The following is a 288358-nucleotide window of genomic DNA, read 5'->3' on the forward strand; positions in this document are numbered from 1 at the left end:
AAAGGTAATGTTTGTGGTGTTGAGCGCATCCCATGTTTGTTGTCGGATCTCCCTCGCTTCCCAAGGCCATTGCTCACCCATATCGGTGCCTCCACAGACGAAACAGTTGGTAATCCCCAGGGAGAAGGCAATGTTTTCGGCCAGGTTAAGGAACATATTCCGCGCTTCTGGGGAGATGGGGAACTTAGTCGCTGCTTCTTCAGCACGAGCGATTTCATCGAATACCTCCTGGTACCCCATGACAGTAGTCTGGTAGTGCGTGGGAGGCTTTGTTTCGAGGCTTTGATATATGGTAATATACGTCAGCGGATCCATTCCTCCTCCGTCAATGCCGAGGCCCCACGTTTCTCTCCATGGCATGTCGTGGCCTCGGATGGGCCAGTCTAGGGACACATAGTTACCAGAACCTTGACGAAATTCGCCCAGGCCGGTGCATCCGGTATATCCTCCTCCCGTGTAAGCGCATACTCGTTCCCAGCCCGAGGCTCGAGTGTCGCCGGCACACGGGAGCCAAACCCAAGGGGAGCAGCATCTCATGTCTGGACTGAAAGGGCAGACATACTTGTGGTCGTTCACATATGCCTCACGCCAACTTTGGCTCCCACACTTACGGGACCAAGGGTGTTTGTCCATGGCGGCGCAAACGTCGAAGGTGAGTGTAGCCACAGTTTGGGTACCGCCAGCAAGGATGCGAGTGGAGTTAACGTAATACAGAATGCCATCCTCTTCAACCCCCGGGGACCCAGCCACATACGCAGGGAGTCCTACACTGAGGGTGACATTGTAGTATCTTGGCTTGGTGGGGCTATGGCAGACGGTGAGGTTGCCTTGGAGGCACCTGTGGGAGGCCAGCCGGGGTGATGATGGCACAAGTCGGAAGGAGCCGACAACCGCTGTCTGGGGGCTGTGACTGGTGGATGAGGGTGGTGACTAGGTGGTACCCTCCTTCTATACGATGGCGCACCAGGCGCAAACATTCAGTACAGTTCTGGCTCAAGGGGTGATAGCTCGGGACTGAGCAAAGGAGGAGGAGTAGACTCAGCATCATCATATATATGGTGGGAGGTATCCGAGCCTTTGCAGCATAAAGATGATAAGGCCCACGATGATGGCTACAATAAACGCAGAGCCAAAGACACAGTGGGTCCAAAAGCTGGGGTCCTGTTGCTGGGCAGGCATGAATCTACCGGTTCACGTCTTTCTGAGGGTCAGCCGTAGTGGAGCGTTAGGATGTTGATGCGCCGTCCAATGTTTCGGGGTGCTGCTAGTAGGAGCGGCAGGCTTCAGTCGGGTCCAATGTATCCACACTGGGCTTCCTGCAATTTTAACAGCGGTTGGGGTCGTTAGGAGAACAAGGGAGGGCCCTTTCCATTTGGGTTTCAGACAGTCCGATTCATCCCACTCCTTTACCCAAACTTCATCCCCCACCCTAAACTGGTGTGTAGGACTGGTGAGGACTAAGGGACCTACACTCTCAGTGTATTGTTGGATGTCCTGCACTACCTCGCGTAAGGCTTTCATCTGTCTCACTAAGGAATTCTCACCCTGTATCTGCAAGGAGTCGGGAAAAGAGGGTAGTGGTGGTGGCCTAGCGTACATCATCTCGTAAGGAGTAAGGCCGGTAGCCTTGGGGGTACACCTAAGATGTAGCAAAGCCAGTGGGAGCAGGTCGGGCCATTTGGCTTTAGCTTCTTGGCATAGCTTAGCCAGCTGGTTCTTCAGGGATCGGTTAGCCCTCTCCACTATACCGCTGCTCTGGGGCCTCCAGGCACAATGCAACTTCCAGTCGAGGCCCAGTCTCGTACTGAGCTGTTGTGTAACTTCGCTGGCGAATGCAGGGCCGTTGTCGGAGTTTATTTGCTTGGGGAGGCCGTATCTCGGCAGAATGTGCTGGATCAATAAGGAGGTGACTTCCTTTGCCATTTCCGTTCTGGTGGGCTGAGCTTCAATCCATCCAGTGTAGGTACACACAGCGACGAGGATGGCTTTATATCCCCGTGCTGGGGGCATATGCGTGAAATCAATCTGGCAAACGTGGAATGGGCTAGTGCCCCGGAGAACATGGCTTGGCGTCGGACCGGGTCCCGTCCTTGGATTGTTCTGAGCACAGGTTAAGCATTGACTGGAAGCATTTTTGGTCCACAGAGATAATTTATTAATGTAATAGGTCTTCTCGAGCAGGCGTCTCAGAGCGTTCTTGCCTAGGTGGGTTCGTTCGTGGGCCTCCTTGGCCACGGTCCACGCCAGGGCTTCGGGTATCCATATGCGTCCGTCTTGTAGCATCCACCAGCCATTACGTGCCTCCAGGCCCTCTTGCCGGGCCCATTCCGTTTCTTGCGGGGCATAGATGGGGATCTCGGTGGGGAGGTGAACAACGAGTACAGGGTCAGAGGAACAAGAAAGGTAAGGGAGTTGACTTGCTCTTTTTGCAGCGTCGTCTGCCCGCTGATTTCCCCGGGCGATAGGGTCCGTTCTCCCGGTGTGGGCCCTGCAGTGCATCACAGCCACCTTCTTTGGTTTCCATACTGACTCGAGTAACTGGCAGATCTCAGCGGCATTTGCAAGTCCTTTCCCCTCAGCTGTCAGAAATCCCCTCTCTTTGTACAAGGCTCCATGCACCTGGAGGGTGAGGAAAGCGTATTTGGAGTCGGTGTAAATGTTAACAACTTTTCCTTCAGCCCACAGGAGGGCTTTGGTGAGGGCGATCAGCTCCGCTTTCTGGGCTGACGTTCCGGGCGGCAGGGCCATAGCCTCGATCACATGGTCCTCCGACACGACAGCATAGCCAGCTCTTCGAATTCCCTCTATCACTTGGCTGCTTCCATCGGTAAAAAGGGTGATGCCCCCTTGCCAGGGTTGGTCCTTCAGATCAGGTCTGCTCGAGTGCACAGTGGCCATTACCTCTTCACAGTTGTGGAGTGGTGGTTCAGGGGCCGGAAGGAGAGTAGCGGGATTAAGGTTAGTTGTGTCCAGGATCCGTACCTCCGGATTTTCGCACAGGAGGGCTTGGTATTTGACCAATCGGGAGTTGGTCATCCATCTGGGTCCATGGCTCTCGAGTAGGCCGCGGATGGCGTGGGGCGTAGTTACAAAGAGCGTTTGGCCGAAGGTGAGCTTATTGGCCTCGTGTATCAGCAGACAGGCCGCCGCAATGCTTCGGAGGCAGCCCGGCCATCCTCGTGCCACGTTGTCCATTCCCTTGGAGAGATATGCTACAGGGCGTTGCCAGGTGCCGACCAGTTGGGTGAGGACTCCAAGTGCCAATCCCTTCTTTTCGTCGACGAACAAGTGAAACGGCTTAGTCACATCTGGCAGTCCGAGCGCGGGTGGGGCCGCAAGGGCATCCTTAAGGTCCTGAAGGGCTTTCAGTTCGCTTTTCTCCCACTGGAGATTTTGGCCCTCGAGTTCAGGTCCTTTCAGTTTGGCGTACAAACTGTGGGTCAGGATGGCAAAGTTGATGATCCAAATGCGGCAATATCCAGCAGCTCCGAGGAGTGCCCGTAGTTCCTTCTTATTTGCAGGAGTGGGTTGGTTGCGGATAGCTTGGGTTCGGGGGGTACCGAGCCTTCGGGTTCCTTCTCGGAGGCGGAAACCCAGGTATTCGACTTCGATCTCGCATATCTGGGCCTTTTTGCGACTGGCCCGGTACCCCTGGGCTTCCAGGGTTTTCAAGAGGTAAAGGGTAGCTTCTGCACAGTCCGTGTACGTTTTACGGGCCACCAACAGGTCATCCACGTATTGGACAACCGGCCCATACTCGTCCTGATACGTCTTCAGGTCCTGAGCGAGTTGGTCGCCGAAGAGGGTGGGGGAGTTCTTGAATCCCTGGGGGAGTCGTGTCCAGGTAAACTGCTGCTTATTACCAGTCTGTAAGTCTTCCCACGTGAAGGCAAACAATTTCTGGCTGTCGGCGGCAAGGGGGATGGAGAAGAAGGCGTCCTTCAGATCAATGACACTATACCACTTGGTCTGGGCTGGCACTTGGGCAAGGATGGAGTAGGGGTTCGGTACGAGGGCAACTATGTCGGCTACCTGGTTGTTGACTTTCCTCAGGTCTTGGACGGGTCTGTACTCTGATGTTCCTGGCTTCTTTACGGGCAATAATGGGGTGTTCCAAGCAGATCTGACAGGTCTCAGGACCCCGTGCTGAAGGAGTTTCTGTAGGTGTTTTTGCATGCTATGCCGGGCTGCATAAGGGATGTGATATTGTCCTTGGTTGACAACTTGGGCATTTGGTTTGAGTTCGATCCAGAGGGGGATGGCGTTGACGGCTAGTCCACCAGGGTTCACCTCCGCCCATACGTTGGGCACCTCTTCCATTAGGTCCCTTCTCTGTTGTGCGAAAGGGGTGTCCTGGTAATAGCGGCCGTCGTCAGGGCCTGCAATAAGGGGGGCATATAGTCTCCATTCTTCCCGCACCGGGCAGAGGAGCGTCACTGGTTGGTCTTCGAAATGGGCTTCTACTTCGCCCGTTGGTTTGAACTTCAGGGTGGCTTGGAGTTTGCACAGTAAGTCGCGGCCAATCAGGGGGACGGGGCACTCAGGAATATGGATGAACTGGTGAGACACCATCGTCCCACCGATCTGGACTTGGCGTTCCCTGAGGAGGGGGGCTGTGAGCGATTTTCCAGAAGCACCGATAATTGGTATAGTTTCTTTTGTGGCCGGGGCGATGGCTGTGGTGATGACGGAACGTTGGGCCCCCGTGTCTAGGAGGGCCTTCATCAATTGCATCCCCACGCGGATCTCCACCAGAGGGTCAGTGGGGACTCTGCCCTCCCGGTCCCTTCATGCCGTATGGTCCCGGGTGGCGTCTAGAGCCATCTGCCATTCCTGCTGTTCGGCCCGTTCCCGGCCGCGGCCCCGTCCTCGTTGTCCTTGTCTGGGGGCCTTTGGGCGGTCGGTGTCTTCCCCCCCTCTCTTCTGGTCACGCGGTTTCTCCGGACAGTCCGCCCACCAGTGCCCTTCCTCCCGACAGTTTGCGCATTGGTTGCATCCTAAGGGGGACCGTGTTCCTCTCCCCCCTCGGCCTCTACCTCTGCCCCGTGGCCTGGACCCTAAGCGTTCTTCCAGCACTGTGGCTAACACATCCGCATTCTCGCGCATCCGCCTGGTGGACTCCTTCCGGGCTTCGGCCTTCTCTTCTTGGTCGCGGTATCCGAACACGCGATCAGCTATGGCCTTCAGTTGGCTGATGCCCATCCCCTCAAATCCTTCGGTTCTCTGGAGTTTCCTCCGTATGTCGGGTGCTGACTGGCTAACAAAACTCATGACCACTGTGGAGACGTTTTTGGGGTCCTCGGGGTTTATTGGACTATGTCTCCTGAATGCATCCATAAGGCGCTCGAGGAAGTCCCCCGGACTTTCATTCTTCTGTTGAACTATATTGTGAATTTTTCCCATATTTGTAATTTTCTGTTTTCCCTTCTTAAGGGCCGCCAGGTATGCCTGTTGGTACCGGCGAATGACGGCCTGTCCTTCCTCGGTCCGGTAGTCCCATGCAGGGACCGCGGTAGGGGCTTCTGTATCTAGGATGGCCTGTACGTTAGCATTTCCCGGGTTGGCGTCTCGGATCGCTTGTTCCATATTTTGCTGTAGGAGGCGGCGTTCTTCAGTGGTCAGGATGTGGGCGCTCAACTGCCTGAGGTCGGCCCACGTGGGATTATAACTGTAAATGATGCCTTCTACCAGTTCTATCAGTTGTTCGGGTTTCTGATCATAAGATGGTCCGTGCAACTTCCAGTTATATAGGTCGGCGCTGGAGAAGGGGACGTGGCTGTAGACGGTCGACTGAATGGGCTGGGCATCGGCCACTGGGTTAGGGGTGTAGGTCGTAGACAGCCGGACCGGGTATAGGTTAGTCGCTTCTGTCCTCCGGGAAGCCGGAAGTGTACTTCTCGGACTCGACTGGGGGTATCGGGTAACGGTTTTCACTACTCTGTGACTCTTCCTGTTAGTTGTGGGGTCCGGGATTATAGCGTCTCCAGTGTCCGACTCGGACTCGGAGGCCTCAGCGTCATCCGGGCCATCCGACAAGTCCGCGAGGTCGGGGTATAGGGGAACGTATGGAGGAGGCGCCACCTCGTCTTCGTAGGCTTCCGTGGTAACAAGAACTGGGGCCTTAGGGGGCACCTTTTCGGGCGGGCCCTGAGCTTTCCCTCGGCCTTTCATGGGGGGTCTAGGTTTGGGAAGCGCACTGGTAGCACGGGGCGTGGCCTTATTGTTCTTGGCGGTAGTACGGGGCGTGGCCTCTGGGGCTCTGACGGAAGGGGCGGTGGGCGTTATAGGGGTGGTTCCCCTGGCCTTCGGAACGACAGCGACTGCCGGAGTTTGGAGAGCGAAGGCCGGGGTTCGTTTAGCTCCCCGCCCCTTCCTCTGTTTTATCACCATAAGGGCGGCCTTCTCTACCTTATGTTGGGCCCAGTCGGGCGGGTCTCGGACGACGCTTAACCACGCCTCAATGTAGGGGATGTCCTCTGGGCACCCGGGGTTTCCCCCAACTATAACAGTATTCATGACCGCCGCCACCTTTTCGTACTCAAATGACCCTTCCGGGGGCCATTCGGCAATTCCTAACCCGGGCCACATAAATTGACATCGCTGTATCATCCCGGCCCTACTGCATTTATCTTGGTCGAACACTTCGCTAAAGTGTTCCGTCATTAAGTCTAGCGGTGTGGAACCACCCCTGCCCATCCTAACCTGAGTGCCAAAGGATAGGAGACAGACGAAGGGGAGAGGGATGGTGGAGGAGTAAGGGGTCTCGTTCCACCGGACACAGAAGGGTCAACACTCGGCCTGACCAGGACGTGGTCGCCCAGCCTGGAACTGCAGGCCCAATCACACAACTTTCGCACACAACAAGAAACCCTCCCGTACGGTTTCTTCGCCCAAGCCTAGTGAGGTTCCGGGACCTAGTCCGTATTAGTCACTGGCTAAGAGGGTGATCAATCCTCTTCTTCGGCCCTTTACCGAGCCGGTCACTACGTTGAGTATACTCGCCTGTCCGTCGTTCCAGCAGGCCGCGCCGTCGTACGCGTCTCTCCGGAGAGAAAAAAGAAAAAATAAGAAAGCTGTTTTGTCGGAGCCACACAGTCCCACTGTCAGCCGGCCGGAATTGATCGGCCCTCCCGCCGTGAAGTGGACGCTGAAGTCAGCGGTGGCCACTAACCACTTTCCCGGCCGGGGGAGTCGGTGAACCGATCCGCCTGCAGTGGGAAGGGGAAAGAATATAATCCGATTTCCCTTCCTACTCCTGTCCCATCTGGGTCGCCAATGTAACGGGTCAGAAAATCAGGAGGCGAAAGACAAATTGGCTCCAAAACAAAACAACTTTTATTTGCTAGCAATTCACACAGCACCGAGTACAATCTCAGAATACTGTGTGTCGAGCGTCACCTGACACTCGTTCTTATACAGATTACTAGTCATGCGCATAAAACGCATCATACGTCACACACACACATGCGCAGTACAGGCACATGCGCAATACATTAGTAGTTCTGTAGTTCTCACAGAGAAAAGATACGTCAGTTTCATAGCTTTCATAGAAATTGTTACTTTGCAAGAAATGTAACTTATTGCAGTGTTCCAGCACATCTACACAATACAGCCTCTATGCATGGATCACGAGACTGGGCTGGCAGAGCCAGCTGCCTTCCATACAATCATAAATTGCTGACTACTACAATTTGTTATCTAGCTGCTGGTTAACAAATACATACTACTAGTAAAAGTCTAAACTGCACAGGTTGTGGTCTTAGTCTAGGCTCATTATATGTAAGGCACAAAAGGTCCAGTGCATTAATAAAGTATGGCTAAAAGGCCAAAGGCAGAGTTAGAGTCCATAAGTATAAGTCCATCAGTAGGCACAAAACATGAGGTTGTTCTGGTGATCAGTAGTATTCATAGTATTAGAGTAGTATCCGGCGTTCCACCCCTTCAGACTCACACCAAAAATCACGTGGCCTAGTAAAAGGGGCCCTCAAGAAATAAATCAGGACAGAAGCTGGATTTTATGAAATCATAAGGAAGAGCAGCAGAGCTTCCCAGATTTATTTGTATATAAGAGTTTGGTAACATAAGTACAAATTCTCAAGCAGAGAGAGAGAGTCTGGGAATGTTAATCCTGAGTCCTGCTGTTTAATTCCAGGCTGGTACCTGGCGGATTCTCAGAGGAAAACCAGAATAAGATCCAAAGAAAGGTCGGAGTTTCCCTGTGAAGGTGTCGGTGAAGGTGAAGAGATGAGATTTATTCTCTGCATCATAAAACGAGACCTTTCCTGCCTCATAGTCCAGCAGAATCCCCACTGCCCGGGGGATCTCACTCAGGGGGAGCTCGGTCTGAGGGTCGGTGAGGGCCCAGAATTCCTGTTTATTCCACAGCTCCACAGTCCAGAATCCTTCCTCAGGTGCCACTGTGATCTCCCCCTTCCTCCTCACAGAGTCTTTACACACTCCCAATGTCCAGTCCCTCAAATCCCCCACCTCCACCTCCCAGTAACGTCTCCCTGAGGTGAAGCCCTCACTCCCCAGCACAAAGGGATAAGTATCAAATCTCTGAGGAGTGTCCGGCACAATCTGTCCTGTGTTTCCACTTCTGACACTTTTCCCATCTTCAGACAGGACGAGATCAGGATGAGCAGTTTCAGGATCCAGAGTCACATTTACTGCAGAGAGGAGAGATATTAATATACATGAGCAAACACTTCTCATTAGCTTATCACACACCCACCACTAACCCTCATTGGCTCCTCACATACCCAGCTCTAACCCTCATTGGCTTCTCACACACCCAGCTCTAACCCTCATTGGCTCCTCACACACCCACCGCTAACCCTCATTGGCTCCTCACACACCCACCGGTAACCCTCATTGGTTCCTTACACACCCACCTCTAACCCTCATTGGATCCTCACACACCCAGCTCTAACCCTCATTGGCTCCTCACACACCCACCGCTAACCCTCATTGGCTCCTCACACTCCCAGGTCTAACCTTCATTGGCTGCTCCTGCACCTACCTCTAACCCTCATTTCCTGGTTCTTCAGTCAATCACTTTTTCTATGACAGGAGCTCTGCTATTGGATATTATCACCTTCCTGCCTCATAGATTTGACTCATCTTATTGGATATCAGCTTTTCAGTGTACCCTATCGGAATCAGTCTATTCATACCAAGGAGCTGGATAAAAACAGGAGATGGGATGACGTCAAAACGTTGAAGCCAATTAGGTTAATCTATGTTTCCCTTCCCCCACTCAGCCGTCATCCCCGTACTCTCAAAACAAAGCAAGCAAATATGAGCTGCTGCATCCTCCCTGCCATTCTTTATTCTTGGTGGCGTTTTTATTTAATCTCACTTATATTTTCAAACATGCCGTCTTGTGCAACATATGGATGTACACAGAGGAAGTATATGAATAACCTTTCATAGGTAAACTAGTAATTTCTTATAAATTGTAATCAGTGTGTCATTTGGAGGGGCTGATTGTAGGGACACCTTAGCAGAGCTGAAAATTACTGCTTAGCACAAAGAAATTATTTAACTAGTCAGGAGACATTTTTGGCCAGTTAAATTGCTTTGAATATCGACCCCTGAGTGGCTTGAAACAAACAAACAAAAAATCTGAGTAATAAAAATAACTTCTTCCATCTACTGTTCTTCCACCCAAAATATTGAATTAAAAAAAAAGAGCTCTGACTATATAACACCAGTAAAGGTGCATCTCCCCCCCCCCCCCCCCCCCATCAAGTGGAGGAGTGGCCTAGTGGTTAGGGTGGTGGACTCTGGTCCTGAGGAACTGAGTTCGATTCCCACTTCAGGCACAGGCAGCTCCTTGTGACTCTGGGCAAGTCACTTAACCCTCCATTGCCCCATGTAAGCCGCATTGAGCCTGCCATGAGTGGAAAAGTGCGGGGTGCAAATGTAACTAAAATAAAAAATAAAATAAATATCTCCATTTCCCCCACCCCAGGTCCAGCACATCTTCTTCTCCCCACCCCAGGGTTACCATATGGCTCCAGAGAAAGGAGGACACATTGAGCTAGTCTGGGTTTTGCTTCCATTGAAAGCAATGGAAGTAAAACCCAGACTGGCTCAATCTGTCCCATCCCACAGATTCAGTGTTATCCTATTCCAGAAGAGGACACATCCCACTGCACCAGATGGAGGCTGAGACCAGTCTGTTGATTACAAAAATTATTTGGATGTACAGTCCATTCTCGGCATTCACGATGGTTTATTGAACACCTAACTTCTTTTTGTTGTCCCCATAATCTTAGTTGTACAGCCATACAATGGTCTTAAGTATCCCGATGAAGAAGGTCAACAGCCAGTATACGTTTCTTTTCTTTTTGAACTTTTTGATTCCAAGTATATTTATAGTTAGTTTTAGGATATAAACCCAGATTGCCTATAAGATTTGTTCATCTATGATGAAGCCCAACCTGGTACCTTTGTTTGATATCGTCTAACCATTCTCTGATGTTCTTCTCAATGACCCACTTTATTTTTTCTCTTTTTTCCTACCCTTGTTGGCTGGTCCTTTCTCTCTCCTCACACCCTGTCCTTCACTTCTCCCCTCCACCACACCCTATCACAGAAGAATGGTAGTGTTATGGGTGTTTTGCTAAAGAGAGGAGGAGTTGTGGGGAACTTGGGGAGGGGGGGGGGGGGGGGGTCAGGACCCCTAATGTTCGTATTTTCAGGGCACTCCTCTGGATAATAAAACAAGGGTTACCTGTAAGATTTATTTCATCCCCCTAATTATTCTGTGTGCTGATTTCAAGCCTTGCTAGCTAGATCAGACCTTTTGAAATTGTGCAAGGACACCCATGTGACCCACACTCCTAACTAAATGGACCCCAAAACATGTTTATACATTTACTGTGATTTGTTGTGCAAGAAATGGGAGAAGGGGAAGTGGACCTTTTTACTGAGACAGATGTGAGTGGCTGAGAGACAGTTATACAAGATCTGGGTGAGAGAGTGTGTCACGAGAATGGAAAAAAAAAACCCTATTTTTTTCTATATTTTTGCTGACCAGTGTTAAGGTTGTGTCATGGGCAAGATACTGTACCAGGCAGTTTAAGAAATTATTGATTGTGAACTTTATTACAAGGTTTTAAAAGATAAGTACATGCATATAGAATGGTCCAATGTAATTAAGATAACATTAATGGATATTTTGATTTGTATTAATTATTGGGTCAAGACTTCCTGTATTTCATACAGTTTGAAACCACATTGTATCTGGATAGTGAAAAGGGGAAGTTGGGAACAGTCTGCTAGCTTAACCACAAGGTCAGGTGGTATATAGGTTGGATATATGATATAAAAAAAACTGCTGAAGTAGCATGAGGAGGTGGGCTTGGAATTTGTGACAGAAAGTATAGTGGGAGAGAAGTTACTAGTAGGTGGGTGAAGATGGCTTTGTGACTCAGATCAGGTGGAGTGGAGTAACTGCTATCTAGGAATTAGGGTATGAACTGATAATTGATAGAACAGAAGTCAGATGTGTTGGATTAGGAAAGTAGATGATTGGTTAGTGGGATGTGCTAAGATGGCAATTAGTTTCCGGATTATTGTATAACATGTACTAAATCAATTGTATAAAAATGAGGGAAATCTATGTAGGTTGGGCTTCCTTGTTTCCAGGGCAGTGAACTGGAGTGGACCCAAGGAAGTCTAATAATTTCTTTTCTGTATTTCAGACTTGCTATAAGGCTCTGCTTGAGCTACAATTTACTTGTTTCCAGAATAAACTTTTCTTTTTATTTCACTTCTGAGTGAGTAAGTACTATTTGTTTTATTAGTGTATTAGCGTAAGAAACAAATCGAAGAACCTGGGTGTTCTAGCAGTAACCAGTTGGGGTTTGGCTAAGGTGGGTGCAGACCCCAACACAAGACAGCCAGAACTAGCAGAAAAGTGTTTCACGCTTTCCTGACCCTGGGTGATGTGTTTATAAATCTGTTTGGTTTCATCCTCACAGCAATGCTGTCCACAGTGCTTTTTTTTAATCAACCATTTGCATAATCCACAAATTTAATCACCTTTCCATCTTTTCTACTGACTCATCACGAAGCACAGATGTAGTTTTTGAACTTTCTGGTTCTGCTTCACGAACAGACCACTGAATCTCTTCCTTTTTTTGCTGGATGGATCAGATTGTTGATTCATTAAAATTTAAGGCAGAAACAGACATGCTGGAATGAAGCTTATCCAACACACCTATTTTGTCACTAAGACACATCACATGTTTCTTTCTCTTACAATTGGTACCTGTAGCTTGTAACTCACCCACTGGATGCTTGGTGGCCATTTCCAGAAGCAAACTATACTGTATCATTCAGATGGAAACAGTTCTTGTCTTAATCTGGTCATCAGATTAAATATGTTTATTCCATTTTGCAAGCAGTTTTTGGAGGCCATTTACTGTATCCCTCTTGGCCACTCTAGGACACTTGGTGACTATTTCCAGAAGCAAACTGTACTGTATTATTTGGTGAAAAGTCCTGGGACTGCCACAGACTGCTGGGTGGGAGGCATTCACTCGGGGAAGTTTCGGAGATAACCTGTGAAAACTGGAGTCTCCCAATGAATGTGGGAAACTTGCCAGGTCTGAACCAGAGGGATCACTCCCTGACCCTGATCAGGGGAAACACACATTGTCTTCTCTATCACAGGGTTGAAAATGATCCCTAACACTGACTGTAGGTGTTTGTAAAGCGAAATCACAGTCAAAGGACACATTAGTGGATTTGATGGTTTTGTATAATTATTATATATCAGATTGTTACCTGTATATCTGCCAAATTCCATCCACCAATCTGCATTAAAATAAAGATGAACAATGATCAGATCGCAGAGAAGAGAAATAAGTACAATGATATAAAAATATATATTAGCGGTGGACAATGATTAAAACTTTTAAACATGCAATTAAGTGCGCTTAATCACAGAATTTTGGGCATTAAATAAGAAAGATTCAAACAGCCTTCACCAAGTTTCTCTTCCACAATCCCTACATTGACTTGTACAGCAGGGCTCAGACTCAGCATTGCCTCAAACTCCTTGTCTCGCCCTGCACAGTGATTGGGCTCAGCAGATACTTGAGTCACGCAGTGCAGGAATTTGGGGAAGTCTCGCGGTTTCAAGTCTCAAGAGACCTTCCCTAACTTCATGCACCATGCAGCTCAAGTATCTGCAGAGCCTGTCCGTGCAGGGGGAGAGAAGGAGTTTGAGGCAGCTCTGAGGAAGGAGAAAGAATCCCAAGCCCTGCTGTAGAGGTAAGCGTGGGGGAGGGGTGGGTCAGCATTAAAAAAACACAGGCAGCATCAAACAACATGGTATGCGTTAAAATATTAATGCATTTATGGTGTTATTAACACATTAATTGCCCACTCTAAAATATATAAGTTGCTAACTGAATAAAACTTACCTATTCCTGCAGGATGTGATTTTATTTTGTAAAAAAAACAATAGAGAGAGAAATGTTAGAGATTTTGAATTACAAAAATGTCCTTCAATGATCTTATAATTACATTCATACATAAGAACTGCCATCCAGGGAAAGACTGAAGGTCCATCAAGCCCAGTATGCTGTTTCCAACAGTGGTGAATCCAGGTCACAAGTATCTGAAGACAGATTTTCTTCTGCTTATCCCAGGAATAAGCTTATGACATAGCAAACACATGACTTCCAGGGTGCAATGCAATAAAATAAAACAATCTTTGCCTTATCACCCATTCCTTCTTCAGGTTATACTCAAATAGAAGTGACAATAGACAACGCAAGGTCATTGTTGCTTTGGGTACAGCTGGTATAAAGTAAGAACGTAGTCACAAAAGAGAGGGTATTACAGCATACAAGCATAGAACACAGACAATAAAAGCAGCACTGGGCCTTCAAGAAAGAGATAACAGCCGTCCTTTATTGTGAAAAAGACCCGACATGGGCCGTGTTTCGGCACACAAGCGCCTGCCTCAGGGTCTAACATAAAAACACAGAGATATGATTATAGATCCAGACCACACATAAATTTACATACATACCAGGGGGGATAAGAGGGTTATAAGCATAATGTTAAAATAAAAATTAAATTGTTGCAATGTCATGTGCTGGAGCCAATGGCTTGTTGTTATGTTTGAGATATTATTTCAATAAAAATTCAAAGTTAAAAAAAATTTACATATATACCATAGTGTAATAAATGGTTGAATTATAAAAACATACAAACAATATAAAATATAATAAAATGAATGAGGAACAGAATCTTGTCAGTGATAATCCAGAAATAATTAAACTCAATATGTACAGGCATGTGTACGTTGAGAACTTGATGTACAAGAATGTCAAATAAATTCTGGGATATGATATGATGACTCACTCTCTCTATAGCTTAATGTGCAAGAACATCAAATGAATGAGCCATTGTAATTCTAATTCACAATGGCGCAACTTCGAGACTCAAACAAGATCTCTTGTTTTCATAATACGGTCAAGGACGCCCAAATCTCAACATTTAGGTCGACCTTAGAGATGGTCGTCCCCTGTTTTCAGCGATAATGGAAACCGAGGACGCCCATCTCAGAAACGACCAAATCCAAGCCATTTGGTCATGGGAGGAGCCAGCATTCATAGTGCACTGGTCACCCTGACATGCCAGGACACCAACCGGGCACCCTAGGGGGGACTGCAGTGGACTTCAGAAAAAGCTTCCAGGTGCACAGCACCTTGTGTGCTGAGCCTCCCAAACCCCCCCCCCCCAAACCCACTCCCCACAACTGCACACCACTACCATAGCCCTTAAGGATGAAGGGGGGCACCTAGATGTGGGTACAGTGGGTTTGTGGTGCGTTTTGGAGGGCACACATTTATACCACAAGTATAACAGGTGGGGGGGGGGATGGGCATGGGTCCGCCAGTGCACTGCACCCACAAAAACTGCTCCAGGAACCTGCATACTGCTGTCAGGCAGCTGGGTATGACATTTGAGGCTGGTATAATATATTTTTTAAATTGTTTTTTGAGGGTGGGAGGGGTTCGTGACCACTGGGGGAGTAAGGGGAGGTCAACCTCAATTCCCTCCGATGGTCATCTGGTCAGTTCGGGCACCTTTTTGAGGCTTGGTCGCAAAAAAAAAAAAAAAAAAAAGTCGGCCAAGTGCTCGTCCCGGGACGCCTTTCTTTTTTCCATTATCGGCTGAGGACGCCCTGTGTTAAGCACGCCCCAGTCCCGTCTTCGCTATGCTTCCGACACGCCCCCGTGAACTTTGGTCGTCCCCGCGACAGAAAGCAGTTGAGGGCGCCCAAAATCGGCTTTCGATTATGCCGATTTGGGCGACTCAGAGAAGGATGCCCATCTACCGATTTGTGTCGAAAGATGGGCGCCCTTCTCTTTCGAAAATAAGCCTGTTCGTATTCATTTTAATGCAAAATCCACAAAAACAAATGAATCTAGTCATATACTACTACTACTACTTAACATTTCTAAAGCGCTAAACAACCATATTCCCACCCCAAAACATTCCTTTTTTCACTCCCTCCCCCCACCCTTTAAGTAACCATAATAATGAGAAAACGCTGCATAATTAGTGTGATATTGACTGGATAATATGCTAGTTTTTTTGTGTTTTTTATATGAGATATGTGCTATTCTTTTCATTAGTTGTCCAATTTGCGCCATTATGTGACATCAGCCTTATGCATTATTTATTACGTGACAGGTGCTGCTCTTTTCCCATTTGTCCACTTTTTCTATTTCTCCCCTCTTGCTTATCCCAGCCAAACCCTTGTGTTCCCTCCCCACCCCCCTCCTTCTAACATTTTGTAAACCTCCCCTCCCTCCCCTCCTAATTTATGGCGCCACATGGCTAACCCTTGGGCACCAAATAGAGGTGAAGTGACCCACAAATCACTTACCAGGTACCCCAATATCTACTGTTAACATCTCTGAACCAAACTGTTACCATATATAGAACCAAAGGCTTGTCCCATTATAACATCTGCAGTAATCTTTTTCAACCGACTGTTCCATCTACCGAGATGTTCAGTCTTTCTGTCTGTGGTCAGAATTCTCTCACATTTTCACCAATAGATAATAGTTTCTTGGTACGTTGCCCCGTCACTATACTGCAACAACTCTGACCAGTCTATCCTTCCACTGCCCACACTAAACTTGCTAATCTCAGGGTCAATAATAGCGCTGAAATTTGGACAGTCTGTCTTGGCATTATCGACACAGGGCCAGGATGGTTTGGAGGTTCAGAATCGGAAGAGTTAAAAGTTACCTCAGTAGTGGCAAGATTCAGTCTAGTAACTGGGTAACTATCTGGATAAAGTTAGGACAACGAAAAGGATGTGGTAACTTTATCTGGGTTATTATTCGGTACCCGTCAGAATATTGCCAGTCAATGTATATCCATATACTCAGTATCTTGGTACAGCCCAGCACTGAAAATGGGAAAATTAGGTTCTTACCTTGGTAATTTTCTTTCCTTTAGTCATAGCAGATGAATCCATTACGTATGGGTTGTGTCCATCAACCAGCAGGGGGAGATAAAGAGCACTCAAAAACCATAGTGCCTTATGGCCAGCTAGCTCCATCTGCCTCTTCAGTATTTGAAGCTTCCAAAGCAGTATAACAGACCGTAATGGGAACAACATGAACTTTCCTCACAGCGAACGATGGCCCCATAACAGGAGCATTAACTCAATGGAAGGAATGAACTCATCCTCCTGTAACTGAACAGTAATCCTGAAGACTGTTTTCCAACTTTCTCCCAAGGAAGGACTATATTTTCAGAAAAAAAACTGCACATCAAACAGAGTCACATCATTAAACAATCAATCAGACAGTCAATCAGACAGGGAGGGCTCATGGATTCATCTGCTATGACTAAAGGAAAGAAAATTACTAAGGTAAGAACCTAATTTTCCCTTCCTTGTCATCAAGCAGATGAATCCATTATGTATGGGATGTAACAAAGCAATCCCTAGATAGGGTGGGAACAGGCCACACCACACGCTAGCACTTGTGCTCCAAAATGCGCATCCCTCCTGGCAGCCACATCCAGCCTGTAATGTCGGGCAAATGAGAGCTTAGAAGCCCATGTTGCTGCACTGCATATCTCATGAAGAGAGAGTGCTCCAGTTTCAGCCCAAGAGGAAGAAATCGCTCTTGTAGAATGCGCCTTAAAGGCTACAGGCGGAGGCCGGCCGGCCAGCAGATAAGCTGAAAAGATAGCTTCTTTGAGCCAGCGAGCAATAGTGGCTTTAGATGCTGGAGACCCTCTGCGAGGACCTGATAGTAAAACAAAAAGATGATCAGAGGTCCTGAAAGAATTTGTAATTCGCAGATACTGCAACAGAGTCCTGCGCACAACCAAAAGGTGCAACTGCCCAAAAGATTCTGGAAACTCCTCCCTAGCAAATGAGGGTAGAAAAAACAGGCTGGTTTAGGTGAAACGCTGAAACCACCTTAGGCATAAAGGAAGGCATGATATGTACCGTTACCCTGGACTCTGAGAATTGCAGAAATGGGTCTTGACAGTTCAGTGCCTGGAGTTCTGACACCCATCTCGCCGAAGTGATGGCCTCCAAAAAGACGGCCTTTAGAGTCAGATCTTTCACTGAAGCTCGCCTTAGCGGCTCAAAAGGAGAACCCTGAAGAGCCTTTACAACTAGCCCCAGGTTTCAAGCTGGACAAGGTGCCCGCACGGGAGGACGGAGCCGAAGCACCCCTCTAAGAAACCGTGCAATATCTGGATGTGCAGCTAAAGACACGCCTTCAACCTTACCACGAAGGGAGGCCAGTGCTGCCACTTGCACCCGCAGGGAATTATAGGCCAAGCCTTTTTGTACACCATCCTGCAAAAAGTCCAGAATCGGCGAGACAGGAGCCCGCATGGGTGTGATCGCTTTTGACACACACCAAACCAAACTGGCACCAGATCCTGGCATAAGCCACGGAAGTGGATCGCTTGTGGGCCTGCAGGAGAGTGGAAATTACATTATTGGAAAAGCCTTTGTTTCTCAATTGCACCCTCTCAATAGCCATGCCGTAAGACCAAAGCGGCAGGCATCCTCCATGGTCACCATCCCTGCGACAACAGGTTCTGTACCAGAGGCAACGGTAGGGGAGCCTCCACCAGCATCCGCCGGAGATCCGCATACCAAGGCCTCCTGGGCCAATCCGGGGCGAAGAGAACCACTTCTCCTGGATGAAGCCGAATCCGCAGGAGCACTCGCCCTATCAAGGGCCACGGAGGGAACACATACAGGAGGCCCAGAGGCCAGGGTTGAGCCAAGGCATCCAACCCTGCCGAGCGAGGATCTCTCCGTCTGCTGTAAAAGCACGGGACTTTGGCATTTGTGCTTGAGGCCATAAGATCCGCTACAGGCGTCCCCCATTTGGCACAGATCTGCAGGAATACTTCATCTGCAAGTTCCCACTCCGCTGGATCGATTTGATGCCTGCTTAGATAATCGGCTTGCACGTTGCTCTGACCTGCAATATGAGCTGCTGACAGAAACTGCAGATGTAGCTCGGCCCAGTGGTAAATCTGTTCGGCCTGCGCGGCTAGTGCTGTGCACTGTGTACCGCCCTGTCGATTTATGTAGGCCACTGCTGTCATGTGGTCCGACAGAACTCTGACAGCCAATCCCTCCAGGGTCACTTGGAAGGCCAGAAGCGCCTGAAACACCGCTTTCAACTCTAGGCAGTTGATGGACCACTCTGACTCGTCGGGTGTCCAGAGACCCTGGGCACGCTTCCCCTTGCAATGTGCGCCCCAGCCCTGCAGGCTGGCATCTGTAACCACTAGGTACCAATCGGGGAGCGCCAGTGGCATTCCTCGCCGCAGCATGCTGTCTGAGAGCCACCACTCCATGCTGAGCTGGGCCACAGGGAGCCACATGAGTCTGCATTGATAATCCTGAGATACTGGAGATCATCGATGAAGTAGGGAATACTGCAGAGGTCTCAGGTGCGCTCTCGCCCAGGGCACCAATTCCAAGGTGGCCATCATCGATCCCAACAGCTGGACAATGTCCCAAGCTCATGGGCGAGGCATCCTCAGGAGCAGACGGACCTGATTCTGAAGCTTGCACCGCCTTTGCTCGGGTAGGAATACATATACCGAGTCTGTGTTGAACCGGGCCCCCAAATATTCTAGATATTGCGAGGGGGTCAGGTGACTTTTGGCAATATTGACGACCCAGCCCAGAGATTGAAGTACTGAGACCACTCTGGCTGTAGCTTGATGACTCTCTGTTGCAGAGTCCGCTCTGATGAGCCAGTCGTCTAGGTACGGGTGGACCCGGATACCTTCTCGCCTGAGAAATGCAGTTACTACCACCATAACCTTGGAAAAGGTTCGGGGAGCTGTGGCGAGGCCAAAAGGCAAGGCCTGAAACTGGAAATGTTTTCCCATCACCGCAAACCGCAGAAACCTCTGGTGTAGGGGCCAAATTGGAATATGCAAGTAAGTTTCTTTCAGGTCCAGAGACGTGAGAAACTCTCCTGGCTGTACCGCCGCAATGACGGAGCGCAGGGTTTCCATGTGAAAATGCTGCACTCTTAAGGCCGGTACCTTCTAGCTTCTCGGAAGCGAGGTTTATAAGAGGAATGAACCGCCTGACCCTTGGAGGGAGGCCGAGGCCTGGGGTTTGGCATCCCCCAGGCCTTTCACAATTTTCTCCAACTCCTCACCAAACAGGAGAAGGCCTTGAAAGGGCAACTTCACCAACCTTTGCCTAGAGGCCATGTCCGCCGCCCAATGCCGTAGCCACAGAAGACGGCGAGGCACCACTGCTACAGCCATCTGTTGAGCCGAAGCTCTGACAATATCATAAAGGGCGTCAGCCAAAAAGGACAAGGCCGACTCCATCCGCAGGGCCACCTCAGACAAGGTCTTGCATATCCTTCAGGGCCACATCTCCTTCAACAGGGAGGGTAGTCCTTTTTGTCACAGCCGTGACTAGGGCATCCACTTTAGGCACTGCAAAGCGAGCCAAATGTTCCTCACTTAGAGGGTATAATTGCCCCATTGCCCTGGAAACTTTCAAAGGTCCCTCGGGGTCAGCCCATTGAGCTGAAATAAGCTCATGGATGGAGTCATGCAAAGGAAAGGCTCAAGCAGGCTTTTTGGTACTAGCCATCCTAGGATTCACAGAGGAGGCCGTGCCCCTGTCAGGATTTTCAATAGAGAGGGCCTGTAAGGCATCAGAAATAAGCGCTGGCAGCTCTTCACGGTAGAAAATCCTCACCGCGGACGGATCATCCAGATCCTGTGGCAACTCTGCACCTTCTTCTGGCTCCTCTGGCCATGAGGGCCTGCCAGACCCCTCAGTCTCCACCACCCGACCATGGCGGGGGGGGGGGGGAAGGGGGGTGCGACACTCTCCAAAGGGGAATTAACCCTTCTGCGCTTCTCTTGTGGCCAGCTATCAGGGTAAAACGCCTCAGAGGGCAGTCCCAGGCCAGAATCCGCTGGAGGGGCAGTAAGGGGGGCATCAATAAAACAAAGTCAGGGGAGAAAACTCACTCTGGCCACCCGGTTCCATTTTTAACTCTGTAGAGGAAACAGCAAAAGAGGCAATCAAATCAACTCTGGAGGTGCAGAAGAGTAGGAAAGGCAGGGAAAGGCGAACCAATGTGCCTGCATCCACTAAGTAGAGTAGGAAAGGGCAGGGAAAAGCGAACTGTGTCCACATCCACTGGGGGGATGGGTAAGGCAGGGAAAGGGCTAACCTATGTGCCTTTAAAGTGAAGCTACAATAGCCTTAACACCCCTGCTTCCACTGGCAAAGCTCAGGAGCCACCCCAGGCAGAATTTAGAAGGAGCTGAAAAAGCTGCAATCACCCTGCTGGGGAGATAGAGAATACTGAAGAGGCAGATGGAGCTAGCTGGCCATGAGGCACTATGGTTTTTTATTGCTCTCTATCTCCCCCTGCTGGTAGGTGGACACAACCCATTCGTAATGGATTCATCTGTTTGATGACAAAGAACTCAGATTTATACTTTTATTTCTGCACATTTTTAGTGGAATCATCCAGAGCATTTGAAAAGAAGACAAACCAAATTAAAACGCGATCAATTCCCCTCCGAAGGGACACCACCTTGTAAGTGGTGGAGGGGCTTCCGTGTTTCAATGACTCAGAGGGCTATGCTGAAGGGTTACCCATATCAGACAGGCTCCTGAGGAGAAACCAGACAAACAGTGTCCCAAATTAGGGAGAGGGGAAAGATGGTGACCTGAAGCTCCTACACTCAACGGCCCAGCTGTCCTCTGAAGTTCAGTTTTTGTTCACTTGAAATTTCCTCTCTGCATTGCAGTTGCCTTAACAGAGGAAGGGGACAATGAGGGGTCAGCCGCCGATGACCAGCGTTTTGTCCCCTGTGCAGCAAGTGTGGGACCGCTGTGTGACGAGCTGCCCATAGATGACTGGGTTGATGAGTCCTTTGATTAGCGCCAACGAAGGAGCGTCGATGCTCTTGGACCTGGAAACAACTTCATCGCTCAAAAATCATTTAACCACCATGCCCAAAGGAGTGGAGGAGTGAGTCAGGAGTGTATGCTGAAACGGAAGTCGTTTACAGCTGAACCCGTGTTGGCGGTGCTACTCCTAAACCCTTAAGAGTTATCAGCTTGGAGTTTTTGGCTCCCGTGGAGGTTGCATTGAATGTCATCTGGAGGGTGCTCCAGGACCTGACGGTGGTAGAGAATGACTTTGCTTCAGATATAGTCTTGTTAATGAGCCACATGGATAATCTAATCAAATCCTTTGAGAATATAGAGCAAATGAAGTTCTACTGAAGTAGGAAACGGTTAAGATTTGAAAATGATAAAAGACCAGAAAAATTTGAACAAAATGAATATTGTTACAGATGATTAATATCGAGATTGCTGTTTTCCCAGAGTTCCGGGTATGACTCCTAATGTTTTTTTTTCCTCTGAAATGATTCCTCTTAATATATTAATTCAAAAGGAGTGAAGCCTGTGAAACTGGGATTACTTTAATCAGCGGGAATTGGATTGGAGATTCAAGGGTTTGTATTGTTAAACAATTTCTGGTTTTAAAAGGGGAAAAAAATGAAATCAGGTGTATTACTTTCACTAATATTGGACAATAAGTATGTTTCCAATGAAATTGATGGACTATGCACCGTTATGGTCTTGAAGAAACCAACCAGATGATCAATGTGGAATAATGATTTAGATAAATAATAACTGGGGATAATCGGGTTAATACCATGTTTTCTTTGTTTGCTGTTGCTTAAATTGATCTCCTTGTCTTGTTTCACTCTCCCTATTTATTTTGTGGTCTAAGAAAGAGAAAGATTGTATAAAATCCATTTAACTTGTTGAGATTGTTTTTTTCTTCTAATATTGTTTTAATGTACAATCATCTCTGTTTTACTGTTTTGCAAGTGATCCTTGTAAAATGAAAAAATTATAAATAAATGATTTAAAAAAAAAAAAGCGATCAATTCCTCACCTCCAAATTTTGTAATCCATTTCTTCAGTTGCTGAGGGAAGCTCAATTGGAAACCCATTTTCAGATCAGTAGAAACAGCCTCTGGTTCTGGAAACTTCATTTTCTTACACCTATGGGTTAGAGAGTAACTGGGATTATTCTGGGAAATGTTCACACCCAGGGGATAGAGATGTAAACAGTGGAAGGAATGAAATATACCATGAACACTCAGTTTTCTGTGATTATGGGACTGATTTTTGAAATAAGAAAACAGTCAAAAAGTGGCATTTGGAAATCGCTATTTTTGAAACCCATTTTTTTAACATTTTGCTATGCAAGGGAGTGTGTTAGGGGTGGGATTTGGGCATTCCTAATACTCAGATGTTTTTCTGCCACAATGGAACAAAACAAAAATATCCAGGGCTACAATTTATATGTTTTGTTTTTATCACAACTAAGTCACAACAAGGTGCCTTAAATGACCAAATGACTACTGAAGAGTTTAAGGCATGTCCCCCCCCTTACTCCCCTAGTGGTCACTGACCCCCTCCCACCCCCCACCCCCAAAGATGTGAAAGAAAAAGTATATAACAGCCTCTATGAAAAGCCTCAGATAGTCAGTCCTCTTAGAGCAGCAATCAGGTCCCTGGAGTAGCCTAGTGGTCAGAGATATGGACCAGGCCCATATCTCCCTCTATCTGTTCCACTTGTGGTGGAAAGTATCAGCCCTCCAAAACTTACCAAAAGCCTACTGTACCTACATATAGGTGACACCTGCAGCCATAAGGGCTATTGTAGATGTGTACAGTAGTTTTTCTACGGATTTTGGAAGGCTCACCCTACAAGATAATGGGGCAGTGGTAAGATGTCTAACTGGGACCTCCTAGGGCGCCCCACTGCTCTGCTGGGATGTCCGTGTGGCCAGTCTACTAAGAATACTGGCAAACATCCATCCTAAGGCTTGATTGTTTTGTGTTTTTCACATAGAGGTTTCAAATTAGGTATGTGCCTTTTATTATCTCATTTATACATTTTTTATACATATTTGTATTGAAGTTCGTAACCTATACCAGTGCCCTTGCTTTGCTGTTATGTGATGTCAGATTTTATTATGCTTTTATATATATGTTTATATGCACTGTCATACAATTGTTGCATTACATACACTTCTTTTATATATATATATTTTCTTATATATGCTCTTTTATGTACATGTATATATATATATATATATATATAATTTATATTGGACAGTGCGTAGCGATATGCTTATTCTAGTATACTCTCTATGTATACTTAGTAATATTCCATATTTTATTATTTGTTTTTTGTCAATTTATATATTTGATATATTATGCTCGTATGTGTGTTATATTTTATTTATTATGATCTATGATAATTATTATATATTTGTTCATTGTAGCCCCTGACGCAGCCCTAGGTGGGCGAAACACGGCCTGTGTCGAGCGATTTGTTCATACACGGTATCGTCAATAAAATCTTTTTGTTGAGATATTGATCTGCTGGCTTTCTTTCCCAGGCTCAATGTGGCTTACAGAGTTTTGTTATGACATGGTCATACCAGGATATCAGATGAAATTAGTAGTATACAAAGATTGGGTAAAGGAAGAGAGAAGGGAGGTGTTAGGCAGGATAATGTAGAAGGTGGACTTTATTAGCTGGGTGTTTTCTATCTTTTAACCAGTGTAGATTAGGAATTGGTTATTGGACAGAAAACAGAGGGTAGGGATGAATGGTCATTTCTCTCAACGGAGGAGGGTGAACAGTGACTGGTACTATTTAACATACAGTATATGGAAATCGGAATGACAAGTCAGGTGATCAAATTAGCAAATGATACAAAACTATTCAAGGTTGTTAAAACATGTGTGGACTGTGAAATATCTGAGGAAATTGGAAGACTGGGCGTCCAAATGGCAGATGAAATCTAATGTGGACGAATGCTAAGTGATGCTAATTGGAAAGAATAATCCGAATCATAGTTACTTGATGCTAGGGTCCATCTTGGGGGTCAGCGCTCAAGAAAAAGATCTGGGTGTCATTGTAGGTAAGTAACCTGTTCCGGGACAGAGGGAGCAGGGAAATCGCGGAGACGACAGGCGTGTGGCTGCTCTCTGCACCCCTCCAGCAGCGTGCACCTGGGGCAGACCGCCCCCACCGCCCTGCCCTCGGTACGCCACTGGCTCTCAGGTACACATCTCACCATTGGTCCCTTACCTTGTCTGTTGAGCCCCCCCAAAACCCACCACCCCCAACTGTACACCACTACCACAGCTTTTACGGGTGAAGGGGGCACCTATATGTGGGTTTCTGGTGAGATTTGGAGGGCTTACAGTTTCGTCCAGAAGTGTAACAGGTAGGGGGAGGTAGGAGCCTGGGTCCACCTGTCGGCAGTGCACTGCACCCACCACTAGACTACTCCAGGGACCTGCATGCTGTCAGGAAGGTCAAGTGGAGATGTGAGCCCTTGTGCCCGATGGAGAAAGATTCCCCACCGAGCTGTCGGCCAACCCCGAGCTCCCCGTGTCTCCTTCCATTCCCCAGAGGTTGAGCCACTAGACTATTCCATGGACCTGCATGCTGTTCTAATGGACCTGAGTATAACATCTGAGGCTGGCATAGAGACTGGCAAGTATGTTTTTCATCATAATTTGGGAGGGGGTGGGAGGGGGTTAGTGACCACTGGGGGAATTAGGGGAGAACATCTCTGATTCCCTCCAGTGGTCATCTGGGTATTTAGGGCACCTTTTTGTGCCTTATTCGTTATAAAAACAGGTCTAGCTCAAAACTTCTAAGTTTTGGACCTGGATTTTTTTGTTTTGTTCCATTATGACTGAAAAACGTTAAGTCTTAAGAACGCATAAGTCCCCGTCTGAACACGCCCCTAACACACCCCTTGAGATTTGGACGCACTTCTGATGGACTTCATAGAAAAACGTCTAAAAATAGGTTTATGCCACATGTTTATTCACCCTTCAAAGAAATATAAACACATTTTGATAGAATTACTTTGTTATAGACAGCGTCAGAGCAGAGACCATCACCAGCAACTCCTTCTGCACTAGGGTTGAGGGGCAACACAACTGGGAGAGTAGAGGTGGAAAGGAGATTCACAGGGTGAAGTTTGGTGGGGAATGAACAGAGGATTCACGGAGGGCCAAATGGGTGAGGACAGCGAGGTTGGTGGGAGAGGAAATAGGAGAATCAGAGGGAAGGGAAAATAGATCTGTAATTCTCCTCCTCATCCTCCATCTCTTCCCCTCCATTTCTCAGTACTTCCTCTAACCTTTAGTTCTCCTTCTCCTCACTTAATCCCACCTCTCTTTCTCCCATTCTCAATTCCACATCTACTACTAATCATTTCTATAGCACTTCTAGACATACGCAGCACTGTACACATTATATACAGGTACTTTGTCCCTAGGGGCTCACAATCAGAGTTTTTTTGTACCTGGGGCAATGGAGGGTTAAGTGATTTGCCCAAGGTCACAAGGAGCTGCAGTGGGACTCGAACCCAGGTTGCCAGGATCAAAGCCCACTACACTAACCATTAGGCTACTCCTCTCCCTTTCACCAATCAATTAATTCCCTTCTTTCTCACTCAAAATCCATCCAGCCACATAGAAAATGACAGAAAACTAACTTGTACCTGCTCAGGGCATCCTTCACATCCTAAAGGGAAATGAGACAGAGAATATTTCTAGTTAGATTTCACAGTTTATGAGAACACATTATACATTAGGATACTCTACTCACAGCTCTGCTCAATCACAAAACAGCTACAAAATTTTGATGCCATTTCTATGATCAGCATCCAAAAATTTATAAGAAACACCCAAACTCATTATGGAAACAAGTGTATCAGCCTGTTTCAAACCTACCATTTATCTCCTAAGTTGTAATTGATACTTGGGGAACTTTTCAAGTATTTAGATAAAACACAGGTCCTTCATGCCAATCAATCAGACTTTTGGATGGGGAACAGTACTGAAACCTCCTTAGTGGCTGTGATCCATGATCTGCAGGTAGACATTCTCAAGGGCCTGGTTTGGGAGAGTGGAGATGGAGGTTGTGATGTATGCGTATGTGACCCACTGGGAGAGGACAGAGGGAAATCAACTGTATAATCTTGCAAAATTTCTGCCTCAGGAATGGACTAACTACATCTTTAAAAAATGAGAAATGTTTACCCACAGTTTTTAGGTTGTAGAACATGAAAAACATCAACGTTGTGAAAAAGTTGCATAATCCCTCTCTACTGACCCTACAGTACACAAAACTTTCAAAACTGAAAGGTGCCCAATTTACCCTTCCAAACTTTTATAGCCTTTATCTCTGTTATTTGTAACCCATGTTTGGTACCTTTTCACTCAGTGAGTCAAATATTGATCATTAAAAACATATGACTTGTGTGTACATGTGTAGAACACATACAACAATTTACACCTTCTTCAGAGCAGGAGGATTTGGCCATTTAAGCCCCAAGAAATTATTTTAAAAGCTCTGATTTGGTAAGTGCAGCTGATGGCAGAAAAATCAGCCCTTATGTAAGATATTTTGATCTGCTACTTGAATTCCCTGATTCTTCCTGGAAGAACTGTAACCTCCTTAGAAATATATTTGCTAATCTCACCTTCAGTAACTCGGTGGCCGGCTGCTGAATCTTCTCCTCTATCTCAGAGATCAGCTGCATGAGGGAAGAACTTTGTTCTTCTAGCTGGGTCTCATGTTCCCTGATTCTCTGAAGAATCTTCTTCTCTTCCTCCTCCAGTCTCGAGAGAAGGATCTGCTTCTCCTTATTCAGAAACTGTTGTAACTCCTCAAACTCAGACTCCACTTTCTGTCGTTTGATCTGTGTCTCACTCTGGATTAAACGAGAGATAATTCTCAGTAACACTAGAGTGATTTTGTTGCAGTCACTCCATTACCCTCCTCTTAGTGGTGGCTCTGGTACAGCACTCCCTCCTTTAACAGTGGTGACTCCAGCACAGCTTTCCTCCACTCACCACCCACTCTTTTCCCAGCCTTCCTCTCTCACCATACTCAGAAGCGTATCTCCTCCACCCCCTACCCACAAACTCCCTCTGCCTCTCTCCTCATGTGAACTGTACTCATCCCGGTACCACTGTTGTCCCCATATTGTTTCTAAGTGAGCAGAAGAGGGGTCTCCGTCCTCTCCTGCTCTTACCCCTTACCACAAGCAGCCTCCATTTCACACTTCCCCATCATCTACTCCCTGCATCTCCCCATTCTCCCCTTCCTCAGTATTCATTAGCATCTCATTCTTCTTGTTCTCCTTCTAGTATCTAGCCCCAGCTTCCTTCTCGTTCCTCCCCCCACAATCTTGCCCTGCCCTTTTGAACATTTTGTTGAGTGGTGGTTCTTCACTGATCTACTTTCTCTTCAACGACAGCACTGCGAGCACTTTCAAAACAAGAGGTCACAGTTGGGGGGGAGGGGGTGGAGGGAGGGAGGGAGGGAGGGGATGAAGGGCTGTTAAATCTTTAAGACTTAGGGGCCCTTTTACTAAGGCGCATCGAAAAATGGCCTGCACTGGTGTAGGCTCGTGTTTTGGGCATGAGCAGATCCATTTTTCAGCAAGCCTGTAAAAAACGGCGGAAAATGGACGTGCGGTAAAATAAAAATTATGTAGAATGACGATTACCACCTGGTTTCTGCCGTGTGCCGGAAAATTTTAAATTATTTTCTGGCGTTTGTAACAGACACGCGCAAAAAATGAAATTACCGCCCGGGCCACCAATGCAGCTTAGTAAAAGGGTCTCTTCATTTTCTGCTTACTACTGTTAAATTTGACTCTATTTTCAATAAAGCTTTGAAAAACTAAAAAAAAACCAACAAAGTAAGTGGTCACAGACCAGCACATCCTGATGTTAACGAACATGGAGCGATACAAAGGCATTATAACATCCTCATTTTTGTTTTCCATTCCTTTCCTAATAATAGCTAACATTCTATTTGCTTTCTTAGCCGCAGCAGAACACTGAGCAGAAGGTTTCAACGTATTATCAATGACGACACCTAGATCTCTTTCTTGGTCTGTGACTTCTAACGTGAAACCTTGCATGACGTAGCTATGATTCGGGTTCCTGTTTCCCACATGCATCACTTTGCACTTGCTCACATTAAACGTCATCTGCCATTTAGACGCCAAGTCTTCCAGTCTCGTAAGGTCCTCTTGTAATTTTTCACAATCCTCCCACGATTTAACGACTTTGAATAACTTTGTGTCATCAGAAAATTTAATTACCTCACTAGTTACTCCCATCTCTAGGTCATTTATAAACATGTTAAAAAGCAGCAGTCCCAGCACAGACCCCTGGGGAACCCCACTAACTGACCTTCGTGGAGGAGTAGCTTAGTGGTTAGTGCAGTGGACTTTGATCCTGGGGAACTGAGTTCAAGTCCCACTGCAGCTCCTTATGATTCTGGGCAAGTCACTTAACCTTCCATTGCCCTTGGCCCTGGTACAAATAAATACCTGAATATTACTATGTAAACTGCTTTGAATGTAGTTGCAAAAACCACAGAAGGGTGGTAGATCAAGCCCCATTTCCCTTTCCCTTCTCCATTAAGAATACTAACCATTTAACCCTACTCTCTGTTTTCTATCTTTTAACCAGCTTTAAATCCACAATAGAACACTACCTCCCATCCCATGACTCTCCAATTTCCTCTGGAGTCTTTCATGAGGTACTTTGCAAACGCCTTCTGAAAATCCAGATACACAATATCAACCAGCTCACCTTTATCCACATGTTTGATCACCCCTTCAAAGAAATGTAGTAGATTGGTGAGGCAAGATTTTCCTTCACTAAATCCATGTTGACTTTGTCTCATTAATCCATGCTTTTGAATATGCTCTGTAATTTTGTTCTTAATAATAGTCTCTACTATTTTGCCCGACACCGACGTCAGACTCACCGGTTTATAATTTCCCTGATCTCCTCTGGAACCTTTTTTAAAATTCGGCGTTACATTGGCCACCCTCCAATCTTCCGGTACCACGCTCGATTTTAAGGATAAATTACATATTACTAACAATAGCTCTGCAAGCTCATTTTTCAGTTCTATCAGTACTCTGAGATGAATACCATCCGGTCCAAGAGATTTGCTACTCTGCAGTTTGTAAAACTACCCCATTACATCCTTCAGGTTTACAGAGAATTCATTAAGTTTCTCCGACTCGTCAGCTTCGAATACCATTTCCGGCACCGGTATCCCACCCAAATCTTCCTCAGTGAAGACCGAAGCAAAGAATCCATTTAATCTCTCCGCTACGGCTTTGTCTTCCCTGATCACCCCTTTTACTGCTCGGTCATCTAGCGGTCCAACCGATTCTTTTGCCGGCTTCCTGCTTTTAATATACCTAAAAAATTATTTACTATCTGTTTTTGCCTCCAACGCTATCAAAGTCCCTCTTAGCCTTCCTTATCAGCGCTTTGCATTTGACTTGACATTCCTTATGCTGTTTCTTATTATTTTCATTCGGTTCCTTCTTCCATTTTCTGAAGGATTTTCTTTTAGCTCTAATAGCTTCCTTCACCTCACTTTTTAACCATGCCGGCTGTCGTTTGGTCTTAAGTACATAAGCATCGCCATGCTGGGACAGACCAAGGGTCCATCGAGCCCAGCACCCTGTCACTGACAGTGGCCAAAAGAACAAGCAATTTGTCCTGCCCATCCTAGGAATAGTGTATTATTCCCTCGTCCATTCAATAACATTCTATGGCCTTTTCCTCCAGGAAGCCGTCTAACCTTTTTTTGAAGTCCGCTAAGTTAACCGCCTTAACCACTTTCTCCGGCAGCGAATTCCAGAGTTTAACTACGCGTTGAGTGAAGAAAATTTCCTCCGAATCGTTTTAAATTTACCACAGTGCAGGTTCATCGCATGCCCCCTTGTCCTAGTATTTTAGGAAAGCGTAAACAGACGCGCCACATCGACCCGTTCCATTCCACTCATTATCTTATAGACCTCTATCATATCTCCCCTCAGCCGCCTTTTCTCCAAGCTGAAGAGCCCCAGCCTCTTCAGCCTTTCCTCATAGGGAAGTCATCCCATCCCCTGTATCATCTTTGATGCCCTTCTCTGCACCTTTTCCAATTCCACTATATCTTTTTTGAGGTGCGGCGACCAGAATTGAACATAATACTCGAGGTGCGGTCGCACCATGGAGCGATACAGTGGCAGAATTATATCCTTATTTTTCTTTTCAATCCCTTTCCTAATGATACCCAACATTCTATTTGCTTTTCTAGCCGCAGCAGTACATTGAGCAGAAGGTTTCAACGTATCATCAATGATGACACCTAGATCCCTTTCTTGGTCCGTGACTCCCAACGCTGAACCATAACTGATCTTTGTAAGCCACATTGAGGCTGCAAATAGGTGGGAAAATGTGGGATACAAGTGCAATAAATAAATAAATAAATAAACCTTGCATGATGTAGTTATAGTTTGGGTTCCTCTTTCCCACATGCATCACTTTGCACTTGTTCACATTAAACGTCATCTGCTATTTAAACGCCCAGTCTCCCAGTCTTGTAAGGTCCTCTTGTAGTTTTTCACAATCTTCCCGTGAATTGACGACTTTGAATAACTTTGTGTCATCAGCAAATTTGATTACCTCACTAGTTACCCCCATCTCTAGGTCATTTATGAATATGTTAAAAAGCAGAGGTCCCAGCACAGATCCCTAAGAGACCCCACTAACTACCCTTCTCCATTGCGAATATTGACCTTTTAATCCTACTCTTCATCGGTCGCAAAGCCCAAATCATGAAAAAACTCCAAACCACCCAAAACACAGCAGCAAGACTCAATTTTGGCAAATCACGATTCGAAAGCACAACACCACTTCGAGAAAAGCTACATTGGCTCCCTATCAAGGAACGAATATACTTCAAAGCCTACACTATGATCCACAAGATTCTCAATGGCGAATCTCCAAGCTACATGTCCAACTTGATCGATCTTCCAACCAAGAATCGGTCCAAATCTTTTCGAACATATCTCAATCTTCATCTCCCCAACTGTAAAGGCCTCAAATAAAAACCTACTACGCATCCAATTTCTCTGTTATAGGCAGCCAACTCTGGAACACCATACCTCGACAAATCCGAAATACCAGCGAACACCTACCCTTCCGAAAGCTGCTGAAGACTTACCTCTTCAAACAAGCCTACCCAAACGACCCTACAAAGTCTCGAACCTAACCCACACCACAAACAATACCCACACTCCAATCCTTTCCCCACATCTCATAATTTTGTCCCACTCTATATAACTGTGTTATCTCTATGATACTTTGTACCATACTTTGTATTATCTCTGTGATACTATGTACCATATTTTGTAAGCTGCACTGAACCTGTTATCAAGCGGGAAAGAGCGGGGTATAAATGCCACAAATAAATAAATAAATACTCTCTGTTTCCTATCTTTCAACCAGTTTGCAATCCACAGTAGGACATTACCTCCGATCCCATGTCCCTCTAATTTCCTCTGCAGTCGTTCATGAGGGACTTTATCAAATGCCTTCTGAAAATCTAGATACACAATATCAACCGGCTCACCCTTGTCCTTCTTTTTTAATACGCGGAATATATTTGGCCTGGGCTTTCAGGGTGGTGTTTTTGAACATTATCCACACCTGATGTAAATTTTTGACCCTCGCAGCCGCTCCTCTAAGTTTTTTTTTTTCACCTTTCTTCTCATTTTATCATAGTCTCCTTTTTTAAAGTTAAACACTAACGTATTTGATTTCCTATGTATACTTACTTCAAGGCTAATATCAAATCCGATCATATTATGATCACTGTTATCAAGCGGCCCCAGCACCATTACCTCCCACACCAGATCATGCACTCTACTAAGGACTAGGTCTAGAATTTTTCCTTCTCTCGTTGGCTCCTGTAGCAGCTGCTCCATAAAGCTGTCCTTGATTTCATCAAGGAATTTTACCTCCCTAGCGTGTCCCGGTGTTACATTTACCCAGTCAATATCGGGGTAATTGAAATCACCCATTGTTATTGTGTTGCCAGTTTGTTAGCGTCCCTAATTTCCTTTAACATTTGTACTTCCGTCTGTTCATCCTGGCCAGGCGGACGGCAGTACACTCCTATCACTATCCTTTTCCCCTTTACACGTAGAATTTCAATAATAGGGATTCTATCATGTGTTTTGTTTCCTGCAGTATTTTCATTCTATTTGATTCAAGGATCTCCTTAATATACAATGCTACCCATCCACCAATTCGATCCACCCTATCACTACGATATAATTTGTACCCCGGTATGACAGTGTCCGAATGGTTATCCTCCTTCCACCAGGTCTCAATGATGCCTATTATATCTCATTTTTCATTTGGTGCAATATATTCTAACTCTCCCATCTTATTGCTTAGGCTTCTGGCATTCGCATATAGACATTTCAAAGTATGTTTGTTGTTCCTATTTACATCATGCTCAGTACTTGACAATATTAATTTGCAATCTTTTGTCTGATTTTTATTTAAGGACACCTGATCTACTACGGTCTCTTTTGCAACCTCACTATCAGGATACTCTATTTTCCCTGTTTTGGTGATGTCTTTGAAAGATACCTTATCCCGAACCATGCGCTTTTGAGCAACTGTCCCCAGCACTATCTAGAATCCTATCTAGGTGACATGTGAGGTCCGCCACCTTCGCTAAGCTTTGTGACACCAGAGGATCCAGAATCCGCAACTCTATCCTGGAGCTCTCAAAATCCCATCAAAGGTTGCAGGTTACACATGATTATATTAGATGAAAATGAGCTTCCACATCAAAGGAGTTATTTAAGATTGAAATCTATATCCTGGAACTCAGTTAAAAGGCATCAGGACAGACCCATCCCTGAATGAGCAGAAATGTACATGTAACAGTCAGTGAGTGTCACCAGATCAGTCCTTACTATAATGTCACAGTTCACCGAGCGGATTACCTCAGCTATGATGTGATGAAAGTACTTTGGGGCAATTCTATGAACTGGTACCAAGAGAGAGGTACAACTATTGTTATGGTATAAGTCAATTGTCAGAATTATTTTATCAATATAAAAACGCAGCTTTTAAAAGATGTACCTTCTTTCCCCTTTTCCTTGGGAATTTCTGGAAGTAGGACAAAGACATTTAAGAGACCAAAAGGATTCTGTGCTTCAAAGAGAAATAAAACTCTCTCTGCCCTCCCACCTAAAAAGACTGAACAAAAGCATGACTAAGGTGGATACTTGAAGAATCACATAGACATCTCCACCAGCAGACAGATAGTCTGGAAAAGGCATAACTCCAGCTATTAATAACAAAGACTTCAGAGGGGAAACCATAAACAAGACATTTGCTTGTCAAAGGTATACCTGCCCCTCCCATCAGCTATCAGACAAATGGACGCCAGGACATCTGCAGAAAGGAGAGACCTGTAATTCAGATCATGTGAACAGACTACAATAACCATAATGCCTTGCAAGTTATCCAGTGCAAACCAGGAAGCAGATGCTGGGACTCTGTGATCATATCCTCCTGCAGCTTGCAAGATATAAAAGCAAAAGCTGTTTCCCCAAGAAGCAGACTCTCTTCTCTCTTCAAGACTCTCCCTCCAGGAGATTCTCTCTTCAGCACCAATCCAGATGCCTTGCTCCTGATCTGCAGTCCACCTGCCTCATGGCTCTTCAATGGACCACAAAATGCTTTGCAACAGACTGCTTTGTAAGTTATAACTTTTGATCTAGACCTGCTACTCTACTTTACCTTACTTAAGCACAGATTATCTGTAAAGATCTCTTAAGACCTACCTCTCGTGTGCAATTGTATATTAAATCAACCCTTTTGAAGCTAAAAATACGGTCTCTTTGTGTTCTGAGTATATGGTATCTTTTATATATACTTAATTTATTTAATTTATTGCAATTATCACCTTTGGTGATTGGTGGAGAAATTAATATCCTAAAACTTATAATACAGCGCCTGCTCTTAAATTATAAACAGTAGCGAGTGCTCTAGAGCTCTTTCCCCCAAGATAAATCATTTCTTGTAACACTATGGGGTGCACTTAATGTCATTTATTTAATGATTTTAGGACAAACCTAAGCCTTATAGAGTAAGAGCAGAAAACTAAAAGATGTTATCAGCCAAATCCCTCTAATTTTATTATATTCCTATGGGTGTCTCGAGCATTAGCTGGCCATCTTCCGATTTATATAGATGACGGCAGAAAAAGACCTGCACGGTCCATCCAGTCTGCCCAACAAGATAAACTCATATGTGCTACTTTCTGTGTATACCTTACCTTGATTTGTATCTGTCATTTTCAGGGCATAGACCGTAGAAGTCTACCCAGCAATACCCCCTGCCTCCCAACCACCAGCCCCACCTCCCACCACCGGCTCTGCCACCCAATCTCAGCTAAGCTCCTGAGGATCCCTTCCTTCTGAACAGGATTCCTTTATGTTTATCCCACACGTTTGAATTCCGTTACCGTTTTCATCTCCACCACCTCCTGCGGGAGGGCATTCCAAGTATTCACCACTCTCTCCGTGAAAAAATACTTCCTGTCATTTTTCTTGAGTCTGCCCCCCTTCAATCTCATTTCATGCCCTCTAGTTCTACCGCCTTCCCATCTCCGGAAAAGGTTCGTTTGTGGATTTATACCATTCAAATATTTGAACGTCTGTATCATATCACCCTTAGTTTTTCAGTATTCTTTGCTTGAACTTTCATTTAAATTGTTTTGAAATGAGTCTGGTATAAACAAGATACTTTACAAGTTTTTTCTTTTCTTTTGCATTTTCTTCCTCCAACAGGTCTCATTACACTACGGGTGTTTCTCAATTAAGTATTAATGTATCTTAGATTCTCAGATTTAAGTAAATTCTCTTTATGTCACACTCTAGTGTCTGTGTATTTTTCTCAATCATTTATCTCTTTTATCTTTCAGTGTCTTCCAGGAAAATCCTTCTTGCATGGGCCAGTATTGAAAGATACCCATCCTCCTCCTCCTCAGGTAAGTATGAAAGGGTCGTCTTCTGTTATTCTCCCCCTACTAGCCTATCTACAATAAATAAAAAAATCCTATCTTTCCATTATTTATATGTTCTATTGTGCATCTTTTTCTTCAATAATTTGTATTCTAACTCCTTTTATTTAAAAATATAATATTCCCTAACTTTCCCACTGAAGAAATGATTCTTAATATTTTCAAGTTATTACTCAACCTTTTTAATCTCTCTCTTCAGTCTCACTATTTTTTTTTTTTAATTCTAGTCTCAAATGGTGAGATGATTAAATTGTTCAGGAATTAAGAGCCTCAGTATTGACTATATAATTCCTTCTTGTCCTAACTTATTTCTTCTCTGCTATCTCAGCTGGTAAATTACTAACAGGCATTTTCCTGCTTTTCCTGCCTTCACGGAGATCTGAATGTTTTTCCAGAGAATAGCTGACAGGTCTCAGCTGCCCCCAGTCATTGAAATGTTTGAATTCTGGTCACCATTTTTGTCTCCAATCAATTATACCCTCTCAAAATGTAATAGCTCCAAGATAAAAAGGAAGTAATAAGCCTCAGAATACTTGCCATATACTAAAAAGGGAATTTTTATCTATATCATGTGTGTCTGTGTTTCAACACTTATCTTAGCGGTGCAGATGCATCAAACGAACTTCCGAGAGTGGCCAGTGTTTAATAGACTCCATCAGGGAAGAGTGTTGAAACAGACACTGAAAAATACTTCATTATGACTCAGTGTTGAAAGACTATTTACATTTTCAGTTGGTATAATTGATTTGATATCGTTGAGACCCTAACTCACCTCTTTTTAGTTTGCTTATTACTATTTTTTTTTTCTGTCTCCGCCACCCTCACTGTGAAAAAGTACTTCCTGATGTTACTCCTAAGTCGAACATCCTGTAACCTCAGTTCATGTACTCTAGTTCTGATGAACAGAATAAGTTTACCTTAGAGGAAAGGAGAGATAGATGAGATAATATACAGACTTTTAAAGGGAGGAGGAAGGGAGGAAGGGAGGGGGGCTGGGGCTGCCTAAAGTTATGATTTCAATGCAGGGGGGAGCGGCGACCTCGGGCGGGGCGGGGGACAAGGCCGTCAATAAAGGACCTCGGGCAAGGTCATCAATAAACGACGTCCATAAAGGACGCTCCTGACTAGCATTTTTGCCCCCTTCCGATTTTTTTTTTTTTTTACATTTAAGTTTCCGAAGCCCGCACAGCCCCAAAGAGAGGTACAGACCTCTCGTTAGCTTTCCAGGCATTTTCCAGCGTTAGGGCAAGCGGAAAACCTTAGTGCATCTCATTTCAATAGGGTTTCTACACAATTCACTCATCTGCATTCCGTTTGCGTTAGCTGCTACCGCCGTCGGAAAAAAGTATTTAGTGCATGCCAAGGTTTACTACGTCCTCGTTATTGCCTCGTTATTGACTCGTAAAGTTTAGAGCATCTGGCCCTCAGTGTTGAAAGACTATTTACATTTTCAGTGGGTATAATTGATTTGATATCGTTGAGACCCTAACTCACCTCTTTTTAGTTTGTTTATTACAATTTTTTTTCTGTCTCCGCCACCCTCACTGTGAAAAAGTACTTCCTGATGTTACTCCTAAGTCGAACATCCTGTAACCTCAGTTCATTTACTCTAGTTCTGATGAACAGAATAAGTTTACCTTAGAGGAAAGGAGAGATAGAGGAGATATTATATAGACATTTAAATAATTGACAGGTATTAATATGCAAACAAATCTTTTCCAGAGACGGAGAAGTGGTAGACCTAGACGACATGAATTGAGGTTACAAGAAAGTTGACTTAGGAGTAACGTTAAGAAGTACTTTTCAACAAAGAGGGTGGTGGAGACAAACACTGCTGGACTGCCTCAAGCCTGAGCCCAGTTCTCCTTTCCCATTTTGCAACCCACATCACACTACCTCTCTGCAAGAAATACAATGTCACAATTTTCCTTTGTTCCACATACGGATTCAGAATCTGCCTGTTCTCAGCCAATAAGGAACCAATAGTTTCCATACTATAAGTAACGAAGCAGACTGAAGTCTATTATTCTCTTATTCAGGTGATTCATGGGATTGAAGTAGTGAAAGGAACAAAAACCCTACAGAAACTGGCTCAGAAGGAGACACAGACACCCACCTTCAGCTCTTCAGCTTTCTTCTCTTCAGTAGATGTAAACTTCAGAAGATCTTCCAGATTCTTTCTCAGAGGCTTCAGGTGCATTTTAAGTTTTTCCTGTGAACATTAAACATCATTGATTAGCATGTGATTATTTTTATAGCCACAATTTCAGACTTGACTGTAAATGTCAGATGTCCCTTCCAATTTAGATCGTTTCTTTGAAATAACAGAATTCTGATGGGTCAATATTCAAAGTGATATAACCAGGATAGGCTCCTGCCTGGTTAAATCGTGCTGAACTGGCCATGAGCCAATATTAAACAGCACTTAACCCAACAGTGCCACTGAATATTGGCAAAAGTTCTGTCCAGACAGTGGAGGGAGGGGTGATTCGGGGGCAGTCAGGGTGGAACTGAGAGATATGTGGGTACCAGTGATATTCAGTTCCAGTGCCCCATATCTAACCAGGTAAACTAAACCATGAACAAGGTGTCCTAATCAGAGATTTACACTATCTCAAGGGTTAAGAAATAATTAAGGCTGGATAAGTGAGAGAATAATTAGGCAGGACTAGATGAGAAACGAGATTAAGAAAAGGGTGTGGGTAAAATTCTTTGTATTCAGAAAGGTCAAACTGAAGAAATGTGTTTTTAGAAGACTTGTAAAAGTTAGGTAATCAGCTGTAAACTTGATTGATTTAGGAAGAGAATTTTGGTGCCTTGATAGGAGAAATTAGCAGAGTGAATTGTTTTATATATCACATTCTTACAGATAGGGAAATGTAAGACAAGATGAAACAGCATTACGAGGGGGTAATTCAATTAGATTGTTCATTATTATTATTATCATGTGTTTAGGTTCTTGGGTACAGCATGGAGTATTGGCAATACCTGTATTCCTTCTGGGAGCCACAACTCACAGGCTGAATATTGACCCCTGAATGTATATGGAAGATGCCTCAATAGACAACAGCCAGGGTTCAAGTTTTGATGATTGATCTTACTACTCATATGCTTCAAAATGCTGCTAATTCAACTCCATTTAGTTTTATGGGAATGAAAAGGTAAATTTTCAGTAATATCATTAAATACACACACCTTCATCTCTCTGCTTCTTCTCTAGAGTTCATGGTATGAGATTTGTGACCCCAGGACACACTGTGATACTAAAGATACTGATACAGACCTTGTATTCCTGCACAGCCTCCTTTATTGGGATCACGGTGTGAGATCTGTGATCTCTGGACTCTCTACAAATAATGCAGATCATTTTCTGATCCTCTTCACAAAACAGCTTCAGTTTCTCTTCATGTTCCTCACACAAATTCTCCTCTTTTGGTCTCACTGAAGTCTGACTGAGATTTTTCACCATTTCTGTCATATTTGCCAGCTGCCTGTTAGGTCTGAGGTTTCTCTGCGGAGACATTGCCCTGCACTGAGGACAGGGGAAGTTTGTGTCCCTCCCCTCCCAGCTCTGAGTGATACAGGAGCGGCAGAAGTTGTGTCCACAGTCCGTAGTCACTGGATCTGTGAAATAATCCAGACAGATAGAACAAGAAGCTTCATCTCGCAGACTCTCAGCAGGGTTTGCAGCAGCCATGATTCTTACAGGAAATGAGAGTAAGAATTCAGTTTCTGTTTCACATCTTCAAAATAAAGGAGCGTCTGTGTGGAACAGGATCTTTGCCAGGGACTTTGTGTAATTTGCAGACACCAGGGCTGTCTGCCCTCCTTCCTGTCTCCTAGTTCCTCCCTTTTTTTCCCAGCTACAGAGACCCAGGGGTCTGGAAGCTGCAGGGAGAACAGCAGTGACCTCTTCCCATGAACTTTCCTGTGTGTAAGATGGATCCTGGGGCAGTGACATAGCCCAGCTCTGCAGCAAGCAAAGATCTCAGGAAGGGGGCAGCTTTTGCAAAAGTGAGGCAGGAATTCAGTTTCCATTTCACATTATAACTTTAAAACCATACAAGAACGTAAGACCTTTGAAGTCAGAATGATTGAATATTTTAACACCCAACAGAAAGGACTTAACAAGGATCTGGGGTTCCTAGCCCATTATCTAGACCAACGTTCTATGAAGCCTCCAGTCGGAAGTGTGAAGCGCCAGAGATATCCGGTTTCCCCATGAGTGAAGGAAAACAGCACAGCACGAAATCCCTCTCTCTGTAACAGTGAAGGACTCAGAGGGGGAGGGGAGAGAGATGCCCTCACTCTCTCTGTAACACAGAACAGCAGGAAACTTAACACTGAAGGACTGGACTCCAAGGGGGGAGGGAGAGAGGGCAGAGGGCAGGGACACACACTCCCACATGCACACTCTGAAGAAAACCTTGCATCAGAAACGGGGCTTTTTTACTAGTAAACCATAAAGCTGTATGTGTCTGTTGATCACCCACCCCTCACCTATCCACACCCATCCTGTTAGAATATCAATGATATGCTTTGATGTCCCCATGCAAACCTCCGACCCACCCCCATCCTCCCACCCTGTCAGACTGTCATAGTAATGCTTGAATGTTTTCACTTATATACACTGTCAGCTAGCACATTTGCTTATTTCCGATCTGAGGAAGAAGGGCAACCTTCGAAAGCTAATCAAGAAATGTATTAAGTTATGTCCAATAAAAAAGGATTGGAGAGGGTGGGGGTACTCAGAGGTGAGAAGGGGATTGGGGAGGGTGGGGTGCTCAGAGGGGAGAATGGGGATTGGGGAGGGTGGGGGTGCTCAGAGGGGATTGGGGAGGGTGGGGGAGCTCAGAAGGGTACTCAGAGGTGAGAAGGGGATTGGGGAGGGATGGGGGAGTTCAGAGGAGGGGTGCTCAGAGGGGAGAAGGGGATTGGGGAGGGGTGGGGGAGTTCAGAGGAAGGGTGCTCAGAGGTGAGAAGGGGATTGGGGAGGGGTGGGGTGCTCAGAGGGAATAAGGGGACTGGGGAGGGAAGTGCTAATGGGAGAAGGGGTCTGAAACTGGAACTGGGAGCTGAAAAGGGGCAGGGGCTGAAACTGTTGGGACTGGGGGCTTTAAAGGGGACAGGGAGAACTGGCTGGGGCTGAAGCTCGGGACTGGTGAGAGAAAATGGCTGGGGTTGAAACTAGGGGCTGAAAAGGGGACAGGGAGAAGTGGCCGGGGGGCTGAAGCCCAGGACTGATGGGAGAAAAGGGCTGGGGACTGGTGGGATAGTGGGGCTGAAAAGGGGGGCAGGTGGGAGATGTGGGCTGGAACTGGAACTAGCTGCAGGTGGAAAGAGGGGGCAGAGAGAGGGGACAGACCCTGGATGGAAGGGGGGAGCGTGAGGGAGGGCAGACCCTGGATGGATGGGAGAGGGAGGGCAGACGGATCGAAGGGGCAGAGAGAAAGGGCAGATGGTGGGTGGAAGGGGGAGAGAGAAAGAGGGCAGATGGTGGATGGAAGGGGCAGAGAGAGAGGGCAGACTGGATGGAAGGGACATTAGAGAGGGCAGACACTGGATTTCAGAGAAAGAGCAAAGACAGATGCTGGATGGAAGGAAGACAGTGAAAAGAAGATGAGGAAAGCAGAAACCAGAGACAACAAACTGTAAATAAAATATATATTTTTTATTTTTTTGCTTTAGGGTATAGTATTGTATCTGTGTTTATGTGTTAATAAATGTTTATAAATAGAACATATAAATAAGGTAATCATTTTATTGGACTAATTTTTAATACATTTTGACTTAACTTTCAGAGAACAAAACCCCCTTCCTCAGGTCAGGATAGGATACTATAACAGCACTATACTGTATTGACCTGAGGAAGGAGGTTTTGGCCTCTGAAAGCTAAATGTATTAGTCCAATAAAATGGTATTATTTAATTTTCTATATTTGTTTTACTTCTATTTGTTAATTTGTAAAGTGGTGATTGGTATTTGTTAGTTTTTTCAAATTTACATCTGCTGTCTTGATATTTTGTACAGTACTAGGGGACATTTTCTGTTTCTGTGGTGTTGCATTGTCTGCAGAGTCTGGCATCGGGGGTTCAGTTTAATTTTTGTCTAAATAGAAAGTTTATGATTACTTATTCTATAGTGGATTAGGGTGTATCTGTGTGAAAAAGACATGGCTTTCGGTTGGCATTGACTGTGTAAGATGGACGATCTGTGTTATTCTGCCTGGTTTCGTTTTACAGTAGGTGAATTGATGTTCTAGTGCTCAGTGTAGTGTTTAAGATGCTTTCCTTTTCCTTGTGTGACTCATAGAAATGACTGCTTATGGTATGCAAGAATTGCTGTATAGGTCCTGAGTGTTTTGTATTCTCGGTATGCCTAGTACTGGATTTGGGGGGGGGGGGGTGTTAAAAAATGACCGGCCCCGGGTGTCAACTACCCTAGCTACGCCACTGGTCTGCCCTCCTTCCTGTTTCCTTGTTCCTCCCTTTTTTCCCAGCTACCGAGACCCAGGGGTCTGGGAGCTGCAGGGAGAACAGCAGTGACCTCTTCCCATGACGTTTCCTGTGTGTAACCTGGAGCCTGGGGGCAGCTTTTGCAAAAGTGGGGCAGAGGAAGGGCAATTACCCTGAGACCCATTTAATCCCTACCTCTTTCTGTGTGAACAGAGGCACCAGTTGACTTAGGTAAAGCATTAAAGTCCCTTCGGAGGGATTATAATACCAAACTGTCAAAAAAGCAAGTGATGTGTTAAAAATGTAGCGAGACTGTTAACCCTCTATCAGAGAAAACATAATATCCGTAGGGTTGCCAACCAGTCAATGCCAGTGGCGTAGCCACAGGTGGGCCTGGATGGGCCAGGGCCCACCTAATTAGGGCTCAGACAGTAGCAAACATTTAGCGGTAGCTGGTGGGGATCCCAAGCTCCACCAGCTGAAGACTTCCACCTGATGGAAATGAAAATGCTACTCTCTATGATACCAGCACTTGCACACGCTTAGTTTTCAGCACATGCGTGCTGCAGACTGCCAAGGTGGAAAGAAGCATTTTCCTGACAGCTGAGATTTATTTTTGCTGGGGGGGGGGGGGGGGGGGTGGAGGGGAGAGAATACTTGGTGCCCACCCACTTCTTGCCTAGGCCTACCCAAAATCTGTCCGGCCTTCAGTATTGCGGCTTTCTGGAACTGGCTGTTTGGGGTAATGTCCTAACTCTTCTCTGCAAATATTGTAGGGGGGATACATAATATATTTCTGGATTTAACAGCTTGGGGGAGTATATTTGTTGGGAAATTAAGATAGGGACTGTAAATGAGGGCTGAAGCCTGCACTGCCACTGTCACTCCAGTTATCTTTAGGGGCAGGGCAGAGGCGGGGCATAAGGTAAGATGTTACATAGAAAAATGAAGGCAGATAAAGACCATATTGGCCTGTCCAGTCCCCGCATCCCAATGTTGGAGATTTACCACCGCAGTGCTGGAGATTGAAGGCCAATGAGGCAGATTTTTCTTGTGGGCCACAGCCATGTCTAAAACTAGTTTTGCCAGATAAACATATGTCAGTTTTTGGAATGTGCATGTTTCTTCAAACTTATTATACCGCCCTTGCTGGACAAGCAGGTCAGGGTGGTTTACATTGAAAACTACATAACATAAAAACTAAAGCATTGAAAAGAATTCCATTGATGATAGGAAAGAATCAACAACCCAAGATTAAATATAAACAATAAATAGAAAATAAAATTCTTTTTTCTACCTTTGTTGTCTGGTCATTTCATTATCCTCATCATGTTGATCCCAGTCTCTGGTTTCTGCTTTCCTCTGAACTTTCTTGTCAAGGTCTCTTGGTCCATTTGCCATTTCTTCTCTCTCCTTGTCTCCATCCATCTTCCCTCTGTGTTGCTATCGCCCTGTCTACTATTTCCCCTGTGTCCCTGCTCCTATCCCCCCACCATGTTAAATATTCCTCTTCTCTGTGTCTGTATTCTTGCCCTTCCCAGTATCACCCTTCTGTGTCCCCATCCCAATCATGTCATCATCCCTTTGTATCCCTATCCCCCTCCTCCACCTGCCCACATCATCCCTCTGTGTCTCTATCCCTCTATCCCATGTTCAGCATCTCTCCTTCTTTTGCCTTTTCCTCATGCCTTCCTCCACAGAAATTCAGCAAAGGTCCCTCTCTCTCCTGCCCCTGAGCTCACATCTCGTAGGTTCACTATATCTTTCTCTTCCTCCTTTCCTCGCAGAACTCATCATTATTTCATGTCCTCCTCTCTCTTTCTCCCCACCTCCCGTCCTGCACTGTAAAACTACCATTATTTGGAACCCCCCCCCCCCCAAGGGTACCAGCTTACTGTTAATGATATCATAGTGCTGTACAATTTTGTAAACAAATTTAAATTTTAATAACTCATACTTTTGGGTGTGAAGGTAAAAGAAGGTGGGAGGTTGGGTGCGGGGCGGGGGGAGTTGGGGGTACATCACTTGTTAGTATATTGATAAGATTGTATAACATTTGCCTGTTTGGCTGGTGGGGTTTCTTCTCCTATAGCCCCAAGTAGTATGGTAGTACACTGTTTGGTGGGTGGTTCAGAGAGGGAAGGGGGAAAGGTCTTGGGAGGGGAATGATGGGGTGGTAGGCAGTGGGGAGGGGGGCACAAGGGGGGTTGAAGTTTTAGGGACTCGACCACGCAGCTTAGCTATACTGTATCGTGCAAAGAATAGTCAGGATGACAGATCTTAAATTCCTAACCTATAACATAAAAGGATTGAACTCGCCCTACAAAAGACATGCCCTGGGGCGAGAATTAAGCCTGATGCACCCACAGGTGGTGTTCCTGCAAGAAACGCACCTACGTAGACAGCATGAAAGAGTCCTGACCTCTAGGCAATACCCGAGGGTATGCTGTGCATCAGATACGAAGGGGGCAAAAAGAAGAGGTGTAGCAATCATGTTTCATAAAGATGTTAAGGTACAGGTATTGTATGAGAAGCGGGAAGCAGAAGGGCGTTATCTTTTTCTCCATGTAATGTTGGAACAGGAGGAATGCACATTGGCATGTGTTTATGCCCCAAATGAGAGGCAAGAACGCTTCTACCGGCGCCTCCAGAAGGAGTTGCAGGCATTTGCAAGAGGCAAGGTGCTGCTGGCGGGAGATTTCAACGCGACTATGCAGCCCCATCGCGATAGGTCCTCTCCTCCTACCACAAGCAATAATAGAGTCTCCCAGGCAATGAACCACTTGGTGGAAGGATTGGGGTTATGCGATGTGTGGAGACAGGGGCACCCGAGAGGTAGGGACTACACATATTACTCTCATGTGCATTCCTCCTACTCAAGATTGGACTATGTGTTTGTTGACAAATCTTTGTTAGGAGGGGAGGGGTAACTATAGGGCATAACACAATATCAGATCATGCACCGGCTTGGGCAATCATCCCATCCCTAAGGGAAGAGGCGAGAGAAAGAAGATGGGCCCTTAACAACTGTTTGTTACAAGACCCAGATATAGTGACTAAATTTGTACCAATTTTGAAGGAATATTTTGACATTAACATAGATTCAGGTCCCACCTTAGCCACAGTATGGGATGCCTTCAAGGCAGTAGCGAGGGGCTATTTCATCAAGTGGGCAAGTCAAAGGGCTAGGGTACGAAAGGAACGTCTGGCTAATTGTTTGGAGAGACTGGGGGTGTTGGAGTCTAGGTATAGGGCCACCGGCGCTGTGGCCGATTACTGTAGGCTCCAGGACGTGAGGCTGCAGATGTCTGAGATGCATGAGGAGAGTCTGAAGTTTGTGCATGCACGTCTGAAGCAGGTATACTATGAAAGCATTAACAAGCCGGGAAGGTTGTTGGCTAACAAATTGCGAAAGATGAGGGCGTATAGGCAAATCCTGAGAATAAAAGATGACACAGAGAACATGTTGAACACCTCAAAGCAGATACAGGAGCAATTTGCTAAATACTACGAATCGCTATACAGGGAGGATGCGGCTGTACAGACCGGGGAGATAGACAAATATCTGAAAGACAGAGGCCTGTCGGTGCTAACCGAGCAGCAGAAGAGGGACTTGGAGGCACCGGTGGGAGTGGATGAAGTGCTTCAGGTTATTAAAACTCTGCCAAATGGTAAGTCCCCGGGTTTGGACGGATACACAAACAAGTTTTTCAAGATTTTTGGGGGGGAGTTGGCGCCGTACCTGGCGAGGGTAATAAATGCTGTGAGGGGCGGGGCCAAGCTCCCCCAACCCATGATGGAAGCGTGGGTGGCCGTCATTCCAAAACCGGGTAAGGGCACGGTTGACTGTGCATCCTATCGCCCTATCTCGATACTCAATGCCGATGTCAAGATACTGGCGAAGGTGCTTGCCAATCATCTGGGATGGGTGCTTCCAGACCTGATCCACTCGGACCAGGTAGGATTCGTAGCCAAAAGGCAAGCAGCAGATAGTGTACGTAGAACGTTGAATGTGCTGTACAGTGCAAAGGTGAAGGCCAATCCTGTAGTGCTGTTAGGATTAGACGCAGAAAAGGCTTTCGACAGGGTCCACTGGGGTTACTTGGACATGGTTCTACATCGAGTTGGGATTGGTCCGTATTATAGGTCCTGGATCCAAGCCTTATATTCATCTCCCCAAGCATGTGTGAGAATTAACGGTGGGAACTCGGGGAACTTTACATTGGGAAGAGGAACTAGACAGGGATGCCCTCTGTCTCCATTGTTATTTGCACTGGCGATGGAGCCCTTAGCAGAGGCTATTCGTGAAAATGTGGACATTACTGGAGTCAGGATAGGGGACCGGGAGCACAAAATTGCACTATTTGCAGACGATGTTCTCTTGTATATGACGAAGACAATGGTCTCCCTCCCCAACTTGATGAGGGAGATAGAGGGATATGCTAGGATATCTGGTTACAAGTTGAACGCTAGCAAATCATACAGGCCACATTCCATTATTGGGACCTTATGTTTGGAGAGCGTCAGCCACCTGTTTCTGCCTTAGCACCGATAGCGGACAACCCGAGGTTCCCGCCGGGGGTGAGAGACACTATATGTAGTAGATGAGCGAAAAATGGCTTGGACATGTGGGGGCAGTTGCATGTGGGTACAAAAGTGATACTTTTCGAGACCCTGCGGGAACACTATAGTCTCAGGCAGGATGATCATTATGCCTATGTGCAGGCCCTGCATTACATGAGGGGGCCGGACTACGGTGAATGTATGAAGAGGGATGTACATCCCTTGGAGCACATATGTGTAGACTCTACGACAGCGCGTGGTATGATATCCCTTCTGTATGCCCATTTAACTGTCCGCCGTAGACCCTCTCCGATGCATAGGACGCAGTGGGAGCGAGAGTTGAATTTTACACTCATAGAAGCCAGTTGGCAGCAGCTTGAGAAAAGCATACTGAAGTCTGCAAGATCAGTGGCCTTGCAGGAGAATGCGATAAAAGTCTTCTACAGATGGTACCTTACACCAGTTAGGTTACATCATATGTGTCACGTTTTCAAAGCTGGAAACTGGGTTTGGGAGTCCTTGGGCCAATGCTGAGGGGCAGCAGCGGCAGGCAAAACCACCCCACACCAGAAGCAAGGTAGAACAAACGTACCGGCAAATCCAAGCAAGGTCTCTTAGGCGGGCAGCAAGAATAGTCCAGTAACAATCCAGGTCTAGGCAGGCAGCAGGCAGAAGAAAAGTCAAATAACAATCCGGGTCCAGGTAGGCAGCAGGCAGAAGAAAAATCCAATAACAATCCGGGTCTAGGCAGGCGGCAGGCAGAAGAATAGTTCAGTAGACAAGCAGAGTCAAAGCCAGAATCAGGGAATCAGACTAGGCAGAAGTGCAGCACAGCACCAACAAAACCAGGGACCTTAGACACAATGCAAAGGCCAAGCAGAAATGTTCCAAGATGGCTGATAAGCCCAGAAGCAGTTGGAACTCAGCTGCTGCAATCACCAGGCAGCTACGGGTGCTGTGCAGGCTCAAACAGCACAAGCAAACCTGGCAGCTTGGAAGATCCGGACAAGACTGCGCTCAAATCTGGAACGGGTGACGGTCCACAGCAGCCACCGGTTCTGGCCACCAGAGGGCGAGGTGAGCACAGACGTGACAGTATCTCCCCCTCAAGGCCCCCCCAACTTCCACGGGGAATTCAGGTCTCCACGGGTAGCAATGGTGAAATCTACGGAGGAGTCGCAAAACATGACCAGGGGTAGCTTGGCTGGAGCTTGAACAAGGCTCAAGGCTGGAACCCGGATAGGCATCAGGACTGGACTTCGCCTCTTGGCTGGAGCTGGAAATCGGCTCGGACTCCGCATCTTGGCTGGAGCTGGAACTCGGCTCGGACTCTGCATCTCGGCTGGAGCGGCAACTCAGCTTGGATTCAACATCTGGGCTGGAACTCCTGGCTGGCTCAGAAGCTTGACCGGAACTCAGAGAAAACTCCGGCACTTGGCAGGATCTCAGAGCAGACTCAGGCTCATCTGGGCTGAAACTCAAACTCGGAACAGACTCAGCATCATCTTGGCTGGAACTGGAACTTGGCAGCGGCTTGGCTAGCAGGGCCACTCGAACTGGCATCAGAGGCTCGGTCAGAAGCGTCCCTTGGACTGGACTCAGGGGCTTAACTGGACGTGCCATTTTAACTGGGACCGGAGGCTCGGCCAGAAACGCCACTTGACCAGGACTCCGGGACTTCACTGGAAGCGCCACCTGGACTGGAAGTGGCGGCCTGGATTGAAGTACCTCTCGGGCAGGAATCGGAGGTTCAGTTAGAAGCACCCCTCGAACTGGACTCAGAGGCTTGATTGGATGGGTCCCTTGGACTAGGACCGGAGGCTCGACCTGGAGCGCCACTTGAATAGGTCTCGGAGGCTCCATCAGAAGCACCCCCCCGAGCTGGCCTCAGGGGTTTCACTGGCCGTGCCACTTGAATGAGGACTGGAGGCTCGGCCAGATGTGCCACTCGAGCAGGAATCAGAGGCTCAATCGAAAGCTTCCCTCGGACAGGACTCGGAGGTTTAACTGGAAGCGTTACTTGAACTGGAATTGGAGCCTCAGTTAGAAGCGTCACTCGGACAGGACTCAGAGCTTGGCTGGAACTGGAACTTAACATGGACTCAGCAACTTGACTGGAGCTGGAGCTCAGCTTGGACTCTGGAACAATTCGGCTGAGAGCATCCCTCTGGATGGACTGATGGTACGCTTGGACCTCGGGCTTTGCAACACGCTCTCTCTCAATGGCAGCTTCCAGAGTATCCCGCAGGGCTGGGTCGGAGACAAGTAGGCGACGGTATTCCCAGAGCGGGGTTCTAGGATCAATGGCAGAAACTGGGTTCACCACGCGCCCAAGCCGCCGGACACGCTTCCTCTCCGCTGAAGCTTCATGCAGCATCCTCACCCGAGGATCAGACAAAAGTTCTCTACGATATTCCTCCAGTGTCACAAAGAGGTCAAAAACAACCATAATGCCAGAACCGAACTCCACAAGGGAAACAGGAACAGAAGTTGTAGGCTGGAAGCCCAGCAGGTCGTGTGATCTTGCCAAGCTCATGGCCTTTGCATTCTGTCACATTTTTTCAAAGCTGGAAACTGGGTTTGTGAGCCCTTGGGCCACTGCTGAGGGGTAGCAGCGGCAAGCAAAACCACCCCACACCAGAAGCAAGGCAGAACAAACGTACCGGCAAATCCAGGCAAGGTCTCTTAGGTGGGCAGCAAGAATAGTCCAGTAACAATCTGGATCTAGGCAGGCAGCAGGCAGAAGAAAAGTCCAGTAGACAAGCAGAGTCAAAGCCAGAATCAGGGAATCAGACTAGGCAGAAGTGCAGCACAGCACCAACAAAACCAGGGACCTTAGACGCAATGCAAAGGCCAAGCAGAAATGTTCCAAGATGGCTGATAAGCCCAGAAGCAGTTGGAACTCAGCTGCTGCAATCACCAGGCAGCTACGGGTGCTGTGCAGGCTCAAACAGCACAAGCAAACCTGGCAGCTTGGAAGATCCGGACCGGACTGCGCTGAAAGCTGGAACGGGTGACGGTCCATAGCAACCACCGGTTCTGGCCGACTTTACTTGGTCCCTTTTTTCTTACGACCAAGCCTCAAAAGGTGCCCCAACTGACCAGATGACCACCAGAGGGAATCAGGGATGACCTCCCCTTACTCCCCCAGTGATCACGAACCCCCTCCCACCCTCAAAAAATAACTTTAAAAATATTTTGTGCCAGCCTCAAATGTCATACTCAGGTCCATCGCAGCAGTATGCAGGTCCCTGGAGCAGTTTTAGTGGGTGCAGTGCACTTCAGGCAGGTGGACCCAGGCCCATCCCCCTACCTGTTACACTTGTGGTGGTAATTGTGAGCCCTCCAAAACCCACCAGAAACCCACTGTACCCACATCTAGGTGCCCCCCTTCACCCATAAGGGCTATGGTAATGGTGTACAGTTGTGGGGAGTGGGTTTTGGGGGGGCTCAGCACACAAGATAAGGGAGCTATACACTTTGGAGCAATTTATGAAGTCCACTGCAGTGCCCCCTAGGGTGCCCAGTTGGTGTCCTGGCATGTCAGGAGGACCAGTGCACTACAAATTCTGGCTCCTCTCACGACCAAATGGCTTGGATTTGGTCGTTTCTGAGATGGGCGTCCTCGGTTTCCATTATCGCTGAAAATCAGAAACGACCAAGTCTAAGGACGACCATCTCTAAGGTCGACCTAAATTTCAAGATTTGGGCGTCCATGACCGTATTATCAAAATGAAAGATGGATGCCGATCTTGTTTCAATAATATGGGTTTCCCCGCCCCTTCATGGGACCGTCCTTTGAGGACGTCCCCAGGAAAACTTGGGTGTCCCTTTCGATTATGCCCCTCTCTGTGAAATAAGCTTCAGAGCAAAGGCGATAATGGCTGAGAATCATCTCAAGAACCAGAAGCTCAGCATTGTGAAGAACATTTCTCAATGTGACTGCTATCAATAGAAATCAAACAAAATAAAACATGGAGAAGAAAATAAGATGATACCTTTTTTATTGGACATAACTTAATAAATTTCTTGATTAGCTTTCGAAGGTTGCCCTTCTTCGTCAGATCGGAAATAAGCAAATGTGGTAGCAGATAGTATATATAAGAGAAACATCAAAGCTTTACTTTGACAGTCTGACAGAGTGGGAGGGTGGGGGTATGCATGGGGACATCAAAGCACTTCATTGATATTCTAACAGGATGGTGTGGAAAGGTGATAAACAGAGAAATAAACAGAGGAATACAGCTTTATGGTTTATAATGGGTTAGAAAACCGAGATCCTTATTAAGTCCTGTTTGTTGGGTGTCAAAATATTCAATCATTCTTATTTCAAAGGTCTTACGTTCCTGTATTGTTTTAAAATTACCTTTCAGTATTCTTACTGTGAAATCACTGGTGCAGTGACTGCAAAATTCTGACAGATCGTTAATTGTATTGTTTGAATGTATTTGTATTGTTTACTGTGTTTTATCTCAAACATTTTTAACGTGCAAAAATTGCTAGGTAGTAACGCCAACATCAACGGTGTAAGGAATATGAGGGGGGAAGGAGGGAAGACAGGGCTAGAGAAAGGAGCAGATACTATTCCCCAGAGAAGTGGAGAAAGGAGAAAGATTACAACTCCCACCAGTCCCAAGACGAGCGCAATCTAGAATGCGGAACTACGTTTCCCAGCAGCTCCGGAGGGAGGCATACCATCGCAGCAGGGACTTCCAGTCCCATCAGCCCCCAGAGGAGGTTGAGAGAAGGACAAGAGCGGGGAATTGGACAACCCTCACACAGAGAACTAGGCTAGGGGAGGAGGTCCTGAATCTGTCCAATCAAGGAAAGGAGGGGCAGCTGGGAGAGGGGTGTGGGAAGGAACCCATGGACTGGCAAGGGGCAGAAAAGGGAGAGGAAAGAGGAGGAGCCGATGGATACCTCAGCTCTAGCTAAGCTAAAAGGTGAAATAAAGCAGCAGTTGGGAGCTGGGTGAAAAAAGGAAGAAGATGGTTTTCTCCAAAGGGGAGCTGAGAAACTGTTTTTCCTGGAGGGTCCAATGGGGAAGAGGTGCCTGGAAGATAGTGCTGGCCCAGTGGGTGGTGATTTTGAACCCTTTGGAAACTGCTTTACAGGAACTGTTGGGTTTTGACCTTTTAGCCTATAAATTTGCAACAACAACAACTTCATCTAAGTGACCATACTTGGACTCAAACTCCCTGGTTCGATCACAGTAAACTCGAGTTCTCCCTTTATTGGAGGGAAAATACAAAATCAATGAAAAATAAAAGTACTACAACTCCTCAAAAAATAGAGGAAATATAAGTCCCACAACCTTCTGGTCTAACGTCTTGAATAATCCTGCTCTTCCTCCAGCAGACAACAACAACTTCATGATTAAATGGGATGACCTATGCGAAAATGTCTTAAATAACATAGCTCCCCTCAAACTTACATCCAAACCAACCCAGAAAATGTCACCTTGGTTTAATCAATCTATCCTTCTTTTGAAAAGAAAATGTAGAAAACTGGAAAGAAAATGGGCTAGAGACAAACCAAACGAAAGCAAATTAACTTGGAAAATTGCCATCAAAACAAATAAAAATGAGATCAAAATTGCAAAAACTCAATACTATAACAAAATAATCGGTACTAATTTCCTTAATACCAGTAAACTTTTCAATCTGATAAAAAGCCTAATTTCCACAAAAGAAATAACCACAACCACAGAGTCTCCACCAACAGGAGAGCAACTGGCTACTTTTTCTGAACAAAAAGTAGTTAAAATCAGAGTCCTCCTCAAATTAAAAATCAACCATCAAGATATTTACAAAAAACAGTCAGACACACATACAGGAATAGCCACCAACAGAATCTGGTCTTCCTTCTAACTACCAATCCATGACACAGTAAAACATTACCTCTTAAAATGTTCAAACTCACAATGCATACTAAACCCTTGTCCCAGTTACCTTATGAAGGAAGCTCCTAATATATTCATCAATCTGCTTCAGCATCATATCTCCTTCCTACTATTCCATAGCACTTTCACTGATAATAAAGGTTCTATTATCCTAATACCAGAAAACAATTCAATCTCCATAACTGATGTAACAAACTACAGACCAGTAGCCTCCATTCCTTTGATGATAAAGGTGATGGAAGGAACAGTAGCAGCACAAACTATGGACTACCTTTCACATTTCTCCCTACTACACAAATCGCAATCAAGTTTCAGACCATGCTATAGCACCGAGACTGTTCTCACTACCCTAGTATCAAATCTCAGAATATTAATTAGCATAGGGTCTAAGATCTTAATAATGCAGTTTGATGTCTAGCGCATTCGATGTAGTAGATCATAATATTACCGATGATAGCCTGGATCTACTAATTATCAACAAAACTTGGATTCATAGTCACAATGACCGTATTTTGGCAGAAGCTTAGCCAAAATTGGGTGGTGGAGCAGGTGGGGGAAGAGAGGTTGGTAGTTGGGAGGCGAGGATAGTGGAGGGCAGACTTATACGGTCTGTGCCAGAGCCGGAGATGGGAGGCGGGACTGGTGGTTGGGAGGCGGGAAATACTGCTGGGCAGACTTGTATGGTCTGTGCCCTGAAAAAGGCAGGTACAAATCAAGGTAAGGTATACACATATGAGTTTATCTTGTTGGGCAGACTGGATGGACCATGCAGGTCTTTTTCTGCCGTCATCTACTAGGTTACTATGTTACTATGTTACTAGATCTCTGCCCTCCAGACTACAAAATTACTCACTGGCCAAGAAATGGAAAGAGAGGAGGAACAAGCAACTGACCTGGGGTTTGCTGGTCCCTTATCCCCGATGCCTCGACAGTCGATCTCCGTAGGCTGCCTACTATTCCTCGGGTCTGGCGCTGCGCACTCGTCAACTGCAAGGCTGTTCGATCGCAGCGGCTCTCCTCGGGTTCTTGGAAGGCGCGTGGTTCCCTTCTCGGTCAGTCACAGCTCTCCAGCCGGTCAGCGGGCTCGGCTGCGGGTCGGTGCCTGGTTAGAAGGAGAGCTCAATCTGTTCTCAGTGATCCTTCGATCCCGTTCGCTTTGGTTAGATCAATAAAATATGGTGCTCAACCTGAACTTGGTGAGCATTTAGCATTTAAGTAAAAGGTTCGGCAGTCGTTTGTAGTACATGTACTTGGAGCGTTTAGAGGTTATGCAGCTAGAAGCAAGGTATAGAAGCAGGCAATATGTAAGGCATTTAGCATGCTTTTAAAGGTGGTAGTACAATTAGAACATTTATGCTAGCAAAGGTAAGCAGGTAAAGTCACAGGCAGCCTAGTAGCAGCAGCAGCTCTTATCTGGTCTCCAGTGCATCCAGACGAAGCAGTGCAGAGGGGCGATCGATGTGAGCCGATCCTCTCACAATCTCATCATTTGGTCGCTCTCAACGCTGCTCTGGCTGGCGCTGGGGTACTTCTCCGCGGCCTGGTCGCTGATCTCACTCAGCAACTCGGGTCCTCTCGGTCTGCTCCTTGCTCGGGTGGTGCGCCTCGCGACAGTCGAGCTCCGTGGTTTTAGCACTCTGCCGGTCATCCAGGTTAGGTATGTGCTCCGCTAGATCACCTGTTCAGCTGGGTCGGGCAACGAGGTCGCGGTCCTCTGCTCGGCCAGGCCACAAGGCAGTTCGCCCTCACTCTACCGGCCGCCTCAGGACTTCCGCCGCGCTACGGGCCAGAGGAGTCGCCGAACGCGATCAGCCGCAGCTCGTCCTCACATGCATGGGATCTGTGGGGCTGTCGCGGACGTGATCCAGCCTTCCCTGGCTTGTTCAGCGTTTGTCCAGGTCCGCGGTAGTCGGCTTCGGGTCGCTCACCCGTGCACGGGACCCGTGGAGCCGATGTGGTCGTGGCTGCGGTCGCGTCCTCTCCTAGTCGGTTAGGAGACGTCTCCAATCCGTTCCGGACCGGTGTGAGGGTCGCCCGGATGGATTGTGTGGGCCCAGTCCCTCGAGGTCTCAGGAGCTTGTTCCTGGGCTCCCTACCTGTCGGCCATCTTCTACTCTATCAGAAATTGCAGATAAAATCAATCACAGCTTCCAATTAATGAACTCATGGGCGGATGCATTCCAGCTTAAACTTAATACAGAAAAGACACAATGCCTCATCCTAATCCCATCTCTGTCACTCTTACTGTGCCATTGAGGTCTCTCCTCATATTCATGAGCTCTAATCCCATCTCTGTCACTCTCACTGTTAAACTGAAACCTCACCTCACATTCACAGATTCTGATCCAATCTCTGTCCCTCATATTATACTACTAGTGCAACAACGCCCACTAGCAAGGTTATCATGTAATGGCGATTATGTTTTTAAGGGAACCGTTAGGACAAATGTGCTATGATGATAAGGAATAATTGGGAAGGGTGTAGAATGAGGAATATGATGTGTGGGTAGGGGATGTGGATTGTTTTCTCTATGGTGTTGGAAGTGGGGTTTTTTTTGTGATGTACAGTACGTTGGAGTGTCCCTCTGCTTCTCATCTGTCCCCTGTCCTCCCCTGCATGTCCAGTGATTTTTCCCTCCCCTCCCATCTATGTCCAGGGATTCTCCTCTGCCCTGCCCTCCCCTCCGTGTCCCGCAATTCTCCCCTCGCCTCCCATCTCATCAATATCCAGCAATTCGCCTCTGCCCTGTCCTCCCATCACTTGTGAAGTACAGTGCGTTGGAGTGTCCTTCTGCTTCTCCTCTCTCCCCTGCCCTCCCCTCCATATCCAGCAATTGTTCTCTCCCATCTATGTGCAGCGATTCTCCTCTGCCCTGCCCTCCGTGTCCTGCGATTTTGGCCTCCCCTCCATGTCCAGCGATTCTCCTGTCCCCTGCCCTCCCCTCCCATCCGTGTCCTGCGATTCTCCCTTTGCTTCCCATCCCATTTATATCCAGTGATTCACTTCTGCCCTGTCCTCCCATCCCATCTATGTGCAGCAATTCTCCTGTGCCCTGCCCAGGGCCGTGCCTAGGGTTTCTGGTGCCCCCCCGGAGACTATCAGTTGGTGCCCCCCCCCCCCCCCCCCCCATAATCAGGCACTCTTTTATAATTTCAGTCAACTTAGATCAAACAACAATTCTCTCTTTCAATTCTTACACACACAGAGCTCACAGCTGCATGTCTCTCTTGGCCAAACTAGTTGCTCTCACTCTGTTCCCAGGCAGATTTCTAACAGGAGCTGATCATCCAATCAGAGAGCTCTATTTGAATGCAGATTAACATACAGACACTCTAATGGGAATTTTTAGTCAAAAACACTAGATAAACCCTTCGTTTTTGGATCAAACTTCACATTTTTTATCAGACCCATGCCCTAACATTAAGGCTGTAAATATTTCCATCAATTTTTACCCATAAATATGCAAATGAGAACCTTCCAAAAACGGACTAAGTTGCATATGATTTAAACAAATCTGAGCATATGACAACCAAGTACAGACTCCCAGCACCTGAATTCTGCAATTAGATTTAATGCAAATACTTTTAAAACTTATTTTTAGCACTTTTAAAATTTCAGGTGTCAGTGCAGGTCTCCTTGGTATGAATTGCTCATGTGCAGGAATTCATCCTAGTTAAATATCTCCCTGGCAACCCAGGACACCTCCAGCCAACCCCCCTGCTCTCCCAGCAGTAAGGTAATCAAATCAAACCAATTTCTACAACTGGTTACATACTGTATATAAAAACAAACACACACAAAAAAAAGCAATCAGATTTTCACTTACCAGCTCTTTAACATGTCAGCTAAACTTCCTCTTTTGAAACTACTGTTGAAACCATCAGCCAATGAAATGGCTTTTAGCTGTAGCTATCCCAGGTTACCTGATAATTATGCACACAACATTGCAGTCATGACCTCTTCTCAGTGTATATGATGCTCAGAAAAAAACTTTGAACCACTTACAGATTTTAACAATTACACTATTTATTTTTTTATTTCTCCCCAGTCTCACTTGCACACCTCCCTTCAAACCTGTTCTCTTTAATTTGAATGTTGTTCGCACCTAGAGCCCGCAGTTTTATTCTTAATCGACTGGGAGACCCCCACATTCCTGCATGACATAATTAGTAACACTGGCTGGAGATATAGATCCCCTGAGAGCATGGGAAACTTCCTGTTGGGGAGGGAAAGGGAGGGGGGTGGGAAATAGGGGATTTTCAAGAAGAAGCAATTGGAAGAACTTATGGAGGAGGGAGGAGGAGACCTCAACTCCATCATTGATAATAATAGACAGCACACAAATGACAAAGGCTGGGAGTGGTACTACTGATGGATGTTAATTTTAGGATGATGATTCAAAACACGTTGATAAAACATTTTATAATAGAGATGGGAGAAAGGAGGGAAAGGGTATAGAGACATAGAAGAATTTGTTTGACTGTTTGAACTAGCTCTGAATGGAGACAACTGTGTTAATAATACTAAAATGTTGAATTTTTATGCTTGTATGGTTCTTTTCAATTATCAATAAAAAGATTTGAATAATAATTTGAATGTTGTTCAAGCTCACCCTGACTGAAGAGTTCTTCCCATACCAAAGACATATATAGCACTGGTTGTATCTTTTCACGCAACTTGCAGAGCCTGCCTGCCTCAGTGAATACTGCTGCGCTGCTTTCATTTCTGGTTTGTCATGACTTGAAAAGGGGAGGGCAGGGGAGATGGGAGAATCCCAACTTCAGGTGAAAGATTTTGCAAGTGAGCTTGCGGTGCCCTTGAAGGCAGGTGCCCCCCTGCTGTGCTTACCCAATGTAACCTGGGGTTAGAAAAATAAATAAATACTTACCTGGGAGGTTTTTGGAGGGTCTCCGATGCTGCAGGAGTAGGCAGCAAGGTTTTTGGAGGCTTCTGGGGTCATCTGTGGCTGGGGTCCATTTCGGGGCCGATTTTGAGGCCATTTTTCTGGTTGGGAGCGCTACGGGGGAAGAGTGGCGCTCCCGAGGGATTTTGGGGCCTGTGTAATGCAGGTTCAGGTTTGGGGACGAGGCTCAGCACGTTTCGGGGTCCGGGGATGGTTGGGAACGTCCCCGGACCTGCAAAATTGAGTCGGAGCGCTGGATGAGCGCTCCGGTACGGAGGAGGGGAGCAGGACAGCGAAGCGGCGTTTTTTTAACTCCCGGGGGCCGATGGAGCGCATCCCCGGGAGTGAAGATCTTTTTCGGGCCCGTGAAGCGCCGAGAAGAGGGCTGCAGGGGAAGAGGACGTCGGGGGAATGACGCGCGAGTATGCATGAGGCGGCGCGCCTCATGCACGAATCGGCGACGCGAATCGGCGAGAAAACTCCGAGTAGGCCGAAGCCGGGGGCTAAATTTTGGGCCCGGCCACGGAGGTTTTTTTGTTTTTCCTCCGTTTTTGAGGAGGGATCACCGGGACCGGAATCAGCGGGGGTCTTAGCGAAAGAGGAAATTCTCCTTTCAGGTAAGGGGGTATTTGGCCCCAAATTTTATTTTTATATTGTTTAAAATGTGATAATAGGTGTAGAGGGGCGTAGATTCTGAACGGTTTAACGGATTTGAATTCTGTTTCCAGATTTGTGTTCAGGGGGGTTAGTTTAGGTAAATTAGGGGGGACTGTAATTTTAAAATTGGGGTTTAAGGGGGTAATTTAATAGGGGGACATTTTGGGGTGCTTCGGGGGGTTTAAATGGTCCGATTTTAATAATTTCGACGTATTAGGTCCGGGAAGGGGTCTTCTAATTTTTGGATAGGTTTTTGGGGAGTTTTGGGTTTTCGGAGGGGTGTTATGGGGTAATGTTTGATTGTGCGGTTAGGAAAGGGTTAATTTGAATTCTAAAAATATAGGGATAATGGGGAAATTTATATTAGGCGGCATGGAAATTTTGAAGTTAATTGGGAAAAGTTTGGGGGTAGAAATTGGGGAAAATATATGTTTTTAATGATTTTTAATGGGTAAACAGTTGATTAAAATGGAGAATGGAATTTTTGTTAGGGGTTCCATGATGGACAGGTGGAGGAATTCCAAATCAAGTAGAGCACCTGATTGGTTGCCTGGACGGCGGAATGTCCAGGGAAGCTCCGTTGTCTAGGCAACGGCCGAGTGGGCAGTTGGGCAGAGAGCTTCTGAACACCGAGGGAGAAGGGTGTGTGTGAAATAGCTGTGCGAAGTGAAGGCCTACAAAGTATGGAAATGGATTAAATGACAAAGTTTAGTGAAAAAGTGAGTTTTATGGTGGAATGAAAGTGATTGAGAGGGAAATAATAAATATTTTATGTATGAAAAATTTAATGAATGTTGAGATAGGGGTTAAGTCTTGCGTGACTGTAGAGTGTATATGGGAAAGTGAGAAGAGCAGTAAAGAAGAGTGAAGTTCTCTGTGAGAATAGGGAAAAAGTCAATTAGCATAGGAAATTCAGTCTAGGGATTTTGATTAATTTATTTTTATTATCTATATTGGCCAGTGTATAAGTTAAACCCTTCTATTAGGTATCCAGAGAAAAAGTTAAGGAGTAAGGGTCTTCTTTTCAGTTATTTTGGTTAAGAACAGGTGTAGGTGAAAGAAGAAATTCCTAAAAGAAAATACTTGATCATAAGAATACTGAACATATCAAGGGCCCCAACGTTTCAAGAAAAGTCAAAGAGCCTGCAAAGAACGAAGAAGACAACAGAGTATGGTAAAGAAAATAAAGGAAAAGAGATAGAAAGAAAATAAACTTAAGCATACTTACCGTTATGTTGTATTGAGTGGAGTACAGGACCTGAAAAACAAAAGTGAAGAAAAGTATCAATTCTTTGAGAAAAGAGAAAGTGAAATAGAATTGCAAATAGATAAGAGACAAAGGAGAAACAAACGTTTGAATACTTATCTGATGTTTATAAAATGATGTTTTGTTAAGGATTCGAAGAGACGATAACCTAGAGAATAGAAATTAAAGTAGTTATTTTAGAAATATATATATATATTTGTTTATCTGACAAATAAATTGTTAAATTTTAAAGTTTATTGAGGACTGGTTATTTGGTTTAGTAATTGTTGTACCTTATATTTTCCCTTGTTCTATCCTTATTTCCCTAAATTACCTCCTTTCCTATAACCTTTCCTATATTTTGGTGTGGACGCCGTCCTTTGGGAGTCAGACAGCCCGGATACAGGCCACCGACTACAGTTCGAGAGAAATTTTATTTGGAAATTGGGCGTGGTCTGCTCCTGAGGGGCGGAGTCCATGACAAATTGGCGTAGTCGGCAGGATTACTAGCTTTGGGCGGGTTAACAATTGTTAAATTTAACAAAATTTGGTTTGTAAGAGTAAGAATTTACTAAATAATATAATCTCTTGTGAACAGTCTGATTTTGGTGGTGTCAGTACTGGGGTTGTGGTCTGGGTTTGGTGTTGTTTGCGGCCTTGCCTCTGTAGCAACACTCTCACCTGAAGCAGCATGGAGAACGAAAGCGGTGACGTGAGAAGTCGGGTTCCACAGATTGTCACACATACGGTGATAATACCTCAGGACAGAACAGTTCCAGATTTCTCGGGTTTTAGAAGAAGCCCTGAAGATCTCGGTGTAGAAGAATGGATAGACCGGATGAAGTCGAGGTTAAGGATTCTAAGAGTGCCAGAAGAGGACCAGGTGGAAGTGGTGCGGGACCATCTCAAGGGCATAGCGCTGGACACCGTGAAATATACGTTACCACGAGATTGTGCAGTAGAGGAGATCTACAAGCTTCTCAGACAAGTGTATGGAGACAGAGCAGCAATTGGGCTGAGAATACAGGAGTTTTACAATCTTCGTCAAGGAGATAGGGAAAGCATACGGGTATTTGCATACAAACTTCAAGAGAAGTTAGAGGCAATTATGAAGAGAGACAGAGGGAGGATCGGAAATGCCGAAGAAACTCTGAAAGAGCAATTCGTGTTGGGGTTAAAAGATGAAATGCTACGCCGTGAAGTGTCAAAAAGAAGTGAAGATGATGCTCATATGTCCTTTGCAGATCTTATGCAGAGCGCCATACGCTGGGCCGGAGAGGAGAAAGGATTAATCACGTGTGAGTCTGCACCTAGGAGAATTCTCCAAAGACCTAGGGAGAACGAAGAGGAAGTGGGGAGAGGAGAAAATAGAGAAACCACTATGATGATGAATATGATGCAACAGATGACAAACATGTTTTCGCGACTATGTGAGCGACAGGAAGAACAGGGGGACAGGAGAAGAAGAGATACTACTAGATACTCGTATAACCAAGGAGAGTATTCCGGCTCAAGTCAGAGGGTGAGACCTACTAGAACGAATTTTGATAATGTCATCTGTTATCGCTGTCAAGAACCCGGTCACATCGCTCGCTACTGTCGCAGTGAGAGAATTGACAGGACCAAACAGGAAGAGAGACCTAGGAATGCTGAAATTCCTGGGACCAGTGGAACGTCCATGAGAGCTGGAAATAATCAGGCAGAGTCAAACATTAATAAAGGTGAAAACCTTAAACCTAATGTAAGGATGCAGAAACAACTAAATGGGGAGCAAAGTCAAGAAGAAAAACTTTTTGGAGAGCGGGCTATTGGGTCTAGTCCACTTCTGAAGATAAAAATTGAAGGTGTGGAAACGCTGTGTACAGTTGACACAGGTTCCAACGTGTCCACCGTGTTAGCAAGTTTTTTCTACAAAAACTTCCCGGACACAAGATGCCTCAAAGATGCAAGCCAACTTACATTAGTGGCTGTCAACGGAACAGAGTTACCTGTACTAGGATACATCGACGCTGACGTACAGTGTTTAGGGCAGCTGATACCAAAAAGATGTGTGTTTATAGTAAAAGATAATTTCTTGGAAGGACATGTTGAAGAAAACTCAGTACAAGGAATTTTAGGGATGAACGTACTTCAACATTTGGAGGGGCTGTTTAAGGACCTATCCTGTTTTGTGATGGAACCTGTGAAAATATCGAGAATTCTTTCAAAGATTTCCCAGAACAGAACTACACAGGTTAAAGAAATTGTGGGTTTAGTAAAACTCCAAGGGCGTGTGGGACAAATTTTACCGGCAATGTCGGAGAGAATATTACTGGGAAAATGCCAGCAAATCAGAGGAGTCTCAGGACCGTTGTTGGTCTCAGCTTCAGGAAAGAATAATTTACCAGAGAGAGTATTAGTGGCTAATACATTGGTAACTCAAAATAAAGGAAATGTATTAGTTCGTATGGTAAACATCGGAGTCCAAGATGTAATTATACCAAGTAAATCACAAATAGCTGAGGTACAGGTACCTGAAATGATTTCATCTGAAATGAATCTGGAAATTCAGGAAGAGATGGGACATAATTGGGAAGATCAGATTCCGAATGTGAAGGTGGACTGGAGTAATTTGAACATGGAACAAGCTGATAAATTAAAGAAACTGCTGTGGAAACATAGAACAGTGTTTTCGACGAACGATAGTGATATCGGGTTTACAAATTTGGTGACACACCCTATCAACACAGGAACATCTAATCCAATACGTCAACCATTTAGGCGGGTATCGCCTCACATTTTTGATTCGTTCAAGAGTCATGTGCAAGATCTGGTGCAACAAGGGATATTGAGAAGAAGCCAAAGTCCATGGGCATCTCCAGCTGTGGTAATTAAAAAGAAGGATGGAAGCATCAGGTTCTGTTGCGACTACAGAAAACTTAATGCCATCACTATAAGGGATGCCTATCCTCTACCGAGGATAGACGAATCGTTGGATGCACTGGGATCATCACAGTGGTTCACATCCCTAGACATGACATCTGGATACTTCCAGATGGGAATGAGGCCTCAAGACATTGAAAAGACAGCGGTGACTACCCCATTTGGACTATATGAGTGGACCAGGATGCCTTTCGGGTTGTGCAATGCCCCAGCGTCATTTCAGCGATTAATGGAGACAATCTTGAGCGATTATGTTTTTAATGTCCTCTTGCTGTACCTGGATGATATTTTAATCTATTCGCCAACTTTTGACCAACATCTGGAGCGGTTGGAAAAAGTTCTGATAAGAATGAAAGGGCATGGGCTTAAAATCAAGCCGTCTAAGTGTAGATTTGCTTGTAGGGAAGTTAAATACTTAGGATACATTGTTTCGCAACAAGGGGTATCCACAGACCCTGAAAAAGTGAAAGCGTTACAGGAATGGAAGATCCCGTCAAATAAAACAGAAGTTCGGAGTTTCCTTGGATTTGCGAGCTTTTACCGAAGATTTATAAAGAACTTTTCACAGATAGCAGCTCCTCTACATTTGATTACCGGGAAAAATGTGGCCGAGGGAAATAAATTCGTTTGGACAGAGGCTTGCCAAAGTGCGTTTGAAGAGCTGAAAGAGAGAATGTCATCGGCTCCAGTGCTGTCATATCCAGTATTCACAGAAAAATTCATACTGACCACTGATGCCAGTTACAAAGGCTTGGGGGCAGTACTTAGTCAAATCCAAGAGGGCGAAGAGAGGGTGATCGCGTATGCCAGCAGAGGGCTGAGGAGATCTGAAAGGAATTCGAATAACTATTCGGCCTTTAAGCTTGAATTATTGGCGTTGAAGTGGGCCTGCACGGAGAAATTTCGAGAATACCTCATCTATAAGAAGTTTGTAGTACGAACGGACCATAATCCGCTGAAATATCTTGATACAGCGAACCTTCAAGCAGTGGAGCAGCGATGGTTAGCTCAGTTGGCGGAACTAGAGTTCAGTGTGGAGTACAAGACCGGCAGAAGCAATACTGTGGCAGATGCATTATCCAGACTGTCAAATAATGAAGAGCCTGAGTTGAGCGATCCAGATGAGGAGAAAGATTTCCTGAAATTTCTGTGTAAAGGAGTGAGAGTGAATGCTAAAAAGAGAAAATCCGTCCAGAAGAAAAAGTACACCTGTGGTACATTACAGTGTGCTGAACATCAGTCCGAGATAGTGAAAAAGCAAAAGTCGGATGATACTATTCGAGAGGTGATGAGGTGGCTGAAAGAAAATCGGCTACCAAGTTTAGAAGAACTTGATACTCTGGATAAGAAACTTCTGTGGAAACACAGAGAACGTCTGCAGATAAGGGAAGGAGTATTATACAGGGTCTATGAGGACTGTAGGTTTGGCAGCGAAGAATTACAGGTGGTGGTACCAAAGGAATTGAGAGAGGAAATATTAAAACAATTCCATGATGATAGAGGTCATTTTGCCACTGAAACGACATTTAAGAATCTCCGAAAGGAACATTTTTGGACCAAAATGAAGAGAGATGTAGAAGAATGGATTAACAGTTGCAAAAGATGCTGTTTTTCAAAGAAATTATTCCCGGCTGAGAAAACGGAATTGAGTTGTTTTAATGTTGTAAAACCGCACGAAGTGTTGGCAGTGGATTACACGGTATTAGACAGGGACAGCAGAGGATATGAAAACGTTTTCGTGATGACGGATATGTTTTCAAGGTTTACTATCGCTGTCGCGGCGAGAAACCAAACAGCAAAGACAACCGCGAGGATCCTGGTCACTCATTGGTTTTCAATGTATGGAGTACCTGATAAGTTGCACTCCGATCAAGGAACTGTGTTTGAGTCCAAAGTCATAAAAGAACTCTGTCTCTTATATGGAGTAAAGAAGACCCGTACCACACCTTACCATCCGCAGGGAAACGGGAGGTGTGAGAGGTACAATCGGACATTTCACCAGATATTACGTGCTTTTCCACCTGGAAAGAAAAGGTATTGGTCCAAATACTTGCCTGAGATTAACCAGATCTACAATAGTTCCATACATAATGCTACTGGATTTACTCCAGCGTTTCTTTTCTTGGGAAAAGAAAATTTAATGCCACATCAGGTTTTAGTGAGACAAGAAGAAGAATGTTGGAAAACAGGACAAGTTAATTCCTTGGAAGATTGGATAGAGCAACACCAGTCCAAATTAGATCTGGCAAGAGATCTGGCCCGAAGAGCTTCTGAGGAACAAAATGAAAAACTAAGAAGCCAATATAATAAGAAATCGAGGGCTGAAGTTCTTCGGGAGGGGGATTGGGTGTTGCTGCAGAGGCGAGGTTTTCGTGGTCGGCACAAGATTCAGGACACATGGGAGGAGGAGCCATACCAAATAATACAAATTTGGGGTGATACTTCCAATGTATTAAGAATAAAAAATTCAATGGAAGAAAAAGTAATTAATAGGAATTTAGTAAAGAAATATTATATGTGCAGGGAAGGAATTGAAGAGACTCAAATTGAGAGTTCTCAAATGGTGAAGTCAGACTGCTCAAGAAGAGTAAAAAAGGTAATAGATGAAGGATATTTAGTTTACACAGAATTTAGGATTAATCCTGTGAGTAAATCTACAATAGAAGAAAATGTTGATAACATCCGAATGTCAAAACGTAGTACCAAAGGAAAATGTTCAACATATTTACAAGAAAATTTTGTATTTAAATGAAAAGTAGGACTAAAGAAAAAAAAATAAATTACCGTTGAAGTTGGTTTGGTTATTTTAAAGAACAGTTTAAGAATTTGAAAGTAATCGTCATCAATTTTGGAAAATTTATGAAATGTTTTGGAAATGTAGTGTTAAAGTTTAACAGTATACCTTGCAAAATGAAAATATTTGTATTGTTGTTTAAAGAGTTATATAAGAGGAAAAAGATGAATAAGATATAGAATAGGATTGAATAGAGTTGAATATTTAAGGATGACTGAGGGTGGTTAAGAAGAAAATGGGGATTTGGGTTGAGAGTGATTATAGGAAGTAATGTTATAGGATTCATGAAAGTTTGTGTGGTGGTCTGTGATTGTAAAGAATAATATAGTAATATTGGGGACAATATTTGGTTTTTTTAAGCCGGGCGACTGTAACCTGGGGTTAGAAAAATAAATAAATACTTACCTGGGAGGTTTTTGGAGGGTCTCCGATGCTGCAGGAGTAGGCAGCAAGGTTTTTGGAGGCTTCTGGGGTCATCTGTGGCTGGGGTCCATTTCGGGGCCGATTTTGAGGCCATTTTTCTGGTTGGGAGCGCTACGGGGGAAGAGTGGCGCTCCCGAGGGATTTTGGGGCCTGTGTAATGCAGGTTCAGGTTTGGGGACGAGGCTCAGCACGTTTCGGGGTCCGGGGATGGTTGGGAACGTCCCCGGACCTGCAAAACTGAGTCGGAGCGCTGGATGAGCGCTCCGGTACGGAGGAGGGGAGCAGGACAGCGAAGCGGCGTTTTTTTTAACTCCCGGGGGCCGATGGAGCGCATCCCCGGGAGTGAAGATCTTTTTCGGGCCCGTGAAGCGCCGAGAAGAGGGCTGCAGGGGAAGAGGACGTCGGGGGAATGACGCGCGAGTATGCATGAGGCGGCGCGCCTCATGCACGAATCGGCGACGCGAATCGGCGAGAAAACTCCGAGTAGGCCGAAGCCGGGGGCTAAATTTTGGGCCCGGCCACGGAGGTTTTTTTGTTTTTCCTCCGTTTTTGAGGAGGGATCACCGGGACCGGAATCAGCGGGGGTCTTAGCGAAAGAGGAAATTCTCCTTTCAGGTAAGGGGGTATTTGGCCCCAAATTTTATTTTTTATATTGTTTAAAATGTGATAATAGGTGTAGAGGGGCGTAGATTCTGAACGGTTTAACGGATTTGAATTCTGTTTCCAGATTTGTGTTCAGGGGGGTTAGTTTAGGTAAATTAGGGGGGGCTGTAATTTTAAAATTGGGGTTTAAGGGGGTAATTTAATAGGGGGACATTTTGGGGTGCTTCGGGGGGTTTAAATGGTCCGATTTTAATAATTTCGACGTATTAGGTCCGGGAAGGGGTCTTCTAATTTTTGGATAGGTTTTTGGGGAGTTTTGGGTTTTCGGAGGGGTGTTATGGGGTAATGTTTGATTGTGCGGTTAGGAAAGGGTTAATTTGAATTCTAAAAATATAGGGATAATGGGGAAATTTATATTAGGCGGCATGGAAATTTTGAAGTTAATTGGGAAAAGTTTGGGGGTAGAAATTGGGGAAAATATATGTTTTTAATGATTTTTAATGGGTAAACAGTTGATTAAAATGGAGAATGGAATTTTTGTTAGGGGTTCCATGATGGACAGGTGGAGGAATTCCAAATCAAGTAGAGCACCTGATTGGTTGCCTGGACGGCGGAATGTCCAGGGAAGCTCCGTTGTCTAGGCAACGGCCGAGTGGGCAGTTGGGCAGAGAGCTTCTGAACACCGAGGGAGAAGGGTGTGTGTGAAATAGCTGTGCGAAGTGAAGGCCTACAAAGTATGGAAATGGATTAAATGACAAAGTTTAGTGAAAAAGTGAGTTTTATGGTGGAATGAAAGTGATTGAGAGGGAAATAATAAATATTTTATGTATGAAAAATTTAATGAATGTTGAGATAGGGGTTAAGTCTTGCGTGACTGTAGAGTGTATATGGGAAAGTGAGAAGAGCAGTAAAGAAGAGTGAAGTTCTCTGTGAGAATAGGGAAAAAGTCAATTAGCATAGGAAATTCAGTCTAGGGATTTTGATTAATTTATTTTTATTATCTATATTGGCCAGTGTATAAGTTAAACCCTTCTATTAGGTATCCAGAGAAAAAGTTAAGGAGTAAGGGTCTTCTTTTCAGTTATTTTGGTTAAGAACAGGTGTAGGTGAAAGAAGAAATTCCTAAAAGAAAATACTTGATCATAAGAATACTGAACATATCAAGGGCCCCAACGTTTCAAGAAAAGTCAAAGAGCCTGCAAAGAACGAAGAAGACAACAGAGTATGGTAAAGAAAATAAAGGAAAAGAGATAGAAAGAAAATAAACTTAAGCATACTTACCGTTATGTTGTATTGAGTGGAGTACAGGACCTGAAAAACAAAAGTGAAGAAAAGTATCAATTCTTTGAGAAAAGAGAAAGTGAAATAGAATTGCAAATAGATAAGAGACAAAGGAGAAACAAACGTTTGAATACTTATCTGATGTTTATAAAATGATGTTTTGTTAAGGATTCGAAGAGACGATAACCTAGAGAATAGAAATTAAAGTAGTTATTTTAGAAATATATATATATATTTGTTTATCTGACAAATAAATTGTTAAATTTTAAAGTTTATTGAGGACTGGTTATTTGGTTTAGTAATTGTTGTACCTTATATTTTCCCTTGTTCTATCCTTATTTCCCTAAATTACCTCCTTTCCTATAACCTTTCCTATATTTTGGTGTGGACGCCGTCCTTTGGGAGTCAGACAGCCCGGATACAGGCCACCGACTACAGTTCGAGAGAAATTTTATTTGGAAATTGGGCGTGGTCTGCTCCTGAGGGGCGGAGTCCATGACACCCACCTCATCGTGTTGGCACAGCCCTGCCCTCCCATCCATGTGCAGTGATTCTCCCCTCCATGGCCAGTGACTCTGTCCTTCCTGCCACCCTGCCTGTAAGCCGTCCATCTTACCTCAGATCGCAGCAGCGGCAGGCAGGTTGGTCTCGTGTCGCCTCCAGCGATCCGTGCAGGCAGGTTGAGCTCACGTCGCCTCCAGCATTCCGTTACCCTCACTTGGGTTCGTAACATCCTGATGTCAGCTCACCTCCAGTGTTCCCTTCCCTCTCAGTGTCCCACCCTCTTCTGACATTTTTGGTCTTTACGCGAGGGTGGGACCGTGATAGGGAAGGGAACGCTGGAGGAGAGCTAATGTCAGGATGTTACGAACCCAGATAGCCAGAGAATCTTGAGGTACAAATTATTATATAGATAATTTCATATTTTAAACTGTGAAAGTTTTCTGGTTTCCATCTTTACAGGAAAGAAAGAAATCCTCAAACTTTAATATTTCTGTGGCAGTGATCGATTTGAACATGTTTAACACAAATCTGAACAATCTTCCACCTCTCACAATCCTGCCAGAGACTTCAGATTAAGGGGTCCTTTTACTAATCTGCAGTAAAAAGTGGCCTGCGGTAGTGTAGGCGTGGGTTTTGGGCATGTGCAGAATTATTTTTCAGCGTGCCTAGAAAAAAATGCCTTTTTGAAATTTTTGCCGAAAATGGACGTGCGGCAAAATCAAAATTTCTGTGCGTCCATTTTGGGTCTCAGACCTTACCACCAGCCATAGACCTAGCGGTAAAAATTTGGGCGGCAGATGCCACTTGGTGTGCATCTGCTACGCGCCTCCAAAAATATTTTCCAGACATGCGTAGTGGACTCACACCAAAAATCACGTGGCCTAGTAAAAGGGGCCCTCAAGAAATAAATCAGGACAGAAGCAGGATTTTATGAAATCATAAGGAAGAGCAGCAGAGCTTCCCAGATTTATTTGTACATAAGAGTTTGGTAACATAAGTACAAATTCTCAAGCAGAGAGAGAGTCTGGGAATGTTAATCCTGAGTCCTGCTGTTTAATTCCAGGCTGGTACCTGGCGGATTCTCAGAGGAAATTCAAAACCAGTCCTGAAGAAAGGTCGGAGTTTCCCTGTGAAGGAGTCAGTGAAGGTGAAGAGATGAGATTTATTCTCTGCATCATAAAACGAGACCTTTCCTGCCTCATAGTCCAGCAGAATCCCCACCGCCCAGAGTCTCTTTCTCAGGGGGAGCTGGGTCACAGGGGAGATGAGGGCCCAGCATCTCTCTCCAAACCACAGCCCCACTGTCCAGAATCCTTCCTCAGGTGACAGTGTGATCCCCCCCTTCCTCCTCACACAGTCTTTACACACTCCCAATAGACAGAGAGTCACATCCCCCACCTCCACCTCCCAGTAATGCCTCCCTGAGGTGAAGCCCTCACTCCCCAGCACAAAGGGATAAGTATCAAATCTCTGAGGAGTTTCCGGCACATTCTGTCTTGTGTTTCCACTTCTGACACTTTTCCCATCTTCAGACAGGACGAGATTAGGATGAGCAGTTTCAGGATCCAGAGTCACATTTACTGCAGAGAAAAGACACATTAATAAACATGAGCAAACACTTCTCATTAGCTTATCACACACCCACCACTAACCCATTGGCTCCTCACACTCCCAGCTCTAACCCTCATTTGCTGGTTCTTCAGTCAATCACTTTTTCTATGACAGGAACTCTGCTATTGGCTATTTTCACCTTCCTGCCTCATAGATTTGACTCATCTTATTGGATATCAGCTTTTCAGTGTACCCTATCGGAATCAGTCTATTCATACCAAGGAGCTGGATAAAAACAGGAGATGGGATGACGTCAAAACGTTGAAGCCAATTAGGTTAATCTATGTTTCCCTTCCCCCACCCAGCCGTCATCCCCGTACTCTCAAAACAAAGCAAGCAAATATGAGCTGCTGCATCCTCCTTGTCATTCTTTATTCTTGGTGGAATTTTTATTTAATCTCACTTATATTTTCAAACATGCCGTCTTGTGCAACATATGGATGTACACAGAGGAACTATATGAATAACCTTTCATAGGTAAACTAGTAATTTCTTATAAATTGTAATCAGTGTGTCATTTGGAGGGGCTGATTGTAGGGACACCTTAGCAGAGCTGAAAATTACTGCTTAGCACAAAGAAATTATTTAACTAGTCAGGAGACATTTTTGGCCAGTTAAATTGCTTTGAATATCGACCCCTGAGTGGCTTGAAACAAACAAACAAAAAATCTGAGTAATAAAAATAACTTCTTCCATCTACTGTTCTTCCACCCAAAATATTGAATTAAAAAAAAAGAGCTCTGACTATATAACACCAGTAAAGGTGCATCTCCCCCCCCCCCCCCCCCATCAAGTGGAGGAGAGGCCTAGTGGTTAGGGTGGTGGACTCTGGTCCTGAGGAACTGAGTTTGATTCCCACTTCAGGCACAGGCAGCTCCTTGTGACTCTGGGCAAGTCACTTAACCCTCTATTGCCCCAAGTACAAATAAGTATCTGTAAGCCGCATTGAGCCTGCCATGAGTGGGAAAGCTCGGGGTACAAATGTAACTAAAATAAAAAATAAAATAAATATCTCCATTTCCCCCACCCCAGGTCCAGCACATCTTCTTCTCCCCACCCCAGGGTTACCATATGGCTCCAGAGAAAGGAGGACACATTGAGCTAGTCCGGGTTTTGCTTCCATTGAAAGCAATAAAAGTAAAACCCAGACTGGCTCAATCTGTCCCATCCCACAGGTTCAGTGTTGTTATCCTATTCCAGAAGAGGACACATCCCACTGCACCAGATGGAGGCTGAGACCAGTCTGTTGATTACAAAAATTATTTTGATTTAAATTTGGATGTACAGTCCATTCTCGGCATTCACGATGGTTTATTGAACACCTAACTTCTTTTTGTTGTCCCCATAATCTTAGTTGTACAGCCATACAATGGTCTTAAGTATCCTGATGAAGAAGGTCAACAGCCAGTATACGTTTCTTTTCTTTTTGAACTTTTTGATTCCAAGTATATTTATAGTTAGTTTTAGGATATAAACCCAGATTGCCTGTAAGATTTGTTCATCTATGATGAAGCCAACCTGTTACCTTTGTTTGATATCTTCTAACCATTCTCTCATGTTATTCTCAGTAATTCACTTTTTTCCTACCCTTGTTGGCTGGTCCTTCTCTCTCCTCACACCCTGTCCTTCACTTCTCCCCTCCACGACACCCTATCACAGAAGAATGGTAGTGTTATGGGTGTTTTGCTAAAGAGAGGAGGAGTTGTGGGGAACTTGGGGAGGGGGGGGGGGGGGGGTCAGGACCCCTAATGTTCGTATTTTCAGGGCACTCCTCTGGATAATAAAACAAGGGTTACCTGTAAGATTTATTTCATTCCCTTAATTATTCTGTGTGCTGATTTCAAGCCTTGCTAGCTAGATCAGACCTTTTGAAATTGTGCAAGGACACCCATGTGACCCACACTCCTAACTAAATGGACCCCAAAACATGTTTATACATTTACTGTGATTTGTTGTGCAAGAAATGGGAGAAGGGGAAGTGGACCTTTTTACTGAGACAGATGTGAGTGGCTGAGAGACAGTTATACAAGATCTGGGTGAGAGAGTGTGTCACGAGAATGGAAAAAAAACCCCTATTTTTTCTATATTTTTGCTGACCAGTGTTAAGGTCAAGTCTAGGGCAAGATACTGTACCAGGCAGTTTAAGAAATTATTGATTGTGAACTTTATTACAAGGTTTTAGAAGATAAGTACACGCATATAGAATGGTCCAATGTAATTAAGATAACATTAATGGATATTTAGATCTGTATTAATTCTTGGGTCAAGATTTCCTGTGTTTCATACAGTTTGAAACCACATTGTATCTGGATAGTGAAAAGGGGAAGTTGGGAACAGTCTGCTAGCTTAACCACAAGGTCAGCTGCTATATAGTTTGGATATGTGATATAAAAAAACTGCTGGGCTTGGAATCTGTGACAGAAAGTATAGTGGGAGAGAAGTTACTAGTAGGTGGGTGAAGATGGCTTTGTGACTCAGATCAGGTGGATTGGTGTAACTGCTATGTAGGAATTAGGGTATGAACTGATAATTGATAGAACAGAAGTCAGATGTGTTGGATTAGGAAAGTAGATGATTGGTTAGTGGGATGTGCTAAGATGGCAATTAGTTTCCGGATTATTGTATAACATGTACTAAATCAATTGTATAAAAATGAGGGAAATCTATGTAGGTTGGGCTTCCTTGTTTCCAGGGCAGTGAACTGGAGTGGACCCAAGGAAGTCTAATAATTTCTTTTCTGTATTTCAGACTTGCTATAAGGCTCTGCTTGAGCTACAATTTACTTGTTTCCAGAATAAACTTTTCTTTTTATTTCACTTCTGAGTGAGTAAGTACTATTTGTTTTATTAGTGTATTAGCGTAAGAAACAAATCGAAGAACCTGGGTGTTCTAGCAGTAATCAGTTGGGGTTTGGCTAAGGTGGGTGCAGACCCCAACACAAGACAGCCAGAACTAGCAGAAAAGTGTTTCACGCTTTCCTGACCCTGGGTGATGTGTTTATAAATCTGTTTGGTTTCATCCTCACAGCAATGCTGTCCACAGTGCTTTTTTTTAATCAACCATTTGCATAATCCACAAATTTAACCACTTTTCCATCTTTTCTACTGACTCATCATGAAGCACAGATGTAGTTTTGGAACTTTCTGGTTCTGCATCACGAACAGACCACTGAATCTCTTCCTTTTTTTGCTGGATGGATCTGATTGTTGATTCATTAAAATTTAGCTTGTGGCCAAAGGCAGAAACAGACATGCTGGAATGAAGCTTATCTAAGACACCTATTTTGTCACTAAGACACATCACATGTTTCTTTCTCTTACAATTGGTACCTGTAGCTTGTAACTCACCCCCTGGATGCTTGGTGGCCATTTCCAGAAGCAAACTATATTGTATTATTCAGATGGAAACAGTTCTTGTCTTAATCTGGTCATCAGATTAAATATGTTTATTCCATTTTGAAAGCAGTTTTTGGAGGCAATGATAAAAAGCTATTTACTGTATCCCTCTTGGCCACTCTAGGACACTTGGTGACTATTTCCAGAAGCAAACTATACTGTATTATTTGGTGAAAAGTCCTGGGACTGCCACAGACTGCTGGGTAGGAGGCATTCACTCGGGGAAGTTTCGGAGATAACCTGTGAAAACTGGAGTCTCCCAATGAATGTGGGAAACTTGCCAGGTCTGAACCAGAGGGATCACTCCCTGACCCTGATCAGGGGAAACACACATTGTCTTCTCTATCACAGGGGTGAAAATGATCCCTAACACTGACTGTAGGTGTTTGTAAAGCGAAATCACAGTCAAAGGACACATTAGTGGATTTGATGGTTTTGTATAATTATTATATATCAGATTGTTACCTGTATATCTGCCAAATTCCATCCACCAATCTGCATTAAAATAAAGATGAACAATGATCAGATCGCAGAGAAGAGAAATAAGTACAATGATATAAAAAATATATTAGAGGTGAACAATGATTAAAAATTTTAATAGTGATTAATTATGAGATTAAAAATGTTAATCATGCAATTAAGTGCGCTTAATCACAGAATTTTGGGCATTAAATAAGAAAGATTCAAACAGCCTTCACCAAGTTTCTCTTCCCCAATCCCTACATTGACTTGTACAGCAGGGCTCAGGCTCAACGTTGCCTCAAACTCCTTGTCTCGCCCTGCACAATGATTGGGCTCTGCAGATACTTGAGTCACTCAGTGCAGGAATTTGGGGAAGTCTCGCGGTTTCAAGTCTCAAGAGACCTTCCCTAACTTCATGCACCATGCAGCTCAAGTATCTGCAGAGCCTGTCCGTGCAGGGGGAGAGAAGGAGTTTGAGGCAGCTCCGAGGAAGGAGAAAAGAGTCCTGCTGTAGAGGTAAGCGTGGGGGAGGGGTGGGTCAGCATTAAAAAAAACAGGCAGCATCAAACAACATGGTATGCGTTAAAATATTAATGCATTTATGGTGTTATTAACACATTAATTGCCAACCCTAAAATATATAAGTTGCTAACTGAATAAAACTTACCTATTCCTGCAGGATGTGATTTTATTTTGTAAAAAAAACAATAGAGAGAGAAATGTTAGAGATTTTGAATTATAAAACTGTCCTTCAATTGTCTTATAATTACATTCATACATAAGAACTGCCATTCAGGGAAAGACTGAAGGTCCATCAAGCCCAGTATCCTGTTTCCAACAGTGGTGAATCCAGGTCACAAGTACCTGGCAAGATCCCAAAAGAGTAAAACAGATTTTCTTCTGCTTATCCCAGGAATAAGCTTATGACAAAGCAAACACATGACTTCCAGGATGCAATGCAACAAAATAAAACAATCTTTGCCTTATCACCCATTCCTTCTTCAGGTTATACTCAAATAGAAGTGACAACAGACAACGCAAGGTCATTGTTGCTTTGGGTACAGCTGGTATAAAGTAAGAACGTAGTCACAAAAGAGAGAGTATTACAGCATACAAGCATAGAACACAGACAATAAAAGCAGCACTGGGTCTTCAAGAAAGAGATAACAGCCGTCCTTTATTGTGAAAAAGACCCGACATGGGCCGTGTTTCGGCACACAAGCGCCTGCCTCAGGGTCTAACATAAAAACACAGAGATATGATTATAGATCCAGACCACACATAAATTTACATACATACCAGGGGGGATAAGAGGGTTATAAGCATAATGTTAAAATAAAAATTAAATTGTTGCAATGTCATATGCTGGAGCCAATGGCTTGTTGTTATGTTTGAGATATTATTTCAATAAAAATTCAAAGTTAAAAAAAATTTACATATATACCATAGTGTAATAAATGGTTGAATTATAAAAACATACAAACAATATAAAATATAATAAAATGAATGAGGAAGAGAATCTTGTCAGTGATAATCCAGAAATAATTAAACTCAATATGTACAGGCATGTGTACGTTGAGAACTTGATGTACAAGAATGTCAAATAAATTCTGGGATATGATATGATGACTCACTCTCTCTATAGCTTAATGTGCAAGAACATCAAATGAATGAGCCATTGTAATTCTAATTCACAATGGCGCAACTTCGAGACTCAAACAAGATCTCTTGTTTTCATAATACGGTCGAGGACGCCCAAATCTCAACATTTAGGTCGACCTTAGAGATGGTCGTCCCCTGTTTTCAGCGATAATGGAAACCGAGGACGCCCATCTCAGAAACGACCAAATCCAAGCCATTTGGTTATGGGAGGAGCCAGCATTCATAGTACACTGGTCACCCTGACATGCCAGGACACCAACCGGGCACCCTAGGGGGGACTGCAGTGGACTTCAGAAAAAGCTTCCAGGTGCACAGCACCTTGTGTGCTGAGCCTCCCAAACCCCCCCCCCCCAAACCCACTCCCCACAACTGTACACCACTACCATAGCCCTTAAGGATGAAGGGGGGCACCTAGATGTGGGTACAGTGGGTTTGTGGTGCGTTTTGGAGGGCTCACATTTATACCACAAGTATAACAGGTGGGGGGGGGATGGGCATGGGTCCGCCAGTGCACTGCACCCACAAAAACTGCTCCAGGGACCTGCATACTGCTGTCAGGCAGCTGGGTATGACATTTGAGGCTGGTATAATATATTTTTTAAATTGTTTTTTGAGGGTGGGAGGGGTTCGTGACCACTGGGGGAGTAAGGGGAGGTCAACCCCAATTCCCTCCGATGGTCATCTGGTCAGTTCGGGCACCTTTTTGAGGCTTGGTCGCAAAAAAAAACCCAAAAAAGTCGGCCAAGTGCTCGTCCCGGGACGCCTTTCTTTTTTCCATTATCGGCTGAGGACGCCCTGTGTTAAGCACGCCCCAGTCCCGTCTTCGCTATGCTTCCGACACGCCCCCGTGAACTTTGGTCGTCCCCGCGACAGGAAGCAGTTGAGGGCGCCCAAAACCGGCTTTCGATTATGCCGATTTGGGCGACTCAGAGAAGGATGCCCATCTACCGATTTGTGTCGAAAGATGGGCGCCCTTCTCTTTCGAAAATAAGCCTGTTCGTATTCATTTTAATGCAAAATCCACAAAAACAAATGAATCTAGTCATATACTACTACTACTACTTAACATTTCTAAAGCGCTAAACAACCATATTCCCACCCCAAAACATTCCTTTTTTCACTCCCTCCCCCCACCCTTTAAGTAACCATAATAATGAGAAAACGCTGCATAATTAGTGTGATATTGACTGGATAATATGCTAGTTTTTTTGTGTTTTTTTTATATGAGATATGTGCTATTCTTTTCATTAGTTGTCCAATTTGCGCCATTATGTGACATGAGCCATATGCATTATTTATTACGTGACAGGTGCTGCTCTTTTCCCATTTGTCCACTTTTTCTATTTCTCCCCTCTTGCTTATCCCAGTCAAACCCTTGTGTTCCCTCCCCACCCCCCTCCTTCTAACATTTTGTAAACCTCCCCTCCTAATTTATGGCACCACATGGCTTACCCTTGGGCGCCAAATAGAGGTGAAGTGACCCACAAATCGCTTACCAGGTACCCCAATATCTACTGTTAACATCTCTGAACCAAACTGTTACCATATATAGAACCAAAGGCTTGTCCCATTATAACATCTGCAGTAATCTTTTTCAACCAACGGTTCCAAATTTCCCCCCTGATCTCGGTTTTCAGGAAACTTTTGTGGCGGATTGCTGGCGTTGTAGCCTTCTCGGGCATTTTGCCCACTCTTCTCCATTTGGGAGGAGCGTTAAATGTGGCTCCTCATTTGTTCACTCTAGCGTCCTCCGGCTCCAATCGGAAATCTGCTTCGGGACAGATTTCTCTGGCCTCCTCCAGCGTTTGTATCTGATGCATTTTCCCTTCTTTGTAAAATACAAGGGCGAAGGGATATCTCCATCTATATTGGATATTGAGATCTCTGAGCCGGCGCGTGAGTGGCTTTAGTTCACCTCTTCGCCGTAGCGTTGCTGCAGCAAGGTCCTGATAGATCCCAATCTTATAGGAATCCCTTTTGAAATCTTGGACTTGGCGTGCCGCCTTTAATATTTGTTCCTTCAATTTGAAGCTGGTAAAGCATGCTATAATGTCTTTTGGGGTGTTGTTTTTCCCCGGGCCCAGCGCTCTATGGGCTCTTTCAATCTGGATTGCTTCCGCCTCAATAGTTGTGTCATTTGCCGCCAGCAGTGCACTCACTAGCTCCTGTACCACTTGTTCGCTATTTTGATATGTAGGGGTTTCAGGCAGGCCACGGAATCTTAAATTGTTGCAGCAACCTCTATTTTCAAGGTCATCTACTTTCATGTTCATCTGCTGATGTTCTTTTTGTAAGTGTGAGATCTGCTGTTCCAGCGATGTGAGATTCTACTTGTAGCTCCGTTTCTTCCAAACGGGACCCCAGTTCACGTATCTCGCTTCTTAAGTCCGTTCCGAGTGTCACCACCTCCGATCTAAGCGCTTTAATGTCTGCGCTGATATTCTGCAGCCAGTTTTGGAGGGCTGGTGGGAGTTCTTCCTCTTCCCGGCCCGAGACCAAGCGCTCAGATATGTTGCCTGCTGAGACCGCATGGGCAGCTTCTGGCGCTGCCTGTAATTGCTGGGCCTCCGTTATTTTGTCTCGGGCCGCCTCAGCTCCGCCCAAAAAGGCGAAACAGGAGAGATTAAGCTCTGAAGTTGCTTGGTTCGTCGTTTTCCCTACTCCTACGGATCGGGAAGCCATTCACTAGTGTTATATTATTCAGCTGAGCGTCAGGTTGGTCAGATTTGCTATTTTTCTTTGTGGGGTATCGGGAGCTCTGCTCTCATGTGACCATGCTGTTTGGTGACGTCACTTCCCCCCCCCCCCCCCCCCCCATTTGTCAACTTTTTCTAAATAGCAGTGTTCCCAGATGTTCCTTTGAACTTTAAGTATTGGAGGGAGACTGTGTTTTCTTTTGTGAGTGTGCTAGTAGCTGGTAAAAGTGGGAGTTTCACTTCAGCTGAGGCTCTGTGAATTATATGTCCTGATCTTCCCCGGTACTGTTTAGGCAGTATACAGATGTTTAGTTAATGTTATAATTAATCAATATTTCAGTTACCTGTTATTGTTTGCTATTTCCACTATTTTGTTCCACTGTTCAAAATTTTTAAGAGAATAAACCTAATTGTTTGTTTGCCCTATTTGTCTGGACTGATAAAGAATCCTGGTGGTTTGTGTGTTGGGTCTGTGAGTGATTTCTGGGAACTGTGGGTCCACTGGGAGTGTGGCCCAAAGTAACCTAGAAATCACTAGGGATACCTTGAGAGCGGGAGACTCACCTAGAGAAGGTTGTGACCCAGTTGGTGGGAGGAGGGTGCTAGTGTAGAGCACAAGCAGCAGGTGAAGGCAGACCTGAGCTGTGTTGGGGATAGACCCTTTAAGTTGCTGCAGGATAACCCCAGGTGGGTGGCTAAGTGTTTTGTGACAACCTTGTGTCTTTGAATTTGGTTATATGTTACTTTAGTGCATCAGTATGATTCTGGGCATAGCGGCTTAGATTTATGCTTTATTTGTAATATCTCTGTCAATTCCATCTGATGTACTATTTGTCTTATTTGAAGCACCATTTTCGCTTAGATATGTAACCAGCCCCACGCATGATTTTGTATTTTTTGTGAGCCGAGTGGTAATTCCAAATTTAGAATGCACCGAATCCCGTGACCATCTGCAAGTAGTGTTTGATTTGGTTGTTCATAAAGGATCCCTTTTACCAAGCTGAGGCAAAAGGGGGCCTGCACTGGTGTAAAAGGCTAAATCTTTCTTTCCTGCAGGAAATGGCCGTGCGGCAAGTAAAGCCAGTGTGGTCTTATGTTTGATTATTAATTTGTTTTATAGCACCGAGATTTCTTCATACTCTTTTTAAAGGTTTGTTCTTTTCATTTTTCACACATGAATTACTCTGGCTTTAGAGTTATTTTTGATCACTTTCTTTACGCTTTATTCCCTCTGGTGCTCTAGTTACTCTTTATCACTGATTTTCAACCAAGGCGCGGGAAAAAGTGGCCTGTGGCAGTACGAGTGTGAAAGTTAAGCGGTATAAAAATGTTAATAAACCAAGCTGAGGGAATAGTATTTCATGGAAAGGAAGGTGGATCAAAAGAATCTCTGGTTGAGGGTCTGTTATAAGTGAGATGGGCAGACTGGATGGGGCTTATGGACTCCATCTACCGAGATGTTCAGTCTTTCTGTCTGTGGTCAGAATTCTCTCAGATTTTCACCAATAGATAATAGTTTCTTGGTATGTTACCCCGTCACTATACTGCAACAACTCTGAGCAGTCTATCCTTCCACTGCCCACACTAAACTTGCTAATCTCAGGGTCAATAATAGCGCTGAAATTTGGCCAGTCTGTCTCGGCATTATCAAAACAGTGCAAGGATGGTTTGGAGGTTCAGAATCAGAAGAGTCAGAAGTTACCTCAATAGTGGCAAGATTCAGTCTAGTACAGGGGCATAGCCAGACACCCAATGTTGGGTGGGCCTGGGCCCAAGATGGGTGGGCAGAACTCTGCCCTGTCCCACAAGTGATTTGGTCTCTACCTCTCTCGCCTGAATGCCATATGGTCTCTCAAACATTCCCCTCCCCCCATACCATTTAAATAGCAGATTTTCACTGGCAGCAAGCAGCAAATAATACACACTGCTCATGCTGGCTCCACAGCCTTCCCTCTGATGCAACTTCCTGTTTCCACATAGGCAGGAATACATCAGAGGGAAGGCTGGTATGCAGGAAGGACAGGAAGTTTCAGCTAGTGGGGCTTGGGAATCCCTGCCAGACACTTCATAGGTGTGCTGCTACTGGGTGGGCCTGAGACCAAAGTAGGTGGGCCTGGGCCCACCCAGGCCCACCCTTGGCTACGCCACTGGTCTAGTAACTGGGTAACTATCTGGATAAAGTTAGGACAACAAAAAGGATGTGGTAACTTTATCTGGGTTATTATTCGGTACCCGTCAGAATATTGCCAGTCAATGTATATCCATATACTCAGTATCTTGGTACAGCCCAGCACTGAAAATGGGAAAATTAGGTTCTTACCTTGGTAATTTTCTTTCCTTTAGTCATAGCAGATGAATCCATTACGTATGAGTTGTGTCCATCAACCAGCAGGGGGAGATAAAGAGCACTCAAAAACCATAGTGCCTTATGGTCAGCTAGCTCCATCTGCCTCTTCAGTATTTGAAGCTTCCAAAGCAGCATAACAGACCGCAATGGGAACAACATGAACTTTCCTCACAGCGAACAATGGCCCCATAACAGGAGCATTAACTCAATGGAGGGAATGAACTCATCCTCCTGTAACTGAACAGTAATCCTGAAGACTGTTTTCCAACTTTCTCCCAAGGAAGGACTATATCTTCAGAAAAAAAACTGCACATCAAACAGAGTCACATCATTAAACAATCAATCAGACAGTCAATCAGACAGGGAGGGCTCATGGATTCATCTGCTATGACTAAAGGAAAGAAAATTACTAAGGTAAGAACCTAATTTTCCCTTCCTTGTCATCAAGCAGATGAAGCCATTACATATGGGGTGTAACAAAGCAATCCCTAGATAGGGTGGGAACAGGCCACACCACGCGCTAGCACTTGTGCTCCAAAACGCGCATCCCTCCTGGCAGCCACATCCAGCCTGTAATGTCGGGCAAATGAGAGCTTAGAATCCCATGTTGCTACACTGCATATCTCATGAAGAGAGAGTGCTCCAGTTTCAGCCCAAGAGGAAGAAATCGCTCTTGTAGAATGCGCCTTAAAGGCTACAGGCGGAGGCCGGCCGGCCAGCAGATAAGCTGAAAAGATAGCTTCTTTGAGCCAGCGAGCAATAGTGGCTTTAGATGCTGGAGACCCTCTGCGAGGACCTGATAGTAAAACAAAAAGATGATCAGAGGTCCTGAAAGAATTTGTAATTCGCAGATACTGCAACAGAGTCCTGCGCACATCCAAAAGGTGCAACTGCCCAAAAGATTCTGGAAACTCCTCCCTAGCAAATGAGGGTAGAAAAAACAGGCTGGTTTAGGTGAAACGCTGAAACCACCTTAGGTATAAAGGAAGGCATGATACGTACCGTTACCCTGGACTCTGAGAATTGCAGAAATGGGTCTTGACAGTTCAGCGCCTGGAGTTCTGACACCCATCTCGCCGAAGTGATGGCCTCCAAAAAGACGGCCTTTAGAGTCAGATCTTTCACTGAAGCTCGCCGTAGCGGCTCAAAAGGAGAACCCTGAAGAGCCTTCAAAACCAGCCCCAGGTTCCAAGCTGGACAGAGTGCCCACACGGGAGGACAGAGCCGAAGCACCCCTCTAAGAAACTGTGCCACATCTGAATGTGCAGCTAAAGACACGCCTTCCACCTTACCACGAAGGGAGGCCAATGCTGCCACTTGCACCCGCAGGGAATTATAGGCCAAGCCTTTTTGTACACCATCCTGCAAAAAGTCCAGAATCGGCGAGACAGGAGCCCGCATGGGTTTGATCGCTTTTGACACACACCAAACTTCAAACTGGCACCAGATCCTGGCATAAGCTACGGAAGTGGATCGCTTGTGGGCCTGCAGGAGAGTGGAAATTACATTATTGGAAAAGCCTTTGTTTCTCAATTGCACCCTCTCAATAGCCATGCCGTAAGACCAAAGCGGCAGGCATCCTCCATGGTCACCATCCCTGCGACAACAGGTTCTGTACCAGAGGCAACGGTAGGGGAGCCTCCACCAGCATCCGCCGGAGATCCGCATACCAAGGCCTCCTGGGCCAATCCGGGGCGAAGAGAACCACTTCTCCTGGATGAAGCCGAATCCGCAGGAGCACTCGCCCTATCAAGGGCCACGGAGGGAACACATACAGGAGGCCCAGAGGCCAGGGTTGAGCCAAGGCATCCAACCCTGCCGAGCGAGGATCTCTCCGTCTGCTGTAAAAGCACGGGACTTTGGCATTTGTGCTTGAGGCCATAAGATCCGCTACAGGCGTCCCCCATTTGGCACAGATCTGCAGGAATACTTCATCTGCAAGTTCCCACTCCGCTGGATCGATTTGATGCCTGCTTAGATAATCGGCTTGCACGTTGCTCTGACCTGCAATATGAGCTGCTGACAGAAACTGCAGATGTAGCTCGGCCCAGTGGTAAATCTGTTCGGCCTGCGCGGCTAGTGCTGTGCACTGTGTACCGCCCTGTCGATTTATGTAGGCCACTGCTGTCATGTGGTCCGACAGAACTCTGACAGCCAATCCCTCCAGGGTCACTTGGAAGGCCAGAAGCGCCTGAAACACCGCTTTCAACTCTAGGCGGTTGATGGACCACTCTGACTCGTCGGGTGTCCAGAGACCCTGGGCATGCTTCGCCTTGCAATGTGCGCCCCAGCCCTGCAGGCTGGCATCTGTAACCACTAGGTACCAATCGGCATTCCTTGCCGCAGCATGCTGTCTGAGAGCCACCACTCCATGCTGAGCTAGGCCACAGGGAGCCACGTGAGTCTGCATTGATAAGCCTGAGATACTGGAGATCATCGATGAAGTAGGGAATACTGCAGAGGTCTCAGGTGTGCTCTCGCCCAGGGCACCAATTCCAAGGTGGCCATCATCGATCCCAACAGCTGGACAATGTCCCAAGCTCACGGGCGAGGCATCCTCAGGAGCAGACGGACCTGATTCTGAAGCTTGCACCGCCTTTGCTCGGGTAAGAATGCATATCCCGAGTCTGTGTTGAACCGGGCCCCCAAATATTCTAGATATTGTGAGGGGGTCAGGTGACTTTTGGCAATATTGACGACCCAGCCCAGAGATTGAAGTACTGAGACCACTCTGGCTGTAGCTTGATGACTCTCTGTTGCAGAGTCCGCTCTGATGAGCCAGTCGTCTAGGTACGGGTGAACCCGGATACCTTCTCGCCTGAGAAATGCAGCCACTACCACCATAACCTTGGAAAAGGTTCGGGGAGCTGTGGCGAGGCCAAAAGGCAAGGCCTGAAACTGGAAATATTTTCCCATCACCGCAAACCGCAGAAACTTCTGGTGTAGGGGCCAAATTGGAATATGCAAGTAAGTTTCTTTCAGGTCTAGAGACGTGAGCAACTCTCCTGGCTGTACCGCCGCAATGACGGAGCGCAGGGTTTCCATGTGAAAATGCTGCACTCTTAAGGACTTAATTCTTTTAAGTTGTGAGAAGGAAGAGGCTGTCCTACCCTGGTTAGGCCCCTAGAGGGTGCTGTTCCCCTAAAATGTCCAGGGAGAAGGGCTGGGTGAGTCGCTGAAGGGAGCCAGTAAGGGGAGGTATAGCTGGAGGTCGCTAGGACCGGGGAGAGTCCTGGAGGTAGAAACAGGTGCAGCAGGTTATGGGTTGGGTCCTGTTTGGCCATTAAACACTTAATACCCCACCTGAGTGGTGAGGGGTGAGGAGAGTTAGCAGCTGCAGAGGAGGGCTGGTAGCTGAATCAGAAGGATCCCCATGAGAAGTACTGGCTGAGCCCTATGGCCTGGTGGTGAAAAGACTGTGTGTGTCAGATGAAAAGACTGGGTGTCTAGAACTGTGTGTTCCCAAGAAGGAAGCTGGCTGGGGTAAGAAGGCCCTAGAGTACCAAGTATAAGAACTGTGTGTTCAAAGAGGGACTGTGTGTCCAAGATGAAAAGACTGGGTGTCTAGAGCTGTGTGCTACAAGGAGGGACTGTGTGTCCAGGACTGAGTTAGTACTGAGCCCAAATGCCTGTGTGAGAGGGCTCAGGGGGAAGAAATCTGTTGGGTTTGAACTGTGCAAGAAGAAGTGTTTTAAGCTGGTAAAAGTGTGCCCCAGGAAGCGGGAATAAAAGATTTGTATGAGAAATATCCTGTGGTGAGACCTGACTATGTTTGCCTTTTGAGAAGCAGGTCACCCTGAGCAGAAAGGGGTAGTAGACTAATTTGCATAAAATCTGCATACTGGGAACCAGCTCACCATGAGTGAAAGAGGAACCTGGGATCCTGAGGTGGAAGCTTCATCTTCACAGTAGCCTCACCTTCACAAAGTCCAGAATAGGGCAAAAAGACCCACGTTTTCGCGGCACCACAAAGTAAATGGAGTAGCGGCCGCAGCCGTGTTCGGCGGGAGGCACCGGGGACACCACCTCTAATTGAATCAGGCCTTGTAAGGTCTTCTCTACCGCCGCCTGTTTGGCGGCAGAGCCGCATCGTGACTCCACAAACACATCTCTTACCGCAGCATTGAATTCTATATGGTAACCATCTCTGATCTGGTCCAGAACCCACTGATCTGAGGAAAACTTGGCCCACTCCTCGAAAAAGAGGGAAAGTCATAAGTACATAAGTAATGCCATACTGGGAAAAGACCAAGGGTCCATCGAGCCCAGCATCCTGTCCACGACAGCGGCCAATCCAGGCCAAGGGCACCTGGCAAGCTTCCCAAACATACAAACATTCTATACATGTTATTCCTGGAATTTTGGATTTTTCCAAGTCCGTTTAGTAGCGGTTTATGGACTTGTCCTTTAGGAATCCGTCCAACCCCTTTTTAAACTCTGCTAAGCTAACCGCCTTCACCACTTTCTCCGGCAAAGAATTCCAGAGTTTAATTATGCATTGGGTGAAGAAAAATTTTCTCCGATTTGTTTTAAATTTACTACACTGTAGTTTCATCGCATCCCCTCTAGTCCTAGTATTTTTGGAAAGCGTGAACAGACGCTTCATATCCACCTGTTCCACTCCACTCATTATTTTATATACCTCTATCATGTCTCCCCTCAGCCGTCTCTTCTCCAAGCTGAAAAGCCCTAGCCTCCTTAGTCTTTCTTCATAGGGAAGTCGTCCCATCCCCGCTATCATTTTAGTCGCCCTTCGCTGCACCTTTCCCAATTCTACTATATCTTTCTTGAGATGCGGCGACCAGAATTGAACACAATACTCAAGGTGCGGTCGCACCATGGAGCGATACAATGGCATTATAACATCCTCACACCTGTTTTCCATACCTTTCCTAATAATACCCAACATTCTATTCGCTTTCTTAGCCGCAGCAGCACACTGAGCAGAAGGTTTCAGTGTGTTATCGACGACGACACCCAGATCCCTTTCTTGGTCCGTAACTCCTAACGTGGAACCTTGCATGACGTAGCTATAATTCGGGTTCTTTTTTCCCACATGCATCACCTTGCACTTGCTCACATTAAACATCATCTGCCATTTAGCTGCCCAGTCTCCCAGTCTCGTAAGGTCCTCTTGTAATTTTTCACAATCCTGTCGCGATTTAACGACTTTGAATAACTTTGTGTCATCAGCAAATTTAATTACCTCGCTAGTTACTCCCATCTCTAAATCATTTATAAATATATTAAAAAGCAGCGGTCCTAGCACGGACCCCTGAGGAACCCCACTAACTACCCTTCTCCATTGTGAATACTGCCCATTTAACCCCACTCTCTGTTTCCTATCCTTCAACCAGTTTTTAATCCACAATAGGACATTTCCTCCTATCCCATGACCCTCCAATTTCCTCTGTAGCCTTTCATGAGGTACCTTGTCAAACGCCTTTTGAAAATCCAGATACACAATATCAACCGACTCCCCTTTGTCCACATGTTTGTTCACTCCTTCAAAGAATTGAAGTAAATTGGTCAGGCAAGATTTCCCCACACAAAAGCCATGCTGACTCGGTCTCAGTAATCCATGTCCTCGGATGTGCTCTGTAATTTTGTTTTTAATAATAGCCTCTACCATTTTCCCCGGCACCGACGTCAGACTCACCGGTCTATAATTTCCCGGATCTCCCCTGGAGCCTTTTTTAAAAATGGGCGTTACATTGGCCACCTTCCAATCTTCCGGTACCACGCTCGATTTTAAGGATAAGTTGCATATCACTAGCAGTCGTCCTCCTACTGCAGGAAACGAGGAGGGGGCCGGCGCACCATCACTGAGAGGGTCGCCCCTGAACTCCAGGCCTTGAGCCTGCGGCTGCGGGACGTTTGTCCGAGCGAAAGAAGTTCCTCTGCTGAAAATGGGCACGCGAAGTGAACCCAGCAGAACGCCCCGGGCGGTACCTTCTAGCTTCTCGGAAGCGAGGTTTATAAGAGGAATGAACCGCCTGACCCTTGGAGGGAGGCCGAGGCCTGGGGTTTGGCATCCCCCAGGCCTTTCACAATTTTCTCCAACTCCTCACCAAACAGGAGAAGGCCTTGAAAGGGCAACTTCACCAACCTTTGCCTAGAGGCCATGTCTGCCGCCCAATGCCGTAGCCACAGAAGACGGCGAGGCACCACTGCTACAGCCATCTGTTTAGCCGAAGCTCTGACAATATCATAAAGGGCGTCAGCCAAAAAGGACAAGGTCGACTCCATCCACAGGGCCACCTCAGACAAGGGTTCCGCTCCATCACCGGGCTGTTCAACTGCATGTTGCAACCATGCCAGGCAGGCTCTAGCAGCATAGCAGCTGCATGCAGGTGCCCGAATAATAAGACCTGCAATTTCAAAGGACCGTTTCAGCGCTGATTCCAGCCGCCGGTCTTGCATATCCTTCAGGGCCACATCTCCTTCAACAGGGAGGGTAGTCCTTTTTGTCACAGCCGTGACTAGGGCATCCACTTTAGGCACTGCAAAGCGAGCCAAATGTTTCTCACTTAGAGGGTATAATTGCCCCATTGCCCTGGAAACTTTCAAAGGTCCCTCGGGGTCAGCCCATTGAGCTGAAATAAGCTCATGGATGGAGTCATGCAAAGGAAAGGCTCAAGCAGGCTTTTTGGTACTAGCCATCCTAGGATTCACAGAGGAGGCTGAGCCACTGTCAGGATTTTCAATAGAGAAGGCCTGTAAGGCATCAGAAATAAGCGCTGGCAGCTCTTCACGGTAGAAAATCCTCACCGCGGACGGATCATCCAGATCCTGTGGCAACTCTGCACCTTCTTCTGGCTCCTCTGGCCATGAGGGCCTGCCAGACCCCTCAGAGTCTCCACCACCCGACCACGGGGGGGGGGGGGAAGGGGGGTGCGCCACTCTCCGAAGGGGAATTAACCCTTCTGCGCATCTCTTGTGGCCAGCTATCAGGGAAAAACGCCTCAGAGGGCAGTCCCAGGCCAGAATCCGCTGGAGGGGCAGTAAGGGGGGCCGTAGAAGACCCCTTGGGCAGAGTTCTTTTAAGCATATATGCCTTATGCATCAACTCGCCCTGGTTACCCGGTTCCAGTCCGGGGCTAGAAGCTCTTTGATTAGCCTCAATCCGAGGACCCCTCCCGGATTCAAGACCCTCCGCCTCAGCGGGGGTCACGCCATGTGGCGCATTCAAAATGGCGCCCGCTGCCAGTTCCACACAGCGGGAAGAATCCTCACTCGCCATGCTCGGGCCAGCTCTAACGCCTGAACAGCACGATTTACAGAGCCCCGCTGCGGATCTGCACTTGCCACACTTAAAACAGCGCTTTACAACCTCCGCAGCCATCGCCAAAAACGGTGGAAAATTCAAAATGGCGGCTTCGCACCAAAAACGTCTCGATCGCGGGCCCTCCCCAGAGGAGCTAGAAAGCACTCTTACCTCACTGGACCGAGTATCAAAGCTCCGGTCACGCTGTAGAATCATAAGAAAACCTCTTTTCTGAGGTTGCAGCGCCAAAGTGCGACGCGACATTTTTATTTTTTATTTTTAACTCTGTAGAGGAAACAGCAAAAGAGGCAATCAAATCAACTCTGGAGGTGCAGAAGAGTGGGAAAGGCAGGGAAAGGCGAACCAATGTGCCTGCATCCACTAAGTAGAGTAGGAAAGGGCAGGGAAAAGCGAACTGTGTTCACATCCACTGGGGGGATGGGTAAGGCAGGGAAAGGGCTAACCTATGTGCCTTTAAAGTGAAGCTACAATAGCCTTAACACCCCTGCTTCCACTGGCAAAGCTCAGGAGCCACCCCAGGCAGAATTTAGAAGGAGCTGAAAAAGCTGCAATCACCCTGCTGGGGAGATAGAGAATACTGAAGAGGCAGATGGAGCTAGCTGGCCATGAGGCACTATGGTTTTTTAGTGCTCTCTATCTCCCCCTGCTGGTAGGTGGACACAACCCATTCGTAATGGATTCATCTGTTTGATGACAAAGAACTCAGATTTATACTTTTATTTCTGCACATTTTTAGTGGAATCATCCAGAGCATTTGAAAAGAAGACAAACCAAATTAAAAAGCGATCAATTCCCCTCCGAAGGGACACCACCTTGTAAGTGATGGAGGGGCTTCCGTGTTTCAATGACTCAGAGGGCTATGCTGAAGGGTTACCCATATCAGACAGGCCTCTGAGGAGAAACCAGACAAAGAGTGTCCCAAATTAGGGAGAGGGGAAAGATGGTGACCTGAAGCTCGTACACTCAACGGCCCAGCTGTCCTCTGAAGTTCAGTTTTTGTTCACTTGAAATTTCCTCTCTGCATTGCAGTTGCCTTAACAGAGGAAGGGGACAATGGGGGGTCAGCCGCCGATGACCAGCATTTTGTCCCTTGTGCAGCAAGTGTGGGACCGCTGTGTGACGAGCTGCCCATAGATGACTGGGTTGATGAGTCCTTTGATTAGCGCCAACGAAGGAGCGTCGATGCTCTTGGACCTGGAAACAACTTCATCGCTCAAAAATCATTTAACCACCATGCCCAAAGGAGTGGAGGAGTGAGTCAGGAGTGTATGCTGAAACGGAAGTCGTTTACAGCTGAACCCGTGTTGGCGGTGCTACTCCTAAACCCTTAAGAGTTATCAGCTTGGAGTTTTTGGCTCCCGTGGAGGTTGCATTGAATGTCATCTGGAGGGTGCTCCAGGACCTGACGGTGGTAGAGAATGACTTTGCTTCAGATATAGTCTTGTTAATGAGCCACATGGATAATCTAATCGAATCCTTTGAGAATATACAGCAAATGAAGTTCTACTGAAGTAGGAAACGGTTAAGATTTGAAAATGATAAAAGACCAGAAAAATTTGAACAAAATGAATATTGTTACAGATGATTAATATCGAGATTGTTGTTTTCCCAGAGTTCCGGGTATGACTCCTAATGGTTTTTTTTCCTCTGAAATGATTCCTCTTAATATATTAATTCAAAAGGAGTGAAGCATGTGAAACTGGGATTACTTTAATCAGCGGGAATTGGATTGGAGATTCAAGGGTTTGTATTGTTAAACAATTTCTGGTTTTAAAAGGGAAAAAAATGAAATCAGGTGTATTACTGTAGGAGTGGACAAGCAAACACTGTGCACGGCCTGCAGCCATCACTAGACTGGCAGGACAACCTCAAGCTCTGTGCATACTACCTATGGACTTTGCATTCACACTTGCACCTTTGCTTTGTCCCAAAACCTCAGCTTTCATATAAAGAGCCTAGACTAAGACCTAAACCTGTGCAGTTTGGACTTTTACTAGTAGTATGTATTTGTGAACCAGCAGCTAGATAACAACTTGTACAGTAGTAGTCAGCAATTTAGGGTTGTAGGGAAGGCAGCTGGCTCTGCCAGCGCAGTCTCGTGATCCCTGCATAGAGGCTGTATTGTGTAAATGTGCTGGAACACTGAAATAAGTTACTGTTTTGCTGCAGTCTATACTAGAAGTTAGATTTTGCTGTAAAGGACAATCTATTGTGCTTTGCTAAAAGAAGCTGTAACTTGTAGCATGGCAGCCATTAACTTTGTTTTTTCTGTGAAATACATTTTCTCTCCTTCTGTGCCTTTTCTGAAATGTAAGGCTTGCAAGCTGACAGTTAGCTCAGAGGAAGCAGCTGTAACCAGATAGCAGAAACCAGCTGGAACTTGTGCTGCTTATCAGTATATTGCCTTATATGGTATATGCAATGCCAAATAACTGTGAATAGACTAGAGACCAGTGTTGGAAATAGAGGGTTGTGTGCAAAGCCAAAGATAAGTTTCGTTTTCTGGGTTTTGTGTAAGATCCTCTGTCTGTAACTGCGCATGACTACTGATAAGAGTGTATAAGAACGAGTGTCAGGTGACGCTGAAGGAGCAGTATCCTGAGATTACTCAGTGCTGTTCAATTGCTAGCAATAAAAAAGCTGTTTTGTTTTGGAACCAATTTGTCTTTCGTCTCCTGATTTTCGGACCCGTTACATTGGCGACCCAGATGGGACAGGAGTAGAAAGGGAAATCGGATTATATTCTTTCCCCTCCCCACTGCAGCCGGATCGGGTCACCGACTCCCCCGGCCGGGAAAGTGATAAGTGGCCACCGCTGATTTCAGCGTTCACCTCCCGGCGGAGGGCCGATTGATTCCGGCTGACTGGAAGTGGGGCTGTGAGGTTCCGGCAAGACACCTTTTTCTTTCTCTCTGGAGAGGCGCGTACGACGGCGCGGCCTGCAACGACGACGGACAGGCGAGTATACTCTACGTAGTGACCGGCCCGGTAAAGGACCGAAGAAGAGGCTTGATCACCCTCTTAGCCAGTGACTAATACGGACTAGGTCCCGCAACATCACTAGGCTTTGGGCGAAGAAACCGTACGGGAGGGTTTCTTGTGGCGTATGAAAGAAAGTTGAGTGATTGGGTGCTCCTCCAGATTCTCAGGCGTCTCTGAACTGCAGATTCCATGACCTTGTGTACACGAGCTGCATGAGCTGTAGAATGGAATGTGTTTAGATAACGTGCTTGAGAACCAGATAAACTGTTCAGCAGCTGAGGAGTGCAGGTTTTTTTGTTGTCTTAGGCTGCTATAGAGTAAAAGCAGCCCGGGGTTTGGGACCCACTCATAAGACCACAGCCGGTGGTGGGAGTGGGCTCGAGGAAATAATTACTCCGGGTGCATGTTAACAGAGTGATATGAGCCTTTGAACTTAACTGTTGCATCATGTTAGAAGTTATTATAAGATACTAGGAAAAAAAAAAAAAAAAAAATGCCCGTTTCTGAGTGCAATGAAACGGACGCTAGCAAGGGGCCCCCTCCCTCCGTCCCTCGGAGCTACTCGCGTTACTTGTTCGGGGTTCGCGTTTGCCTCGCATTTCGGCCCTCGAGTGTTATAGCTCCGCCCTCGACGTCATGACGTTTTGACGTGTTGTTTTTTTTACATAGAGAGATAAGATTTTGTTTCTCTGAAACAGGAGAACTATGTATTCTACAGCAGACGGTGCAAGCTTTGTATATGCAGCACCAGGATTTCGTTGCTGGGGATAATGTTGTTTATCTTTCTTGAATCTGGTTGTTAAAAAGGGTATGACAATTCATGCTTTTCTTTAAGTCTTATGGGTATAGTATTACGGAGGTTAAATATAAAGCCTCCCTTCAGGAATGCAGCCTTGATTTTCCTCCAGCTGTTTTTGTCACGCTATGTTAACTTTCAACTTTGTGATTTACTGAAAGGTGCATGATGGCATTTTCTGAGGTTTAAAATAAATAAATAAATAAATAGGAATTATTTAGCTGAGTTTTGGATTGTGTAGTTATTACAAATTTTATATACCTTGTATAACAGGATTTTGTGCTATCCCAGTGCCCTTCTAGGCAACTGCCTGGGTTGCCTCACTTTGTTTCTCTTTTATTACATTAGATTTAATATTTGTATTCTTATAGCTCCATGCTGCACTTGGGTTCAAAGCACGGTGCATCTGTTGCAATTTACTGTGAGATTTATGGTATCGTGTTCATTTACTGACCATAGTCCCTAAAGAATGTAAAGAAAACCACAGGAGGTATCCCACACCCCAAAAGCTAAAACATTGGATTTTAAAACTCAGATTTGTAGCTTATGTCAAAGTTACCGAGAGAGCTTGTTGCAGCTTGTTTCCTCCCCACTTCTGCACAGATACATTCAGTTTAAACAAACCCTGCATTTTGGGAAAAAAAAAAAAAAAAAAAAAGGGTCCAGTTTGTGCTTTTCTTCAGGGACATATCAGCTGCCTGTAGCCATGAGCAGTTGCCTTTTATGCAAACCTTATGAGTCTCGTAGGCAGTGCAAATCACAGCTGCTTAATTGTATTGCACTAAATTTGTTTTCCTCCACTGCAGAGGAGGGATGCAAATTCCTAAGTTATTCATGAGACTTGCAGACTATTTCTTGCCTATTCTCTGTACCTACATCAGTAGGATTTGTACAATAAATGTTTGTCTAGTGAAATATCCCACGTGTATGTTCTGTACCCCAGGTAATTGAGATTTCAGAGAGATAAGTTTTAGGTTTCATGTGGATTTTCGTTGTTTCAGTGTTCAGTTGTTTGCTTATGATGTCACTCTGTTTGCTTATGACGTCACTCTTCTTTCTTTTATTGATGACTTGCTCCCTCTGCTGATCTTTGTGTGTATTACATGCACAAGTTGCCTTGGGAAAGAAAGAAAGAAAGAAAGAAAAAGAGACAGTTGCCCAAAGGAGCTTGCGGTCTAAACCAGGGCAGACAGACAAGACTCACAATTACAGACTTTCGTTTTAATAACGTGATTTATGCAAGGAACCGTTTGTCTACTAAACTATTTAATGTGTTTAATTCATCATGCTTGTGATAAATATATATCTGTGTTACTTTACCTTGGGCAATTGTGACTCCAGAGATATTGCCCCCTCCAGGGTAAAGGAATTTAGCTGAATGTTCAGATTAAGAAGTTGTTAATGTACCTTGAATGAGAATGCTTTGTGCTGCTATAGAACATTTCTAGGCACCTGCCTACGTGCTGACATCATCCTTGTTCTAACTTTTCTCCATAAATCATATGTCTCATGATTATAGCTGGACGCTTAAACTAGGTTGTCCAGAGAGGTGAGGTGTACCATGATAAAGATCTAAATGTAAGTTTTAAATCATAGGGAATCACATTGTGAAGAAGATGAAAGCAAGTTCCCAGTCATTGAAAGGTTACTGAGATGTTTGAAGCCTGTAAAAGATATACTGCCAATGTGCAAGTTGTGTGAATAGTGTGAATAACCACATGGCAGGAGTACATGATTATGTGCTATGAAAGTACACTTGTAAGTTAGATAGAAGGGTTGTGGAAGTGGATATATGTGGAAGTGTTTCAACAGGACTATACTGTTTGGGGATAGGCCACAGAATAGCAATTCATTTTATTCTGTATTACCTATCAAAAGAAGCATGAAATTTGAGTATAGAATTAAGCTAATGGCATTTTGTTAAGGGTTTGACCAGATATTGAGTGAATTATTATCATTTATGCCCTGAGGCCTACATAGAGGCCCTGTTCTGATTAATTGATTTATCGTTTGGAGTCCTCTTTCTTGTTTTTCAGGTTCATCAAATTGTCCTCTCACCTTAGTTGGCAGGCAGGACGTGACATCATTTGACTGTGATCACTGATGGCACCAGTCTGTGTTAAGGCCTGCTGTCTACCATTCCTGAAACAGACCTGGTCACCACATTCTCCTCTGTTCTCAGGGTTGTTGCCTATTACTGCAATGAACTTTCTAGAATTGTAACCTTTATATCCCAAAACAACTCTGTTAAGGTTGCACCAATGCTGGAAGGGGATTTTGGTTGAACTCATTTTGTTAGATAGACTGCTAAACTCTAGGCCAGCATTTGAACTGGTGGTCCATATAGGAATATTGCTATACATTCTCAATTGTAATGATTTCTTTTTGCTTACTTGGTATAGGCATCATCACTAACGCCTCTGAAGCCACTGATTGTTTCCTGTATGATATTGTTTCAAGATCGCATGTATTGTCTCATGTTGCAAACACAAGATCCTAAAGTTCATCCAGTCCCACACACACAGTATACCCTATGCAGCTCGACATAGCAACCCGCCAGAGATCTGATGATGTGCCAGATCAAATATGGACCGGTTGTCCAGTACGTTGGTGACCTGTTGATTGTGTAGTGTTCGCCTGAAGGTTCTTGACAGCGGGCTGCAAATGCCCCTGAAATCTGTCACCTGCTTGAAGCTGTGTGGAAGCCAAGAAAAGTCGCTGTGATGCACTGTAGGGCCCACACAGGGAAGACAGATTCCATAGCCCGGGGCAACCGACGTGCGGACGAGGCAGCCAAGAAAGCCTGTCAAGAACCCTATCCTCCTGAACCTACTCCTCATCCATCTCCCTGAAGAAACCCCCGCATTTGAAGAAACTCCCCCAACAGGGAGTCTTGAAATCTACCAGAAGCCAGGAACCCCCGAGTACCGACCAGTTCAGGACTTGAGGAAAGTCAATAATCAGGTTGTGGGTATCGTTGCTCTTGTACCTAATCCCTACTCCATTTTAGCCCAAGCGCCAGCCCAAACCACGTGGTACAGTACGAGTACGGGCCTGTCGTCCAGTATGTAGATGACCTGTTGGTGGCCCGGGAAACGTACACGGACTGTGCAGAAGCTACCCTTTACCTCTTGACAACCCTGGAAGCCCTAGGGTACCGAGCCCGCCGACAGAAGGCACAGATATGTGACATCGAAGTTGCGTACCCGGGATTTCGCCTCCGAGAAGGAACCCGGAGGCTCGGTACACCCCGAACCCAAGCCATCCGCGACCAACCCACTCCTGCAAATAAGAAGGAATTGCGGGCACTCCTCGGAGCCGCTGGATATTGCCGCATTTGGATCATCAATTTTGCTATCCTGACCCACAGTTTGTATGCCAAACTGAAGGGGCCTGAACTCGAGGGCCAAGATCTCCAGTGGGAGAAAAGCGAACTGAAAGCCCTTCAGGACCTTAAGGATGCCCTTGCGGCCCCACCAGCGCTCGGACTGCCAGATGTGACTAAGCCGTTCCACTTGTTCATCGACGAAAAGAAGGGATTGGCACTTGGAGTCCTCACCCAACTGGTCGGCACCTGGCAACGCCCTGTAGCATATCTCTCCAAGGGAATGGACAACGTGGCACGAGGATGGCCGGGCTGTCTCCGAAGCATTGCGGCGGCCTGTCTGCTGATACACGAGGCCAATAAACTCACGTTTGGCCAAACACTTTTTGTGACTACACCCCACACCATCCGCAGCCTACTCGAGAGCCACGGACCCAGATGGATGACCAACTCCCGATTGGTTAAATACCAAGCCCTCCTGTGCGAAAATCCGGAGGTGCGGATCCTGGACACGACCAACCTCAATCCTGCCACCCTCCTCCCGGCCCCTGAACCACCACTCCACGACTGTGAAGAGGTAATGGCCACTGTGCATTCTAGCAGACCTGACCTGACCTCAAGGACCAACCCTGGAAAGGGGGCATCACCCTTTTCACCGATAGAAGCAGCCAGGTGATAGAGGGAATTCGAAGAGCTGGCTATGCTGTCGTGTCTGAGGACCATGTGATCGAGGCTATGGCCCTGCCGCCCGGAACGTCAGCCCAGAAAGCGGAGCTGATCGCCCTCACCAAAGCCCTTCTGTGGGCTGAATGAAAAGTTGTTAACATTTACACCGACTCCAAATACGCTTTCCTCACCCTCCAGGTGCATGGAGCCTTGTACAAGGAGAGGGGATTTCTGACAGCTGAGGGGAAAGGACTTGCAAATGCCACTGAGATCTGCCAATTACTCGAGTCAGTATGGAAACCGAAGAAGGTGGCTGTGATGCACTGCAGGGCTCACACAGGCCGGACGGACCCTATCGCCCAGGGAAATCAGCGGGCAGACGACGCTGCAAAAAGGGCGAGTCGACTCCCTTACCTCTCTCATTCCTCTGACCCCGTACTCGTCGTTCACCTCCCCACAGAGACCCCTATCTATGCCACACAAGAGACTGAGTGGGCCCAGCAAGAGGGCCTGGAGTCACGCAATGGCTGGTGGGTACTACAGGATGGGCGCATATGGATACCCGAAGCCTTGGCCTGGACGGTGGCCAAGGAGGTTCACGACCTCACCCACCTGGGCAGGGACGCCCTGGGGCGCCTACTCGAGAAGACCTACTACATCAACAAACTGTCCCTGTGGACCAAAAATGCTTCCAGCCAATGCGCAACTTGTGCTCGGAACAACCCAAGAACGGGGCCCGGTCCTATGCCAGGACATGTTCTCCCAGGCACTAGCCCTTTCCATGTCTGCCAGATTGACTTCACGCATATACCCCCAGCCCGGGGCTACAAAGCCATCCTCGTCGCCGTGTGTACCTACACCGGATGGATTGAGGCCCAGCCTACCAGAACGGAAATGGCGAAAGAAGTCACTTCCTTATTGATCCATCACCTCCTGCCGAGATACGGCCTTCCCAGACAGATAAACTCCGACAACGGTCCTGCATTCGCCAGCGGAGTAACACAACAACTCAGTACAAGGCTGGGTCTCGATTGGAAGTTACATTGTGCATGGAGACCCCAGAGCAGTGGAATAGTGCAGAGAGCTAACCGATCCCTCTTTAACCAACTGGCTACCGATCTCTGGGAGCCTCAAGAGTATCCTCATCATGGGTGGCCTGTTCTTGTTGTCCTGCTTATTAATACCCTTGTCTCTCCCCTTTGTTTTCAGGTGTCTCCGCTCCACCATGGAAAGCATCGCTGACCGCCGAGCAGCCGCCCAACTTATGGCCCTCCAGATGTATTCCCCCATTCCCCAATCCGATGTGGATGAAGCAGAATTCTGTTCTCTCGAGGCAATTAGCGGGCCAACGCCCTTGTGACAGCACAAGTCCGGCTACAAAGGGGGGGGGGGGGATTCCATTAGGGACCCTCCGTCTCAACCCCGGCGAAGTACCCAACGGCTGCGCAAGGACCTAGGGCCCTCCTATTGCTTCTTTACACTAACTCTCCCTGTTTTTCTTTTCCTTTTTAGTGTTGGAATGTATTGTATTTTACATGCATTGTCTGTCACCTATTATTTCTCTGTGATTACTCTGTGACCTCTGATGTGAATTACTTAGAGAGGTCACAGCTATGCAACTTCCTGTGGGGGTTTAGACACAGCACATGGAGCTCATGATCTCTCCTAACCTGAGAGGATCTATGGTGGTGTGAGCATCCATTACCATCTAAGCACATGGAAGGAGCTGATAATACAAATGTATAGTATTATGTATATATAAGCCTGTCTGATTATAATCTAACTACAAACTGTGAGTAAACAGATGTTTTGTTTCTTCAACTTTAAAGTGACTCAGCAGTGAATTATTCTGGGGTGTATGAGAGAGAGATGAAGAAAGAAATTAACATTTCTAAAGCTGAAGCTGTGTGTACTAAAATCTGCTAATTATTTACTACAAATAATCCAACAAAAGGGTTATGGGCCCAGGGCCAGAAATTGAAAAAGAAGAGAAATATTACCAGGCAGTAAAAAAACCACATTTTTCTCTTAAGTTTTAAAAGAAAGATTCAGTCTGTCTCTCTCTCCCCCCAAACAGCACACAAGGCTAAGAAAATGGCTGAGGGAGGAAATTCACCATTTTTCTACTCTCTCAAGATGCCTAAGTTAACTGAATTTAATTATCAGCAATGGGAACTAAGATTCATATGTCTCCTTCGAGCAAAAGGATTAAATATATGCTTAGACCAAGACAGAACAGCTGAAAATATGGCTGAATGGGACAATGCAAACTATTATGTGAAGTGCATGTTTTTAGAAGCTCTCTCAGAGAAACAAGCCATATTAGTGGAGGGAAAAGATACACCAAAGGACATTTTATATAAACTGAGAACTATGTATGCAACTACATATGCAAAGCAGCAACCAATTTGGTTAGCAGAGTTGAATGAAACCAAATTAAGGGATAAAAGTAAGTGTAATGATCACATTATGCATCTTATGTCTTCATTTCAAAAGTTAGAACTTTCTGGAATTCCCATGTGTGATGCATTGAAAAGAGCATTTCTTTTTACCTCACTATCAAAGAAGTTTGATGTTTTTAGGTCTGTAAATGAAGCCATTGAAGGGCAATCTTTTGAACAGGCAACATCAAAACTAAGGCAGGAATGCATAATAAATGATTCTGAGGAGATGTGTTCTCAAAGCAAGTCAGAGAGAAATGAAACAAATTTCTTGGCAAAGAACAGAGGAAGGCGGAGCTATGGGAAAACTCCACCCAAGGGCAAGCTGCAGGGTTGCCAGGTAGAAATTGTTTTTCCAGCCCAATCCAGGCCAGAAACCAGCCCAAAACCCGCCCAAACACAAACCCCGCCCCTGACACCCCCACCCCCGCGTCACCGGCCCCGCCCCCGCCGTCACCGGCCCCGCCTCCCACGTCATCGGGCCCGCCTCCCCGTCATCAGCCCCGCCTCCCACGTCATCGGCCCCGCCTCCCACGTCATCGGCCCCGCCCAAAACGTCACTAACCCCGCCCAAAAACGTCACTAACCCCGCCCCCCGCGGCCGAAAAAAATCAAAAAGCCGCCCAAAAAGCCGCCCGGAAGCCCAAAAAACCGCCCAAAAAACCGCAACCCGCCGCGGGCAAAAATTTCCCGCGGCGGGTCGCGGAAAACCGCCCAATTGGGCGGTAAAACCGCCCACCTGGCAACACTGGCAAGCTGATTTGCTACTCATGTGGAAAGGAGGGACATGTATCTAAATGGTGTAAGGAAACACAAAACACTCCCTCTAGCTCACCTAAGCCAATGGAAGAAAAGAATTTTCCAACCAGGAAATGTATGAAAGACAATGATAAACACAAGGGCTTTCTAATGGCAGAAAAATCTTTGACTATGGTAAATAATAATTCAAATGAAAGTACTTGGATTTTGGATTCGGGGAGCACATGCCATTTAACCAATTGTAAGGATTTCTTTCAGGAAATGAGTCCAGAAGAAGGTATTCTTAATACTGCAAACGCAGGGACTGCTCAGATCCAAGCAAAAGGAATTGGATTCTTAAAATGCAAAGTGTCTAATGAAGTTAAAGAAATTCCTGTAAGTGATGTCTTGTATATTCCCCAAGCAGTTTGCAATATGCTTAGTGTATCTACATTAGATAAGAAGGGATTTGTGATTCATTTTGAAAACAGTAAGTGCACAATCTCTAAAAATGATGAAGTGTATGCTGAAGCTTTTATGCATAATGATGTTTATAAGCTGAACATTTCAGGTGAAGCCTCACATATGGCGCAAGTAAGGAAGAATGATGGTAAATGTAGTCTGGAAATCTGGCACCGCCGCCTGGGACATCGTGATTTTAAGGTGATCCAGGATCTTTACAGTAAGCAACTAGCCACTGGCATTCAGATAAGTGCAGATGCTGGTAAAATGGAGAAATGCATAGACTGTGTTACTCAAAAAGGTGTGAGACCCTCATTTCCTGCATACACAGGAAATAGGAGTAATAAAGTGCTGGACTTAATACACAGTGACTTATGTGGACCGTTTAATATCCCATCATTGGGAAATAACAGATTTGTGCTAATATTCTTGGATGATTTCTCTAGATACTGTGTGGCCTATTTGCTGAAAGAAAAAAGTCAAGTCACAGACATGCTGAAGAAATACGTAGCCATGGTGAGCAATAAATTTGAAAGAAAACCAAAGGTTCTTCAGACCGACAATGGTGGTGAGTTCACTTCACAAAGCATGCGCACATTTCTAGAACAAGAAGGTATTCAGCATATCACAACAGTAGCTTACACACCAGAGCAAAATTCTGTTGCAGAGAGAAAATTTAGGTCACTTGTGGAAATGACCAGATGTATGCTGTCAGATAGCAATCTCCCTAAAAGACTATGGGGGGAAGCCATTCTCACAGCAGTGTACCTACAAAACAGAATGCCAACTAAAGACGCTGAGCGCACACCACATGAGACATGGCATGGTAGGAAGCCAAACCTGTCACACATAAGAACATTTGGAAGTACAGCATATGCTCATGTACCAAAGCAAAGAAGGCATAAGCTGGATTCCACAACAGAAAGGGGCATTTTAGTTGGCTATGCTCCAGGACACAAAGGATATAGAATTTTGAATCTGAAAACTGGCATTGTTGGCATAAGACATGTTACATATTTTGATGAAAACAAAAGGGTTGATAAAGGCTGGATTATCCCAGATGAGCCTTATCATCCAGAATATGAAACTAGAACCATAATAGACATGCCAGTGTATATAAATGCCATACCAAGGCAGATGTCTGAAAGCAACTCATCTGTATCTAACGAGGAACAGGCAGAGGAAGCAGACACAGAAAGGATCATCGCAGGAGACAGTACAGTTGGAGAAGGGGAATCAATTGGAGAAGAACTCTCAGATTTAGAGGATGCGGAAAGGTCGGACCAACCTGTTGTCAGACGCTCATCCAGGGAAAACAAAGGTGTTCCACCCCCAAGACTGTCTTACCTAACAAAGTCAGCAGAAGCTCAAGAGCCCTTAACATGGGATGAGATTGAGAAAATGCCAGCAGAAGAAGCTGCTGAATGGCGTAAAGCTGCACAAGAAGAAATTGATGCATTGGATAAAAATAATACTTGGATTCTTACAAAATTACCTCCTGGCAAGAAAGCTATAGGATGCAAATGGGTATTCAAGTTAAAAAGGAATGCACAAGGAAAAGTGGAAAGGTATAAAGCCAGATTAGTCGCAAAGGGATATCTTCAAAAATATGGAGAAGATTTTGATGAAGTGTTTGCACCTGTAGTGAAACACACGACAATTAGAACACTTCTGAGCATTGCAGTCTCAAAAGGCATGCAAGTCAACCACATTGATGTGAAAACAGCATTTCTTCATGGAGATATAACTGAAGACTTGTACATGGAACAGCCAACAGGTTTCATAAATACAAAACAAAGACAGCTAGTGTGTAAATTAAACAAAGGTCTTTATGGATTAAAGCAAAGTGCAAAATGTTGGAATGATAAATTGCATGAAATATTGACAAATTTAGGATTTAAGCAAGGTGAAGCAGATAAATGCTTGTACTCTAGGTGCAGAAATGGACAATATGCATACATTTTAGCTTTTGTTGATGATCTGCTCATTGCAAGCAAAAGTGAGCAAGAGTACAAGGACATTGTAAAATATTTAAACCTGAATGTTGAGATAAAAGAACTTGGTAATGTGTCATACTATCTTGGTATAGAAATTGAGAAACAAAATGATGGTTCTTATCTTCTAAGCCAGAAGCAGAAAATAAATGAGCTTATTGAAAGTTTAGGTATGCAAGATGCCCAAGTTGTAAGCACTCCCATGATCACTGATTTTCTGAAGGATGAAACAGTAAGAGAACCTTTACCAGATAACATCCAATATAGATCAGCCATAGGTAAGCTTTTATATCTAACTACCACATACAGGGCTGATATAGCAAATGCAGTAGGAATTTTGAGCAGAAGGGTCAGCTCACCTACCAAATCAGATTGGACTGCAGTTAAAAGGATGGTAAGGTATTTAAAGGGTACCATTGACTGTAAATTAAAGATTTCAGCCAATAGTAATCCAAAACTAATATGTTACTGTGATTCGGATTGGGCAGGGGATCATTCTGATTATAAATCCACAAGTGGATATGTGTTTATGTATGGAAATGTACAAATTTCATGGGCCAGTCATAAACAAAGTATTGTGAGTCTGTCTTCTACAGAAGCTGAATATGTGGCCGTATCGGAAGCGTGCAGAGAACTGATGTGGATTGAAAAACTTTTGCTGGATTTTGGAATAGCTGAACAGAGACCAATCCAGATAATGGAAGATAATCAGAGCTGCATCCGACTGTCACAGAATGACAAGGTTCAGTCACGCACCAAGCACATCGCAACGAAATACCACAATGTTCGAGAGTTGGCGAAAGAAGGGGTCATCAGGCTAGACTATTGTCACACCAGTGAGATGACAGCTGACATCATGACCAAACCATTACCCAGAGAACATTTGTGAATCTGCGTATAAAGCTTGGACTTTGTATGAATAAATAATTGCATGACAGTTATGCATGAGAAGGGGTTTGTTGGAATGTATTGTATTTTACATGCATTGTCTGTCACCTATTATTTCTCTGTGATTACTCTGTGACCTCTGATGTGAATTACTTAGAGAGGTCACAGCTATGCAACTTCCTGTGGGGGTTTAGACACAGCACATGGAGCTCATGATCTCTCCTAACCTGAGAGGATCTATGGTGGTGTGAGCATCCATTACCATCTAAGCACATGGAAGGAGCTGATAATACAAATGTATAGTATTATGTATATATAAGCCTGTCTGATTATAATCTAACTACAAACTGTGAGTAAACAGATGTTTTGTTTCTTCAACTTTAAAGTGACTCAGCAGTGAATTATTCTGGGGTGTATGAGAGAGAGATGAAGAAAGAAATTAACATTTCTAAAGCTGAAGCTGTGTGTACTAAAATCTGCTAATTATTTACTACAAATAATCCAACATTTAGGACTCTTGGAGGTGATACTCTCCACCAGAATGGATGTTCAAGTATCAAAAGGGGGGATTGTAGGAGTGGACAAGCAAACACTGTGCACGGCCTGCAGCCATCACTAGACTGGCAGGACAACCTCAAGCTCTGTGCATACTACCTATGGACTTTGCATTCACACTTGCACCTTTGCTTTGTCCCAAAACCTCAGCTTTCATATAAAGAGCCTAGACTAAGACCTAAACCTGTGCAGTTTGGACTTTTACTAGTAGTATGTATTTGTGAACCAGCAGCTAGATAACAACTTGTACAGTAGTAGTCAGCAATTTAGGGTTGTAGGGAAGGCAGCTGGCTCTGCCAGCGCAGTCTCGTGATCCCTGCATAGAGGCTGTATTGTGTAAATGTGCTGGAACACTGAAATAAGTTACTGTTTTGCTGCAGTCTATACTAGAAGTTAGATTTTGCTGTAAAGGACAATCTATTGTGCTTTGCTAAAAGAAGCTGTAACTTGTAGCATGGCAGCCATTAACTTTGTTTTTTCTGTGAAATACATTTTCTCTCCTTCTGTGCCTTTTCTGAAATGTAAGGCTTGCAAGCTGACAGTTAGCTCAGAGGAAGCAGCTGTAACCAGATAGCAGAAACCAGCTGGAACTTGTGCTGCTTATCAGTATATTGCCTTATATGGTATATGCAATGCCAAATAACTGTGAATAGACTAGAGACCAGTGTTGGAAATAGAGGGTTGTGTGCAAAGCCAAAGATAAGTTTCGTTTTCTGGGTTTTGTGTAAGATCCTCTGTCTGTAACTGCGCATGACTACTGATAAGAGTGTATAAGAACGAGTGTCAGGTGACGCTGAAGGAGCAGTATCCTGAGATTACTCAGTGCTGTTCAATTGCTAGCAATAAAAAAGCTGTTTTGTTTTGGAACCAATTTGTCTTTCGTCTCCTGATTTTCGGACCCGTTACATTACTTTCACTAATACTGGACAATAAGTATGTTTCCAATGAAATTGATGGACTAAGCACCGTTATGGTCTTGAAGAAACCAACCAGATGATCAATGTGGAATAATGATTTAGATAAATAATAACTGGGGATAATCGGGTTAATACCACGTTTTCTTTGTTTGCTGTTGCTTAAATTGATCTCCTTGTCTTGTTTCACTCTCCCTATTTATTTTGTGGTCTAAGAAAGAGAAAGATTGTATAAAATCCATTTATCTTGTTGAGATTGTTTTCTTCTAATATTGTTTTAATGTACAATCATCTCTGTTTTACTGTTTTGCAAGTGATCCTTGTAAAATGAAAAAATAATAAATAAATGATTTAAAAAAAAAAAAAAAAAGCGATCAATTCCTCACCTCCAAATTTTGTAATCCATTTTTTCAGCTGCTGAGGGTAGCTCAGTTGGAAACCCATTTTCAGATCAGTAGAAACAGCCTCTGGTACTGGAAACTTCATTTTCTGACACCTATGGGTTAGAGAGTCACTAGGATTATTCTGGGAGATGTTCACACCCAGGGGATAGAGATGGAAGGAATGAAATATACCATGAACACTCAGTTTTCTGTGATTATGGGACTCATTTTTGAAATAAGAAAACAGTCAAAAAGTGGCATTTGGAAATCGCTATTTTTGAAACCCATTTTTTAAACATTTTGCTACGCAAGGGAGTGTGTTAGGGGTGGGATTTAGGCATTCCTAATACTCGGATGTTTTTCTGCCACAATGGAACAAAACAAAAATATCCAGGGCTACAATTTATATGTTTTGTTTTTATCACAACTAAGTCACAACAAGGTGCCCTAAATGACTAATTGACTACTAAAGGGATTAAGGCATGACCCCCCCCCCTTACTCCCCTAGTGGTCACTGACCCCCTCCCACCCCCCCCCCCACCCCCAAAGATGTGAAAGAAACAGTATATAACAGCCTCTATGAAAAGCCTCAAATAGTCAGTCCTCTTAGAGCAGCAAGCAGATCCCTGGAGTAGCCTAGTGGTCAGAGATATGGACCAGGCCCATATCTCACTCTATCTGTTACACTTGTGGTGGAAAGTATCAGCCCTCCAAAACTTACCAAAAGCCTACTGTACCTACATATAGGTGACACCTGCAGCCATAAGGGCTATTGTAGATGTGTACAGTAGTTTTTCTACGGATTTTGGAAGGCTCACCCTACAAGATAATGGGGCAGTGGTAAGATGTCTAACTGGGACCTCCTAGGGTGCCCCACTGCTCTGCTGGGATGTCTGTGTGGCCAGTCTACTAAGAATACTGGCAAACATCCATCCTAAGGCTTGATTTTTTGTGTTTTTCACATAGAGGTTTCAAATTAGGTATGTGCCTTTTATTATCTCATTTATACATTTTTTATACATATTTGTATTGAAGTTCGTAACCTATACCAGTGCCCTTGCTTTGCTGTTATGTGATGTCAGATTTTATTATGCTTTTATATATACAGTGGTGGAAATAAGTATTTGATCCCTTGCTGATTTTGTAAGTTTGCCCACTGACAAAGACATGAGCAGCCCATAATTGAAGGGTAGGTTATTGGTAACAGTGAGAGATAGCACATCACAAATTAAATCCGGAAAATCACATTGTGGAAAGTATATGAATTTATTTGCATTCTGCAGAGGGAAATAAGTATTTAATCCCTCTGGCAAACAAGACCTAATACTTGGTGGCAAAACCCTTGTTGGCAAGCACAGCGGTCAGACGTCTTCTGTAGTTGATGATGAGGTTTGCACACATGTCAGGAGGAATTTTGGTCCACTCCTCTTTGCAGATCATCTCTAAATCATTAAGAGTTCTGGGCTGTCGCTTGGCAACTCGCAGCTTCAGCTCCCTCCATAAGTTTTCAATGGGATTAAGGTCTGGTGACTGGCTAGGCCACTCCATGACCCTAATGTGCTTCTTCCTGAGCCACTCCTTTGTTGCCTTGGCTGTATGTTTTGGGTCATTGTCGTGCTGGAAGACCCAGCCACGACCCATTTTTAAGGCCCTGGCGGAGGGAAGGAGGTTGTCACTCAGAATTGTACAGTACATGGCCCCATCCATTCTCCCATTGATGCGGTGAAGTAGTCCTGTGCCCTTAGCAGAGAAACACCCCCAAAACATAACATTTCCACCTCCATGCTTGACAGTGGGGACGGTGTTCTTTGGGTCATAGGCAGCATTTCTCTTCCTCCAAACACGGCGAGTTGAGTTCATGCCAAAGAGCTCAATTTTTGTCTCATCTGACCACAGCACCTTCTCCCAATCACTCTCGGCATCATCCAGGTGTTCACTGGCAAACTTCAGACGGGCCGTCACATGTGCCTTCCGGAGCAGGGGGACCTTGCGGGCACTGCAGGATTGCAATCCGTTATGTCGTAATGTGTTACCAATGGTTTTCGTGGTGACAGTGGTCCCAGCTGCCTTGAGATCATTGACAAGTTCCCCCCTTGTAGTTGTAGGCTGATTTCTAACCTTCCTCATGATCAAGGATACCCCACGAGGTGAGATTTTGCGTGGAGCCCCAGATCTTTGTCGATTGACAGTCATTTTGTACTTCTTCCATTTTCTTACTATGGCACCAACAGTTGTCTCCTTCTCGCCCAGCATCTTACTGATGGTTTTGTAGCCCATTCCAGCCTTGTGCAGGTGTATGATCTTGTCCCTGACATCCTTAGACAGCTCCTTGCTCTTGGCCATTTTGTAGAGGTTAGAGTCTGACTGATTCACTGAGTCTGTGGACAGGTGTCTTTCATACAGGTGACCATTGCCGACAGCTGTCTGTCATGCAGGTAACGAGTTGATTTGGAGCATCTACCTGGTCTGTAGGGGCCAGATCTCTTACTGGTTGGTGGGGGATCAAATACTTATTTCCCTCTGCAGAATGCAAATAAATTCATATACTTTCCACAATGTGATTTTCCGGATTTAATTTGTGATGTGCTATCTCTCACTGTTACCAATAACCTAACCTTCAATTATGGGCTGCTCATGTCTTTGTCAGTGGGCAAACTTACAAAATCAGCAAGGGATCAAATACTTATTTCCACCACTGTATGTTTATATGCACTGTCATACAATTGTTGCATTACATACACTTCTTTTATATATATATATTTTCTTATATATGCTCTTTTATGTACATATATGTATATATATATAATTTATATTGGACAGTGCGTAGCGATATGCTTATTCTAGTATACTCTCTATGTATACTTAGTAATATTCCATATTTTATTATTTGTTTTTTGTCAATTTATATATTTGATATATTATGCTCATATGTGTGTTATATTTTATTTATTAGGATCTATGATAATTATTATATACTAGTAAAAAAGGCCCGTTTCTGACACAAATGAAACGGGCGCTAGCAAGGTTTTCCTCGGAGTGTGTATGTTTGGGAGAGTGTATGTGAGAGTGAGAGTCAGAGTGAAAGTGTGAGTGTGTGAGAGAGAGTGAGTCTGGGTGTGAGTGTGTGTGTGTGAGAATGAGAGTGTGTGCAAGTGTGTATGTGAGACACAGTGTGAGAGAGAGTGTGTGTGTGTGGGCGAGAGAGAGAGAGTGTGTGTGAGACACAGATTCTCTGTGAGAGTGAGTGTATGAGACCAAGCGAGTGTGTGAGTGACTGTGTGGCACATAGAGAGTGAATGTGATACAGTGTGAGACAGAGTGTGTGAGAGTGAGAGTCAGAAAGACATTGTATATGAGAGAGAGAGTGTGAGCTCTGCCCTCCCAATCCATGCCCATCTGTCCCCTGCCCCCTCCATTCATTCTTTTCCAGCAATTCCCCTCTCTCCCTGAGCCCTGCCCTCCCAATCCATGCCCATCCATGCTCCTCTGTCACCTGTCCCCTCCATTCATCCCTATCCAGCAATTCCCCTCTCTCCCTCAGCCCTGCCCTGCAATCCATATCCATCCATGCCCATCTGTCCCCTCCATTCATCCCTATCCAGCAATTCCCCTCTCTCCCTGAGCCCTGCCCTCCCAATCCATGCCCATCCATGCTCCTCTGTCCCCTGCCCCCTCCATTCATCCCTTTCCAGCAATTCCCCTCTCTCCCTGAGCCCTGCCCTCCCAATCCATGCCCATCCATGCTCCTCTGTCCCCTGCCGCCTCCATTCATCCTTTTCCAGCAAGTCCCCTCTCTCCCTTCCATGACCCCCCCTTGCATCCATGCTCCTCTCTCTCCCATGTCCCAGCCTGGCCCGCCCTCTTCTCCCCCCCCTTCGCATCCATGCCCCCCCCCTTCGCATCCATGCTGTCGTTTCTCCCCTGCCCTCCCGCTCCCATTGTTCTACTTTACTGGCCACCCTCTTCTGTCCCCCCAACATCCCTTTTTTTTTTTTCCTTCTTTTTAAATTTACCTCCGTGGTGGTTCCGGCAGCGAAGCGTCAGGGAAGGAGGCGGCGCTCCCAACGTCTAGCTTTCCCTTCGCTGTGTTCCGCCTTCTTTTGACGTCATCCTTGACGTCAGAAGGCGGAACACAGCGAAGGGAAGGCTAGACATCGGGAGTGCCGCCTCCTTCCCTGACGCTTCGCTGCCGGATTTGTTTGGGTTTTTTTTTCCGCCCTCGACGTCATGACGTTTGACGCGAGGGCGGGGCAGAGACGGCTGGCTGGCTTGAAGGCTTCACACCATGAATCCACGAACCCTTCAGCCTGGGAGTGACGTCAGATGGCTTCAGAACGTTGTCCTCAGAACGTTGAGGGTGCGTTTTATTATATTAGATTTGTTCATTGTAGCCCCTGACACAGCCCTAGGTGGGCGAAACACGGCCTGTGTCGAGCGATTTGTTCATACACGGTATCTTCAATAAAATCATTTTGTTGTGATATTGATCTGCTGGCTTTCTTTCCCAGGCTCAATGTGGCTTACAGAGTTTCGTTATGACATGGTCATACCAGGATATCAGATGAAATTAGTAGTATACAAAGATTGGGTAAAGGAAGAGAGAAGGGGAGGTGTTAGGCAGGATAATGTAGAAGGTGGACTTTATTAGCTGGGTGTTTTCTATCTTTTAACCAGTGTAGATTAGGAATTGGTTATTGGACAGAAAACAGAGGGTAGGGATGAATAGTCATTTCTCTCAACGGAGGAGGGTGAACAGTGACCGGTACTATTTAACATATATGGAAATCAGAATGACAAGTCAGGTGATCAAATTAGCAAATGATACAAAACTATTCAAGGTTGTTAAAACACGTGTGGACTGTGAAATATCTGAGGAAATTGGAAGACTGGGCGTCCAAATGGCAGATGAAATTTAATGTGGACGAATGCTAAGTGATGCTAATTGGAAAGAATAATCCGAATCATAGTTACTTGATGCTAGGGTCCATCTTGGGGGTCAGCGCTCAAGAAAAAGATCTGGGTGTCATTGTAGGTAAGTAACCTGTTCCGGGACAGAGGGAGCAGGGAAATTGCGGAGACGACAGGGCAGACCGCCCCCACCGCCTCGCCTTCGGTGCACCACTGGCTCTCAGGTACACATCTCACCATTGGTCCCTTACCTTGTCTGCTGAGCCCCCCCAAAACCCACCACCCCCAACTGTACACCACTACCACAGCTCTTACGGGTGAAGGGGGCACCTATATGTGGGATTCTGGTGAGATTTGGAGGGCTTACAGTTTCGTCCAGAAGTGTAACAGGTAGGGGGAGGTAGGAGCCTGCACCCACCACTAGACTACTCCAGGGACCTGCATGCTGTTCTAATGGACCTGAGTATAACATCTGAGGCTGGAATAGAGACTGGCAAGTATGTTTTTCATCATAATTTGGGAGGGGGTGGGAGGGGGTTAGTGACCACTGGGGGAATTAGGGGAGGACATCTCTGATTCCCTCCAGTGGTCATCTGGGTATTTAGGGCACCTTTTTGTGCCTTATTCGTTATAAAAACAGGTCTAGCTCAAAACTTCTAAGTTTTAGACCTGGATGTTTTTGTTTTGTTCCATTATGACTGAAAAACGTTAAGTCTTAAGAACGCATAAGTCCCCGTCTGAACACGCCCCTAACACACCCCTTGAGGTTTGGACGCACTTCTGATGGACTTAATAGAAAAACGTCTAAAAATAGGTTTATGCCACATGTTTATTCACCCTTCAAAGAAATATATACACATTTTGATAGAATTACTTTGTTATAGACAGCGTCAGAGCAGAGACCATCACCAGCAACTCCTTCTCACTAGGGTTGAGGGGCAACACAACTGGGAGAGTAGAGGTGGAAAGGAGATTCACAGGGTGAAGTTTGGTGGGGAATGAACAGAGGATTCACGGAGGGCCAAATGGGTGAGGACAGGGAGGTTGGTGGGAGAGAAGTTCTGTCAGTAAAGGGATGAAAAAGGGAGAGTCAGAGGGAAGGGAAGATAGATCTGTAATTCTCCTCCTCATCCTCCATCTCTTCCCCTCCATTTCTCAGTACTTCCTCTAAACTTTAGTTCTCCCTCTCCTCACTTAATCCCACCTCTCTTTCTCCCATTCTCAATTCCACATCTACTAATAATCATTTCTATAGCACTTCTAGACATACGCAGCACTGTACACATTATATACAGGTACTTTCTCTGTCCCTAGGGGGCTCACATTCAGAGTTTTTTTGTACCTGGGGCAATGGAGGGTTAAGTGATTTGCCCAAGGTCACAAGGAGCTGCAGTGGGACTCGAACCCAGGTTGCCAGGATCAAAGCCCACTACACTAACCATTAGGCTACTCCTCTCCCTTTCACCAATCAATTAATTCTCTTCTTTCTCACTCAAAATCCATCCAGCCACATAGAAAATGACAGAAAACTAACGTGTACCTGCTCAGGGCATCCTTCACATCCTAAAGGGAAATGAGACAGAGAATATTTCTAGTTAGATTTCACAGTTTATGAGAACACATTATACATTAGGATACTCTACTCACAGCTCTGCTCAATCACAAAACAGCTACAAAATTTTGATGCCATTTCTATGATCAGCATCCAAAAATCTATAAGAAACACCCAAACTCATTATGGAAACAAGTGTATCAGCCTGTTTCAAACCTACCATTTATCTCCTAAGTTGTAATTGATACTTGGGGAACTTTTCAAGTATTTAGATAAAACACAGGTCCTTCATGCCAATCAATCAGACTTTTGGATGGGGAACAGTACTGAAACCTCCTTAGTGGCTGTGATCCATGATCTGCATGTAGAAATTCTCAAGGGCCTGGTTTGGGAGAGTGGAGATGGAGGTTGTGATGTGTGCGTATGTGACCCACTGGGAGAGGACAGAGGGAAATCAACTGTATAATCTTGCAAAATTTCTGCCTCAGGAATGGACTAACTACATCTTTAAAAAATGAGAAATGTTTACCCACAGTTTTTAGGTTGTAGAACATGAAAAACATCAACGTTGTGAAAAAGTTGCATAATCCCTCTCTACTGACCCTACAGTACACAAAACCTTCAAAAATGAAAGTTGCCCAATTTACCCTTCCAAACTTTTATAGCCTTTATCTCTGTTATTTGTAACCCACGTTTGGTATCTTTTCACTCAGTGAGTCAAATATTGATAATTAAAAACATATGACTTGTGTGTACATGTGTAGAACACATACAACAATTTACACCTTCTTCAGAGCAGGAGGATTTGGCCATTTAAGCCCCATGAAATTATTTTAAAAGCTCTGATTTGGTAAGTGCAGCTGATGGCAGAAAAATCAGCCCTTATGTAAGATATTTCGATCTGCTACTTGAATTCCCTGATTCCTCCTGGAAGAACTGTAACCTCCTTAGAAATATATTTGCTTGGGGAGGGAGGAGAAGATATTTCAGATCTGGGCTAAGAGGGGTCTTTATCAACTGGGGCAAATTTGGGTCAATGGGGAAATGCGGTCATTTGAGGAACTGCAAGATGAGTATGGATTGGAGGAGAGGGACTTAGTTTATTATAATTGTCTCAGAAATTATATACTCAAAAGAGCTAGGGATGAATTGGAGTTGGCAGAACGGAGGTGGAAAAGGCAATGAGACAAGGAGGGGGTAGGGGTGGTATAACAAGGATATATAGAGCTCTGCTTCTGCTCTCGTCCCCACAGGGTTTTTATACTAGAAAATGGGAGGAGGAACTCCAGGGTAACTATACGGAAGAGTGGTGGACACATAGCTATAGACACCTATTGAAGCCCTCCATTGCCCAGCCTTTGGCAGAGAATGGGTATAAGATCTTATACTGGTGGTATTATACCACAGTTAGACTACAGAAGTTCTGCCCACAAATGTCGACAAATTGCTGGAGGGACTGTGGAGGGAAAGGCACATTTTGGCATATATGGTGGGAATGCCCAAAGGTTCAAAAGTACTGGACGGAGATTCTGGACAGGGTGAAGGAAATGACTGAGATTAGCTATCCGAAAACGGCAGAGAATTGTCTTCTGCATGTAAGACCTAGAAAGAGCCCCATACATAGTCATAAGCTGGTCATCCATGTCTTCGGAGCAGCGAAATTGGCGCTCGCTCGGGCTTGGAAGCAGCAGGAGACCCCAGCCATGCAGGTGGTGATGGGCAGGCTACATCACCTGTATCAAATGTCAAAATTGATGGCATTGCGAAAAGGTCAAATTCAAAAGTTTCAAAAAATATGGGATGCGTATGAACAATGGAAAGGAGTGGGATGAGGCAGGATGATGTACACCCGGGGGGGGGGGGGGGGGGGGGGGGGGGGGGAGGGGGGAAGAATTGAAGTGGAAAGGAAATGAGCATCTGAGCTGTATGATCTTCATTGTTTGTATGTAGTTGATGTAATAATTTCACCAGAAGCTTGTATCAGTAGAGGTTGTTTATTTTTGGAAAACCAATAAACAAATATATTAAAAAAAAGAAATACTGTATATTTGCTAATCTCACCTTCAGTAACTCGGTGGCTGGCTGCTGAATCTTCTCCTCTATCTCAGAGATCAGCTGCATGAGGGAAGAACTTTGTTCTTCTAGCTGGGTCTCATGTTCCCTGATTCTCTGAAGAATCTTCTTCTCTTCCTCCTCCAGTCTCGAGAGAAGGATCTGCTTCTCCTTATTCAGAAACTGTTGTAACTCCTCAAACTCAGACTCCACTTTCTGTCGTTTGATCTGTGTCTCACTCTGGATTAAACGAGAGATAATTCTCAGTAACACTAGAGTGATTTTGTTGCACTCACTCCATTGCCCTCCTCTTAGTGGTGGCTCTGGTACAGCACTCCCTCCTTTAACAGTGGTGACTCCAGCACAGCTTTCCTCCACTCACCACCCACTCTTTTCCCAGCCTTCCTCTCTCACCATACTCAGAAGCGTATCTCCTCCACCCCCTACCCACAAACTCCCTCTGCCTCTCTCCTCATGTGAACTGTACTCATCCCGGTACCACTGTTGTCCCCATATTGTTTCTAAGTGAGCAGAAGAGGGGTCTCCGTCCTCTCCTGCTCTTACCCCTTACCACAAGCAGCCTCCATTTCACACTTCCCCATCATCTACTCCCTGCATCTCCCCATTCTCTCCCTTCCTCTGTGTTCATTAGCATCTCATTCTTCTCATTCTCCTTCTAGTATCTAGCCCCAGCTTCCTTCTCGTTCCTCCCCCACAATCTTGCCCTGCCCTTTTGAACATTTTGTTGAGTGGTGGTTCTTCAACGACAGCACTGCGAGCACTTTTAAAACAAGAGGTCACAGTTGGGGGGGAGGGGGTGGTGGGAGGGAGGGAGGGGATGAAGGGCTGTTAAATCTTTAAGACTTAGGGGCCCTTTTACTAAGGCGCATCGAAAAATGGCCTGCACTGGTGTAGGCTCGTGTTTTGGGCATGAGCAGATCCATTTTTCAGCAAGCCTGTAAAAAACGGCTGAAAATGGACGTGGGGTAAAATAAAAATTATGTAGAATGATGATTACCACCTGGTTTCCGCCGTGCGCCGGAAAATTTTAAATTATTTTCTGACGTTTGTAACAGACACGCGCAAAAAATGAAATTACCGCCCGGGCCACCAATGCAGCTTAGTAAAAGGGTCTCTTCATTTTCTGCTTACTACTGTTAAATTTGACTCTATTTTCAATAAAGCTTTGAAAAACTTAAAAAAACCCCAACAAAGTAAGTGGTCACAGACCAGACCAGATTGTCAGCTCTTTGAGCAGGGACTGTCTTTCTTCTATGTTTGTGCAGCGCTGCGTATGCCTTGTAGCGCTATAGAAATACTAAGTAGTAGTAGTAGTAGTAATGTTAACGAACATGGAACGATACAAAGGCAATATAACATCCTCATTTTTGTTTTCCATTCCTTTCCTAATAATAGCTAACATTCTATTTGCTTTCTTAGCCGCAGCAGAACACTGAGCAGAAGGTTTCAACGTATCATCAACGACGACACCTAGATCCCTTTCTTGGTCTGTGACTCCTAACATGGAACCTTGCATGACGTAGCTGTAATTCAGGTTCCTCTTTCCCACATACATCACTTTGCACTTGCTCACATTAAACGTCATCTGCCATTTAGATGCCTAGTCTCCCAATCTCGTAAGGTCCTCTTGTAATTTTCACAATCTTCCCGCGATTTAACGACTTTGAATAACTTTGTGTCATCAGCAAATTTAATTACCTCACTAGCTACTCCCATCTCTAGGTCATTTATAAATATGTTAAAAAGCAGCGGCCCCAGCACAGACTCCTGGGGAACCCCCACTAACTACCCTTCTCCACTGAGAATACTGACCATTTAACCCTACTCTCTGTTTTCTATCTTTTAACCAGCTTTAAATCCACAATAGAACACTACCTCCTATCCCATGACTCTCCAATTTCCTCTGGAGTCTTTCATGAGGTACTTTGCAAACGCCTTCTGAAAATCCAGATACACAATATCAACCGGCTCACCTTTATCCACATGTTTGATCACCACTTCAAAGAAATGTAGTAGATTGGTGAGGCAAGATTTTCCTTCACTAAATCCATGTTGACTTTGTCTCATTAATCCATGCTTTTGAATATGCTCTGTAATTTTGTTCTTAATAATAGTCTCTACCATTTTGCCCGACACCGACGTCAGACTCACCGGTTTATAATTTCCCTGATCTCCTCTGGAACCTTTTTTAAAATTCGGCGTTACATTGGCCACCCTCCAATCTTCCGGTACCACGCTTGATTTTAAGGATAAATTACATATTACTAACAATAGCTCTGCAAGCTCATTTTTCAGTTCTATCAGTACTCTGAGATGAATACCATCCGGACCAAGAGATTTGCTACTCTGCAGTTTGTAAAACTACCCCATTACATCCTCCAGGTTTACAGAGAATTCATTAAGTTTCTCCGACTCGTCAGCTTCGAATACCATTTCCGGCACCGGTATCCCACCCAAATCTTCCTCAATGAAGACCGAAGCAAAGAATCCATTTAATCTCTCCGCTACGGCTTTGTCTTCCCTGATCGCCCCTTTTACTGCTCGGTCATCTAGCGGTCCAACAGATTCTTTTGCAGGCTTCCTGCTTTTAATATACCTAAAAAATTATTTACTATCTGTTTTTGCCTCCAACGCTATCAAAGTCCCTCTTAGCCTTCCTTATCAGCGCTTTGCATTTGACTTGACATTCCTTATGCTGTTTCTTATTATTTTCATTCGGTTCCTTCTTTCATTTTCTGAAGGATTTTCTTTTAGCTCTAATAGCTTCCTTCACCTCACTTTTTAACCATGCCGGCTGTCGTTTGGTCTTAAGTACATAAGTACATAAGCATCGCCATGCTGGGACAGACCAAGGGTCCATCGAGCCCAGCACCCTGTCACTGACAGTGGCCAAAAGAACAAGCAGTTTGTCCCGCCCATCCTAGAAATAGTGTATTATTCCCTCGTCCATTCAATAACATTCTATAGCCTTTTCCTCCAGGAAGCCGTCTAACCTTTTTTTGAAGTCCGCTAAGTTAACCGCCTTAACCACTTTCTCCGGCAGCGAATTCCAGAGTTTAACTACGCGTTGAGTGAAGAAAATTTCCTCCGAATCGTTTTAAATTTACCACAGTGCAGGTTCATCGCATGCCCCCTTGTCCTAGTATTTTAGGAAAGCGTAAACAGACGTGCCACATCGACCCGTTCCATTCCACTCATTATTTTATAGACCTCTATCGTAGCTCCCCTCAGCCACCTTTTCTCCAAGCTGAAGAGCCCCAGCCTCTTCAGCCTTTCCTCATAGGGAAGTCATCCCATCCCCTGTATCATCTTTGATGCCCTTCTCTGCACCTTTTCCAATTCCACTATATCTTTTTTGAGGTGCGGCGACCAGAATTAAACATAATACTCGAGGTGCGGTCGCACCATGGAGCGATACAGTGGCAGAATTATATCCTTATTTTTCTTTTCAATCCCTTTCCTAATGATACCCAACATTCTATTTGCTTTTCTAGCCGCAGCAGTACATTGAGCAAAAGGTTTCAACGTATCATCAATGATGACACCTAGATCCCTTTCTTGGTACGTGACTCCCAATGCTGAACAATAACAGATCTTTGTAAGCCACATTGAGGCTGCAAATAGGTGGGAAAATGTGGGATACAAGTGCAATAAATAAATAAATAAATAAACCTTGCATGATGTAGTTATAGTTTGGGTTCCTCTTTCCCACATGCATCACTTTGCACTTGTTCACATTAAACGTCATCTGCTATTTAAACGCCCAGTCTCCCAGTCTCGTAAGGTCCTCTTGTAGTTTTTCACAATCTTCCCGTGATTTGACGACTTTGAATAACTTTGTGTCATCGGCAAATTTGATTACCTCACTAGTTACCCCCATCTCTAGGTCATTTATGAATATGTTAAAAAGCAGAGGTCCCAGCACAGATCCCTAAGAGACCCCACTAACTACCCTTCTCCATTGTGAATATTGACCTTTTAATCCTACTCTTCATCGGTTGCAAAGCCCAAATCATGAAAAAACTCCAAACCGCCCAAAACACAGCAGCAAGACTCATTTTTGGCAAATCACGATTCGAAAGTGCAACACCACTTCGAGAAAAGCTACATTGGCTCCCTATCAAGGAATGAATATACTTCAAAGCCCACATTATGATCCACAAGATTCTCAATGGCGAATCTCCAAGCTTCATGTCCAACTTGATCGATCTTCAAACCAGGAATCGGTCCAAATCTTCTCGAACATATCTCAATCTTCATCTCCCCAACTGTAAAGGCCTCAAATACAAAACCTACTAAGCATCCTATTTCTCTGTTATAGGCAGCCAACTCTGAAACACCATACCTCGACATATCCAAAATACCAGCGAACACCTACCCTTCCGAGAGCTACTGATGACTTACCTCTTCAAACAAGCCTACCCAAATGACCCTACAAAGTCTCGAACCTAACCCACACCACAAACAATACCCACACTCCAATCCTTTCCCCACATCTCATAATTTTGTCCCACTCTATATAACTGTGTTATCTCTATGATACTTTGTACCATACTTTGTATTATCTCTGTGATACTATGTACCATACTTTGTAAGCCGCACTGAACCTGCTATCGAGCGGGAAAGAGCGGGGTATAAATGCTACAAATAAATAAATACTATCTTTCAACCAGTTTGTAATCCACAGTAAGACATTACCTCCGATCCCATGTCCCTCTAATTTCCTCTGCAGTCGTTCAAGAGGGACTTTATCAAACGCCTTCTGAAAATCTAGATACACAATGAGGCTTATTTTCAAAGCACTTAGCCTCCCAAAGTTCCATAGAAACATATGGAACTTAGCCTCCCAAAGTGCTTTGAAAATATGCCTCATTTAATATCAACCGGCTCACCCTTGTCCTCCTTTTTTAATACGCGGAATATATTTGGCCTGGGCTTTCAGGGTGGTGTTTTTGAACATTATCCACACCTGATGTAAATTTTTGACCCTCGCAGCCACTCCTCTAAGTTTTTTTTTCACCTTTCTTCTCATTTTATCATAGTCTCCTTTTTTAAAGTTAAACACTAACGTATTTGATTTCCTATGTATACTTACTTCAAGGCTAATATCAAATCCGATCATATTATGATCACTGTTATCAAGCGGCCCCAGCACCATTACCTCCCGCACCAGATCATGCACTCTACTAAGGACTAGGTCTAGAATTTTCCTTCTCTCGTTGGCAGCTGCTCCATAAAGCTGTCCTTGATTTTACCTCCCTAGCGTGTCCCGATGTTACATTTACCCAGTCAATATCGGGGTAATTGAAATCACCCATTATTATTGTGTTGCCCAGTTTGTTAGCGTCCCTAATTTCCTTTAACATTTCTGCATCCATCTGTTCATCCTGACCAGGTGGAAGGTAGTACACTCCTATCACTATCCTTTTCCCTTTTACACATAGAATTTCAATAATAGGGATTCTATCATGTGTTTTGTTTCCTGCAGAATTTTCATTCTATTTGATTCAAGGATCTCCTTAATATACAATGCTACCCATCCACCAATTCAATCCACCCTATCACTACGATATAATTTGTACCCCGGTACGACAGTGTCCCAATGGTTATCCTCCTTCCACCAGGTCTCAGAGATGCCTATTATATCTAATTTTTCATTTAGTGCAATATATTCTAACTCTCTCCTTATTTCTTAGGCTTCTGGCATTCACATATAGACATTTCAAAGTATGTTTGTTGTTCCTATTTACATCATGCTCAGTACTTGACAATATTAATTTGCAATCTTTTGTCTGATTTTTATTTAAGGACACCTGATCTACTACGGTCTCTTTTGCAACCTCACTATCAGGATACTCTATTTTCCCTGTTTTGGTGATATCTTTGAAAGATACCTTATCCCGAACCGTGCGCTTTTGAGCAACTGTCGGCCTTCCCCCATTTCTAGTTTAAAAGCTGCTCTATCTCCTTTTTAAATGCCAGCAGCCTGGTCCCACCCTGGTTAAAGTGGAGCCCATCCTTTCGGAATAGGCTTCCCCCTTCCCCAGAATGTTGCCCAGTTCCTAACAAATCTGGATCTGGGTTTGAAATTTCTACCTAAAAGCCTAAATTTGGCTTCCAGAACCTCTCTCCCACATCTTCCTATGTCATTGGTACTCACATGTACCAAGACAGCCGACTCCTCCCCAGCACTATCTAGAATCCTATCTAGGTGACATGTGAGGTTCGCTAAGCTTTGTGACACCAGAGGATCCAGAATCCGCAACTCTATCCTGGAGCTCTCAAAATCCCATCAAATGTTGCAGGTTACACATGATTATATTAGATGAAAATGAGCTTCCACATCAAAGGAGTTATTTAAGATTGAAATCTGTATCCTGGAACTCAGTTAAAAGGCATCAGGACAGACCCATCCCTGAATGAGCAGAAATGTACATGTAACAGTCAGTGAGTGTCACCAGATCAGTCCTTACTATAATGTCACAGTTCACCGAGCGGATTACCTCAGCTATGATGTGATGAAAGCACTTTGGGGCAATTCTATGAACTGGTACCAAGAGAGAGGTACAACTATTGTTATGGTATAAGCCAATTGTCAGAATTATTTTATCAATATAAAAACGCAGCTTTTAAAAGATGTACCTTCTTTCCCCTTTTCCTTGGGAATTTCTGGAAGTAGGACAAAGACATTTAAGAGACAAAAGGATACTGTGCTTCAAAGAGAAATAAAACTCTCTCTGCCCTCCCACCTAAAAAGACTGAACAAAAGCATGACTAAGGTGGATACTTGAAGAATCACATAGACATCTCCACCAGCAGACAGATAGTCTGGAAAAGGCATAACTCCAGCTATTGATAACAAAGACTTCAGAGGGGAAACCATAAACAAGACATTTGCTTGTCAAAGGTATACCTGCCCCTCCCATCAGCTATCAGACAAATGGACGCCAGGACATCTGCAGAAAGGAGAGACCTATAATGCAGATCATGTGAACAGACTACAATAACCATAATGCCTTGCAAGTTATCCAGTGCAAACCAGGAAGCAGGTGCTGGGACTCTGTGATCATATCCTCCTGCAGCTTGCAAGATATAAAAGCAAAAGCTGTTTCCCCAAGAAGCAGACTCTCTTCTCTCTTCAAGACTCTCCCTCCAGGAGATTCTCTCTTCAGCACCAATCCAGATGCCTTGCTCCTGATCTGCAGTCCACCTGCCTCATGGCTCTTCAATGGACCACAAAATGCTTTGCAACAGACTGCTTTGTAAGTTATAACTTTTGATCTAGACCTGCTACTCTACTTTACCTTACTTAAGCACAGATTATCTGTAAAGATCTCTTAAAACCTACCTCTCGTGTGCAATTGTATATTAAATCAACCTTTTTGAAGCTAAAAACACGGTCTCTTTGTGTTCTGAGTATATGGTATCTTTTATATATACTTAATTTATTTAATTTATTGCAATTATCACCTTTGGTGATTGGTGGAGAAATTAATATCCTAAAACTTATAAATACAGCGCCTGCTCTTAAATTATAAACAGTAGCGAGTGCTCTAGAGCTCTTTCCCCCAAGATAAATCATTTCTTGTAACACTATGGGGTGCACTTAATGTCATTTATTTAATGATTTTAGGACAAACCTAAGCCTTATAGAGTAAGAGCAGAAAACTAAAAGATGTTATCAGCCAAATCCCTCTAATTTTATTATATTCCTATGGGTGTCTCGAGCATTAGCTGTGCTAAAAGGTTTGCACAACTACATAGTAACGTTGAGGGGAATAATCAAACGGCGCCGGCGAAATAGATTGCCGGCAATCTATTTTGGCGGTGCCGCAACAGCTGGCAGGAACCGTATTATCGAAAAAGATGGCCGACCATCTTTTGTTTCGATAATACGGTTGGAACAGGCCAAATGCCTTGGATTTAGCCGGGTTTGAGATGGCCGCTTTTGTTTTTCAGCGATAATGGAAGAGAAAAGTGGCCATCTCAACCCCGGCTAAATCCATGGCATTTGGCCATGGGAGGAGCCAGCATTTGTAGTGCACTGGTCCCCCTGACATGCCTGGACACCAACCGGGCAACATAGGGGGCACTTCTACAAATTGTTAAAAAATATCCAAATTGCTCCCAGGTGCACATCTCCCTTCCCTTGGGTGCTGGGCCCCCCAAATCCCCCCAAAACCCACTCCCCACAACTCTATACCATTACCATAGCCCTTATGGGTGAAGGGGAGCACCTATATGTGGGTAAAGTGGGTTTTGGGGGGGTTTGGAGGGCTCAACACTTACCACCACAAGTGTAACAGGTGTGGGGGGAGGGGATGGACCTGGGTCTGCCTGCCAGAAGTGCACTGCACCGATTAAAAACTGCTCCAGGGACTTGTATACTGCTGTCAGGGAGCTGGGTATCACATTTGAGGTTGGCATAGAGGCTGGCAAAGAAGTTTTTTTTTGTTTGATTTTTGGATGGGAGGGGGTTGGTGACAACTGGGGCAGTAAGGGGAAGTTATTCCCAATTCCCTCTGGTGGTCATCTGGTCAGTTGGGGCACCTTTTTGAGGCTTGGTTGTGAAAATAAAAGGACCAAGTAAAACTGGCGAAATGCTTTTTAAAGCCGCTTTTGTTTTTTCCATTATACGCTAAAGCCGGCCATCTGATAGCCACGCCCATGCCCGCCCATGTCCCGCCTTTGCTGCAACACCGACACGCCCCCTGGACTTTTCGCCGGCTCTGCGACGGGATAGCAGCGATGGTGTCAAAATACCGCTTTTGTGAGATCGCTGGCCATCTCCCGATTTATATAGATGACGGCAGAAAAAGACCTGCACGGTCCTTCCAGTCTGCCCAACAAGATAAACTCATATGTGCTACTTTCTGTGTATACCTTACCTTAATTTGTATCTGTCATTTTCAGGGCATAGACCGTAGAAGTCTACCCAGCACTACCCCCTGACTCCCAACCACCAGCCCCACCTCCCACCACCGGCTCTGCCACGCAATCTTGGCTAAGCTCCTGAGGATCCCTTCCTTCTGAACAGGATTCCTTTATGTTTATCCCACACGTTTGAATTCCGTTACCGTTTTCATCTCCACCACCTCCTGCGGGAGGGCATTCCAAGTATCCACCACTCTCTCCGTGAAAAAATACTTCCTGTCATTTTTCTTGAGTCTGCCCCCCTTCAATCTCATTTCATGCCCTCTCGTTCTACCGCCTTCCCATCTCCGGAAAAGGTTCGTTTGCGGATTTATACCATTCAAATATTTGAACGTCTGTATCATATCACCCTTAGTTTTTCAGTATTCTTTGCTTGAACTTTCATTTAAATTGTTTTGAAATGAGTCTGGTATAAACAAGATACTTTACAAGTTTTTTTCTTTTCTTTTATACTAGTAAATAAGGCCCGTTTCTGACACAAATGAAACGGGCGCTAGCAAGGTTTTCCTCGGAGTGTGTATGTTTGAGAGAGTGTGTGTGTGAGAGTGACTTTGTGAGAGAGACAGATTGAATGTGTGTGGCTGCAAGTGTGTCTGTTAGAGAGTGTGTGTGTGAGATTGACAGTGTGTTTGAGTGGGTATGTGAGCAAGAGCGAGAGTGTATGAGAGTGATAGAGTGTTTGACAGTGACTGTGTGACACATAGAGAGTGAATGTGATCGAGTGTGAGACATAGCGTGTGTTGTAGACAGTGTTAGAGAGTGAGAGAGACAGTCAGTGTGTGAGAGAGAGAGAGAGAGTGTGTGAGAGATAGTGTGTGTGATGGAGATACATCCCCCCCCCCCTCCCTATGTTGGCTGGAAGGACCCCCCTCCGTCTGCATCTGCCACTGTGTTGTCGCAGGACCCCTCATCTCCCTGTCTGGTCAGTCTCCCCCCCTCCTTTCAGGTCTCCCTACAGCCCTTCTCTCAGGGCTGTGGATCGCCCCTCCCCCCTTCACCTGTGCTGTCAGGACCCCCTCCTCCGCCTCCATCTGTGGTCTGTGTACCTGTTCTGGCCCTCATCCTCCCCTCCTTGTGCCTGAACTGTTGCTTAGCCTGTGGCAACAGTGGAGAGAGCTGTGCAGGACCTCCTGTTCCAACCCCCTTGTCATGTTTGTAGAGAAAGAAAAGAGGGAAAAAGAGGAAAAGTGGCATAATGTTTGTAAAAAGGAAGAGGGGCACGGCAGGCAGCGACCATCTATCAGCTGTGCAAGTGTAAACAAAAGAAAACAAAAAGGAGTTTTGTGCTGCCTGTTCAGTCCCAGCTCGTATTCTCTCGTATTCGCTGCTTGAAAGGACAGGAGGGGAGGGTGCACAGCAGAAGCTGACTTACTTTGCCAGATGCGAAGCAAAAGCTCCTGCCCTTGTTAAACAAAACAAAAAGGAGTTTTGTGCTGCCTGTTCAGTCCCAGCTCGTATTCTTTCGTATTCACTGCTTGAAAGGACAGGAGGGGAGGGTGCACAGCAGAAGCTGACTTACTTTGCCAGATGCGAAGCAACAGCTCTTGCCCTCGTTAGTTCCACATTCAGCTGCTAAGGCCACCGGAGAAAACAGAGGGAGGAGAAACGGGTCCAGAACTCCTCCAGCACATGTGCACAGCAAAGCGAGTGACGCTCCTCCCGAGTGACCCCTTCGCCTCTGACGCTCCTCCCTTCTTCTATTTGACTTCCCTGATAGGTCCCTCATTGGTGTGATGCTCCTCCCTTTTCCTGTTTCAGTTCCCTTTGATAGGTCAGAGCAGTGCAGCTGTGACGCTCCTCCCTTCTCTGATAGGTCAGGGCAGGGCAGAGATGTACTCTGATAGGTCAGGGCGGGGCAGATTCAGATCATGGCGGCGCACAGATGGACTGTGGTTAAAAGTGGTTACAGAGCTTCGAACATACGAACTGTTGAAGCCTCAGAGTGTACTTTAGAACGTTGAGGGTGCTTTTTATGTGCAGATGGGGCGTGGCCTAGGGAGCAGATGGGCGTGGCTGAGTACTGAGGGTGAGTAGTCCCAATAGCCTAGCCTACCAGGAGGACAGGAGTTCAGGGCTTCACTGCCACAGATGGAGTGAGCTTCAGAACTCTGAGGGGGGATTTTATTTATATAGATTTTCTTCCACCAACAGGGTGTTTCTCAATTAAGTCAATTTTTCTTTATGTGCACATTCTAGTGTCTGTGTATTTTTCTCAATCATTTATCTCTTTTATCTTTCAGTGACTTCCAGGAAAATCCTTCTTGCATGGGTCAGTATTGAAAGATACCCCTCCTCCTCCTCCTCCTCCTCCTCAGGTAAGTATGAAAGGGTCGTCTTCTGTTATTCCCCCCCCTACTAGCCTATCTATAACAAATACAAGAATCCTATCTTTCTATTATTTATATGTTCTATTGTGCATCTTTTTCTTCAATAATCTGTTATCTAACTCCTTTTATTTAAAAATATAATATTCCCTAACTTTCCCACTGAAGAAATGATTCTTAATATTTTCAAGTTATTACTCAACCTTTTTAATCTCTCTCTTCAGTCTCACTATCTTTTTTTTAATTCTAGTCTCAAAAGGTGTGATGAGTAAATTGTTCAAGATTTAAGATCCTCAGTATTGACTATATAATTCCTTCTTGTCCTAACTTATGTTTTCTCTGCTATCTCAGCTGGTAAATTACTGACTAACAGGCATTTTCCTGCCTTCACGGAGATCTGAATGTTTTTCCAGAGAATAGCTGACAGGTCTCAGCTGCCCCCACTCATTGAAATGTTTGAATTCTGGTCACCATTTTTGTCTCCAATCAATTATACCCTCTCAAAATGTAATAGCTCCAAGATAAAAAGGAAGTAATAAGCCACAGAATACTTGCCATATACTAAAAAGGGAATTTTTATCTATATCATGTGTGTCTGTGTGTCAACACTTATCTTAGCGGTGCAGATGCATCAAACGAACTTCCGAGAGTGGCCAGTGTTTAATAGACTCCATCAGGGAAGTGTCTTGAAACAGACTCTGAAAAATACTTCATTATGACTCAGTGTTGAAAGACTATTTACATTTTCAGTGGGTATAATTGATTTGATATCGTTGAGACCCTAACTCACCTCTTTTTAGTTTGTTTATTACTATTTTTTTTCTGTCTCCGCCACCCTCACTGTGAAAAAGTACTTCCTGATGTTACTCCTAAGTCGAACATCCTGTAACCTCAGTTCATTTACTCTAGTTCTGATGAACAGAATAAGTTTACCTTAGAGGAAAGGAGAGATAGAGGAGATATTATATAGACATTTAAATAATTGACAGGTATTAATATGCAAACAAATCTTTTCCAGAGACGGAGAAGTGGTAGACCTAGACGACATGAATTGAGGTTACAAGAAAGTTGACTTAGGAGTAACGTTAAGAAGTACTTTTTCACAAAGAGGGTGGTGGAGACAAACACTGCTGGACTGCCTCAAGCCTGAGCCCAGTTCTCCTTTCCCATTTTGCAACCCACATCACACTACCTCTCTGCAAGAAATACAATGTCACAATTTTCCTTTGTTCCACATATGGATTCAGAATCTGCCTGTTCTCAGCCAATAAGGAACCAATAGTTTCCATACTATAAGTAACGAAGCAGACTCAAGTCTATTATTCTCTTATTCAGGTGATTTATGGGATTGAAGTACTGAAAGGAACAAAAACCCTACAGAAACTGGCTCAGAAGGAGACACAGACACCCACCTTCAACTCTTCAGCTTTCTTGTCTTCAGTAGATTTAAACTTCAGAAGATCTTCCAGGTCCTTTTTCAGAGGCTCCAGGTGCATTTTAAGTTTTTCCTGTGAACATTAAACATCATTGATTAGCATGTGATTATTTTTATAGCCACAATTTCAGACTTGACTGTAAATGTGAGATGTCCCTTCCAATTTAGATCGTTTCTTTGAAATAACAGAATTCTGATGGGTCAATATTCAAAGTGATATAACCAGGATAGGCTCCTGCCTGGTTAAATCGTGCTGAACTGGCCATGAGCCAATATTAAACAGCACTTAACCCAACAGTGCCACTGAATATTGGCAAAAGTTCTGTCCAGACAGTGGAGGGAGGGGTGATTCGGGGGCAGTCAGGGTGGAACTGAGAGATATGTGGGTACCAGTGATATTCAGTTCCAGTACCCCATATCTAACCAGGTAAACTAAACCATGAACAAGGTGTCCTAATCAGAGATTTACACTATCTCAAGGGTAAAGAAATAATTAAGGCTGGATAAGTGAGAGAATAATTAGGCAGGTCTAGATGAGAAACGAGATTAAGAAAAGGGTGTGGGTAAAATTATTTGTATTCAGAAAGGTCAAACTGAAGAAATGTGTTTTTAGAAGACTTGTAAAAGTTAGGTAATCAGCTGTAAACTTGATTGATTTAGGAAGAGAATTTTGGTGCCTTGATAGGAGAAATTAGCAGAGTGAATTGTTTTATATATCACATTCTTACAGATAGGGAAATGTAAGACAAGATGAAACAGCATTACGAGGGGGTAATTCAATAAGATTATTTATTATTATCATCTGTTTAGGTTTTTGGGTACAGCATGGAGTATTGGCAATACCTGTATTCCTTCTGGGAGCCACAACTCACAGGCTGAATATTGACCCCTGAATGTATATGGAAGATGCCTGAATAGACAGCAGCCAGGGTTCAAGTTTTGATGATTGATCTCACTACTCATATGCTTCAAAATGCTGCTAATTCAACACTGTTTAGTTTTATGGGAATGAAAAGGTAAATTTTCCTGTAATTTCATTAAATACTCACACCTTCCTCTCTCTGCTTCCTCTATAGAGTTCATGGTATGAGATTTGTGACCCCAGGACACACTGTGATACTAAAGCTACTGATACACACCTTGTATTCCTGCACAGCCTCCTTTATTGGGATCACGGTGTGAGATCTGTGATCTCTGGACTCTCTACAAATAATGCAGATCATTTTCTGATCCTCTTCACAAAACAGCTTCAGTTTCTCTTCATGTTCCTCACACAGATTCTCCTCTTTGGGTCTCACTGAAGTCTCACTAAGCTTTTTTGCTATTTCTGTCACATTTGCCAGCTGCCTGTTAGATCTGAGGTTCCTCTGCTGAGACGTTTCCCTGCACTGGGGACAGGGGAAGTCTGTGTCTCTCCCCTCCCAGCTCTGAGTGATACAGGAGCGGCAGAAGTTGTGTCCACAGTCTATGGTCACTGGATCTGTGAAATAATCCAGACAGATAGAACAAGAAGCTTCATCTCGCAGACTCTCAGCAGGGTTTGCAGCAGCCATGATTCTTACAGGAAATGAGAGTAAGAATTCAGTTTCTGTTTCACATCTTCAAAATAAAGGAGTGTCTGTGTGGAACAGGATCTTTGCCAGGGACTTTGTGTAATTTGCAGACACCAGGGCTGTCTGCCCTCCTTCCTGTCTCCTAGTTCCTCCCTTTTTTTCCCAGCTACAGAGACCCAGGGGTCTGGGAGCTGCAGGGAGAACAGCAACCTCTTCCCATGACGTTTCTTGTGTGTAACCTGGAGCCTGGGGGCAACTTTTGCAAAAGTGGGGCAGAGGAAGGGCAATTACCCTGAGACCCATTTAATCCCTACCTCTTTCTGTGTGAACAGAGGCAACAGTTGACTTAGGTAAAGCATTAAAGGCCCTTCGGAGGGATTATAATACCAAAAACACTGTTAAAAAAGCAAGTGATGTGTTAAAAATGTAGCGAGACTGTTAACCCTCTATCAGAGAAAACATAATATCCGTAGGGTTGCCAACCAGTCAATGCCAGTGGCGTAGCCACAGGTGGGCCTGGATGGGCCAGGGCCCACCTAATTAGGGCTCAGACAGTAGCACACATTTAGCGGTAGCTGGTGGGGATCCCAAGCTCCACCAGCTGAAGACTTCCACCTGCGTGCTGCAGACTGCCAAGGTGGAAAGAAGCGTTTTCCTGACAGCTGAGATTTATTTTTGCTGGGGGGGGGGGAGAATACTTGGTGCCCACCCACTTCTTGCCTAGGCCTACCCAAAATCTGTCCGGCCTTCAGTATTGCGGCTTTCTGGAACTGGCTCTTTGGGGTAATGTCCTAACTCTTCTCTGCAAATATTGTAGGGGGGATACATAATATATTTCTGGATTTAACAGCTTGGGGGAGTATATTTGTTGGGAAATTAAGATAGGGACTGTAAATGAGGGCTAAAGCCTGCACTGCCACTGTCACTCCAGTTATCTTTAGGGGCAGGGCAGAGGCGGGGCATAAGGTAAGATGTTACATAGAAAAATGAAGGCAGATAAAGACCATATTGGCCTGTCCAGTCCCCGCGTCCCAATGTTGGAGATTTACCACCGCAGTGCTGGAGATTGAAGGCCAATGAGGCAGATTTTTCTTGTGGGCCACAGCCATGTCTAGTTTTGCCAGATAAACATATGTCAGTTTTTGGAATGTGCATGTTTCTTCAAACTTATTATACCGCCCTTGCTGGACAAGCAGGTCAGGGTGGTTTACATTGAAAACTACATAACATAAAAACTAAAGCATTGAAAAGAATTCCATTGATGATAGGAAAGAATCAACAACCCAAGATTAAATATAAACAATAAATAGAAAATAAAATTCTTTTTTCTACCTTTGTTGTCTGGTCATTTCATTATCCTCATCATGTTGATCCCAGTCTCTGGTTTCTGCTTTCCTCTGAACTCTCTTGTCAAGGTCTCTTGGTCCATTTGCCATTTCTTCTCTCTCCTTGTCTCCATCCATCTTCCCTCTGTGTTGCTATCGCCCTGTCTACTATTTCCCCTGTGTCCCTGCTCCTATCCCCCCACCATGTTAAATATTCCTCTTCTCTGTGTCTGTATTCTTGCCCTTCCCAGTATCACCCTTCTGTGTCCCCATCCCAATCATGTCATCATCCCTTTGTATCCCTATCCCCCTCCTCCACCTGCCCACATCATCCCTCTGTGTCTCTATCCCTCTATCCCATGTTCAGCATCTCTCCTTCTTTTGCCTTTTCCTCATGCCTTCCTCCACAGAAATTCAGCAAAGGTCCCTCTCTCTCCTGCCCCTGAGCTCACATCTCGTAGGTTCACTATATCTTTCTCTTCCTCCTTTCCTCGCAGAACTCATCATTATTTCATGTCCTCCTCTCTCTTTCTCCCCACCTCCCGTCCTGCACTGTAAAACTACCATTATTTGGAACCCCCCTCCCCCAAGGGTACCAGCTTACTGTTAATGATATCATAGTGCTGTACAATTTTGTAAACAAATTTAAATTTTAATAACTCATATTTTTGGGTGTGAAGGCAAAAGAAGGTGGGAGGTTGGGTGCGGGGCGGGGGGAGTTGGGGGTACATCACTTGTTAGTATATTGATAAGATTGCATAACATTTGCCTGTTTGGCTGGTGGGGTTTCTTCTCCTATTGCCCCAAGTAGTGTGGTAGTACACTGGTTGGTGGGTGGTTCAGAGAGGGAGGGGGGAAGGGTCTTGGGAGGGGAATGATGGGGAGGTACGGGATAGCAGTAGGGGGTGGTAGGCAGTGGGGAGGGGGTAAAAGGGGGGGTGGAGTTTTAGGAACTCGACCACGCAGCTTAGCTATACTGTACCGTGCAAAGAATAGTCAGGATGACAGATCTTAAATTCCTAACCTATAACATAAAAGGATTGAACTCGCCCTACAAAAGACATGCCCTGGGGCGAGAATTAAGCCTGATGCACCCACAGGTGGTGTTCCTGCAAGAAATGCACCTACGTAGACAGCATGAAAGACTCCTGACCTCTAGGCAATACCCGAGGGTATGCTGTGCATCAGATACGAAGGGGGCAAAAAAAAGAGGTGTAGCAATCATGTTTCATAAAGATGTTAAGGTACAGGTATTGCATGAGAAGCGGGAAGCAGAAGGGCGTTATCTTTTTCTCCATGTAATGTTGGAACAGGAGGAATGCACATCGGCATGTGTTTATGCCCCAAATAAGAGGCAAGAACGCTTCTACCGGCGCCTCCAGAAGGAGTTGCAGGCATTTGCAAAGGGCAAGGTGCTGCTGGCGGGAGATTTCAACGCGACTATGCAGCCCCGTCGCGATAGGTCCTCCCCTCCTACCACAAGCGATAATAGAGTCTCCCAGGCACTGAACCACTTGGTGGAAGGATTGGGGTTATGCGATGTGTGGAGACAGGGGCACCCGAGAGGTAGGGACTACACATATTACTCTCATGTGCATTCCTCCTACTCAAGATTGGACTATGTGTTTGTTGACAAATCTTTGTTAGGAGGGGGGGGGGGGGTAACTATAGGGCATATCACAATATCAGATCATGCACCGGCTTGGGCAATCATCCCATCCCTAAGGGAAGAGGCGAGAGAAAGAAGATGGGTCCTTAACAACTGTTTGTTACAAGACCCAGATATAGTGACTAAATTTGTACCAATTTTGAAGGAATATTTTGACATTATCATAGATTCAGGTCCCACCTTAGCCACAGTATGGGATGCCTTCAAGGCAGTAGCGAGGGGCTATTTCATCAAGTGGGCAAGTCAAAGGGCTAGGGTACGAAAGGAATGTCTGGCTAATTGTTTGGAGAGACTGGGGGTGTTGGAGTCTAGGTATAGGGCCACCGGCGCTGTGGCCAATTACTGTAGGCTCCAGGACGTGAGGCTGGAGATGTCTGAGATGCATGAGGAGAGTCTGAAGTTTGTGCATGCACGTCTGAAGCAGGTATACTATGAAAGCATTAACAAGCCGGGAAGGTTGTTGGCTAACAAGTTGCGAAAGATGAGGGCGGATAGGCAAATCCTGAGAATAAAAGATGACACAGGGAACATGTTGAACACCTCAAAGCAGATACGGGAGCAATTTGCTAAATACTACGAATCGCTATACAGGGAGGATGCGGCTGTACAGACCAGGGAGATAGACAAATATCTGAAAGACAGAGGCCTGTCGGTGCTAACCGAGCAGCAGAAGAGGGACTTGGAGGCACCGGTGGGAGTGGATGAAGTGCTTCAGGTTATTAAAACTCTGCCAAATGGTAAGTCCCCGGGTTTGGATGGATACACAAACGAGTTTTTCAAGATTTTTGGGGGGGAGTTGGCGCCGTACCTGGCGAGGGTAATAAATGCTGTGAGGGGCGGGGCCAAGCTTCCCCAAACTATGATGGAAGCGTGGGTGGCTGTCATTCCAAAACCAGGTAAGGGCACGGTTGACTGTGCATCCTATCGCCCTAACTCGATACTCAATGCCGATGTCAAGATACTGACGAAGGTGCTTGCCAATCGTCTGGGATGGGTGCTTCCAGACCTGATCCACCCGGACCAGGTAGCATTCGTAGCCAAAAGGCAAGCAGCAGATAGTGTACGTAGAACGTTGAATGTGCTGTACAGTGCAAAGGTGAAGGCCAATCCTGTAGTGCTGTTAGGATTAGATGCAGAAAAGGCTTTCGACAGGGTCCACTGGGGTTACCTGGACATGGTTCTAAATTGAGTTGGGACTGGTCTGTATTATAGGTCCTGGATCCAAGCCTTATATTCATCTCCCCAAGCATGTGTGAGAATTAACGGTGGGAACTCGGGGAACTTTATGTTGGGAAGAGGAACTAGACAGGGATGCCCTCTGTCTCCATGGTTATTTGCACTGGCGATGGAGCCATTAGTGGAGGCTATTCGTGAAAATGTGGACATTACTGGAGTCAGGATAGGGGACTGGGAGCACAAAATTGCACTATTTGCAGACAATGTTCTCTTGTATATGACGAAGACAATGGTCTCCCTCCCCAACTTGATGAGGGAGATAGAGGGATATGCTAGGATATCTGGTTACAAGTTGAACGCTAGCAAATCGGTTGGCATGGCGGTGGGCGTTCCGGCGGGTTTGATGGACACGTTGAAGATATCTTTTGCTTTTAAATGGGCTGAGCGGGACATGAGATACCTGGGGGTGCAGATCCCCAAAAAATTGTCCGAACTGTTTGATGTTAATTACCCGGCCCTTAAGAGAGAGATAATAAGAGACTTAGATAGCTGGATGTCTTTGGGGCTATCCTGGATGGGATGGATTGCCACCATCAAGATGAACGTGTTGCCACGCCTTCTCTACCTGTTTCAGATAATCCCAGTGCGAATGTCTCGGTCTTTCTTGTCGGGGTTGCAGGACAAAATCATTAGATTCATTTGGAATCAGAAGAGACCAAGGCTCTCGAGAGCGTTCTTGTATAGGAGTAGAAGGGAGGGAGGGCTGGGAGTTCCCAACCTCTTTTGGTATTATTGTGCAGCACAGTCACGAGCTGCTGTGGATTGGTTTTGTAGAGAAGACCACAAGCTATGGGTCCAAATGGAGCAAAACATGTTGGGTTCCCGCAGACTGGGGCACTTAATGTGGGTGAGCGCACAGCATAGAGGCCAGATAGATAAGTTCCCACCCACCGTACAGGCCACATTCCATTATTGGGACCTTATGTTTGGAGAGCGTCAGCCACCTGTTTCTGCCTTAGCACCGATAGCGGACAACCCGAGGTTCCCGCCGGGGGTGAGAGACACTATATTTAGTAGATGAGCGAAAAATGGCTTGGACATGTAGGGGCAGTTGCATGTGGGTACAAAAGTGATACCTTTCGAGACCCTGCGGGAAGACTATAGTCTCAGGCAGGACAATCATTATGCCTATGTGCAGGCCCTGCATTACATGAGGGGGCCGGACTACGGTGAATGTATGAAGAGGGATGTACATCCCTTGCAGCACATATGTGTAGACTCTACGACAGCGCGTGGTATGATATCCCTTCTGTATGCCCATTTAACTGTCCGCCATAGACCCTCTCCGATGCATAGGACGCAGTGGGAGCGAGAGTTGAATTTTACACTCACAGAAGCCAGTTGGCAGCAGCTTGAGAAAAGCATACTGAAGTCTGCAAGATCAGTGGCCTTGCAGGAGAATGCGATAAAAGTCTTCTACAGATGGTACCTTACACCAGTTAGGTTACATCATATGTGTCACGTTTTCAAAGCTGGAAACTGGGTTTGGGAGCCCTTGGGCCACTGCTGAGGGGCAGCAGCGGCAGGCAAAACCACCCCACACCAGAAGCAAGGCAGAACAAACGTACCAGCAAATCCAGGCAAGGTCTCTTAGGCGGGCAGCAAGAATAGTCCAGTAACAATCCGGGTCCTGGCAGGCAGCAGGCAGAAGAAAAGTCAAATAACAATCTGGGTCTAGGCAGGCATCAGGCAGAAGAAAAGTCCAATAACAATCCGGGTCTAGGCAGGCGGCAGGCAGAAGAATAGTCCAGTAGACAAGCAGAGTCAAAGCCAGAATCAGGGAATCAGACTAGGCAGAAGTGCAGCACAGCACCAACAAAACCAGGGACCTTAGACGCAATGCAAAGGCCAAGCAGAAATGTTCCAAGATGGCTGATAAGCCCAGAAGCAGTTGGAACTCAGCTGCTGCAATCACCAGGCAGCTACGGGTGCTGTGCAGGCTCAAACAGCACAAGCAAACCTGGCAGCTTGGAAGATCCGGACCAGACTGCGCTGAAATCTGGAACGGGTGACGGTCCACAGCAGCCACCGGTTCTGGCCACCAGAGGGCGAGGTGAGCACAGACGTGACAGTATCTCCCCCTCAAGGCCCCCCCGACTTCCACGGGGAATTCAGGTCTCCACGGGTAGCAATGGTGAAATCTACGGAGGAGTCGCAAAACATGACCAGGGGTAGCTTGGCTGGAGCTTGAACAAGGCTCAAGGCTGGAACCCGGACAGGCATCAGGACTGGACTTCGCCTCTTGGCTGGAGCTGGAACTCGGCTCGGACTCCGCATCTCGGCTGGAGCTGGAACTCGGCTCGGACTCTGCATCTCGGCTGGAGCGGCAACTCAGCTTGGATTCAACATCTGGGCTGGAACTCCTGGCTGGCTCAGAAGCTTGACCGGAACTCAGAGAAAACTCCGGCACTTGGCAGGATCTCAGAGCAGACTCAGGCTCATCTGGGCTGAAACTCAAACTCGGAACAGACTCAGCATCATCTTGGCTGGAACTGGAACTTGGCAGCGGCTTGGCTAGCAGGGCCACTCGAACTGGCATCAGAGGCTCGGTCAGAAGCGTCCCTTGGACTGGACTCAGGGGCTTAACTGGACGTGCCACTTTAACTGGGACCGGAGGCTCGGCCAGAAACGCCACTTGAACAGGACTCCGGGACTTCACTGGAAGCGTCACCTGGACTGGAAGTGGCGGCCTGGATTGAAGTACCTCTCGGGCAGGAATCGGAGGTTCAGTTAGAAGCACCCCTCGAACTGGACTCAGAGGCTTGATTGGATGGGTCCCTTGGACTAGGACCGGAGGCTCGACCTGGAGCGCCACTTGAATAAGGGCTATGGTAATGGTGTACAGTTGTGGGGAGTGGGTTTTGGGGGGCTCAGCACACAAGATAAGGGAGCTATACACTTTGGAGCAATTTATGAAGTCCACTGCAGTGCCCCCTAGGGTGCCCGGTTGGTGTCCTGGCATGTCAGGAGGACCAGTGCACTACAAATTCTGGCTCCTCTCACGACCAAATGGCTTGGATTTGGTCGTTTCTGAGATGGGCGTCCTCGGTTTCCATTATCGCTGAAAATCAGAAACGACCAAGTCTAAGGACGACCATCTCTAAGGTCGACCTAAATTTCAAGATTTGGGCGTCCCTGACCGTATTATCAAAATGAAAGATGGATGCCCATCTTGTTTCAATAATATGGGTTTCCCCGCCCCTTCATGGGGCCGTCCTGTGAGGACGTCCCCAGGAAAACTTGGGTGTCCCTTTCGATTATGCCCCTCTCTGTGAACTAAGCTTCAGAGCAAAGGCGATAATGGCTGAGAATCATCTCAAGAACCAGAAGCTCAGCATTGTGAAGAACATTTCTCAATGAGACTGCTATCAATACAAATCAAACAAAATAAAACATGGAAAAGAAAATAAGATGATACCTTTTTTATTGGACATAACCTAATACATTTCTTGATTAGCTTTCGAAGGTTGCCCTTCTTCGTCACATCGGAAATAAGCAAATGTGGTAGCAGATAGTATATATAAGAGAAACATCAAAGCTTTACTTTGACAGTCTGACAGAGTGGGAGGGTGGGGGTATGCATGGGGACATCAAAGCACTTCATTGATATTCTAACAGGATGGTGTGGAAAGGTGATAAACAGAGAAATAAACAGAGGAATACAGCTTTATGGTTTATAATGGGTTAGAAAACCGAGATCCTTATTAAGTCCTGTTTGTTGGGTGTCAAAATATTCAATCATTCTTATTTCAAAGGTCTTACGTTCCTGTATTGTTTTAAAATTACCTTTCAGTATTCTTACTGTGAAATCACTGGTGCAGTGACTGCAAAATTCTGACAGATCGTTAATTGTATTGTTTCAATGTATTTGTATTGTTTACTGTGTTTTATCTCAAACATTTTTAACGTGCAAAAATTGCTAGGTAGTAACGCCAACATCAACAGTGTAAGGAATATGAGGGGGGAAGGAGGGAAGACAGGGCTAGAGAAAGGAGCAGATCCTATTCCCCAGAGAAGTGGAGAAAGGAGAAAGATTACAACTCCCACCAGTCCCCAAGACGAGCGCAATCTAGAATGCGGAACTATGTTTCCCAGCAGCTCCGGAGGCATACCATCGCAGCAGGGACTTCCATTCCCATCAGCCCCCAGAGGAGGTTGAGAGAAGGACAAGAGCGGGGAATAGGACAACCCTCACACAGAGAACTAGGCTAGGGGAGGAGGTCCTGAATCTGTCCAATCAAGGAAAGGAGGGGCAGCTGGGAGAGGGGTGTGGGAAGGAACCCATGGACTGGCAAGGGGCAGAAAAGGGAGAGGAAAGAGGAGGAGCCGATGGATACCTCAGCTCTAGCTAAACTAAAAGGTGAGATAAAGCAGCAGTTGGGAGCTTGGTGAAAAAAGGAAGAAGGTGGTTTTCTCCAAAGAGGAGCTGAGAAGCTGTTTTTTTCTGGAGGGTCCAATGGGGAAGAGGTGCCTGGAAGATAGTGCTGGCCCAGTGGGTGGTGATTTTGAACCCTTTTTTGGGGAACTGCTTTACAGGAACTGTTGGGGTTTGACCTTTTAGCCTATAAATTTGCAAACAACAACAACTTTCATCTAAGTGACAATACTTGGACTCAAACTCCCTGGTTCGATCACAGTAAACTCGAGTTCTCCCTTTATTGGAGGGAAAATACAAAATCAATGAAAAATAAAAGTACTACAACTCCTCAAAAAATAGAGGAAATATAAATCCCACAACCTTCTGGTCTAACGTCTTGAATAATCCTGCTCTTCCTCCAGCAGACAACAAGAACTTCATGATTAAATGGGATGACCTATGCGAAAATGTCTTAAATAACATAGCTCCCCTCAAACTTACATCCAAACCAACCCAGAAAATTTCACCTTGGTTTAATCAATAGATCCTTCTTTTGAAAAGAAAATGTAGAAAACTGGAAAGAAAATGGGCTAGAGACATGCCAAACGAAAGCAAATTAACTTGGAAAATTGCCATCAAAACAAATAAAAATGAGATCAAAATTGCAAAAACTCAACACTATAACAAAATAATCGGTACTAATTTCCTTAATACCAGTAAACTTTTCAATCTGATAAAAAGCCTAATTTCCACAAAAGAAATAGCCCCAACCACAGAGTCTCCACCAACAGGAGAGCAACTGGCTACTTTTTCTGAACAAAAAATAGTTAAAATCAGAGGAGTCCTCAAATTAAAAATCAACCATCAAGATATTTACAAAAAACAGTCAGACACACATACAGGAATAGCCACCAACAGAATCTGGTCTTCCTTCTAACTACCAATCCATGACACAGTAAAACATTACCTCTTAAAATGTTCAAACTCACAATGCATACTAAACCCTTGTCCCAGTTACCTTATGAAGGAAGCTCCTAATATATTCATCAATCTGCTTCAGCATCATATCTGCTTCCTACTATTCCATAGCACTTTCCCTGATAATAAAGGTTCTATTATCCTAATACCAGAAAACAATTCAATCTCCATAACTGATGTAACAAACTACAGACCAGTAGCCTCCATTCCTTTGATGATAAAGGTGATGGAAGGAACAGTAGCAGAACAAACTATGGACTACCTTTCACATTTCTCCCTACTACACAAATCGCAATCAAGTTTCAGACCATGCTATAGCACCGAGACTGTTCTCACTACCCTAGTATCAAATCTCAGAATATTAATTAGCATAGGGTCTAAGATCTTAATAATGCAATTTGATGTCTAGCGCATTCGATGTAGTAGATCATAATATTACCGATGATAGCCTGGATCTACTAATTATCAACAAAACTTGGATTCATAGTCACAATGACCGTATTTTGGCAGAAGCTTAGCCAAAATTGGGTGGCGGAGCAGGTGGGGGAAGAGAGGTTGGTAGTTGGGAGGCGAGGATAGTGGAGGGCAGACTTATACGGTTTGTGCCAGAGCCGGAGATGGGAGGCGGGACTGGTGGTTGGGAGGCGGGAAATACTGCTGGGCAGACTTGTACGGTCTGTGCCCTGAAAAAGGCAGGTACAAATCAAGGTAAGGTATACATATATGAGTTTATCTTGTTGGGCAGACTGGATGGACCATGCAGGTCTTTTTCTGCCGTCATCTACTATGTTACTAGATCTCTGCCCTCCAGACTACAAAATTACTCACTGGCCAAGAAATGGAAAGAGAGGAGGCATGGCACTAATTCACAAATCTCATTTTACAGTAACACCTATAGCTGAATCTATGACACCACAACTCGAAATTGCCTCTATTAGAATTAATCATCCTACCTTACTCGACCATCTAAACATCATTTTGTTTTATAGACCACCAGGAAACTGGCAAGAATGCCAACCACAGTTCATGGACTTCATCTCGAATGCTTGCATATCTAATTCTAATCTTCTTATATTAGGAGAAATAAATTTGCATCTAGAAGACCACAATACAAAGAATACACATGTACACAATACACAATACAATACACAATACACAATACAAGAATGTAAAGATTTTTTCCAACAATGGGAATTCAACTGGATCAATACTCAAGCAACACATGTCAAAGGACATACGCTTGACCTCATCACACACAAATTCTCTTCAGATCAAACCTTTATAATAACAGATTTAATCTGGACAGAGGTACCCTGGTCAGACCACTGCAAATTAAATATATCCATGCAATGGCGAACAAAAAATCTAGTCCAGAAACAAGAATGAAAAACTTTCACCACAAGAGGCCAAATTGACCCGGTACTATTCTGGCAACAGTTTTACACAAATGAATGGACAGTACAAACAGACTCTAATCAGTACCTTTTAAATTGGGACAATAGATGCAAGAAAATACTCGACACAATAGCACCATTACAACCAAGAACATCGTGAAGACATAACTCACTTACTTGGTTTAATGACGAACTGAAAAAACTAATAACTCAAACAAGGAGGCTTGAGCGCGCATGGAATAAAATGAAAGATGAACGAACATTCACTGCTTGGAAACAAATGCTAAGAAAATACAAATATATCATCAGACAAACTAAAAGGTCATATTACAAATCCAAAATAGGGCCAGATTATAAAGATTTACATAAATTATTCCAATCTGTACATAATCTCCAAGATACCACACTTGTCACCTCAACTAATATAAATACCCCATCAGAAAATGACCTAGCCACTTACTTTAATTAGAAAATCATCAAGGTAAAATCCACCTTACCAACTAAATTCTCCGACCATGAAAAATTCATTGAATGCTTGGAGCCAACCACTGAGGAATATCCAGCTGACCGAATTTGGACAAATTGCAACTTATTAATGGAGGACACTGTCATCCAAGCGATCAACAAATTCACCAAATCCCACTGCAAACTAGATACATGTCCTAGTCACTTAATAAAATCTGCCCGTCAACGTTTCACAATAGACCTCACTTCCTACCTAAATTACATGCTCCAACATGGATCCTTCTCTTTGGATAAAGGCAATATATTACTTACTCCAATTCCCAAAGACCAGAAGAAAAAATTAAATCATATAACTAATTATCGCCCAGTCACATCCATCCCTCTTGTAACTAAGTTAATGGAAAGTCTAGTAACTAAACAACTGGCCAATTACTTGAGCAATTTCTCAGTATTACATGCATCCCAATCTGGATTCCGTGCTAATCATAGCACCGAAACAGTTCTTATAACACTTCTGACTAAATTCAAACAAATTATTGCAACTGGTAACAATGTTCTCCTCTTACAATTTGATATGTCCAGCGCGTTTGACATGGTCAACCAAGGTATTCTATTAAACATTCTAGAATACTTTGGAATCAGAGGTAATGTACTGAATTGGTTCCATAGTTTCCTAAGTGCAAGAACATATTAACTCCTTCTATAACTCATCATAATATAATCCATAATCGTCTTCTGATGTTCTATTCCCAAATGATATCTTGAATTTACTCTGTCTTTTATAACTCATCATAATGTAATCCATAATCGTACTGTAACCAATTGTACTTCCATCATTCTCAAAGTATTGTAAGCCACACTGAGCCCGCAAATAGGTGGGAAAATGTGGGATACAAATGCAAATAAATAAATAAATATTAGGTGATATTTAAATCGATCATATCATCACCATGGAGACCTGTATGTGGAGTACCTCAGGGATCACCGCTTTCACCAATTTTCTTTAACTTAATGATGTTACCACTGGCTAGATCACTATCCAACCAAGGTCTAAACTCATATATTTATGCTGACGATGTTACGATATATATTTCATTTAAAAATGACATATCAGAAATTGCAGATAAAATCAATCACAGCTTCCAATTAATGAACTCATGGGCGGATGCATTCCAGCTTAATCTTAATACAGAAAAGACACAATCCCTCATCCTTTCATCGCAGTATAATAAAACCAACTATACCAATATAAATATACCAAGTCACACTCTTCCTGTTGTGAACACCCTGAAACTTCTGGGTGTTACAATTGATCGAAATCTTACCCTAGATAGCCATGTGAAAAATGTTACAAAGAAAATGTTCTATGCAATGTGGAAGCTTAAAAGAGTGAAACCTTTCTTCCCAAGGGAGGTATTCCGCAAGCTGGCGCAATCATTGGTATTGAGCCATTTGGACTATTGTAATTCCATCTATGCAGGGTGCAAAGTACAAATCATCAAGAAACTACAGACTGCCCAAAACACCGCAGCCAGACTCATATTTGGAAAGGCGAAATATGAAAGTGCCAAACCCCTGAGAGAAAAGGTAGATTGGCTCCCATTAAAAGAACGAATTGCATTCAAAATCTGCACCTTAGCTCATGAAATCATTCATGGAGAAGCCCCATCATACATGTCAGACCTAATAGACTTGCCAGCAAGAAAAACAAAAAGTTAATTGCGCACCTTCTTAAATCTCCACTATCCCAACTGCAGAGGACTGAAATACAAATCAATACATACATCTAGCTTCTCCTACCTCTGCACGCAATTATGGAATGAACTACCAAATATAATAAAAACAACACATGACTTGGCAACCTTCCGGAAGTTACTGAAGACGAACTTGTTCAAAAAGACATACAAAAAGAATCCTTCATAACGACTTGACTCCTAAACTAAACCAGAACCAACAATACTGATGTCTTTTTAATTTGATTACCTCAATCACATTATCTTTATTGAACATTATATCTTATCCTGATCTCACTTATATGTTATGTTTTATCTAATTACTTACTCTTATCTCACTTATATGTAATGTATTTACTTACCCTAATTTACCTGATACTCTTCACAACTTAATTGTAACAATATACTGAACTTCTTATTCTGTTAATGATATTTGATATTACAACATAATGTAAGCTACATTGAGCCTGCAAATAGGTGGGAAAATGTGGGATACAAATGCGGCAAATAAATAAAATAAATAAATATTCAATTAAACATAGTAGACAGCTTTGGTATATGTGGCACAGTCCACAAATGGTTTCAAGAATTCCTGAAATCAAGATCTTACAAAGTGAAAATGAAAGGAACCTTATCCTCTCCTTGGTCACCGGATTGTGGCGTCCCTCAGGGTTCTCCACTGCCCATACTGTTTAATGTAACGATGTCACCACTAGGTAACAGACTAGAAACAGCAGGATTCAAACCATTCATATATGCTGACGATGTTACCATATACATAACCTTCAAAAAGAATATTCAAGACATCTTACAAAAGGCAAAACTTGGATTAAATTTGATGGAAACCTGGGCCTCAGAATCCAAACTAAAGCTAAATAAAGAAAAAACTAAATTCATGGTCATTACTAACTTATTTAACCAAAATGACTGCAACAGTTCCACAATTGAACACTTCATTCCCCTTTGACAATAATCTGAAAATTCTAGGTATAATTATAGACAAACATTTAAGATTTTGATACTCAAGTTTCCTCAGTAATCACAAAATCTTTCAGGTCTCTTTGGAAACTGAAAAGGATCCGACCCTATTTTTCATCAGAAATATTCAGTCTATTGGTTCAATCATTAACACTATCCCAATTCAATTACTGTAATGCCATATAAGCTGGCTGTAAGGAGAACCTGTTGAAAAAACTCCAAACAGCTCAAAACACTGCAGCCTGGTTCATATATTAAATCTCTCATTTTCAAAGTGCCTCCCCTTTATTAATCAAATTACACTGGCTTCCCATCAAAGTGAGAATCACCTTCAAATTATGTACCTTTATCTTTCAAATACTATATGGTACCATTAATAAACTTACCTCAAAGAAACATTAAGAAATTATCTCGGACAACACCACCCAAATTGCAAAAAAGTGATCTACAAAACCATCCACTCTGCAGACTTCACTTACCTAGGACCCAAATGGTGGAACTCCTTCTCACCCAAAATAAGAAATATCCAGGATATACTAGATTCCGCAAAATCCTCAAATCGTTCCTATTCAAAACAAGACCCTCGCAAAGAACAACCATAGCTCAAACAATTATTACCTGAATTGGTTATTACTCTACCATTAGCCTTCTCTTTGCTTCATGTACAATTTCTCATTCATAATAGATTTTCTAAATGTTAAACTTCCATAGTTATCCCAGTATGTTTATGATACTGTATTGTAAAATTGGATTCTTACAACAAATTACTTTCTTATTTATTATTCTTTGTTATGTATCTTCTACTGTTTATTGTAAGCCACAATGAACTCAAACTTGTTTGGGATAATGTGGGATATAAATGTCACAAATAAATAAATCAATAAATCCACTAGCATGCCTTAGTAAAAGGGATCCTAAGTTAGGGTAGCCTTGTTGTTAACTTTATGCGGTTACTTAGCCGGTTAGCAGGCTGAAAATGACCGCTAACAGCTAAGTTTGCGTTTCAACCATGTCTCACCCTTACCCTATCCGGTTAGGGGATGGCTGATTAATGGGGAGATTCAGTAGCAGTAATCAGTTAACCCTCTCCTTGCCATTTAAATTGCCCAATATTAATATTACTCTGCCCATAAAGGATTGTATGTGGACATATGAGTATGGTGTTATCCCTCAGACAGCAGGGATCTCCCAGGAAACATCTCTGGAACTAAAGAGTGACAGAAAATCAAATGGAAAATAGTTTTTATTTATTTGTTTTACTTCAGTGCTTTATATACTGCAGGTGAGGCACGCTGCCAGGATCAAGAAATGCATCCATTAATACTAGCTGGAGATATGAATTTGGTCATGGACGCAGATTTAGACAGATCACACACATCGACACAGCAGGCGGTGCTCTCCCCCTCCATTTTGGAGCTCTTCTGTCAGGAGCTAGGATTGGTGGATCCTTGGAGGATCCTACACGGAGAGGAGAGAGACTATACGCACACTTCCCGAGCACACCAAACACAATCGAGAATAGATTACATCTTTGCATCCCAAGAACTTTTTGCAAAAATCGCATCAGCTACGATCGGACCGGAAGAGATCTCGGATCACTCCCCCATCTGGGTGGAGATGGAGTCTGGGGCATCTTCACAGGGGGCGCCGGGATGGAGGTTTCCAGCATACCTGTCCTCCTCTAGGGAGTTTCAATTACATTTACATAAGAAATGGGAAGAATTCAAGGACCATAACTCTGAACACTTAGAGGACTCCATGTTGTTTTGGTCCACTGCCAAAGCGGTGCTCAGAGGTGAGATAATTGCATAGGTAAGCAACAGGAACAGAAAGATAACACAGAGAATAGTGGCCTTGGAAAAGGAGCTGAGAGGGGCGAGAAGAAAATACACCAGGGATCCCACCCAGCCTCACTTTGAGTTACTTATGTCCATTAAAGCAGCCTTAAATAGTCTAATACATGAAAGGACAATGAAATCCTTGCTATTTAGGAAATACCAGCTTTATAAGTTTGGGGATAAAGCAGGCAGGATGATGGCCAGGCTAGTGAAAGGCGCCCGGAAACCACACTTTATACCAGCCATAAAAAGGAAAGGGGGCGGGATCACCAATAACCTAAAAGAAATTGCCCAGACATTCTTTACCCACTTCGCTACATTATATGGGGGAAAAACGGAACACAGGAGCAAAGAGGAAACTATTAAGGCTTATTTGCGAAGGAGAGAGTTGGGGGACGTCCTGACAGCCCACCGGGACTTGTTAAATCAGCCAGTGGCAGCGAAGGAATTGCAGAGGGCCATTGGAGCCTTGAAATGTCATTCTGCACCGGGTCCTGATGGGCTGTCCGGGGAATTCTACAAAATGCTAAAAATACAGATTCTGGGCCCACTGATGGATTACCTTAACTCGGTAGTGGAGGAGGGCAGCCTTCCAAGACATGAAAATATAGCCTCCATCTGCCTCATTCCCAAAAAAGATAAAGACCCCCTAGAACCTAGCTCCTACCGGCCAATCTCACTCATAAACGTGGAAGTTAAATTATTGTCACGCATTCTGGCAGATAGGCTGGCGCCTCTGATGCCACAATTGGTGCATGAGGAGCAAGCCGGGTTTGTGAGGGGCCGCCAGTCTGTCCTTAACGTCAGGAAATTAATATTAGCAGTGTTGTCAGGGGAACATCCGGAGGCAGAAAAGATGCTCGCAAGTCTAGACGCGGAACGTGCCTTTGACAGAGTGGAATGGCCATTTTTGTTTGAAGTCCTGAAGGACAGAGGACTGTCAGGGTGGTTCCTTCAAGCCGTGGGGTCACTATACACAAACCCACGGGCTAGGATCAGGGTGAATGGGGTCCTCACAGAAAGTTTTGCCATCGAAAGGGGCACCAGACAAGGCTGCCCCCTGTCCCCATTGCTTTTCTTGTTAACGCTCGAGCCGTTGCTGGCTGAGATTCGTGGGAATAAAGACATAAAGGGCATACGGGTGTCTGGGAAGGAAATAAAAGTGCTCGCATACGCGGATGATGTGCTGATGTTGTTGAGCGATCCACAGGGTTCATTACCGGCTCTCCTCTCCGTCCTAGATAGTTATGGGCGTCTCTCAGGCTATAAGCTCAATAGAACAAAGTCCCTGGCCCTACCAATTAACGAGACAGGGGAACACACATGGAGGGGCCCGTTTCCTCTATTATGGGCAAAGGGTCAGATCAGATATCTGGGAGTACTCATACCAGCAGATATGAAAAAACTATATGAGCTCAATGTGCTTCCCCTAATAGAGACAACTAGGAGATTACTACAGACATGGGGCGCATGTCCTCTCTCTCTCACGGGTCGGGTAGGTCTTTTTAACATGATGATCGCCCCGAAATGGCTCCATACGTTTCAGATGTTGCCCCTGTATTTGAAGTCAAGGGAGGAGCGGGTCCTCAATCACCTAATACAGCAGTTTCTGTGGAATAGGAGGAGACCCAGATTGCCAATACAGGTGATACAGAAACCGAAATCACATGGGGGAATGGGACTGCTCAGCATTAGACACCTAACGATAGCGTGTGCCATGAGGCACATCAGAGATTGGTTAACGGGAGCGCAGGATTTCTCGGCTACGCTCTTAGAGAGGGGCTTGGCTCCCACTGCACACCTGGGGTGGGGACTACATGCTTTAGGACAGGGATTGGAGGGGGGGTTGGGAACGCACCCATTAGTGACAGCAGCCAGAGCAGCGTGGCAGTGGCTATGTAAGAGACATCACTTCGAATGGAGGGCGACCCCGTTCCTACCACTGCATAACAATCCAGACTTTCCGGAAGGGACTTCCTCAGCAGCCTTTGCCAGATGGCGGAGGAATGGAATACGATTCATTTATCAACTGGTGTCGGAAGAGGGCAAGACACGAACATTTGCGGACCTTCAACAGGAATTTAGATTGACTGAACGTGACCGGTTTGCTTATCTGCAAGTCCAGCACTACATCACAGCATTGGGCTGGAGCAACCTGAGTGAGGACGTACAGGATACCTTAAACACTGCTCTGACACTGGGAGCGCAAAACCCAGTGCCTTTAAAATTCCACCACAGATTCCTGCAGGATTCAACAGAGGACATAGACTATAATACTAGAGCACGAAAATGGGCGGTTGACCTGCAGGTGGAAATTACAGGAGAAGTACTGAACAGATATCTGAGCTCCATACACAGAACATCTCTCTTTACTCGATTCTGGGAGATGCAATATAAATTTGCGTTAAGACTATATGTCTCCCCAACAAGGGCCTTCAAGGCAGGCTTTGGTCATTCCGACGCCTGCCCGTGGTGTGCGGTGGCCCCGGCTTCGCTGGCTCACATGTTTTGGCACTGTCGCCACGTGTCCAAACTGTGGACTCTCATTCTTGGCGAGACCAAGAAATACTGGGGGCGCACCATTAAGAGACAACCTTTACTTCTTTTTGGAGACTTTAAACAAACTAAACCCACATTGCCAGGCTTCTGCTCGTTTGTTCAGCGTGCTGTCCTGATGGGAAAACGGGTCATCCTCCTCCATTGGAGAGAGCACAGAGGACCATCAATTGGAGCATGGAGGTCACAAATGATAGAACTGCTGAAGCTGGAGAGACGTGGAGTCCAGGACCTGGACTCTATAGAGGGTCGGGGGCTTCAAAAAACATGGGCAAACTTTTGGGACACACTGCAACCCCTAGCTCGCAGTAGACTCTTGAATTGACAGTGCCATTGGAGAGGAAGAGAACTTTGAGTATTATCTTGTATTGTGGGGGGGAAAAGGGGGGGGTGGTTTTCCCTTTTGTTTGGGGGGGGAGGGGGGAGGAAGGGGGGGTGGGGAGAAAAATTGTACATTGTCGTGAGTCAGACACATTTGAGCCAATGGAGATGTTTGTATATGGATCATGTCTGCCAAGTTTTGTTATGATTTAATAATAAAAAAGATTTAAACATACTGCAGGTGATCCCTGAGGTGACTATTGCGCTCATTTTCGAAAGACGAGGCCCATCTTTCGACATAAATTGGGAGATGGACGTCCTTCTCACAGGGCCGTCCAAATCGGTATAATCAAAAGCCGATTTTGGACGGCCCTAACTGCTTTCTGTCACAGGGACGGCCAAAGTTCAAGGGGGCATGTTGGAGGCGTACCAAAGGCGGGACTTGGGGCGTGCCTAACACTAGGACGTCCTCGACCCATAATCGAAAGAAACAAGGACGTCCCTGACGAACACTTGGACGACTTTACCTGGTCGTGTTTTTCTTACGAGCAAGGCACAAAAAGGTGCCTGAACTGACCAGATAACCACTGAAGAGAATCGGGGATCACTTCCCCATACTCCCCCAGTGGTCACTAACTCCCTACAACCCTCAAACAACATCTTTAAAAATATTTTGTGCCCTACGAGAGCTACAATATAAGTTTATTATGCGTCTGTATATCTCACCTCACAGAGCCTTCAGAGCCACTCTGAGACCCCAGGATGACTGTCCGAAGTGTTCGGGCCTAGGGGCACATTTGGGCCACATGTTTTGGCTCTGTCCCCCGGTGCAAATCTTTTGGACCCGACTATGTGCTTTTGTGTCAGGGATCTGGGGAATTGACTGGCACCCTACCCCCACACTTTTATTTGATGTATATCAGGTGGAGGGCCGTTGTAAGAAGGGAATGGTGGCATTTTTCCGAAGAGCAGTCATCATGGGGAAAAAGACTACTCTGCAGCGGTGAATATCCCTCGCGATCTCTTTGAGTGCAATAGAGCGCAGAGATGTGGTTGACCTAGCCTCGAAGAGGGGAGACCACCTGTTCCAATGTTGGTCTCCATTCTGGGACACATTAACACTGGTAGCCCGCAGTAGGATTTTGAATGGCTAAGCCCACAAAGGGGGGGGGGGGGGAAGACGTTGGGGAGGGAGGGGGGATCTGGGGGTATGTAGGTGTACAGAGCGGACATTGGACAAAAGGAAAATGTTGTGATTCTGATAGTTTATTACTTTTACCGCGTTTTCTTGTTCTTATATAAATAAAGATTAAAAAATATATATATATATATATTTCGTATCAGCCTCTATGCCAGCCTCAGATGTCATAATCAGGTTCATCACAGCAGTATGCAGGTCCCTGGAGCAATTTTAGTGGGTGCAGTGCACTTCAGGCAGGCGGAGCCAGCCCCATCCCCCCCCCCCCCCCCCCACACCTGTTATGTCTGTGGAGGAAACAGCAAGCCCTACAAAACCCACCACAAACCCACTGTACCCACATCTAGGTGCCCCCTTCACCCATAAGGGCTATTGTAGTGGTGTACAGTTGGGGTTAATGGGTTCAGCACACAAGGTAAGGGAGCTATGTACCTGGGAGTAATTTATGAAGTCCACTGCAGTGCCCCCTAGGGTGCCCTGTTGGTGTCCTGGCATGTGAGGGGGACCAGTGCACTACAAATGCTGGCTTGTCCCATGACCAAATGGCTTGCATTTGGTCGTTTCTGAGATGGACGTCCTTGGTTTCCATTATCACCGAAAATCAGAAACGACCAAGTCTAGGGACGACCATCGCTAAGGATGACCAAATTTCAAGATTTGGGTGTCCCTGACCGTATTATCGAAACGAAAGATGGACGTCAATCTTGGTTTGAAAATACGGGTTTCCCCGCCCCTGGATGGGGACGTTTTGTGAGGACGTCATCAAAACTTCGACATCCCTTTCGATTATGTCCCTCCACAGGGTTTACAGTTTCTATTGCAGGTACTTTGCAATGTCTCTAGCGGGATCACAATCTAAGTTAAACACTGTTCCTGGGCCAACAGAGCTGTAGAGGGAATGGGCCAACAGAGCTGCAGAGGGAATTGAACCCAGTTCCCCAGGATCTGAACCCAGTGCTGAACTTCAGTATTTATGACAGATCATAAAATACAGAATACATAGAAGTACAATGAGTCCCTGCCCTACTGAGCTTACAGTCTCACTTAATATACCTCATGATTATTTATTCCCCCGAGATAGAGCTGTAGATTTTCATGTTATTCATTAATTATTCACAATATCTTATGCCATCTGTTGCTTTCACTATGTCATTGAAAACCCTCTTTACATTTATAGGCTCTAAACCCATGTCTGCCACTCTCACTGTTAAACTGAAACCTCACATTCAAAGGCTCTGATCTCATCTCTGTCCCTCATATTATACTACAATTTCATGTTTCAAACTTGCTTCCATCTGTTCAATAAAGAAAGAAATCTTCAAACTATAATATTTCTGTAGCAGTGATTGGTTTGAACGTGTTTAACAAAAATCTTCCACCTCTCACAATCCTACCAGAGACTTCAGATTAATGAAATATATCAGGAAAGAAGCTGGATTATATGAAATCATAAGGAAGAGCAGCAGAGCTTCCCAGATTTATTTGTATTTTCTGATGACTGTATATAAGGCTTTGGTAACATAAGCAGAAATTGTCAAGCAGAGAGAGAGAGAATCCTGAGTCCTGCTGTTTAATTCCAGGCTGGTACCTGGCGGATTCTCAAAGGAATTTCAGAAATAGTCCTGAAGAAAGGTCGGAGTTTCCCTGTGAAGGAGTCAGTGAAGGTGAAGAGATGAGATTTATTCTCTGCATCATAAAACGAGACCTTTCCTGCCTCATAGTCCAGCAGAATCCCCACTGCCCGGGGGAACTCACTCAGGGAGATCTGGGTCTTAGGGGAGGTGAGGGCCCAGCATCTCTGTTCATACCACAGCCCCACTGTCCAGAATCCTTCCTCAGGTGACAGTGTGATCCACCCCTTCCTCCTCACAGAGTCTTTACACACTCCCAATGTACAGTAACTCAAATCCCCCACCTCCACCTCCCAGTAATGTCTCCCTGAGGTGAAGCCCTCTCTCCCCAGCACAAAGGGATAAGGATCAAATCTCTGAGGAGTGTCCGGCACATTCTGTCTTGTGTTTTCCCTTCTGACACTTTTCCCATCTTCAGACAGGACGAGATTAGGATGAGCAGTTTCAGGATCCAGAGTCACATTTACTGCAGAGAGAGGAGACACATTAATAAACATGAGCAAAGACATCTCATTGGCTCCTCACATACCCAGCTCTAACCCTCATTGGCTCCTCACACTCCCAGCTCTAACCCTCATTGGCTTCTCCTGCACCTACCTCTAACCCTCATTTGCTGGTTCTTCAGTCAATCACTTTTTCTATGACAGGAGCTCTGCTATTGGCTATTCTCACCTTCCTGCCTCATAGATTTGACTCATCTTATTGGATATCAGCTTTTCAGTGTACCCTATCGGAATCAGTCTATTCATACCAAGGAGCTGGATAAAAACAGGAGATGGGATGACGTCAAAACGTTGAAGCCAATTAGGTTAATCTATGTTTCCCTTCCCCCACTCAGCCGTCATCCCTGTACTCTCAAAACAAAGCAAGCAAATATGAGCTGCTGCATCCTCCTTGTCATTCTTTATTCTTGGTGGAATTTTTACTTAATCTCACTTATATTTTCAAACATGCCGTCTTGTGCAACATATGGATGTACACAAAGGAAGTATATGAATAACCTTTCACAGGTAAAGTAGTAATTTCTTATAAATTGTAATCAGTGTGTCATTTGGAGGGGCTGATTGTAGGGACACCTTAGCAGAGCTGAAAATTACTGCTTAGCACAAAGAAATTATTTAACTAGTCAGGAGACATTTTTGGCCAGTTAAATTGCTTTGAATATCGACCCCTGAGTGGCTTGAAACAAACAAACAAAAAATCTGAGTAATAAAAATAACTTCTTCCATCTACTGTTCTTCCACCCAAAATATTGAATAAAAAAAAAAAGAGCTCTGACTATATAACACCAGTAAAGGAGCATCTCCCCCCCCCCCCCCCATCAAGTGGAGGAGTGGCCTAGTGGTTAGGGTGGTGGACTTTGGTCCTGGGGAACTGAGGAACTGAGTTTGATTCCCACTTCAGGCACAGGCAGCAGCTCCTTGTGATTCTGGGCAAGTCACTTAACTACTACTACTACTTAACATTTCTAGAGCGCTACTAGGGTTACGCAGCCTCCATTGCCCCATGTAAGCCGCATTGAGCCTGCCATGAGTGGAAAAGCGCAGGGTACAAATGTAACAAAAATAAAATAGATACTATTGGAGATTCTACATGGAATGTTGCTACTATTGGAGATTCTACATGGAATGTTGCTATTCCACTAGCAACATTCCATGTAGAAGGCTGCGCAGGCTTCTGTTTCTGTGAGTCTGACGTCCTGCACGTACGTGCGCCACATTGGTGATCTGCAAGGGCCGACTTCTACATGGAATGTTGCTAGTGGAATGTACGTGCAGGACGTCAGACTCACAGAATCAGAAGCCTGCGCGGCCACATTGGTGATCTGCAAGGGCCGACTTCTACATGGAATAGTGGAATAGCAACATTCCATGTAGAATCTCAAATAGTAGCAACAGTGGAGGAGTGGCCTAGTGGTTAGGGTGGTGGACTCTGGTCCTGAGGAACTGAGTTCGATTCCCACTTCAGGCACAGGCAGCTCCTTGTGACTCTGGGCAAGTCACTTAACCCTCCATTGCCCCATGTAAGCCGCATTGAGCCTGCCATGAGTGGAAAAGTGCGGGGTACAAATGTAACAAAAATAAAATAAATATCTCCATTTCCCCCACCCCAGGTCCAGCACATCTTCTTCTCCCCACCCCAGGGTTACCATATGGCTGCAGAGAAAGGAGGACACATTGAGCTAGTCCGGGTTTTGCTTCCATTGAAAGCAATGGAAGTAAAACCCAGACTGGCTCAATCTGTCCCATCCCACAGATTCAGTGTTGTTATCCTATTCCAGAAGAGGACACATCCCACTGCACCAGATGGAGGCTGAGACCAGTCTGTTGATTACAAAAATTATTTTGATTTAAATTTGGATGTACAGTCCATTCTCGGCATTCACGATGGTTTATTGAACACCTAACTTCTTTTTGTTGTCCCCATAATCTTAGTTGTACAGCCATACAATGGTCTTAAGTATCCTGATGAAGAAGGTCAACAGCCAGTATACGTTTCTTTTCTTTTTGAACTTTTTGATTCCAAGTATATTTATAGTTAGTTTTAGGATATAAACCCAGATTGCCTATAAGATTTGTTCATCTATGATGAAGCCCAACCTGGTACCTTTGTTTGATATCTTGTAACCATTTTCTGATGTTCTTATCGATGACCCACTTTATTTTTTCTCTTTTTTCCTACCCTTGTTGGCAGGTCCTTCTCTCTCCTCGCACCCTGTCCTTCACTTCTCCCCTCCACCACACCCTATCACAGAAGAACGGAACTGTTATGGCTTTTTTGCTAGAGAGAGGAGGAGATGTGGGGAACTTGGGGGTCTCAGGACCCCTAATGTTCGTATTTTCAGGGCACTCCTCTGGATAATAAAACAAGGGTTACCTGTAAGATTTATTTCATCCCCCTAATTATTCTGTGTGCTGATTTCAAGCCTTGCTAGCTAGATCAGACCTTTTGAAATTGTGCAAGGACACCCATGTGACCTAAACTCCTTCTAACTAAATGGACCCCAAAACATGTTTATTCATTTAGTGTGATTTGTTGGGCAAGCAATGGGAGAAGGGGAAGTGGACCTTTTTACTGAGACAGATGTGAGTGGCTGAGAGACGGTTATACATGATCTGGGTGAGAGAGTGTGTCACAAGAATGGAAAAACACCCCTGTTTTTTCTGTATTTTTGCTGACCAGTGTTAAGGTCAAGTCTAGGGCAAGATACTGTACCAGGCAGCTTAAGAAATTATTGATTGTGAATTTTGTTACAAGGTTTTAGAAGATAAGTACTTGCATATAGAATGGTCCAATGTAATTAAGATAACATTAATGGATATTTAGATCTGTATTAATTCTTGGGTCAAGACTTCCTGTGTTTCATACAGTTTGAAACCACATTGTATCTGGATAGTGAAAAGGGGAAGTTGGGAACAGTCTGCTAGCTTAACCACAAGGTCAGGTGGTATATAGGTTGGATATATGATATAAAAAAACTGCTGAAGTAGCCTGAGGAGGTGGGCTTGGAATTTGTGACAGAAAGTATAGTGGGAGAGAAGTTACTAGTAGGTGGGTGAAGATGGCTTTGTGACTCAGATCAGGTGGATTGGTGTAACTGCTATCTAGGAATTAGGGTATGAACTGATAATTGATAGAACAGAAGTCAGATGTGTTGGATTAGGAAAGTAGATGATTGGTTAGTGGGATGTGCTAAGATGGCAATTAGTTTCCGGATTATTGTATAACATGTACTAAATCAATTGTATAAAAATGAGGGAAATCTATGTAGGTTGGGCTTCCTTGTTTCCAGGGCAGTGAACTGGCATGGACCCAAGGAAGTCTATCTAATCATTTCTTTTCTGTATTTCAGACTTGCTATAAGGCTCTGCTTGAGCTACTATTTACTTGTTTCCAGAATAAACTTTTCTTTTTTATTTCACTTCTGAGTGAGTAAGTACTATTTGTTTTATTAGTGTATTAGCGTAAGAAACAAATCGAAGAACCTGGGTGTTCTAGCAGTAATCAGTTGGGGTTTGGCTAAGGTGGGTGCAGACCCCAACACAAGACAGCCAGAACTAGCAGAAAAGTGTTTCACGCTTTCCTGATCCTGGGTGATGTGTTTATAAATCTGTTTGGTTTCATCCTCACAGCAATGCTGTCCACAGTGCTTTTTTTTAATCAACCATTTGCATAATCCACAAATTTAACCACTTTTCCATCTTTTCTACTGACTCATCATGAAGCACAGATGTAGTTTTGGAACTTTCTGGTTCTGCTTCACGAACAGACCACTGAATCTCTTCCTTTTTTTGCTGGATGGATCAGATTGTTGATTCATTAAAATTTAGCTTGTGGCCAAAGGCAGAAACAGACATGCTGGAATGAAGCTTATCTAAGACACCTATTTTGTCACTAAGACACATCACATGTTTCTTTCTTTTACAATTGGTACCTGTAGCTTGTAACTCACCCCCTGGATGCTTGGTGGCCATTTCCAGAAGCAAACTATATTGTATTATTCAGATGGAAACAGTTCTTGTCTTAATCTGGTCATCAGATTAAATATGTTTATTCCATTTTGAAAGCAAATTTTGGAGGCAATGAGCAAAAGCTATTTACTGTATCCCTCTTGGCCACTCTAGGACACTTCAAGTGACTATTTCCAGAAGCAAACTGTACTGTATTATTTGGTGAAAAGTCCTGGGACTGCCACAGACTGCATTCACTCGGGGAAGTTTCGGAGATAACCTGTGAAAACTGGAGTCTCCCAATGAATGTGGGAAACTTGCCAGGTCTGAACCAGAGGGATCACTCCCTGACCCTGATCAGGGGAAACACACATTGAGGGGCATAATCGAACAGAAACGCCTATCTCCATGGGCGTTTATCTCCGAGAACGGGTCCGTGAAGGGGCGGGGCGGATTGTATTTTTTAAAAGAAAAAGACGCCCATGTGTTATTCGTCAAGGTGTGAGCTGGGCGTTTTTGCTTTTCAGCGATAATGGAAAATGAAATCGCCCAGCTCAAAAACGAATAAATCCAAGGCATTTGTTCGTGGGAGGGGCCAGGATTCATAGTGCACTGGTCCCCCTCACATGCCAGGACACCAACCGGGCACCCTAGGGGGCACTTTTACAAAAACAAAAAAAAAGGTAAAAGAGCTCCCAGGTGCATAGCACCCTTCCCTTGGGTGTTGAGCCCCCCAAATCCCCCTCAAACCCCACTGTCCACAAGTCTACACCATTACTATAGCCCTAAGAGGTGAAGGGGGGCACCTACATGTGGGTACAGTGGGTTTGGGGGGGTTGGACGACTAGTAGCATTAAGCAGCACAATTGTAACAGGTAGGGGGGGGGATGGGCCTGGGTCCACCTGCCTGACGTCCACTGCACCCCCTAACAACTGCTCCAGGGACCTGCATACTGCTGCTTGGGAGGAGGGTATGACATTTGAGGGTGAAAGTAAAAAGTTGTGAAACATCATTTGTTGTGGTGGGAGGGGGTTAGTGACCACTGGGGGAGTCAGGGGAGGTCATCCCCGACTCTCTCTGGGGGTAGTCTGGTCATTTAGGGCACTTTTGGGGGCCTTATTCGTCAAAAAACAGGGTCCAGGAAAAGTGTCCTAAATTCTAGCTCAAAACTGTTCCATTATCGGCGAAGGGCGCCCATCTCTGTTCGCCCGATAACCACGCCCCAGTTCCACCTTCGACACGCCTTCGATACGCCCCCATCAACTTTGTCCGCATCCGCGACGGAGTGCAGTTGAAAGCGTCCAAATTCGGCTTTCGATTATACCGCTTTATTCTTTTTTGTGAGAAGAACGCCCATCTCCCGATTTAGGTCGGAACTTGGGCGTTATTCTCGTTCGATTATAAGCTGGATTGTCTTCTCTATCACAGGGGTGAAAATGATCCCTAACACTGACTGTAGGTGTTTGTAAAGCGAAATCACAGTCAAAGGACACATTAGTGGATTTGATGGTTTTGTATAATTATTATATATCAGATTGTTCACCTGTATATCTGCCAAATTCCATCCACCAATCTGCATTAAAATAAAGATGAACAATGATCAGATCGCAGAGAAGAGAAATAAGTACAATGATATCAAAAATATATTAGAGGTGAACAATGATTAAAAATTTTAATAGTGATTAATTATGAGATTAAAAATGTTAATCATGCAATTAAGTGCGCTTAATCACAGAATTTTGGGCATTAAATAAGAAAGATTCAAACAGCCTTCACCAAGTTTCTCTTCCCCAATCCCTACATTGACTTGTACAGCAGGGCTCAGACTCAGCGTTGCCTCAAACTCCTTGTCTCGCCCTGCACAGTTATTGGGCTCTGCAGATACTTGAGTCACGCAGTGCAGGAATTTGGGGAAGTCTCGCGGTTTCAAGTCTCAAGAGACCTTCCCTAACTTCATGCACCATGCAGCTCAAGTATCTGCAGAGCCTGTCCGTGCAGGGGGAGAGAAGGAGTTTGAGGCAGCTCCGAGGAAGGAGAAAAAATCCCGAGCCCTGCTGTAGAGGTAAGCGTGGGGGAGGGGTGGGTCAGCATTAAAAAAACACAGGCAGCATCAAACAACATGGTATGCGTTAAAATATTAATGCATTTATAGTGTTATTAACGCATTAATTGCCCACCCTAAAATATATAAGTTGCTAACTGAATAAAACTTACCTATTCCTGCAGGATGTGATTTTATTTTGTAAAAAAAACAATAGAGAGAGAAATGTTAGAGATTTTGAATTACAAAAATGTCCTTCAATGATCTCATAAGTACATTCATACATAAGAACTGCCATTCAAGGAAAGACTGAAGGTCCATCAAGCCCAGTATCCTGTTTCCAACAGTGGTGAATCCAGGTCACAAGTACCTGGCAAGATCCCAAAAGAGTAAGACAGATTTTCTTCTGCTTATCCCAGGAATAAGCTTATGACATAGCAAACACATGACTTCCAGGGTGCAATGCAACAAAATAAAACAAGCTTTGCCTTATCACCCATTCCTTCTTCAGGTTATACTCAAATAGAAGTGACAATAGACAACGCAAGGTCATTGTTGCTTTGGGCAGAACTGATGGTACAGCTGGTATAAAGTAAGAACGTAGTCACAAAAGAGAGGGTATTACAGCATACAAGCATAGAACACAGACAATAAAAGCAGCACTGGGCCTTCAAGAAAGAGATAACAGCCGTCCTTTATTGTGAAAAAGACCCGACATGGGCCGTGTTTCGGCACACAAGCGCCTGCCTCAGGGTCTAGGTACGGGTGAACCCGGTTACCTTCTCGCCTGAGAAATGCAGCTACTACCACCATAACCTTGGAAAAGGTTCGGGCAGCTGTGGCGAGGCCAAAAGGCAAGGCCTGAATTGGAAATGTTTTCCCATCACCGCAAACCACAGAAACTTCTGGTGTAGGGGCCAAATTGGAATATGCAAGTAAGTTTCTTTCAGGTCCAGAGACGTGAGAAACTCTCCTGGCTGTACCGCCACAATGACAGAGCGCAGGGTTTCCATGTGAAAATGCTGCACTCTTAAGGACTTAATTCTTTTAAGTCCAGAATAGAGCAAAAAGACCCACCTTTTCGCGGCACCACAAAGTAAATGGAGTAGCGGCCGCAGCCGTGTTTGGCGGGAGGCACCGGGGACACTGCCCCTAATTGAATCAGGCCTTGTAAGGTCTCCTCTACCGCCGCCCGTTTGGCGGCAGAGCCGCATCGTGACTCCACAAACACATCTCTTACCGGGGCATTGAATTCTATACGGTAACCATCTCTGATCTGGTCCAGAACCCACTGATCTGAGGAAAACTTGGCCCACTCCTCGAAAAAGAGGGAAAGTCGTCCTCCTACTGCAGGAAACGAGGAGGGGGCCGGCGCACCATCACTGAGAGGGTCGCCCCTGAACTCCAGGCTTTGAGCCTGCAGCTGCGGGACGTTTGTCCGAGTGAAAGAAGTTCCTCTGCTGAAAATGGGCATGCGAAGTGAACCCAGCAGAACGCCCCGGGCGGTACCTTCTAGCTTCTCGGAAGCGAGGTTTATAAGAGGAATGAACCGCCTGACCCTTGGAGGGAGGCCGAGTCCTGGGGTTTGGCATCCCCCAGGCCTTTCACAATTTTCTCCAACTCCTCACCAAACAGGAGAAGGCCTTCAAAGGGCAACTTCACCAACCTTTGCTTAGAGGCCATGTCTGCCGCCCAATGCCGTAGCCACAGAAGACGGCGAGGCACCACTGCTACAGCCATCTGTTTAACCGAAGCTCTGACAATATCATAAAGGGCGTCAGCCAAAAAGGACAAGGCCGACTCCATCCACAGGGCCACCTCAGACAAGGGTTCCGCTCCTTCACCGGGCTGTTCAACTGCCTGTTGCAACCATGCCAGGCAGGCTCTAGCAGCATAGCAGCTGCATGCAGGTGCCCGAATAATAAGACCTGCAATTTCAAAGGACCGTTTCTGCGGTGATTCCAGCCGCCGGTCTTGCATATCCTTCAGGGCAACATCTCCTTCAACAGGGAGGGTAGTCCTTTTTGTCACAGCCGTGACTAGGGCATCCACTTTAGGCACTGCAAAGCGAGCCAAATGTTCCTCACTTAGAGGGTATAATTGCCCCATTGCCCTGGAAACTTTCAAAGGTCCCTCAGGGTCAGCCCATTGAGCTGAAATAAGCTCATGGATGGAGTCATGCAAAGGAAAGGCTCAAGCAGGCTTTTTGGTACTAGCCATCCTAGGATTCACAGAGGAGGCTGAGCCACTGTCAGGATTTTCAATAGAGAGGGCCTGTAAGGCATCAGAAATAAGCGCTGGCAGCTCTTCACGGTAGAAAATCCTCACCGCGGACGGATCATCCAGATCCTGTGGCAACTCTGCACCTTCTTCTGGCTCCTCTGGCCATGAGGGCCTGCCAGACCCCTCAGTCTCCACCACCCGACCACGGGGGGGGGGGGGGGGGGGGACCCTTCTGCGCATCTCTTGTGGCCAGCTATCAGGGAAAAACGCCTCAGAGGGCAGTCCCAGGCCAGAATCTGCTGGAGGGGCAGTAAGGGGGGCCGTAGAAGACCCCTTGGGCAGAGTTCTTTTAAGCATATATGCCTTATGCATCAATAAAACAAAGTCAGGGGAGAAAAACTCACCCTGGTCACCCGGTTCCAGTCCGGGGCTAGAAGCTCTTTGATTAGCCTCAATCCGAGGACCCCTCCCGGATTCAAGACCCTCCGCCTCAGCGGGGGTCACACCATGTGGCGCATTTAGGGTTTAAATCTTTTTTATTGACTGAAAATCAATGCAAACCAACAAAACTTCAACATGAGCATTGTACAAATACAAGTAAATCATTTACATTCCAGTCAATTAAGTTTTTCTTTTATCCCCAAACCTCCCTTCCCCCTCCCTAATCCTGCTACTTATATAGTTCAACATGTTATTGGTGACCATACATTATACTCCATTTATTCGACATTCCCCATTACATAGCCCACATCTTCCAATAGCATCCTCATTCCATTCTCTAATGATCCCAAAAGGAACATCAAAAAAAAAAAAAAAAAAAAACCCCTTTTCCCCTTTCTTCTTTCTCCTTTCTCTTCCCTCCTTTATCCGTTACCCTTTTCCCTTCTCTTCTTCTTCCCTTCTTCCTTTACAGTCTATTTAACAGAAAACTTCGTGCTCTGGAGGATAATGATTGTATGTACATTTCCCAGATTCCTAAGAACACCTTTCTTCTCTTTGGGGATGATCCCACCTCCCTCCTTTCCTGCATGAGCAGGTCATATAGTCGGTTTCTCCAATGCCAATAGTCTGGCGGTTCCTCTGTCATCCAACCATTCAGAATAAGCTTCTTCCCCAGTATGCTGGCTTTGCGGATGAACTGCCGAGCCCCTTTTTGCGGGACTGCTAATGTTTCATATTGATCTAGCAAGACCCCCTTGGGGGAAAACTGAATTTTATGCTGCAACACCTTTTCCAAGTATTGAGCTATTTGTCTCCAAAAATTTTGTATTTTGTAACAATCCCATAGATAATGAAACAGCGTGCCCTTTCCCTGCCTACACTTGGAACACAATGGATCCGGGATCCCCCCCATTTGGAACACCTGAGATTTGGCCATGTATGCTCTATGTAGAATTCTATATTGACATTCTCTCAAATTTGCATTCCCTGATATTGAAGGTATTTGTGCCACCAGCTTCCGGAAGTTAATTTGCAGATTAGGCTGTTCCAAATCTCGCGCCCACTTCTGCTGTATTTTGTCCATATCCTTACCTCCTCCCAGCTCCCACAAGGCTTTCTGCAGCCCTGAAACAGATAACCTCTCTCCAGGTACGGAACCATAGAATTCTCTGACTCTACGTCCATGTCTGCCTCCCAACTGTGCTGCGTCCAAGGAACGAACATAGTGAGCTAGCTGACCATATGCAAATGTGTGGCTGTAGTCTATTCCTACTCCCAAGGCTCCCAAACCCAGTAATTGTCCCCGAGAATCCAGGACATGCTCTAACCTTGTTATGCCTAGTCCTGCCCATCTAAGAAACACTTTATTTTCTGATCCCGGTTTAAATTGGGGATTACCCTGTAACGGTAAAAGATCTGATGTCTCTGCCCCCAACCCCCAGCTCTTATTTAGATCCTTCCATATCTCTCTAATGGGTCTTAGCAACACGCTATTGCCCACCTGACTAGGTATAGCTATCCCTGGGCACTGCAGCAGGTAATATAAATGATATGGTTTAAAGTATTCCTGCTCCAGTCTCCTAGGCGTGAAATCCTGCCTGTCTAACAACCAGTCTCCCAAGTGTCTCAACAAACAAGCTTGGTTATAGCGCCTGAGATCCGGAAGGCCCAACCCCCCTTCCCTCCACGAGCCCATTAATATTTTCAAAGGAAGCTTAGGTTTGGAGTCCCTCCATACGAATTTCCTTACGTACTTGTAGATCCGATTCAAATCCTTATTCTTTAGTTTCAAAGGTAGCACCTGAAAAGTATAGAGCCACCTGGGGAACTCCACCATTCTAAACAAGTGTATCCTCCCATGTAATGTGATTGGTAAAGCTTTCCACCTCCCTAGTTGCTCCTTCATAGCGTCTACTAATCTAGTTATGTTGGTATGATATAAGGCTGTAGTGTGCATGGTGATCCTCACTCCTAGGTATCGAAGTGACTCCACTGCCCATTTCAAAGGAAATGTTCCTTTCCATATCCCTCTCACTCTTTCATTAGTCGCCAGCGCCAATGATTTCGAGTAATTGATCTTAAATCCTGAGAAATCTCCATACTCCTGGAAGAGCTCTAACAAAGCCTCTAAAGATCGCTTAGGCTGGGTAAGGTGTACTAAGATATCGTCTGCGAAAGCTGAGACTTTAAACTCTTGCGGGCCCCACTTTACCCCCGTCACCTCTGGATGGTCTCTAATTTCTCTGATCAGAGGGTCTAGAACCAAAACAAAGAGCAGAGGCGACAGAGGACATCCCTGCCTGGTGCCTCTCCTAATTGGGAACAAGTCCGACCTCTCCCCATTTATCCACATGTAGGCCTGTGGGTTAGAGTACAGTGCCCCCACCGCTTCCCTAAATGCCCCTTCTATCCCCATTTTCTTCAAAACCTCAAACATAAAGTTCCATACCACTCGATCAAAGGCCTTCTCTGCGTCAAAACTAACCAGCACAGAAGGCCTTTTCTGTTTCTCCACTGTCTCCAGGGAAGCTAGTAGTGCTCTTATATTACTTACCACTGACCTGCCTGTTACAAAACCTACCTGGGGGGAGGCTACCAAGTCTGGAAGCACCTTAGCCAACCTATTAGCTAATATCTTCGCATAGATTTTTATATCACAGTTTATCAAAGATATTGGCCTATATGACCCCACTTCCCTCTCGTCCCTACCGGGTTTTAATAATACTATTACTTTCGCCTCATTTAGCCGATCAGACAAGGTTCCTGATGTTATCATTTCATTAAAGAGATTCATCAATGGGTTTGTCACCTGTTCCTGTACTAGTTTATAAAAGGCCATACTAAACCCGTCCGGCCCCGGCGCTTTATGTATTTTACTTTGCTGCAGTGCCAACATCAACTCTCCCTCCACTATGGGGTTGTTCAGTGTTTCCAACTGCGTCTCTGAGACCCTAGGCAGCTCTTGGTTAGCCAAGTATACCTCACTATCCGGGATTATGTCTGACGGTTTTTCATATAATGCCTTATAATAGTTCCTAAATCTGCTTATGATCCCTTCAGTCTCCCGGATTGTCTGCCCTCTCCCATCTTTAATTTGTAGGATCCTAGTAGGCCCCTTCTGCCCCTTTACTAACCTACTCAATAAAGTTCCCGCCTTATTCCCATACTGGAAGAGCTGGTGCTGATAATACATTTGTGATTTCCTAGCCCTCTGGTGTAATAATTCGTTTAACTCCCTTTGAGATGCTAATAGTGCTCTTTTCTGCTCTTCCTTTATCGTCTCCCCAAATCGCAGCCTCCTAGTTCTTATCTCTTTTTCCAAGCGGAGGATTTCTTTGTCCCTCATTCTCTTGGCTCGGGCCCTATATGCTATTATCTCCCCTCGCATTACTGCTTTTGCTGTCTCCCAATATAAACTTGTTTGCTGCTGGTGGCTCCTATTATGCTCTTCAAACTCCTTCCACTTTCCATTTATATATTCCTTAAAATGTGGATCCCGGTATAATTCAAAGGGGAACCTCCAATTACTCCCTCCTCCCCAATTTCTAGACACCTGCAGCTGTATGTATATGAGTGAGTGATCTGATATTTCGCATGGTCCTATTTCTGCTGCTGGTGTTTGTGCAAATAGGCCCCGAGAGATCAAGAAGTAATCAATACGAGATTGTGTCAAGTGCGCCCTGGACACATGCGTATAATCTCTGTGTGTCGGGTGTAGTACCCTCCATATATCAATTAAGTCTAAAGTCGAGCACAGAAAGGGCAGGCCTCTATCACTGTTACTTGTTGTATTAGTCCCAGAGCTACACCTATCCATCTGGGTGTTATATACCAAATTAAAATCTCCTCCAAGTATAATATTGCCCTCCTGGAAGGGGCTCAGCAGTTCTATTAGGGTTTTATAAAATTTGTGGTCAAAGACATTTGGTGCGTATACATTACAAAAAATATACCTGTTGTTTCCGCATTCCACCTCCGCCAGCACATATCTACCCTCCTCACTTCTTTTGACCGACTTTATTTGTATCTGCAACCCTTTTCGAAACAGCATTAACACTCCCCCTTTTTTCCCCTTCGCCGGGGACCCCACCGCCTCCCCCACCCAGCCTTTCTGAAATTTACTATGTTCCACCGCTGTTAAGTGTGTTTCTTGGAGAAAGACCACATCTGCTTTATGCCGTCGCATAGCCTGCAGGACTTTGGTTCTTTTAATGGGTGATGAAATCCCCCCCACGTTCCAAGAAACTAATTTAATCGATCCCATTTCACATTCTTATTGACATTTCTCTGTTCCATATCTCGTATTGGTGAGGATGCACCCCCCAGCCCTTGGGTACCTCCCCCTTCTCCACGTCTACCCACTTCCTGTCTCCGCCCTCTCGCTGTTACCTGTGTTGTGAGAAAAGAGATTAAAACAAAAGGAAACTTTATAACCAAAACATCTAAACCCCTTGCTACCCCCCTCCCCCCTCCCTCCCGTCCCTGTCCCCTTTCCTTCATGCTGCTCCCGAAGGACCAGACTACCGTTCTTGCTAGAGAACTGGTCACGCCCCTGTCCCCCCTCATCCCCCCCCCCCACCGTCCTCCTTGTTATGCTACTGTTCCCCATAACTTCTATCTTTTTATCTCTCATTTACTTGTAACAGATATAACCAACATTTATTTATAACTGATAGAATCATCTTGGAACCCGGCTTCAGACTTTTAACTCTGTTTTATACTTTACCCAGCTTATAACCCTGAGCACTCAGCATATTATTCCCTAATGTCCCTGCTTGGCTCAGAGTTTTTATCCACTGTCTTTATGTAAGTCCAAGTTCCCTTTGACTCTGGGTATTCCACTATGTCCTCCACTGTCTTCTTCTTCTAGAATTTTAGCCTTTCTTGGCTAAACTTTTCTTTTCATGGACTTGTAACAGATATAGCCCTCATTCACTTATAACAGTTATAATCAACCTATTAAACAGCTTCAAACTTTCAACTTCTCTTTATACTTTACCCAGCTTATGCTCCTGAGTGCTCAGCATATTATTCTCTAATGTCCCTGCTTGGCTCTTAGATTTTATCATCTGTCTTGATGTGAGTCCAAGTTCCCTGTGGCTTTGAATATTCCACTGCGTCTCCTACTGTCGTCTTCCTCTATTGTTTTAGCCTGCCTTGGCGAGCTGTTCTCTTCATGGACTCCTCTGGCCTCTTACTTGTGTCTGTTCACTCTCTGCTCCCCCGCTTCCCAGCATTTGGTTGACAAACTGTGAAGCTTCCACGTGTGAGCTGAAAACATGCCATCTGCCCTCTTGCTGTATTCTTAATTTTGCCGGGAACATCAGAGCAAATCTTGCTTTTTTTGCATAGAGGCGTTTGCATACTTCAGTAAATTGTCGACGCTGGGCTGCAACTGCGGTTGAAAAATCCTGAAAGCAGAGCACGCTGTTATTTTCATATAAAATCTTTCCTTTTAGTCTCCATTCCCTCAATATTTCTTGTTTATGTGCATAGTTAAGTATCTTACAGATTACCACTCTCGGTCTCTCCGCATTCTGTTCGGCTCTCCCCAGCCTGTGTGCTCTCTCTATTTTCAATGCCTTCTCCAGTTGTGGCTTATTTAGCACTTTTGGCAGCCATGATTCCAGAAATCCCGCCAACTCCACCTCTCGTATCGACTCTGGCAAACCGATCAGCCTCAAGTTATTGCGCCGCGATCTGTTTTCCAGATCCTCTACTTTTGCTTCCAACTTGTCCAATCTATCTTTCAGTTCTTTTTGCTGCTTTTCAGTTTGCAGACATTGATCTTCTACATCGGACACCCTCTGCTGGAATCCCGTCAAATCGGTTCGCAGACTTTCCAGTTTATCGTCCATCTGCCCAATCTGATCTGATATTTTCTGCAGCTTCCTGTCTACCGACACCTCCAGCAATGCCGAGACCTCAGCTGCTATCTCCGCCGCCCAGGCTGAGCTCACGGACTCGCCAGTCGCGCCGGTCTCCGCCATTTTGTTTTCTCCCACGCGGCTTCGGGCTCCCTCTTTCCGAGTTGTTTTCGTGGCCATTCCGACCGCCGTACCGCTTGGTTTTCCTGCAGCTTATTGCGTGAGTATTCCGATTTCTACTGTTGCTTTTTTGTGGGTTTTGACTCGATTTTGACGGTGCTAGGGGCTGTTGTTACCCGAGGGGACCCAGAGCTCTAACAAGCGGCGTCCTCCCCGTCGCCTAGCATCACGTGACCTCCCCCATGTGGCGCATTTAAAATGACGCCCGCTGCCAGTTCCACAGAGCGGGAAGAATCCTCACTTGCCATGCTCGGGCCGGCTCTAACGCCTGAACAGCACGATTTACAGAGCCCCGCTGCGGATCTGCACTTGCCACACTTAAAACAGCGCTTTACAACCTCCGCAGCCATCGCCGAAAACGGCGGAAAATTCAAAATGGCGGCTTCGCGCCAAAAACATCTCGATCGCGGGCCCTCCCCAGAGGAGCTACAAAGCACTCTTACCTCACTGGACCGAGTATCAAAGCTCCGGTCACGCTGTAGAATCATAAGAAAACCTCTTTTCTGAGGTTGCAGCGCCAAAGTGCGACGCGGCATTTTTATTTTTAACTCTGTAGAGAAAACAGCAAAAGAGGCAATCAAATCAACTCTGGAGGTGCAGAAGAGTGGGAAAGGCAGGGAAAGGCGAACCAATGTGCCTGCATCCACTAAGTAGAGTAGGAAAGGGCAGGGAAAAGCGAACTGTGTTCACATCCACTGGGGGGATGGGTAAGGCAGGGAAAGGGCTAACCTATGTGCCTTTAAAGTGAAGCTACAATAGCCTTAACACCCCTGCTTCCACTGGCAAAGCTCAGGAGCCACCCCAGGCAGAATTTAGAAGGAGCTGAAAAAGCTGCAATCACCCTGCTGGGGAGATAGAGAATACTGAAGAGGCAGATGGAGCTAGCTGGCCATGAGGCACTATGGTTTTTTAGTGCTCTCTATCTCCCCCTGCTGGTAGGTGGACACAACCCATTCGTAATGGATTTATCTGTTTGATGACAAAGAACTCAGATTTATACTTTTATTTCTGCACATTTTTAGTGGAATCATCCAGAGCATTTGAAAAGAAGACAAACCAAATTAAAAAGCGATCAATTCCCCTCCGAAGGGACACCACCTTGTAAGTGATGGAGGGGCTTCCGTGTTTCAATGACTCAGAGGGCTACGCTGAAGGGTTACCCATATCAGACAGGCTCCTGAGGAGAAACCAGACAAAGAGTGTCCCAAATTAGGGAGAGGGGAAAGATGGTGACCTGAAGCTCGTACACTCAACGGCCCAGCTGTCCTCTGAAGTTCAGTTTTTGTTCACTTGAAATTTCCTCTCTGCATTGCAGTTGCCTTAACAGAGGAAGGGGACAATGGGGGGTCAGCCGCCGATGACCAGCGTTTTGTCCCCTGTGCAGCAAGTGTGGGACCGCTGTGTGACGAGCTGCCCATAGATGACTGGGTTGATGAGTCCTTTGATTAGCGCCAACGAAGGAGCGTCGATGCTCTTGGACCTGGAAACAACTTCATCGCTCAAAAATCATTTAACCACCATGCCCAAAGGAGTGGAGGAGTGTGTCAGGAGTGTATGCTGAAACGGAAGTCGTTTACAGCTGAACCCGTGTCGGCGGTGCTACTCCTAAACCCTTAAGAGTTATCAGCTTGGAGTTTTTGGCTCCCGTGGAGGTTGCATTGAATGTCATCTGGAGGGTGCTCCAGGACCTGACGGTGGTAGAGAATGACTTTGCTTCAGATATAGTCTTGTTAATGAGCCACATGGATAATCTAATCGAATCCTTTGAGAATATACAGCAAATGAAGTTCTACTGAAGTAGGAAATGGTTAAGATTTGAAAATGATAAAAGACCAGAAAAAATTTGAACAAAATGAATATTGTTACAGATGATTAATATCGAGATTGTTGTTTTCCCAGAGTTCTGGGTATGACTCCTAATGTTTTTTTTCCTCTGAAATGATTCCTCTTAATATATTAATTCAAAAGGAGTGAAGCCTGTGAAACTGGGATTACTTTAATCAGCGGGAATTGGATTGGAGATTCAAGGGTTTGTATTGTTAAACAATTTCTGGTTTTAAAAGGGAAAAAAATGAAATCAGGTGTATTACTTTCACTAATATTGGACAATAAGTATGTTTCCAATGAAATTGATGGACTATGCACCGTTATGGTCGTGAAGAAACCAACCAGATGATCAATGTGGAATAATGATTTAGATAAATAATAACTGGGGATAATCGGGTTAATACCACGTTTTCTTTGTTTGCTGTTTAAATTGATCTCCTTGTCTTGTTTCACTCTCCCTATTTATTTTGTGGTCTAAGAAAGAGAAAGATTGTATAAAATCCATTTATCTTGTTGAGATTGTTTTCTTCTAATATTGTTTTAATGTACAATCATCTCTGTTTTACTGTTTTGCAAGTGATCCTTGTAAAATGAAAAAATAATAAATAAATGATTAAAAAAAAAAAAAAAAAAAAAGCGATCAATTCCTCACCTCCAAATTTTGTAATCCATTTCTTCAGCTGCTGAGGATAGCGCAATTGGAAACCCATTTTCAGATCAGTAGAAACAGCCTCTGGTACTGGAAACTTCATTTTCTGACACCTATGGGTTAGAGAGTCACTGGGATTATTCTGGGAAATGTTCACACCCAGGGGATAGAGACGTAAACAGTGGAAGGAATGAAATATACCATGAACACTCAGTTTTCTGTGATTATGGGACTGATTTTTGACAAAGGAAAACATTCAAAAAGTGGCATAAAATGGCATTTGGAAATTTTGAAACCCATTTTTTAAACATTTTCCTATGCAAGGGAGTGTGTTAGGGGTGGGATTTAGGCATTTCTAATACTCGGATGTTTTTCTGCCGCAATGGAACAAAACAAAAATATCCAGGGCTACAATTTAGATGTTTTATTTTTATCACAACTAAGTCACAACAAGGTGCCTTAAATGACCAATTGACTACTGAAGGGATTAAGGCTTTACCCCCCCTTACTCCCCTAGTGGTCACTGACCCCCTCCCACCACCCAAAGATGAGAAATAAACAGTACACAGCAGTCTCTATGGCAGCCTCAGATGTCATGGTCCATCCTATTAGAGCATCAATCAGGCCCCTGGAGTAACCTAGTGGTCAAAAATATGGACCAGGCCCATATCTCCCTCTATCTGTTACACTTGTGGTGGAAAGTGTCAGCTCTCCAAAACTTACCAAAAGCCTACGGTACCTACATATAGGTGACACCTGCAGCCATAAAGGCTATTGTAGTTGTGTACAGTACTTTTTCTACGGATTTTGGAAGGCTCACCCTACAAGATAATGGGGCAGTGGTAAGATGTCTAACTGGGACCTCCTAGGGAGCCCCACTGCTCTGCTGGGATGTCTGTGTGGCCAGTCTACTAAGAATACTGGCAAACATCCATCCTAAGGCTTGATTTTTTTGTGTTTTTCACAGAGAGGTTTCAAATTAGGTATGTGCCTTTTATTATCTCATTTATACATTTTTTATACATATTTGTATTGAAGTTCGTAACCTATACCAGTGCCCTTGCTTTGCTGTTACGTGATGTCAGATTTTATTATGCTTTTATATATATGTTTATATGCACTGTCATACAATTGTTGCATTACATACACTTCTTTTATAAATATATTTTCATATATATGCTCTTTTATGTACATGTATATATATATATATAATTTATATTGGACAGTGCGTAGCGATATGCTTATTCTAGTATACTCTCTATGTATACTTAGTAATATTCCATATTTTATTATTTGTTGTCAATTTATATATTTGATATATTATGCTTGTATGTGTGTTATATTTTATTTATTATGATCTATGATAATTATTATATATTTGTTCATTGTAGCCCCTGACGCAGCCCTAGGTGGGCGAAACACGGCCTGTGTCGAGCGATTTGTTCATACACGGTATCTTCAATAAAATCTTTTTGTTGTGATATTGATCTGCTGGCTTTCTTTCCCAGGCTCAATGTGGCTTACAGAGTTTTGTTATGACATGGTCATACCAGGATATCAGATGAAATTAGTAGTATACAAAGATTGGGTAAAGGAAGAGAGAAGGGAGGTGTTAGGCAGGATAATGTAGAAGGTGGACTTTATTAGCTGGGTGTTTTCTATCTTTTAACCAGTGTAGATTAGGAATTGGTTATTGGACAGAAAACAGAGGGTAGGGATGAATGGTCATTTCTCTCAACGGAGGAGGATGAACAGTGACCGGTACTATTTAACATATATGGAAATCGGAATGACAAGTCAGGTGATCAAATTAGCAAATGATACAAAACTATTCAAGGTTGTTAAAACACGTGTGGACTGTGAAATATCTGAGGAAATTGGAAGACTGGGCGTCCAAATGGCAGATGAAATCTAATGTGGACGAATGCTAAGAGATGCACATTGGAAAGAATAATCCGAATCATAGTTACTTGATGCTAGGGTCCATCTTGGGGGTCAGCGCTCAAGAAAAAGATCTGGGTGTCATTGTAGATAAGAAGAAGCAGGGTACCAGCGGAGACGACATGCGTGTGGCTGCTCTCTGCACCCCTCCAGCAGCGTGCACTTGGGGCAGACCGCCCCCACTGCCCTGCCCTCGGTATGCCACTGGCTGTCAGGTACACATCTTTCCATTGGTCCCTTACCTTGTCAACTGAGCCCCCCAAAACCCACCACCCCCAACTGTACACCACTACCACAGCTCTTACGGGTGAAGGGGGCACCTATATGTGGGTACAGTGGGTTTCTGGTGAGTTTTGGAGGGCTTACAGTTTCCTCCAGAAGTGTAACAGGTAGGGGGAGGTAGGAGCCTTGGTCCACCTGTCGGCAGTGCACTGCACCCACCACTAGACTACTCCAGGGACCTGCATGCTGTTCTAATGGACCTGAGTATAACACCTGAGGCTGGCACAGAGACTGCCAATGTTTTTCATCACATTTTGGGGGGTGGGAGGGGGTTAGTGACCACTGGGGGAAATTAGGGAAGGACATCTCTGATTCCCTCCAGTGGTCATCTGGGTATTTAGGGCACCTTTTATGCCTTATTCAGTGGTGTGCTGGTAAATTTTTAACAACAGGCTCTCTCCCCAGTCCACCTCGGCGCCCCCCCCCCCCCCGTCCACCTCTGCGCCCCCCCAAAATTGCAGAGCTGGCTATGGCCGGGGAGAGAGCCTGGGGTGGGGGGAGGCAATGCATTACTCTCTCCAGGAAAAAAATTTAAATGATCCCAGGTTCCAATCTAATTCACGTTTAATGTGGGATAAAATGCCATAAATAAGTAAATAAATATAAACTTTTAATGTTGAGCACCTGATTCTCAAAGTGAACATATTCCAAACACTATAATGAAAATAAAATGATTTTTTTTCTACCTTTGTTGTCTGGTGACTGTTTTTCTGATCATGCTGGCCCAGTATCCGATTCTGCTGCTATCTGTCCTCTTAACTCCATTTCCAGGGCTTCCTTTCCATTTATTTCTTTCCTCCTTTCTTCTTCATTTCTGGTCCTCAGCTTCTGCCTATTTTCTTCATCCATGTGCAGTTTTTCTCCTCTCTTCCTTTTCCCTCATCTCATCTCCTTCCTCACTCTTCTCTCCCCTCCATCCATGTCCAGCATTTCTTCTCTCTCCCCTCCTCTCCCCTGCCCTGCATGCACCCATACCCAGCGACCCTCCTCTGCCCTGCCCTGCATGCACCCAGATGTCCAGCAGTGACCCTCCTCTCCCCTGCATGCACCCATGTCCAGCAGTGACCCTCCTTTCCCCTGCCCTGCATGCACCCATGTCCAGCAGTGACCCTCCTCTCCCCTGCATGCACCCATGTCCAACAGTGACCCTCCTTTCCCCTGCCCTGCATGCACCCATATCCAGGAACCCCCTCCATCTACCCATGCCCAGCAGCGACTCCCTTTTCCCCCCTGCCACCCCCTCCCGAGTTGTTTCGTGAATTCTTCTCCTCCCTCCCACCCTCCCCTTGTTTTTTGAATTCTTCGGGGCAGGCAGTCTTGCCTGCCCGCTTCCAGCGCCGACTGTCCTCCCTTGCCGACTCACGCTTCAAAATGGCCGCCGAGACTTCAGCCAAAGTCTCGGCGGCCATTTTTAAAGGGCGAATCGGCAAGGGAGGACAGTCAGCGCTGGAAGCGGGCAGGCAAGACTGCCTGCCCCGAAGAATTCACGAAACAAGCGGGCGGTGAGGCGGATCCGGAGGGAGGGAGGAGGGAGGGAGGAGAGCCAGAGCCGGCTCGCTATTTTCAACAACTGGCTCGCAAGCCGGAAGAAAATTTAACAACCGGCTCTTGCGAGCCAGTGCGAGCCGGCTCCAGCACACCACTGGCCTTATTCGTTATAAAAACAGGTCTAGCTCAAAACTTCTAAGTTTTAGACCTGGATGTTTTTGTTTTGTTCCATTATGACTGAAAAATGTTAAGTCTTAAGAACGCATAAGTCCCCGTCTGAACACACCCCTGACACACCCCTTGAGATTTGGACGCACTTCTGATGGACTTCATAGAAAAACGTCTAAAAATAGGTTTATGCCACATGTTTATTCACCCTTCAAAGAAATATAAACACATTTTGATAGAATTACTTTGTTATAGACAGCGTCAGAGCAGAGACCATCACCAGCAACTCCTTCTGCACTAGGGTTGAGGGGCAACACAACTGGGAGAGTAGAGGTGGAAAGGAGATTCACAGGGTGAAGTTTGGTGGGGAATGAAGAGAGGATTCACGGAGGGCCAAAGAGGTGAGGACAGGGAGGTTGGTGGAAGAGGAAATAGGAGAATCAGAGGGAAGGGAAGATAGATCTGTAATTCTCCTCCTCATCCTCCATCTCTTCCCCTCCATTTCTCAGTACTTCCTCTAAACTTTAGTTCTCTCTCTCCTCACTTAATCCCACCTCTCTTTCTCCCATTCTCAATTCAACGCCTACTACTAATCATTTCTATAGCACTACTAGACATACACAGCACTGTACACATTATATACAGGTACTTTCTCTGTCCCTAGGGGGCTCACATTCAGAGTTTTTTTGTACCTGGGGCAATGGAGGGTTAAGTGATTTGCCCAAGGTCACAAGGAGCTGCAGTGGGACTCGAACCCAGGTTTCCAGGATCAAAGCCCACTGCACTAACCATTAGGCTGCTCCTCTCCCTTTCACCAATCAACTACTTCCCTTCTTTCTCACTCAAAATCCATCCAGCCGCATAGAAAATGACAGAAAACTAACTTGTACCTGCTCAGAGCATCCTTCACATCCTAAAGGGAAATGAAACAGAGAATATTTCTAGTTAGATTTCACAGTTTATGAGAACACATTATACATTAGGATACTCTACTCACAGTTCTGCTCAATCACAAAACAGCTACAAAATTTTGATGCCATTTCTATGATCAGCATCCAAAAATCTATAAGAAACACCCAAACTCATTATGGAAACAAGTGTATCAGCCTGTTTCAAACCTATCTCCTAAGTTGTAATTGATACTTGGGCAACTTTTCAAGTATTTAAATAAAACACAGGTCCTTTATGACAATCAATTAGACTATTGGGTGGGGAACAGTACTGAAACCTCCTTAGTGGCTCTGATCTGTGATCTCCATGTAGACATTCTCAAGAGCCTGGTTTGAGCAGAGGTGGAGTTGTGATATCTGGGTGAAAAGGTATCAAAAGTGGGGTAATTGACTTATTTCTACCAGAGGGATATCAACTGTATAATCCTCCAAAATTTCAGCCTCAGGAATGGACTAACTACATCTTTAAAAAATAAGAAATGTTTATCAATTAAGTGATTAACCCCGGAAATCACATACCCACAGTTTTTAGGCTGTAGAACATGAACAACATCAACGTTGTGAAAAAGTTGTATAGTCCCTCTCTACTGACCCTACAGTACACAAAACTTTGAAACTGAAAGTTGCCCAATTTACCCCTCCAAACATTTATAGCCTTTATCTCTGTTATTTGTAACCCCTCGTTTGGTATCTTTTCCCTCAGTGAGTCAAATATTGATCATTAAAAACATATGACTTGTGTGTACATGTGTAGAACACATACAACAATTTACACCTTCTTCAGAGCAGGAGGATTTGGCCATTTAAGCCCCATGAAATTATTTGAAAAGCTCTGATTTGGTAAGTGCAGCTGATGGCAGAAAAATCAGCCCTTATTCAGGACCTTATGTAAGATATTTTGATCTGCTACTTGAATTCCCTGATTCCTCCTGGAAGAACTGTAACCTCCTTAGAAATATATTTGCTAATCTCACCTTCAGTAACTCGGTGGCCGGCTGCTGAATCTTCTCCTCTATCTCAGAGATCAGCTGCATGAGGGAAGAACTTTGTTCTTCTAGCTGGGTCTCATGTTCCCTGATTCTCTGAAGAATCTTCTTCTCTTCCTCCTCCAGTCTCGAGAGAAGGATCTGCTTCTCCTTATTCAGAAACTGTTGTAACTCCTCAAACTCAGACTCCACTTTCTGTCGTTTGATCTGTGTCTCACTCTGGATTAAACGAGAGATAATTCTCAGTAACACTAGAGTGATTTTGTTGCAGTGACTCCATTACCCTCCTCTTAGTGGTGGCTCTGGTACAGCACTCCCTCCTTTAACAGTGGTGACTCCAGCACAGCTTTCCTCCACTCACCACCCACTCTTTTCCCAGCCTTCCTCTCTCACCATACTCAGAAGCGTATCTCCTCCACCCCCTACCCACAAACTCCCTCTGCCTCCCTCCTCCTGTGAACTGTACTCATCCCGGTACCACTGTTGTCCCCATATTGTTTCTAAGTGAGCAGAAGAGGGGTCTCCGTCCTCTCCTGCTCTTACCCCTTACCACAAGCAGCCTCCATTTCACTCTTCCCCATCATCTACTCTCTGCATCTCCCTATTCTCTCCCTTCCTCAGTATTCATTAGCATCTCATTCTTCTCGTTCTCCTTCTAGTATTTAGCCCCAGCTTCCTTCTCGTTCCTCCCCCACAATCTTGCCCTGCCCTTTTGAACATTTTGTTGAGTGGTGGTTCTTCAACGACAGCACTGCGAGCACTTTCAAAACAAGAGGTCACAGTTGGGGGGGAGGGGGTGGTGGGAGGGAGGGAGGGGATGAAGGGCTGTTAAATCTTTAAGACTTAGGGGCCCTTTTACTAAGGCGCATCGAAAAATGGCCTGCACTGGTGTAGGCTCGTGTTTTGGGCATGAGCAGATCCATTTTTCAGCAAGCCTGTAAAAAACGGCTGAAAATGGACGTGGGGTAAAATAAAAATTATGTAGAATGATGATTACCACCTGGTTTCCGCCGTGCGCTGGAAAATTTTAAATTATTTTCTGGCGTTTGTAACAGACACGCGCAAAAAATGAAATTACCGCCCGGGCCACCAATGCAGCAGGGGCGTAGCTACGATCCAATTTCAGTCCAGGCCCGCCCAGCGCCAGCCCCAGCACCCATTGCCGGCCACTGCTGCTTTTCCTGTTGAGCAGCAGGGCCAGCGCTACAAAAAGAAGAAGCGCTAACGGCGCTAAGGACGAGAAATATTAAAAAAAAAAAAAAAAAGCGCGGCACCAGCAGGCACTGTCTCGGCAGCCTTGAGGCATGAGCTGCTGAGGCATTGGCTGCTGGCTCGCAGGCTCCTCCCGTCTGCAGGAGGAGCCTGCGAGCCAGCAGCCAATGCCTCAGCAGCCAATGCCTCAAGGCTGCCGCTGCCAAGACAGTGCCTGCCGATGCCGCGCTTTTTTTTTTTTTTAAACATTTCTCGTCCTTAGCGCCATTAGCGCTTCTTCTTTTTTGTAGCGCCGGCCCTGCTGCTCAACAGGAAAAGCAGCAGTGGCCGGCAATGGGGGCTGGCGCTGGCATGCAGGGCGGGCCTCGTCGAAGAAAAGAGGGAAAACAGATGGATGGGGAGAGAGACTCTGGATGGAAGGATGGGGAGAGAAAGGGGAGAGACTGGAAGGATGCAGAGAAAGGTGAGAGACTGGAAGGATGTGGAGAGAGAAGGGACACTGAACAGAAAAGGGTAGAGTGATACAGAGACACTGGTTAGAAAGAGGGAGAGAGACATTAGATGGAAGGATCAGGAGAGAGGATAGATGGATGGAAGGATGGGGAGAGAAAGAGGGAAGACGCTGGATGGAAGGGTAGGGAGAAAGGTGACACTGGACGGAAGGATGCAGAAAGAAAGAGGGTAGACTACTGGAAGGATGGGGAGAGAGAGGGGAGACTGGAAGGATGGGGAGAGAAAGAAGAGAGCTGCTGGATGGAAAAGGAGAGTAGTGAAAGACTGGAGAATAAGAGGAAGGGGCATGGGGAGAACAAGTTTGAGAAAAAGATGAAAAGCCATAAGTAGATGAAGGAAATTAAAGAATGGATAATAAGAATTAATTAAATCAGGACAGAGAGAGAGAGAGAGGCAGAAAAATATTGAAGAAAGCAAAGAAAAAGGAGAGAAAAATGAGAAATGGCCAGGAAACCGTGGTAGAAGAGTTAAGCGAAAACGAAGGAAAGCAGAATCTAGAGACTGGGAGCGACACAATGAGAAAAAGTAAATGGCCATACAAGAAAGGTAAAGAAAATAATTTTATTTTTAATTTAGGATAAAGTAATATGGTACCTGTGTTAATGAAGTTTCAGAGACCAATACTTCCTTCCTTAGGTCAGGCGAGGATACCTTAACAGCATTATACTGACCTGAGGCAGGAGGTTTTGGCCTCTGAAAGCTCACTGAAAAGGGTGTTAGGCTATTAAATAAATTTTCTGAAATCTGATGCACTGAAAAACAGCACTTTACCCTGTGTGACAAATGCATCTGATTAGCGTGACTAAATTTTGCTGGGGGAGGGGGGTAGAGAGAAAATTTTGTGCCCACCCACTTTGGGTTCAGGCCCATCCAAAATTGGCAGTCTGGCTACGCCACTGCAATGCAGCTTAGTAAAAGGGTCTCTTCATTTTCTGCTTAGTACTGTTAAATTTGACTCTATCTCTCTATATAAAACGCACCTCCAACGTTCGAATGAAGCCTCTGTTAGCCAAAAGTGAAGGGGGTGAGATCGCATTGTGTCTGCCCCGCCCACGCGTCAAACGTGATGACGTCGACGGCGGAGCAATGACACTCAACCAATCGCAACGCTCGGCAGCGAAGCGTCAGGGAAGGAGGCGGCGCTCTCAACGTCTAGCCTTCCCTTCGCTGTGTTCCGCCTTCTTCTGACGTCAAGGATGACGTCAAAAGAAGGCGGAACACAGCGAAGGGAACCCTAGACGTCGGGAGCACCGCCTCCTTCCCTGACGCTTCGCTGCCGGAACCGCCACGGAGGTACATTTAAAAACAAGAAAAAAAAAAACATGTTGGGGGGAGCGAAGAGGGTGGCCACAAAAGAAAAACAATGGGAGCGGGAGGGCAGGGGAGAAACGACACCATGGATGCGAGGGGGGGGGGGAGAAGAGGGCGGCCCAGGCTGGGAGTGGGACATGGGAGAGAGAGGAGCATGGATGCAAGGGGGGGTCATGGAAGGGAGACAGGGGACTTGCTGGAAAAGGATGAATGGAGGCGGCAGGGGACAGAGGAGCATGGATGGGCATGGATTGGGAGGGCAGGACTCAGGGAGAGAGGGGAATTGCTGGAAAGGGATGAATGGAAGGGGCAGGGCTCAGGGAGAGAGGGGAATTACTGGAAATGGATGAATGGAGGGGGCAGGGGACAGAGGAGCATGGATGGGCATGGATTGGGAGGGCAGGGCTCAGGGAGAGAGGGGAATTGCTGGAAATGGATGACTGGAGGGGGCAGGGGACAGAGGAGCATGGATGGGCATGGATTGGGAGGGCAGGACTCAGGGAGAGAGGGAAATTGCTGGATAGGGATGAATAGAGGGGACAGATGGCCATGGATGGATATGGATTGCAGGGCAGGCCTCAGGGAGACAGGGCAATTGCTGGATAGGGAAAAATGGAGGGGCCAGGTGACAGATGAGCATGGATGGGCATGGATTGGAAGGGCAGGACTCAGGGAGACGGGAATTGCTGAATAGGGATGAATGGAGGGGACAGATGGGCATGGATGGATATGGATTGCAGGGCAGGCCTCAGGCAGAGAGGGGAAATGCTGGATAGGGAAAAATGGAGGGGCCAGGTGACAGATGAGCATGGATGGGCATGGATTGGAAGGGCAGGACTCAGGGAGAGGGGAATTGCTGGATAGGGATGAATGGAAGGCACAGATGGGCATGGATGCATATGGATTGCAGGGCAGGCCTCAGGCAGAGAGGGGAATTGCTGGATAGGGATGAATGGAGGGGCCAGGTGAAAGAGGAGCATGGATTGGACTCACACTTTCACTCTGACTCTCAAACACTCACTCTCACATACACTCTCCCAAACACACACACTCCGAGGAAAACCTTGCTAGCGCCCGTTTCATTTGTGTCAGAAACGGGCCTTTTTTACTAGTTTTCAATAAAGCTTTGAAAAACTAAAAAAAAACCCAACAAAGTAAGTGGTCACAGACCAGCACATCCTGATGTTAACGAACATGGAGCGATACAAAGGCATTATAACATCCTCATTTTTGTTTTCCATTCCTTTCCTAATAATAGCTAACATTCTATTTGCTTTCTTAGCCGCAGCAGAACACTGAGCAGAAGGTTTCAACGTATGATCAACGACGACACCTAGATCCCTTTCTTGGTCTGTGACTCCTAACGTGGAACCTTGCATGACGTAGCTGTAATTCAGGTTCCTCTTTCCCACATACATCACTTTGCACTTGCTCACATTAAACGTCATCTGCCATTTAGATGCCTAGTCTCCCAATCTCGTAAGGTCCTCTTGTAATTTTCACAATCTTCCCGCGATTTAATGACTTTGAATAACTTTGTGTCATCAGCAAATTTAATTACCTCACTAGCTACTCCCATCTCTAGGTCATTTATAAATATGTTAAAAAGCAGCGGCCCCAGCACAGACTCCTGGGGAACCCCCACTAACTACCCTTCTCCACTGAGAATACTGACCATTTAACCCTACTCTCTGTTTTCTATCTTTTAACCAGCTTTAAATCCACAATAGAACACTACCTCCCATCCCATGACTCTCCAATTTCCTCTGGAGTCTTTCATGAGGTACTTTGCAAACGCCTTCTGAAAATCCAGATACACAATATCAACTGGCTCACCTTTATCCACATGTTTGATCACCCCTTCAAAGAAATGTAGTAGATTGGTGAGGCAAGATTTTCCTTCACTAAATCCATGTTGACTTTGTCTCATTAATCCATGCTTTTGAATATGCTCTGTAATTTTGTTCTTAATAATAGTCTCTACCATTTTGCCCGACACCGACGTCAGACTCACCGGTTTATAATTTCCCTGATCTCCTCTGGAACCTTTTTTAAAATTCGGCGTTACATTGGCCACCCTCCAATCTTCCGGTACCACGCTCGATTTTAAGGATAAATTACATATTACTAACAATAGCTCTGCAAGCTCATTTTTCAGTTCTATCAGTACTCTGAGATGAATACCATCCGGTCCAAGAGATTTGCTACTCTGCAGTTTGTAAAACTACCCCATTACATCCTCCAGGTTTACAGAGAATTCATTAAGTTTCTCCGACTCGTCAGCTTTGAATACCATTTCCAGCACCGGTATCCCACCCAAATCTTCCTCAGTGAAGACCAAAGCAAAGAATCCATTTAATCTCTCCGCTACGGCCTTGTCTTCCCTGATCGCCCCTTTTACTCTCGGTCATCTAGCGGTCCAACCGATTCTTTTGCCGGCTTCCTGCTTTTAATATACCTAAAAAATTATTTACTATCTGTTTTTGCCTCCAACGCTATCGAAGTCCCTCTTAGCCTTCCTTATCAGCGCTTTGCATTTGACTTGACATTCCTTATGCTGTTTCTTATTATTTTCATTAGGTTCCTTCTTCCATTTTCTGAAGGATTTTCTTTTAGCTCTAATAGCTTCCTTCACCTCACTTTTTAACCATGCCGGCTGTCGTTTGGTCTTAAGTACATAAGTATCGCCATGCTGGGACAGACCAAGGGTCCATCGAGCCCAGCACCCTGTCACTGACAGTGGCCAAAAGAACAAGCAATTTGTCCCGCCCATTCTAGAAATAGTGTATTATTCCCTCGTCCATTCAATAACATTCTATGGCCTTTTCCTCCAGGAAGCCGTCTAACCTTTTTTTGAAGTCCGCTAAGTTAACCGCCTTAACCACTTTCTCCGGCAGCGAATTCCAGAGTTTAACTACACATTGAGTGAAGAAATTTTCCTCCGAAACGTTTTAAATTTACCACAGTGCAGGTTCATCGCATGCCCCCTTGTCCTAGTATTTTAGGAAAGCGTAAACAGACGTGCCACATCGACCCGTTCCATTCCACTCATTATCTTATAGACCTCTATCATATCTCCCCTCAGCCGCCTTTTCTCCAAGCTGAAGAGCCCCAGCCTCTTCAGCCTTTCCTCATAGGGAAGTCATCCCATCCCCTGTATCATCTTTGAAGCCCTACTCTGCACCTTTTCCAATTCCACTATATCTTTTTTGAGGTGCGGCGACCAGAATTGAACATAATACTCGAGGTGCGGTTGCACCATGGAGCGATACAGTGGCAGAATTATATCCTTATTTTTCTTTTCAATCCCTTTTCTAGCCGCACCAGCACATTGAGCAGAAGTTTTCAATGTATCATCAACGACGACACTGAGATCCCTTTCTTGGTCCGTGACTCCTAACATGGAACCTTGTATGACGTAGCTATAATTCGGATTCCTCTTTCCCACATGCATCACTTTGCACTTGTTCACATTAAACGTCATCTGCCATTTAAACGCCCAATCTCCCAGTCTTGTAAGGTCCTCTTGTATTTTTCACAATCTTCCCGCGATTTGACTACTTTGAATAACTTTGTGTTATCGGCAAATTTGATTACCTCACTAGTTACCCCCATCTCTAGGTCATTTATGAATATGTTAAAAAGCAGAGGTCCCAGCACAGATCCCTAAGGGACCCCACTAACTACCCTTCTCCATTGCGAATATTGACCCTTTCCTAATGATACCCAACATTTTATTTGCTTTTCTAGCCGCAGCAGTACATTGAGCAGAAGGTTTCAACGTATCATCAATTCAATGATGACACCTAGATCCCTTTCTTGGTCCGTGACTCCCAACGCTGAACCATAACAGATCTTTGTAAGCCACATTGAGGCTGCAAATAGGTGGGAAAATGTGGGATACAAGTGCAATAAATAAATAAATAAACCTTGCATGATGTAGTTATAGTTTGGGTTCCTCTTTCCCACATGCATCACTTTGCACTTGTTCACATTAAACGTCATCTGCCATTTAAACGCCCAGTCTCCCAGTCTCGTAAGGTCCTCTTGTAGTTTTTCACAATCTTCCCGTGATTTGACGACTTTGAATAACTTTGTGTCATCGGCAAATTTGATTACCTCACTAGTTACCCCCATCTCCAGGTCATTTATGAATATGTTAAAACGCAGAGGTCCCAGCACAGATCCCTAAGACACCCCACTAACTACCCTTCTCCATTGCGAATATTGATCTTTTAATCCTACTCTTCATCGGTTGCAAAGCCCAAATCATGAAAAAACTCCAAACCGCCCAAAACACAGCAGCAAGACTCAATTTTGGCAACTCACGATTCGAAAGCGCAACACCACTTCAAGAAAAGCTACATTGGCTCCCTATCAAGGAACGAATATACTTCAAAGCCTACACTATGATCCACAAAATTCTCAATGGCGAATCTCCAAGCTACATGTCCAACTTGATCGATCTTCCAACCAGGAATCGGTCCAAATCTTTTCGAACATATCTCAATCTTCATCTCCCCAACTGTAAAGGCCTCAAATAAAAACCTACTACGCATCCAATTTGTCTGTTATAGGCAGCCAACTCTGGAACACCATACCTCGACATACCAGCGAACACCTACCCTTCCGAGAGCTACTGATGTAAATTTTTGACCCTCGCAGCCGCTCCTCTAAGTTTTTTTTTTCACCTTTCTTCTCATTTTATCATAGTCTCCTTTTTTAAAGTTAAACACTAACATATTTGATTTCCTATGTATACTTACTTCAAGGCTAATATCAAATCCGATCATATTATGATCACTGTTATCAAGCGGCCCCAGCACCATTACCTCCCGCACTCTACTAAGGACTAGCTCTAGAATTTTTCCTTCTTTCGTTGGCTCCTGTACCAGCTGCTCCATAAAGCTGTCCTTGATTTCATCAAGGAATTTTACCTCCCTAGCGTGTCCCGATGTTACATTTACCCAGTCTATATTTGGATAATTGAAATCACCCATTGTTATTGTGTTGCCAGTTTGTTAGCGTCCCTAATTTCCTTTAACATTTGTACTTCCGTCTGTTCATCCTGGCCAGGCGGACAGCAGTACACTCCTATCACTATCCTTTTCCCCTTTACACGTAGAATTTCAATAATAGGGATTCTATCATGTGTTTTGTTTCCTGCAGAATTTTCATTCTATTTGATTCAAGGATCTCCTTAATATACAATGCTACCCATCCACCAATTCGATCCACCCTATCACTACGATATAATTTGTACCCCGGTATGACAGTGTCCCAATGGTTATCCTCCTTCCACCAGGTCTCAGAGATGTATTCTAACTCTCTCCTTATTTCTTAGGCTTCTGGCATTCACATATAGACATTTCAAAGTATGTTTGTTGTTCCTATTTACATCATGCTCAGTACTTGACAATATTAATTTGCAATCTTTTGTCTGATTTTTATTTAAGGACACATGCGGGCTCATTTTCAAAGCACTTAGCCTTCCAAAGTTCCATATGTTTCTATGGAACTTTGGAAGGCTAAGTGCTTTGAAAATATGCATCCTGATCTACTACGGTCTCTTTTGCAACCTCACTATCAGGATACTCTATTTTCCCTGTTTTGGTGATGTCTTTGAAAGATACCTTATCCCGAACCGTGCGCTTTTGAGCAACTGTCGGCCTTCCCCCCATTTCTAGTTTAAAGCTGCTCTATCTCCTTTTTAAATGCCAGCAGCCTGGTCCCACCCTGGTTAAAGTGGAGCCCATCCTTTCGGAATAGGCTTCCCCCTTCCCCAGAATGTTGCCCAGTTCCTAACAAATCTGGATCTGGATTTGAAATTTCTACCTAAGAGCCTAAATTTGGCTTCCAGAACCTCTCTCCCACATCTTCCTATGTCATTGGTACTCACATGTACCAAGACAGCCGATTCCTCCCCAGCACTATCTAGAATCCTATCTAGGTGACATGTGAGGTCCGCCACCTTCGCTAAGCTTTGTGACACCAGAGGATCCAGAATCCGCAACTCTATCCTGGAGCTCTCAAAATCCCATCAAAAGTTGCAGGTTACACATGATTATATTAGATGAAAATGAGCTACCACATCAAAGGAGTTATTTAAGATTGAAATCTGTATCCTGGAACTCAGTTAAAAGGCATCAGGACAGACCCATTCCTGAATGAGCAGAAATGTACATGTAACAGTCAGTGAGTGTCACCAGATCAGTCCTTACTATAATATCACAGTTCACCGAGCGGATTACCTCAGCTATGATGTGATGAAAGCACTTTGGGGCAATTCTATGAACTGGTACCAAGAGAGAGGTACAACTATTGTTATGGTATAAGCCAATTGTCAGAATTATTTTATCAATATAAAAACGCAGCTTTTAAAAGATGTACCTTCTTTCCCCTTTTCCTTGGGAATTTCTGGAAGTAGGACAAAGACATTTAAGAGACAAAAGGGTACTGTGCTTCAAAGAGAAATAAAACTCTCTCTGCCCTCCCACCTAAAACGACTGAACAAAAGCATGACTAAGGTGGATACTTGAAGAATCACATAGACGTCTCCACCAGCAGACAGATAGTCTGGAAAAGGCATAACTCCAGCTATTGATAACAAAGAATTCAGAGGGGAAACCATAAACAAGACATTTGCTTGTCAAAGGTATACCTGCCCCTCCCATCAGCTATCAGACAAATGGATGCCAGGACATCTGCAGAAAGGAGAGACCTATAATGCAGATCATGTGAACAGACTACAATAACCATAATGCCTTGCAAGTTATCCAGTGCAAACCAGGAAGCAGGTGCTGGGACTCTGTGATCATATCCTCCTGCAACTTGCAAGATATAAAAGCAAAAGCTGTTTCCTCAAGAAGTCTCTTCAACTCTCCCTCCAGGAGATTCTCTCTTCAGCACCAATCCAGATGCCTTGCTCCTGATCTGCAGTCCACCTGCCTCATAGCTCTTCAATGGACCACAAAATGCTTTGCAACAGACTGCTTTGTAAGTTATAACTTTTGATCTAGACCTGCTACTCTACTTTACCTTACTTAAGCACAGATTATCTGTAAAGATCTCTTAAAACCTACCTCTCGTGTGCAATTGTATATTAAATCAACCTTTTTGAAGCTAAAAATACGGTCTCTTTGTGTTCTGAGTATATGGTATCTTTTATATATACTTAATTTATTTAATTTATTGCAATTATCACCTTTGGTGATTGGTGGAGAAATTAATATCCTAAAACTTATAAATACAGCGCCTGCTCTTAAATTATAAACAGTAGCAAGTGCTCTAGAGCTCTTTCCCCCAAGATAAATCATTTCTTGTAACACTATGGGGTGCACTTAATGTCATTTATTTAATGATTTTAGGACAAAACTAAGCCTTATAGAGTAAGAGCAGAAAACTAAAAGATGTTATCAGCCAAAGCCCTCTAATTTTATTATATTCCTATGGGTGTCTCGAGCATTAGCTGTGCTAAAAGGTTTGCACAACTACATAGTAACGTTGAGGGGAATAATCGAACGGCGCCGGCGAAATAGATTGCCGGCAATCTATTTTGGCGGTGCCGCAACAGCTGGCAGGAACCGTATTATCGAAAAAGATGGCCGGCCATCTTTTGTTTCGATAATACGGTTGGAACAGGCCAAATGCCTTGGATTGAGCCGCTTTTGTGTTTCAGCATTAATGGAAGAGAAAAGTGGCCATCTCAACCCCGGCTAAATCCATGGCATTTGGCCGTGGGAGGAGCCAGCATTTGTAGTGCACTGGTCCCCCTGACACCAACCGGGCACCCTAGGGGGCACTTCTACAAATTGTTAAAAAATATCCAAATTGCTCCCAGGTGCATAGCTCCCTTCCCTTGGGTGCTGGGCCCCCCAAATCCCCCCAAAACCCACTCCCCACAACTCTATACCATTACCATAGCCCTTATGGGTGAAGGGGAGCACCTATATGTGGGTAAAGTGGGTTTTGCGGGGGTTTGGAGGGCTCAACACTTACCACCACAAGTGTAACAGGTGGGGGGGGGGGGGGGGGGATGGACCTGGGTCTGCCTGCCTGAAGTGCACTGCACCGATTAAAAACTGCTCCAGGGACTTGCATACTGCTGTCAGGGAGCTGGTATCACATTTGAGGTTGGCATAGAGGCTGGCAAAGAAGTTTTTTTTTTTTTTTGGATGGGAGGGGGTTGGTGACAACTGGGGCAGTAAGGGGAGGTTATTCCCAATTCCCTCTGGTGGTCATCTGGTCAGTTGGGGCACCTTTTTGAGGCTTGGTCGTGAAAATAAAAGGACCAAGTAAAACTGGCGAAATGCTTTTTAAAGCCGCTTTTGTTTTTTCCATTATATGCTAAAGCCGGCCATCTGATAGCCACGCCCATGCCCGCCCATGTCCCGCCTTTGCTACACCACCGACACGCCCCCTGGACTTTTCGCCGGCTCTGCGACGGGATAGCAGCGATGGTGTCAAAATACCGCTTTTGTGAGATCGTTGGCCATCTCCCGATTTATATAGATGACGGCAGAAAAAGACCTGCACGGTCCATCCAGTCTGCCCAACAAGATAAACTCATATGTGCTACTTTCTGTGTATACCTTACCTTGATTTGTATCTGTCATTTTCAGGGCATAGACCGTAGAGGTCTACCCAGCACTACCCCCTGCCTCCCAACCACCAGCCCCACCTCCCACCACCGGCTCTGCCACCCAATCTCGGCTAAGCTCCTGAGGATCCCTTCCTTCTGAACAGGATTCCTTTATGTTTGAATTCCGTTACCGTTTTCATCTCCACCACCTCCTGCGGGAGGGCATTCCAAGTATCCACCACTCTCTCCGTGAAAAAATACTTCCTGTCATTTTTCTTGAGTCTGCCCCCCTTCAATCTCATTTCATGCCCTCTAGTTCTACCGCCTTCCCATCTCCGGAAAAGGTTCGTTTGCGGATTTATACCATTCAAATATTTGAACGTCTGTATCATATCACCCTTAGTTTCATTTAAATTGTTTTGAAATGAGTCTGGTATAAACAAGATACTTTACAAGTTTTTTTCTTTTCTTTTATATTTTCTTCCACCAACAGGGTGTTTCTCAATTAAGTCAATTTTTCTTTATGTGCACATTCTAGTGTCTGTGTATTTTTCTCAATCATTTATCTCTTTTATCTTTCAGTGTCTTCCAGGAAAATCCTTCTTGCATGGGCCAGTATTGAAAGATAACCCTCCTCCTCCTCCTCCTCAGGTAAGTATGAAAGGGTCTTCTTCTGTTATTCTCCCCCTACTAGCCTATCTATAACAAATACAAGAATCCCATCTTTCCATTATTTATATGTTCTATTGTGCATCTTTTTCTTCAATAATCTGTTATCTAACTCCTTTTATTTAAAAATATAATATTCCCTAACTTTCCCACTGAAGAAATGATTCTTAATATTTTCAAGTTATTACTCAACCTTTGTAATCTCTCTCTTCAGTCTCACTATCTTTTTTTAAATTCTAGTCTCAAATGGTGTAATGATTAAATTGTTCAGGAATTAAGATCCTCAGTATTGACTATATAATTCCTTCTTGTCCTAACTTATTTTTTCTCTGCTATCTCAGCTGGTAAATTACTAACAGGCATTTTCCTGCTTTTCCTGCCTTCACGGAGATCTGAATGTTTTTCCAGAGAATAGCTGACAGGTCTCAGCTGCCCCCACTCATTGAAATGTTTGAATTCTGGTCACCATTTTTGTCTCCAATCAATTATACCCTCTCAAAATGTAATAACTCCAAGATAAAAAGGAAGTAATAAGCCTCAGAATACTTGCCATATACTAAAAAGGGAATTTTTATCTATATCATGTGTGTCTGTGTGTCAACACTTATCTTAGCAGTGCAGATGCATCAAACGAACTTCCGAGAGTGGCCAGTGTTTTAATAGACTCCATCAGGGAAGTGTCTTGAAACAGACTCTGAAAAATACTTCATTATGACTCAGTGTTGAAAGACTATTTACATTTTCAGTTGGTATAATTGATTTGATATCGTTGAGACCCTAACTCACCTCTTTTTAGTTTGTTTATTACTATTTTTTTTCTGTCTCCGCCACCCTCACTGTGAAAAAGTACTTCCTGATGTTACTCCTAAGTCGAACATCCTGTAACCTCAGTTCATTTACTCTAGTTCTGATGAACAGAATAAGTTTACCTTAGAGGAAAGGAGAGATAGAGGAGATATTATATAGACATTTAAATAATTGACAGGTATTAATATGCAAACAAATCTTTTCCAGAGACGGAGAAGTGGTAGACCTAGACGACATGAATTGAGGTTACAAGAAAGTTGACTTAGGAGTAACGTTAAGAAGTACTTTTTCACAAAGAGGGTGGTGGAGACAAACACTGCTGGACTGCCTCAAGCCTGAGCCCAGTTCTCCTTTCCCATTTTGCAACCCACATCACACTACCTCTCTGCAAGAAATACAATGTCACAATTTTCCTTTGTTCCACATATGGATTCAGAATCTGCCTGTTCTCAGCCAATAAGGAACCAATAGTTTCCATACTATAAGTAACGAAGCAGACTGAAGTCTATTATTCTCTTATTCAGGTGATTTATGGGATTGAAGTAGTGAAAGGAACAAAAACCCTACAGAAACTGGCTCAGAAGGAGACACAGACACCCACCCTCAGCTCTTCAAATTTCTTCCCTTCAGTAGATTTAAACTTCAGAAGATCTTCCAGGTCCTTTTTCAGAGGCTCCAGGTGCATTTTAAGTTTTTCCTGTGAACATTAAACATCATTGATTAGCATGTGATTATTTTTATAGCCACAATTTCAGACTTGACTGTAAATGTGAGATGTCCCTTCCAATTTAGATCGTTTCTTTGAAATAACAGAATTCTGATGGGTCAATATTCAAAGTGATATAACCAGGATAGGCTCCTGCCTGGTTAATTCATGCTGAACTGGCCATGAGCCAATATTAAACAGCACTTAACGGAACAGTGCCACTGAATATTGGCAAAAGTTCTGTCCAGACAGTGGAGGGAGGGGTGATTCGGGGGCAGTCAGGGTGGAACTGAGAGATATGTGGGTACCAGTGATATTCAGTTCCAGTGCCCCATATCTAACCAGGTAAACTAAACCATGAACAAGGTGTCCTAATCAGAGATTTACACTATCTCAAGGGTAAAGAAATAATTAAGGCTGGATAAGTGAGAGAATAATTAGGCAGGACTAGATGAGAACGAGATTAAGAAAAGGGTGTGGGTAAAATTCTTTGTATTCAGAAAGGTCAAACTGAAGAAATGTGTTTTTAGAAGACTTGTAAAAGTTAGGTAATCAGCTGTAAACTTGATTGATTTAGGAAGAGAATTTTGGTGCCTTGATAGGAGAAATTAGCAGAGTGAATTGTTTTATATATCACATTCTTACAGATACGGAAATGTAAGACAAGATGAAACAGCATTACGAGGGGGTAATTCAATAAGATTATTCATTATTATTATTTTCATCTGTTTAGGTTCTTGGGCACAGCATGGAGTATTGGCAATACCTGTATTCCTTCTGGGAGCCACAACTCACAGGCTGAATATTGACCCCTGAATGTATATGGAAGATGCCTCAATAGACAGCAGCAAGGGTTCAAGTTTTGATGATTGATCTTACTACTCATATGCTTCAAAATGCTGCTAATTCAACTCCGTTTAGTTTTATGGGAATGAAAAGGTACATTTTCAGTAATATCATTAAATACACACACCTTCATCTCTCTGCTTCCTCTATAGAGTTCATGGTATTGAGGCAGCGTGGGCAGAGAAATTATATTTGTTAATTCTATTTTAACTTTTCAGTTTTGCAAGTGATGAAGGAATGCCATATGGTTTTAATTACTTAGAAATCTAGCTTTTGCTAGGCTAAAGGTTAGAAAGGTCAGAGAGAGAAACTTTCTTTGACCCCTTGTGAGTGATGGATGGTTAAGGCTAGTTCATAGATATTATTTTACCACATCTGGAGGCCATTAAATCTTGAGGGGATCAGCAAAGCAAGACATACTGTAGTTTTAAAAGGATTAGAAGGAAATAGGTTAGATATAGATATTCTAGATATTCTAGATACCATTATAAGTATTTAGATTTTTGTCTTATAAGGAATTCTGATTTCAGCTTATTTTAGAATATGTTTTATTCTGTGTAATTAATAATTCTATGTAGAATATCTTTTCAATCCAGTGTTATATCTTTGCCTGACTTTTCAAGTAAGAGTTTAAAAGGTCAGCATCTGGTTTGAATTATCCACAGTCCTAGCTAGGTGAAAGAGGTCAGGGAAAGTCTTGATGAATTATAGGTAAGTGTAGGACTGGTCCTGAAAGTAATAACTGATATGTATGCCATTAAGCAAGACTGGCCCCTTAGCCCCTCAATGAACCTAAGTTATGAAGTTAGCTGAGAATTTAATCATAATAAAATGCTAGAGATAGGTGCCATATTGTCTAGTGTGAGAGGCCCCAGATTCTGCTAACAATAGTGGTAATTCCTGCAACAATTCTTGGTGGCAGCGGTGGGATCCTCAATCCTAGCTAGGAAACTGTAAACCAGCCCCTCAAAAATTGAGGGAAGGGGAGTCTGATCAACTCTCAGCGAAGGCCTTAGTACCTCTAGTCTAGTGGAGATTAGTAGGGAAACCGCCAGAGCTTATCTGTATCTGAGAAATCTGAAATTGTTGGGTGGGATTTTTTGTACAGAATGTGTGTGATAAATGAATGTTAAATGAGTGTGGACTTCTTATAGCTGCGGTTCCAGTTAACGCGAGTTCAACTGGCCAGCGACGGAAGGAAGCGATTGTTGTCTGTTTACCTTGTGTCTCGGGAGTGTGGACCCCTTACCACATTTCCAAAAATTCCCTCCCTTTTTGTGTGTTGTAACTGTAAGCATTATGGGAGGGACATCATCTAGACAAATTGCTACTCCCCTAGATTGTATGCTTAAGAACTTTAAGAAAGGATTTTTAATTAATGATTATGGACAGACTTTAAGCTTAAGTACTCTAAGAACTTTGTGTGAAGTTGAGTGGCCATCTATGGGAGTGGGGTGGCCCCCTAGTGGCAGCTTAGATATTGAAGTAATCCGGAAGGTCTACAGTATAATTGTAGGAGAACCAGAATATTCTGAACAACTCCCCTATATAGATTCCTGGGACAGCCTTGTGACTGACCCTCCCTCTTGGTTGAAAACTTATATGGGATCCCCAGTAAAGTTCATGTTGGGCCGCGTTCAAAGAAAGATTATTAGAAAATCTAAACTGGAGGAGGGAAAGAGCCCCAGGAAGCCTACCACCCAATCGGTGGCTTCCGCCCCTACTCTGTCCGAGAAACCCATACTCTCTGATGACCCCTCAGAACTCGAGCCACCACCTTATGGCCCATTGTTGGGGTTCCGTGCCACCCCTAGAGATCCACGGCGTCCAGCCCAAGCTTCTCCAGCACAGGCTTCTCCGGATAGTTCGTCCCCTTCTGTGCGAACCCCGCCACATCCTAGGTTGGACTTTTCACCCAGCCTCTACCCTTCTGTGCCACATCCTTCCCTGTTAACCTCCAAAGACCCGCTTTGGGCTCCACTCCCTGACTCCTCAACTCCCGATAGCCCAGCCTCTCCCTTTAGTACCCCTCCCCATTCATCAGGGGCCCAGCATCCCTTTCAATGGACTGAATCACCTGTGACCACCTCTCAGTCTATGAGTACCCCTCCCCATCCCTTAGGGGTTCAACACGCCTCCCCTGAATGGGTTAGACCCGCTGCAATCACTTTTGAGCATGATAGGGGGGTAGCTCCTAGCTCTACCTCAGGTTCCATTCCCACCTCCTCGAGAGTTCTGCCCCTGCGTCAGGTAACCACCACTCGACCGGATCCTAATAATGAGGGTCAGGTTATACAGGCACAGGCCTACCAGTATGTATTCTTTACAACATCCGTAAAATCCGCCCCTTTCTTTCCGAGCACTCTACCAAAACCCTCATCCACACCCTTGTCACCTCTCGTTTAGACTACTGCAATCTGCTTCTTGCTGGCCTCCCACTTAGTCACCTCTCCCCTCTCCAGTCAGTTCAAAACTCTGCTGCCCGTCTCATCTTCCGCCAGGGTCGCTTTACTCATACTACCCCTCTCCTCAAGACCCTTCACTGGCTCCCTATCCGTTTTCGCATCCTGTTCAAACTTCTTCTACTAACCTATAAATGTACTCACTCTGCTGCTCCCCAGTATCTCTCCACACTCGTCCTTCCCTACACCCCTTCCCGTGCACTCCGCTCCATGGATAAATCCTTCTTATCTGTTCCCTTCTCCACTACTGCCAACTCCAGACTTCGCGCCTTCTGTCTCGCTGCACCCTACGCCTGGAATAAACTTCCTGAGCCCCTACGTCTTGCCCCATCCTTGGCCACCTTTAAATCTAGACTGAAAACCCACCTCTTTAACATTGCTTTTGACTCGTAACCACTTGTAACCACTCGCCTCCACCTACCCTCCTCTCTTCCTTCCCGTTCACATTAATTGATTTGATTTGCTTACTTTATTTATTTTTTGTCTATTAGATTGTAAGCTCTTTGAGCAGGGACTGTCTTTCTTCTATGTTTGTACAGCGCTGCGTATGCCTTGTAGCGCTATAGAAATGCTAAATAGTAGTAGTAGTAGTAGTAGTATGTACCCTTCACAACCACCGATCTCCTGAATTGGAAGACGCATTACCCCTCTTATACTGAAAAGCCTCAGGCAGTGGTGGACCTAGTGGCTAGCATTATGGCCACCCATAACCCAACCTGGACTGATTGTCAACAACTTCTCCTTCACAACTGAGGAGAGGCGGAAGATTTTACAAAATGCTGAGGCCATCACGCGAGCGCGTGTCCCTGAGGGGACACAGGACCCAGAGGAATGGGTTAGAACTCGGTTCCCTCGCGCAGCTCCAGCTTGGGATCCAAATAATGGGCAGCACTATGAACTGTTGTCTGGCTATTGCCGGGACTTGCTGGAAGGTATGAGGAAAGGCATAAAGAGGCCCATTAATCTGGCAAAGGTCTCTGAAATTCTCCAAGGGGCAACTGAATCCCCTGGGGCCTTTTTAGAGCGACTAATTGAAGCCTACAGAACATACACCCCATTTGACCCTGAGGCTCTAGAAAACCAGAGAATGGTGAATAGTGCATTGGTGGCCCAGAGTATGCCAGATATCCGGAAGAAGCTGCAGCGTCAGGAGGGATTCGCAGGGATGAATACCACCCAGCTAATTGAGATCGCAACAAAGGTTTTCGTTAATAGGGATCAGGAGGTGCGCCGAGAGGCTGACCGGAAGATGCAGAAGAAGGCCGACCTTTTGGCGGCAGCCATTACTAATTCCACCCTTAACCGAAGTCGACCTCTAGCTAATGGGAAGCCAAAGTGGGACCCTGGACCACCAGCCAGGCCCCGAGATTCCTTCAATCAATCCCGGCCACGAGGGGAGAATCCCAGACCACGTTTGGAGAGGGATCAGTGCGCCTACTGCAAGGAAAGAGGGCACTGGAAAGATGAATGCCCCCAGAGGCGCCAGGGACTGAGAAGGGGACCAGGAGATCGAGGAAGCCGAGGCCGAGTTCGAGAGGGAAGGTATGAGCCTCCTGAATCTGACATCATTGGGATAGCCGAGATGGCAGAATGGGATGAATAGGACAGACCGGGTTCCTACAAACTGGGCTCCCAGGAACCCATGGTCAAGCTAACCATAGGGAGCCGCTCAATTCCATTCATGATTGATACAGGAGCTGAACATTCTGTTGTGACGGAGCGATTAGCGCCTGTGTCTGGAAAAACTGTCCGAGTGGTGGGAGCCACGGGGGTGCAGAACCGGAGGCCCTTCCTGACGACCCGTAGATGCCAATTAGGCTCACACACAGTCACTCATGAATTCCTGTATATGCCAGACTGTCCAATTCCTTTGTTAGGCCGGGACTTGCTGTCCAAGCTTAGGGCCCAAATTTCCTTTGACTCTGATGGCCAGACTTCAGTCTCCTTTCGGCCCCCGATATCCAGCCCTAAGGGCATATTGAGTTTCTGCTGCCCCCTTGAAGAAGAATGGCGGCTGCATCAGTCGCATGGCCAAGTTGACCTATCCCTGGCCGACAGCTTCCAGGTCAACGGGGTATGGGCAGAAGATAATCCCCCAGGGTTGGCCCGAAATATTCCTCCTGTCCATGTAGATTTACTTCCAAGTGCCCGGCCAATCCATCTTCGCCAATACCCAATTCTCCGAAAGGCTCTGGAAGGGATTCAAGCACATTTGAATCGTCTGTTATCCCATGGAATTATTCGACCATGCCAGTCTCCATGGAATACGCCACTGTTGCCAGTTCAGAAGCCAGGGACTAAGGACTACCGGCCAGTCCAAGACTTACGAGTGGTCAACAAATCCACTATTTCATTACACCCTGTAGTGCCTAATCCATATGTCCTGTTGGGATTGATACCTTCTGGAGCTACCCATTTCACAACACTGGACCTAAAAGATGCCTTCTTTTGTATTCGGGTGGCCCCCGCCAGTCAACTGCTTTTCGCCTTTCAATGGGAAAACCCAGTAACAGGACGGAAGCTTCAGTATACATGGACCCGCCTGCCACAGGGGTTCAAGAACTCCCCCACCATTTTTGGGACTGCCCTAGGACAAGACCTTAAGACTTTTAAATCTGAGCCTTCCAAGCGAGTTTTACTCCAGTATGTAGATGACCTCCTGATTGCAGCAGTGACCCAGGAAGAGTGTTTTGAGGCTACCAGAGAATTGCTGGAGTTACTCTTGGATGCAGGCTATAAGGTCTCACGCTCGAAGGCCCAACTCTGTCAGTCAGAAGTGAAGTATCTGGGCTTCTGCATTTCCCAGGGAAGTCGGAGACTGGATGTTAGTAGGAAGCAAGCGGTTGCTGCAATTCCCCAACCCAAGTCCAGAAGGGAAGTTAGGGAATTTTTGGGAGCAGCCGGATTCTGCAGAATTTGGATTCCAAATTTTGCACTGATGGCGAAACCCCTTTACCAGGCCACAAAGGGGGGTGAAAAGGAACCATTTGAATGGGGACCTATTGCTCAACAATCCTTCATCGCCATAAAGAAAGCCCTACTCCAAGCCCCTGCGTTAGGCCTTCCTGATGTGGAGAAACCTTTCTCACTGTATGTCCACGAGCGACAAGGGGTTGCTCTGGGTGTGCTGACCCAGATGATGGGATCCTGGCAGAGGCCTGTTGCATACCTGTCTAAACAGCTGGATGGAGTGGCTAAAGGATGGCCAGCCTGCCTGAGGGCCATTGCAGCAACAGCCTTACTGGTCCAGGAAGCTGATAAGTTGACCTTGGGGCAAGAACTGGTTGTTAAAGTCCCCCACGCAGTTCTCACCCTCATGGAGTACAAGGGCAACCACTGGTTTACAAATAGCCGCATGGTTAAGTACCAAGCCAGCTTATGTGAGAATCCACGGATACACCTGGAAACAGTGGCTACATTCAATCCCGCCACTCTTTTGCCAGCATCTGAGGGACCACCGGATCATGACTGTATCCAAACCATGGATGAAGTGTACTCCAGTCGACCAGATCTCAAAGATGTTCCTTGGAGGGACCCAGATGTAATTTATTTCACAGATGGAAGCAGTTACGTGGAGAACTCTAAGCGATTGGCAGGCTATGCTGTGGTGACAGAGGACAAGGTGATAGAAGCAAGGGCCCTGCCCCAAGGAACTTCAGCCCAGAAAGCAGAACTTGTGGCCCTCATACGAGCTCTGGAGCTAGCAGCAGGACTGGTGACCAACATTTATACTGATTCCAAGTAGGCCTTCACAACTCTACACGCTCATGGAGCTTTGTATAAGGAAAAGGGACTCATAAATGCTGCAGGCCAACCTGTTAAGTATGGACCCGAAATACTGCAGTTGCTAGAGGCTGTTTGGGCCCCTAAAAAGGTAGCTGTCATTCACTGCCGGGGACACCAAAGGATAGATACTCCAGTGGCCCGAGGGAACCGCCATGCTGATCGGGTGGCCAAGGAAGCTGCTCGAGGACCCCCAGCAAGTACTGTGACCCCCCTGTTCCAAATTCGACTGCAAGAATGGACACCTATGTACACCCAAACGGAAGAGAAATGGGCTCAAGAAGAAGGTGCAGTAAGGAGACCTGATGGCTTGTTACATCTCCCTGATACCAGAGTTCTGGTGCCACGCCACCTAGCTTGGCCGGTAGTGTCTCAAGCTCATGACCTGTCACACTTAGGGAAAACAGCACTAGCCCGCCTACTCAGTCGAGTAGTGGTCTTGGAAGGATTGGATAGTCTGGTTGCCACTGCCTCTGCCCGATGTACTCTCTGTGCCCAGAATAATGCTCGTCAGGGACCCCGTATTCCACCAGGAGTTCAGTCCAGAGGACTAACACCCTTTGAGTCCCTAGTCGTAGACTTCACAGAAATGCCCAGGAGCGGTAGGCTCCGATACCTCTTGGTTATGGTCTGCACTTTTTCTGGGTGGGTGGAAGCATATCCTAGAGTCACTGAGAAAGCCACAGAAGTAGCTCGAGCCCTCCTTAGGAATGTTATCCCCAGGTATGGACTGCCCCTTGCCATAGGCTCAGATAATGGTCCCGCCTTTGTTGAAGCCACACTTCAGGCCCTGTCCCGCGCATTGCGCATTACCTGGAAATTGCATTGTGCCTACCGTCCCCAGAGTTCAGGGCAGGTTGAGCGGGCAAACAGAACCTTGAAAAATAGCCTAGCAAAGATTTGTCAGGAAACCCAACTGAAATGGCCACAGGCACTGCCACTAGCCCTCTTCCACCTCCGATGCACCCCAACTAAAGGAACAGCCCTCTCTCCCTTTGAAATTGTGTATGGGAAGCCCCCAGCCATTTTGCAGGGAATTAAGGGAGACATAGGGACTTTAGTCTGCCCAGGTGCAGGAGCAGGTAGCCCTCTTGGGCAGGATAATTTCTGAGCTTCAGTCTTATGTGAGAGAAATAAACCCTGTCCCCTTCCAGGCCCAGGTACATTCCTTCCTGCCAGGGGATAGAGTTTGGGTGAAAGACTGGAGGCTCCAGCCTTTGGGGCCCCGATGGAAAGGACCTTTTACTGTTTTGCTTTCTACCCCTACAGCTGTGAAAGTCGCAGGGATAACTCCATGGGTCCATTGGTCTCGAATCAAGTCTGCTGACCAGACTGAGCCCAGCACGGATCAGACAGAGCCTAAACAGTGGAGAGCAGAAAGTGATCCAGCGGAGCCATTGAAGTTGCGCTTGACCCGAACCAAAGAATCTACTAGCTGAAAAGAAGGGTCAACTGCATACTGCAGGAGCTGCTGAACTTCGGCTTCACACTGAGACTCTTTCTTGCCTGATTCTGGCTTTCCTGGAATTTGAGAGCTTGATCCTTGTCAGTTGAGGTTCTATCCCAACTGGTATAAGAACTCAAAGACTGAGAACATTATATTAGAGTAATCTGTGACTAGCACAGACTGTTGGAATATTATTGCTTAATTAGTTTGCTGTATTTGTTTTAGATTAGGAAGAAAGAAAATGTTAGTAGTTTGGGTGCTTTTGTTGTTTTCTACTCCTTGCCTCCTTGTTCCTAATACCCCAACTCGCTCCAACCTTTGGCTACACTCTGTCCAGGAACTAATTAGCCAGGCAAAGATTACTTCCCCTTGTATTGTGTGTTCCCGATTTTCTCCTTATACCACAGATGTCCCAGCTGTTCCTGTCCCTGTGCCGCTTACAGCTCTTATACCTCCCTACTTTTCGAGTTCAGGTCCTTGGAGCCAGGATTATACTTGGTGGTCCTTTTATAATGCTACCTCCCCCTCTGAATCTTCTCTAAGGCCAGTCTTTACGTCTCCCTATCCAGCTTCGGGAGTGTTTTGTTTAACAAGAAACATCTCAACTGTTCTTCCCATTCCCTGTAACTATACTAATGTTCTCCCAGAGAAAGGGGAATCTGTGTGGGTAGTTTCTCCAGGTACTCCTATGTGCCCTACTACCGTACCTGCAGATTATGACCCAGGTGATTATCTGGCTCCTAAGCGTACCACTGAGAGGACTATAGTGTCCCGGCTTATTTTCTACTTTCATAAGTCCCCGGGGTATGAAGAGTTTATAACAAATGAGCAGCCTGTCACAATTGGGGATTGGCACTTATGGTGTGCAAAGTCTCCATTTCGTCTTCGTTCTCCCTGGGATAGGGGCTCGCATTATGGGCATCCTAAGTACCTTGTCCAGCCTGAGCCAACATTTATTGGGAACTTTCCTCACCCTCTCCTTGGTCATTACTGGCTCTGTGATAATGTCCTCCACATGATTCTTCCCCCCACGTATGATTTTTGTGTATTGGTAACCTTGAATTATTTTCCTAAAGTTATTCCTCTTCTCAGGCCACCATCCCCGCACCGCTCTAAGCGAGAGGCCTTGTCCTTACCCTCTTCCGTTGCCACAGAGGATGAGGCGATTGAATTAGCCCTCCAGTATATCAACTCTACTTATCCTCTGACTAAAAAGAGACTTGTGGCCCTTTCTGCCACGGCCTGGATTCCAATTGGGGGCCCGGTAGCGGGTATTACTGAACTAGGCATGGCTACCTGGAGACTTCAGTCCCTACTCCATGGTGTAGTTCATGAGCTGAACGTGGTAGTCAATGCATTGCAGGATCAAATTAATGAATTGAGTGTAGTTTCTCGGTATAACCGTATGGGCCTTGACTACCTCTTTGCAGCCCAGGGTGGCCTCTGCACAGTGCTAAATTCTTCAGAGTGCTGTACTATTGTCATAAATAGGACGCATGTAGTTAGGCATGCCATGGATAAAGTCCTACAGTTGGCTAGCCTTAATGTGGAGGATTACCGAGGAGGATTAGACCTTACCTCCTGGTGGTGGTCATTGACCTCATGGATACGTCCCTTGTTCATTTCCCTAATAGTTTTAGTTTTAGCAGGATTGTTGTTTTGTTTCCTAGCCTCATGTGCTTCGGCAGTATGCCGTCGGACTTTAACGAGTAGGGTAATGGTGATTCACAAGCCTATTCCTAGTTAGGATCACTATAATCCCCAGAGTTTGAGTTGTGAGACTTATCTCTGCATAAGCTGATTTTAGTCTCAAAGGGGGGAATGAGGCAGCGTGGGCAGAGAAATTATATTTGTTAATTCTATTTTAACTTTTCAGTTTTGCAAGTGATGGAGGAATGCCATATGGTTTTAATTACTTAGAAATCTAGCTTTTGCTAGGCTAAAGGTTAGAAAGGTCAGAGAGAGAAACTTTCTTTGACCCCTTGTGAGTGATGGATGGTTAAGGCTAGTTCATAGATATTATTTTACCACATCTGGAGGCCATTAAATCTTGAGAGGATCAGCAAAGCAAGACATACTGTAGTTTTAAAAGGATTAGAAGGAAATAGGTTAGATATAGATATTCTAGATATTATAGATACCATTATAAGTATTTAGATTTTTGTCTTATAAGGAATTCTGATTTATGCTTATTTTAGAATATGTTTTATTCTGTGTAATTAATAATTCTATGTAGAATATCTTTTCAATCCAGTGTTATATCTTTGCCTGACTTTTCAAGTAAGAGTTTAAAAGGTCAGCATCTGGTTTGAATTATCCACAGTCCTAGCTAGGTGAAAGAGGTCAGGGAAAGTCTTGATGAATTATAGGTAAGTGTAGGACTGGTCCTGAAAGTAATAACTGATATGTATGCCATTAAGCAAGACTGGCCCCTTAGCCCCTCAATGAACCTAAGTTATGAAGTTAGCTGAGAATTTAATCATAATAAAATGCTAGAGATAGGTGCCATATTGTCTAGTGTGAGAGGCCCCAGGTCATAGGTCAGTTTAGGAAATGTCTGAAACCTATGTAACTGATATTTTGAATATATGTGTAGAGATGATTGGTTCAGACAGGGTAATCAATCTATTCTTTACCATCTGGAAAGTAAGGGGGGCTAGAGGGGTTTAGAACTGTATATAACTGGGAGCAGAAGCAGCTTACGTCAGAAGGAAGAAGGAGAGAGCTAAGAAGAGAAGAGAAGGAGCTGAGACAGAAGCCATAAGATCCAGAGAGCTGAAGAAGAGAGCTAGAGCTGATGTCCTACTTTGTTTGCTGGCAAATAAAGAAGATTTCTCTCTCATTCTGGTGTGTGCTGTTTGACTCCTGAAGTACCACAGATTCTGCTAACAATAGTGGTAATTCCTGCAACAGTATGAGATTGTGACCCCAGGACACACTGTTATACTAAAGCTACTGACACTCACCTTGTATTCCTCCACAGCTTCCTTTATTGGGATCACGGTGTGAGATTTGTGATCTCTGGACTCTCTACAAATCAGGCAGATCATTTTCTGATCCTCTTCACAAAACAGCTTCAGTTTCTCTTCATGTTCCTCACACAAATTCTCCTCTTTGGGTCTCACTGAAGTCTCACTAAGCTTTTGTGCTATTTCTGTCACATTTGCCAGCTGCCTGTTAGATCTGAGGTTCCTCTGCCTGGATCTTTTTCTGCACTGGGGACAGGGGAAGTCTGTGTCTCTCCCCTCCCAGCTCTGAGTGATACAGGAGCGACAGAAGTTGTGTCCACAGTCTGTCATCACTGGATCTTTGAAATAATCCAGACAGATAGAACAAGAAGCTTCATCTCGCAGACTCTCAGCAGCATTTGCAGCTGCCATGCTTCTTAGAGGAAATGAGAGTAAGAATTCAGTTTCTGTTTCACATCTTCAAAATAAAGGAGTGTCTGTGTGGAACAGGATCTTTGCCAGGGACTTTGTGTAATTTGCAGACACCAGGGCTGTCTGCCCTCCTTCCTGTCTCCTAGTTCCTCCCTTTTTTTCCCAGCTACAGAGACCCAGGGGTCTGGGAGCTGCAGGGAGAACAGCAACCTCTTCCCATGAACTTTCCTGTGTGTAAGATGGATCCTGGGGCAGGGACATATCCCAGCTCTGCAGCAAGCAAAGATCTCAGGAAGGGGGCAGCTTTTGCAAAAGTGAGGCAGGAATTCAGTTTCCATTTCACATTATAACTTTAAAACCATACAAGAACGTAAGACCTTTGAAGTCAGAATGATTGAATATTTTAACACCCAACAGAAAGGACTTAACAAGGATCTGGGGTTCCTAGCCCATTATCTAGACCAACGTTCTATGAAGCCTCCAGCCGGAAGTGTGAAGCGCCAGAGATATCCGGTTTCCCCATGAGTGAAGGAAAACAGCACAGCACGAAATCCCTCTCTCTGTAACAGTGAAGGACTCAGAGGGGGGAGGGGAGAGAGATGCCCTCACTCTCTCTGTAACACAGAACAGCAGGAAACTTAACACTGAAGGACTGGACTCCAAGGGGGGAGGGGGAGGGAGAGAGGGCAGAGGGCAGGGACACACACTCCCACATGAACACTCTGAAGAAAACCTTGCTAGCCCCCCCCCCCCCGTTTCATTTGCATCAGAAACGGGGCTTTTTTACTAGTAAACCATAAAGCTGTATGTCTCTGTTGATCACCCCACCCCTCACCTATCCACACCCATCCTGTTAGAATATCAATGATATGCTTTGATGTCCCCATGCATACCTCCGACCCACCCCCATCCTCCCACCCTGTCAGACTGTCATAGTAATGCTTGAATGTTTTCACTTATATACACTGTCAGCTAGCACATTTGCTTATTTCCGATCTGAGGAAGAAGGGCAACCTTCGAAAGCTAATCAAGAAATGTATTAAGTTATGTCCAATAAAAAAGGTATCATCTTATTTTCTTTTCCATGTTTTATTTTGTTTGATTTCTATTGATAACATTATAACTTGAATTCAGTTTGAAAATAAGGAGTGTCTGTGTGGAACAGGAACTTTGTCAGGGACTTTGTGTAATTTGAAGACACCAGGGCTGTCTGCCCCAGTGGCGGGGCGGTGGGGGCGGTCCGCCCCGGGTGTCCGTGGGTGGGGGGTGCTCCGTCGCGTCTCTTCTCCTGCCACTGCCTGCCTTTTTCTTTTTTATTTTTTTTAAATCCGTGCAGCCACGCAGGCAGCGCATCGCGTCTGCCCTGCGTGTGCTGTGAAAGAAGTAAATCGCCAGCGCTGGCGTCGGGCCTTCCCTCTATGTCCTGCCCTCTTGTGAAAAAAAGAAAAAGGCAGGCGGTGGCAGGAGAAGAGGGCTCTGTGGCTTTCAATGGAGGGGAAACGGGACTGGGTCAGGGGGGGGAGCTCCGAGGGGAGAAGGGGATTGAAGAGGGGTGGGGGTGCTCAGAGGGGATTGGGGAGGGTGGGGGAGCTCAGAAGGGTACTCAGAGGTGAGAAGGGGATTGGAGAGGGTGGGGGTACTCAGAGGTGAGAAGGGGATTGGGGAGGGTGGGGTGCTCAGAGGGGAGAATGGGGATTGGGGAGGGTGGGGAAGCTCAGAAGGGTACTCAGAGGGGAGAAGGGGATTGGGGAGGGGTGCTCAGAGATGAGAAGGGGATTGGCGAGGGTGGGGGTGCTCAGAGGGGATTGGGGAGGGTGGGGGAGTTCAGAAGGGTACTCAGAGGTGAGAAGGGGATTGGGGAGGGATGAGGGAGTTCAGAGGAGGGGTGCTCAGAGGGGAGAAGGGGATTGGGGAGGGGTGGGGGAGTTCAGAGGAAGGGTGCTCAGAGGTGAGAAGGGGATTGGGGAGGGGTGGGGGTGCTCAGAGGGAATAAGGGGACTGGGGAGGGAAGTGCTCATGGGAGAAGGGGTCTGAAACTGGAACTGGGGGCTGAAAAGGGGCAGGGGCTGAAACTGTTGGGACTGGGGGCTTTAAAGGGGACAGGGAGAACTGGCTGGGGCTGAAGCTCGGGACTGGTGAGAGAAAAGGGCTGGGGTTGAAACTGGGGGCTGAAAATGGGACAGGGAGAAGTGGCTGGGGGCTGAAGCCCAGGACTGATGGGAGAAAAAGGCTGGGGACTGGTGGGATAGTGGGGCTGAAAAGGGGGGCAGGTGGGAGATGTGGGCTGGAACTGGAACTAGGTGCAGGTGGAAAGAGGGGGCAGAGAGAGGGGACAGACCCTGGATGGAAGGGGGGAGCGTGAGGGAGGGCAGACCCTGGATGGATGGGAGAGGGAGGGCAGACGGATCGAAGGGGCAGAGAGAAAGGGCAGATGGTGGGTGGAAGGGGGAGAGAGAAAGAGGGCAGATGGTGGATGGAAGGGGCAGAGAGAGAGGGCAGACTGGATGGAAGGGACATTAGAGAGGGCAGACACTGGATTTCAGAGAAAGAGCAAAGACAGATGCTGGATGGAAGGAAGAGTGAAAAGAAGATGAGGAAAGCAGAAACCAGAGACAACAAACTGTAAATAAAATATATATTTTTTATTTTTTTGCTTTAGGGTATAGTATTGTATCTGTGTTGTTTATAAATAGAACATGTAAATAAGGTAATCTTTTTATTGGACTAATTTTAATACATTTTGACAAACTTTCGGAGAACAAAACCCCCTTCCTCAGGTCAGGATAGGATACTGTAACAGCACTATACTGTATTGACCTGAGGAAGGAGGTTTTGGCCTCTGAAAGCTAAATGTATTAGTCCAATAAAATGGTATTATTTTATTTTCTGTATTTGTTTTATTTCTATTTGTTAATTTGTAAAGTGGTGATTGGTATTTGTTAGTTTTTTCAAATTTACATCTGCTGTCTTGATATTTTGTACAGTACTAGGGGACATTTTCTGTTTCTGTGGTGTTGCATTGTCTGCAGAGTCTGGCATCGGGGGTTCAGTTTTTGTCTAAATAGAAAGTTTATGATTACTTATTCTATAGTGGATTAGGGTGTATCTGTGTTTGTGAAAAAGACATGTCTTTCGGTTGGCATTGACTGTGCAGGATCGGCGATCTGTACTAATCTGTCTGTTTTCGTTTTTCAATTGGTGAATTGATGTTCTAGTGCTCAGTGTAGTGTTTAAGATGCTTTCCTTTTCCTTGTGTGACTTGTAGAAATGACTGCTTATTGTATGCAAGAATTGCTGTATAGGTCCTGAGTGTTTTGTATTCTCGGTATGCCTAGTACTGGATTTGGGGGGGGGGTGTTAAAAAATGACCGGCCCCGGGTGTCAACTACCCTAGCTACGCCACTGGTCTGCCCTCCTTCCTGTTTCCTTGTTCCTCCCTTTTTTCCCAGCTACCGAGACCCAGGGGTCTGGGAGCTGCAGGGAGAACAGCAGTGACCTCTTCCCATGACGTTTCCTGTGTGTAACCTGGAGCCTGGGGGCAGCTTTTGCAAAAGTGGGGCAGAGGAAGGGCAATTACCCTGAGACCCATTTAATCCCTACCCCTTTCAGTGTGAACAAAGGCACCAGTTGACTCAGGTAAACCTAGGGAGGATGTGAGTAAAGCATTAAAGTCCCTTCGGAGGGATTATAATACCAAACTGTCAAAAAAGCAAGTGATGTGTTAAAAATGTAGCGAGACTGTTAACCCTCTATCAGAGAAAACATAATATCCGTAGGGTTGCCAACCAGTCAATGCCAGTGGCGTAGCCACAGGTGGGCCTGGATGGGCCAGGGCCCACCTAATTAGGGCTCAGACAGTAGCACACATTTAGCGGTAGCTGGTGGGGATCCCAAGCTCCACCAGCTGAAGACTTCCACCTGATGGAAATGAAAATGCTACTCTCCATGATACCAGCACTTGCACATGCTTAGTTTTCAGCACATGCGTGCTGCAGACTGCCAAGGTGGAAAGAAGCGTTTTCCTGACAGCTGAGATTTATTTTTGCTGGGGGGGGGGGGGGGGGAAGAATACTTGGTGCCCACCCACTTCTTGCCTAAGCCTACCCAAAATCTGTCCGGCCTTCAGTATTGCGGCTTTCTGGAACTGGCTCCTTGGGGTAATGTCCTAACTCTTCTCTGCAAATATTGTAGGGGGGATACATAATATATTTCTGGATTTAACAGCTTGGGGGAGTATATTTGTTGGGAAATTAAGATAGGGACTGTAAATGAGGGCTAAAGCCTGCACTGCCACTGTCACTCCAGTTATCTTTAGGGGCAGGGCAGAGGCGGGGCATAAGGTAAGATGTTACATAGAAAAATGAAGGCAGATAAAGACCATATTGGCCTGTCCAGTCCCCGCATCCCAATGTTGGAGATTTACCACCGCAGTGCTGGAGATTGAAGGCCAATGAGGCAGATTTTTCTTGTGGGCCACAGCCATGTCTAAAACTAGTTTTGCCAGATAAACATATGTCAGTTTTTGGAATGTGCATGTTTCTTCAAACTTATTATACCGCCCTTGCTGGACAAGCAGGTCAGGGTGGTTTACATTGAAAACTACATAACATAAAAACTAAAGCATTGAAAAGAATTCCATTGATGATAGGAAAGAATCAACAACCCAAGATTAAATATAAACAATAAATAGAAAATAAAATTCTTTTTTCTACCTTTGTTGTCTGGTCATTTCATTATCCTCATCATGTTGATCCCAGTCTCTGGTTTCTGCTTTCCTCTGAACTCTCTTGTCAAGGTCTCTTGGTCCATTTGCCATTTCTTCTCTCTCCTTGTCTCCATCCATCTTCCCTCTGTGTTGCTATCGCCCTGTCTACTATTTCCCCCGTGTCCCTGCTCCTATCCCCCCACCATGTTAAATATTCCTCTTCTCTGTGTCTGTATTCTTGCCCTACCCAGTATCACCCTTCTGTGTCCCCATCCCAATCGTGTCATCATCCCTTTGTATCCCTATCCCCCTCCTCCACCTGCCCACATCATCCCTCTGTGTCTCTATCCCTCTATCCCATGTTCAGCATCTCTCCTTCTTTTGCCTTTTCCTCATGTCTTCCTCCACAGAAATTCAGCAAAGGTCCCTCTCTCTCCTGCCCCTGAGCTCACATCTCGTAGGTTCACTATATCTTTCTCTTCCTCCTTTCCTCGCAGAACTCATCATTATTTCATGTCCTCCTCTCTCTTTCTCCCCACCTCCCGTCCTGCACTGTAAAACTACCATTATTTGGAACCCCCCTCCCCCAAGGGTACCAGCTTACTGTTAATGATATCATAGTGCTGTACAATTTTGTAAACAATCATTTAAATTTTAATAACTCATATTTTTGGGTGTGAAGGTAAAAGAAGGTGGGAGGTTGGGTGCGGGGCGGGGGGAGTTGGGGGTACATCACTTGTTAGTATATTGATAAGATTGTATAACATTTGCCTGTTTGGCTGGTGGGGTTTCTTCTCCTATAGCCCCAAGTAGTATGGTAGTACACTGTTTGGTGGGTGGTTCAGAGAGAGAAGGGGGAAGGGTCTTGGGAGGGGAATGATGGGGTGGTAGGCAGTGGGGAGGGGGGCACAAGGGGGGTTGAAGTTTTAGGGACTCGACCACGCAGCTTAGCTATACTGTATCGTGCAAAGAATAGTCAGGATGACAGATCTTAAATTCCTAACCTATAACATAAAAGGATTGAACTCGCCCTACAAAAGTCATGCCCTGGGGCGAGAATTAAGCCTGATGCACCCACAGGTGGTGTTCCTGCAAGAAATGCACCTACGTAGACAGCATGAAAGACTCCTGATCTCTAGGCAATACCCGAGGGTATGCTGTGCATCAGATACGAAGGGGGCAAAAAAAAGAGGTGTAGCAATCATGTTTCATAAAGATGTTAAGGTACAGGTATTGCATGAGAAGCGGGAAGCAGAAGGGCGTTATCTTTTTCTCCATGTAATGTTGGAACAGGAGGAATGCACATTGGCATGTGTTTATGCCCCAAATGAGAGGCAAGAACGCTTCTACCGGCGCCTCCAGAAGGAGTTGCAGGCATTTGCAAAGGGCAAGGTGCTGCTGGCGGGAGATTTCAACGTGACTATGCAGCCCCGTTGCGATAGGTCCTCCCCTCCTACCACAAGCGATAATAGAGTCTCCCAGGCACTGAACCACTTGGTGGAAGGATTGGGGTTATGCGATGTGTGGAGACAGGGGCACCCGAGAGGTAGGGACTACACATATTACTCTCATGTGCATTCCTCCTACTCAAGATTGGACTATGTGTTTGTTGACAAATCTTTGTTAGGAGGGGAGGGGTAACTATAGGGCATATCACAATATCAGATCATGCACCGGCTTGGGCAATCATCCCATCCCTAAGGGAAGAGGCGAGAGAAAGAAGATGGGTCCTTAACAACTGTTTGTTGCAAGACCCAGATATAGTGACTAAATTTGTACCAATTTTGAAGGAATATTTTGACATTATCATAGATTCAGGTCCCACCTTAGCCACAGTATGGGATGCCTTCAAGGCAGTAGCGAGGGGCTATTTCATCAAGTGGGCAAGTCAAAGGGCTAGGGTACGAAAGGAACGTCTGGCTAATTGTTTGGAGAGACTGGGGGTGTTGGAGTCTAGGTATAGGGCCAGCGGCGCTGTGGCCGATTACTGTAGGCTCCAGGACGTGAGGCTGGAGATGTCTGAGATGCATGAAGAGAGTCTGAAGTTTGTGCATGCACGTCTGAAGCAGGTATACTATGAAAGCATTAACAAGCCGGGAAGGTTGTTGGCTAACAAGTTGCGAAAGATGAGTGCGGATAGGCAAATCCTGAGAATAAAAGATGACACAGGGAACATGTTGAACACCTCAAAGCAGATACGGGAGCAATTTGCTAAATACTACGAATCGCTATACAGGGAGGATGCGGCTGTACAGACCGGGGAGATAGACAAATATCTGAAAGACAGAGGCCTGTCTGTGCTAACCGAGCAGCAGAAGAGGGACTTGGAGGCACCGGTGGGAGTGGATGAAGTGCTTCAGGTTATTAAAACTCTGCCAAATGGTAAGTCCCCGGGTTTGGACGGATACACAAACGAGTTTTTCAAGATTTTTGGGGGGGAGTTGGCGCCGTACCTGGCGAGGGTAATAAATGCTGTGAGGGGCCGGGCCAAGCTCCCCCAAACCATGATGGAAGTGTGGGTGGCCGTCATTCCAAAACCGGGTAAGGGCACGGTTGACTGTGCATCCTATCGCCCTATCTCGATACTCAATGCCGATGTCAAGATACTGGCGAAGGTGCTTGCCAATCGTCTGGGATGGGTGCTTCCAGACCTGATCCACCCGGACCAGGTAGCATTCGTAGCCAAAAGGCAAGCAGGAGATAGTGTACGTAGAACGTTGAATGTGCTGTACAGTGCAAAGGTGAAGGCCAATCCTGTAGTGCTGTTAGGATTAGATGCAGAAAAGGCTTTCGACAGGGTCCACTGGGGTTACCTGGACATGGTTCTAAATCGAGTTGGGATTGGTCTGTATTATAGGTCCTGGATCCAAGCCTTATATTCATCTCCCCAAGCATGTGTGAGAATTAACGGTGGGAACTCGGGGAACTTTATGTTGGGAAGAGGAACTAGACAGGGATGCCCTCTGTCTCCATTGTTATTTGCACTGGCGATGGAGCCCTTAGTGGAGGCTATTCGTGAAAATGTGGACATTACTGGAGTCAGGATAGGGGACTGGGAGCACAAAATTGCACTATTTGCAGATAATGTTCTCTTGTATATGACGAAGACAATGGTCTCCCTCCCCAACTTGATGAGGGAGATAGAGGGATATGCTAGGATATCTGGTTACAAGTTGAACGCTAGCAAATCGGTTGGCATGGCGGTGGGCGTTCCGGCGGGTTTGATGGACACGTTGAAGACATCTTTTGCTTTTAAATGGGCTGAGCGGGACATGAGATACCTGGGGGTGCAGATCCCCAAACAATTGTCCGAACTGTTTGATGTTAATTACCCGGCCCTTAAGAGAGAGATAATAAGAGACTTAGATAGCTGGATGTCTTTGGGGCTATCCTTGATGGGATGGATTGCCACCATCAAGATGAACGTGTTGCCACGCCTTCTCTACCTGTTTCAGAAAATCCCAGTGCAAATGTCTCGGTCTTTCTTGTCGGGGTTGCAGGACAAAAGCATGATTCATTTGGAATCAGAAGAGACCAAGGCTCTCAAGAGCGTTCTTGTATAGGAGTAGAAGGGAGGGAGGGCTGGGAGTTCCCAACCTCTTTTGGTATTATTGTGCAGCACAGTCACGAGCTGCTGTGGATTGGTTTTGTAGAGAAGACCACAAGCTATGGGTCCAAATGGAGCAAAACATGTTGGGTTCCCGCAGACTGGGGCACTTAATGTGGGTGAGCTCACAGCATAGAGGCCAGATAGATAAGTTCCCACCCACCGTACAGGCCACATTCCATTATTGGGACCTTATGTTTGGAGAGCGTCAGCCACCTTTCTGCCTTAGCACCGATAGCGGACAACCCGAGGTTCCCGCCAGGGGTGAGAGACACTATATTTAGTAGATGAGCGAAAAATGGCTTGGACATGTGGGGGCAGTTGCATGTGGGTACAAAAGTGATACCTTTCGAGACCCTGCGGGAACACTATAGTCTCAGGCAGGACGATCATTATGCCTATGTGCAGGCCCTGCATTACATGAGGGGGCCGGACTACGGTGAATGTATGAAGAGGGATGTACATCCCTTGCAGCACATATGTGTAGACTCTACGACAGCGCGTGGTATGATATCCCTTCTGTATGCCCATTTAACTGTCCGCCATAGACCCTCTCCGATGCATAGGACGCAGTGGGAGCGAGAGTTGAATTTTACACTCACAGAAGCCAGTTGGCAGCAGCTTGAGAAAAGCATACTGAAGTTTGCAAGATCAGTGGCCTTGCAGGAGAATGCGATAAAAGTCTTCTACAGATGGTACCTTACACCAGTTAGGTTACATCATATGTGTCACGTTTTCAAAGCTGGAAACTGGGTTTGGGAGCCCTTGGGCCACTGCTGAGGGGCAGCAGCGGCAGGCAAAACCACCCCACACCAGAAGCAAGGCAGAACAAACGTACCAGCAAATCCAGGCAAGGTCTCTTAGGCGGGCAGCAAGAATAGTCCAGTAACAATCCGGGTCCTGGCAGGCAGCAGGCAGAAGAAAAGTCCAATAACAATCCGGGTCTAGGCAGGCGGCAGGCAGAAGAATAGTCCAGTAGACAAGCAGAGTCAAAGCCAGAATCAGGGAATCAGACTAGGCAGAAGTGCAGCACAGCACCAACAAAACCAGGGACCTTAGACGCAATGCAAAGGCCAAGCAGAAATGTTCCAAGATGGCTGATAAGCCCAGAAGCAGTTGGAACTCAGCTGCTGCAATCACCAGGCAGCTACGGGTGCTGTGCAGGCTCAAACAGCACAAGCAAACCTGGCAGCTTGGAAGATCCGGACCAGACTGCGCTGAAATCTGGAACGGGTGACGGTCCACAGCAGCCACAGGTTCTGGCCACCAGAGGGCGAGGTGAGCACAGACGTGACAGTATCTCCCCCTCAAGGCCCCCCCGACTTCCACGGGGAATTCAGGTCTCCACGGGTAGCAATGGTGAAATCTACGGAGGAGTCGCAAAACATGACCAGGGGTAGCTTGGCTGGAGCTTGAACAAGGCTCAAGGCTGGAACCCGGATAGGCATCAGGACTGGACTTCGCCTCTTGGCTGGAGCTGGAACTCGGCTCGGACTCCGCATCTCGGCTGGAGCTGGAACTCAGCTCGGACTCTGCATCTCGGCTGGAGCAGCAACTCAGCTTGGATTCAACATCTGGGCTGGAACTCCTGGCTGGCTCAGAAGCTTGACCGGAACTCAGAGCAGACTCCGGCACTTGGCAGGATCTCAGAGCAGACTCAGGCTCATCTGGGCTGAAACTCAAACTCGGAACAGACTCAGCATCATCTTGGCTGGAACTGGAACTTGGCAGCGGCTTGGCTAGCAGGGCCACTCGAACTGGCATCAGAGACTCGGTCAGAAGCGTCCCTTGGACTGGACTCAGGGGCTTAACTGGACCTGCCACTTTAACTGGGACCGGAGGCTCGGCCAGAAACGCCACTTGACCAGGACTCCGGGACTTCACTGGAAGCGCCACCTGGACTGGAAGTGGCGGCCTGGATTGAAGTACCTCTCGGGCAGGAATCAGAGGTTCAGTTAGAAGCACCCCTCGAACTGGACTCAGAGGCTTGATTGGATGGGTCCCTTGGACTAGGACCGGAGGCTCGACCTGGAGCGCCACTTGAATAGGTCTCGGAGGCTCCATCAGAAGCACCCCCCGAGCTGGCCTCAGGGGTTTCACTGGCCGTGCCACTTGAATGAGGACTGGAGGCTCGGCCAGATGTGCCACTCGAGCAGGAATCAGAGGCTCAATCGAAAGCTTCCCTCGGACAGGACTCGGAGGCTTAACTGGAAGCGTTACTTGAACTGGAATTGGAGCCTCAGTTAGAAGCGTCACTCGGACAGGACTCAGAGCTTGGCTGGAACTGGAACTTAACATGGACTCAGCAACTTGACTGGAGCTGGAGCTCAGCTTGGACTCTGGAACAATTCGGCTGAGAGCGTCCCTCTGGATGGACTGATGGTACGCTTGGACCTCGGGCTTTGCAACACGCTCTCTCTCAGCTTCCAGAGTATCCCGCAGGGCTGGGTCGGAGACAAGTAGGCGACAGTATTCCCAGAGCGGGGTTCTAGGATCAATGGCAGAAACTGGGTTCACCACGCGCCCAAGCTGCCGGACACGCTTCCTCTCCGCTGAAGCTTCATGCAGCATCCTCACCCGAGGATCAGACAAAAGTTCTCTACGATATTCCTCCAGCGTCACAAAGAGGTCAAAAACAACCATAATGCCAGAACCGAACTCCACAAGGGAAACAGGAGCAGAAGTTCTAGGCTGGAAGCCCAGCAGGTCGGGTGATCTTGGCAAGCTCATGGCCTTTGCATTCTGTCACATTTTCAAAGCTGGAAACTGGGTTTGTGAGCCCTTGGGCCACGGCTGAGGGGCAGCAGCGGCAGGCAAAACCACCCCACACCAGAAGCAAGGCAGAACAAACGTACCGGCAAATCCAGGCAAGGTCTCTTAGGTGGGCAGCAACAATAGTCCAGTAACAATCCGGGTCTAGGCAGGCAGCAGGCAGAAGAAAAGTCCAATAACAATCCGGGTCTAGGCAGGCGGCAGGCAGAAGAATAGTCCAGTAGACAAGCAGAGTCAAAGCCAGAATCAGGGAATCAGACTAGGCAGAAGTGCAGCACAGCACCAACAAAACCAGGGACCTTAGACGCAATGCAAAGGCCAAGCAGAAATGTTCCAAGATGGCTGATAAGCCCAGAAGCAGTTGGAACTCAGCTGCTGCAATCACCAGGCAGCTACGGGTGCTGTGCAGGCTCAAACAGCACAAGCAAACCTGGCAGCTTGGAAGATCCGGACCGGACTGCGCTGAAAGCTGGAACGGGTGACGGTCCACAGCAGCCACCGGTTCTGGCCGACTTTACTTGGTCCCTTTTTTCTTACGACCAAGCCTCAAAAGCTGCCCCAACTGACCAGATGACCACCAGAGGGAATCAGGGATGACCTCCCCTTACTCCCCCAGTGGTCACGAACCCCCTCCCACCCTCAAAAAATAACTTTAAAAATATTTTGTGCCAGCCTCAAATGTCATACTCAGGTCCATCGCAGCAGTATGCAGGTCCCTGGAGCAGTTTTAGTGGGTGCAGTGCACTTCAGGCAGGTGGACCCAGGCCCATCCCCCTACCTGTTACACTTGTGGTGGTAAATGTGAGCCCTCCAAAACCCACCAGAAACCCACTGTACCCACATCTAGGTGCCCCCCTTCACCCATAAGGGCTATGGTAATGGTGTACAGTTGTGGGGAGTGGGTTTTGGGGGGGCTCAGCACACAAGATAAGGGAGCTATACACTTTGGAGCAATTTATGAAGTCCACTGCAGTGCCCCCTAGGGTGCCCAGTTGGTGTCCTGGCATGTCAGGAGAACCAGTGCACTACAAATTCTGGCTCCTCTCACGACCAAATGGCTTGGATTTGGTCGTTTCTGAGATGGGCGTCCTCGGTTTCCATTATCGCTGAAAATCAGAAACGACCAAGGCTAAGGACGACCATCTCTAAGGTCGACCTAAATTTCAAGATTTGGGCGTCCCTGACCGTATTATCAAAATGAAAGATGGATGCCCATCTTGTTTCAATAATATGGGTTTCCCCGCCCCTTCATGGGGCCGTCCTGTGAGGACGTCCCCAGGAAAACTTGGGTGTCCCTTTCGATTATGCCCCTCTCTGTGAACTAAGCTTCAGAGCAAAGGCGATAATGGCTGAGAATCATCTCAAGAACCAGAAGCTCAGCATTGTGAAGAACATTTCTCAATGTGACTGCTATCAATAGAAATCAAACAAAATAAAACATGGAGAAGAAAATAAGATGATACCTTTTTTATTGGACATAACTTAATAAATTTCTTGATTAGCTTTCGAAGGTTGCCCTTCTTCGTCAGATCGGAAATAAGCAAATGTGGTAGCAGATAGTATATATAAGAGAAACATCAAAGCTTTACTTTGACAGTCTGACAGAGTGGGAGAGTGGGGGTATGCATGGGGACATCAAAGCACTTCATTGATATTCTAACAGGATGGTGTGGAAAGGTGATAAACAGAGAAATAAACAGAGGAATACAGCTTTATGGTTTATAATGGGTTAGAAAACCCAGATCCTTATTAAGTCCTGTTTGTTGGGTGTCAAAATATTCAATCATTCTTATTTCAAAGGTCTTACGTTCCTGTATTGTTTTAAAATTACCTTTCAGTATTCTTACTGTGAAATCACTGGTGCAGTGACTGCAAAATTCTGACAGATCGTTAATTGTATTGTTTGAATGTATTTGTATTGTTTACTGTGTTTTATCTCAAACATTTTTAACGTGCAAAAATTGCTAGGTAGTAATGCCAACATCAACAGTGTAAGGAATATGAGGGGGGAAGGAGGGAAGACAGGGCTAGAGAAAGGAGCAGATCCTATTCCCCAGAGAAGTGGAGAAAGGAGAAAGATTACAACTCCCACCAGTCCCCAAGACGAGCGCAATCTAGAATGCGGAACTACGTTTCCCAGCAGCTCCGGAGGGAGGCATACCATCGCAGCAGGGACTTCCATTCCCATCAGCCCCCAGAGGAGGTTGAGAGAAGGACAAGAGTGGGGAATTGGACAACCCTCACACAGAGAACTAGGCTAGGGGAGGAGGTCCTGAATCTGTCCAATCAAGGAAAGGAGGGGCAGCTGGGAGAGGGGTGTGGGAAGGAACCCATGGACTGGCAAGGGGCAGAAAAGGGAGAGGAAAGAGGAGGAGCCGATGGATACCTCAGCTCTAGCTAAACTAAAAGGTGAGATAAAGCAGCAGTTGGGAGCTTGGTGAAAAAAGGAAGAAGGTGGTTTTCTCCAAAGAGGAGCTGAGAAGCTGTTTTTTTCTGGAGGGTCCAATGGGGAAGAGGTGCCTGGAAGATAGTGCTGGCCCAGTGGGTGGTGATTTTGAACCCAGTGGAAACTGCTTTACATGAACTGTTGGGATTTTGAACCCTTTTTTGGGGAACTGCTTTACAGGAACTGTTGGGGTTTGACCTTTTAGCCTATAAATTTGCAAACAACAACAACAACTTTCATCTAAGTGACCATACTTGGACTCAAACTCCCTGGTTCAATCACAGTAAACTCGAGTTCTCCCTTTATTGGAGGGAAAATACAAAATCAATGAAAAATAAAAGTACTACAACTCCTCAAAAAATAGAGGAAATATAAATCCCACAACCTTCTGGTCTAACGTCTTGAATAATCCTGCTCTTCCTCCAGCAGACAACAACAACTTCATGATTAAATGGGATGACCTATGCGAAAATGTCTTAAATAACATAGCTCCCCTCAAACTTACATCCAAACCAACCCAGAAAATTTCACCTTGGTTTAATCAATCTATCCTTCTTTTGAAAAGAAAATGTAGAAAACTGGAAAGAAAATGGGCTAGAGACATGCCAAACGAAAGCAAATTAACTTGGAAAATTGCCATCAAAACAAATAAAAATGAGATCAAAATTGCAAAAACTCAACACTATAACAAAATAATCGGTACTAATTTCCTTAATACCAGTAAACTTTTCAATCTGATAAAAAGCCTAATTTCCACAAAAGAAATAACCCCAACCACAGAGTCTCCACCAACAGGAGAGCAACTGGCTACTTTTTCTGAACAAAAAATAGTTAAAATCAGAGGAGTCCTCAAATTAAAAATCAACCATCAAGATATTTACAAAAAACAGTCAGACACACATACAGGAATAGCCACCAACAGAATCTGGTCTTCCTTCTAACTACCAATCCATGACACAGTAAAACATTACCTCTTAAAATGTTCAAACTCACAATGCATACTAAACCCTTGTCCCAGTTACCTTATGAAGGAAGCTCCTAATATTTTCATCAATCTGCTTCAGTATCATATCTCCTTCCTACCATTCCACAGCACTTTGCCTGATAATAAAGGTTCTATTATCCTAATACCAGAAAACAATTCAATCACCATAACTGATGTAACAAACTACAGACCAGTAGCCTCCATTCCTTTGATGATAAAGGTGATGGAAGGAACAGTAGCAGAACAAACTATGGACTACCTTTCACATTTCTCCCTACTACACAAATCGCAATCAAGTTTCAGACCATGCTATAGCACCGAGACTGTTCTCACTACCCTAGTATCAAATCTCAGAATATTAATTAGCATAGGGTCTAAGATCTTAATAATGCAGTTTGATGTCTAGCGCATTCGATGTAGTAGATCATAATATTACCGATGATAGCCTGGATCTACTAATTATCAACAAAACTTGGATTCATAGTCACAATGACCGTATTTTGGCAGAAGCTTAGCCAAAATTGGGTGGCGGAGCAGGTGGGGGAAGAGAGGTTGGTAGTTGGGAGGCGAGGATAGTGGAGGGCAGACTTATACGGTCTGTGCCAGAGCCGGAGATGGGAGGCGGGACTGGTGGTTGGGAGGCGGGAAATACTGCTGGGCAGACTTGTACGGTCTGTGCCCTGAAAAAGGCAGGTACAAATCAAGGTAAGGTATACACATATGAGTTTATCTTGTTGGGCAGACTGGATGGACCATGCAGGTCTTTTTCTGCCGTCATCTACTATGTTACTAGATCTCTGCCCTCCAGACTACAAAATTACTCACTGGCCAAGAAATGGAAAGAGAGGAGGCATGGCACTAATTCACAAATCTCATTTTACAGTAACACCTATAGCTGAATCTATGACACCACAACTCGAAATTGCCTCTATTAGAATTAATCATCCTACCTTACTCGACCATCTAAACATCATTTTGTTTTATAGACCACCAGGAAACTGGCAAGAATGCCAACTACAGTTCATGGACTTCATCTCGAATGCTTGCATATCTAATTCTAATCTTCTTATATTAGGAGACATAAATTTGCAACTAGAAGACCACAATACAAAGAATACACATGTACACAATACACAATACAATACACAATACAAGAATGTAAAGATTTTTTCCAACAATGGGAATTCAACTGGATCAATACTCAAGCAACACATGTCAAAGGACATACGCTTGACCTCATCACACACAAATTCTCTTCAGATCAAACCTTTATAATAACAGATTTAATCTGGACAGAGGTACCCTGGTCAGACCACTGCAAATTAAATATATCCATGCAATGGCGAACAAAAAATCTAGTCCAGAAACAAGAATGAAAAACTTTCACCACAAGAGGCCAAATTGACCCGGTACTATTCTGGCAACAGTTTTACACAAATGAATGGACAGTACAAACAGACTCTAATCAGTACCTTTTAAATTGGGACAATAGATGCAAGAAAATACTCGACACAATAGCACCATTACAACCAAGAACATCGTGAAGACATAACTCACTTCCTTGGTTTAATGACGAACTGAAAAAACTAATAACTCAAACAAGGAGGCTTGAGCGCGCATGGAATAAAATGAAAGATGAACGAACATTCACTGCTTGGAAACAAATGCTAAGAAAATACAAATATACCATCAGACAAACTAAAAGGTCATATTACAAATCCAAAATAGGGCCAGATTATAAAGATTTACATAAATTATTCCAATCTGTACATAATCTCCAAGATACCACACTTGTCACCTCAACTAATACAAATACCCCATCAGAAAATGACCTAGCCACTTACTTTAATTAGAAAATCATCAAGGTAAAATCCACCTTACCAACTAAATTGTCCGACCATGAAAAATTCATTGAATGCTTGGAGCCAACCACTGAGGAATATCCAGCTGACCGAATTTGAACAAATTGCAACTTATTAATGGAGGACACTGTCATCCAAGCGATCAACAAATTCACCAAATCCCACTGCAAACTAGATACGTGTCCTAGTCACTTAATAAAATCTGCCTGTCAACGTTTCACAATAGACCTCACTTCCTACCTAAATTACATGCTCCAACATGGATCCTTCTCTTTGGATAAAGGCAATATATTACTTACTCCAATTCCCAAAGACCAGAAGAAAAAATTAAATGATATAACTAATTATCGCCCAGTCACATCCATCCCTCTTGTAACTAAGTTAATGGAAAGTCTAGTAACTAAACAACTGGCCAATTACTTGAGCAATTTCTCAGTATTACATGCATCCCAATCTGGATTCCGTGCTAATCATAGCACCGAAACAGTTCTTATAACACTTCTGACTAAATTCAAACAAACTATTGCAACTGGTAACAATGTTCTCCTCTTACAATTTGATATGTCCAGCGCGTTTGACATGGTCAACCACGGTATTCTATTAAACATTCTAGAATACTTTGGAATCAGAGGTAATGTACTGAATTGGTTCCATAGTTTCCTAAGTGCAAGAACATATTAACTCCTTCTATAACTCATCATAATATAATCCATAATCGTCTTCTGATGTTCTATTCCCAAATGATATCTTGAATTTACTCTGTCTTTTATAACTCATCATAATGTAATCCATAATCGTACTGTAACCAATTGTACTTCCATCATTCTCAAAGTATTGTAAGCCACACTGAGCCCGCAAATAGGTGGGAAAATGTGGGATACAAATGCAAATAAATAAATCAATATTAGGTGATATTTAAATCGATCATATCATCACCATGGAGACCTGTATGTGGAGTACCTCAGGGATCACCGCTTTCACCAATTTTCTTTAACTTAATGATGTTACCACTGGCTAGATCACTATCCAACCAAGGTCTAAACTCATATATTTATGCTGACGATGTTACGATATATATTTCATTTAAAAATGACATATCAGAAATTGCAGATAAAATCAATCACAGCTTCCAATTAATGAACTCATGGGCGGATGCATTCCAGCTTAATCTTAATACAGAAAAGACACAATGCCTCATCCTTTCATCGCAGTATAATAAAACCAACTATACCAATATAAATATACCAAGTCACACTCTTCCTGTTGTGAACACCCTGAAACTTCTGGGTGTTACAATTGATTGAAATCTTACCCTAGATAGCCATGTGAAAAATGTTACAAAGAAAATGTTCTATGCAATGTGGAAGCTTAAAAGAGTGAAACCTTTCTTCCCAAGGGAGGTATTCCGCAAGCTGGTGCAATCATTGGTACTGAGCCATTTGGACTATTGTAATTCCATCTATGCAGGGTGCAAAGTACAAATCATCAAGAAACTACAGACTGCCCAAAACTCCGCAGCCAGACTCATATTTGGAAAGGCGAAATATGAAAGTGCCAAACCCCTGAGAGAAAAGGTAGATTGGCTCCCATTAAAAGAACGAATTGCATTCAAAATCTGCACCTTAGCTCATGAAATCATTCATGGAGCCCCATCATACATGTCAGACCTAATAGACTTCTAATAAATTAAGAAGGTAATCTCCTCCTGCCTTTATTGTTTACTTAACAAAAACATGAAATGAAGGAGATATAAGAACACAACTAGCATTTTCTATGACCTATTGATCTCATAATCACTTAGATAAAGAGGTGTTGCCTCAAAAACCCCCGGCTACGTATCAAACAAGCTCACGGGGGCTGGGCTGTTTCATCACTGGCAAACACCCCATGTATAAGGTTATTTTACATATATATATCCATTTCTTCTATCGTTAATATTTAAGAGCTATTTAGCTACTTAGCTTTCAAAGAAGTCCCTTGATGTTTGTTTTTTTTCTTTTCTGATTAGACGCCAAGCAAGACCATGACCTACGATGGCCAGCGTTTCGTTACCTGCCTCAGGGTCACATGGTCTTCGTCAATCTCAGCTAGAAATCAAACCGCTCTAACGGACCAGCTTTGAAAGCTAAGTAGCTAAATAGCTCTTAAATATTAACGATAGAAGAAATGGATATATATATGTAAAAAGAATAACCTTATACATGGGGTGTTTGCCAGTGATGAAACAGCCCAGCCCCCGTGAGCTTGTTTGATACATAGCCGGGGGTTTTTGAGGCAACACCTCTTTATCTAAGTGATTATGAGATCTATAGGTCATAGAAAACGCTAGTTGTGTTCTTATATCTCCTTCATTTCATGTTTTTGTTAAGACCTAATAGACTTGCCAGCAAGAAAAACAAAAAGTTAATCGCGCACCTTCTTAAATCTCCACTATCCCAACTGCAGAGGACTGAAATACAAATCAATACATACATCTAGCTTCTCCTACCTCTGCACGCAATTATGGAATGAACTACCAAATACAATAAAAACAACACATGACTTGGCAACCTTCCGGAAGTTACTGAAGACGAACTTGTTCAAAAAGACATACAAAAAGAATCCTTCATAACGACTTGACTCCTAAACTAAACCAGAACCAACAATACTGATGTCTTTTTAATTTGATTACCTTAATCACATTATCTTTATTGAACATTATATCTTATCCTGATCTCACTTATATGTTATGTTTTATCTAATTACTTACTCTTATCTCACTTATATGTAATGTATTTACTTACCCTAATTTACCTGATACTCTTCACAACTTAATTGTAACAATATACTGAACTTCTTATTCTGTTAATGATATTTGATATTACAACATAATGTAAGCTACATTGAGCCTACAAATAGGTGGGAAAATGTGGGATACAAATGCGGCAAATAAATAAAATAAATAAATATTCAATTAAACATAGTAGACAGCTTTGGTATATGTGGCACAGTCCACAAATGGTTTCAAGAATTCCTGAAATCAAGATCTTACAAAGTGAAAATGAAAGGAACCTTATCCTCTCCTTGGTCACCGGATTGTGGTGTCCCTCAGGGTTCTCCACTGCCCATACTGTTTAATGTAACGATGTCACCACTAGGTAACAGACTAGAAACAGCAGGATTCAAACCATTCATATATGCTGACGATGTTACCATATACATAACCTTCAAAAAGAATATTCAAGACATCTTACAAAAGGCAAAACTAGTTGCTCTCACTCTGTTCCCAGGCAGATTTCTAACAGGAGCTGATCATCCAATCAGAGAGCTCTATTTGAATGCAGATTAACATACAGACACTCTAATGGGAATTTTTAGTCAAAAACACTAGATAAACCCTTCGTTTTTGGATCAAACTTCACATTTTTGATCAGACCCATGCCCTAACATTAAGGCTGTAAATATTTCCATCAATGTTTACCCATAAATATGCAAATGAGAACCTTCCAAAAACGGACTAAGTTGCATATGATTTAAACAAATCTGAGCATATGACAACCAAGTACAGACTCCCAGCACCTGAATTCTGCAATTAGATTTAATGCAAATACTTTTAAAACTTATTTTTAGCACTTTTAAAATTTCAGGTGTCAGTGCAGGTCTCCTTGGTATGAATTGCTCATGTGCAGGAATTCATCCTAGTTAAATATCTCCCTGGCAACCCAGGACACCTCCAGCCAACCCCCTGCTCTCCCAGCAGTAAGGTAATCAAATCAAACCAATTTCTACAACTGGTTACATATATAAAAACAAACACAAAAAAAAAAGCAATCAGATTTTCACTTACCAGCTCTTCAACATGTCAGCTAAACTTCCTCTTTTGAAACTACTGTTGAAACCATCAGCCAATGAAATGGCTTTTAGCTGTAGCTATCCCAGGTTACCTGATAATTATGCACACAACATTGCAGTCATGACCTCTTCTCAGTGTATATGATGCTCAGAAAAAAACCCCCCAAAAACTTTGAACCACTTACAGATTTTAACAATTACACTATTTATTTTTTAATTTCTCCCCAGTCTCACTTGCACACCTCCCTTCAAACCTGTTCTCTTTAATTTGAATGTTGTTCAAGCTCACCCTGACTGAAGAGTTCTTCCCATACCAAAGACATATATAGCACTGGTTGTAATCTTTCAAGCAACTTACATAGTAACATAGTAGATGACGGCAGAAAAAGACCTACACGGTCCATCCAGTCTGCCCAACAAGATAAATTCAAATGTGCTACTCTCTTCAGGGCACAGACCACATAAGTCTGGCCAGCACTATCCCCGCCTCCCACCACCAGCTCTGGCACAGACCGTATAAGTCTGGCCAGCACTATCCCCGCCTCCCAACTACCAGTCCCACCTCCCACCACCAGCTCTGGCACAGACCGTATAAGTCTGCCCAGCACTAGTCCCGCCTCCCAACTATCAGTCCCGCCTCCCACCACCAGCTCTGGCACAGACTGTATAAGTCTGCCCAGCACTATCCCCACCTCCCAACTACCAGTCCCGCCTCCCACTTGCAGAGCCTGCCTGCCTCAGTGAATACTGCTGCGCTGCTTTCACTTCTGGTTTGTCATGACTTGAAAAGGGGAGGGCAGGGGAGACGGGAGAATCCCAACTTCAGGTGAAAGATTTTGCAAGTGAGCCTACGGCGCCCTTGAAGGCAGGTGCCCCCCTGCTGTGCTTACCCCACCTCATCGTGTTGGCACAGCCCTGCCCTCCCATCCATGTGCAGTGATTCTCCCCTACATGGCCAGTGACTCTGTCCTTCCTGCCACCCTGCCTGTAAGCCATCCATCTTACCTCAGATCGCAGCAGCGGCAGGCAGGTTGGTCTCATGTCGCCTCCAGCGATCCGTGCAGGCAGGTTGAGCTCATGTCGCCTCCAGCATTCCGTTACCCTCACTAGGGTTCGTAACATCCTGATGTCAGCTCACCTCCAGTGTTCCCTTCCCTCTCAGTGTCCCACCCTCCTCTGACACGTTTGGTCTTTACTCGAGGGTGGGACCTTGAGAGGGAAGGGAATGCTGGAGGAGAGCTAATGTCAGGATGTTACAAACCCAGATAGCCAGAGAATCTTGAGGTACAAATTATTATATAGATAATTTCATATTTTAAACTGTGAAAGTTTTCTGGTTTCCATCTTTACAGGAAAGAAAGAAATCCTCAAACTTTAATATTTCTGTGGCAGTGATTGATTTGAACATGTTTAACACAAATCTGAACAAACTACCACCTCTCACAATCCTGCCAGAGACTTCAGATTAAGGGGTCCTTTTACTAATCAGCGGTAAAAAGTAGCCTGCGGTAGTGTAGGCGTGGGTTTTGGGCATGTGCAGAATTATTTTTCAGCGTGCCTAGAAAAAAATGCCTTTTTGAAATTTTTGCCGAAAATGGACGTGCAGCAAAATCAAAATTTCCGTGCGTCCATTTTGGGTCTCAGACCTTACCACCAGCCATAGACCTAGCGGTAAAAATTTGGGCGTCAGATGCCACTTGGTGTGCATCTGCTACGCGCGTCCACAAATAAAATATTTTCCAGACATGCGTAGTGGACTCACACCAAAAATCACGTGGCCTAGTAAAAGGGGCCCTCAAGAAATAAATCAGGACAGAAGCTGGATTTTATGAAATCATAAGGAAGAGCAGCAGAGCTTCCCAGATTTATTTGTATATAAGACTCTGGTAACATAAGTACAAATTCTCAAGCAGAGAGAGAGAGTCTGGGAATGTTAATCCTGAGTCCTGCTGTTTAATTCCAGGCTGGTACCTGGCGGATTCTCAGAGGAATTTGAGAAAAAGTCTTGAAGAAAGGTCGGAGTTTTCCTGTGAAGGAGTCAGTGAAGGTGAAGAGATGAGATTTATTCTCTGCATCATAAAACGAGACCTTTCCTGCCTCATAGTCCAGCAGAATCCCCACTGCCCGGAGTCTCTCTCTCAGGGGGAGATAGGTCCTAGGGGAGGTGAGGGCAGAGCAACTCTGTTTATTCCACAGCCTCACTGTCCAGAATCCTTCCCAAGGTGACAGTGTGATCATCCCCTTCTTTCTCACAGAGTCTTTGCACACTCCCAATGTCCAGAAAGGATCATCCTCCACCTCCACCTCCCAGTAATGTCTCCCTGAGGTGAAACCCTCACTCCCCAGCACACAGGGACCACAATCAAATCTCTGAGGAGTGTCCGGCACATTCTGTCCTGTGTTTCTCCATCTGACACTTTTCCCATCTTCAGACAGGACGAGATAAGGAGAAGCAGTTTCAGGATCCAGAGTCACATTTACTGCAGAGAAGAGACACATTAATAAACATGAGCAAACACTTCTCATTAGCTTATCACACACCCACCCACTAACCATCATTGGCTCCTCACACACCCACCTCTAACCCTCATTGGTTCCTCACACACCCACCTCTAACCCTCATTGGCTCCTCACACACCCAGCTCTAACCCTCATTGGTTCCTCACACACCCACCTCTAACCCTCATTGGCTCCTCACACACCCAGCTCTAACCCTCATTAGCTTATCACACACCCACCACTAACCCTCATTGGCTCCTCACACACCCGGCTCTAACCTTCATTGGCTGCTCCTGCACCTACCGCTAACCCTCATTTGCTCCTCACACTCCCAGCTCTAGCCTTCATTGGCTCCTCACACACCCACCGGTAACCCTCATTGGCTCCTCACACACCCAGCTCTAACCCTCATTGGCTCCTCACACTCCCAGCTCTAACTTTCATTGGCTGCTCCTGCACCTACTTCTAACCCTCATTTGCTGGTTCTTCAGTCAATCAATTTTTCTATGACAGGAGCTCTGCTATTGGATATTGTCACTTTCCTGCCTCATAGATTTGACTCAGGACATGGGATGACGTCAAAACATTGAAGCCAATTAGGTTAATCTGTTTCCCTTCCCCCACTCAGCCATCATCCTTGTACTCTCAAAACAAAACAAATATGAGCTGCTGCATCCTCCTTGTCATTCTTTATTCTTGGTGGCATTTTTATTTAATCTCACTTATATTTTCAAACATGCCCTCAGATCCTCATAAATTCTCCTCCCAGTGGAAGGGACCCTGTGAAATCATAGGTAAGGTGGGTCCTTGGTCATATAGAGTGAAACATGAGAATGGGAGGGTACAGACCTACCATATAAGCGTTCTGCGTCCGTGGATAGAACGGAAGGGGCTGACAGTAACCCTGGAGGAAGAGTTGGGACCCCAGGTGAGTGAGGTACTAGAGGTAGGGCGACCAGCGATTGGGAAGGACCTAAGGCCTGAGCAGAGGAGGTTGGTAGAGCGCTTACTAGAGGAGTTCCCGCATGTCCTAAACCCTAGGCCCGGGGAAACACATATATTCACCCACAACATTCTTACTGAGCCAGGGAAAAGAGTCAGGCAACAGCCCTACCGGATACCAGTGAGGATACCCCGTCTCATCTGCCCGCAACCTCGGTGCCATCTTCGACTCCTCCCTCTCCTTCTCTGCGCATATCCAGCAGATAGCCAAGACCTGTCGCTTCTTCCTCTATAACATTAGCAAAATTCGCCCCTTCCTCTCCAAGCACACCACCCGAACTCTCATCCACTCTCTCATTACCTCTCGCCTTGACTACTGCAACCTACTCCTCACCGGCCTCCCACTTAGCCATCTATCCCCCCTTCAGTCCATTCAGAACTCTGCCGCACGTCTTATCTTCCGCCTTAACCGATATACTCATATCACCCCTCTCCTCAAGTCACTTCACTGGCTTCCGATCAGATACCGAATACAGTTCAAGCTTCTCCTACTCACCTACAAATGCACTCAATCTGCAGCCCCTCCTTACCTCTCTACCCTCATCTCCCCTTACGTCCCCCGTAACCTCCGCTCTCAAGACAAATCCCTCCTTTCAGTACCCTTCTCCACCACCGCCAACTCTAGGCTTCGCCCTTTCTGCCTCCCCTCACCCCATGCTTGGAACAAACTCCCTGAGCCCATACGCTGGGCCCCCTCCCTACCCATGTTCAAATCATTGCTCAAAGCCCACCTCTTCAATGTCGCCTTCGGCACCTAATCACTACACCTCTTCTCAGGAAATCTCAACTACGCCAACTTGACATTTCGTCCTTTAGATTGTAAGCTCTTCTGAGCAGGGACCGTCCTTATTTGTTAATTTGTACAGCGCTGCGTAACCCTAGTAGCGCTCTAGAAATGTTAAGTAGTAGTAGTAGTAGTAGTAGAAATTATTAAACAGGTTAAAGAAATGTTAGAATTAGGAATAAGAGTTCCTACAACTATGGGATCTTCACAGGACAAACACGGAACCAACTCACATCAAAGGACACACACTAGACATCGTCACATACAAATTCGATCTCAATTCAAACCTTACACTAACAGACACAAAATGGACACCCGCACTGTGGTCTGACCACTACAAAGCAAACATTTCCCTCCAATGGCGAACGAAAAACTCAACGAACAAACTAGAACGAAAAACCTATATCATGAGAGGAAAAATAGACCCAGTAATATTCTGGCAACAGATCTACTATAACGGATGGACAATAAAAACAGATACAAACCAATTCCTCCTAGAATGGGATGAGAGATGCAGATCCATATTAGACAATATTGCTCCAACCCAAACTAGAACCTCACACAGAAAGAATTCAATACCATGGTTCAATGAAGAACTGAAAAAACTTAAAACACAAATCAGAAGGTTAGAACGTGCATGGAATAAAAAGAAAGATGAACCCACACTTAACACCTGGAAACAACTCCAAAGGAAATACAAATATACCATAAGACAAACTAAAAGACTATATTAGAAATCTGTAATTGGACCAAACTACAAGGACACACATAAACTCTTCCAGCTTGTGAATAAACTAATAGATATTACACCAATCACAACTAACAGCAAAGACACACCAGGAGCAGACAATCTCACGAAATACTTCAATGAGAAAATCGTTCAATTGCGACTTAAGATACCTGCCAGTAGTATTGACTATGCTGAACTCCTTGACTGTCTAGACCCAGACCCTGGCATATACCCAGCAGACAGAACATGGACTAACTTCGAAGCACTATCAGAGGATATCATCTCTCAAACGCTCAAAAGATTTGCCAAATCTCATTGCAAACTAGACATATGTCCAAACAACCTTATGACATCTGCTCCCCAACAATTTATAATAGACATAACGAAACACCTGAATTACATGTTACAAAAGGAGAAAGGAAACATTCTACTCACCCACATACCCAAAGACCCAAAGAAAAATGCCAGTGAACTAACCAACTACAGACCAGTAGCATCCATTCCCTTATTAACCAAACTAACGGAAGGAATGGTGACCAAACAACTCACAAACTATTTAAATAAATTCTCAATACTCCACGAATCCCAGTCAGGATTTAGGTCTAACCATAGTACTGAAACAGTACTAACTACACTTATGACTAAATTCAAACAAATGATTGCAACTGGAAAAAACATACTACTCCTACAATTCAACATGTCAAGCGCTTTCGACATGGTTAATCATGGAATATTACTACATATCCTTGAGTACTTCAGAATTGGAGGTAACGTTCTCAATTGGTTTAAGGGTTTCCTAACCACATGATCATACCAAGTGACATCTAACTCGACTACTTCAACCACATGGCTACCTGAATGCGGAGTCCCATAGGGATCCCCCCTCTCACCGACTCTATTCAACTTAATGATGATACCCTTAGCCAAACTACTATCAAACCAAAACCTCAACCCATACATATATGCAGACGATGTAACGATCTACATCCCATTCAAACAAGATTTAAAGGAAATTTCCAATGACATTAACCAAAGCCTCCATATCATGCATTCATGGGCGGATGCATTTAAGCTGAAACTTAATGCAGAAAAACCCAATGCCTAGTACTCACCTCTCAATACAACACAAATTCACCACCATTAACACACCAAATCTGAACCTTCCAATTTCAAACACCCTAAAAATTCTTGGAGTCACTATTGATCGACACCTCACACTTGAGAATCATGCAAAAAACACAACCAAGAAGATGTTTCACTCAATGTGGAAATTAAAAAGAGTAAGACCTTTCTTCCCAAAAACCGTCTTCCATAACCTAGTACAGTCAATGGTGCTCAGCCATCTAGCCTATTGCAACACACTCTATGCTGGCTGCAAAGAACAAATAATCAAGAAACTTCAGACAGCCCAGAACACTGCAGCCAGACTCATATTCGGAAAAACAAAATATGAAAGCGCTAAACCCCTATGAGAAAAACTACACTGGCTCCCACTTATGTTTCAACATAATGGTATCAGTTTATTATATTTTGCTGGATTATATATACACCAATATATTTGTGCAGCTTTTACACTGCAGCAGAGAGAATAGTTTCATTTCAAGCCCCTCTCTCCCCCATCCCTTTTTCTGGGAGCTTCTGATAGCAGGGATAGTTAATTACAAACACTTAACAAAGACAAAAGAGAGATATATAACTCTCTCTGCCCTCCCACCTAAAAGAACTGAACAAAAGCATGACTAAGGTGGGTACCTGGACGCTCATCAGGACATCTCTGAAAACCAAAGACCCAAGAGACCGAAAGTCTGGAATACCCCATTGAAGACAAAGACTTCAGAGGGGAAACTATAAACAGGACATTTGCTTGTCAAAGGTATACCTGCCCCTCCCATCAGCTTTCAGACATGTGCAGAAAGGAAGGACTTATAATGTGGTCATGTGAACAGACTACATTAACCATAATCCCTTGCAAAATATCCAGGACATGCACACACCATGCTTCTCTGCTAACATTATAAAAGGCCTGGAAACAGCCCAGCTCGCTCTCTTGGGACCTGCCTCCTCTTGGGACCTGCCTCCTCTCTTGGGACCTGCCTCCTCTTGGGACCTGCTGCTCTCTTTGGGGTCTGCTGATGCCTTGCTCCTGAAACATGTGCTCATCAATCAGCTGGACCACAGCATGCTTGTAACAAGGACTTGTAAGTTAACCTACCTGCTACTTTGTTCTATTTTATGCACAGATTATCTGTAAAGATCTCTTAAAACCTACCTCTCGTGTGCAATTGTATATTAAATCAACCTTTTTGAAGCTAAAAATACGGTCTCTTTGTGTTCTGAGTATATGGTATCTTTTATATATACTTAATTTATTTAATTTATTGCAATTATCACCTTTGGTGATTGGTGGAGAAATTAATATCCTAAAACTTATAAATACAGCACCTGCTCTTAAATTATAAACAGTGGCGAGTTGCTCTAGAGCTATTTTCCCCAAAATAAATAATTTCTTGTAACAGTAGTAGTAGTAGAAATTATTAAACAGGTTAAAGAAATGTTAGAATTAGGAATAAGAGTTCCTACAACTATGGGATCTTCACAGGACAAACACGGAACCAACTCACATCAAAGGACACACACTAGACATCGTCACATACAAATTCGATCTCAATTCAAACCTTACACTAACAGACACAAAATGGACACCCGCACTGTGGTCTGACCACTACAAAGCAAACATTTCCCTCCAATGGCGAACGAAAAACTCAACGAACAAACTAGAACGAAAAACCTATATCATGAGAGGAAAAATAGACCCAGTAATATTCTGGCAACAGATCTACTATAACGGATGGACAATAAAAACAGATACAAACCAATTCCTCCTAGAATGGGATGAGAGATGCAGATCCATATTAGACAATATTGCTCCAACCCAAACTAGAACCTCACACAGAAAGAATTCAATACCATGGTTCAATGAAGAACTGAAAAAATTTAAAACACAAATCAGAAGGTTAGAACGTGCATGGAATAAAAAGAAAGATGAACCCACACTTAACGCCTGGAAACAACTCCCAAGGAAATACAAATATACCATAAGACAAACTAAAAGACTATATTACAAATCTGTAATTGGACCAAACTACAAGGACACACATAAACTCTTCCCGCTTGTGAATAAAATAATAGATATTACACCAATCACAACTAACAGCAAAGACACACCAGGAGCAGACAATCTCGCGAAATACTTCAATGAGAAAATTGTACAATTGCAACTTAAGATACCTGCCAGTAGTATTGACTATGCTGAACTCCTTGACTGCCTAGACCCAAACCCTGGCATATACCCAGCGGACAGAACACGGACTAACTTCGAAGCACTATCAGAGGATATCATCTCTCAAACGCTCAAAAGATTTGCCAAATCTCATTGCAAACTAGACATATGTCCAAACAACCTTATGACATCTGCTCCCCAACAATTTATAATAGACATAACGAAACACCTGAATTACATGTTACAAAATGGAATCTTCCCGAAGGAGAAAGGAAACATTCTACTCACCCCCATACCCAAAGACCCAAAGAAAAACGCCAGTGAACTAACCAACTACAGACCAGTAGCATCCATTCCCTTATTAACCAAACTAACGGAAGGAATGGTGACCAAACAACTCACAAACTATTTAAATAAATTCTCAATACTCCATGAATCCCAGTCAGGATTTAGGTCTAACCGTAGTACTGAAACAGTACTAACTACACTTATGACTAAATTCAAACAAACGATTGCAACTGGAAAAAACATACTACTCCTACAATTCAACATGTCAAGCGCTTTCGACATGGTTAATCATGGAATATTACTACATATCCTTGAGTACTTCAGAATTGGAGGTAACGTTCTCAATTGGTTTAAGGGTTTCCTAACCACATGATCATACCAAGTGACATCTAACTCAACTACTTCAACCACATGGATACCTGAATGCGGAGTCCCATAGGGATCCCCCCTCTCACCGACTCTATTCAACTATTCATCATTGATATCCTTAGCCAAACTACTATCAAACCAAAATCTCAACCCATACATATATGCAGACGATGTAACGATCTACATCCCATTCAAACAAGATTTAAAGGAAATTTCCATTGACATTAACCAAAGCCTCCATATCATGCATTCATGGGCGGATGCATTTAAGCTGAAACTTAATGCAGAAAAACCCAATGCCTAGTACTCACCTCTCAATACAACACAAATTCACCACCATTAACACACCAAATCTGAACCTTCCAATTTCAAACACCCTAAAAATTCTTGGAGTCACTATTGATCGACACCTCACACTTGAGAATCATGCAAAAAACACAACCAAGAAGATGTTTCACTCAATGTGGAAATTAAAAAGAGTAAGACCTTTCTTCCCAAAAACCGTCTTCCATAACCTAGTACAGTCAATGGTGCTCAGCCATCTAGCCTATTGCAACACACTCTATGCTGGCTGCAAAGAACAAATAATCAAGAAACTTCAGACAGCCCAGAACACTGCAGCCAGACTCATATTCGGAAAAACAAAATATGAAAGCGCTAAACCCCTATGAGAAAAACTACACTGGCTCCCACTTATGTTTCAACATAATGGTATCAGTTTATTATATTTTGCTGGATTATATATACACCAATATATTTGTGCAGCTTTTACACTGCAGCAGAGAGAATAGTTTCATTTCAAGCCCCTCTCTCCCCCATCCCTTTTTCTGGGAGCTTCTGATAGCAGGGATAGTTAATTACAAACACTTAACAAAGACAAAAGAGAGATATATAACTCTCTCTGCCCTCCCACCTAAAAGAACTGAACAAAAGCATGACTAAGGTGGGTACCTGGACGCTCATCAGGACATCTCTGAAAACCAAAGACCCAAGAGACCGAAAGTCTGGAATACCCCATTGAAGACAAAGACTTCAGAGGGGAAACTATAAACAGGACATTTGCTTGTCAAAGGTATACCTGCCCCTCCCATCAGCTTTCAGACATGTGCAGAAAGGAAGGACTTATAATGTGGTCATGTGAACAGACTACATTAACCATAATCCCTTGCAAAATATCCAGGACATGCACACACCATGCTTCTCTGCTAACATTATAAAAGGCCTGGAAACAGCCCAGCTCGCTCTCTTGGGACCTGCCTCCTCTTGGGACCTGCCTCCTCTCTTGGGACCTGCCTCCTCTTGGAACCTGCCTCCTCTTGGGACCTGCTGCTCTCTTTGGGGTCTGCTGATGCCTTGCTCCTGAAACATGTGCTCATCAATCAGCTGGACCACAGCATGCTTGTAACAAGGACTTGTAAGTTAACCTACCTGCTACTTTGTTCTATTTTATGCACAGATTATCTGTAAAGATCTCTTAAAACCTACCTCTCGTGTGCAATTGTATATTAAATCAACCTTTTTGAAGCTAAAAATACGGTCTCTTTGTGTTCTGAGTATATGGTATCTTTTATATATACTTAATTTATTTAATTTATTGCAATTATCACCTTTGGTGATTGGTGGAGAAATTAATATCCTAAAACTTATAAATACAGCACCTGCTCTTAAATTATAAACAGTGGCGAGTTGCTCTAGAGCTATTTTCCCCAAAATAAATAATTTCTTGTAACAGTAGTAGTAGTAGAAATTATTAAACAGGTTAAAGAAATGTTAGAATTAGGAATAAGAGTTCCTACAACTATGGGATCTTCACAGGACAAACACGGAACCAACTCACATCAAAGGACACACACTAGACATCGTCACATACAAATTCGATCTCAATTCAAACCTTACACTAACAGACACAAAAAGGACACCCGCACTGTGGTCTGACCACTACAAAGCAAACATTTCCCTCCAATGGCGAACGAAAAACTCAACGAACAAACTAGAACGAAAAACCTATATCATGAGAGGAAAAATAGACCCAGTAATATTCTGGCAACAGATCTACTATAACGGATGGACAATAAAAACAGATACAAACCAATTCCTCCTAGAATGGGATGAGAGATGCAGATCCATATTAGACAATATTGCTCCAACCCAAACTAGAACCTCACACAGAAAGAATTCAATACCATGGTTCAATGAAGAACTGAAAAAACTTAAAACACAAATCAGAAGGTTAGAACGTGCATGGAATAAAAAGAAAGATGAACCCACACTTAACGCCTGGAAACAACTCCCAAGGAAATACAAATATACCATAAGACAAACTAAAAGACTATATTACAAATCTGTAATTGGACCAAACTACAAGGACACACATAAACTCTTCCCGCTTGTGAATAAAATAATAGATATTACACCAATCACAACTAACAGCAAAGACACACCAGGAGCAGACAATCTCGCGAAATACTTCAATGAGAAAATTGTACAATTGCAACTTAAGATACCTGCCAGTAGTATTGACTATGCTGAACTCCTTGACTGCCTAGACCCAAACCCTGGCATATACCCAGCGGACAGAACACGGACTAACTTCGAAGCACTATCAGAGGATATCATCTCTCAAACGCTCAAAAGATTTGCCAAATCTCATTGCAAACTAGACATATGTCCAAACAACCTTATGACATCTGCTCCCCAACAATTTATAATAGACATAACGAAACACCTGAATTACATGTTACAAAATGGAATCTTCCCGAAGGAGAAAGGAAACATTCTACTCACCCCCATACCCAAAGACCCAAAGAAAAACGCCAGTGAACTAACCAACTACAGACCAGTAGCATCCATTCCCTTATTAACCAAACTAACGGAAGGAATGGTGACCAAACAACTCACAAACTATTTAAATAAATTCTCAATACTCCATGAATCCCAGTCAGGATTTAGGTCTAACCGTAGTACTGAAACAGTACTAACTACACTTATGACTAAATTCAAACAAACGATTGCAACTGGAAAAAACATACTACTCCTACAATTCAACATGTCAAGCGCTTTCGACATGGTTAATCATGGAATATTACTACATATCCTTGAGTACTTCAGAATTGGAGGTAACGTTCTCAATTGGTTTAAGGGTTTCCTAACCACATGATCATACCAAGTGACATCTAACTCAACTACTTCAACCACATGGATACCTGAATGCGGAGTCCCATAGGGATCCCCCCTCTCACCGACTCTATTCAACTATTCATCATTGATATCCTTAGCCAAACTACTATCAAACCAAAATCTCAACCCATACATATATGCAGACGATGTAACGATCTACATCCCATTCAAACAAGATTTAAAGGAAATTTCCAATGACATTAACCAAAGCCTCCATATCATGCATTCATGGGCGGATGCATTTAAGCTGAAACTTAATGCAGAAAAAACCCAATGCCTAGTACTCACCTCTCAATACAACACAAATTCACCACCATTAACACACCAAATCTGAACCTTCCAATTTCAAACACCCTAAAAATTCTTGGAGTCACTATTGATCGACACCTCACACTTGAGAATCATGCAAAAAACACAACCAAGAAGATGTTTCACTCAATGTGGAAATTAAAAAGAGTAAGACCTTTCTTCCCAAAAACCGTCTTCCATAACCTAGTACAGTCAATGGTGCTCAGCCATCTAGCCTATTGCAACACACTCTATGCTGGCTGCAAAGAACAAATAATCAAGAAACTTCAGACAGCCCAGAACACTGCAGCCAGACTCATATTCGGAAAAACAAAATATGAAAGCGCTAAACCCCTATGAGAAAAGCTACACTGGCTCCCACTTATGTTTCAACATAATGGTATCAGTTTATTATATTTTGCTGGATTATATACAGTATACACCAATATATTTGTGCAGCTTTTACACTGCAGCAGAGAGAATAGTTTCATTTCAAGCCCCTCTCTCCCCCATCCCTTTTTCTGGGAGCTTCTGATAGCAGGGATAGTTAATTACAAACACTTAACAAAGACAAAAGAGAGATATATAACTCTCTCTGCCCTCCCACCTAAAAGAACTGAACAAAAGCATGACTAAGGTGGGTACCTGGACGCTCATCAGGACATCTCTGAAAACCAAAGACCCAAGAGACCGAAAGTCTGGAATACCCCATTGAAGACAAAGACTTCAGAGGGGAAACTATAAACAGGACATTTGCTTGTCAAAGGTATACCTGCCCCTCCCATCAGCTTTCAGACATGTGCAGAAAGGAAGGACTTATAATGTGGTCATGTGAACAGACTACATTAACCATAATCCCTTGCAAAATATCTAGGACATGCACACACCATGCTTCTCTGCTAACATTATAAAAGGCCTGGAAACAGCCCAGCTCGCTCTCTTGGGACCTGCCTCCTCTTGGGACCTGCCTCCTCTCTTGGGACCTGCCTCCTCTTGGAACCTGCCTCCTCTTGGGACCTGCTGCTCTCTTTGGGGTCTGCTGATGCCTTGCTCCTGAAACATGTGCTCATCAATCAGCTGGACCACAGCATGCTTGTAACAAGGACTTGTAAGTTAACCTACCTGCTACTTTGTTCTATTTTATGCACAGATTATCTGTAAAGATCTCTTAAAACCTACCTCTCGTGTGCAATTGTATATTAAATCAACCTTTTTGAAGCTAAAAATACGGTCTCTTTGTGTTCTGAGTATATGGTATCTTTTATATATACTTAATTTATTTAATTTATTGCAATTATCACCTTTGGTGATTGGTGGAGAAATTAATATCCTAAAACTTATAAATACAGCACCTGCTCTTAAATTATAAACAGTGGCGAGTTGCTCTAGAGCTATTTTCCCCAAAATAAATAATTTCTTGTAACAGTAGTAGTAGTAGAAATTATTAAACAGGTTAAAGAAATGTTAGAATTAGGAATAAGAGTTCCTACAACTATGGGATCTTCACAGGACAAACACGGAACCAACTCACATCAAAGGACACACACTAGACATCGTCACATACAAATTCGATCTCAATTCAAACCTTACACTAACAGACACAAAAAGGACACCCGCACTGTGGTCTGACCACTACAAAGCAAACATTTCCCTCCAATGGCGAACGAAAAACTCAACGAACAAACTAGAACGAAAAACCTATATCATGAGAGGAAAAATAGACCCAGTAATATTCTGGCAACAGATCTACTATAACGGATGGACAATAAAAACAGATACAAACCAATTCCTCCTAGAATGGGATGAGAGATGCAGATCCATATTAGACAATATTGCTCCAACCCAAACTAGAACCTCACACAGAAAGAATTCAATACCATGGTTCAATGAAGAACTGAAAAAACTTAAAACACAAATCAGAAGGTTAGAACGTGCATGGAATAAAAAGAAAGATGAACCCACACTTAACGCCTGGAAACAACTCCCAAGGAAATACAAATATACCATAAGACAAACTAAAAGACTATATTACAAATCTGTAATTGGACCAAACTACAAGGACACACATAAACTCTTCCAGCTTGTGAATAAACTAATAGATATTACACCAATCACAACTAACAGCAAAGACACACCAGGAGCAGACAATCTCGCGAAATACTTCAATGAGAAAATTGTACAATTGCGACTTAAGATACCTGCCAGTAGTATTGACTATGCTGAACTCCTTGACTGCCTAGACCCAAACCCTGGCATATACCCAGCGGACAGAACACGGACTAACTTCGAAGCACTATCAGAGGATATCATCTCTCAAACGCTCAAAAGATTTGCCAAATCTCATTGCAAACTAGACATATGTCCAAACAACCTTATGACATCTGCTCCCCAACAATTTATAATAGACATAACGAAACACCTGAATTACATGTTACAAAATGGAATCTTCCCGAAGGAGAAAGGAAACATTCTACTCACCCCCATACCCAAAGACCCAAAGAAAAACGCCAGTGAACTAACCAACTACAGACCAGTAGCATCCATTCCCTTATTAACCAAACTAACGGAAGGAATGGTGACCAAACAACTCACAAACTATTTAAATAAATTCTCAATACTCCATGAATCCCAGTCAGGATTTAGGTCTAACCGTAGTACTGAAACAGTACTAACTACACTTATGACTAAATTCAAACAAACGATTGCAACTGGAAAAAACATACTACTCCTACAATTCAACATGTCAAGCGCTTTCGACATGGTTAATCATGGAATATTACTACATATCCTTGAGTACTTCAGAATTGGAGGTAACGTTCTCAATTGGTTTAAGGGTTTCCTAACCACATGATCATACCAAGTGACATCTAACTCGACTACTTCAACCACATGGATACCTGAATGCGGAGTCCCATAGGGATCCCCCCTCTCACCGACTCTATTCAACTATTCATCATTGATATCCTTAGCCAAATTACTATCAAACCAAAATCTCAACCCATACATATATGCAGACGATGTAACGATCTACATCCCATTCAAACAAGATTTAAAGGAAATTTCCAATGACATTAACCAAAGCCTCCATATCATGCATTCATGGGCGGATGCATTTAAGCTGAAACTTAATGCAGAAAAAACCCAATGCCTAGTACTCACCTCTCAATACAACACAAATTCACCACCATTAACACACCAAATCTGAACCTTCCAATTTCAAACACCCTAAAAATTCTTGGAGTCACTATTGATCGACACCTCACACTTGAGAATCATGCAAAAAACACAACCAAGAAGATGTTTCACTCAATGTGGAAATTAAAAAGAGTAAGACCTTTCTTCCCAAGAACCGTCTTCCATAACCTAGTACAGTCAATGGTGCTCAGCCATCTAGCCTATTGCAACACACTCTATGCTGGCTGCAAAGAACAAATAATCAAGAAACTTCAGACAGCCCAGAACACTGCAGCCAGACTCATATTCGGAAAAACAAAATATGAAAGCGCTAAACCCCTATGAGAAAAACTACACTGGCTCCCACTTATGTTTCAACAATTTTATTGATGAAGGTAATAAAACAGAACAAACCATACAATATCCAAATGTGTAGTGGTACAAATGTTGTTCATACATTATCATGCACTAAACAGTCATCAATAGGTTTTTCCTTTTCCCCCCTCCTCTCCTTCCCTCCCCCTTGTATTCCGGGATGTCTCTACCCTTTGAGCCCCCCCTTCCCCCCCCAGTCCCCCCTCTTTTTTGTGTTCTTTGTTGCCTTGTTACCGGTCCGTCTAATTGGCCGTTAAACTCTTGTCAGTTTTGTAGACAACACTTTCATTATCCTTTATCATAAATCAAGCCTCCTCTTTGCCCCCCTCCCCCCCACCTTTCTCCTCCCCCCCTTTTCACCTCCTCGACTCTGTGCGTCCTAGGCGCACGAACAGTCTCGACTCCCCCCCAGGGCGTGTTAATCCCAGACCTCTGAAGTTGTATTATATCCATAGTATTATCTCCGTCTTCATCCTGAAAAGGAGTTCAACACAAGGCTGCGGGCTCTGTGGGGCAGGGATTGGATATATTTATCCCATACTTCCAGGAACAATTTCCGTAGTTTAAACGTCAAACGTGCATACTGTAATTCCAACAGAAGCAAGCCATGCAGCCTATTCCTCCATTGCCAATATGATGGAGCTTGGTCGCTGGTCCATACACCCAGCACTATCCATTTCCCCAGCATTCCTGCCTTCCGAATCAACATTTTAAAATGCTTATCTTGGGGCCCCAAATCCTCATATTTATCTAACAGAAACCCTGTTGCTGATCTGTTCAAAGGTCTACCTCCTAAACCCTCCAAGTATGCTGTCACCTCGTTCCAGAAAGCCTGAGTGTGTGTGCATTCCCAAAATGCATGTAGAAAGGAATTTATACCCATCATACATTTTGGACAAGTCAGGGAGTCTACCCCTCCCACTTTAAAGAGTCGCTCTTGTGTGAAATATGCTCTATGCAGCACCCAGAAATTACATTCCCAGAGCTCTGCGCTAACCGAGCCTGATGGGATTCGTCCCACCAACCGAACCATATCCAATGACGCGGCCGGTAGGCCCAACTCCCGGCTCCACCTGGTTTGCAGTTCACTTTTATCTTGCTTTGGCTGTATCGCATCTAATGCTACCTTTAAATTAGATACCGATATTCCCCGGTCATGGGTAGGTTCATAGAAATCTAGTATCTTCTGTCTGATGGAGAATTGCAGATTTCCTTTATCAAAATTGTTAATATAATGTTGCACTTGCCTATATGCGAACAGATGAGGTTGGCTCTTATTGGTGGAATGAGTGGAGGAGTAGCCTAGTGGTTAGTGCAGTGGACTTTGATCCTGGGGAACTGAGTTCAATTCCCACTGCAGCTCCTTGTGACTCTGGGCAAGTCACTTAACCCTCCATTGCCCCTGGTACAAAATAAGTACCTGAATATACGTAAACCGCTTTGAATTTTTTTGGGAAGCGAGGATAGTGCTGGGCAGACTTATACGGTCTGTGCCATGAAAAGGACTGGTACAAATCAAGGTAAGATATACACAAAAAGCAACACATATGAGTTTAATCTGTTGGGCAGACTGGATGGACCGTGCAGGTCTTTTTCTGCCGTCATCTACTATGTTACTATCCCTATGTTCTACTTTCTCCAAAGCCAACAACACCTCCCATGTCTGTAATCATCCCTCGACATCCAACAGGTCTTTAACATACCGTATCCCGGTTTGCTCCCAACGTTTAAAAAACATGTTATCATTGCCTGGAAGAAACTCCCTATTTCCAACCAAGGGTATTTGATCTGATTGTTGTGGGTTCCCTTCAAGCAAGGTCACCAGGTATATCCATGCTGCCCTGATGGTCTTCACCAAAACATTCCCTCTCAATTCTACCGGGATTTTCACAGTAGGGCAGTGAATCACTGAAAAGATACTCCATTTGCCCAGCACTGCTTGTTCCATGTGTATAGGTGTATAAATTTGTTCCCCCAATACCCAATCTCCCAGATGTCGTAGTAAGCAGGCCCAGTTATATGTTTGTATGTCTGGTAGGCCCAAACCTCCTTGTTGCCATGTCCCCGTCAATGTCTATGTTTATACAATTTTTATTGAGAATTCAGCAAAATAAACATTGTCATACAAGCTCTACATTGTACACATTTCGAGTCCTGGTATAGTTATATAATGAGGTGTTAAACTGCCTTCCGTATTTGATTTTATGCTCCAACCAACCACTATTTTATTTTATTTTATTTGCTATTAATGATCCACGTTTTGAACAATAATTGAACCACCTTACAGCGTGGATCTAAATATGCCCCCTCTATCTCACCTCCATCAAAAATGATCTCAAATCCTACTCCATGATCTTCATTTATGAAATGATCCTTATATAGAAGGGCTCGTAAAGTATTTGCTATCATAAACTATATTGAATAAAGAACTATAGTCCAATATAAGCGGCCTAGGAGAGCCCAAAGATACAGGATCTCTCTCCCCGCTCAACCCCTACCCATCATGTATCTGCCTCCCTCCCCCCCCCTCAACTTAACTTCCCTTCCCCCCTCCCTCCTTATTCCCTCCCCCCTGAAGGAACGTTACCCTTCAACATAGGAAGTTCATCTTGCATTTAGAAGTAAGCTCCGACCTCTGGGATTTAATACTCCTAGATAGGGGCCCCAAATGGCTAAAAACGTAATTCTCTTTCTCTGTGAGTGTCTAGTCTCTCTAGCTTCCCAAGAAGCCAGCTGATGTAGCTGGCTTCTCCAGTGCCAGTATGCTGGTGGGTCTTTAACCGTCCAATATTGTAAAATACATTTCCTTGCCAATAAGCACATCTTACGAATCAACAATACTTCAAAACGATTTTGTCCTCGAAAAGCTTCGGGGAGGTCTAAGATTACTTGTTCAACTGTCTTCCTGGTTTTAATACCCAACTTCCCTTCCCAAAAGCCCCAAACCTGAGTCCAGAACCTTTTCACTCGAGTGCAACTCCAAAACATATGTAAGAATGTACCTGAGCTCGTTCCACATTTAATACATTTTGGGTTGCGACCTCCTCCCATGTGCGCCAGTTGTGCAGTTGTCACGTACCCTCTGTGGATACATCTGTATGCACATTCTCTCAAACGAGCATCTGTTATCAACAGGGGTATGCGCGACACTATCCTTGGCACTTCCCAGGATACTAATTCAAAATTCAAATCTCTTTCCCATGCTTGTTTCAACGGCCCATAATCTCTCGGGGGTTGCCATCTAGTTAGTACTTTACAAAGTAGGGAGACAGAAATTTCTTCCTCGCCCAGTGATTGAAAAAAATCTCTTAGTTTATCTCCCACTCGTCCGGTCATAGTGGTCCCTGGCAATGAAGCCACATAATGTTGTATCTGTTTTATCGCAAATCTGTTACCCCAAGAGTCTCCCACCTTACTCAACAAGTCCCTGGTTGAAAGGGGCTGCCCATCTCCATCTAGCAGATCCGCTAAGCATATTAGTCCCCGTCTCGCCCAGTCTACGAAGTGCCGGCTTGACATCCCAGGTAAGAACTCACAGTTCCCACATATTGTAAGCTGGTCTGATGCTGTCGGGTCTCCCCCAAGTTGGCGTACAAGCTTTTTCCACGCCTCTCTCAGCGGTCGCACCAACACGCTTCTGCGCACTCCCTCTGGTATATTGCTTAGTTTATTGTGTAGCAATGAGAAAAGTTGACAAGGAGCTAGATATGCTGCCTCTAGTGTAGTAGGGGTATATCGCTGCAATTTTAATAACCAATCCCCTAAATGACGCAATTGGCATGCCTGATTGTATAATGCTAAGTCCGGCATTCCCACTCCCCCCTGTCTCCAATTACCGATTAAGAAGGAAAATCGGACTCGTGGCTTTTTACCCTTCCAACAAAACTTAGATATTAGTGTGTTAAAGCTTTTCAAGTCTTTGCGACGCATCCAAATTGGTATCGCTTGTAGAACATAAAGCCACCTAGGGAAAAGGACCATCTTTATTAAATTAATTCTTCCCATCAGCGATAGTGGCAAATCCATCCAGCCCTGTAATACATTCCTGGTCTCCCTCAGCAGCCAGGAGACATTTAAGTCGTACAGACGTGATGTGTCCATAGGTAATAAGAATCCCAAATATGTAAAAGCACCTTGCGCCTTTCTCAGCGGAAATTCGCCCCTCCAATCTCTCCATATCTCCCCCGAGGAGGCTAGGGCTTCCGATTTTTCACGATTCAATCGAAACCCCGCATAATCTCCATACTCTGAAAAGATTTCCAGCAGCGCTTCCAACGAGTCCTGCGGATTCGTCAGATGAACCAAGATATCGTCGGCGAAGGCGGCCACCTTAAAGATCTCCCGCCCTATCTTTGTGCCTTCTATTTCTGGTTGCTCCATTATATCTCTCAATAAAGGATCTAACGTTAATACAAACAAAAGGGGCGATAGAGGGCAGCCCTGTCGCGTTCCCCTTCCTATGGCGAAGTCTGGTGTTACAAGCCCATTAACCGAAACTCGGGCTCTCGGGTGCGAGTAAAGTGCTTTTATCCCTGAAAGGAATCTGCCCGAAAACCCATATTTCCGAAGAACCGCATATAGAAAGTCCCAGTGAACCCGATCAAAAGCTTTTTCCGCATCAAAGCTTATTAATAAAGATTTTTTATTCCCTCTGCTGCTAGTCTCTAAAGAGGTCAGAACTTTGCGGACATTTTTAGCAATTGTTCGACCCTTCACAAATCCTGCTTGGGAATCATGTATCAATTTGGGTAAAATTTTTGCGAGTCTGTTTGCCATGATTTTAGCTAGCAACTTAATCTCAAAATTTAAGAGCGAAATCGGCCGATATGATGCTGCCAGTTCTGGGTCCTTCCCTTTCTTAGGAATTACGATAATACATGCGGTGTTTAAGTTGGAGGGCACTTGCTCTTGCTCTATTAAGGTATTAAACATCGATGTTAGGGCCTCTGCTATCTCTTCCCCCATGAGTTTATAAAATTCCGCCCTATAGCCATCCACTCCAGGTGCTTTGAGCAGTTGGCTTTGACTTATGGCCAAGGACACCTCCTCTGTTGTGATTTGATCATTGAGCTTCTGTTCATCTGACATGGATAGCTTTGGTAAGTTTAGCTGCTCCAAATATGAGTCTCCCGACAGACCTTCATCCTGTGGGCTCTCATATAGCTTACTGTAATAATTATAAAAAATTTCACTGATTCCCTGGTCTGTGGTAATTCGCCTTTTCTGCTCATTTTTCATGGTTATTATCCTAGTTTTCCCTTGCTTCGCCGCGATTAGTCGCGCCATCAACCGCCCCCCCTTATTGCCATGCTTATAAAGTTGGAATTTATAATAATTCTGTGTCTTCACGGCTTTTTGGTGAAGGAGTTCGTTCAGCGCTGTTTGCAAGGAGAGTAGTTGTTGTTTACTCTCTAGGGAGGGTTGTCGGCCGTATCTCCTCCTCGCCTTACACACTAAGTGGCTCAAGCGTAATATTTCCTGGAGCCTTGCTTTACGTTTATGGGCCGTATAGCTTATTATTTCCCCCCTAAATACTGCTTTAGCCGCTTCCCAATAAAGAATTGGGCGTTCCACATACGATTCATTATGTCTCTTGTAATCATTCCAGCTACTAAGCATAGAAGCCTTAAAGACTGGGTCTCGATATAGCTCTACTGGGAATGTCCATCTGTTGTTTCCTCCCTGTCTCTGTTTTGGCATCCATCGCATTTCCACCCATGCATGGTCTGAAATTACAGTGGCACCTATTATTGAATTGGACACTGAGTCAAACAACTGCTCTGAGATCAGCAAGTAGTCGATGCGCGCCTGTGTACCATGCACTCTAGATAGATGAGTGTAGTCTCTCCCCTGCGGATCAAGAGTCCTCCAAACGTCCACCAGCCCCATCTGTCGACAGAGATTAGGCAGCCCCCGATTCTCCTGCCCAGGGGTAAGCCTTCTAAACCCAGTACTATCCATCAGAGGATCCATTACTGTGTTAAAATCCCCACCTAGTATTATGGGTAAAGGGTTTTGTTGTAAAAGCGTCTCCATAATCATCTTGTAAAATCTCCTATTGTATTGGTTTGGGGCATATATATTCCCAAGCAACACTGTCTGTCGGTCTATGGTGGCCTCAACAACCAAAAACCTCCCCCCCGGGTCAGTGTATTTAACTTCCAATTTATCTACTATTCCTTTTCTAAACAAGATGGCAACCCCTCCTTTCTTCCCTTGCGCCGCCGCGGAGGTGCACTCCCCCACCCACCAAGTGCGCAATTTCTTATGTTCTTCGTTTGACAAGTGTGTTTCTTGTAGTAATGCTATATCTACTTTATGGCGTTGTAAATGTTGTAGAATTTTGGAGCGTTTAACCGGGGATGAAATCCCTCCTACATTCCATGTTACAACCTTCAAAGGACCTCACTTCTATTTGGTATCATTCCTTTCAGATTATGCCATTCTTGCAGTAAAGGGGAGCGTCCCAGCCTCCGCCCCCCCTCTGTTTCCTTATTGTCGCATATACTTCCCTTCCATATATCTGCATAGCATGTCCTCCAGGTCTCAGTTCCTCCCCCCCCCCCCCAACCCCCCCAACCCCCCCCCCCCTCAAATTCTCCTCCCCCTCTAACTAACCCCAATCCCTTTTGGTGATTCCCCCTGCCCCCAACTGGGGTCATCACGTATAACGTCCCTTACCCCCCACCCTCTTGTAAACTCCTTCCCCCCCTCACTATCACAACCACAGAAATTAAATTATAGGTGTATCAAACTCTCTACATATTAACATTTTTATGTTCAAATTCAACAACAGTTCACCCTTCAAACCTTCCCTTTTCTTCAACAGGGTGCTGGATTAGGCCTTCATCATTAGAGTTTCTAGGATACCAGCAGCTCAACCCTGTGTGTGGTTTCTGTCAGTCTCAAACAGCTTGCACAAAGTAAATCTCCTCTGCACCTTCACCAGACTTCTCGCCTATTCAGGCATTTTGTCACCAAATAGGTTCTCGCAGCTAACCAATAAATCCAGCATTGTACGTGTTACTATTCTTCAGAGTTTTAACTCAATGATTTGTAATCCATGCTTACTAAGACTTCAGCATTGTCGTTGACTCTTTTGTCTGGTTCAACCTTCCATGCTCGTTTTGCAGTCAACGCTCCTCAATGGACCTCAGGAAGGCCTGTGCCTTTTCCACCGAGGTGTAAATTGTTGTCTCCGCTTGGTAGGTGACCCTCAACTTCGCCGGGTATTGCAGGGCAAAACGGATTTTCTTTTCGTATAACTTCGTGCAGACCGGGGAAAATTTCCTCCGTTGCATCGCAACTGCTGCTGAATAATCCTGAAAGCATAAAATTTTCTTATTTTCGTAGCGCAGTTCTTGATCTTTCCTTAGTGCCTGCAATATAGCCTCTTTATGTGCAAAGTTTAATAGTCGGCAGATCACCACTCGGGGTCTCTCAGTATCAGGATGTCTAGGACCCACCCGATGGGCTCTCTCCACACGAAGGGTTCCCAGGTCTGTTGGTAATTGCAGCTGTTTTAAAAGCCAGTTCTCCAGAAAAGCTCTCAGATTTGAAGATTCCAACGCTTCTGGTAGCCCCACGAATCTCAGATTATTTCTTCGGGATCTATTTTCAAGATCCTCTAATTTCTCTTCGTAAGTCTCTAGTTGGTGTTTAAGCTTCACATTTTCCGCCTCCATCCGTGAGACTGTTTCCTCTATGGCCCCCTGGCGCTGTTGGAACTCCGCCAAATCTTTATTTAACTGCTCCAGGTTCCCCTGGACTAGGTCCAGCTTATTGTCAATCGGTCTTAGTCGCCTATCTAACAGCGGCTCCATGGCGCTCGTCACCTCCGCTACCACCTCTGCCACCCATGCTGAGCTCACCGTGTGCACGGGCGGACTTGGCGGGGCCGCCATTTTGTCTTCGCTGCCTCGTGTTTTGTCTTTGGCGCTACGGACATTTTTCGCTGCCATGATGAAGGTTTGAGTCGTTCTGCTGTTGCGTCTTAGTTTCCGATTTCGGATTTGCGAATTTGAGGGGTTCGCTGTCAGATTATTCGCCTGATTTTGAGGGTTGAACGGGCAAGCCGACAAGAGCGAGAAGGCTCAGCAACCGCTCCTGTTCATGACGTCACGTCCTCCCTCCCCGTCAATGTCTAAACAAAGTTCTTGGTTTCTTCCCCTGCCAGCAAAATTTGGAGATCAACCTATTCAAAGCCTTGATATTTTTCTTCAAAAGTCTGATCGGTAATATTTGTAAGGTATATAACCATTTGGGAAATAAAATCATATGGAATAACTGAATTCGGCCACTCAAAGAGATTGGGAGTGACATCCACCGGGACATACTCTGCTCGCTGTGCTCCAACAGATGTGAGACATTGAGATCGTGGATCAGGAAAGTCTTATAGGGGAGTTTAATGCCCAGATATCTAAAAAATCTTGAGGCCCACTTCAAGGGAAACGGTCCTACCCATCTTTGCCGCATCGAGGGAATCGTTGGTAAAGCCAGAGATTTATCTAGGTTTAACTTAAATCCCGAGAAATCCCCAAATTCAGCGATGCTATCCATCAAAGCTGGTAAAGATCTCTCAGGATCTGTCAGGTGGACTAGAAGGTCATCAGCAAAAGCTGAGATCTTAAACTCTTGTCTACCCACCGCCACCCCCGTAATATCTGGGTTTGACATTATTTCTCTCATCAGGGGGTCTATACTTAAGACAAATAGCAAAGGCGACAATGGACAGCCTTGCCTCGTTCCCCGTTGAATATTGATGGGCTCTGAGGTTACTCCATTCACCAAAACCACCGCTCTTGGGGCTTCGTATAAGGCCCGCAATGCTTTGACCCAGAATCCATCAAACCCATAACTCTCTAAAACCGAAAATAAAAAATCCCAGTTGACTCTATCAAACGCCTTCTCCGCATCAAAACTTATGAGGAGAGAAGGCGTTTCGTTCCTCTCCACCCACGTCATAGAGGCAAGTATTTTTCTCATATTCTTCGCTATAGTCCGACCTCTCACAAAACCAACCTGGCTCTCCTCCACCAAAGACGGTAATATCACTGCCAATCTGTTGGCCAGAATTTTAGCGAACATCTTGGCTTCCACATTTAGTAGAGAGATCGGTCTATAGGACTGATGGCTGTATCGGGTCCCAGCCTGGCTTCAGCAGCACTACCATCTGAACTGCTCTTAGTGTATCCGATAACTCTCCCTTCTCCACAAATTTATTGTAAAGGGCTGTCAGAGAGGGCACTATCTGAGGACCCAGTATTTTATAAAATTCATATCGAAAGCCGTCTGGTCCCGGAGCCTTGAACAAAGATCCTTGTTGTATCACTCTATATACGTCGTCTTCTGTAATTTCTTGGTTTAGCCCAGACTTTTGTGCAGTCGTCAAGGATGGTAGATCCCTCCCCTCCAAGTAAATTTTGATTTAAATTTGGATGTACAGTCCATTCTCGGCATTCACGATGGTTTATTGAACACCTAACTTCTTTTTGTTGTCCCCATAATCTTAGTTGTACAGCCATACAATGGTCTTAAGTATCCTGATGAAGAAGGTCAACAGCCAGTATACGTTTCTTTTCTTTTTGAACTTTTTGATTCCAAGTATATTTATAGTTAGTTTTAGGATATAAACCCAGATTGCCTATAAGATTTGTTCATCTATGATGAAGCCCAACCTGGTACCTTTGTTTGATATCGTCTAACCATTCTCTGATGTTCTTCTCAATGACCCACTTTATTTTTTCTCTTTTTTCCTACCCTTGTTGGCTGGTCCTTTCTCTCTCCTCACACCCTGTCCTTCACTTCTCCCCCCCACCATGCCCCATTACGGAAGAACGGAACTGTTATGGTTTTTTTTGCTAGAGAGAGGAGGAGATGTGGGGAACTTGGGGGGCTCAGGACCCCTAATGTTTGTATTTTGAGAGCACTCCTCTGGATAATAAAACAAGGGTTACCTGTAAGATTTATTTCATCCCCCTAATTATTCTGTGTGCTGATTTCAAGCCTTGCTAGCTAGATCAGACCTTTTGAAATTGTGCAAGGACACCCATGTGACCTAAACTCCTTCTAACTAAATGGACCCCAAAACATGTTTATACATTTACTGTGATTTGTTGTGCAAGAAATGGGAGAAGGGGAAGTGGACCTTTTTACTGAGACAGATGTGAGTGGCTGAGAGACGGTTATACAAGATCTGGGTGAGAGAGTGTGTCACGAGAATGGAAAAAAAAACCCTATTTTTTCTATATTTTTGCTGACCAGTGTTAAGGTTGTGTCATGGGCAAGATACTGTACCAGGCAGTTTAAGAAATTATTGATTGTGAACTTTATTACAAGGTTTTAGAAGATAAGTACATGCATATAGAATGGTCCAATGTAATTAAGATAACATTAATGGATATTTAGATTTGTATTAATTATTGGGTCAAGATTTCCTGTGTTTCATACAGTTTGAAACCACATTGTATCTGGATAGTGAAAAGGGGAAGTTGGGAACAGTCTGCTAGCTTAACCACAAGGTCAGCTGGTATATAGTTTGGATATGTGATATTAAAAAACTGCTGAAGTAGCCTGAGGAGGTGGGCTTGGAATTTGTGACAGAAAGTATAGTGGGAGAGAAGTTACTAGTAGGTGGGTGAAGATGGCTTTGTGACTCAGATCAGGTGGATTGGTGTAACTGCTATCTAGGAATTAGGGTATGAACTGATAATTGATAGAACAGAAGTCAGATGTGTTGGATTAGGAAAGTAGATGATTAGTTAGTGGGATGTGCTAAGATGGCAATTAGTTTCCGGATTATTGTATAACATGTACTAAATCAATTGTATAAAAATGAGGGAAATCTATGTAGGTTGGGCTTCCTTGTTTCCAGGGCAGTGAACTGGAGTGGACCCAAGGAAGTCTAATAATTTCTTTTCTGTATTTCAGACTTGCTATAAGGCTCTGCTTGAGCTACAATTTACTTGTTTCCAGAATAAACTTTTCTTTTTATTTCACTTCTGAGTGAGTAAGTACTATTTGTTTTATTAGTGTATTAGCGTAAGAAACAAATCGAAGAACCTGGGTGTTCTAGCAGTAACCAGTTGGGGTTTGGCTAAGGTGGATGCAGACCCCAACACAAGACAGCCAGAACTAGCAGAAAAGTGTTTCACGCTTTCCTGATCCTGGGTGATGTGTTTATAAATCTGTTTGGTTTCATCCTCACAGCAATGCTGTCCACAGTGCTTTTTTTTAATCAACCATTTGCATAATCCACAAATTTAACCACTTTTCCATCTTTTCTACTGACTCATCATGAAGCACAGATGTAGTTTTGGAACTTTCTGGTTCTGCATCACGAACAGACCACTGAATCTCTTCCTTTTTTTGCTGGATGGATCAGATTGTTGATTCATTAAAATTTAGCTTGTGGCCAAAGGCAGAAACAGACATGCTGGAATGAAGCTTATCTAAGACACCTATTTTGTCACTAAGACACATCACATGTTTCTTTCTCTTACAATTGGTACCTGTAGCTTGTAACTCACCACCTGGATGCTTGGTGGCCATTTCCAGAAGCAAACTATATTGTATTATTCAGATGGAAACAGTTCTTGTCTTAATCTGGTCATCAGATTAAATATGTTTATTCCATTTTGAAAGCAGTTTTTGGAGGCAATGATAAAAAGCTATTTACTGTATCCCTCTTGGCCACTCTAGGACACTTGGTGACTATTTCCAGAAGCAAACTGTACTGTATTATTTGGTGAAAAGTCCTGGGACTGCCACAGACTGCTGGGTGGGAGGCATTCACTCGGGGAAGTTTCGGAGATAACCTGTGAAAACTGGAGTCTCCCAATGAATGTGGGAAACTTGCCAGGTCTGAACCAGAGGGATCACTCCCTGACCCTGATCAGGGGAAACACACATTGTCTTCTCTATCACAGGGTTGAAAATGATCCCTAACACTGACTGTAGGTGTTTGTAAAGCGAAATCACAGTCAAAGGACACATTAGTGGATTTGATGGTTTTGTATAATTATTATATATCAGATTGTTACCTGTATATCTGTCAAATTCCATCCACCAATCTGCATTAAAATAAAGATGAACAATGATCAGATCGCAGAGAAGAGAAATAAGTACAATGATATAAAAAATATATTAGAGGTGAACAATGATTAAAAATGTTAATAGTGATTAATTATGAGATTAAAAATGTTAATCATGCAATTAAGTGCGCTTAATCACAGAATTTTGGGCATTAAATAAGAAAGATTCAAACAGCCTTCACCAAGTTTCTCTTCCCCAATACCTACATTGACTTGTACAGCAGGGCTCAGACTCAGCGTTGCCTCAAACTCCTTGTCTCGCCCTGCACAGTGATTGGGCTCTGCAGATACTTGAGTCACGCAGTGCAGGAATTTGGGGAAGTCTCGCGGTTTCAAGTCTCAAGAGACCTTCCCTAACTTCATGCACCATGCAGCTCAAGTATCTGCAGAGCCTGTCCATGCAGGGGGAGAGAAGGAGTTTGAGGCAGCTCCGAGGAAGGAGAAAAGAGTCCTGCTGTAGAGGTAAGCGTGGGGGAGGGGTGGGTCAGCATTAAAAAAAACACAGGCAGCATCAAACAACATGGTATGCGTTAAAATATTAATGCATTTATGGTGTTATTAACACATTAATTGCCCACCCTAAAATATATATGTTTCTAACTGAATAAAACTTACCAAATCCTGCAGGATGTGATTTTATTTTGTAAAAAAAGAGAGAGAGAAATGTTAGAGATTTTGAATTATAAAACTGTCCTTCAATTGTCTTATAATTACATTCATACATAAGAACTGCCATTCAGGGAAAGACTGAAGGTCCATCAAGCCCAGTATCCTGTTTCCAACAGTGGTGAATCCAGGTCACAAGTATCTGGCAAGATCCCAAAAGAGTAAAACAGATTTTCTGCCGCTTATCCCAGGAATAAGCTTATGACATAGCAAACACATGACTTCCAGGGTGCAATGCAACAAAATAAAACAATCTTTGCCTTATCACCCATTCCTTCTTCAGGTGATACTCAAATAGAAGTGACAATAGACAACGCAAGGTCATTGTTGCTTTGGGTACAGCTGGTATAAAGTAAGAACGTAGTCACAAAAGAGAGGGTATTACAGCATACAAGCATAGAACACAGACAATAAAAGCAGCACTGGGCCTTTCTAGAAAGAGATAACAGCCGTCCTTTATTGTGAAAAAGACCCGACATGGGCCGTGTTTCGGCACACAAGCGCCTGCCTCAGGGTCTAACATAAAAACACAGAGATATGATTATAGATCCAGACCATACATAAATTTACATACATACCAGGGGGCGCTCTCCAAAGGGGAATTAACCCTTCTGCGCATCTCTTGTGGCCAGCTATCAGGGAAAAACGCCTCAGAGGGCAGTCCCAGGCCAGAATCCGCTGGAGGGGCAGTAAGGGGGGCCGTAGAAGACCCCTTGGGCAGAGCGCTTTTAAGCATATATGCCTTATGCATCAATAAAACAAAGTCAGGGGAGAAAAACTCGCCCTGGTCACCCGGTTCCAGTCCGGGGCTAGAAGCTCTTTGATTAGCCTCAATCCGAGCACCCCTCCCGGATTCAAGACCCTCCGCCTCAGCAGGGGTCACGCCATGTGGCGCATTCCACAGAGCGGGAAGAATCCTCACTCGCCATGCTCGGGCCGGCTCTAACGCCTGAACAGCACAATTTACAGAGCCCAGCTGCGGATCTGCACTTGCCACACTTAAAACAGCGCTTTACAACCTCCGCAGCCATCGCCGAAAACGGCGGAAAATTCAAAATGGCGGCTTCGCGCCAAAAACGTCTCGATCGCGGGCCCTCCCCAGAGGAGCTAGAAAGCACTCTTACCTCACTGGACCGAGTATCAAAGCTCCGGTCACGCTGTAGAATCATAAGAAAACCTCTTTTCTGAGGTTGCAGCGCCAAAGTGCGACGTGACATTTTTATTTTTTATTTTTAACTCTGTAGAGGAAACAGCAAAAGAGGCAATCAAATCAACTCTGGAGGTGCAGAAGAGTGGGAAAGGCAGGGAAAGGCGAACCAATGTGCCTGCATCCACTAAGTAGAGTAGGAAAGGGCAGGGAAAAGCGAACTGTGTTCACATCCACTGGGGGGATGGGTAAGGCAGGGAAAGGGCTAACCTATGTGCCTTTAAAGTGAAGCTACAATAGCCTTAACACCCCTGCTTCCACTGGCAAAGCTCAGGAGCCACCCCAGGCAGAATTTAGAAGGAGCTGAAAAAGCTGCAATCACCCTGCTGGGGAGATAGAGAATACTGAAGAGGCAGATGGAGCTAGCTGGCCATGAGGCACTATGGTTTTTTAGTGCTCTCTATCTCCCCCTGTTGGTAGATGGACACAACCCATTCGTAATGGATTCATCTGTTTGATGACAAAGAACTCAGATTTATACTTTTATTTCTGCACATTTTTAGTGGAATCATCCAGAGCATTTGAAAAGAAGACAAACCAAATTAAAAAGCGATCAATTCCCCTCCGAAGGGACACCACCTTGTAAGTGATGGAGGGGCTTCCGTGTTTCAATGACTCAGAGGGCTATGCTGAAGGGTTACCCATATCAGACAGTCCTCTGAGGAGAAACCAGACAAAGAGTGTCCCAAATTAGGGAGAGGGGAAAGATGGTGACCTGAAGCTCGTACACTCAACGGCCCAGCTGTCCTCTGAAGTTCAGTTTTTGTTCACTTGAAATTTCCTCTCTGCATTGCAGTTGCCTTAACAGAGGAAGGGGACAATGGGGGGTCAGCTGCCGATGACCAGCGTTTTGTCCCCTGTGCAGCAAGTGTGGGACCGCTGTGTGACGAGCTGCCCATAGATGACTGGGTTGATGAGTCCTTTGATTAGCGCCAACGAAGGAGCATCGATGCTCTTGGACCTGGAAACAACTTCATCGCTCAAAAATCATTTAACCACCATGCCCAAAGGAGTGGAGGAGTGAGTCAGGAGTGTATGCTGAAATGGAAGTCGTTTACAGCTGAACCCGTGTCGGCGGTGCTACTCCTAAACCCTTAAGAGTTATCAGCTTGGAGTTTTTGGCTCCCGTGGAGGTTGCATTGAATGTCATCTGGAGGGTGCTCCAGGACCTGACGGTGGTAGAGAATGACTTTGCTTCAGATATAGTCTTGTTAATGAGCCACATGGATAATCTAATCAAATCCTTTGAGAATATACAGCAAATGAAGTTCTACTGAAGTAGGAAACGGTTAAGATTTGAAAATGATAAAAGACCAGAAAAAATTTGAACAAAATGAATATTGTTACAGATGATTAATATTGAGATTGCTGTTTTCCCAGAGTTCCGGGTATGACTCCTAATGTTTTTTTTTCCTCTGAAATGATTCCTCTTAATATATTAATTCAAAAGGAGTGAAGCCTGTGAAACTGGGATTACTTTAATCAACGGAAATTGGATTGGAGATTCAAGGGTTTGTATTGTTAAACAATTTCTGGTTTTAAAAGGGGAAAAAAAATGAAATCAGGTGTATTACTTTCACTAATATTGGACAATAAGTATGTTTCCAATGAAATTGATGTGTAACGGTATCAGTTTATTACTGAAATATGTAGCATATTTGCTGGATATATATACAGCAATATATTTGTGTATCTTTTAAAAATATATATTTGACACAGCAGCAGAGAGAATAGTTTTATTTCAAGCCTCTCTCTCTCCATTCCTTTTTCTGGGAGCTTCTGAGAGCAGGAATAAGTTAACTACACACACTTAGCAAACACAAAAGAGCTTCCTCTGCCCTCCCACCTAAAAGAACTGAACAAAAGCATGACTAAGGTGGGTACCTGGACGCTCATCAGGACATCTCTGAAAACCAAAGACCCAGGAGACACAGAGTCTGGAGAACCCATTGAAGACAAAGACTTCAGAGGGGAGACCATAAACAGGACATTTGCTTGTCGAAGGTATACCTGCCCCTCCCATCAGCTTCCAGACATGTGCAGAAAGGAAGGACTTATAATGTGGTCATGTGAACAGACTACATTAACCATAATGCCTTGCAAAATATCCAAGACATGCACACACCATGCTTCTCTGCTAACATTATAAAAGGCCTGGAAACAGCCCAGCTCTCTCTCTTGGGACCTGCCGCTCTTGGAACCTGCCTCTCTTGGGACCTGCCTCCTCTGGAAACCTGCCTCTCTTGGAAACTGCTGCTCTCTTTGGGGTCCGCTCCGCTGAAGCCTTGCTCCTAAAACATGTGCTTACCTAATGCTGTTCATACTGTGTAACAAGGACTTGTGAGTAACAACTTTTGATCTACCTGCTACTTTGTTCTATTTTATGCACAGATTACCTGTAAAAGATTCCCTTTTTAAAACCTACCTCTCGTGTGCAATTGTAAATTAAATCAATCTTTTTGAAGCTAAAAATATGGTCTCTTTGTGTTCTGAATATATATATACTTAATTTATTTAATTTATTGCAATTATCACCTTTGGTGATTGGTGGAGAAATCAATATAAATACAGCACCTGCTCTTAAATTATAAGCAGTGGCGAGTTGCTCTAGAGCTATTTTCCCCAAAATAACTCATTTCTTCCAACATATTAATTGCTGGAGAAGTGGGTAGAATTTCTTGTAACATATTAATTCGTGGCGAATGTGGGCAGCAAGTCTAACATATTAATTGGTGCAGAACGGGGGCAGGTATTCTGTGCTTATAGAATGAAATAGCAGTGCTCTTAAATTATATTTTTGTATTTTGCTGCTTTATAGAGAACTGAGTATCAGGTTTCATTAATTAAATTTCCGATTGATAAATTGATAAGGTTTTCAGGTATTCAGAATGCTGTGCTGGATGGATGTTTGGTCTTATTTAGGTACTTATGCACTCATGTACTTTATGTATCTCATAATCAAATCTTTAGGCATGCTCTGGCATAATACAAAAAACAATTTTGCAGTTTCTTTTGAGAAGGACATAGATAACCCCACTTTGCCTAAGCAATGCATAGAATCCTCTGGCCCTAATCCTTGGACCCGTAATGTAATTGATGATATTTCCACCCCCTCTGATATTGATTTATATTCAATTAAGGAAGGGAGCAAGAGAATTTCTGCATGCACTTGGTTAATGTGGGCCATGTGTGAGAAAGCCTTAAGGGAACATGCAGAATTGAATGAGAAGTTACTGGCCAAAGAGAGAGAATGCATGCAGGTAAACACAGAAAAGGATTTTCTAATCACAATGGCTAGTTGCTTAAATGATCAATTAGACGCCCTTAGAATGCAGGTACAAAGCCAGGCAGCTCAGGAAAATAAAATGAAAGCCCAAATTTTAGCTTTAGAAATGCAGGCCAGCCAGGTTCCAGACTTGAAGCATTTAATCAGGGAATTAACACTGCAGATGCCACATATATATGAGAACATTGATCATGTACAGGATTCACATTTGCAGGGGTCAGCCATTACGGGTCTCCCATGTGCTCCTCCAGACCCAAATACAGCTACAGCCATGCCTGTTTCAGCTGTGGTAACAGTATCACAGTCCACACCCGTAGCAGGAGGTTCAACTAGAACCATTAGTTCTCAGACCCCCTCACAGCATCCAAAACCTCAGCACATATATGCACAACCTGTTCTGCAGTCTAATTTAAATGCTCATGATTCAGCTCCTCAGCACACTGGGCTGCATTCTGATCTAAGCTCCCATAGAAGGGAATCTCTAATAAAGAAATCAGCTCCTAAGTATGTAGCTACTGAAAACCACAAGCAAGCATGTGACATTTTAAACTCTCATGTAGCCTTGCAGATATTGCAGATAGCTAACAATAAAAAGAGAAATTTGCCGCCAGATAAACAGAAACTTTTAACTGCAAGTCCTGCTGGACCAGAAACTGACATTCTGTCAGCTCTTCCTGCAATTTAATTCCTAAAAAAAGAAACATGAGGAGACGCATCCAGCCTGGACTGGACTTCTCCACAGCATGACCCACTCTGCAGATGGCAGGGAAATCCAGGTGCTATTTTTTAAATATGTTGGACCGGAAAATAGAAAAAGTTTTTGCAATGGCCCTTTGTAACACTGATAAGAATTAAAGATATAGCTTCTATTGTTCTTTTGAACATTTAAGATTTAGTAATGTCTCTTTGCAATAAGTCAGATTTAAAATGTCTCTCTGTGATAGCTTCTGTTGTAATTTGTTTTTGATATAATATTGTTTAAGGATTTAGAAATGTCTTTTTTCTGATGAGTGACTCCCACTGGAGTTGAAACTAAAATACTGGGTAAGAAGTTTTAAAAATGCCTCCTTATAATAGGTAACTCCCGCTGGTGCTGAAACTTAATATTGTGCTTTAATGTGAATTAACAAGATATGCTTATTTTTATAGAAAAGAAACTATAGCTTAAGAAAGTAAAGCCTGTCTGCACTGCACGCTGCTGCTCGCATACAATGATATAAGATTATGGGAAGGAACTGTGAACAAGAGAGGGATCCCCCCCCCCACCAGAACCGGAGAGCCATGTGACCTGCTAAATTAATGTATAATGTGTTTTTCTGTCTTTTTCAGAGTTCGAGTGTAAATCTAAGATTAAATCTAAGATTTAATGGTGCTAGTAACTAATATATATATGGCTATCTCAGATATATTTCTAAATAAATAGATCCGATCCTGTTCTACTTATATTTTAAAAATAAACGGATCTATGCTGTTCTACTTGAGATAAAAACCATATATAATTTTGCTAATTGTTGCTTATTTCTAAATGAATGAGACTGCGGTGGTAATCCAGATGGATGCCGCAGGTGCTGCTCTTGTTGCCTTTGTGCTTTATTAATTTTGCTAATTGTTGCTTAGTTCTAAATGAATGAAAATGCTTTGGCAAATCCAAGATGGATGCCGCGTACGTTGCTTTTGTGTTCTTGTGCTTTATTTGCAGGTTAAGCTCAATCCTGGATCTGGAATGGACGATCGGAGACCTAAAGGCCTAATAGAGTTCTTTGTTTGTTTGTCATGTGGTCTCCATGTTTATATGTTTGTGTTATGTTATGGGGTACACAGAGAACTATAAACAGACATTCATAGACCCTCCCTACTAACAGTCCTTCCATTAGTTCACATTGTACCATGTCCTTGCCCAAGAAAAAAAAAAAAAAAAAAAAAAGAGAGACCATTTTCACTGGCAGGCAAGCTATAGAAAAGAATCATTCAAGCTATGGCTCATGTATAATAAGTTCTACTAATTGCTATCTAAGGTTATATATTCACATGTATATATTTGAAAATATGAGCGAAGGTTTCTCTTTACATGATCTATTAGGTACAATCAGTACAGGGAATGTTTCTGACCTTTTTAGTTTATTCTACATTACAGCCAGGACGCACACAATGTCTCTCCCTGGAATGAAATATTGGCTGTGTGCAAAGCAAAATTAACATATCTTTTCTAAATTCTTTACAACATTAAACACATGAGTATTGTCTATTAATTTGCTACATTAAACACTGCTAAAACAGATAAATATGGTAACCTTTTACCACACTCATTACCCATAAAAGGTTTCTCTCTGAAGAATAAAAAGTTTCTCTCTGAAAGGTAGTCCATGGCACTATACCATGACTCTGTTTTTGTTCATGATTAAGTAAATATTATTGCATAGGAATGATAGGAATAATTGTTTTGTGTGTAAATTATTATAATTGCATACATATGTCTTTCTTGTTTCTAATGAAACAGTAGCCTCTGAAATAGAGAATATAGGGAAACATTCACAGTGTTAGGAAACATTCATAGAATATTTTTCCTTGGAATGTCAAACGCTGAAAATATGACTGAATAGATTGTTCCACCCCATTGCGGTGGTAAATTGGTCAATTGTGCACTCTCATGCTATTGATTCTGGCTAGCATACTGGGTAAGATATCCTGTGGCATAAACTTGGGAGCAGCCTATGCCCCTGAGCAGGTGACACAAAAAGAGGTGGTCTCTGGAAATAGAGCAAAATTACGCTTGTGTGGCTGAAGTCATATAAAGTGTACTTGCAATCCTATTTTAAACCAGAGCAAAGCCATACTCTGCCACCTGACTGAATGGAAGCCTAATGAAACTGACCACAGAAAACTTAACCCTAGCTACCTAAATGTAAGTCATGAGTAAACAAAGTAATAATGATGAGTCTTTTTTTGCTTATAACAGTCATATTCCAGCTAAGGACATATTCCAAGATTCATAGTGATGTGACATAGTAGATGACGGCAGGAAAATACCTGCACGGTCCAGTCTGTTCAATGTCCATTATTAAAAGATTCACCTCTTCCAGTACACATGCCCATGTAAACAGTTCAGTACCTTTGCTATCATGCTACTGTACTAGATTAGAGTTGTTTTTTTTTTTAATTTTAGCTTTTATAGTTCATTTTATGGCTCCTCATTCCAATATATATTAAAAATTTATTTTCACTCGGAGCCAAGAGAGGGAATGTAACGGTATCAGTTTATTACTGAAATATGTAGCATATTTGCTGGATATATATACAGCAATATATTTGTGTATCTTTTAAAAATATATATTTGACACAGCAGCAGAGAGAATAGTTTTATTTCAAGCCTCTCTCTCTCCATTCCTTTTTCTGGGAGCTTCTGAGAGCAGGAATAAGTTAACTACACACACTTAGCAAACACAAAAGAGCTTCCTCTGCCCTCCCACCTAAAAGAACTGAACAAAAGCATGACTAAGGTGGGTACCTGGACGCTCATCAGGACATCTCTGAAAACCAAAGACCCAGGAGACACAGAGTCTGGAGAACCCATTGAAGACAAAGACTTCAGAGGGGAGACCATAAACAGGACATTTGCTTGTCGAAGGTATACCTGCCCCTCCCATCAGCTTCCAGACATGTGCAGAAAGGAAGGACTTATAATGTGGTCATGTGAACAGACTACATTAACCATAATGCCTTGCAAAATATCCAAGACATGCACACACCATGCTTCTCTGCTAACATTATAAAAGGCCTGGAAACAGCCCAGCTCTCTCTCTTGGGACCTGCCGCTCTTGGAACCTGCCTCTCTTGGGACCTGCCTCCTCTGGAAACCTGCCTCTCTTGGAAACTGCTGCTCTCTTTGGGGTCCGCTCCGCTGAAGCCTTGCTCCTAAAACATGTGCTTACCTAATGCTGTTCATACTGTGTAACAAGGACTTGTGAGTAACAACTTTTGATCTACCTGCTACTTTGTTCTATTTTATGCACAGATTACCTGTAAAAGATTCCCTTTTTAAAACCTACCTCTCGTGTGCAATTGTAAATTAAATCAATCTTTTTGAAGCTAAAAATATGGTCTCTTTGTGTTCTGAATATATATATACTTAATTTATTTAATTTATTGCAATTATCACCTTTGGTGATTGGTGGAGAAATCAATATAAATACAGCACCTGCTCTTAAATTATAAGCAGTGGCGAGTTGCTCTAGAGCTATTTTCCCCAAAATAACTCATTTCTTCCAACATATTAATTGCTGGAGAAGTGGGTAGAATTTCTTGTAACATATTAATTCGTGGCGAATGTGGGCAGCAAGTCTAACAGATGGACTATGCACCGTTATGGTCGTGAAGAAACCAACCAGATGATCAATGTGGAATAATGATTTAGATAAATAATAACTGGGGATAATCGGGTTACTACCACGTTTTCTTTGTTTGCTGTTGCTTAAATTGATCTCCTTGTCTTGTTTCACTCTCCCTATTTATTTTGTGGTCTAAGAAAGAGAAAGATTGTATAAAATCCATTTATCTTGTTGAAATTGTTTTCTTCTAATATTGTTTTAATGTACAATCATCTCTGTTTTACTGTTTTGCAAGTGATCCTTGTAAAATGAAAAAATTATAAATAAATGATTAAAAAAAAAAAAAAAAGCGATCAATTCCTCACCTCCAAATTTTGTAATCCATTTCTTCAGCTGCTGAGGATAGCGCAATTGGAAACCCATTTTCAGATCAGTAGAAACAGCCTCTGGTACTGGAAACTTCATTTTCTGCCACCTATGGGTTACAGAGTCACTGGGATTATTCTGGGAGATGTTCACACCCAGGGGATAGAGATGTGACAGTGGAAGGAATGAAATATACCATCAACACTCAGTTTTCTGTGATTATGGGACTGATTTTTGAAATAGGAAAACATTCAAAAAGTGGCACAAAATGGCATTTGGAAATCGCTATTTTTGAAACCTATTTTTTAAACATTTTGCTACGCAAGGGAGTGTGTTAGGGGTGGGATTTAGGCATTCCTAATACTCAGATGTTTTTCTGCCACAATGGAACAAAACAAAAATATCCAGGGCTACAATTTATATGTTTTGTTTTTATCACAACTAAGTCACAACAAGGTGCCCTAAATGACTAATTGACTACTGAAGAGATTAAGGCATGTCGTCCCCCCCTTACTCCCCTAGTGGTCACTGACCCCCTCCCACCCCCCCACCCCCAAAGATGTGAAAGAAACAGTATATATAGCAGCCTCTATAACAGCCTCAGATGTTATGGTCCATCTTATTACAGCAGCAATCAGGTCCCTGGAGTAGCCTAGTGGTCGGTGCAGTGTACTGTAGAAAAGGCGACCAGGTCCATATCTCCCTCTATCTGTTACACTTGTGGTGGAAAGTGTCAGCCCTCCAAAACTTACCAAAAGCCTACTGTACCTACATATAGGTGACGACTGCAGCCATAAGGGCTATTGTAGTTGTGTACAGTAGTTTTTCTACGGATTTTGGAAGGCTCACCCTACAAGATAATGGGGCAGTGGTAAGATGTCTAACTGGGACCTCCTAGGGTGCCCCACTGCTCTGCTGGGATGTCTGTGTGGCCAGTCTACTAAGAATACTGGCAAACATCCATTCTAAGGCTTGATTTTTTTGTGTTTTTCACATAGAGGTTTCAAATTAGGTATGTGCCCTTTTATTATCTCATTTATACATTTTTTATACATATTTGTATTGAAGTTCGTAACCTATACCAGTGCCCTTGCTTTGCTGTTATGTGATGTCAGATTTTATTATGCTTTTATATATATGTTTATATGCACTGTCATACAATTGTTGCATTACATACACTTCTTTTATAAATATATTTTCATATATATGCTCTTTTATGTACATGTATATATATATATATATAATTTATATTGGACAGTGCGTAGCGATATGCTTATTCTAGTATACTCTCTATGTATACTTAGTAATATTCCATATTTTATTAATTGTTTTTTGTCATTATATATTTGATATATTATGCTTGTATGTGTGTTATATTTTATTTATTATGATCTATGATAATTATTATATATTTGTTCATTGTAGCCCCTGACGCAGCCCTAGGTGGGCGAAACACGGCCTGTGTCGAGCGATTTGTTCATACACGATATCTTCAATAAAATCTTTTTGTTGTGATATTGATCTGCTGGCTTTCTTTCCCAGGCTCAATGTGGCTTACAGAGTTTTGTTATGACATGGTCATACCAGGATATCAGATGAAATTAGTAGTATACAAAGATTGGGTAAAGGAAGAGAGAAGGGAGGTGTTAGGCAGGATAATGTAGAAGGTGGACTTTATTAGCTGGGTGTTTTCTATCTTTTAACCAGTGTAGATTAGGAATTGGTTATTGGACAGAAAACAGAGGGTAGGGATGAATGGTCATTTCTCTCAATGGAGGAGGGTGAACAGTGACCGGTACTATTTAACATATATGGAAATCGGAATGACAAGTCAGGTGATCAAATTAGCAAATGATACAAAACTATTCAAGGTTGTTAAAACACGTGTGGACTGTGAAATATTTTAGGAAGATCTGAGGAAATTGGAAGACTGGGCGTCCAAATGGCAGATGAAATCTAATGTGGACGAATGCTAAGTGATGCACATTGGAAAGAATAATCCAAATCATAGTTACCTGATGCTAAGGTCCATCTTGGGGGTCAGCGCTCAAGAAAAAGATCTGGGTGTCATTGTAGATAAGTAACCTGTTCTTGGGTAGAAGAAGCAGGGAACCAGCGGAGACGACAGGCGTGTGGCTGCTCTCTGCACCCCTCCAGCAGCTTGCACCTGGGGCAGACCGCCCCCACCGCCCCACCCTCGGTACGCCACTGGCTCTCAGGTACACATCTCACCATTGGCCCCTTACCTTGTCTGCTGAGCCCCCCCAAAACCCACCACCCCCAACTGTACAGCACTACCACAGCTTTTACGGGTGAAGGAGCCACCTTTTTGTGGGTTTCTGGTGAGTTTTGGAGGGCTTACAGTTTCGTCCAGAAGTGTAACAGGTAGGGGGAGGTAGGAGCCTGGGTCCACCTGTCGGCAGTGCACTGCATCCACCACTAGACTACTCCAGGGACCTGCATGCTGTCAGGAAGGTCAAGTGGAGATGTGAGCCCTTGTGCCCGATGGAGAAAGATTCCCCACGGAGCTGTCGGCCAACCCCGAGCTCCCCCTGTGTCTCCTTCCATTCCCCAGAGGTTGAGCCACTAGACTATTCCAGGGACCTGCATGCTGTTCTAATGGACAGGAATATAACATCTGAGGCTGGCATAGAGACCGGCAAGTAATGTTTTTTATCACATTTTGGGGGGTGGGAGGGGGTTAGTGACCACTGGGGGAATTAGGGGAGGACATCTCTGATTCCCTCCAGTGGTCATCTGGGTATTTAGGGCACCTTTTTGTGCCTTATTCGTTATAAAAACAGGTCTAACTCAAAACTTCTACGTTTTGGACCTGGATTTTTTTGTTTTGTTCCATTATGACTGAAAAACGTTAAGTCTTAAGAACGCATAAGTCCCCGTCTGAACACGCCCCTCACACACCACTTGAGATTTGGACGCACTTCTGATGGACTTCATAGAAAAACGTCTAAAAATAGGTTTATGCCACATGTTTATTCATCCTTCAAAGAAATATAAACACATTTTGATAGAATTACTTTGTTATAGACAGCGTCAGACCAGGACCATCAACAGAAACTCCTTCTGCACTAGGGTTGAGGGGCAACGCAACTGGGAGAGTAGAGGTGGAAAGGAGATTCACAGGGTGAAGTTTGGTGGGGAATGAAGAGAGGATTCATGGAGGGCCAAAGAGGTGAGGACAGGGAGGTTGGTGGGAGAGGAAATATGAGAATCAGAGGGAAGGGAAGATAGATCTGTAATTCTCCTCCTCATCCTCCATCTCTTCCCCTCCATTTCTCAGTACTTCCTCTAAACTTTAGTTCACCCTCTCCTCACTTAATCCCAACTACTTTCTCAATTCAACGTCTACTACTAATCATTTCTATAGCACTACTAGACATACGCAGCACTGTACACATTATATACAGGTACTTTCTCTGTCCCTAGGGGGCTCACATTCAGAGTTTTTTTGTACCTGGGGCAATGGAGGGTTAAGTGATTTGCCCAAGGTCACAAGGAGCTGCAGTGGGACTCGAACCCAGGTTGCCAGGATCAAAGCCCACTACACTAACCATTAGGCTACTCCTCTCCCTTTCACCAATCAATTAATTCCCTTCTTTCTCACTCAAAATCCATCCAGCCGCATAGAAAATGACAGAAAACTAACTTGTACCTGCTCAGGGCATCCTTCACATCCTAAAGGGAAATGAAACAGAGAATATTTCTAGTTAGATTTCACAGTTTATGCGAACACATTATACATTAGGATACTCTACTCACAGCTCTGCTCAATCACAAAACAGCTACAAAATTTTGATGCCATTTCTATGATCAGCATCCAAAAATCTATAAGAAACACCCAAACTCATTATGGAAACAAGTGTATCAGCCTGTTTCAAACCTAACATTTATCTCTTAAGTTGTAATTGATACCAGGGGCGTATCTGAGGTTCGGCGGTAGGGGGGGCAGGGGCTAGAGTGAGGGGGCACATTATAGCCCCCCACCACCACCGTCAACCCCCCCCCCTACCACCGTTAACACTCCCTCCCTCCCCCGCCTACCGCCGTCACCTACCCCGAGGTCCGCTTCCTCCAGGTTTTTAAAATATTGCTTCAGCTGGCGGGGGACCCCAACCCCCCGCCAGCCCAGCCGCGATCTTTAACTGCTGTGACGTCAGACAGACTCCATCCAACTGGATCTAAAGATGCATGCAGCTTTCACAGCGCGCTGCACGACGAGGATGAAAAAGTTAAAGATAGCGGCTGGGCTGGCGGGGGGTTGGGGTCCCCCGCCAGCTGAAGCAATATTTTAAAAAGCCAGAGGAAGCGGACCTCGGGGTAGGTGACGGCGGTAGGCGAGGGAGGGAGGGTTAACGGCGGTAGGGGGCTCCGGGGCAAAATCTGCGGGGGCCCAGGCCCCTGTGGCCCCACGCAGATACGCCCCTGATTGATACTTGGGCAACTTTTCAAGTATTTAGATAAAACACAGGTCCTTTATGCCAATCAATCAGACTTTTGGATGGGGCACAGTACTGAAACCTCCTTAGTGGCTCTGATCTGTGATCTCCATGTAGACATTCTCAAGAGCCTGGTTTGAGCAGAGGTGATATCTGGGTGAAAAGGTATCAAAAGTGGGGTAAGTGACTTATTTCTAGCAGAGGGATATCAACTGTATAATCCTGGAAAATTTCAGCCTCAGGAATGGACTAACTACATCTTTAAAAAATAAGAAATGTTTATCAATTAAGTGATTAACCCCGGAAATCACATACCCACAGTTTTTAGGCTGTAGAACATGAACAACATCAACGTTGTGAAAAAGTTGTATAGTCCCTCTCTACTGACCCTACAGTAAACAAAACTTTCAAAAATGAAAGGTGCCCAATTTACCCTTCCAAAGTTTTATAGCCTTTATCTCTGTTATTTGTAACCCCTCGTTTGGTATCTTTTCACTCAGTGAGTCAAATATTGATCATTAAAAACATGACTTGTGTGTACATGTGTAGAACACATACAACAATTTACACCTTCTTCAGAGCAGGAGGATTTGGCCATTTAAGCCCCATGAAATTATTTTAAAAGCTCTGATTTGGTAAGTGCAGCTGCTGGCTGAAAAATCAGCCCTTATGTAAGATATTTTGATCTGCTACTTGAATTCCCTGATTCCTCCTGGAAGAACTGTAACCTCCTTAGAAATATATTTGCTTATCTCACCTTCAGTAACTCAGTGGCCGGCTGCTGAATCTTCTCCTCTATCTCAGAGATCAGCTGCATGAGGGAAGAACTTTGTTCTTCTAGCTGGGTCTCATGTTCCCTGATTCTCTGAAGAATCTTCTTCTCTTCCTCCTCCAGTCTCGAGAGAAGGATCTGCTTCTCCTTATTCAGAAACTGTTGTAACTCCTCAAACTCAGACTCCACTTTCTGTCGTTTGATCTGTGTCTCACTCTGGATTAAATGAGAGATAATTCTCAGTAACACTAGAGTGATTTTGTTGCAGTGACTCCATTACCCTCCTCTCAGTGGTGGCTCTGGTACAGCACTTCCTCCTTTAACAGTGGTGACTCCAGCACAGCTTTCCTCCACTCACCACCCACTCTTTTCCCAGCCTTCCTCTCTCACCATACTCAGAAGCGTATCTCCTCCACCCCCTACCCACAAACTCCCTCTGCCTCTCTCCTCATGTGAACTGTACTCATCCCGGTACCACTGTTGTCCCCATATTGTTTCTAAGTGAGCAGAAGAGGGGTCTCCGTCCTCTCCTGCTCTTACCCCTTACCACAAGCAGCCTCCATTTCACACTTCCCCATCATCTACTCCCTGCATCTCCCCATTCTTCCCCTTCCTCAGTATTCATTAGCATCTCATTCTTCTCATTCTCCTTCTAGTATCTAGCCCCAGCTTCCTTCTCGTTCCTCCCCCACAATCTTGCCCTGCCCTTTTGAACATTTTGTTGAGTGGTGGTTCTTCAACGACAGCACTGCGAGCACTTTCAAAACAAGAGGTCACAGTTGGGGGGGAGGGGGTGGTGGGAGGGAGGGAGGGGATGAAGGGCTGTTAAATCTTTAAGACTTAGGGGCCCTTTTACTAAGGCGCATCGAAAAATGGCCTGTACTGGTGTAGGCTCGTGTTTTGGGCATGAGCAGATCCATTTTTCAGCAAGCCTGTAAAAAACGGCTGAAAATGGACGTGCGGTAAAATAAAAATTATGTAGAATGACGATTACCACCTGGTTTCCGCCGTGCGCCGGAAAGTTTTAAATTATTTTCTGGCATTTGTAACAGACACGCGCAAAAAATGAAATTACCGCCCGGGCCGCCAATGCAGCTTAGTAAAAGGGTCTCTTCATTTTCTGCTTACTACTGTTAAATTTGACTCTATTTTCAATAAAGCTTTGAAAAACTAAAAAAAACCCAACAAAGTAAGTGGTCACATACCAGCACATCCTGATGTTAATGAACATGGAGCGATACAAAGGCATTATAACATCCTCATTTTTGTTTTCCATTACTTTCCTAATAATAGCTAACATTCTATTTGCTTTCTTAGCCGCAGCAGAACACTGAGCAGAAGGTTTCAACGTATCATCAACTACGACACCTAGATCCCTTTCTAGGTCCGTGACTCCAAACGTGGAACCTTGCATGATGTAGCTATGATTTGGGTTCCTCTTTCCCACATGCATCACTTTGCACTTGCTCACATTAAATGTCATCTGCCATTTAGACGCCCAGTCTTCCAGTCTCGTAAGGTCCTCTTGTAATTTTTCACAATCCTCCCGCGATTTAACAACTTTGAATAACTTTGTGTCATCAGAAAATTTAATTACCTCACTAGTTACTCCCATCTCTAGGTCATTTATAAACATGTTAAAAAGCAGCGGCCCCAGCACAGACCCCTGGGGAACCCCACTAACTGACCTTCGTGGAGGAGTAGCTTAGTGGTTAGTGCAGTGGACTTTGATCCTGGGGAACTGAGTTCAAGTCCCACTGCAGTTCCTTATGATTCTGGGCAAGTCACTTAACCTTCCATTGCCCCTGGTACAAATAAATACCTGAATATTACTATGTAAACTGCTTTGAATGTAGTTGCAAAAACCACAGATGGGTGGTAGATCAAGTCCCATTTCCCTTTCCCTTCTCCATTAAGAATACTGACCATTTAACCCTACTCTCTGTTTTCTATCTTTTAACCAGCTTTAAATCCACAATAGAACACTACCTCCCATCCCATGACTCTCCAATTTCCTCTGGAGTCTTTCATGAGGTACTTTGCAAACGCCTTCTGAAAATCCAGATACACAATATCAACCAGCTCACCTTTATCCACATGTTTGATCACCCCTTCAAAGAAATGTAGTAGATTGGTGAGGCAAGATTTTCCTTCACTAAATCCATGTTGACTTTGTCTCATTAATCCATGCTTTTGAATATGCTCTGTAATTTTGTTCTTAATAATAGTCTCTACCATTTTGCCCGACACCGACGTCAGACTCACCGGTTTATAATTTCCCTGATCTCCTCTGGAACCTTTTTTAAAATTCGGCGTTACATTGGCCACCCTCCAATCTTCTGGTACCACGCTCGATTTAAGGATAAATTACATATTACTAACAATAGCTCTGCAAGCTCATTTTTCAGTTCTATCAGTACTCTGAGATGAATACCATCCGGTCCAAGAGATTTGCTACTCTGCAGTTTGTAAAACTACCCCATTACATCCTTCAGGTTTACAGAGAATTCATTAAGTTTCTCCGACTCGTCAGCTTCGAATACCATTTCCGGCACTGGTATCCCACCCAAATCTTCCTCAGTGAAGACCGAAGCAAAGAATCCATTTAATCTCTCCGCTACGGCTTTGTCTTCCCTGATCACCCCTTTTACTGCTCGGTCATCTAGCGGTCCAACCGATTCTTTTGCCGGCTTCCTGCTTTTAATATACCTAAAAAATTATTTACTATCTGTTTTTGCCTCCAACGCTATCAAAGTCCCTCTTAGCCTTCCTTATCAGCGCTTTGCATTTGACTTGACATTCCTTATGCTGTTTCTTATTATTTTCATTCGGTTCCTTCTTCCATTTTCTGAAGGATTTTCTTTTAGCTCTTATAGCTTCCTTCACCTCACTTTTTAACCACGCCGGCTGTCGTTTGGTCTTAAGTACATAAGTACATAAGCATCGCCATGCTGGGACAGACCAAGGGTCCATCGAGCCCAGCACCCTGTCACTGACAGTGGCCAAAAGAACAAGCAATTTGTCCTGCCCATCCTAGAAATAGTGTATTATTCCCTCGTCCATTCAATAACATTCTATGGCCTTTTCCTCCAGGAAGTCGTCTAACCTTTTTTTGAAGTCCGCTAAGTTAACCGCCTTAACCACTTTCTCCGGCAGCGAATTCCAGAGTTTAACTACGCGTTGAGTGAAGAAATTTCCTCCGAATCGTTTTAAATTTACCACAGTGCAGGTTCATCGCATGCCTCCTTGTCCTAGTATTTTAGGAAAGCGTAAACAGACGCTCCACATCGACCCGTTCCATTCCACTCATTATCTTATAGACATCTATCATATCTCCCCTCAGCCGCCTTTTCTCCAAGCTGAAGAGCCCCAGCCTCTTCAGCCTTTCCTCATAGGGAAGTCATCCCATCCCCTGTATCATCTTTGATGCTCTTCTCTGCACCTTTTCCAATTCCACTATATCTTTTTTGAGGTGCGGCAACCAGAATTGAACATAATACTCGAGGTGCGGTCGCACCATGGAGCGATACAGTGGCAGAATTATATCCTTATTTTTCTTTTCAATCCCTGTCCTAATGATACCCAACATTCTATTTGCTTTTCTAGCCGCAGCAGTACATTGAGCAGAAGGTTTCAACGTATCATCAATGATGACACCTAGATCCCTTTCTTGGTCCGTGACTCCCAACGCTGAACCATAACAGATCTTTGTAAGCCACATTGAGGCTGCAAATAGGTGGGAAAATGTGGGATACAAGTGCAATAAATAAATAAATAAATAAACCTTGCATGATGTAGTTATAGTTTGGGTTCCTCTTTCCCACATGCATCACTTTGCACTTGTTCACATTAAACGTCATCTGCCATTTAAACGCCCAGTCTCCCAGTCTCGTAAGGTCCTCTTGTAGTTTTTCACAATCTTCCCGTGATTTGACGACTTTGAATAACTTTGTGTCATCGGCAAATTTGATTACCTCACTAGTTACCCCCATCTCCAGGTCATTTATGAATATGTTAAAACGCAGAGGTCCCAGCACAGATCCCTAAGACACCCCACTAACTACCCTTCTCCATTGCGAATATTGACCTTTTAATCCTACTCTTCATCGGTTGCAAAGCCCAAATCATGAAAAAACTCCAAACCGCCCAAAACACAGCAGCAAGACTCAATTTTGGCAAATCACGATTCGAAAGCGCAACACCACTTCAAGAAAAGCTACATTGTTTCCCTATCAAGGAACGAATATACTTCAAAGCCTACACTATGATCCACAAGATTCTCAATGGCGAATCTCCAAGCTACATGTCCAACTTGATCGATCTTCCAACCAGGAATCAGTCCAAATCTTTTCGAACATATCTCAATCTTCATCTCCCCAACTGTAAAGGCCTCAAATAAAAACCTACTACGCATCCAATTTCTCTGTTATAGGCAGCCAACTCTGGAACACCATACCTCGACATATCCGAAATACCAGCGAACACCTACCCTTCCGAAAGCTGCTGAAGACTTACCTCTTCAAACAAGCCTACCCAAACGACCCTACAAAGTCTCGAACCTAACCCACACCACAAACAATACCCACACTCCAATCCTTTCCCCACATCTCATAATTTTGTCCCACTCTATATAACTGTGTTATCTCTATGATACTATGTACCATACTTTGTAAGCTGCATTGAACCTGTTATCAAGCGGGAAAGAGCGGGGTATAAATGCCACACATAAATAAATAAATACTCTCTGTTTCCTATCTTTCAACCAGTTTGCAATCCACAGTAGGACATTACCTCCGATCCCATGTCCCTCTAATTTCCTCTGCAGTCGTTCAAGAGGGACTTTATCAAACGCCTTCTGAAAATCTAGATACACAATATCAACCGGCTCACCCTTGTCCTCCTTTTTTAATATGCAGAATATATTGGGCCTGGGCTTTCAGGGTGGTGTTTTTGAACATTATCCACACCCTTGCAGCCGCTCCTCTAAGTTTTTTTTTTTCTTCACCTTTCTTCTCATTTTATCATTGTCTCCTTTTTTAAAGTTAAACGCTAACGTATTTGATTTCCTATGTATACTTACTTCAAGGCTAATATCAAATCCGATCATATTATGATCACTGTTATCAAGCGGCCCCAGCACCATTACCTCCCGCACCAGATCATGCACTCTACTAAGGACTAGGTCTAGAATTTTTCCTTCTTTCGTTGGCTCCTGTACCAGCTGCTCCATAAAGCTGTCCTTGATTTCATCAAGGAATTTTACCTCCCTAGAGTGTCCCAATGTTACATTTACCCAGTCAATATCGGGGTAATTGAAATCACCCATTGTTATTGTGTTGCCAGTTTGTTAGCGTCCCTAATTTCCTTTAACATTTGTACTTCCGTCTGTTCATCCTGGCCAGGCGGATGGCAGTACACTCCTATCACTATCCTTTTCCCCTTTACACGTAGAATTTCAATAATAGGGATTCTATCATGTGTTTTGTTTCCTGCAGAATTTTCATTCTATTTGATTCAAGGATCTCCTTAATATACAATGCTACCCATCCACCAATTCGATCCACCCTATCACTACGATATAATTTGTACCCCGGTATGACAGTGTCCCACTGGTTATCCTCCTTCCACCAGGTCTCAATGATGCCTATTATATCTCATTTTTCATTTAGTGCAATATGTTCTAACTCTCCCATCTTATTGCTTAGGCTTCTGGCATTCACATATAGACATTTCAAAGTATGTTTGTTGTTCCTATTTACATCATGCTCAGTACTTGACAATATTAATTTGCAATCTTTTGTCTGATTTTTATTTAAGGACACCTGATCTACCACGGTCTCTTTTGCAACCTCACTATCAGGATACTCTATTTTCCCTGTTTTGGTGATATCTTTGAAAGATACCTTATCCCGAACCGTGCGCTTTTGAGCAACTGTCGGCCTTCCCCCCATTTCTAGTTTAAAAGCTGCTCTATCTCCTTTTTAAATGCCAGCAGCCTGGTCCCACCCTGGTTAAAGTGGAGCCCATCCTTTCGGAATAGGCTTCCCCCTTCCCCAGAATGTTGCCCAGTTCCTAACAAATCTGGATCTGGATTTGAAATTTCTACCTAAAAGCCTAAATTTGGCTTCCAGAACCTCTCTCCCACATCTTCCTATGTCATTGGTACTCACATGTACCAAGACAGCCGACTCCTCCCCAGCACTATCTAGAATCCTATCTAGGTGACATGTGAGGTCCGCCACCTTCGCTAAGCTTTGTGACACCAGAGGATCCAGAATCCGCAACTCTATCCTGGAGCTCTCAAAATCCCATCAAATGTTGCAGGTTACACATGATTATATTAGATGAAAATGAGCTTCCACATCAAAGGAGTTATTTAAGATTGAAATCTATATCCTGGAACTCAGTTAAAAGGCATCAGGACAGACCCATCCCTGAATGAGCAGAAATGTACATGTAACAGTCAGTAAGTGTCACCAGATCAGTCCTTACTATAATGTCACAGTTCACCGAGCGGATTACCTCAGCTATGATGTGATGAAAGCACTTTGGGGCAATTCTATGAACTGGTACCAAGAGAGAGGTACAACTATTGTTATGGTATAAGCCAATTGTCAGAATTATTTTATCAATATAAAAACGCAGCTTTTAAAAGATGTACCTTCTTTCCCCTTTTCCTTGGGAATTTCTGGAAGTAGGACAAAGACATTTAAGAGACAAAAGGGTACTGTGCTTCAAAGAGAAATAAAACTCTCTCTGCCCTCCCACCTAAAAAGACTGAACAAAAGCATGACTAAGGTGGATACTTGAAGAATCACATAGACATCTCCACCAGCAGATAGTCTGGAAAAGGCATAACTCCAGCTATTAATAACAAAGACTTCATAGGGGAAACCATAAACAAGACATTTGCTTGTCAAAGGTATACCTGCCCCTCCCATCAGCTATCAGACAAATGGACACCAGGACATCTGCAGAAAGGAGAGACCTATAATGCAGATCATGTGAACAGACTACAATAACCATAATGCCTTGCAAGTTATCCAGTGCAAACCAGGAAGCAGGTGCTGGGACTCTGTGATCATATCCTCCTGCAGCTTGCAAGATATAAAAGCAAAAGCTGTTTCCCCAAGAAGCAGACTCTCTTCTCTCTTCAAGACTCTCCCTCCAGGAGATTCTCTCTTCAGCACCAATCCAGATGCCTTGCTCCTGATCTGCAGTTCACCTGCCTCATGGCTCTTCAATGGACCACAAAATGCTTTGCAACAGACTGCTTTGTAAGTTATAACTTTTGATCTAGACCTGCTACTCTACTTTACCTTACTTAAGCACAGATTATCTGTAAAGATCTCTTAAAACCTACCTCTCGTGTGCAATTGTATATTAAATCAACCTTTTTGAAGCTAAAAATACGGTCTCTTTGTGTTCTGAGTATATGGTATCTTTTATATATACTTAATTTATTTAATTTATTGCAATTATCACCTTTGGTGATTGGTGGAGAAATTAATATCCTAAAACTTATAAATACAGCGCCTGCTCTTAAATTATAAACAGTAGCGAGTGCTCTAGAGCTCTTTCCCCCAAGATAAATCATTTCTTGTAACACTATGGGGTGCACTTAATGTCATTTATTTAATGATTTTAGGACAAACCTAAGCCTTTTAGAGTAAGAGCAGAAAACTAAAAGATGTTATCAGCCAAATCCCTCTAATTTTATTATATTCCTATGGGTGTCTCGAGCATTAGCTGTGCTAAAAGGTTTGCACAACTACATAGTAACGTTGAGGGGAATAATCGAACGGCGTCAGCGAAATAGATTGCCGGCAATCTATTTTGGCGGTGCCGCAACAGCTGGCAGGAACCGTATTATCGAAAAAGATGGCCGGCCATCTTTTGTTTCGATAATACGGTTGGAACCGGCCAAATGCCTTGGATTGAGCCGGGTTTGAGATGGCCGCTTTTGTTTTTCAGCGATAATGGAAGAGAAAAGTGGCCATCTCAACCCCGGCTAAATCCATGGCATTTGGCCGTGGGAGGAGCCAGCATTTGTAGTGCACTGGTCCCCCTGACATGCCTGGACACCAACCGGGCACCCTAGGGGGCACTTCTACAAATTGTTAAAAAATATCCAAATTGCTCCCAGGTGCATAGCTCCCTTCCCTTGGGTGCTGGGCCCCCCAAATCCCCCCAAAACCCACTCCCCACAACTCTATACCATTACCATAGCCCTTATGGGTGAAGGGGAGCACCTATATGTGGGTAAAGTGGGTTTTGGGGGGGTTTGGAGGGCTCAACACTTACCACCACAAGTGTAACAGGTGGGGGGGGGGGGGGATGGACCTGGGTCTGCCTGCCTGAAGTGCACTGCACTGATTAAAAACTGCTCCAGGGACTTGCATACTGCTGTCAGGGAGCTGGGTATCACATTTGAGGTTGGCATAGAGGCTGGCAAAGAAGTTTTTTTTTGTTTGATTTTTGGATGGGAGGGGGTTGGTGACAACTGGGGCAGTAAGGGGAGGTTATTCCCAATTCCCTCTGGTGGTCATCTGGTCAGTTGGGGCACCTTTTTGAGGCTTGGTCGTGAAAATAAAAGGACCATGTAAAACTGGCGAAATGCTTTTTAAAGCCGCTTTTGTTTTTTCCATTATACGCTAAAGCCGGCCATCTGATAGCCACGCCCATGCCCGCCCATGTCCCGCCTTTGCTACACCACCGACACGCCCCCTGGACTTTTCGCCGGCTCTGCGACGGGATAGCAGCGATGGTGTCAAAATACCGCTTTTGTGAGATCGCTGGCCATCTCCCGATTTATATAGATGACGGCAGAAAAAGACCTGCACGGTCCATCCAGTCTGCCCAACAAGATAAACTCATATGTGCTACTTTCTGTGTATACCTTACCTTGATTTGTATCTGTCATTTTCAGGGCATAGACCGTAGAAGTCTACCCAGCACTACCCCTGCCTCCCAACCACCAGCCCCACCTCCCACCACCGGCTCTGCCACCCAATCTCGGCTAAGCTCCTGAGGATCCCTTCCTTCTGAACAGGATTCCTTTATGTTTATCCCACACATTTGAATTCCGTTACCGTTTTCATCTCCACCACCTCCTGCGGGAGGGCATTCCAAGTATCCACCACTCTCTCCGTGAAAAAATACTTCCTGTCATTTTTCTTGAGTCTGCCCCCCTTCAATCTCATTTCATGCCCTCTAGTTCTACCGCCTTCCCATCTCCAGAAAAGGTTCGTTTGCGGATTTATACCATTCAAATATTTGAACGTCTGTATCATATCACCCTTAGTTTTTCAGTATTCTTTGCTTGAACCTTCATTTAAATTGTTTTGAAATGAGTCTGGTATAAACAAGATACTTTACAAGTTTTTTTCTTTTCTTTTACATTTTCTTCCACCAACAGGGTGTTTCTCAATTAAGTCAATTTTTCTTTATGTGCACATTCTAGTGTCTGTGTATTTTTCTCAATCATTTATCTCTTTTATCTTTCAGTGTCTTCCAGGAAAATCCTTCTTGCATGGACCAGTATTGAAAGATACCCCTCCTCTTCCTCAGGTAAGTATGAAAGGGTCATCTTCTGTTATTCTCCCCCTACTAGCCTATCTATAACAAATACAAGAATCCCATCTTTCCATTATTTATATGTTCTATTGTGCATCTTTTTCTTCAATAATCTGTTATCTAACTCCTTTTATTTAAAAATATAATATTCCCTAACTTTCCCACTGAAGAAATGATTCTTAATATTTTCAAGTTATTACTCAACCTTTTTAATCTCTCTCTTCAGTCTCACTATTTTTTTTTTTAAATTCTAGTCTCAAATGGTGAGATGATTAAATTGTTCAGGAATTAAGATCCTCAGTATTGACTATATAATTCCTTCTTGTCCTAAGTTATTTCTTCTCTGCTATCTCAGCTGGTAAATTACTAACAGGCATTTTCCTGCTTTTCCTGCCTTCACAGAGATCTGAATGTTTTTCCAGAGAATAGCTGACAGGTCTCAGCTGCCCCCACTCATTGAAATGTTTGAATTCTGGTCACCATTTTTGTCTCCAATCAATTATACCCTCTCAAAATGTAACAACTCCAAGATAAAAAGGAAGTAATAAGCCTCAGAATACTTGCCATATACTAAAAAGGGAATTTTTATCTATATCATGTGTGTCTGTGTTTCAACACTTATCTTAGCGGTGCAGATGCATCAAACGAACTTCCGAGAGTGGCCAGTGTTTTAATAGACTCCATCAGGGAAGTGTCTTGAAACACACTCTGAAAAATACTTCATTATGACTCAGTGTTGAAAGACTATTTACATTTTCAGTGGGTATAATTGATTTGATATCGTTGAGACCCTAACTCACCTCTTTTTAGTTTGTTTATTACTATTTTTTTTCTGTCTCCGCCACCCTCACTGTGAAAAAGTACTTCCTGATGTTACTCCGAAGTCGAACATCCTGTAACCTCAGTTCATGTACTCTAGTTCTGATGAACAGAATAAGTTTACCTTAGAGGAAAGGAGAGATAGAGGAGATATTATATAGACATTTAAATAATTGACAGGTATTAATATGCAAACAAATCTTTTCCAGAGACGGAGAAGTGGTAGACCTAGACGACATGAATTGAGGTTACAAGAAAGTTGACTTAGGAGTAACGTTAAGAAGTACTTTTTCACAAAGAGGGTGGTGGAGACAAACACTGCTGGACTGCCTCAAGCCTGAGCCCAGTTCTCCTTTCCCATTTTGCAACCCACAAAACACTACCTCTCTGCAAGAAATACAATGTTACAGTTTTCCATTTTTCCACAAACAGATTCAGAATCTGCCTGTTCTCAGCCAATAAGGAACCAATAGTTTCCATACTATAAGTAATGAAGCAGACTGAAGTCTATTATTCTCTTATTCAGGTGATTTATGGGATTGAAGTACTGAAAGGAACAAAAACCCTACAGAAACTGTCTCAGAAGGAGGCACAGACACCCACCCTCAGCTCTTCAAATTTCTTCCCTTCAGTAGATGTAAACTTCAGAAGATCTTCCAGATTCTTTCTCAGAGGCTTCAGGTGCATTTTAAGTTTTTCCTGTGAACATTAAACATCATTGATTAGCATGTGATTATTTTTATAGCCACAATTTCAGACTTGACTGTAAATGTGAGATGTTCCTTCCAATTTAGATCGTTTCTTTGAAATAACAGAATTCTGATGGGTCAATATTCAAAGTGATATAACCAGGATAGGCTCCTGCCTGGTTAAATCGTGCTGAACTGGCCATGAGCTAATATTAAACAGCACTTAACGGAACAGTGCCACTGAATATTGGCAAAAGTTCTGTCCAGACAGTGGAGGGAGGGGTGATTCGGGGGCAGTCAGGGTGGAACTGAGAGATATGTGGGTACCAGTGACATTCAGTTCCAGTGCCCCATATCTAACCAGGTAAACTAAACCATGAACAAGGTGTCCTAATCAGAGATTTACACTATCTCAAGGGTAAAGAAATAATTAAGGCTGGATAAGTGAGAGAATAATTAGGCAGGTCTAGATGAGAAACGAGATTAAGAAAAGGGTGTGGGTAAAATTCTTTGTATTCAGAAAGGCCAAACTGAAGAAATGTGTTTTTAGAAGACTTGTAAAAGTTAGGTAATCAGCTGTAAACTTGATTGATTTAGGAAGAGAATTTTGGTGCTTTGATAGGAGAAATTAGCAGAGTGAATTGTTTTATATATCACATTCTTACAGATAGGGAAATGTAAGACAAGATGAAACAGCATTACGAGGGGGTAATTCAATAAGATTATTCATTATTATTATCATCTGTTTAGGTTCTTGGGCACAGCATGGTGTATTGGCAATACCTGTATTCCTTCTGGGAGCCACAACTCACAGGCTGAATATTGACCCCTGAATGTATATGGAAGATGCCTGAATAGACAGCAGCCAGGGTTCAAGTTTTGATGATTGATCTCACTACTCATATGCTTCAAAACGCTGCTAATTCAACTCCGTTTAGTTTTATGGGAATGAAAAGGTAAATTTTCCTGTAATATCATTAAATACACACACCTTCCTCTCTCTGCTTCCTCTATAGAGTTCATGGTATGAGATTTGTGACCCCAGGACACACTGTGATACTAAAGATACTGATACAGACCTTGTATTCCTTCCTCTCTCTGCTTAGGGTTACCATTTTGTGTCCTCTGAAAAAGAGGACACATGTCACGCCCCCTACCCCGCCCCCGCCACGCCTCATACCCCGCCCCCCCGCCACGCCCCCTTCGGGTCCTCGTTCCGCCCCTCTATTCCCCGCCCCCCGTCACATGGTTCCCCCCCCCCTCACATACTCCCCCCCTCACTTACTATCTAGCCCTGGTGGTCTAGTAGGGTCTTCTCTTCGGGGCAGGAAAGAGCCCCCTCTTTCCTGCCCGGAGCGCTGCCTGTCCTTGCCTGCTGCATCCTCCTCGGTCTGGCTGGAGATTCAAAATGGCCACCGAGAGTTGAAGTGGCCTCGCGAGAGTTCAACTCTCGGCGGCCATTTTGAATCCCAGCCAGACCGAGGAGGATGATAGACAGGGGAGGCAGCGCTCCAGGCAGGAAAGAGGGGGGCTCTTTCCTGCCTCGAAGACGTCACTAGACCACCAGGGAACATGGTAAGGAAGGGGAGGGGACGGGAGTAGGGTTACCACGGCGCCGATCGCCCGCCCACACGCACGCGCCTGCCCGCACCCGCGCCCACGTTTGTCCAGAAATCCGGACAAACGTGGGTGCAGGCAAAATCCGCCGGATGCCCCGGACATGCCCTCAAAAAGAGGACATGTCCGGGGAAATCCGGACGAATGGTAACCCTATCTCTGCTTCCTCTATAGAGTTCATGGGATGAGATTTGTGACCCCAGGACACACTGTGATACTAAAGATACTGATACAGACCTTGTATTCCTGCACAGCCTCCTTTATTGGGATCACGGTGTGAGATCTGTGATCTCTGGACTCTGTACAAATCAGGCAGATCATTTTCTGATCCTCTTCACAAAACAGCTTCAGTTTCTCTTCATGTTCCTCACACAGATTCTCCTCTTTGGGTCTCACTGAAGTCTCACTAAGCTTTTTTGCTATTTCTGTCACATTTGCCAGCTGCCTGTTTGGTCTGAGATTCCTCTGCCTGGATCTTTTTCTGCACTGGGGACAGGGGAAGTCTGTGTCTCTCCCCTCCCAGCTCTGAGTGATACAGGAGCGGCAGAAGTTGTGTCCACAGTCTATGGTCACTGGATCTGTGAAATAATCCAGACAGATAGAACAAGAAGCTTCATCTCGCAGACTCTCAGCAGGGTTTGCAGCAGCCATGATTCTTACAGGAAATGAGAGTAAGAATTCAGTTTCTGTTTCACATCTTCAAAATAAAGGAGTGTCTGTGTGGAACAGGATCTTTGCCAGGGACTTTGTGTAATTTGCAGACACCAGGGCTGTCTGCCCTCCTTCCTGTCTCCTAGTTCCTCCCTTTTTTTCCCAGCTACAGAGACCCAGGGGTCTGGAAGCTGCAGGGAGAACAGCAGTGACCTCTTCCCATGAACTTTCCTGTGTGTAAGATGGATCCTGGGGCAGTGACATAGCCCAGCTCTGCAGCAAGCAAAGATCTCAGGAAGGGGGCAGCTTTTGCAAAAGTGAGGCAGGAATTCAGTTTCCATTTCACATTATAACTTTAAAACCATACAAGAACGTAAGACCTTTGAAGTCATAATGATTGAATATTTTAACACCCAACAGAAAGGACTTAACAAGGATCTGGGGTTCCTAGCCCATTATCTAGACCAATGTTCTATGAAGCCTCCAGCCGGAAGTGTGAAGCGCCAGAGATATCCGGTTTCCCCATGAGTGAAGGAAAACAGCACAGCACAGCACAAAATCCCTCTCTCTGTAACAGTGAAGGACTCAGAGGGGGAGGGGAGAGAGATGCCCTCACTCTCTCTGTAACACAGAACAGCAGGAAACTTAACACTGAAGGACTGGACTCGGAGGGGGGGGAGGGGGAGGGAGAGAGGGCAGAGGGCAGGGACACACACTCCCACATGCACACTCTGAAGAAAACCTTGCTAGCCCCCGTTTCATTTGCATCAGAAACGGGGCTTTTTTACTAGTAAACCATAAAGCTGTATGTCTCTGTTGATCACCCCACCCCTCACCTATCCACACCCATCCTGTTAGAATATCAATGATATGCTTTGATGTCCCCAGGCATACCTACGACCCACCCCCATCCTCCCACCCTGTCAGACTGTCATAGTAATGCTTGAATGTTTTCACTTATATACACTGTCAGCTAGCACATTTGCTTATTTCCGATCTGAGGAAGAAGGGCAACCTTCGAAAGCTAATCAAGAAATGTATTAAGTTATGTCCAATAAAAAAGGTATCATCTTATTTTCTTTTCCATGTTTTATTTTGTTTGATTTCTATTGATAACATTATAACTTGAATTCAGTTTGAAAATAAGGAGTGTCTGTGTGGAACAAGAACTTTGTCAGGGACTTTGTGTAATTTGAAGACACCAGGGCTGTCTGCCCCAGTGGCGGGGCGGTGGGGGCGGTCCGCCCCGGGTGTCCGCGGGTGGGGGGTGCTCCGTTCGCGTCTCTTCTCCTGCCACTGCCTGCCTTTTTCTTTTTTATTTTTTTAAAATCCGTGCAGCCACGCAGGCAGCGCTTCGCGTCTGCCCTGCGTGTGCTGTGAAAGAAGTAAATTGCCAGCGCTGGCGTCGGGCCTTCCCTCGATGTCCCGCCCTCTTGTGAGGTAACTTCCTATTTCCTCGAGGGTGGGACATCGAGGGAAAGCCCGACGCCAGCGCTGGCGATTTACTTCTTTCACAGCACACACAGGGCAGACGCGAAGCGCTGCCTGCGTGGCTGCACGGATTAAAAAAAAACAAAGAAAAAGGCAGGCGGTGGCAGGAGAAGAGGGCTCTGTGGCTTTCAATGGAGGGGGGACGGGACTGGGTCGGGGGGGGAGCTCCGAGGGAGAAGGGGATTGGAGAGGGGTGGGGGTGCTCAGAGGGGATTGGGGAGGGTGGGGGAGCTCAGAAGGGTACTCAGTGGTGAGAAGGGGATTGGGAAGGGATGGGGGAGTTCAGAGGAGGGGTGCTCAGAGGGGAGAAGGGGATTGGAGAGGGGGTGGGGGAGTTCAGAGGAGGGGTGCTCAGAGGGGAGAAGAGGATTGGAGAGGGTGGGGGTACTCAGAGGTGAGAAGGGGATTGGGGAGGGTGGGGTGCTCAGAGGGGAGAATGGGGATTGGGGAGGGTGGGGAAGCTCAGAAGGGTACTCAGAGGGGAGAAGGGGATTGGGGAGGGGTGCTCAGAGATGAGAAGGGGATTGGGGAGGGTGGGGGAGCTCAGAAGGGTACTCAGAGGTGAGAAGGGGATTGGGGAGGGATGGGGGAGTTCAGAGGAGGGGTGCTCAGAGGGGAGAAGGGGATTGGAGAGGGTGGGGGTGCTCAGAGGGGAGAAGGGGGATTGGGGAGGGTGGGGTGCTCAGAGGGGATTGGGGAGGGTGGGGGAGCTCAGAAGGATACTCAGAGGGGAGAAGGGGATTGGGGAGGGGTGCGCAGAGATGAGACGGGGATTGGGGAGGGTGGGGGTGCTCAGAGGGGAGAAGGGGATTGGAGAGGGGGTGGGGGAGTTCAGAGGAGGGGTGCTCAGAGGGGAGAAGAGGATTGGAGAGGGTGGGGGTACTCAGAGGTGAGAAGGGGATTGGGGAGGGTGGGTGCTCAGAGGGGAGAATGGGGATTGGGGAGGGTGGGGAAGCTCAGAAGGGTACTCAGAGGGGAGAAGGGGATTGGGGAGGGGTGCTCAGAGATGAGAAGGGGATTGGGGAGGGTGGGGGTGCTCAGAGGGGATTGGGGAGGGTGGGGGAGCTCAGAAGGGTACTCAGAGGTGAGAAGGGGATTGGGGAGGGATGGGGAGGTCAGAAGAGGGGTGCTCAGAGGGGAGAAGCTGATTGGTGAGGGATGGGGGAGTTCAGAGGAAGGGTGCTCAGAGGTGAGAAGGGGATTGGGGAGGGGTGGGGGTGCTCAGAGGGAATAAGGGGACTGGGGAGGGAAGTGCTCATGGGAGAAGGGGTCTGAAACTGGAACTGGGGGCTGAAAAGGGGCAGGGGCTGAAACTGTTGGGACTGGGGGCTTTAAAGGGGACAGGGAGAACTGGCTGGGGCTGAAGCTCGGGACTGGTGAGAGAAAAGGGCTGGGGTTGAAACTAGGGGCTGAAAAGGGGACAGGGAGAAGTGGCTGGGGGCTGAAGCCCAGGACTGATGGGAGAAAAAGGCTGGGGACTGGTGGGATAGTGGGGCTGAAAAGGGGGGCAGGTGGGAGATGTGGGCTGGAACTGGAACTAGGTGCAGGTGGAAAGAGGGGGCAGAGAGAGGGGACAGACCCTGGATGGAAGGGGGGAGCGTGAGGGAGGGCAGACCCTGGATGGATGGGAGAGGGAGGGCAGACGGATCGAAGGGGCAGAGAGAAAGGGCAGATGGTGGGTGGAAGGGGGAGAGAGAAAGGGGGCAGATGGTGGATGGAAGGGGCAGAGAGAGAGGGCAGACTGGATGGAAGGGACATTAGAGAGGGCAGACACTGGATTTCAGAGAAAGAGCAAAGACAGATGCTGGATGGAAGGAAGACAGTGAAAAGAAGATGAGGAAAGCAGAAACCAGAGACAACAAACTGTAAATAAAATATATATTTTTATTTTTTTGCTTTAGGGTATAGTATTGTATCTGTGTTTATGTGTTAATAAATGTTTATAAATAGAACATGTAAACAAGGTAATCTTTTTATTGGACTAATTTTTAATACATTTTGACTTAACTTTCAGAGAACAAAACCCCCTTCCTCAGGTCAGGATAGGATACTATAACAGCACTATACTGTATTGACCTGAGGAAGGAGGTTTTGGCCTCTGAAAGCTAAATGTATTAGTCCAGTAAAATGGTATTATTTATTTTCTGTATTTGTTTTATTTCTATTTGTTAATTTGTAAAGTGGTGATTGGTATTTGTTAGTTTTTTCAAATTTACATCTGCTGTCTTGATATTTTGTACAGTACTAGGGGACAGTTTCTGTTTCTGTGGTGTTGCATTGTCTGCAGAGTCTGGCATCGGGGGTTCAGTTTTTGTCTAAATAGAAAGTTTATGATTACTTATTCTATAGTGGATTAGGGTGTGTTTGTGAAAAAGACATGTCTTTCGGTTGGCATTGACTGTGCAGGATCGGCGATCTGTACTAATCTGCCTGTTTTCGTTTTACAATTGGTGAATTGATGTTCTAGTGCTCACTGTAGCGTTTAAGATGCTTTCCTTTTCCTTGTGTGACTTGTAGAAATGACTGCTTATGGTATGCAAGAATTGCTGTATAGGTCCTGAGTGTTTTGTATTCTCGGTATGCCTAGTACTGGATTTGGGGGGGGGGGGGTGTTAAAAAATGACCGGCCCCGGGTGTCAACTACCCTAGCTACGCCACTGGTCTGCCCTCCTTCCTGTTTCCTTGTTCCTCCCTTTTTTCCCAGCTACCGAGACCCAGGGGTCTGGGAGCTGCAGGGAGAACAGCAGTGACCTCTTCCCATGACGTTTCCTGTGTGTAACCTGGAGCCTGGGGGCAGCTTTTGCAAAAGTGGGGCAGAGGAAGGGCAATTACCCTGAGACCCATTTAATCCCTACCCCTTTCAGTGTGAACAGAGGCACCAGTTGACTTAGGTAAAGCATTAAAGTCCCTTCGGAGGGATTATAATACCAAACTGTCAAAAAAGCAAGTGATGTGTTAAAAATGTAGCGAGACTGTTAACCCTCTATCAGAGAAAACATAATATCCGTAGGGTTGCCAACCAGTCAATGCCAGTGGCGTAGCCACAGGTGGGCCTGGATGGGCCAGGGCCCACCTAATTAGGGCTCAGACAGTAGCACACATTTAGCGGTAGCTGGTGGGGATCCCAAGCTCCACCAGCTGAAGACTTCCACCTGATGGAAATGAAAATGCTACTCTCCATGATACCAGCACTTGCACACGCTTAGTTTTCAGCACATGCGTGCTGCAGACTGCCAAGGTGGAAAGAAGCGTTTTCCTGACAGCTGAGATTTATTTTTGCTGGGTGGGGGGGGGGGGGGGGGGAGAATACTTGGTGCCCACCCACTTCTTGCCTAGGCCTACCCAAAATCTGTCCGGCCTTCAGTATTGCGGCTTTCTGGAACTGGCTCTTTGGGTAATGTCCTAACTCTTCTCTGCAAATATTGTAGGGGGGATACATAATATATTTCTGGATTTAACAGCTTGGGGAGTATATTTGTTGGGAAATTAAGATAGGGACTGTAAATGAGGGCTAAAGCCTGCACTGCCACTGTCACTCCAGTTATCTTTAGGGGCAGGGCAGAGGCGGGGCATAAGGTAAGATGTTACATAGAAAAATGAAGGCAGATAAAGACCATATTGGCCTGTCCAGTCCCCGCATCCCAATGTTGGAGATTTACCACCGCAGTGCTGGAGATTGAAGGCCAATGAGGCAGATTTTTCTTGTGGGCCACAGCCATGTCTAAAACTAGTTTTGCCAGATAAACATATGTCAGTTTTTGGAATGTGCATGTTTCTTCAAACTTATTATACCGCCCTTGCTGGACAAGCAGGTCAGGGTGGTTTACATTGAAAACTACATAACATAAAAACTAAAGCATTGAAAAGAATTCCATTGATGATAGGAAAGAATCAACAACCCAAGATTAAATATAAACAATAAATAGAAAATAAAATTCTTTTTTCTACCTTTGTTGTCTGGTCATTTCATTATCCTCATCATGTTGATCCCAGTCTCTGGTTTCTGCTTTCCTCTGAACTCTCTTGGTCCATTTGCCATTTCTTCTCTCTCCTTGTCTCCATCCATCTTCCCTCTGTGTTGCTATCGCCCTGCCTACTATTTCCCCTGTGTCCCTGCTCCTATCCCCCCACCATGTTAAATATTCCTCTTCTCTGTGTCTGTATTCTTGCCCTACCCAGTATCACCCTTCTGTGTCCCCATCCCAATCGTGTCATCATCCCTTTGTATCCCTATCCCCCTCCTCCACCTGCCCACATCATCCCTCTGTGTCTCTATCCCTCTATCCCATGTTCAGCATCTCTCCTTCTTTTGCCTTTTCCTCATGTCTTCCTCCACAGAAATTCAGCAAAGGTCCCTCTCTCTCCTGCCCCTGAGCTCACATCTCGTAGGTTCACTATATCTTTCTCTTCCTCCTTTCCTCGCAGAACTCATCATTATTTCATGTCCTCGTCTCTCTTTCTCCCCACCTCCCGTCCTGCACTGTAAAACTACCATTATTTGGAACCCCCCTCCCCCAAGGGTACCAGCTTACTGTTAATGATATCATAGTGCTGTACAATTTTATAAACAATCATTTAAATTTTAATAATTCATATTTTTGGGTGTGAAGGTAAAAGAAGGTGGGAGGTTGGGTGCGGGGCGGGGGGAGTTGGGGGTACATCACTTGTTAGTATATTGATAAGATTGCATAACATTTGCCTGTTTGTCTGGTGGGGTTTCTTCTCCTATAGCCCCAAGTAGTGTGGTAGTACACTGTTTGGTGGGTGGTTCAGAGAGGGAAGGGGGAAGGGTCTTGGGAAGGGAATGATGGGGAGGTACGGGATAGCAGTAGGGGGTGGTAGGCAGTGGGGAGGGGGGCACAAGGGGGGGTGAAGTTTTAGGGACTCGACCACGCAGCTTAGCTATACTGTACCGTGCAAAGAATAGTCAGGATGACAGATCTTAAATTCCTAACCTATAACATAAAAGGATTGAACTCGCCCTACAAAAGACATGCCCTGGGGCGAGAATTAAGCCTGATGCACCCACAGGTGGTGTTCCTGCAAGAAATGCACCTACCTAGACAGCATGAAAGACTCCTGACCTCTAGGCAATACCCGAGGGTATGCTGTGCATCAGATACGAAGGGGGGCAAAAAAAAGAGGTGTAGCAATCATGTTTCATAAAGATGTTAAGGTACAGGTATTGCATGAGAAGCGGGAAGCAGAAGGGCGTTATCTTTTTCTCCATGTAATGTTGGAACAGGAGGAATGCACATCGGCATGTGTTTATGCCCCAAATAAGAGGCAAGAACGCTTCTACTGGCGCCTCCAGAAGGAGTTGCAGGCATTTGCAAAGGGCAAGGTGCTGCTGGCGGGAGATTTCAATGCGACTATGCAGCCCGTCGCGATAGGTCCTCCCCTCCTACCACAAGCGATAATAGAGTCTCCCAGGCACTGAACCACTTGGTGGAAGGATTGGGGTTATGCGATGTGTGGAGACAGGGGCACCCGAGAGGTAGGGACTACACATATTACTCTCATGTGCATTCCTCCTACTCAAGATTGGACTATGTGTTTGTTGACAAATCTTTGTTAGGAGGGGGGGGGGGGGGTAACTATAGGGCATATCACAATATCAGATCATGCACCGGCTTGGGCAATCATCCCATCCCTAAGGGAAGAGGCGAGAGAAAGAAGATGGGTCCTTAACAACTGTTTGTTTCAAGACCCAGATATAGTGACTAAATTTGTACCAATTTTGAAGGAATATTTTGACATTATCATAGATTCAGGTCCCACCTTAGCCACAGTACGGGATGCCTTCAAGGCAGTAGCGAGGGGCTATTTCATCAAGTGGGCAAGTCAAAGGGCTAGGGTACGAAAGGAACGTCTGGCTAATTGTTTGGAGAGACTGGGGGTGTTGGAGTCTAGGTATAGGGCCACCGGCGCTGTGGCCGATTACTGTAGGCTCCAGGACGTGAGGCTGGAGATGTCTGAGATGCATGAGGAGAGTCTGAAGTTTGTGCATGCATGTCTGAAGCAGGTATACTATGAAAGCATTAACAAGCCGGGAAGGTTGTTGGCTAACAAGTTGCGAAAGATGAGGGCGGATAGGCAAATTCTGAGAATAAAAGATGACACAGGGAACATGTTGAACACCTCAAAGCAGATACGGGAGCAATTTGCTAAATACTACGAATCGCTATACAGGGAGGATGCGGCTGTACAGACCGGGGAGATAGACAAATATCTGAAAGACAGAGGCCTGTCGGTGCTAACCGAGCAGCAGAAGAGGGACTTGGAGGCACCGGTGGGAGTGGATGAAGTGCTTCAGGTTATAAAAACTCTGCCAAATGGTAAGTCCCCGGGTTTGGACGGATACACAAACGAGTTTTTCAAGATTTTTGGGGGGGAGTTGGCGCCGTACCTGGCGAGGGTAATAAATGCTGTGAGGGGCGGGGCCAAGCTCCCCCAAACCATGATGGAAGCGTGGGTGGCCGTCATTCCAAAACCGGGTAAGGGCACGGTTGACTGTGCATCCTATCGCCCTATCTCGATACTCAATGCCGATGTCAAGATACTGGCGAAGGTGCTTGCCAATCGTCTGGGATGGGTGCTTCCAGACCTGATCCACTCGGACCAGGTAGGATTCGTAGCCAAAAGGCAAGCAGCAGATAGTGTACGTAGAACGTTGAATGTGCTGTACAGTGCAAAGGTGAAGGCCAATCCTGTAGTGCTGTTAGGATTAGACGCAGAAAAGGCTTTCGACAGGGTCCACTGGGGTTACCTGGACATGGTTCTACATCGAGTTGGGATTGGTCCGTATTATAGGTCCTGGATCCAAGCCTTATATTCATCTCCCCAAGCATGTGTGAGAATTAACGGTGGGAATTCGGGGAACTTTACATTGGGAAGAGGAACTAGACAGGGATGCCCTCTGTCTCCATTGTTATTTGCACTGGCGATGGAGCCCTTAGCAGAGGCTATTCGTGAAAATGTGGACATTACTGGAGTCAGGATAGGGGACCGGGAGCACAAAATTGCACTATTTGCAGACGATGTTCTCTTGTATATGACGAAGACAATGGTCTCCCTCCCCAACTTGATGAGGGAGATAGAGGGATATGCTAGGATATCTGGTTACAAGTTGAACGCTAGCAAATTGGTTGGCATGGCGGTGGGCATTCCGGCGGGTTTGATGGACACGTTGAAGACATCTTTTGCTTTTAAATGGGCTGAGCGGGACATGAGATACCTGGGGGTGCAGATCCCAAAAAAATTGTCCGAACTGTTTGATGTTAATTACCCGGCCCTTAAGAGAGAGATAATAAGAGACTTAGATAGCTGGACTTCTTTGGGGCTATCCTGGATGGGATGGATTGCCACCACTAAAGATGAATGTGTTGCCACGCCTTCTCTACCTGTTTCAGGTAATCCCAGTGCGAATGTCTCGGTCTTTCTTGTTGGGGTTGCAGGACAAAATCATTAGGTTCATTGGAATCAGAAGAGACCAAGGCTCTCGAGAGCGTTCTTGTATAGGAGTAGAAGGGAGGGAGGGCTGGGAGTTCCCAACCTCTTTTGGTATTATTGTGCAGCATAGTCACGAGCTGCTGTGGATTGGTTTTGTAGAGATGACCACAACCTATGGGTCCAAATGGAGCAAACCATGGTGGGTTCCCGCAGACTGGGGCACTTAATGTGGGTGAGCGCACGGCATAGAGGCCAGATAGATAAGTTCCCACCCACCATACAGGCCACATTCCATTTTTGGGACCTTATGTTTGGAGAGCGTCAGCCACCTGTTTCTGCCTTAGCACCGATAGCGGACAACCCGAGGTTCCCGCCGGGGGTGGGAGACACTATATTTAGTAGATGAGCGAAAAATGGCTTGGACATGTGGGGGCAGTTGCATGTGGGTACAAAAGTGATACCTTTCGAGACCCTGCGGGAACACTATAGTCTCAGGCAGGATGATCATTATGCCTATGTGCAGGCCCTGCATTACATGAGGGGGCCGGACTACGGTGAATGTATGAAGAGGGATGTACATCCCTTGCAGCACATATGTGTAGACTCTACGACAGCGCGTGGTATGATATCCCTTCTGTATGCCCATTTAACTGTCCGCCATAGACCCTCTCCGATGCATAGGACGCAGTGGGAGCGAGAGTTGAATTTTACACTCATAGAAGCCAGTTGGCAGCAGCTTGAGAAAAGCATACTGAAGTCTGCAAGATCAGTGGCCTTGCAGGAGAATGCGATAAAAGTCTTCTACAGATGGTACCTTACACCAGTTAGGTTACATCATATGTGTCACGTTTTCAAAGCTGGAAACTGGGTTTGGGAGCCCTTGGGCCACTGCTGAGGGGCAGCAGCGGCAGGCAAAACCACCCCACACCAGAAGCAAGGCAGAACAAACGTACCAGCAAATCCAGGCAAGGTCTCTTAGGTGGGCAGCAAGAATAGTCCAGTAACAATCCAGGTCTAGGCAGGCAGCAGGCAGAAGAAAAGTCAAATAACAATCCGGGTCCAGGTAGGCAGCAGGCAGAAGAAAAATCCAATAACAATCCGGGTCTAGGCAGGCGGCAGGCAGAAGAATAGTCCAGTAGACAAGCAGAATCAAAGCCAGAATCAGGGAATCAGACTAGGCAGAAGTGCAGCACAGCACCAACAAAACCAGGGACCTTAGACGCAATGCAAAGGCCAAGCAGAAATGTTCCAAGATGGCTGATAAGCCCAGAAGCAGTTGGAACTCAGCTGCTGCAATCACCAGGCAGCTACGGGTGCTGTGCAGGCTCAAACAGCACAAGCAAACCTGGCAGCTTGGAAGATCCGGACCGGACTGCGCTGAAAGCTGGAACGGGTGACGGTCCACAGCAGCCACCGGTTCTGGCCACCAGAGGGCGAGGTGAGCACAGACGTGACAGTATCTCCCCCTCAAGGCCCCCCCCCCCCCGACTTCCACGGGGAATTCAGGTCTCCACGGGTAGCAATGGTGAAATCTACGGAGGAGTCGCAAAACATGACCAGGGGTAGCTTGGCTGGAGCTTGAACAAGGCTCAAGGCTGGAACCCAGATAGGCATCAGGACTGGACTTCGCCTCTTGGCTGGAGCTGGAACTCGGCTCGGACTCCGCATCTCGGCTGGAGCTGGAACTCAGCTTGGGCTCTGCATCTCGGCTGGAGTGGCAACTCAGTTTGGATTCAGCATCTGGGCTGGAACTCCTGGCTGGCTCAGAAGCTTGACCGGAACTCAGAGCAGACTCCGGCGCTTGGCAGGATCTCAGAGCAGACTCAGGCTCATCTGGGCTGAAACTCAAACTCGGAACAGACTTAGCATCATCTTGGCTGGAACTGGAACTTGTACGGTCTGTGCCCTGAAAAGGACAGGTACAAATTCAAGGTAAGGTATACACATATGAGTTTGTCTTGGGCAGACTGGATGGACCATGCAGGTCTTTTTCTGCCGTCATCTACTATGTTACTATGTTAGTTACTCCCATCTCTAAATCATTTATAAATATATTAAAAAGCAGCGGTCCTAGCACAGACCCCTGAGGAACCCCACTAACTACCCTTCTCCATTGTGAATACTGTCCATTTAACCCCACTCTCTGTTTCCTATCCTTCAACCAGTTTTTAATCCACAATAGGACATTTCCTCCTATCCCATGGCCCTCCAATTTCCTCTGTGAGCACGCAACTATGGAATACACTACCGCGCAACCTGAAAACGATCCACGAATTAACCGACTTCCGCAAACGATTGAAGACTTATCTCTTTGAAAAAACTTGAACTCCATGCACACTAATAGAACTGCATCAATACACTCTCTTCTGAATTCTCTTCCCCCGTATACTCTCCACACTTAAAAAAAAAAAAAACTACCCACAGATAAAATTGTTATACCCCAACACTCTCTTGCTATTAGTCGATCACCCTATCATTTCCCCTATGTTACATTCCATAGTTTCTATGCCCCAAAGATGATCTGACTTGACTTGTCTTCTATAACTCCTCACAACTTAACCCATAATCGCACTGTATCAAACTGTATCTCCATTATTCACAATGTATTGTAAGCCACACTGAGCCCGCAAATAGGTGGGAAAATGTGGGATACAAATGCAATAAATAAATAAATAAGGTTGACCTAAATTTCAAGATTTGGGCGTCCCTGACCGTATTATCAAAATAGTAACATAGTAACATAGTAGATGACGGCAGAAAAAGACCTGCACGGTCCATCCAGTCTGCCCAACAAGACAACTCATATTTGCTGCTTTTTGTGTATACCCTACTTTGATTTGTACCTATGCTCTTCAGGGCACAGACCGTATAAGTCTGCCCCGCACTATCCCCGCCTCCCAACCACCAGCCCCACCTCCCAACCACCGGCTCTGGCACAGGCACAGACCGTATAAGTCTGCCCAGCACTATCCTCACCTCCCCAGCCCTGCCTCCCAACCCCGGCTCTGGCACAGACCGTACAAGTCTGTCCAGCACTATCCCCGCTTCCCAACCACCAGTCCCGCTTCCCACCACTGGCTCTGGCACAGACCGTATAAGTCTGCCCAGCCCTATCCCCGCCTCCCAACCACCAGCCCCGCCTCCCGATCTTGACTAAGCTCCTGAGGATCCATTCCTTCGGCACAGGATTCCTTTATGCTTATCCCACGCATGTTTGAATTCCGTTACCGTTTTCATTTCCACCACCTCCCGCGGGAGGGCATTCCAAGCATCCACTACTCTCTCCGTGAAAAAATACTTCCTGACATTTTTCTTGAGTCTGCCCCCCTTCAATCTCATTTCATGTCCTCTCGTTCTACCACCTTCCCATCTCCGGAAAAGATTCGTTTGCGGATTAATACCTTTCAAATATTTGAACGTCTGTATCATATCACCCCTGTTTCTCCTTTCCTCCAGAGTATACATGTTTAGTTCAGCAAGTCTCTCCTCATACGTCTTGTAATGCAAATCCCATACCATTCTCGTAGCTTTTCTTTGCACCACTTCAATTCTTTTTACATCCTTAACAAGATATGGCCTCCAAAACTGAACACAATACTCCAGGTGGGGCCTCACCAACGACTTATACAGGGGCATCAACACCCCCTTTCTTCTGCTGGTCACACCTCTCTTTATACAGCCTAACAACCTTCTAGCTACTGCCACCGCCTTGTCACACTGTTTCGTCGCCTTCAAATCCTCAGATACTATCACCCCAAGATCCCTCTCTCCGCCCGTACCTATCAGACTCTCCCCGCCTAACACATACGTCTCCCGTGGATTTCTACTTCCTAAGTGCATCACTTTGCATTTCTTCGCATTGAATTTTAATTGCCAAACCTTAGACCATTCTTCTAGCTTCCGTATGTCCTTTTTCATGTTTTCCACTCCCTCCGGGGTGTCCATTCTGTTACAGATCTTAGTATCATCCGCAAATAGGCAAACTTTACCTTCTAACCCTTCGGCAATGTCACTCACAAATATATTGAACAGAATCGGCCCCAGCACCGATCCTTGAGGCACTCCACTACCTTTCGCTCCTCCGAGCGAATTCCATTCACCACCACCCTCTGGCGTCTGTCCGTCAACCAGTTCCTAATCCAGTTCACCACTTCGGGTCCTATCTTCAGCCCCTCCAGTTTATTTAAGAGCCTCCTGTGGGGAACCGTGTCAAAAGCTTTGCTGAAATCTAAGTAGATTACGTCCATAGCTCGTCCCTGATTCAATTCTCCTGTCACCCAATCAAAGAACTCAATGAGGTTCGTCTGGCACGATTTCCCTTTGGTAAATCCATGCTGTCTTGGATCTTGCAACTTATTGGCTTCCAGGAAATTCACTATCCTTTCCTTCAGCATCGCTTCCATTACTTTTCCAATAACCGAAGTGAGGCTTACCGGCCTGTAGTTTGCAGCTTCTTCCCTATCACCACTTTTGTGAAGTGGGACCATATCCGCCGATCTCCAATCCCTCGGAACCTCTCCCGTCTCCAAGGATTTATTAAACAAATCTTGAAGAGGACCCGCCAGAACCTCTCTGAGCTCCCTCAATATCCTAGGGTGGATCCCATCTGGTCCCATGGCTTTGTCCACCTTTAGCTTTTCAAGTTGTTCATACACACTCTCTTCCGTGAACGGTGCTCTATCCACTTCAATCTCATTTGTACTTTTTGCAGTCCATCGCGGTCCTTCTCCAGGATTTTCTTCTGTGAAAACAGAACAGAAGTATCTATTTAGCAAATTTGCTTTTTCTTCATCATTATCCACATAGCGGTTCGCAGTATCTTTTAGTCTCACAATTCCCTTTTTAGTCATTTTCCTTTCACTAATATACCTGAAGAAAATTTTGCCACCCCTCCTCACATTTCTAGCCATTTGTTCTTCCGTTTGCGCTTTCGCCAGTCGTATCTCTCTCTTGGCTTCTTTCAGTTTCATCCGGTATTCCTCCTCGTGTCCCTTTTCATGAGTTTTTTTGTATTTCTGGAACGCCAACTCTTTAGCCTTTATTTTCTCAGCCACTTGCTTGGAGAACCATTTCGGTTTCCTTTTTCTCTTGCTTTTATTTACTTTCCTTACATAAAGGTTCGTGGCCCTATTTATAGCTTCTTTCAGTCTGGACCACTGTCCTTCCACTTCTTGTATTTCCTCCCATCCCATCAGCTCCTTCCTCAGGTATTCCCCCATTTTACTAAAGTCAGCATGTTTGAAATCCAGGACTTTGAGTTTTGAGTGGCCACCCTCCTCTTCAGCCGTCTAGTAACTAAACAACTGGCCAATTACTTGAGCAATTTCTCAGTATTACATGCATCCCAATCTGGATTCCGTGCTAATCATAGCACCGAAACAGTTCTTATAACACTTCTGACTAAATTCAAACAAATTATTGCAACTGGTAACAATGTTCTTCTCTTACATGGTCAACCACGGTATTCTATTAAACATTCTAGAATACTTTGGAATCGGAGGTAATGTACTGAATTGGTTCCATAGTTTCCTAAGTGCAAGAACTTATTAGGTGATATTTAAATCGATCATATCATCACCATGGAGACCTGTATGTGGAGTACCTCAGGGATCAC

At 44.7% G+C, this 288358-nt stretch overlaps 4 protein-coding genes and 1 long non-coding RNA gene across 10 annotated transcripts; 1 reads left to right on the forward strand and 4 right to left on the reverse strand.

Annotated features, from left to right (window-relative positions):
* Positions 1-8056: 8056 nt before the first annotated feature.
* On the reverse strand, positions 8057-39309 carry LOC115468287 (E3 ubiquitin-protein ligase TRIM39-like). Of its 4 annotated transcripts, none has more exons than XM_030199902.1 (8): positions 38860-39309; positions 37693-37788; positions 27139-27369; positions 26155-26177; positions 22506-22615; positions 13443-13448; positions 12802-12831; positions 8057-8669 (listed from the first exon to the last, which is right to left on the reverse strand). In XM_030199902.1, exons 1-8 carry the CDS (start codon positions 39271-39273, stop codon positions 8143-8145), a joined length of 1437 nt encoding a protein of 478 aa, XP_030055762.1. In that variant the 5' UTR covers positions 39274-39309; the 3' UTR covers positions 8057-8142. The 4 variants fall into 4 exon arrangements, with proteins under 4 accessions (XP_030055762.1, XP_030055760.1, XP_030055761.1 ...); XM_030199900.1 differs by lacking the exon at positions 13443-13448 and adding an exon at positions 17953-17958 and having other exon boundaries at positions 38860-39305; XM_030199901.1 differs by lacking the exon at positions 13443-13448 and adding an exon at positions 18179-18184 and having other exon boundaries at positions 38860-39305.
* A 29467-nt stretch (positions 39310-68776) lies between these two features.
* On the reverse strand, positions 68777-126248 carry LOC115468315 (E3 ubiquitin-protein ligase TRIM39-like). The gene is made up of 7 exons (XM_030199958.1): positions 125800-126248; positions 124638-124733; positions 111956-112186; positions 109883-109905; positions 103438-103547; positions 73301-73330; positions 68777-69409 (listed from the first exon to the last, which is right to left on the reverse strand). The coding sequence occupies exons 1-7, from the start codon at positions 126211-126213 to the stop codon at positions 68883-68885; spliced, it is 1431 nt and encodes a 476-aa protein (XP_030055818.1). The 5' UTR covers positions 126214-126248; the 3' UTR covers positions 68777-68882.
* Positions 121683-147887, forward strand: LOC115468321. Its single transcript, XR_003941844.1, has 3 exons — positions 121683-121700; positions 129656-129666; positions 147814-147887. It is a non-coding gene; the product is annotated as an uncharacterized LOC115468321 (long non-coding RNA).
* Positions 147726-197518, reverse strand: LOC115468289 (E3 ubiquitin-protein ligase TRIM39-like). Of its 2 annotated transcripts, XM_030199908.1 has the most exons (8): positions 196691-197518; positions 185082-185177; positions 171376-171606; positions 170342-170364; positions 165576-165685; positions 154559-154564; positions 153888-153917; positions 147726-148358 (listed from the first exon to the last, which is right to left on the reverse strand). In XM_030199908.1, exons 1-8 carry the CDS (start codon positions 197102-197104, stop codon positions 147832-147834), a joined length of 1437 nt encoding a protein of 478 aa, XP_030055768.1. In that variant the 5' UTR covers positions 197105-197518; the 3' UTR covers positions 147726-147831. The 2 variants fall into 2 exon arrangements, with proteins under 2 accessions (XP_030055768.1, XP_030055769.1); XM_030199909.1 differs by lacking the exon at positions 154559-154564 and having other exon boundaries at positions 196691-197141.
* Positions 197519-219162: 21644 nt separating this feature from the next.
* On the reverse strand, positions 219163-273981 carry LOC115468292 (E3 ubiquitin-protein ligase TRIM39-like). Of its 2 annotated transcripts, XM_030199916.1 has the most exons (8): positions 273388-273981; positions 271448-271543; positions 260435-260665; positions 258894-258916; positions 255220-255329; positions 245986-245991; positions 245320-245349; positions 219163-219792 (listed from the first exon to the last, which is right to left on the reverse strand). In XM_030199916.1, exons 1-8 carry the CDS (start codon positions 273799-273801, stop codon positions 219266-219268), a joined length of 1437 nt encoding a protein of 478 aa, XP_030055776.1. In that variant the 5' UTR covers positions 273802-273981; the 3' UTR covers positions 219163-219265. The 2 variants fall into 2 exon arrangements, with proteins under 2 accessions (XP_030055776.1, XP_030055777.1); XM_030199917.1 differs by lacking the exon at positions 245986-245991.
* Between the last annotated feature and the right edge of the window lie 14377 nt (positions 273982-288358).

The sequence above is a fragment of the Microcaecilia unicolor genome, chromosome 4 (assembly GCF_901765095.1).
Source record: "Microcaecilia unicolor chromosome 4, aMicUni1.1, whole genome shotgun sequence".
Lineage (NCBI taxonomy): Eukaryota > Metazoa > Chordata > Amphibia > Gymnophiona > Siphonopidae > Microcaecilia > Microcaecilia unicolor.

Coding starts and splice junctions, on each gene's coding strand:
- LOC115468287 (XM_030199902.1), bottom strand. CDS start 39,273: ATGGCTGCTGCAAACCCTGCTGAGAGTCTGCGAGATGAAGCTTCTTGT. Junction 26,178..27,138: donor CGGCCACCGAGTTACTGAAG/GTGAGATTAGCA, acceptor ATTTCCCTTTAG/GATGTGAAGGATGCCCTGAG. Junction 22,616..26,154: donor GTGAAGGATGCCCTGAGCAG/GTACAAGTTAGT, acceptor TCTAACCCATAG/GTGTAAGAAAATGAAGTTTC.
- LOC115468315 (XM_030199958.1), bottom strand. CDS start 126,213: ATGGCTGCTGCAAACCCTGCTGAGAGTCTGCGAGATGAAGCTTCTTGT. Junction 112,187..124,637: donor AGAAAGCTGAAGAGTTGAAG/GTGGGTGTCTGT, acceptor CGTTTAATCCAG/AGTGAGACACAGATCAAACG. Junction 69,410..73,300: donor GGAATTTGGCAGATATACAG/GTAACAATCTGA, acceptor TTTTCTCTGCAG/TAAATGTGACTCTGGATCCT.
- LOC115468289 (XM_030199908.1), bottom strand. CDS start 197,104: ATGGCAGCTGCAAATGCTGCTGAGAGTCTGCGAGATGAAGCTTCTTGT. Junction 171,607..185,081: donor AGAAATTTGAAGAGCTGAGG/GTGGGTGTCTGT, acceptor CGTTTAATCCAG/AGTGAGACACAGATCAAACG. Junction 170,365..171,375: donor CGGCCACCGAGTTACTGAAG/GTGAGATTAGCA, acceptor ATTTCCCTTTAG/GATGTGAAGGATGCTCTGAG.
- LOC115468292 (XM_030199916.1), bottom strand. CDS start 273,801: ATGGCTGCTGCAAACCCTGCTGAGAGTCTGCGAGATGAAGCTTCTTGT. Junction 258,917..260,434: donor CGGCCACTGAGTTACTGAAG/GTGAGATAAGCA, acceptor ATTTCCCTTTAG/GATGTGAAGGATGCCCTGAG. Junction 219,793..245,319: donor GGAATTTGACAGATATACAG/GTAACAATCTGA, acceptor TCTTCTCTGCAG/TAAATGTGACTCTGGATCCT.